The sequence below is a fragment of the Diospyros lotus genome, chromosome 1, assembly GCF_014633365.1.
Source record: "Diospyros lotus cultivar Yz01 chromosome 1, ASM1463336v1, whole genome shotgun sequence".
Lineage (NCBI taxonomy): Eukaryota > Viridiplantae > Streptophyta > Magnoliopsida > Ericales > Ebenaceae > Diospyros > Diospyros lotus.
This window is the reverse complement of record NC_068338.1, coordinates 34,326,711-34,610,085: the sequence shown is the minus strand read 5'-3', so window position 1 is coordinate 34,610,085 and position 283,375 is coordinate 34,326,711. Positions and strand designations below refer to the sequence as shown.

The window sequence follows — 283,375 nt, the reverse complement described above, 5'->3', positions numbered from 1 at the left end:
TTCTATATGTAAAAGTGATCTAAGTTTGGAAAACAACTTTTTTTTTTGTTTTTTTTAGGCATTGGAAAACAACTTTTTATTGTTTTCCATTTCACAATGTAAAGTTGGAAATCTAGAAAATTGAATTTTCTATTTGGTAATGAGAAATTTTTGTGATTTGAATGCATTTTCTAAATTTTCTGTTTTCTATAGAAACATTTTTCAGAAAACAGGGGCCGTTTTCCACAAGTGAACTGCCTCTAACAGTGGTTCTCTGTGTAGCACTAGAGTTGCTGTAATTTAATTGCCTTTCTTGGGCATTGAGTTCCCTCATGCGTCATCTTTACATTTATAAAGATGTACTGCTAAAAATTCCCTTATCTTTTGTTGTTTGGCTTTTCATCTCCACTCCACCCCCCCCCCCCCCCCCCCCCCTCAAATCAAAGATTTCCCGGCAACTTGTATATATATTAATATTTCTATTAGTAATTGTGATTTGCCATTTGGTGTATGTGTAGGGATGCCCATCAACTCTTGGAGCGAATCGTAAGTCTCAGGATTTCTTTGAAAGAGTTCCTGCCAGGGAGAAACATGTAAAAGCACTTTTCACGGAGAAAGTGATTCAAAAGATTGAAAAGGATATTGGCTGCAAAATCAAAGTAGAGGAGAAATTCATCATTGTCAGTGGTAAGGATAGGTTGATTCTGAAAAAAGGTGTGGATGCGGTGCACAAAATTAAAGAAGAGGGTGAAAAAAAAGGTTCCTCTAGTTCTCGCATGAGCAGGTCTAGGTCTCCTGAGCGGAGGAGCCCTGTTAGCTCAAGGTTTGGACGATCTGATTCCCAGAGGTCTATTCCCAGCCCACGCAATCAATCCTACATACAACCAAGGTTTTCCAGACAGGATAAGTTTGTGGAAGATCGTGTTCGTGAGGATCTACAGAAGCCAGGAAGGGGTTCCCCACAAGGTAGGGACAGCATAGCATACATTTTCGGCGTCAATAGGAAGCTGGTAATCCCATGCTCGTAGCTTGTTAGGCCTACAAAATTCTACCACATGTTCTATTAATATCCAGTTTTTCCTTCAAATGTTTTAATAATGCTGCTTGTTGCTTGTGATTTTGTTTGCAGCAAGAGGTAAGTTATTATCTTCAAGAATTTTCTGTCCGATTATGAAGTTACTTTCAGGGGTGGGTCTGAATTGATGGGATTGTCTCCAAAAAGATATTATTTACTGAAAGCATATCCAGACTTGTTTGCTTCAGATGGGTTCACTAAGAGAATTTGAGATAGGTTGCGTAGTTAAAGCTGCCATCTATCTAATCAAATTGAAGTGCTTAACATGCTCTTCCTTTGCTGAAGCTTATGGTAATGATGGAGCCAGAGGTCGTTCAAGCCATTCAAAATCTCCAGCACGCCTTCCTTATGTGAGCAACTCATATAGTTCATATGATTGTCATAGTCAAAGCATGGGGGCTTACAGAACTGATGGATGGGATTCTGAAAGGCGAGGATCTGACATGCAATCTGGCCGTAATTTTGATCATTCTTCTGTCCCGCTAACGTTAGAGGAATTAGAGTTGGAATATAAGAGGGAGGTTATGGAACTTGGAAGAATACGTGACAAAGAAGAAGATGAAGAGAACTACAAGCATCGCGAGGTGTGTATGTTTCTTTCTATTATGTTGTTGTTATTATTATTATTCCCAAATGATTACTAGTTTATGGGCATGTTGAGTATTGAGTAGCACAATATTTAAGATGTCTGAAGAAAACAGCTTAGCCTGTCACTCTCTCTCTCTCTCTCTCTGGTTTTGAATGATTCTTCTGCTTCCCATTACTTTCAAAATTCTTATGAAGCAATGTTTGTTAGGTTATGTTGATCTTTCATTGTTGTTTGTAACAAACTGATTTTGTCCTCTTTACTTATGGTTTGGTAATAGATATTTTTCTTCTCTAACTCTTGCTGACTTGTATGTTTATTTTAAAAAAAAAAAAAAATTATTTAAGGCTTTGAGAGAGATGAGGGAGAGTTACATGAAGCAATTGGCTGTCCTTAGGGGAACACATGCGAAGCAGTGGGAGGAGTTTCTTCAACTTGATGCCCAGAGGAGGCAGCAACGGGCTCACCAACAAATCTCCACACCAGGATTTGGTGGTTATAAGCAAACCAGTTATCCTGAGTATGATAACTCTGTGGGCAATCCTCACTATGTTGGTGGAGCTGGTATACCAGTGGATTCAAGGGGAAGGTACCCAAACCCTATGGATAACTATACTTCTTCAAGGCCTCATGACACTTACAGTGACTTCCAGCGCCAGAGGCATGAGGATTATGCAAAGGCATATAATCGATACTGAATTGGTATATTGGAGTTAAGTATGGTGAGTTGCCTTACTCTTCAATCAAGCCGAGCTGTCTGAATCTTGTCACTGTCTTCTTTTGGTTCAATATAGGCATAAGGCATTAGTGCTCCCCTCTGATAATGAAGTTTTAACTTTATTAGATAAGGTTTTTGGTGAGAGGTGAGATAGGATTCAATACTTAGTACCAGCTGTTCTAGAATATTGCGCCCTTCTATCTTTAGCATCAAATGCTGTAAGTTCTGTGAATTTAGTAGGGGTTTTTGTTGGTACTGATGGCAGTTGTCTTTCTAGGAATTGCATTTTACTTTCCTTAGCAGATATGGCACCTGCAAATTTAATCCTTCCAGAAGGGCGCAGGTTGTGAATATGTTAGGGTTCTTACAAGGGGTGGCAGTTGGGGAAGTGTTTTTCTAGGTACTGTAATTTACTTTTGCTGAATGTGCATTTGCTTAAATTTTTGCTCCAAAACTTTCAGGCTCAAGTTGTTCGGGTAGAAGTAATGCACATGGGCGCCTCAAATTTAGGTAAGTACGCCAACGGTGTTTCTGGAATTAAGAAGGGAGATTATCATAAATCTTATTCTAGAGTGTAGCCTTTTATTTTTAAACTTGTGGCTCTGTACTTTTGAAGCACCTTCATTGTAAACGAAAAAAAAAAAAAATGAAGACTCAGTTTTGTCTTCTTTGCGAAGGCTAGTGTTGTTTGATACTGTCTACTTATGAGTGGATTTGCTTGCTGTGAACTGGCATTTATCGTAACTTAGAATAGAAGTTCATGTTTTTCAATTGGTTATTTCTCATGATAACCTATCTAAAGCCTGTTTAGCATGTGGATGGTACGGGGTCCATTTTTTATCTGTTGAAGAAAATAGAATTGAGGTGTGTGCAAAGTGAGGGTTGTCCACCAGCAGTACAACGTACAGATGTCATGGGCTACAATTTGTTAATTTTTTTTTCTGGTTTGTATCTTTTAGTTGTGGCAGCATATTAACTGACATCTATTGGATTGTTAACTAAGAATATTTGCAATTTTCAATATACATGGGGTTTGATTACCCAACAATGGGCATCACCAGCCACTGGACTGAGGTGAATGCTAGTTTTGCAACTGTTATAAGATGCTCCTCTGTGACCAGAAACTCATGGATTTGAGTTGTGAAAATAGAATTTTTGCCAAAAAAAAAAAAAAAAGCTAGAGAAAGGCGCAGTGTACAAATATGACATTTTTGCTACCCTTACAAAGCAGGGAGTCTTGTGCACTAGGGGCTTATAGTGATTAATTGATAGTTACACAATTAAGAGTGAAAAGGATAAATGGTTATTGCCACGTTCTTGAGTTGCTTCCTGCTAGCTAGTTGCTTGTGGCAAAGTCAGTGACCATTTGAACAGTGCAACTTTTTTGTTCGCTGGTATAATTCCACAACCACACCCAAAGTTGCAGTAAATGCCTAAAGCTCTGCTACATCACATGACTACCTGATGTATGCCTGTGGTTTTTCGGTTAAACCTAACAGGCTGCTTTAGACAAACTGGGTACTTGCTCTGGGTTTTAAAGTTGCTTCACCACAGGGTCTTTTGTGATGCCATATAAAATTTGATTTCCAGAGTGTTGGTTGCATAGCCGTGAGATGGTTGATATTTGGCCTTGGGCAACAACTAACAATGATTGTGCAAGTGGTGATTATAGTTTCACCAGTTGCTGTAATAGGTATTGGTGGGGTAAACAGCTAAAGGTTTTTGGTGGTGGATGGAGTTTTGGATGAAGAGCTAGACTACTGATGCTGGACTTTTCAACCATACGAGGTGTGATAAGAAAGAAAGCATAAGCTTGAGGGAAATTGGATAAAGATAAAAATGCTGGTAGGTCGGTCGCCAAAGATTGTTGGTCAGAGTGGCTGCTAATTATGGATTGGATAAACTTAGTTTGAGGAGTCAAATAAACCTTACAATTGTTGTTGGGAATGAAGGATTGAACATGCTTGTCTTGATGCTTATGCTGCTGCTGCTGCTGTTGCTGCTTATAGGATTGCCTAGATGTTGCTTTTTTTCAAACGCAATGGTATCCCTCCAGGAGATATTTAGGTGCTTGTGATTTTTATGTCCATCGCATTTCTGCCATCTTGGGTTTTCCATCTCAACAAATTTGTTTGCATTTACTCGAATCAAATTGTGGGTTTAGGGAGTTATTGCGTTTATATTTCTTCAAACGAAGCCGAAGTACGCTCCGGGTATCTACATTCAAGACAGACACATGTATGTCCAGTATTATATTCTTTGGGACCAAAAGGTGAAATCCTTCACCTTAAGGGTCCCGTAGCTCAGTTTCAAGATTTTATGAGGTAAATTACAGAACTCAGCAGTGAGATTCGAACACGGGATATGTGATTGCCTATATAACAGTTAGAATCTAAGACTCTTTGAGATCAATACATATATGGTCTCAACCTATGTTCGTGGGGCTCCAGTATTATATTCTTGTCAAATATAAGCATCGCTCTAGTGTTCCTTTTCCTCTACCTATAGGAATGAAAATTAACTTATTTGGACTGGGTGTTCAGGCAAAGCTCTGTTAAGCTTTTGGAAAAATGTTTTGACGAACTATCGTTTGTGATTGTACGGAAACCTCTAAAGATTCTGTAAATATTTATATAAAAACTTTACCTAGCAATGTGTTATTTTTCTTTAAATTTTAATTAATATCTATTTGAGTATTAATTAAACATTGCGATTGCGTCCATAGCATGGGGTAGGAATGCAATAGATATTGTGTTAAACTCTTGAGGCTTTGTGAAAAATACAAATATTTTCAAAAAATTAACTGAAGTTTAAGAGTAACACTTTGTAAGGGTTTTTGATGCATGGGATTTTTCAAACTTGTTACGCTCTTGTGAGTGTTAATATCATGCGGAATAGATCGCACCATCGTTTATTGGGCTTATTGATGACTTTTTATGAGAAACGCAGCCAACAATCACTCTTTTAATTTCATGTAGAATGTTAATAAAAGTTATCAAATATAAGCATTTTTAGTAATCTTAATTAGAGAAATGTTAATCTAACATAGGCATATAGGGGGAGGGGTTTACACCTCTCTCCCTTTCCATTTTATTCACGTCGAATAAATGTTATGTTATTTGATATAAGTAACGTAATAATTTTGATCTTAATTATGCATTGAACGTTTTACTAGATTATGAATCTAAAGTTAAAATTTCATCACAAGTGTAGTACTGTTTTTGGAAGGCTTGTTCTCTTTTAGGTTATTTCATTTATATATTGGTGAAGTTGATTATGATGGTTATCATACTGTTATTATTATTATTATTATTATTCCAATTCGGCAATTCCCTCTCTTCAGCATTGGCCTTCACCTCTTCAAGTAAGTGTTCTAGATCGAAAACCAGCCGGTATAAATATCTTCATTGCTAGCGTAGCCCGAGCTGCGAGCTTGTGGACTGCTGCTACCTATGTGAAAGAGCTTCCAATTCCATTGTCTGTCATTGGATAGATAGGATTTAATGCCTTCAATGAGTATGTCGACTGACGCTCCAGCTTAATTAATTGTCTAAAGGGTTGAGCTAATCCTCGACAATTCCAGACAATAGAGGCCCCTTGGGGGCAGTGTAAGGTCTACCCCCTACAGAACTAGCATCAATTCAGACACAGACCTTCCTGTCCTCCGTCCTCGGTTATTCTTCAACTTTCGTTCTTCTTCCAGTAATCATTCTCCTTCTGGGTTGCCATCGTTTTGATCCCTTTTGTTTGGTTAGTTGCTTCCTCAAACTGAAAGTCTTTGTGCAAATGATAAAAAGCACGAGGTCTAAAAGTAAACTGTTCACAAGGTAAAGGTAAAGCTTCATAAAAAAGTAACCGGACCCTCATTCAAACAGAGCAATTGGGTTGGGTTATAATAGGCCCCAATCTATTAAAAGCTTCCTTCTACTAGTTATGGCAAATAACAAAATTACTTTAGCTTCAAGCTTGGAAGTTATAGTAGATACATGCACGAGGGAAACCGTAACGATGCAGAAATTATAAGCATAATATATGTTGAAGAAATTGTTCGATTTTGCTAATTTAGTGAAACATACCAGAGGAATTATGGGAACCCCATGGAGAACCTTCAACACCATGCTCTTCATTTTGTTTGTATACATACATAAACATAGTATCTACACAATCCATGCATCCGTCTTCTCATTTGCTTTCTACTAGCTAGGTTCCATGTACATTCTCTTCAGAGTATCATCCTAGTTCTTCTTTTCTTCAAATGTATCACTAGGTGCCTGTCTACATACAGTTGGAATCACATGTTGCTAGGGGTGACATCTACATGATCGAAAATTCATCATCTAGGCCAGCTAGTTCGCCTTTTAGACTATGCTGTTGGATGATCAATATAGACGCAGTGGTTGAGAAGTCAGAAGCTGAAAGGATGTCGCCGATGGGGCCTAGCTCTGGACACTCCTCCCAGTCATTCATCCCGGCAGTCAAAACCGAATTCACCCTTCCTCCTCCTCGACCCACTATGAAGAGACCGTACTGCCCTTCCATTGACCTTAAGGCAGAAAAGGTTTGCCCCGAGTTCACAAGATACTTCTCCATGTAAGCCACCCGCCCTCTGGCCACATGCTTGTCATAGAATTCAGCAAAACACTCGTCATCAAGCTTCATCTCTTCTTCTTGCTCAGAAGTGTTCGCCCTGGGTCTTCCAGGCCTTGATGAGCCATTATTGTCTGAATTAGCATCCAATAGGAACCTTGTGACTGTGAGTTTCACTCCATGATGTAGCGCCACACGACCTGCATATGCTAGTGCTTCACGGTCATCTTTGCCCCCTATGAAAATAACTGCTGCATAGAGGGAGACTCCGGATCTTGATATTCTGTTTATCGACCCAAGTCCCCGATCCACTAGTATCCCTACAGAGCATGGGGCATGACGAAGAACCTGCAGAAAAACAGAAAAAAAAACTCATCAAGTAAAGAAGTTAAGAGTTCAAAACATTCATATAGGATTGATCGACAATTCAGTATAATCATGGGCTTCGCAGTAACTTACCGCGCAAAAAATAGGTGGTACGTAGACAACAGACATTGGAAACTCATGAAGCCACAGAAGTATTTTCTGGCTTCATTAGGCCATTCTACTGTCCAAATCTTATCAAGTAATAGCTTTTACAATCTCACAAAAACCTCCTTTGCTCACTTTTTTACAGCACATGTTTTTAATGGGCACTGGGAAACGTGTTCAGAGGAGTGCGAAAAGCTAACCTTTTATCCCAGTTACCAAGTATAATAGCATCAAATCAAATACTTAGGCTACTATACTATCAAGACTTACTTCCAAATTTCTTTGATCCTATATCGCCTATACTACTGTCGTTTCTTTTCTCTAAATATTGCTTTGAAGTTTAGTTCTAACATGTACAATGCCCAGATTACTATCAGGTTTGTTATTTCTAGATTTGCTTTCCTGCATGCAAGTATATATGTTGTCATAAAGTGGTTATTTCTGATTGGGATACCTGCCACTGGAAGATGGATACGGACATATTAGAAGTTATAAAGTGGTGTCCGCTATGCTGGCTGATATGCAATAATAAATGCTTCTCTTTGTAGGTCTTCCAGAACTCAAAATTTTAAAATGGAAAGCACTCTATTTGCAAGCTGAGAATTATTGGGAAACGTTGAAAAGCTAGAGTGGAAGCTCGCCTTAAGTGTCTATACCGTAACTTTAATATTTCACAGAATGAGAATATATAAGAAATACATTTCTGATGGGCATCATATTGACATAATATGATGATGGACCTAAGAAAAACAAAACAGTACCATGATGAAATATGGGAAAGTAAGCATGAGGAAGTTAAGATTACTAGAATTATTTCTAGGGTTTCTGGAATGACAATAAGATTGATGCAAGGATTTCTTTTAAGCCATTTTTACCTTACGATTCACATGCCGAAAGCCGGAATGACCGATATTTAGTTTCCCATCTGCCTGCTGATGCTTGTGGAATGGGACTACGAGGAGGGAAACGAGCAAGTCCTCTGCTAAAATGCTGATATCCTGATGCAGGTTATTAATTGTTGCAAGGGCAAGCGTTCGTCTAAGGTTGATACCTTCACCATCTTCATCTAGATAAGTTTGGATCTCCTTGGTAATTTGCTCCCTCATGTCCATCACTCCCTGGTCAGTCACAGTCACAGCATCCATTCCTTCACCGTGGGCCACCGTGCTTGCTATTCTGTCGGTTAATTCGATCATGTCGGTAACATATACCATGATCCCAGGGTCAGGCGTGCCTCGAGAAATCTCCATGAAGTTGATGGCAGACGTGACATTTTGAGGCCCCTGAAGGCATAGAAGAATGCGGAGCTCATTTGTGGGGTCCAACCATTGAAGTGCCATTCTTTGGGTTGGGGAACGTTTCCTTGCACGTTCAATAATTTGTGCCACAACCAGTGGTTCAAAGATGATGGTCAAGAAGATCCCAACTAACATTGCCATGCTAGATGAAGTGGACACGATTTTATTCTGCAGTTGATGACAAGGACAAAGAAAATAATGGTAAGATTGAAAGGACAAATTATAGTTGGAGGTCTAATAGATCGCATAATCCAGCTGTCACAATGTCAACACTTCTAATACTAACACTTGGAATTGTCCCAAATTATTTCACGGTGGTTAATCTTTTGTCTATTTCTAGGTAGGAGGAAATAGCCATAACAAACAATTCAACAAATAGCAGTAAAGAGAGGAATAGAGTCTTACTTTCGCAGCAATGATAGCCAAGTACACTTGAAGATGACCCTTAATATTGAGGAGTAGCCCAATGGAGCCTGATTCTAGCCAATGAAAACCTAACATCACCCCAGTGACCATGGTTCCAACAACCTTCCCAACCGTTGCGATCAACAAAAGGAAACATAACCTTGTCCATGGGCGGAAATGGTTACCTTCAAATCCGGTTAAATGAACTTCGGCCCCCACCCAAAAGAAAAGAAGTGGGTAGAAGATGGTGGTTAAGAAGTAGTTAATTTTAGCAATCATCATCTTTGATATCCTTCCTTCTCTGGGCATAAAAAGGCCAGCCAAGAATGCACTTAGCATTGAGTTGAACCCGGCTATTGTGGGTGAGCAACCGCATACAAAGACAACAAATGCGACCGAAAGGATTAGGTGAGAGCCTTTCATCGGTTTCCCTTCTGGGTTTTCATTATTAACCCAGTTCATAAGCAGAGGTGTTAATTTGGCGGCCATAAGCATTTCAACGGCCAAGGTTGAAAGCATAGCAATTATGACTTGTGATTTGCGGAGTTCAAAATGTTTCATGGGATCAAAAATAAGGAATCCTATTGCAAGGAGGAGAGTGGAAATCATATCAGATTGTACTCCAGTTGAAACCACAAACCTCCCTATGTCTGATTTGCCAATCTTGAGATCAGTGATTAGCCTGGTTAAGAGGGGAGAGGCAGTGCCAGAGAGAATGACAGAGAGGGAGAGGTTGAATTCGGTATTTTGAACATCAGGAACCTGCAGAAATGAAGTTACTGCAAAAGATAAGATGAATGTGGAGATCATGCCAGTGCAGGCCACTTTAGTCTCCCCAGTTGGTGGTTGAAAGAATATGCAATGATCTATTTCCAAGCCTAACACAAACATATGGCACACCATACCAAAGTCAGCTAGATAATTCAGTGTTTTGTTTAGTTCCTCGCTGTTGATTTCTTTACGTATAAATGGCACGTGGGTTAGAAATAACCCTACCTGCATATGTACACAGTGAGGGTGTTAGAACTAAATATAGCATATTGGCATTGTGATGTATTTCTTAAAAAGATGAATGAACTTTCATGCATTTATTTTATTTTACTGCTTCAATACAACACCACTTTCTTAACATCCAACAAACAATCCAAAACTTGTCATTCCAAAACAAATGTGCGTATGCATAACAAAGAATAAGAAAAGAGAGAGATATATAGAAAGGATAAAAAAAACCTTATATATATGTATGTATAGTTCCATCAACATAGATTGAAAAGTAACTTCTGTTTGATTATTGTTGTTACCATGTGTATTGTACCTTGCGATTTTTAGAAAGAAAGGAAGATGAATGTAGCTTGAAGCATTGATTAAATAGAGAAATTGTATGGACCATGCTAGCCACGTAGACTATTTAATTACTAGACTCGCAAAATAGATTTCAAGCCCATGTGCACCCTGATATCAACTAGAACAATCGACATCACCTAGAAAACGAAATAACTTTAATTCCACTAAATAGAGAGAACATGAAACAAGAACCCCTTCAAGGCCTTCTAAATCAATTTGCTTTGAAACTTTAGGCCCAGAAATGTATGGAGAAGAAGACGCTATAGAAACTAGAGGTAGTCTGAATACACAAGTGTGCGCGTTCTTTGGAAATCAAAATGAAAATGTTGATAGTTAAAACATTCTCTATAACCTTGCATCTTCATCTTCCATTGAGATTGTTAAAATCATCTCAATTGTCCGCATAGAACCCATTTGGTTGGCTTTCAAAAAAATAAAAAAGTTTCTGAGTTCCTGAACAATATATAAATTCAATAGAATGCTTTTGGTTAACAGATAACTGTTTTCTGCAAATTAATCTCAGGATACCCAATTTGTTAGACAACAAAAGAAAATAAGGATTCTTTCCACGTTCCCGCAGTTTTCCGGTTCAGATTGACAACAAACAAAACAAAAGCACGCAGACCAACACCAAACAAGTCGATATGTTCTAGTTCTCCCAGTGCTTCATCTCTCCATTCTAAATTTCTAATCCAACCTCAACTTCCGTTCTCAGAGAAATCAAAAGAAAACTGAAAAAGGGGAAAAATTGTATTTAGAAAATGAGAGAAAGGGGAGGGGGCATACGATGAATTCTGACAATATTCTCGGTTGGGACAAGGGCCTGAAGAGGGTGTAGACGCCATTGCACAAGAAGACGGTGAAGAAAAAGCCCAAAACATAGACGGCTATGGTCTTGACATTCATTGTCAATACAGTGGTGCATCGAGAATCGACTATTTGTTGCAATGCGGCGGTGTTCTCGTCCAGCAACCCCATTTTCTTAGTTATATATGTGTGTCTTTCCTCGTTTCTTCCTTTCTTTCAATCACCGATCAAAACCTGTATGTTGAATTCTGGCTGGTTGCCATTGACGGGCGCATATCATTGTTAAGGAATGTGTATGATTAGGGAGAATTTCAGATGGTTGTTCTTTGATCAACACGAAGCAGAAAGAATTTGGGAGAGAGAGAGAGAGAGAGGAGGAGGAGGAGAGCAGGTGTTTGTTCTTCCTCTCCTCCTCCAATTAAGGATCTTAAAATTCTAAAATAGCAAATCATGTAAGAACACCTCTTCAATGAGAATGTTTTTCTTTTAATGTTTAAACAATCTAATTCTTATGGTTATTATAATATATTTATTCTATTATATAAACAAATAATCCATTTTAATGTTATGAAATTTTACCCAAAAAAATAAAAAATATAATTTTAAATATTAAGTATATCATTATGTTGGTGACACCTCTAATTTCTAACAATTGTCGATAATATTTTTAATTTAAAAAATCAATCAAAGTTCTATAGTGTTGATTAATCTCATTTATTTTTTTATTATATTAAAATATAAGAGTTAAATTAACTCAAAAATATAATTATATAAGCATAATCAAAATAACAAAAAATTTGATTATCAGATAAAAAAATATTAAAAGAGTTAAATTAATTAAAAATATAGATATAAAAGTATGATTAAAATAATAAAAAATTTAAATAACTATATAAAAAAAGTATAAGATATGAATTTCATCTCTTCATCTCGACTCCAACCATCACTTAGCCCAAAACCACCGCTTTTAGCTTTTGTGATGGCCATTTCTTTCACCTTCTACTTGTAGATAAAAATTGGCCAAGACCGACAGACATGGCCGCTGCAACCTGCTACTTGTGCCGCATCGCACTGCCACCACTCTCCCAAAAAAATAGCTCTCGCCATTCTACGCCGCAACGAAGCCATGACTAGCAAGTCGGTGGGGTAGGAAAAGGGCAGTGAGGACGACCTGTGCCATTGGGCTCGAGGGCTTCATCGGAGGAGACCCAGTGAAGTTTGATTTGGGCCAGTGACTGTCGGTAAGAGTGTGCATTCGGTTATAACCGAACCGAACCGCCCGATTTTAACTAACCGAATCGAACCGACCTTAAGCATATAACCGAATCGAACCGAACCGAAAATCTACACTAACCGAATTAACCGATTTTGAATTTGAGCTAACCGAACCGAAAGCCTACCCAAAAAATCAAACCAAACCTACACAAAAACCGACCTAACTGAAACTGAATGGCAAATAATTAACATTCATTCATTCAACCTTGATTACTAGCAGCCAAATACGAAAACAACAATGTGTGACATCGAAGATTGAATGACAGAAAATGAACCAAAACTGGTGTTTTGAGAATGATATAAAAACACAAATTCTACACCAAGAGGACTTAGAGGAGGACTAACCGATTGACATCAATTCCACCCATCAAGGGAACAAGAAATGTAGGGATCATCACAGCAATCCCCAATGCCAAGATATAGTGCTGTAAACATATCGCAATTGCCTCCCTTGTTGAAGGACATAAACAAACTTGAATCAGAAACAAATTAACAAATGAACAAACTAAATCTGAAACTATAATACCCGGAAATAATTTGAGGATAAAAAAGATATTTGATAAAGGGCATAAATGAAATTTTGGAAAAAATAGGGCTATAGAGTACACTAACACAGCTTTGAAAGACCGAATTAGTCAGAGGGAGTACCCCGGACCCTAGATAGCCAAGGAAAATGGTATAGTATCAACGAGTGATTTAAATTATGATTTTTAGTGATAAAAGAAATAAGATCGGGAACAATTTTTGGTACAGCAAAAATACAGCTGCTAATTAGGTCGTATTACCGAATTGTTATAGACGATGTCCGAAAAATCAACGAAGTGTGTCTAGGACTAATATTTGATGTATAGAACAACCCTTAAATGGTTTCAGGTCGAATCGAGTGGATTTGAGGTCAAATCAATCAATCGAGCCTAAGTGTAATTTTTTAAAATTGCCCGAGAGAGGTCAAAACGGTAATTTTTCAGAAGTTTCAAAGGAGAAATGAGAAGTACTAATCTTGAGGGTCTTAGTGATGGTGTTGGAAAGATCAGGGGCTTGAGGATAAGGGCCAAAATGTAAAAGGAAGTTCAAGGGGAGCCAAACTGCAATTTTCAAAAAATTACTCAGAGATGGCAGATCTGGCCGCGGATTTGGCCGAAAAATCTAGCGATTTGGCAGCCTATTTTCGTCAGGGCATGGGCAAGGACGGTCTAGGAGGTGTGTGAGAAGAGTTTTGGCCAGAAATCGGCCACGTGGGGGTGGGTTTTGGCCTATAAATAACCAAGGGTTTCGGACGAATTTGAAGCACCAAATAGCTCGGGTTTGAGGGCGAATCGAGGGAAGCCAATAATGGGCTTTTGATCCTTGAGGCGAGGGGAGCATTTCTAGAGAATTTCGTGAGTTTTCAAGTTGGTTTGAGAGAGTTTCAAAGGTGGCCGGAAAAGGGAGGCAGACCGCCGCGCCGCACCTGTAAATGCTCGATCGGGGGTCTTCCCGGTGTCCTTTGGGCCTGAAACCAGTGGGGTTGGGATCGACTCTTCGTGGGCTTTCAGGGGGTACCGGTTTTGGGGGCATCGGAGCAATCGCCGGCGACCAGCTTGCCGGAGAAGACAATGCACGTGCAGTGCACGCACTATCCTCACTCGCAGAAACGCGCCTGGGCACGTGGGGGCGCGTGCCACATAGGTAATTTTTGATTTTTTCCCAAAATTCTTAGAAAATTATTCTATGAATTATTATGTAAAAATATTTGAGAAAATAGTTGTGTAGATATTTATTTTGGATTATTAGAGAAGAAAATGGGAGAAAAATATGAGAAAATTAAGGAAAATTATAATTGTTGGATAAATGTGATGATTAGGGTGTCTTGGGGGTTGATATGAAGTAACTCGTGCGAAGTTCGAAGTGGGCACGTAAATCGAGGCGTACCGCGCTTTTCAAGAAGAAATTCGAGTTGCGCCTAAAGGTGAGTGGTTCTACCCGAAAAGACTTATAGTAGCATGTGAATGGTTTACTTTGAGTGTTCATCCCTATGCCTTGGTTTATTGTGATGGTCTGTCCAAACGGTTATTTACACATGCATTGAATTTCGTACGATTGCATACATCGAATTGTTGATTTTAAGTTATGCATGTTATGATTTTTCGGCATTGGCATATTGTGTTGTCCATGTGGGACGTTTGTTGATTTTAAGTTATGCATGTTATGATTTTTCGGCATTGGCATGTTGTGTTGTCCATGTGGGACGTGGGTTGTTAACCTGTGATGTAGTTCTCGAGTGTCAACACTCGAAATGCGTGCCAAGGGTTAATGCTATGTGACGCACTTGGGACGGGGCTGAGACGGACTTCACCCTACGGTACTCAAGTGACGGGGCTGCGAGTAGACACCACCCCGGTTGTTGGCTCAAGTGGCGGGGCTGAGAGTGGACACCACCCCAAGTTCATTTGAGCAATAGCATTAAGGCCGAGGTGTCATGGATTTCGGGGATAGTGTTGATGTGACACTCTTGGGGCTAGGGTTACATTGGGTTTTGGAATGCTTTTGAATAAGAGCGTAAAGCCTAACAATGACAATGGGGTGATTCTCGGGTTCATATGTCGAGATTGTCCCTCTTAAGCAGGATAGGTTTGCCAATGGGTCGGTGTGATCGTGTCGCCTTTAGAGAGATTGCATTTTCCCTGGTTAGGGCTAAGTGCTATGTGAGATTCTCTTAGGCTAGGGCGTGTCAGGATTTATCGATTTTATATATGATTTTGCATATCTGCATGAAAATGTTTTTGAACTCTCACTTAGATGATTCAGCATCTAATTTGGACTATGTCCCTGGAATATTCAAATGTCCAGGTGAATGCAGTGGCGCCAAGGGAAAGAATGTCATCGAGATGTAGCTGCTATGTTTAGTTTTCATAGGTTTTGTCTATGAATACGATGTTCAGAGGTTATGTAATATTTTGATATTTTTATGTGAAATATCGATTCGGTTATTATCTGTAAAAGGAAATTGTCAGTTATATATCATTGAGGTTTCGATCTTACTTCCGCTGATGTGATTGATATTACTTGTCTTAGTCTATTAATTATTAAATTTTGATATGCTAAGAAGGTACGATCAGGATTGTTGGGAAATAATTATAACGAGGGTATGTATATCGAGGGGCTTATGTTGTGTATATAATATATATATAAAAAAAATATTCTCGAAATCTCAAGATAGTGCACGTTGTGGGAAAACGGGGCGTTACAGAAACAAATTAACAAATGAACAAACGACAAATGAACAAACTGAATTCGAAACAAGTTAGGGTTAGGGTTTCAAAATCACTCACTCTCGGTCTCTTGAGAGAGAAGGGATGAAGGGGCGACGGCGAACGGACGAAGGGAAGGTAGCCAACGACGAAGGTGAGGTGAAGGGTAGTCGGTTAGGGTTCGGTTTGCTCTTGCCTTCGACGGGTGGGGGGTGACTCGAGAGCTATCTGGCGGCTAACGCAGAGGGGCTGGGTGTTGGGGAGGGAGAAGCCGACGACAACAGCGAGGTAAGGGTTAGCCGGTTAGGGTTCGGTTTGCTCTCACCTTCGACGAGTAAGGGGTGACTCTCGAGCTATCTAGCGCAGAGCGTGCGATAGGTGTTGGGAGGGGGGGAGAAGACGACGACGACGATGACGTTAACGAGGGCGTTTGGGTTCGACAGCAACGACAAGGTGAGGGTTAGCCAGTTAGGGACCTAGGGTTCGATGTTGTCGCCTTCGAATGGTGGGGGAGGGGGGGCGACTCTCGGGCTATTGGGTGTGCAGGGCCTGAACAATGAACTTGGGTTGGAGGAGGGGGGCGTGGAGGTGTGTGTTGGGGGCTGAGAAGTGAGAACGGGTTGCCGGTTCGGTTATTTGGGTTCTGTTATTTTAACCCAAATAACCGAACCGAACCAACTATCCAATTTTTTGTAAATTGGTAACCGAAACCGAACCGATTGTTAAGACTAACCGAACCGAACCGAACCGATCGTTTCGGTTCGGTTAAATCGGTTTATCCGAATTTTTGCACACCCATAGCTGTCGGACGAAGAAAAACACAAAGCCTTGGCCATCTACTCTCCCCACGAAGGTGGCTACGAGGGTCGCTACCTTACCTGGCTCTGGTCAGGGCCGGCTATGTGTGCTTTAGACAATAATTAATTTAGTCGTAGTTTAAAAAATAATAAAAATTATTAAAAAATTATTTTTGAGATGTAAAATTATTAATTAAATTTTTATATTTTAATTTAAAAAGTAAATCTTTTTTAATTGACAATATAACTAAATTATTTAATCTTTCTTATGATATAATTAAACATAAATAAATTTTTATTATTTTTAATTTAAGAAAAAATATTGAAACTATAGTAACAGAAATAATTAATAATATTCTATAAATTATCTATACATTTACATTTTTTATTTTTTTTATAAAATTTAATATCACAAGTGGTATTTTAATTTCTATAGTTATAATTTCTTTTAAAATTTTTAATTCTGAAAATAAATCTGAACCATTAATATCATATAGCATATCATATTTTAGAAAATTTTTAAAAGTTAATTTTTTTTTTCAAATTATCATCATCAAACAATTTTAACTTTTCTATATTATAAAGTAATTTTATATCAATTTTTTTTCTACAATTCCACTCCACCATTCCCATTCCAATTTTAATTGTCTGTGGGTAGATTTCTTCTTGTTATTCAATTTTTAAATAAGGATTGCTCATAATTGTATTTTATAATTGGAAGGCTAGAATAGGAGTTGTCACATTAGAAGCTATCATCTTTCTTCTATTTCTAATTTTCTATCTTTCTATCATTTTCTATCTCTCATTTTCTATCTTTCTATCCTTTTCTATCTCTCATATCACTCAAAAGTCAAAATTCAACATGAAACACTGAAGATATATTCTAATGCCTTTTGAAGCAGTAAACTTTTAAGGAAGGGTCGACAACAATTGCAATTTCAGGGCCCCTCATTTTTGGGGCGTTATATAGTGGCCCACTACCGGATAGTCCCGCTAGCATAGGATATCCGAAAGGAGGTCATCACAAGTGTGATATAGAACAATAACATACAACACCATAATACTATCCTTAGATAAATTCAGCGGAAGCTAACATAAAGGTTTACAACATCTTAGACCATAGTCTAAACAAAATGAAATACAAGGGCACTAACAAATTTTACAACATAAAATTTCCTCACACTTGCCCTCATCACAAATGCTAACATAGACCATCTAATTTGGAAGGTCTCTGTACACTTTTAACCCTGGGCTTTAGCCCCACTAGGCTCGCCCTCAACCACTGCTCTACTTGTACCTGGAATGACATGAGAGTAAACAAGGTGAGCCACAAGGCTCAGCAAGTGTATTTATAAAGCATAGAGATATAGAATCAAAGGCAGGGATAATCAAGATAGAATAAACAACTCTATGAGGAGATATTAGTATAACGCGACTCATAAGTTCTCGGTTTACATTAATTTCCCATGCTGTGATTATTACATATATTATGCACTCGTTCCCATGCTCATGCATATGCACCAATAGTAGGGAATTTTTCTGCATAATTCTCAAGGCTCTCACGGCCTATATATATATATATCCATTCATGAATATATATGCATCATGAAAATACATCAACAAATGATAACAATTTGAGCCACGCCTTCTGGGTTGATGGCCACCTCACCCGCGTCAAGCGCTCATAGGATATCCTTTCTCATCCACGGACTTAGCCGTCGCGCAAAATAATACGTGCGCAAATCAGTATAATCATGCATCACATATGCATATCCCCATTTCATGTCAATCCTCAATGATTAAGAAAAATCTCAAATCATGCTTAACATGCACAATTACATAAATTAAAGTGTGCACTATCTTATGATCACAGGGTAAATTTTAATACATTTATTGACTCATACTTATAGAAATGCCCAAACCAATATTTACGGTATATTTTTACCCCAATAATAATCGCAAGGAATCAAAATTTATACATGCAAGAAACACTAAATCTTCCATGACACTAGACCCTAATGAATAAATGTCATTCCTTAAGAAATGTAGGGTGACACAAAACCCTATTTAGATTTTTGCAATGTTCAACAAGAAAACGAATTAATATTGCAAGATTTATCGAAATAAGGAAAATAAAACCCTTTTATCCAACAATAAGGGTTATCAAGAATAATTCAAAAAAACAATGGAAGAACTATACAAAAATCATAATTTTAAACGTAGGAAGGATAGACTACATAGGAAGAGTTGAATAACAACATATTTCAGAAATTTCCAGATTTCAAGCATATTTTCAAAAATCCAATCTGGGCTCAATATTTGGTCAATTACCACAAACGATATACCAAATCAAAGCCTAATGAGTCTAGTTTCTGGAACATCAACTGGATTTGAAATCGGAAATAATCACAAGGAGATATTCCACAAAAACCGAAACAAGGCAGAATTTGTAACAGTAATTTACAGAATTCTACATAGAATTCAACAAGGTTGTTATAGGTACAAATCATAACCAAAAATTTCAAATCTTATACTGAATCGAAGCCCATGAAGTCTATTTTATATAAAAAATAAATGGATCACAATTTGGATATAACCACAGAGCATTATACCCCCAAAACCGAAGCAAGAACAGATTATTCAAAAATAGAGCAGAAAATTTCCAGATTCTGGGCAAGAATTTACAAGGATACTGTAGGCTCAAAACACAGCCAAAAATTCTAAAAAATTTTCCAAATGAATATTATCAAGTCTAGTTTATACAGAAACAAACGGATCTTGAATCGGATATAACCACATAGAGTTATACCCTAAAGAGTACAACAAGGTCAGTTTACTTGAAAACAGTAAAATTTCCAGATCTTAGCAGGGATTTACAAGGCTATAACATGATCAAATCTTAGTCAAAAAATTCGATTCTTGTGTCTAAAATGAATCTTAAGATGTCTAGTTTACAACCCAACAAACGGATCTCAATTTGGATATAAACACAAGGAGTTATAGACCAAAGAACATAACATGGTCAGTGAATCCGAGAATAAGAATTTAAGAGCAACAACTTAAAAATGAAGGAAACAAGCCTTCTAAGATGGAAACAAGGTTGAAGAACTTGCATTAAAAGATAATCAAGAGAAGAAGAACTTACACCATCATAAGGAGAAGAAGAAGAAGGAGATCTTGAATTTGAAACAAGAAGGAAGGGAACTTGCCTTAGATGGTTGCAAATCCAAAGAGATGAAGACACCCCTTGAAATTGAAAATTCCATAGTCTCCACTTAAAGCTTCAATGAAGAAGAACAATGGAGGAAGAAGAGACAATCGGGAGAGGGAGAAGAAGAAGGGAACAAGAAAGTAAGAAGAAGAAAAGGAGGGAAAAAATGTGGGAGACTTGTCTCCCAACTCCTTTCAATCCATCTCCCTTTTAATTTTCTCTAATTTGCCCTTCATACTAACACACACAATTCACATATCTCTTACCCATTTTGGTCATTTTACCATTTTCTTAATCTTTTTTTTCTTTTTAATTAAGATACCATTCTCTATGCCCATGGCCCAAGCCCAAGTCAAAATATATGGCCCAATCCAATTAAGGCCCAATGGACTTTTCTTGAGATTTGGGTTCAACCCAATTCATTTACACTTAAGATTTAATTATTTATCAATGGTCTAATTCAAATAAGGCCCAAACCCATTTAGCCCACAACTTTGAGACTTTTTCACACCAAATATTATTTTCATTAATTTATCCCCATTACCAACTCATATAATATTTTTAACAATTAATTAATAAAGGCAACAACTCTAATGTGCAAACTAAAATACCCATAACACCTAGACCCACTAACGGGTCGTTACACGTTAGGTATAGACTTTAGTGACCTATGTCTTAAGCTAGTATTGGCTCCAATACCAAGGCTACCAATTCCTCGACCTCTTTGTGTGCGGCCTCGGCAATCCCTAGACTACTCTCACCACAATCCACCCCGTTTGCCTAGTGAGCATCTCTAAATCAAGAAAAGCATAATAATTCTGTATAATGTGACTTTGAATTAATTTTACACTCTACAAGCCCATGTGTGAAAACAACCAATAATGAGGTGGTATTTCCCATTCGAAGTGGATTATAGGCTCTCATTATTGCCTAGGGATTAATGGTTTGGACAATTGAAGCCAAGGATTTTAAGATGAAAAAATATTTGTGTGAAATTTGAGATGAAAAAATTTACGTCTCAGATTTGATACAGATTTTAAGATGAAAAAATATTCGTCTCAAATTTGAGACAAATTTTAAAATGAAAAAATTTCTATCTCAAATTAGAGATAGATCTTGAGATGGAAAATAATTCATCTCAAAATTGAGATAGATCTCGAGACGAAAACTATCTATCTCAAATTAAAGACGGATTTTGAGACAAAAAATTTTTAGTCTCAAATTGGAAACAAATTTGGAGACGAAATTTTATCTGTCTTAGATTAGCGACAAATTTTGAGATGAATTTTATATGTCACAAACTTTAGATGAATTGAAAAAATTAATTTATAAAATTAAAATTTTTAGTTATAAATATAGAAAATAAATATAGTGCAAAATAAAAATATTTATTAAAATTAAAGTCTAAATAGATTTATTTATATATTTATTTAAATTTGAAATATATTTCATCTCCATAAAATATAAAATTAAATATATATAAATGTAAACTAAATATGAAAAAAAATATAAATTAAAAAATATTAAATGTATAATAATTAACTATTGGTAATATTTATTAAATATATACAAAATGAAAAAAAAAGGGGGAGGAGAGAGAATATGGCTTTCCGCATTTAAAAAAAAAATAGTGTATGAATTATATTTTGTTTAATGTTAAAAGTATACTAAAACTGAATTAAATAGTATTTAGAGAATATATAAATATTATTCTTAAATTAAAGAGATTATATAAATATTCTTCAATTGATGATAGAGTCAAGAAAAATACATCAAATTTTAAAATCTTGATATATCACACCGTTAATACTATAAAATATTAGATGATTTGCTTAATAATCAATTTTAATTTGTGTTTGATTAATCAATTTTCTTTTAAAAGTTCTTTGAGGAGAATTTGCTTTTGGAAGTTATCCTAAATAATAAGTAACTTAAATTCATAAGGTCAAGTAAATGTGCAAATGAGTTGAGTCGAGCCAAACTTCGCTTAGCTTGGCTCAGCTCAACAAATTTTATTACAGGCTTAAGCTCGAACTCAAGTTTGAGTCGAGCCTAGAAGCTTGGCTCGAGCTTGAGCTCAATTAACATAGCCTAAGCTCGAGCTCAGGTTGAATTATATCAAAATTTTATTTAAAAAAACCTAATAAATTAATTTACAATAAAAAAAAATATCAATTTGATAATCAATAAATATATCTAAATAAACCTAACATGATAATCAACAAATATAACATCGATATAATAATTAAGTAATAATAATTTCATAAATTATAATAAATATAATATCATTTATCGTACAAAAAGATAATCAAATTACTTATTTAGTTATTTTCAAAATACAAACATAATCAAAATCACAACAACGACAAATATATTTTTAATTCAACTTCAAATTAGCTACTCCAAATAAGAATATCAATCTGCAATTTGAAATTGTAATATTAATCAGTAATCATAATTATATATCAAATCACATATATAAACCTGCAAAATACCAACATATCAAAAGCTTCCAAGAATCATATACCTTATTTTGTTTTATGTGGCATAAGAATTTTAGTAATGTTATCCTATATATAAAAATATAAAAAATAATAATTTTTATTAATATCAACTAATAAGGTGTTCACGAGCCTATAAGCGAGTTAGCTCGTGAACCTCTATTCGAGACAGGTCACAAGTCTATAATCAATACAGCTAATAAGCCTCTATTTGAGCTAACGAGCCGAACTTTAGTGAGCTCAAACTTAATTCGTTTATAAATCTAATTTCAAAGTTAAGTTCAAACTTGTCTCGTTTACCTTAATGAATAAAGTCAAACGAACTTTTATCGAGTCGAACATCGAGTCAAACTTGAGCGGCTCGGCTCATTTGCACCCTTAAGGTCAAGATACATGAAATTTAAAAATATAACATAAATTTATTTTAATATAAATAAATTTAAATTATTATTTAAAATTAAATAAAAATATGAATAAAATTATACTTATCTCTTAGGATCATTAAAACAAATAGAAGTTAATTATACATTAAAGTTAACATTTGATGTACTTATAAATCTACTATACTTATATATATGTTTATATGAATATTTTAAATGCTAAATTAAATTTTTTTATCATAAATACTTAATTCATGTTGAATATATTTAATTAATATCATTAAATATTATAGATACATTATGGGATTATTAATATTGTATAACAATTTAATTAGGCTTAGGATGGTTACTTTTTTCAATTGTTGCAATTTTGATCGTTTCAATTGTAATTATAAATTATTTAATAATTTTATTAATTAGTCGATGAAATAAAAAAACTATATGATTCATCGAAAAAAGGGCATGATAATTAATTTTTTTCTGTATAACAAGATTATAATTAGTTATTCATTGAATTTATTTGGATCATTTCTAATTAAATAATTTATATAAATCATTAATTTTCCTTTCATAGAATTTATCCATTATTCATATCATTCCGTATTTAAAAAAAAAAAAATACAAAAACAACACCTAATGCTAGTATTATCCTAATATAACACATATATTATTTAATCAGTCAACAACTAATTTTAAAGTGACACATATATTATCTTTGTATAACACTTTAATTAATCATAAGAGTCGTATGTAAATTAAAACTTTGAGAGCTATTAGATCACCATGCGTCTCTCAGACCGCTCATCATTTGGATAACTTAGCAATATGGTACCATCCCTAGACCATATTATAAGGGGTCACATCTCACGTACAAAACTAAATAGAAATTATACTTGAGTTATCAAAAATTAATCTATATAAATTCTAACACCTCACTTGTTACTTTTGTCAATTTACTCATTTTTTTAAGAGGAAACATTTAATTGATTGTTGAAATTCATCTTGAAAAACAAAACCCCTATACTTAAAATAAATCGACATTATGACTATGTAAAATAAATATTTTATGAAATTATTAATATTATGACTATGTAAATATTATAAATATTTTATGAGATTACTAATATTACATATTATTAAGTCATCGTTAATATATCACTTTTCCGTTATTATTAACTAATTTTTTTAATTCTAACAATGAAATAATAAAAAAATAAATATTATATCTATTAATATTATTTTCAAAATTGACTATGTAAAATATATACGTTATGTCTATTAATATTATTTTTATAAATTATTTTACTTTTTATTTAACAACTAAATATTAAAAAAATAAAAACAATACAAAACACCTCACGCAAGATGACTTGCCTCTTTCCTTCCACCAAATTCCTAAAACCCTAAGTCCCGTTTGATAGCCATTTTTTTCAAGGAAAAGGCATTATTTCACTCAATTTTTCACTTATGCATTGTTTGACGGTCATTCTTTTTCAAGCAACTCATTTTCCCATGGTCACGTGATTGAATTTTCTTTTAAATCATGGAAACCAAATTCTTTGGCAATTGAAGTAGCCAACTTACCGAGCGAGATAGTCAAGAGAGCCAGAAAGGCAACAAGTGAGAAATCGAGAGAGCCGGCAAGCTGCGAAGGTGAGCAACGATCGAGGGCCCTAGGCAATTGGTGAGAGTGAGGCCGAGGTCGAGTCAGTGCCGACGAGCGACAGAGTCAGACAGAGACAAAAGTGACTAAGCGAGGCAAGCAAGAAGTGTAAAGATCAAAAAAAAAAAAAAAAAAACTAAATTAATTAAATTAATTAAATTATATATATAATAATTAAAAAAAAACAAAAATATAAAAAGAAAAGGGGGAGGCGCTCGGCAGCCCCCCCCCCAAATCAGAAAATCTCTCTCTCTCTCTTTTATTTTCTCTTGATTTCCTCTCGGATTTTCTTCGATTCCAAGCGATCCGGCCGTTCGATCGTTGATCCGACTTCGCTTTCACCGTTAAAGTGCCCCCGATCTACAAGGAGGTAAGTGTTTTGGCTTCATCCTCTCTGTTTTGCTTGTTGTTTTCGTGAAATGAGGCTTGAGGCGCGATGGGGCTTGTTGGCCGAATGTTTGAGGTTAGATCTACGAAGATCCAACCGTTGGATTTTTGTGATTCTTGGATATGATGGTCGGTTTGCTTAAGAGGGTTGGGTGGCGGTCTTGGATCGCTGGAAATCGCCGGCCACAGTGGCCGGCGATGTTGGCAGTATTTTTTTCTCTTTTTGGCCGAAACTTTGACTCTAGATCTACGAAGATCTAGCCGTCCGATCTTTCTCATTTTTGGGTATGTTGCGATCTCCTTAGTGTTGCGCACCTCGGGGTAGTTTCTGATCATCGAAAAAATGGCCGGCGGCCGGCGAACGGCGATGGCCAGATTCGCCCCTATTTTCGGCCAAAAATTAAATCTCAGATCTAGTAAGATCTGACCGTCCGATGGGTTTCATTTTAATATATGTTGTTATTCGTGGCGAGGGCTTCGTATCGGTATATTGGTTGGCCATTTTTGGCAGGCTGGCGGCGGTCGCCGGCGGTGGCAGTGTGTTGGAAAGAAAAGAAAAAAAGAAAAGAAAAAGAAAGAAAAGAAAAGAAAAGAAAAGAAAGGAAAAAGAATAAAAGGAAATAAAAATAAAAAAATAAATAAAATATAAGGAAAAAGGAAATGAGGGCTTTTGGGATTGGGCATGTCGGGTTAGGTTTTAGCCTAGGATGGCGGGGCCCGATTGGGTTTTAGGATGGCCCAATGTGTTGGGCATGACTGACCCAGTTGTGGCAGCCCTTGGGCTGGCCCACTCGGCTTGTTCTCCCTTGTCGCTTGTCCGGGAACCTAGGATGACTTGGTTAGGTTGGTCCTACTCGGGATATCGATGTCAGTTTAATTTGGGTTCTCTTTAGGTCTCCTAGAATTGGCGATATGATTGGCGAGTCATTTTGTTGATCGGAGTCCTAAGGATGAAGCCCTATTAGACGACTCGAGGCCGAGTAAGATTGACCTCGAGTGCGTTCTAGGCTAGCCTATGATGATGACGTGGGTTTATTTCGAATCCTGATTTCTGATGGATTCCTTTTATCTGAGGCTAGAATATTGCAATTTATTCCTTTTAAACCATTTATTAAATTATTAATTAATTATTAAGTTTTCAAGAAAATTTATCAATTTAGTTATAAATATATATATGTATGTATTTTTGATAAAGGAGGAATTTAGATAAAAAAATATATTATCTATATTAAAAGAAAACTAGTTTATGGGTAAATATATATATATATATTATGATATTGCAGCCTATAAGTGGGTGTGTAGTTCCACTATACACTTACGCGTAGCAAGCAAAGCGAGACATGATGACGTAGTCGATGGCTTAGCTCGACTAATTCCATGACGCCAGATTTGAATATTGCGCGGGCCAAGGTACCAAATAATCGATTTAGGGTGTTAGGCAATGGTTAGGATTTTCGGTAATTTCTTTACGTCGTTATTCTTGTTACCTAAATGTGACACCCCATTCTATTTATTGTAGGCTCAGATTCTCAGGATTTTGTTCGATCTTCTCCCCAGACTCGGACTTGAGTCATCATTTCCCAGGCGAGTAGACAGGATATGTTATGATTATCTTATATTATGCACGTATATACTGTTTTATTCATAAATATTATAACCTTGTATAAATTTTTATATGCATAACTCGTACATGATTTTTATATGCGGATCATAGAAAAATACTCTTAAATGTTTCTAATTTGCATGAAATATTTTCATCCTACTGGGAGAGACATAAACTGAAAGATACCCTAATTGATTTCTTGTTTTGAGAATGTGAATTATTGAATGATATGGTGTATTTTAGGCACCACATGAAATGATAAATGATTATGACTTGTGCATAAATTAGGGTATTATTTGCATTATTATTAGAGGACTATCTAGTAGATTCCCTGGTGACTCACAGCAGGAAAAGATCATGGTACTGTGAGGCTTGGCATGCCAAGGCCATGAGAGACACGGATAGTATGTTTCAGCACTGCTATCACGTGGGCCTTTATGATGATATTGTGTGATGATGATGTATGTGCCGATATATATACTTGTGTGCATGTGTATATAGGCGTTAGGCCAGTTTCTACTAGTGTGTCCTCAGAATCAGTGCATGCATCTCATACAAAAGTATAGGGGACTTGGGTGGTTAGGAAACAACTTATGGGGGTTGTCTTTAAGCACCTATTTTTCCTACACTATGTTTTCCTTTGAAATCTCAAATTATTTAACTTATGGTTTATAATTCCACTGTTTATACTGTTATTACGTTATTATACTCATGATGATCATCCTAGCATTTTATTGTATACTCTCCTAGTGGGCATGACACACCTTATACTCGCGAGTCCACAAGACTCACCTCGTTTTATTAAAAATATTTTCAGGGAATTCTCCTTTTGATTATTGGTCCAGCAGATCTTCTGGTATGATATCATACCCTCTTTTGATTTCGGATGTATTATAGGATGCTCTGTGGAGACATACCCATGTTGTAGAGTCTGATGTTTTGTCTTTATTTTGTTGGCACATAATTGTGCCAAGGGCCCGAGATACGGGATCGGGTATGTATTATTGACAGCAGTGTGATAGATATTCTTATTTTGTACAGCTGCTGTATATGAAATATTGAGATATTATGTTAGAAGGTGAATTGGTATTTTATTCATGTTCTATATCTTGTCAGTAATATTGTTTTATTCAAATCGAGCTAGAGAAGAGGCTTACTAGTCCATTTTGGGGCCGCTGGGCCTAAGGATTAGTGCCGGTCATGACATACCAGATTTCGGGTCGTGACAAGAAGCGACTGAGGAGGGTGAGCGAGGTAGCGATGATCCAAGTCATCCGACGAAAGCAAGGAGGCCGAAGAAGGAGAAGGGCGGGGGGTGGGCGGCGACAGTGAGCGAAGCAAGAGAAGGAGAAAGGCAGGGGGTGGACGATGGTTGGGGAATGAGGGAGGGTTTGCAAAATAATATATTTTTTATTTTTAATAATTGATACATACAAATGTATAAAAATAAAAAATTACGTATAAATGAATAATTTTGGAAAACAAAAAGAAATTAATTTTGTGGTTTCATTTTGTTGGGGAAATGATTTAATTAACCTAAGATACATTATTATTTTAATTTTTTTTTATAGGATTCAATGTTTTTCAATATATTTTCATCATTGAATTCTATAAAAAATGTGTCATTTTTCATGGATAATAATGCCTATTAAACACGAAATGCTAGGAAAATGACCAAATTCTATAAAAAATATTATCAATCAAACACCAAAAGATGGAAAATAACATATTTTTTCTGGTAACAAATTATATGAATCAAACAATTTAAACTTTCAAATTTCAAAAATTTATTTTTCCTGCAATTCAATTGCTTGGAATTCATTTTTTTTTCACCTAAATTCCACCATTGCAATGAAACTCACCCTAAGGCATTTTTCATTTCCACCCCCTTTCTCTCTGATAATTGTTAGACTGGGAGGTGATATGGCACACACCAAGGGGGGAGTGAATTGGGTAATTTAAAAAATAGGTTGAAAATCTTGAAATCTTTTTGATTAAAAATAAAAATTTAATGCAAGATTGATATGTGAAACAAGTGAGGAATTGATAGGTACTTGACAATAAAGAGAATTTAAGAACACAAGAACACCAAGATATATAGTGGTTTGGCTTAAACCAAGCCTACTCCACTACTTTAACTCCTCACTAAGGATTTTTCAAATAATCCACTAAAATCCCCTACTTAAACCAAGTAGGTCCTCTAGTTTAAGACTAGGAATTACAATCTCCGTAGGCCCTCTAGCTACACAAGCTAGGAAATACAAGAAATATAATAAAAGGAGGATCTAAGAGATAAATCTCTTAGTTACAAGATCTCTCAAAATACAAAACAAACCTTGAATGAATTAATACAAATTTAGATCAAAGTCTTGAAGAGAGAAAAATAAAGCACAGTCACTGTAAATACAAACGAATATAAATGTAAACTCAAATCAATTTCTTTTCCATCGATCAGCCTTTTCAAGATATTCTTAATTTGTATTTATAAGCATCCCAAGAGTCTTGCCCAAAACTAGTCGTTTTGTGACAATTGGAGAATGAAAAACTAGCTATTATGGCTTTCTGCAAAAAGAGTTAGTCGACAGAAAATAATAGGTAATCGATAGATTTATAAACAAAATAAGGCATAGTTGACAAAAGAGATGGGATAGTCAACAGAACAAAAATATGAAGAAAATTTCTTCTAAAATACACACTGATAGTCGACAGAACCATGATGATAAATTAACAAATCAAAAAACATAGTCAACTATTTAAGGCATAGTCAACAGATGCAAGGCACATAGTCGACTATTCAAGGCATATTTGACAGATGCAAGGCACATAGTCGACTATTCAAGGCATAGTCGACACATACAAGGCACATAGTCGACTATACTCTTAAAAAAACTTAACACTTAGTCGACAGATGCTACAAAAACACTTTTAACTTTATTTTTCAATATCCTAAATCATAAACAACATATATATTGGAAAATACTATCACATACATTTGAGATTACTTAAGGCATCATTTAATTTAGAGCATTAAGATAATAAACATTATCAAAATATAATAGTTTTTTATCATTAAAACTATATCAAAGGCAAAACATCAACTCCCAATATCTCACAAAAAATACATACGTGGCTCCATACCTATATGCAAGAGAAAATTGGTAATATTTGATATTTTTATTATTTTCATTTCATTTAATTACTTTTCAAAAATAAATATGGTTGCTTGAACACTTTTTTTTTCTCCTTTCCAGACTGTGCAACTTGGTTGCCCACTCACAAAGGCTGAGTTATTCCTCTTCACACACAAGAAAAAAAAGGATAATTTCGGATTCGTTGATAAGAGGTCCAATGAAACTTATATAAGTATATATTAGTTGTGTATTTCAAATCTTATTATGTTTAACTGGCCTATTAATAATATAAATTATTTCATGTATTTATGATAATTGCAGGCTGACTTTCAGATGCGACAACAAGATGCATTATCATAAGCATCGATGAGTGGCCCATTGGAAGGTAGTGACATTAACCAGCCCTTGCAGCCAGCTATTGATGAGACATTCTTGGAGATTGCATATGAGAAAAAAAAGGGTCATGTGTCAAGTATGGGGTCAGAAACTCATATCATCCTTATTGATCCTTCTTACCAAGGACCATCACCATTGCCACCGTTGTCCTGATTCATGAACCAAATTTGACAAGCTATTAAGGAAGTTGTGGATCCCATAAACCAGTGATTGTTGGTCTTGGAAGATAGATTCTTGAATCTTTCTTTAATGTTGTCGCTCTAGAATCTTTCAAATCGTTAAGAGTAGCCGCCATTAACATGGATAGATTTTAGTTTGTAATGTTTTCTACATAGATCCATTCATGGACGATGTTAGTATTATTACTACTATATATTTATGCATGATTTTTTATTTAATTTGTATATTGTGTTTATCAGGTTTAATTTTGAAATAAAATAAATTTTATTTTTTTAATTTAGTTTAAACTCAAATTAAGGAAAAAATTTGTCTCAAATTACGGACATCAAAAATTTGTTTCAAAATCTATTTCAAATTAGATATAAAAAAAATTTGTTTTAGATTACAAACAAAAAAATTCGTCTCAAATTAGAGATGAAAAAAAATTGTCTTAAATTTTGCGACGAGCATTTTTTTTACCATCTGAAATTCGTCTCAAATTACAGAAGAAAAATTTTGTCTCAAAATCCATCTTAAATTAGAGACAAAAAAAATCCATCTCAGATTACAGTAAAAAAAATTCATCTTAAAATTTGTCTTAAATTTGAGATGAAAAAAATTCGTCTCAAATCAAAAACGAAAAAATTTATCTCAAATTAGAGACAAAAAAAATTTATCTCAAAATCTATCTTAAATTTCACACGAGTATTTTTTTGACTATCCAAAATTCGTCTTCAAATTTGTCTCAAATTGGTTGTTTTCTTGCAGTAATATATGTATGATTATGAATGCTAGCGTACAGAGTCAATTATTTAATTACCTATTGCTTGACGATGATTTGCCTTTGCCATGTCCGTTTGTAAATTGATTCAAGTTTTGTCCAAGGCAGAGTTGCAGTTTCTATCTTTGCTCCCGAGTCTCTGACCTAATCGTTGCAGAAGGTGGGAATTGGTAACCAATTATCTCCTTTTTTCGGGTGTTATCTCTCTCTCTCTCTCTCTCTCTCTATATATATATATATATAAGTTTTCAGAATTTGGAAAATAAAGAGTATTTGATAAGGTTTTATTTTTTTTATTTGGTAACTACAAATATGCTAAATTATTTTTGTATTGAAAAAAATGCCATTGGCTTATAAAGAACTTTTGAAATTTTGTTCATTTTTCTTGTAGAAACCCAAAGGAGTTGGACAATTATTTGAAAATCGAATTAGATCATTGGTTTAAACAAAGTCCGATTATATGTTGTAAATCGATAAATCAATTAAACCAATTCAATTTATTAGTTCTCATATATTTAAGGCATAGAGCATTTGAGAATGAGAAAAAAGATTGAGATTTTTTTGGTCGTCCCACCATTATTAATCTTTTTCGATTGTTGTCAAACTATAGTTAGTAGCCACCCGCCATTTAAATTAAAAAATATGGTATTTTTAGTGTCGAGGGTTAGCCAAGCAAAGTACAAGTGTGAGAAGGAATTAGAAGTGAGAATTAATCAATTAAGGATGGAGGATTGACAAAAAAAAAAAAAAAATTGAGAGAAAAAAAATGAATGAAAATTATGAAATATATTCTATTCTAACAGGAAAAAAACAATTCTTTTAGGGGTATTTTAGACGAAATTTAGTTTGTTATGATGATGTTGTGCATAATAAGTTGGATTGGATATTGGACTAGATTCTGTGCTTCTAAATCTAGCTATTTTGAATGTGTAAGATTATATAATGGACAAAAAATTATTAATATTTGTTATAAGTCAATTTTACAATTTTAATAAATTATCATTTCCATTACTAATATTGTAATATTATTCATATTACAATATTATTTAAGCTTATTTAATACTAAATTATAATGGTATGCTAGCTATTACAATGTTATATATAAATCATTTTTAATCCAAATTTTCTTTTTATAAATAATTTTATTATTGTTAAATTTTATATATTACAATATTGTAATCTGAATTAATTGTATTACTTATTATTAATAACATTTACAATATAAGTATAATATTACTTATTATTAAAATTAATTGTATTATTCATGATTAATAACATTTACAATATTAGTATAATATTACAATACCAGACGATTGTATTGTTTCAAATTTTTAAAATTGTGTTAAACATTGTTTAATATTACATAATATTAAAATTATAATATGACATCATTAAAACATTATTTATTATTAGTCAATATGTTCATTTATTTTTAGCATTTATAAAACTAATATTGTTGATATTTGTATATTACAGTATGACTTAATATTTTTAAACCTTAAAATTCAGTTTTTACTATTTATATTGGTTCTAGAACAAGTAAATCACTATTAATTTTTTTTTTTTTTAGATGTTGTAGCTCATGTTTTCTATTACAGAGGATCATAAAGTAATTGGACCCAATTGGTGTGTTTTCTATAGAAAACATGAGCTTTTGTTTGGATATTTCTTTTGCTTTATGTTTTCAAGGCACAGACAATAGCATGAACTTTTGTTTGGATATTTCTTTTGCTTGATGTTTTCAAGGCACAGACAATAGCATACTTTATTTCATGTGATGTCAATATGAACTGTGAGAGCTCAAGTTGCAAAGTGTTTATTGACTTTTATCTTCTACGGATATGGGATTTGTCTAACTTTTTCTTTGATATTGTTTGTGCATTTTGGGCTAAAGTTTTGGACAAAGTGATCACTTGTTCTTGTTGGGTAACATTTCTCTCGTTCTTGTTGGTAACATTTATGTTGCGCAATGTAGGTATGCATGGAGAAGGGGTGGGGCCCACATCAAGACCCATACCCCATTTAGAGTTTGTCTTAGTTGAGTAAATGTTACGTTGCTCGACACAAATAACTTAACATTTCATAACTTTTGAGATAATGTTTATTATTATGGTATGTTATATGCTTTTTTCCCCTTTGTTTTGCAGTAGAATTATTTCACCTATGATTGATTAAGTCGTGTCATTCAATTTTTCAATTGTTTTATATTGTTCGTTTATAGTAAATTAAATTTAAATGTTATTAAAATTAATTTTAATAATCATTAGTAATATTATACTAATATTGTAAATATTATTAATAATAAGTAATACAATTAATTCAGATTACAACATTATTTTTTTAATATCTGTTACAAGTCATTTAGACAATTTTGCTAACATTAATATATTATTATTATTTACATACTAATATTGTAATATAATTTAAATTACAATATCATTTCATCTTACTTTATTTTAAATTATAATATTTTGCTATTATTACAAGATCTATACTATTATATAAGTAAACATCGCGTTTTGATGTTACGAAACCTTTTCACTAAAATAGTTTTTCTAAAATATTCTTTTATGTATCTTACTTAAAAAAATTAACTACTTTAACAAGATTTGAATTCATGACATTTAAATAATAACCGATTTTTAAAACAATTTTATCACTACATTAAGACTTATTTTATTTAAACTTAGCCTAGAAAAATTAAAATTTAAACAGTTACTATAAAACACCACCTATTAAACTTTCACTTATATTTTTTTTTATAATTTTTTTTGCATGTATATAGCGTAGGCCATATGCACCCTTCTTGTTATTATTTATCAAAAGCCAACTTTTATATTTATCAATAATATTAATATTGTTAAAGTTTTGTCAGGAACCTATCATGACTTAGGGTTTGATGAAGAATAAAATGCAGAATGAGAGAGGGAAAAAAAAAGAGAGAGAGAAAATAGGGAAAGATATAAAGAATAGAGAGGGAAAATTGAAGAGAGAGTAAAATAATGGCAGAATATTGCAAAATAATTTGAAACATCAAGATAGGAAATGCTTAGAAAATCTAAAATAGATTAATTAATAAGATAGTAATAGTAAAGATAAATTTCATAAACAAAATTAAAATATGAATATATATGTATATAATTGTTTAAAATAAAACATATATATTTCTTAATTTAATTATAGCTTAAAATAATTTTGTTGATTAATAAAATATTACAAATTAGAGTGCATTTATCATTAACACATACAAATATTTTAAATTAAAATTAAAATATAATAAATATACTTATTTTTAAATAAAATATATTTATTATACGTTAACTATTAATATTACCCTTAAAAAAAATACTTTTCAAAGGAAGTAGCATATATGGGAAATGAGCAAACAGAAGCTTAATTATTAATCAAACCACGTTGACTCAACTACTCACTCACTTTAAGTCTGACCTACCAACAACCAATCATAAACGCTATTTGGTCATTTTTCTTACATTCTTATTTTAATATATTATTATTATAAATATAAACACATAATAATAATATAATATATCAATAATATAATATATCATCTATGAGAATTGAGAGTCTTAAAGTAGCATTCCTGAAACAATATCCATCCACCGTCATCTTCGTGCATTGCGCTGCTGTGCTGCCGTTTCATATTCCCTCGTAAATTGTCCTTTACACTGATGGGTCTATCTTGGCACGACTGGCAAAGTTAATTCCAACGCATCAATCCAATCTCGAGAGCACAACACCGTTAATTCGTCGAGTTTTATTAGAGAATTAATAATAGTTTATTTATTATGGCTTCATTGGAAACGCATACATATAGCCAACGGCGCCTTTAGGTCTGTCTTCCATGGCGTACAAACGGGACGCTTCGGAGTTTGCACATGGGTTCGTCCCAGGGCGGATGGAGAGGGAGGCTTGGGACTGGGCTATGCTTAAGAGTTTATATATTTATATATATATATATATATTACTATTTATTATATATATTTTTACTATTTAATTGGGGCTTGCACGGGCTGAAGCCCGTGCCAGCCCCCTACATCCGCCCCCCCTGGTTCGTCCTACGGATTGAAAGAGTGAAAGATTAATGTACTCAAGGCACTGAGTACTGTACACACCCAGAATGCATAATGGCGGACAAGCGTATGGTATATATGTTTGATGTTTCGATGGCCAACTCATCGAAGCAACAATTGTATCGGACAAGCCCTCTGTGGTTGAGGAATGGATCACTGATGTGCGTGCGTTGCTTTAGTGTGGCTGCAGTCTTAACTGTTTTGAATGTCGTTTAATGTAGCCTATATAAAACAGTAAAATTATTTTTAATACAAACATTACAAAATAAACTTAAAATACCTAAAACTTAATTCTATGTACTACAAAAGAAAAATAAAAAAATTATACTAATTAAAAGATGTATAAAAAATAGAGTAATTAAGGTGCGAAATTAACCCTCTTATTTTTCAAATGACCAATTAATTAGTCATACTATTTTTCAATTGAAAGTTAGCTTATTTCTTTTGTTCTTTTCTTTTACGAGATAACATTAGCGTTATTATGCAAGTGATATTTAAACGATGTTAATTAAAAGGCTCATCATGTTTATTTTCAATTATAAGAAAAGAAAATAAGATGACGAAATAGAGAATATATAGAAGTTGAAATTCAGTTGTGTTTGCTAAACACAATTAATTTTATTGCAAGAATTATATTGGATTGCATCAGCATCAACTATGGGCTCTCCTTTTGCCAATATTGTTAGAACCCAGAAGAAAGAAAGAAATACCCCATACACAGAAGAGGGAACATGCATGCATGTTTAGCCAACAGAGAAGCTAGACAATTTGCATTCCCATGACCACAGTGAAAAGACCAATCAGAGTGAAAGCTAGACAATTTTCACGACTGTTTTCATCATAACACTTAATTGAAATATGGGATTCAGACTTAAAACAACATCGATCCAACTAAGTGAATTCACCAGTTTACATGCTTCTCTCCGGCCAGCCCCAATAATATTAATTTATGCTTCAAGTGGAGATTAGCTAGGCTAGCTAGCTGAGCCATGAAAAATTCTACAATCAAGAACAGCATCAGACCAAGTCTCTGCACAAGTAATTTCGTAATTAAACTCGAGATCAGCATTTCAAATTTCCAAAGGCAATATTATAGACACTGATATCATATATATATTATGTTAACATAATATGATCGATGATATTCATCATATATATTATCAAATTATTTATTATTGTAATATAATATGATAATGTTTTATTAATAACTGAAAACTCGAACTCAAATCATAAATATTATCAAACAATTTTGTGTAATTCAACTGAACTCAAATCAACTCAATTTTTACAGCTCAATCCCAAATAGGCTCTTAGCCCAAGTAACTAGATTTGTGTGATTAATTACCAGGTAGCTATTGCTTGTGCTTTCATTCAATGCATGCGGGCGCGGTTCTTGCGCTGGCCTGGCTCCTTAATCCTAAAGCCAGAATCAATGAATCTCGAGTACTGTACCGTTTGTTGAGAATTATTGAGAGGAATTTAGAACTTCATGGGTAAACACAGACAACGGCCACCCTATGGTCTCCCCTTCAATTCCATTGGTTAAATCCTGCATATATATATATATATATTTAGAATTTATTTGTTAGTTTGCAAGACATTGCACTCGATCGAAAAGATATGGCAAACAGGCACCTGGTTCACTTCGCCGACCATACCATCCAAGTAACAGTGGCGGATAAAGCCGCTGCCTTCGATGAGTGGTTGAATGAAGTGCTTTCGCTGTATCCCGGAGAACGTTTGATCGTCGGCTTGGACTGTGAATGGAAGCCTAACCTCGACGCCTCAAAGATCAACAGAACGGCCACATTGCAGCTATGCGTGGACACCAAGTGCCTCATACTGCAACTCTTTTACATGGACCGCATTCCTCAGATATTGGAGGCCTTCCTCAACGATTCCAACGTTACCTTTGTGGGGGTCGAGGTTGATGACGACGTGATGAAGCTTCGGAGTGAATATGGTCTCGGATATTGCAACACATGTAACACTGTTGACATTCAGCAGTTGGCTATGTCGCGCTGGCCGTTGTTGTATTACCGTAAACCTGGGTTGAAAGCTCTTGCTAACAGAGTTGCAAATCTTCCTATGGAGAAGCCGTTGCATGTTTGTCGGAGTAACTGGGAGGCTAGGGTTCTTGATGAGAAGCAGATTGAGTATGCTTGTATTGATGCCTACGCTTGCTACAGAATTGGCCGCAAGCTACTGATCGGGTACTAGACGTTAGTCTGACGTTCACAGCGTCCTACTAATTTTGAAAGTTCTTATCGGCCTCATCGAAGTTTACATTTGGTTCTATTTTGGGTTACATTTTGTGGGAATTGATGGTGATGGTTGTTATGCATATTGTTACTCAATTTAATTTGTTATCGAGCTTGTTAAATTTTCATTATTGAAATGCAAATCTAACTTGCTATTAACACATAGCATTTGGGAGTACACTCTAACCATAACAACGAAATAGAGCTGGATCATCCCAAATCTCTCTAGCTAGGAGGGGTCTTGCGACCCAGACTATGCATCTCCAGAACAATATATATGCCCCCATGCAAGTCGTCGACATCCCCATTCTTATATTCTCCATTAGTTGTTTAAGTTATTTAGTCATACAATTAATGATAAATTCTAATTAGGTACTTGGTGAAGTTTGAAAAATAGAAGAAAAATTCAGTAATTAACACATTAAAAGAGTATTAATTATTTAAGTTTGAAGTTGACGGTGTAGAAATATTGGTATAAAATATATATGAAGTGTGAATATAAAATTAATTAAGTTATAAAATTCATATATATGCTAAGCTTAATTTAGTAACTTTTTAGTGATTAATATTCCTTAAACAAAATATTATTTATTTCTAAAAAACCTGTAGCAATAACGTTGCTCAAAATATTTTTTAAAGAGCCCTGTTTGGCAACTTGGGTTCAACTAATACATACCGCATTCATGCCAGGATTTTATTTCAGGCGAATTTAAATATAAAAAATATAATTTTAAAAATAAAATAATAATAATAATATTAAAATATAAAAATTTTTGTTCAAGAAAATTACATTGATTATTTGAATTCTTAAACTTTTTGTGACCACGAAAGACTAGTCATTGCTGTAGAAGAAATCGAATACAATCAATTGATATATTTAAATAAATTTGATAATCACACAGTATTTGTTCTAATTAGTTAAAGAAAATTGTCTTAATATTTTACTCTTGATTTGTTAAGATTTCACAATTGTTTCAAACTTAATTGTGTATGTTTATTGGCATCTACAACATGAACTTAAAGTTTTTATATATATATTTTTAAATTACTAAACATTTCTTTCACAAAAGAATTGCCCCCTCCTTGTTTTTCATCATTTCTCTTAAAAAATATAACAATATGAGCAAAATATATTATCTTTGTTTATATTATATTCCAACCAATTATCAAATTCATTGAACCAAATTATAATGAATCGTCTTGATTTCGAGATTGACACAGAACTCTTTGTAAGTAGACTCTTATAATTTGATTTCGAAGATTAACATTATAATCTATTATTGTAGTTCTTATCCCGGGATCAATTTTAAGTTGTGCAACATTAATTTGCTCAGTACTTATTTTGTTAACTTGTTCATTTTCTTCAATATATAAATTCCTTCCATATTTGCTTTTCGTGTTTCATAATTTTTTTCAATATTTGCTTTCTTTGCATCATCATTATAAAAAAAATAAAATTATGAGTAAATTGTAAAAAATGTTGTAGTGATTATTATTGGACTATTATATACTATCTTTTTTTTTAATACTTACTTTTTTTTTTTAATTTTTAGTAGTAAATTATTGTAAAAAAATAATTTTTTTTAAAAAATTCTGGCCTAGCAGTTGCCCCCATTGGGCCTCACGTTGCCCCTGCTAGGCCTCACGTGAACTTGTCCTTCACCTAATGGAGAATATAACTTAAGCTATACATAGAAGGATTTTTTTTTTTTCTCGAAAGTAAATATAAAAAGAGGGTACGTACGAAGCATGCATCTATCTTCTTCCGCATCTTATTACTATGAAGGAACCCCTACAAGCCCATCCTGTTGAAGTATGGACATGCCCTTGTTTTTGTGGAAGTTGTCATAATGAATACGTTCATATATAGTAATGTATCAGTACACTTTCGGATTCAATGAACCACCCTATAAATTAATTAATTTCCATATTTTATTTTTTATTTTTGAAGCACCTTAAATTGGAGTACCTCCCATTAACTTACAAATTAATGTCGATTGGCCCATGCATGCTTCATCCAAACTATATATCACACAAATTGGAATTTACGAAACGGGTCACATCAATGAATAACTTGATTAAATTAATTAATGACAGAGCTTGCAACAATTGACCATAAGAGAACAAACTCTAGTCTAGATCGATCTTGCTCAATAATACTCCAAAAATACCCATAATTAATTAGCCGTTAATTTGAAATCCTTGGCACCATGCTAAATTTCCACCTTTGAGGCCTAGCTAATTATTAAGGTCTAAGACCGAGTACTTCAGTGCCCCATTTATTTACTACTATTGAGCTGTGCTTGTGACTTAATTAAAACGCGTACATATACATATATATATATTTATAAAATATAATATATATAATGAAGTGGACCAGGCTTTGATATTAATTAAGTATTTTGAAAGGGCTGCATGCATGCATGGTCGGCGCAGCCTTTGCCACCTTTCCGGTTCTGGGTCAGCTGATGATCGATCCCCATCCATGCATGCATGTGGGGCAATATTCATTTTGACTTTAAGAACACGCGAGATCGATCCAGTAGATCGAGCAAGTGATCAATGCCCTTGATCAGTTTGTTTCTTTCTCTCCCAATCCAATACGGGGAAGGTTGCAATTTCTCTGATACATATACCACACACAAACACACACACACACACACACACACATATATATATATGCATGCATCTGGTCGTATACATATATATATGCACCATGCACGCACAAGATTATTATGAAGTAGAAACAATAGAACCTAATTAATTAGGTATTTCACGTGTGGGCGCTGGGGTTTGGCCATGCTATCTTAATAAACAAGGGGCGTTTTGCCCATGTTTGCATTTGCGCTTGCATTTAAAGTGCACCGAATATCCTCTAATCTTGTCAACTTCTACGTATCCAAATCCAATGATTTTTTTTTTTTTTTTTTTAAAACTATGCTTGCTGAAGAAATGGCCTATTGGCCATGTATAGGGAATCTAGAAAAGTGTTTTTTTTTTATAATAATAAAATCACTTTTTTGAGTTTTTTGTGATGTTTGGATAAAATTAAAAAAAAAAATGCTTTTGCATATAGTACAAGTTATTTTATTTTTTTGTGAAGGAGAAACAGAAAATTGAAGTTGGCTATGAAGCAAAAGTAGAAGGGAAAAATAAAATTATTTTTATTTAAACTTTCATACAATACACTATCTATCAAATTTAATTTAATTGTTGTTTCCATCTCTTCACCAACCTGTTAAACGATTTCTTCTAATTGTTGCGATTTAATTTCATCCATACTATTTTTTTTTTTTTAAATTTTTCCAAATTTTAAATTTGTTCCAAAGAAGAAAGAGAAGCTCCAATATATAGTTTTGCATATATTCCTAAATTTCTCAATGGGTAGTGTGATTAGCATATGACTTTTATGCATAAAAAATATAAATGGCCCATTGAAGATAATGGGCATAGGACTAAAAATTATTTTAGTGTTCTTATATATATATATTGGTTGCTTAATTTTTTTTTATTGTTTCCAATGGGAGGGATCATAGAATTTGTAAAAAAGTCATGGTTTTGTACCTTCTTTCTTTTTGTATAAAGATAATTTTCAGAACTACAATTACAGGCAGAATGTGGACACAGAGTTTGAAAATCTTTAATACCAAATAAGATTAACTGGGTTTTTCTTAAACAGTAATTTTAAATTAATATGAAATATAAATAATTGATAAGATAAGATCCTATTAAATATGTTGCACATAAGGTTCTAACGCTCTTCCCAAACACGCCCGAGACCATTAAAATATTATCAAGGATGCTTCTATCTTATATATTTGAGGGAAAAAAATAATGGCAGTCAAGAGAAGAGGGGTTTAATTTATCATTGTCAACCAAAAAAGATGGGGTGAAACAATAATAATTGATAAAAACACTTTACATGCAATGAACTAATGGAGGATGCATGAAATAAAGAAATAGGAAACTTACTTTTGTATTTTGATAATACTAACAATAATCACACTCTCCCATACAAATATAACATTTTCCTTTTCTTTTTGTTATCTTTCATCGTGATCTCTTGCTCCCCTCAAATGAAGAAAAGATATTTGCATCTTATTTCACTGTTCCATTCCACTACTAGATTCCTCCTGAAGAAAACCTTGATTATATACCAAACTTGAATAAAAATGACTAGAATTTTAAATCCATCAAGTGACATAATGTAATCGATCGACTACTTTTTCTTTAAAAATGTCACCACTCACTCCTTTGTGAATTGACCATCTCTGCGACGGAAAGGGCAGGAATCTTGGAAGTAATCTTTTTACCAAGTCAGAAGAAAGATCACGAAAAGTTTACTGGAATTAAATAGTACTATAATTCAGTTACACAATTTCAGAAACAAAAAATATATATATCCTATATCGATCGCCTGCATATTTACTTTGTGACTTGGCTTCCATCTGATCAAAGTTGTATGAAGCTTGCTGCTTAGTGATGGTGTCTCCTAACAACCCACTAGATTATTGGGCGTCGGCAAGCACCAACAATTAGTTCAAGAAAAAAAAAAATTAATTCAAGCAGAATGAGTGGCTGCTTTTCTTCTGGTTCTGGCTTCTGGGTCCCTGCCGAACCAGTTTACGCGTCTACTGCCCATAAAGCGCACAGGGACAGGACCCCACCCACAGCTTAATTGAAGTGCATTGGCTCCATATATAATTTAATGGTCAATATTTTGTCACATCATGCAATGTTTAAGAATGATGATTAGATTGGATGGAGTATTAATCCATACCCTTGGCCATGGAAGCAGAAGCGGTGGACTTTTCCGTGGCTCAACTCTATAAATAGGGCGCTTAGTTCTGTGATTCAGACATTCCAAATAGATCGCAAACTGGGCAAAATGGTTTCCGAGGTCCTCTTCTTCAAATCTCTCGTCCTCTTCTTCTTTCGTCTTTTCCTCAAACATTTCAGGACCAACCCAAAGGGTGGTATTCAAAGAAACTTGAGCCACGCCCATTCCTTATCCCAATCCAAGGTCCAAAGGTTCCCTTCTCTCGCCCGCAGATCGGACCTAGCCGACCACACTCTCATCTTCAGCGTCGAAGGAACGCTTCTGAAATCTTCTTCTTTGTTCCCCTACTTCATGCTGGTTGCGTTCGAAGCTGGGTGCCTCTTCAGGGCCCTTGTTTTGCTCGTGTTGTACCCATTTGTTCACTTTGTTGGCTACGAGATGGGCTTGAATATCATGGTCATGGTTTGCTTTTTTGGGATCAGGACAGAGAGTTTTAGAGCTGGAACCGCTGTTCTGCCAAAGTTCTTCCTGGAGGACGTTGGGTCAGAAAGCTTCGAGGTGTTGAGAAGAGGCGGCAAGGCTGTGGGTGTAACCGATTTGCCTCTGCCAATGGTGGAGAGTTTTCTGAAGGATTACTTGGACATTGAGCACGTAGTTGGCCGAGACCTCAAAGTCTATCGCGGCTACTTTCTGGGTCTAATGGAGGAGAAAAAGAAGATTGTTCTGGATGACACAATGGACGACCATCAAACGAATATTGGAATTACCAATTCCTTCAAGAAATCACTTGATCATCCCTTGTTTTCTCATTGCAAGGTACGTAACTATATTTCAACTGACAACAGCTACTAATGGTTTAGACTCAAAACAACGAATTTTGTATTGGTTTGAATGAATTATCATCTAAATAACAACATGTCATCCACCTACTCATTATTGCAACAGGAGATTTACTTGGCAACCGAAGCAGACAGGAGGAGCTGGCATGCCCTGCCAAGGGGCAGATACCCCAAGCCTCTCATCTTCCATGATGGCAGATTGGCTTTCAGGCCAACCCCAACGGCAACTCTGGCCATGTTCATTTGGGTCCCATTTGGGATTATTCTAGCCATCTTCAGGTCCCTTGTCGCCTTATTTTTGCCTTACAGCATCGTCACACCCATCGTAGCCTTCACCGGGCTAAGACTCAGGGTCACAAATTCTCCTCCAAAACCAGACCTTTCCAAGCCAAAAGGCCTTCTCTACGCATGCAACCACAGGACCCTAATGGACCCTCTTTGCTTCTCTTTTGGACTGAAGAAGCCCGTCACCGCCGTAACCTACAGCCTGAGCAGAGTATCTGAGCTGCTGTCGCCAATCAAGACAGTCCGATTGACGAGGGACAGAGATCAAGATGCCAAGATGATGGAGCAATTGCTGAATCAAGGGGACATAATTGTTTGCCCCGAAGGCACCACTTGCAGAGAACCTTATCTGCTCAGATTCAGCCCTTTGTTCTCCCAGTTGAACCATGACATAGTGCCGGTGGCGATGGACACGCGGGCGAGCATGTTCTATGGCACCACTGCGAGCGGGTTCAAGTGTCTGGACCCGCTTTTCTTCCTCATGAACCCGTACCCGAGTTACGCCATTAAGCTTCTTGACAAGGTCTCCACCTCCGCTACTTTTGGGCAGGAAAGTTCAAGGTTTGATGTCGCCAATTTGGTGCAGAGTGAACTCGGCAAAGCTCTGGGGTTTGAATGTACTAGGCTTACGAGGAAGGACAAGTACTTGATCTTGGCTGGCAATGAAGGAATAGTTAAAAAAAGACGCTAAAACCTAACTAGCACATATATATATATATATGTGTGTGTGTGTGTGTGTGTGTGTACGAGTGTAAGTTCTTCCGCATTAACTTCTGAATTTGCTGTCTCATTAATTTGGATGGCGATTATATTGAATTTCACATGCCCTCTGCATATATCTTATATATTACAGAGAACTGGATATCTTCCATCTTTCTTCTTTTCTTCTTCTTCTTCTTGTTCTTCTCTAAGCAGAATTAATAAGATAGTTTAGCGTTTGGCAAAACAAGGTGCAATATATTGCATTGCATGGCCTTGAATCTGTGAGCTTTGTTTATGTTATCTAGTTTTAAATGCCAAAACCCATCTTCCTGCCTCAGCCGTACGTAAAACTAAATTATCTCCTCCCCATCAACCCCTCGATCATACCTAATTAATTATACATCCATAATATTCTTTTCAAATTTTAATGATATATACATAATTATTTTACATGGGAAAGTATATATATATATATATATAGACAGTCACATAATTAATTACATTAATATTTTACATAAACTTAAAAAGATTTGTAAAATTGCATTAATATATATATGGTATAACCAGCATTTTAAATTTGCATCGTACGTATACATTGTTTGAAAATATTAAATGATATATTGCTTGAAATAGTATTTTGTTGGTAATTAAATTTTATTTTTATATTACAAATAGATATGACATCAATATTTTTGTTGGGTCCCACCTACCCTAAGAATTCCTTTCCAGAGAGCTGGAAGTGAACTTGAAACCCAATGGCTGAAACCTTGCATATAAGTTACCCCAGACACTTTGGACCTTTTCTTTCTTTCTTCCTTTTGAAATCTATACTATGCGTGAGCCACGCGGGATGTAAACAGGTTCGGCAGAGATAGGAATCCTTTGAGCAGTCAAAATCCCTACTAAAAAAAGAGCAATTCTCTAAACTAATAATGCAATTCTAGGCCCTGGATCGATATAATTAAGCTCCCACAAAAATAAACCTCAAGGATAGCAACAGTTGCTTAATTAGTAGTCACCGTCTTCCCACTTTACCCAATTCCAATTCCATGTGCTCCATCTCTCTTGCAAAATGATTTTGTATTGTGTTTGGCTTGCAAAAACATTTTGAAAATATGAAGGCTCCTTTTAGAGAAGGTTTCATTTAATTTTTTTTTATTATTATATATTAAGAGAATCAATCACTTGTTATAACAAACTAACCTTACTTAAAATATTTCTTTCTTAGTTGATCAATTTTTTTCCGTCATTAATTTTATAATATTCATATTAAATTAGATGGTAATGTTATAGTTATAAATCGTTCCTTCTTTTTATTTTTTATTCTGTAATAAAAAATTTTCAAATACAATATTTACAATTTCGTTTTTATCTAATCTCCTATATATATGGTAATTATTAAACGTGAACCGAAAATTGAAGCCCGTAACATGGCGAAGTGTGAAAGGAGCCCAATGAAGGCCCGGTCCACCAGGAACTTATTGGGCCTAAACCGAATACATAGCGGCCGGAAAAGCTTTACACACTCGAACGAAGTCGGTATATAAAGGGTGGTTGGAAGAAATTAAGATATAAAATGAGGGACTGATAAGTAATTCGAGAACGTTCTCTCTCCATCTGCTCGACCCTGGACACGGTAGATGCATATAAACCAAGGGACTGCCTCTAGGGTTTGGGAGTTTCAGGGGGAGAGCCACTCAGATATTCTTCGAAGATTTCCTGATTAGAGGTTGGGATTCGGAGGTATTTTGGAGGCGTTTTTGCGATTCTGCGGAGGATTAGGGTTTAGGATAGATGGGGACGGAGAGGAAGAGGAAGGTGAGCCTGTTCGATGTCGTGGATGAGAGCTCAGTGGCGGCCAAACTCACGAAATCTAACGGTGGCACAATTCTTGGGAACAGCAACCTTACGATCAATCGGTGGAATGGGAGACCGTTCTCCCAGAGGTATTACGACATCTTGGAGAAGAGGAAGACTCTTCCAGTTTGGCATCAGAAAGAGGAGTTTTTGCAAGCCCTCAAAGCCAACCAAAGCCTGATCTTGGTTGGTGAAACTGGTAGCGGTAAAACCACGCAGGTTAGCGTCTTCGGCGTTATTTAGAATGATAGAAGTTAATTTGTTTGGTTGCTCATGAAATGAGAAGCAGAAGGGAATTAAAGTTTGGATTATTTTTAAAAGCAGGTGAAAACCTGCCATTTTTGGAATTAATTTGTGCCTTATTTGGTTCAAGTGTGTTTTTCGGGTTGCTACCTGTGATAATTGTTCATTGTTGCCTTAGCGTGCTCTGCCTAATGCAATATTTTAGGTTCTTAGTGTTTTTTTTTTTTTTTTTTTTTTGCGTCGGGGGGCCTGGAAGCAGGGGTTGGTGTTTTTCTGTGCTTGTTTGGTTTTCTGTGTTGTGCTCAGGGATCATGGGACGAGTCTCAGTTATTTAGTTGTGAAACAAGAATCTGTAGTGTTAAGATTGATTAGGAGATCTGCGTTGCAGATATTTTTCGAGTACCGTTAGTACCTGTTCGAGGTTCATTTCAAGAATCCTAAGATTTTTATAGGCTCGTTTAATAGTTACTAGTTGTCTGTGAGAAGTTTTTAGAATTTCTAGATTCACTGTTTGTGGGGTCCTAATGCAGTTGTTTAATGCTTTTGAGGTTTTCACCATTTTGGTTTATCACTTAGAGCTGAGCCTATTATATAAGTTACAAGTGTGATATCAACTCATATGTGAGCTCTCTCTACTGCAAATATTTTTTGGTTTCATTATATGACAACTAGGGTTAGTTCCTTCATTTTGCGGTAGAACTCCTCGCTGGGTGAAACTAGTTTTTAATCATGGTTTATACTTTCGCTGTGCAGATTCCTCAGTTTGTTCTGGAAGCAGTTGATATAGAGACCCCAGATAAACGTAGGAAATTCATGGTTGGCTGTACCCAGCCTCGCAGGGTGGCTGCAATGTCCGTTTCTCGTCGGGTTGCTGAAGAGATGGATGTAACTATTGGAGAAGAAGTTGGTTATAGTATTCGTTTTGAAGACTGCAGCAGTGCAAGAACAGTTTTGAAGTAAGTTTAGCTCTATAGGTCAACTGAGTTATTATATTCTGTTTTGGACCTCAGATGTCGTCTTTTTTTGTGTTGTCATTTGTTTTGGCAGTGATAAGTTAGGGGCGGCTGCTTTGTTGTCCTTTTTGTTTTTCTCTCTTAAGTGTCGGGAATTGACAAGTATGTGTGCCCTTTCATTTTACAGGTATTTGACTGATGGTATGCTGCTAAGAGAAGCTATGACTGATCCGCTTTTGGAAAGATACAAAGTAATAATTCTTGATGAGGCTCATGAAAGAACTTTGGCAACAGATGTTCTGTTTGGGCTTTTGAAGGAAGTACTGAAAAATAGGCCAGATCTTAAATTAGTTGTAATGAGTGCTACTCTTGAGGCAGAAAAGTTTCAGGGTTATTTTAATGGTGCTCCTCTTATGAAAGTTCCGGGAAGGCTTCATCCAGTAGAGATTTTTTATACCCAAGAGCCTGAGAGGGACTATCTTGAAGCAGCAATTCGTACAGTTGTTCAGATACACATGTGCGAAGGTCCAGGTGACATACTTGTATTTCTTACAGGAGAGGAAGAAATAGAAGATGCATGTAAGCGAATATCAAAAGAAATTGCCAATATGGGAGATAATGTTGGGCCTGTTAAGGCTGTTCCACTGTATTCAACACTTCCTCCGGCTATGCAGCAGAAAATTTTTGAACCTGCTCCTCCGCCCTTAACAGAGGGTGGTCCTCTGGGAAGGAAGATTGTAGTGTCAACAAACATTGCAGAAACATCCCTAACCATAGATGGTATAGTTTATGTGATTGATCCAGGGTTTTCAAAACAGAAGGTTTATAATCCCCGAATTCGTGTTGAATCTTTACTGGTCTCTCCAATATCGAAGGCTAGTGCTCACCAAAGAGCAGGGCGTGCAGGAAGAACACAACCAGGCAAATGTTATAGACTTTACACTGAAAAAAGTTTTAATAATGATCTTCAGCCTCAGACTTATCCAGAAATACTGCGATCAAACCTTGCAAATACAGTTCTCACCTTGAAGAAACTAGGAATTGATGACCTGGTACACTTTGATTTTATGGATCCTCCTGCACCTGAGACATTGATGCGTGCACTAGAGATGCTAAATTATTTGGGAGCATTGGATGACGAAGGCTACTTGACAAAGCTGGGTGAAATTATGAGTGAATTTCCTCTGGATCCACAAATGGGCAAGATGCTTGTTGCCAGTTGTCAACTTAACTGTTCAAATGAGATCCTGTCCATATCAGCCATGCTTTCAGGTATGTGTTTGGTTGCTTTGTTTTTGGTTCTGTCTGGAGTCTAAATTTGTGCTTGTATTCAAGTACAGCAACGATGGGCTGAGAATGTTGCTCCCTTTTAATTGGTGAATGCATGCCCACGGCATTCACTCCTTTCTTCTTAGTGCACAAACATACATTTTGTGCCTATGAGTTTATATGTTTAATTGCATTCTTGTGTACAATAATGTCCTAGAATGCAGTTGAATGTATGTGTCTCCACTTAGGTTGTCATCAGCAACTGTCTTGTCTGGGTTCCATGCCCCCCGTTGGCATGCAACATAGAATATCTAAGTAAGTGCTGATGCAGATAGTTGCAGTTTCTCAGTATTCTCTCATGAAGCAAATGGTGTCGTCTCGCCTCTATCCGTCTGCTGACCTACAGTGGGCCTCCTCTGTGATAACCAATTTTTTCTTTAGTACCCAATTGCTTTGTCCGGCCTAGGGAGGCTCAGAAAGCTGCGGATGAAGCAAAAGCACGGTTTGGACACATTGATGGTGACCACCTGACGCTCTTGAATGTATACCATGCATACAAACAAAATAGTGAGTGTTTTGACATTCTTCCCTTTCTCCTGCTTGATAATCACAGTTATATTAGCATCATTGTGCTTCTAAACCTTTGGGTTTCAGATGAGGATCCTTCTTGGTGCTATGAGAACTTCGTTAACCAACGGGCGCTAAAAGCTGCTGATAACGTAAGGCAACAGCTGGCTCGCATCATGGTTAGATTCAACCTCAAGCTATGCAGTACAGATTTCAACAGCCGGGACTACTATGTGAATATCAGAAAGGCTATGCTGGCTGGATATTTCATGCAGGTGGCTCATCTAGAGCGCACTGGACACTATTTGACTGTGAAGGATAACCAGGTAAGAAGAATGACTTCTTCATTGTTTTTGTACTCAAGGAAACTGTATATTTATGGAAATGAAACACAATGTTTTGAAGTGTTTTAGTGTTTAATTACTGTAACTTGCCAAACCAGGTGGTTCACTTGCACCCTTCAAATTGTCTGGATCATAAGCCGGAGTGGGTCATCTATAATGAGTTTGTCTTGACGAGCAGAAACTTCATCCGTACAGTGACAGATATTCGTGGCGAATGGTTGGTATCCTCCTTCTAAGCTTTTACTGTTTGGTAATTTTTCATTAGGTTTTAGCGCATTAGGATTTTCTATGCATTGTGTGAGATATAGAGCATGCGATGTATAAAGATATGACATGCATACAAGTGTTTATTAAATGTTAGATATAAAATTGATATGGAAGGTATGTTGCTTCTAGAGGTTTTTGAATGTTTTCAAGCAAAGGGCATTTGTTTCACTTTTGGTAAATAAGAAGTAAAAATCTCTTTAAAGGTACTGTAAGGGGAAAATATCATTAAAATTGCAAATCCTCTTAGTGTTGCTCCAGGGCAATCTTATTCACAAAATAGGGAAAGTAGGCAAAAAAAGGGGGGTATTTCACTATTCTCCTCTGGTGACAAGAAAATGGAAACAGGAAGTGTACATTTCAAAAAATGTAAAATATCTCGTAATGCTATCAAACACGGTTCATTTCTTTCCAAAAGCTCCATGTCACACTAGGAGGCATTGAACAATGTAGAAAAAGGTGATTTACTCTGTGTCTGTGTGTGAAGCCAGCTGAGCAAAGAGGGCAGCTCTAAGTTTTCAGTCACCAAATGGCTTTCAAAGCCATTCCAACTCTCAACTGCTTCATAGAAGGATTCTGCAGCTACATGAATTCTAGCTCTCCAATTATTTTTGTCTATGGCCTTCATGTTCTACAATGCCCTCATAATAACTCATTGGATCTAAGGGTTTCTTGCCGAAGGTTTTTTGGTCTCCTTTATTCCCATTGCTAAAGACTTGTTCCATTCTTTCTACTCTTCTTACAGAAGACTATATCAGTCTTCTTCTTACATAACTAAACCATGTTAATCATGTCTAATGCTTCTTATCTTTAATAACTCAAACCTTATTATGAATAATCTCATTTTTAATTTATCTATTCTTATATTGCCCCACTAATGACCTTATTTTTGAAATTTAATTTCACCTATGATGGGCCTGTTGTACACAAGGCAATCGATTCTTTACCTATCCTATAGCTTGCTTCCCCATTCCCTTTCTTGTTTTCTGTCCGATTGGTGCTTTTGGTTGAAATTAGATGTGTGAAACAAGCAACGCCACAATGGCACACCACGCCACAGGCACAACGATGCAGTTTTCTGTTCCAAGGTCTAACATGGCCTATGTTAATTGTGTTAGGACCAGAATAGTTCGCTGGCATGGCATGGGGCAGCTAGTGGGTGGGCATGGAAAATGCACAAAAAGTTTCTTTTTTGCTTTCAAAAAAAAATTTACCAAAATTTCAAGGACTTATTTTAGTAGTGTGGCATATGCAAACTCATCATTCTTATTGAATTTTAATAGTTTTAACTTCACTTATAGGTTCTAATATAATTTTTTTCCATTCATGTATTTTTTTGCTGTGTAGAATATTTGAGTTCTTAGTAAGTTGCTAAAAGAAGTTGTTGAAATTGTTTTTGATATTGCTCTGTAGTGAAACAATAGATAGTTCATAAGATCTATGCTATGTAACATGCCTGTGTCTTGTTCTGTGGCGTTGCATTCCATCCATGGGCGGCCATGCCATGCTATGTGACATGCCCTTGCAATGCAATTCCGAGTCTATGTAATCTAACCTTATCTTCTTCAGGATTTCCTTTTCTTCATCAAAAGGTGGGCACACAAGAAAAGGCTTATATATGTGTGTGAGATAACTATGACATTTATTCCATTAGTTTTTAGCATTTTCATATAGCTACTTGTTGAACCTTCTCTACTTTCCTTAATGAACCAAATTTATAGATGGAGCTGAAAAACGGAACTCCCTTGGCAACATTCTACTTTTTATTTTTGTAAATCAAGAGGATTAGATTTGTTAGAGGACCAAAGTAGATCAGAGCAGTTTTTTTTGGCTATCAAATTATTAATGAGTGAGGGCGTGACCGTTGGGAACAATTGTAAGGCGGTTCCTTGTGATAGAATCATCATTGATTCGAGTTTGTGAAAATAGCCTCTTCCCAAAAATTTGGTTTGTATTTTTTTTTTTTTTTTTTGGGGGGGGGGGTGCTACATACAAATATGACCCTACCTCAACCCCAGCAAAGCAAGGATCCTTGTGTATTGGGGAGGTCCTTTATCAAAATTACTATGAGTGATTGTTGTGATACAATTGAATTACATTGATATCATTATTATGAGTGAATTTTAATTTCTTATTTTGCTGGATATTCTCTTTTCGGTTTCTAATTTTTTATCAAAATATCCTACTCCTTACTTGATAATGTAATTAAATGTTTGCCTTTTTATTTTTATTTTTTATGTTGTGCTTTGATGTGTTTTGTGTTGATTCAGGTTGGTTGATATAGCACCCCACTACTTCGACCTTGAAAACTTTCCCCAGTGCGAGGCGAGGCGGGTTCTTGAGAGACTTTACAAGAAAAGGGAAAAGGAGAGGGAACAGAGCAAGAGCAGAAAGTAAAGCTGTTTCATCATGTTTGCACTCGCCCTGAAAATGCAGGAGGTTAAGAGTTCAGAGGGCGCTTACCGGATTGGACATGCTAAGCGCTCTCTCTCTAATTTCTGGAATGCCAAAGTTTACTGTACCATTAATACACATGAAGTCTTGCAGTTTACTTTATTTAGATGTGTGTTTCTTCTTTGCCTTTTGCTATTAGATTATTTGAGCAATGAGATGAACCCTTGTGCCAAGGGTATTTACGTTGCCACCCAGAAACGATGCAAAGAGTAGTAGTAGGAGCATGTAACTCAATTGACTGCACCATTTAATTTTTGGCGTGGATTGACACTTAAAGCAAATGCTGTTGAGCGCCCCCCCCCCCCCCCCCCGGGGGGGTTCTGGACTTCGTATTTACAAGTGCAATTGCTTCAGTGTTAAGTGAGAGATTCACCAGATGTTAAAATATTGTATATTGCTCTTGGAAAAGGAAGCAAATATAAGCGAGCTTGTTGCTAAATGGAGTTGAGGAAAGGTACATGCTTTCATATTGGTTGCTTGGAACAAATTTTATTTCGTCCCCAGTCTGATTAGTTTATGGAGAAGTGTACATATTTCGAACTTTCCAAATCTGAATTGAATGGGCAAGGAATGTCTTTTTTAAGTCTCGGTCTTCACATTGCTGTACGACTTGTCATGAGAATTAAGACTTTTGAAATAAAAAGTTGAGCCCTCAATGAATGAAAGAAACGATTTTGCTAATTAACTTCCTAGAATCAGTACTGTGGACAAAAGTGTCTACATTTAATACTATTTTAATAAATGTATTGCCTAAAGTCCAAATCGTTCGCACTTCTTTTTAGTTTTTGTTGTTATTTGCGAAGATATTCTAAAAGCCTTATTGTCGTGCCACAGAAAATGAGTTCAAATGTAAGCCAGCAGAAGGCCGAGCAGTAGCAATGTTAATGCCAAAACCTTCACACAAAGTTCAAAGGAAGTGGATAATTTGGTTCTGGAGAAAGCCTGAGCTGCCTTACATAATTTAAATCCAATCTCGCATTCACTCTCAAAAAAGGAAAATTAAAAAAGAAAAACAAAAATGCAAGATTTCAAAGCAAGGGTAAGCAAAGACAAATACAAATCCTCCATTCAACTACCAGCGAAGATTATTACGTTCCACGTTATTTCATGCACGGAGCAGTTGATAACAAACAATAAAATAACAGCTAGCGTTTCCGTCCTGTCAATTCTTGATAAAGTCCGTCAATTTTGGCCTGCATGAAATGTTGGATGACTTAAGAGAGAGAGAGAGAGAGAGAGAGAGAGAGAGAGAAGGGGCCTCATTCAAGAGAGAGAGAGAGAGAGAGAGAAGGGGCCTCATTCAAGAGAAACAGCGAAATAGCTATAGCTTTTATAGCCTGGCCGGGAAGGCGAGAGTGACGTGATCCATTTACCTGGTAAAACTTGAGCAGTTTGTCTCTTTTCTTCTTTAGTGTAGGCGTCGTCAAGTCCCCTTCTGCCTCGAAAAGTTGAGATTCCAGAATGACACCCTTGATACGTTCGAAACCTCTCAGCTGCAAAGAGATGAAGAAAAAAAAAAAAGCGGATGAATCAAAAGAAACCATTCATCCCCCCAGGATGTAACCTCTGTTCAAAATTTTAATCTCAAACTTACATGGGGCAAAAATAGAGATAAAAACGCCGCAATTACCTAGTAGGTTGACACTGTTCAATAAAACATAATTATCCTAAGCCCACTCAAGTTATTAAGCCTGTAAGGAGAGTGTTCAATACTGCAAGTTTTTTTTATCTAAGCCGACTTAAGTTATTAACATTCTGGACTCGTAGGCACCTATCGATTAGTAAGACTTCAGCTGATGAATGGCTGGAATGGAAACAGCAACCCACCATATGAAAAACTGAAGGAACGAGTAAGACTTAGACATGATGCATGCAAATACTCGTTCGTTACTGCAAGTTTGTGGCAAATACCTTAGTTCTCTCTGCTGTAGATTTTAGCTCCAGAAGAACATAATCTTGTAGCTGAGCAAGGGAGCATAGTTCTGAGAGGGGACCTCTGTGGCCGTTTTGATGTGCCCACCTTGTGGCGTTCTCTTCGTGTAGTACAACAACTGCAACCAGCATTGACTTGAAACTGTCTCCATAAACCCAGATCTAAAAGAACACAACAATAAATTGTTCAAACCTCCAACTGAGAGGACCCAAGAAAAATAATAGCAGAATGAATAAATTTTTTTGAACATATTCCAGTAAAGAAGAGTCTAATTGATCCTTACATCTTCAACAATTGGGGTGATACCATAAACTTTCTCCAGATACTCAACAGCAACATACTCTCCTTGGGATAACTTAATAAGATTTTTCTTCCTGTCAATGATTTTAACAACTCCATTTGGTAGCATCTCCCCTATGTCACCTGAGAGTATCAAGGCAAATATAAAAAATCACAGTTTTTCTTCACAAATACCAGTTCAGCAAGGAACGGACTGTAAAACCTGTATGAAACCACCCATCCTGAATGGCTTCTGCCGTCAAATCGGGATTCTTGTAATACCCAGCAAAACAACCTTTTCCTCTTACACATATCTCACCACGGGGAGGGTTTGCAAGTGGATTGTAACCCATCTCTGGAACTTCCTCCAGACGGAACTCGGTATATACAAATGGGGGACCAACAGTTCCCAGCATGCACATTTCATCTGGAGAGCTGATATTGGCCAAACCACAAGTCTCTGTCAAACCTGAAAGTCACAAATCATTAGTTGAAATCTTAATTGCCATTGTCTCTATACAGTCTTGATTTTCTTCAGATAATGTGTCATCTCAAAACGCTAATCACAACTCAATGGAAGGCAACTATGTAAGCAAGTTGCTTACAGTAAGGAGTCCAAATCATGATGGCACACAACCATCATAAATTCTCAAAGTAAACCTATGGTAGAACTGACTGACACCTAAGACATAATACAGATTTCTCATTTCTGCATCATCAACCAACCCTATACATCATTGCCCAATCTCTGTACTTTTCAACAACAACAAAATGTTTACCATAGCCTTGCAATACGAAAGCACATGATGTAACCCGCATAAATTCTTCCACCTCTCTGCTTAAGGGTGCAGCTCCAGATATTATCAGACGAAGCCTACCACCTAGTCTGGCTTTTACCTGAACAAATGAGAAAGATGTCAGTTAGCTGTATCTTTAATAGAAATTAAACTAACTGGTTAAGAAAATATATTTTGATATTTTCAGGTCCCTGGGAAGAGCATTTCTTCATCTTTGACAAATCCGCACATGTGCACTGTTAAAACAGTGATAATGGTGGTTCTGAAAGTGATCAGTTGTGACACATCCAAATTGAGGGTTTATAAGTAGTGAAGTACAATTTCAGATCATTGTGTTTTTGGGCAAAACCACATAATATGGTTTCGACAAGAGAAACAAATACCCAAAAGAAAAACAAAAGAACGGGACTTGTGTTACAGTGCAGACAACCTTCCTGAAAGCTAGAAGATCTGCCAGCCATGAAGCATCTTTCTGCTTAAACCCTAAATTCATCCTGGAAAGTTTGCTGCATGACATTAGAAGGTACATGAGTATCACAAGCAAAAAAAAGATATAAATGAATATGTGACTTAATATCATCCAAATATCTCACTGTTGGTAAAGAATCTTAAAAACTCTGCGCCTAACTGGATTGAGTTCCTCTACTGCTTTTATGACACCTGAAAAACACAAATGAATTGACTCATGTTTAAATAAATGGAATTATTATAGTAAATGGCAAAAAATAAAAAAATTTCCCTGCCTTCATGTATTCTTTCTAAAACTCGAGGTACACCAGCAAGAAAAGTTGGCTTTAACTCCATGAGGTCATCCCTTAACTCATTTATATCCTTCAAGCATGCAAGAAGATGAACAAAAAGTTAATCACATTCTATGGAGAACTAGTTCAAAATTTGAGACCATGTTCTCTATTAGGTTCATGCAACGAGCATAGAGAAATATAAAAAAAAGTTAATACACCTTCTCAGTCTTCCTATTGAAGGAGCCCATAAGAAACAACTCTAAAGCAATAATGAAGTTTCATTTTCTATATTTGTAGTTTTCACATTTTTTTCCCTCACTACATTTGGGCAATGTCTGGAACTCGTATTTTCCAATGACAAGGAACATGAAAAGAAAATAAAATTAATTATGTACACAAGATATTTTCATGCACTTTAGAAAAGATATTTTTATTTAATCCTAGTTCCAATTGTAAAATTAAAGAAGCAGCTTTCAGTCATCTTATTTTTCAGTTTTTCTTTTATTCTTTTTCCCTGGGTAATTTTTCCATCAACTAAATGGAGCTTCACTCAAAATAATATTTACACATAATTGAGCAGCTTACCCCGTGGTAGTAGCCAACTGAAGCACCCTTGTGGAAGAAAAATTCTTCAATCATGCGGTCAAGGATATGAGCAAGGGGCAGGAAGGATATATAAACATCATCCACTGTCATCTAGCAAAAGTCCCAACCGTTTCAAAATATAAACAGAGAGAAAGAGGAAACTCAATACAATACAACAATAATGGTGGATTGAGGTTCCCTTGGGATCCTCCCTTGATACTTCCCCCGAGGAATCGGGGTGATTCATTCCTTCAATCAAAGCAAATGTTGGATTGAGGCTCCGTGTTTCAACACTTAAAAATCCTATGAGGAAGGACTCCAAAGTGTGTTCTTCTCCTTAAGGCTATCTAGGGTCTTGTGATTTGGTCTTTAGGTTCTTACTGTGCATCGCCCACAACTAGACGGGCTTTGGGTGAACACCATTCCAAGAAAGATAACTGAGAGTATTATGAATAATTAGCCCCACATGGGCAAACCAACCCCAAAATGGCACCTAGGCTCCATGTTGGAACCTTTTCTAATCACTTCTTGAAGTATGCGTTAAGGGAAACACCTAAAGGACTCAAGAAGAAAAGAAAAGAAAGAAACATTTCAAGGTGTGGAAACAAAAACCAGTTGCACTTACCTTGTCTTCAAATTGTTCCATAAAGATTTCTACTCCATTTAGGTTCACTGCAATGTTTTCATGTGTTAAAATAACACCTTTCGGATCTCCACTTGTACCACTGGTGTACATAATTGTACAGATGTTTGATGGTTGAGGTGGTGAAAGTTCTGACGGGTGTTCTTTTCCCTGAAATAAGCGATACGGAAACCAACAATAATAGGCAATTAAATGTCTAGAACTCAATATGATGCTATAATGAATTTTAAATAATCACATTCCCAGATTCTTTTAAAAGTGAAGAAAGTTTCCATGGGATTAAACACATTGCAATAATGGAAAAGTCAAAACAGATTATGTTCTTGCACAGTTAATATCCAGAAAGCAAAGGAGATTTTTCTCAAACAAGCCATCCAAACATTGTCACTAGTTGCAACTCTTGTAACAGAGAGATACACATTATATAAATAATATATTCATATGCACATGCATGTCCAGAGTTACATATATATATATATATATTTTTTTTTTTGGGGGGGGGGTGTTGGGATCTTTACCAGCTGGAGGCCTCTCATTAGTAAAATGAAGTTCGCAACATAACAAAATCTAAAAAATGAACAAGAATAAGTTCAGGCATCACAAACCATACTTTCATATATGAAATAAAAGTAAACAGACTAATGTTGGAAAAAGTGCGCAAATATATTAGATTTTGAAACTAACATACCATGTTAAGAAACTCATCCCATGAGTATGGTTGTATTCCAATAGAGGATGCCTTTTTTTTCTCTTCCTCGGTGAATGAAGTGAAGCAAACAACCGCTGCAAACACAGGAGAACTTAGCGTAGTGACTTTTAGTGGTTGCAAGGAATTCAAAAGTATTCTCACATTTTAGCCGTTTAGCATGTGTACCCTCTGCATCCAGTAGCTGCAAGAGCAAATATGTTCAGTTGTAACTATTAGAAGATGGTGAAATATGAGATCAGAAGTGAAACATTTTCTAATCTGGAAGCAATTCAGGTTTTGTTTGGTTCTTACGCGTTCTACTTTCTTATCTTGGACAAAAATGAAATCAATCTCTGCATGATCTATTATGAAGTTTACAGCACCTGGCCCTGCATCCAAGAAAACCCAAAAGAAGATTAACCTTTTTCAAGCAATTAGGCAGCGAAAAATTTCTGCAAAACCATACAAATAATACCATAACTTCTCTAAATTCAAGAACTTCACTTGGGGCAGTGCTCGTTTCTAAAAGAACTCAAAATCAGCCACTAATAGAAGCACACTATTCATATGCAGTTGGTTCCGAAAATTAAGCATGTTGGCTCTGTAGCCAAAGTTTGAATTGAACTATAACTGATCGCAAAACCCCCAAATCAATTCGTTAAAAATCGAAGGTAACTCGCAGCAGGTACCCCTAAAATACCCAGTAATTAAGAAAAGTTGAAGTCAGGATTCATGTTCAAACGACGTCAGGAATGCCCGCAAAATTACAATTAACTGCAACATTGAGGGCTACTAAAAACGTGACTTCAGCAGTTAATGGCTAGAACTTCCAGAAAACTTAGATCATACCCTCATAATAGCAGTTTAATGATGTGATTAAGATGAAGCCCTTCTATTCTTCTTTCCCAACAAACAGAGGAAACCGGGGGAACCATTTGGCGAATTGCCTCACAATCGTCGATCACGGCCGTCCCCTCTTCTTGATCGTGATTATTCCTACCTCTACTACCGACTACACCTTTTATAGATGGAGACGTCTGGTTGGTGCTTTGGAAGATGGGTTCGTGAGTGGTGAGAGCTTCCCGTCGTCGTGGGGCGCCTGAGAGACCCATTTCGTTGTGAAGAATGAAAATCAACCTACTGGCAGTGGCTCTATGATTGGAATCAACTGATTCCCCTCGCAAGATGGGTTTCAAAGTTTAAAGAGTTCTTTTTTTTTTTTCTCATGTCTAATTAGCTAGCCTCTTAGGAACTAATTAAAGTAATTATATTTCAATGATATCCCTATTAATAAATTAAAGAACGAAAATGAAATTTCTAGATCATAGTGTATGATGATGGAATTTACCAAGAGTATCGTAGAGAGGCACGCATATTAAACTGTGACCACTGCATGCCTGCAGAAAGGTTCCAGGATCCACGCCACTTGATTAGTTGCTGATAAACTAGATTAAGAAATAAGTAGCACATTAAGTGGGGATAGACTAATCGAAAAGTTAATGACCTCCATTGCGACGATCCACTGGGGACAGTTTGATCCATATATCCCAACTCGAGCGGCGCCCTGTTACAACAATTCATTTAATTAATTAATTGATCCATTAATTCAACAAGCTGCATGCCCATGAACGAGATGACAGTGAAATTGCAAACATGTCTGTATATGCTTACAGGCTCGGCGCCGGATGCCCGCAAAGCAGAACCGGCTAGCAGGACTTCGCCGTATACTTGTTCGTATGTTTTCCAGACGTAAGGTCCAAACTAGAGAGACCACAAAAGTCGATAAATTAAACAATGCAGCCGCAACCGCAATTAGAAGAACTTGATATATATATATATATGTATATACACACACAACACATATTATATTATATACCTTTCCATCAATTAATTCACGCCAACCAAGCATTCTATTCCTGGGATACTTTTCGACGGACGCACTGAAATCAAAAGGAGCAAGCAGATACAGATATGGCGCCGCTTTCAATCAGCAAATTTAAGTTTGATTTGATGGGTGGTGTTATTAAAGATAAATATATATATATATATATATAGTTACCTGAAGGCATCCCAAGCAGTACGTAAGTGAGGGTCAGGCGACGGAAATTGGTTCTGGGCGAGTAGATTCCGGTAGATAGGGCCGACGGCGGGCTTCCCATCGCGGCCTTGGCTTCCGTCTTCAACCTTAGCTGCGAAGAAGGGCTTCATTCTCCTGCTCTTGCACATCCACTCCCCAACCACCGACTCGATCGTTTTATGGTACTCACCTCATCAACAATTAAAGCGCGCGTATGTAGAAATACAACTTATGAGGCTCAAATTTGCCAGCTTTGGCCGGTCAAAATGAATACAACACGGAAACTCATTAATGACTCACTGCTAGGCAGCGGCAGAATATATCTATCCATCTATCTATCTATATATATATATATAAATAAAAATGGCGTCTTCCAGACAAGAGGAGAAGTTGAGGGAATGGCAACCGGAACAAATTCATTAAGGTCTAATATAAAATGAAAGGATACATAATAGATAAAGAAATTTTAGCAGCTTCTAGTCGATCGATAGACCAGAAAATAAATAAATAAATAGTATATTCGTATCGCAGGAAAGGCAAGAGGCAAGGAAAAAGTTCAAAAGGCATTACAAAAGGCATTAATAAAGTCTTAAGATAAAAATGAAAAACGTTTAAGAGAACGAAAACGATGAAGAACAAAATTTAACTCACAGAAAAACAGCCACAACAAGGAAGAAAGAAAACAACGAAAATATGCAAATTAAGAGACGAAAAGGAATCAGAAATGGGGCCCAAAGAAAGCCACGACGCCCATGAAAGCTGCCGCCTTGGCCTGGACTTCTGCCCGAAATATAAGACGTTGAAGGCCATCAACTCCCGGCCGGAAGATACGGGTAAAGTCTCTGCTGGTTTATCCCGTACTAATCCGCCATATATATATATATATGTGTGTGTGTGTGTGTGTTTGTATGAATTGTTAGGGATATAGAGTATACATATATGAAGATTACACTAGGAATGATCTATCCAATATAAGAAAATCAGTTCTAACCTGCTACGGTATATGAAACATAAACTAGAATACTTAATTTCTGACCATAACAACTTGAACACAGATATAAACAACAACAGAAACTTCTAAATAGCAACAAGTCGAACTTATAAATAGCAATAATAGACGAACAATAGCAGATGTTATCAAACCAAATAGCAAAAAGGAGATGAAGGGTGAACAACAACCACCAGAAACTGGAACGTCAAGAAGACGATGAACAGAAATAAGTCGAGTCGCGCAAAGTGTTGTCTTGAAGATAGTTAGCACCTTGCACTGGCAGCGAGCAGACTATGACGACTGTCTCAACAAGATGAAACGATCATACTGGTGAACGGTAGCCACAAACAATCGAAGCTAGCAAAACTCAGGACGGACTCGCTCTCAATGACGAAAAACTCTAGAAGACCAAGTCCCAAAAAACTCGAAGAAGCTTAGGGAAATATATAGGTTGAAAGAACTTGGGGAGCAAACGAAGCTAGAACTTGGAGACCAAGCAAAGAAGATGAATAAAAAGCCACTGCACACACACACACATACTCACTTCCAACAATCCCTCACATGAGTGCATGTGTGCGGAGAACATACAAAATGACACGGAGTCATTGAGAGCAAATAGACAAGTTATGCATCAACAAGGTGTCTTTTAGACTTGAACATTCCTTAGTGAGTGTTTATCGAACTTACCAAAAAAAATAATGAGACTGGCTCTTGAACTTTCCTTCTGAAGGTAAATCGAGACAATAGACATCACACACAACTTGTCTTGACTGACTGAGTTCTATACAATTGTGTTCATTTTGGTCCTGAACAGCATCCTGGGTTTCATGAGAGCTCTAGAGAACCCAAGCCATTGAACAGTTCTCATAGAAACGACCTCACTTTTACTCTCATATAAGGAAGCATTGACTAAGAGTACCCTGTCACTACTCCTCTAATTCTAAGATATCCACGTCCCATTTAAAGTCGATAGGATACACTTTCCAATTTTCGAGACATGGGGAGAAACTAGAAGTTTCTTAGTGTGTCAACTATGACTTATTCCAATCAGTTAGCTAATTTAACCTAGATCTTGGGATCTCTAGTCAACTAGGTTTCGTTACCATTGGACAAGTCATTTTATAACCTTTAGCCCCATTCCCTTAGATGTGAATCTGACTTGCTCATGAGTCACTCATTTCATCAAAGGATTAACTAGATTTTCTTTTGACTTCATGTAGTCAATGGAGATTATTCCATTGGTGAGCAACTCTCTGACAATGTTATGCATGCACCTAATGTGTCTTGATTTTCCATTGTAGACACTATTCTTAGCCCTCATTGAGGCGGCTAAGTTGTCATAGTATATGCAAATAGCATTAACAAGCTTTGGCCATAATGGAACGTTTTCAAGAAAATGGCAAAGCCACTTAGCTTCTTCGCCTACTTTGTCCAGAGCTATAAACTCTGACTCCATGGTTGATTGTGCTATACACGTCTGCTTCGAAAACTTCCACGACACAACAGCACCACCTAGGGTGAACACATATCCACTGGTTGATTTAGTCACTAAGCTATCGGAGATCCAATTAGCATAACTAAATCCTTCCAATACATGTGGATATTTTGTATAATGCAATCCATAGTCCAGGGTGTACTTCAAGTATCTAAGTATCCTGACTAATGCATTCCAATGGTCATGCCTAGGATTGCTCGTGTATCTCGCTAACCTGCCTACGGAGTAGGCGAAGTCAAGTCTAGTATAATTTATGACGTACATCATACTCCCAATGACTCTAGCATATTCTAGAAAAGATATACCTTCATTATGATTTTTCTTCAATTTCGAATTTGGGTCAAACGGAGTAACCGCCGTCTTACTCTCGAAGTGACCAAATCTTTTCAACATTTTCTCTATGTAATACGACTGAGAAAGTGCATACCCTTCAAAATTCCTTATTATTTGAATTCCAAGAATGACATCAGCAAGACCAAGTTCTTTTATATCAAAATGAGAGTTTAACATCTGCTTTGTGGACTGTATGACACTTCGATTTGTGCCTATTATCAGTATATCATCCACATACAGGCACACAATGACACATTCTTAGTTTATGATTTTCACATAAACACATTTATCATACTCATTTATCTTAAATCCATTTGATAGCATTGTGTGATTAAACTTCTCATGCCATTGTTTGGGCGTCTATTTCAACCCATAAAGAAACTTTATTAGTTTACAAACCTTCATTTCATGTCCCTTTACAACAAACCCTTCAGGTTGTTCTATGTAGATTTCTTCTAAATCTCCATTTAGAAATATTGTTTTTAGATCCATTTGATGTATCTCCAAATTGTGTAACGCTGCAATAGCAATCAGCATCCTGATAGACATTATTCTTGTCATCGAAGAATAGGTGTCAAAGAAGTCTCCTCCTTTTTTCTAATGATAGCCTTTAGCTACCAGCCGAATTTTGTACTTATCAATAGTATCATTGGCCTTCAATTTCTTTTTGAAAATCCATCTGCACCCAACTGATTTACACCCAAGTGGCAAATTGATCAAAGAAGTCTCGTCCTTTTTTCTAACGATAGCCTTTAGCTACCAGCCGAATTTTGTACTTATCAATAGTATCATTGGCCTTCAATTTCTTTCTGAAAATCCATCTGCACCCGACTGGTTTACACTCAGGTGGCAAATTGATCAATACCTAGGTATTGTTTAGTAAGATGGAATCCATTTCACTATTAATAGTCTCTTTCCAATAAGGAGTATCAGGAGATGACATTGCATCACTATAGGTTTGCGGCTCGTCTTCTTACATAAAGGTTAGAAAATTTGGGCTAAATGAATAGACCTTCCTTGCCTTTTTGCTTCTTCAAGGTTCAATGTCAATTTCCTGCCCATCTTGGCCTTTTGAGGAACTTGCCTCATAAGTTCTCTTGGAACCACTCACATTAGATTTATTTTCCTTAAAATGGAATATGTTCTCAAAGAACTCCAATTCTATAGATTCCATAACAATATTAGCATTAATGTCAGGAATTTCTGAATTCATTACCAAGAACCTATAGGCAGCACTATGCGAGACATAGCCTCTAAAGACGCAGTTAATAATTTTTGGACCAAGTTTAGTCCTTTTAGGTAAAGGAACCTGCACTTTGGCCAAACACCCCCACACTTTTAGAATTTTATAGGAGGGTTGTTTACTATTCCACACTTCATAAGGTGACTTGTCAGATTTCTTATGTAGAATTCTATTTAATATGAAATTTGCAGTAAACAAAGCTTCCCTCCACAAATTATAGGGTAAACTCGAAATATTTAACTGCATTTTAACATGCAGTTAATCACATCCTTCAAGATTCGGTTCTTCCTTTCATGTACACCATTTTGTTGTAGTGTATAAGGCGTTGTTATCTGATGGATTATACCATGAGATTCACAAAACTTGGACAAAGCTAACGATTCATACTCACCACCCCTATCTAATCTAAGCACCTTAATTTTCTTTTCCAATTGATTTTTTAACTTCCTCCTTAAATATTTTAAACACATCAAAGGTCTCATCCTTATTGCGTAGTAAATATACATAACAATATTTACTACATTAATCAATGAATGTGACAAAATAATTATTTCCACCTCTAGTGTGAGTACTTTTCATGTCACAAACGTCACTGTGAATTAAATAAAGTAATTTACTATTCCTTTTCATAGATGGAAACTACTTTCTTATAAATTTTGATTTAACATAAACTTCACATTTGTGTCCCTTATCAATGTTAAAACTAAGTAATAACCCTATATTAACTAATCTTTGGAGGGAACGATAATTGACATGTCCTAATCTTGAATGTCACACATCACGCGACTCAACAGTATAAGTAGAAGAATCATTCTTATTATTCTTCTTTAGGCACTTGAGCCTGTACATTCAACTTGAACATGCCATCATCTAGATATCCTAGATCCACATACATTCTCCCCTTAGTAAGAATAAACTTATCAAACTCAAAAACGAGTTTAAATTCATTTTTGTTTAGCAGGGCTCCAGACACGAGATTCTTATGAATCTCAAGCACATGCCAAACATCAATGAGGGTTAAGATCTTACCAAATGTCCACTTTACTAGCACTTTACCCTTGCTTTCCATAGTCGAGGCTGCAGCATTTCCTATGTACACTTTTTTGGTGCCATCAATCTTCTCATAAGTTGAGAACATGGATCTATCCTTGCAAATGTGCCTTGAAGCACTCACATCAATCTACTTGCCTTTGGAAGAGGAGAGGAAGAAAGACGGGAGCCCTACCAAATTGACAGAGATTACATGCACCTCAGTTAAAGTGGGTGCACAAAATCGCACTTACCGACAAGTACTTGAATAGTATTGTCTTAGTTGAATGAATATGTGAGGTTTAACTTTTTAATATAGATATCTTGAATTATTTTTTATGTAAAAAAAAGATATTTTGGTTTGGAAATTAATAGGAATGTGCTAACTAAATTACTTTTACAATTACTTTTAAATAGTTGTTTAAGAATAGGTTTGATCTCCTGCCCGAGTCGAGCATTCTTTATGTTGCCCAACGCGGACGTGTCACTCCGCGTTGGGCAACATAATTATTGTTAAACCTCATTTAATTATTTTGTCACATTCATTACAATTAATTATTGCTGCAGCGGACATCGACTTAAAACAAATGAACCATCACGGAAAATAATTATTGAAATTCATATGAGAAACATCATAGTTGCTACCGACAATACTCGTGAACTCATCATTCTACATTCCATCAAAAGAATACTGGGGATGATATGGGTCATCCGACCCATCCGACTTAAAAAGATTGAAAAAAATGGTAATATGAGATGCATAATACAACTTGTAAAATGAGTTAAATTAGTTCGAAAAAGTAATTTGAAAAATACATTACCTATCATGCAACGTCGGGCAAGTCCTTTTGTCGTGGCCACTAATGTTACAAATGTAGCATGTTCTGCTAGATTGGGACGTCATTGTCTTCTCTTTCGATGACTTTAATCGTTTCCCACACCCTTTCGTTCTAACGGCATTCAGATCACATACTACTTGGGTCTTCTCATGACTTTTGCTCTTATTTTTGCTTATCTCAATATTTTCACCGTTGTCAATATCTTTTAGCCTAATGTGCAAACGTTCGAATTCATCCAATAGAAACGTGTTGTGAGCATTTGTTAAAGACGCGTCATCAACCAACAACGAAGCCTTGTGTGATAGTAATCCATGCCTAGCTATTAATGACTGACTAGAACCCTTATCGATTGATAAACTAGCCAAAGGTTCATGTACGGGTCCAACTTTTGCATTCTTTGTCCACCTCCTTAAAATATATTTCTCCGGTAACAACATTTGTCTTTTCTTCAAATAGCATAGCATGTGTCGGCATGGATAACCGTCGAACTGAAACATTTGACAACTGCATGATATGAAATCATACTCTGGGTAATAAGTCAGCTCTCGATGCCTATCAAAATTCTTTCCTTGCTCAAAACGCTCAACGTTGTACACCTTAGCATTTACGGAGCTTGATTTATTTGAACAAATGTATAAGTTGTTTTGCTCAACTTTCTTCTGAAACAACACAAATATATGCTTCATGTATATCTGTACCATTTGTTGCTCCATCATAACAACTAAGGTCAGCCTTGGTTGTTCACTAAGATCAATATGGTTGGCAAATTATTTCCTCATGGCATTGATGAGTTAATGCCCTATTGAAATGTGTGATAAAGTCCATCAATGAGTTATTTTTGTTGACATATCTCTTAAAAAATGAGTGACTGCTCTCAACCCTTTGGTTGCTAAACATTCCTGCACTGAATACATGTTTGACATATGCTAGTACCCATCGATTGCATATTTCGTACTATTGATCAACTATTCATTATTGTCCAAATTGGTGGTTTCCATTATCTCAATCCATCGTTGTTCAGACTCCTCGGGCGATTCAGACTGTTTAATGATATTCACCAGCCTGTGATATTATTCTTTATACTGCATGGCATTGATTTTTTTTTTGAAAACTTATTCAAAATATGCCACAGGAAAAATTGATGTAGAGTGAATGGAAACACCATCAAGATAGCCTTTGAAATTGCAGCGTCTTGATCAATGATTATAATAGTAGGGGCCGCTTTATTTGGCATGGCTTTTAGGAATTTCGAGAACAACCAAACAAATTATTCAGTCGTCTCATCACTCAATAATCCACAACCAAAGATAATGGTCTGGCCATGGTGGTTTACATCAATAAATGGGGCACAAATCATCGAGTACTTGTTGGTGTTGTAGGTTGTATCGAACACCACGACATCGCCAAAGAAGGCATATGATCTTCTTGACTCAGAATCAGCCTAAAAACAACGAATCATCCTATTGTCCGAGTCCGTATCGTAATCAAAGAAAAGTTTGAATTTTTTCTCTCTCAAATGTGAAATGCTCGATTAGTGTTTCAGCATCATGGCCAATTTGTTGTTGACGTAAATCCCTTTCATGGTTCCTGATATCTCTCTCAGTACAACCCATTGATGATAGACCACCCGACTCTATCTCCATGAGTCACAATTGTTGACATGTTGATATATTAGCTTTCAAATTTTGTTGAGAAAGTGTCTTTTTGGTGGCTGAGATATTTCGGTGTGATTTTAATAAATGTACTCTGCTGGAAGTAAGTTAGACCATGGTTATGTTCCTCCACAAATTGTCTGACCACCAAACTATTGCCAATTTGTTGATTCACCACCGACAATCTAGCATTGCACCCAACTCGTGTGTGTCCACGGTTTCTTTCGGCAACCCGTGGCACAGCATTTTTGTGACCCATTTGATAGTTCTCGTCTGTTTTTCCCTCTTTAGAGCAAACAAATAAATTCCATATGGTTTCACTCGTTTCCTTATTTTTTTTGCTATTTGCGATTCGAGTGCTAAAACCCGCTTATCGTGCATATGCATTATAAAAAGTGTACGCATCCTCATGTAATTCAAATACCTGGCCAATTTCTGAAATTCAATCAATGGAAATTTGAGAAAGATACACATTATCAGAATTTTGTGATTCCATCCTTACAAAAAAGTTACGCTCTAGTTAGAAATAACATATTAGGACAACACAAGACATATTAATAAATTAACCACAAAGTAAGATTTTAATACTATCAGTAAATAACAATGTTTAATAGGCAAAATTAGGGAGGTAAAATTTATAAAAACTTTTTATTATGTGTTAGTTAATTAACGATTTTCTAAGCTGGAGAAAATTAATACTCTAAAATTGATAAAAATTAAATATAAACAAGTGTTATTTAAGCAAAAAGGGGAGCAAAAACAAAATACAAAATATGAATAATATACCAAAAGTGGTGACAGAATGAAATATATTAAGATAAGAAGAAATGAAAAATAAACTACTAAAATCAATAAAAATAATAAGGTCAGAAATCTTCAAAAGAGAAAGTGAGAAATCTTCAAGGATGTAGTGTTTAAATTGAGTGAAATTCCGTGAGAAAACTAATATTTAAATACTGATGGGGGATGAGATTTCTAATTTGGGGCTGACATGATTTTATTGTGAGAGAGAGAGAGAGAGATTCTAATTTGGGGGTGAGGGGCCAACTGACATAATTTTACTAAAAAGGGGAGGGATTCTGATTTAAGAGTAAAGACCGGCTAGTACAAGAAAATTTTGATTTGAGAAGTAGGGGTTAGTTGATTTGTGGGTGGGGGGTTAACTGATACATTAAAGATTTTGATTTAAGAGTAGGGGCCAACTAATATAAGAGAGTTTTGATTTGAAAGAGTAGGGGTCGGTTGATTTAAGGGTGGGGTCAACTTACACATTAATTTTATTCTTAGGGTTGTTCACGCGAGAAAGAGTGTGTGTGTGTGTGTGAGAGAGAGAGAGAGAGAGAGAGGTTGAAAGAATAAAAAAATTGTTTGGACTTAAAATATCATTGAAAAAAATAAATAAATACATAAAATAAAAAATTGAAAAGAGTTTTAATAAAAAAAAAGGTCCAAGGAAAAAAATTACAATAAAACACATTAAAAATCCTTTTAATTATTTTAAAATCTAAAAAAATAAAATAAATACTAGATAGGTGACTATTTTATTAATTGAAATTATAATTTTTATTTAAATTTTTTTGTTAAATTGAAGCTTTTGAAATAAAAAAATTCAATTTTAATAATTATTTTTTGTGATGGTTCATTTGTTTCAAGTCGATGTCTATATTTGCGTCAAGCAACATAAATAATGCTTGATACGAGTAATATATTAAATTTATCTTTTATAAAATATTTTTAAATTATAATTTATTTACAATATTATATAATAAATAAAAATATAATATTAAAATATATTATAATAATATTTAAAAAATATTAAATGCGGCATGTTTCATCGTTGGGTTCGGGCGGGGCTAGGGGCACTATTTTGAATTCATTTAGGAGTGACACAACTGTGTCAGGCAACATAAAGAATGCCGACCCAGGCAGGAGACCAAACTTGTGTTTCAAAATATTATAATTTTTTGAGAAAATTTTGGTTAAATTTCAAATGATGATTAATGATGCAAGGATTTGAGTCCAACAAAGAGTTGGAACCTAGGACTAGCTAGGAGTGTTCCTTCTGAGTCCTACACTACAACCAGATAGAGAGAGAGAGAGAGAGAGAGAGTGGTGGGATTGTGCAAGGGTAGCTTTGAAAAACTCCTCTACTAGCTTAAATGGGTATTATAAATCTTTTAAGGAAAGAGATTGAATGTCACCCAAATAGTTGAGTGGCTTGGGATGATGGTACCGACCGTAACCAAATGCAATTCACTTTTCAATTAATGCTTGCTTGCTTGCTTGCTTGTGGTTGTGGTCGTGGGAGTCTACCTATTTGTCCGCCAACTCTTACCCAGTTGCCTGCCTTTTGAATTTCCAAACTAAATTGTCAAAACACTGATTTTACAGAGTTAGTTAGTCCCCATCCATCGATTATATATAGTTTTAGCCTTTTAGTTTTGATTTTGTATTTTGATCAAACGCCAAATCAACCGATCACATTCATAAAATAAAATTCTTTTATCTGTCTATTATTTATTTATAAAGTTTTGAATTTTAATTGATTCTAAAATAAATTAAGTAACAAAATCTCGATATATATTATGAGATTATAAATGTATATAATTCTTTTACAAATACTAACTATTATTAAATAATTTTTTATTTGTTTATTTTTCATCAACATTAATAATTAATTTGTCTTACATCTCATGCACATTATTATAATTATTATTATTATTATTGTGTTCTATTTTCCAAACCGTTTTAATTGCCTGAAACGTACGTTATATATCATCATCATCATATGTGATTATAATTTAAAAGATAATTAAAGTGCTATTAGTCTAAAAAAACACTTTTTAAATGGCCTACATTAATGATCACAACTGTATATCTTTATGATATTGACATGCGAGGAGTAGACAGACAGAGAGTGAGAGTGTGTGTGGGGGTGTTGCTGCTGTCAAACCCGGAAGGAAGGAAGGAAGGAAGGAAGGAAAGAGGCATTGAATTCTTAACTAACGTTAGTACATTGCATTTACTTCCTTCACTCTTTGTTGGCGTCATGTGGCCGTCTGCTTCAATTCAAGCGTCTTCAATCCTCTCGTCCTTTTTCTTCTCCTCTTGAGACACATTTTTAATTTAAGAAAAAAGAAAACTAATCTTTCCTGGTCCTGACGAAGGAAATAAATTTTAATTATGAAAGAAGCAGCTGGAAACTTGTTCCTTCACCTTCACCTTCCCCTCCCAGCTTTTTAATTACTATAACGACTGTGATCATATCAATCAAATTTTATGTAAAAATGTCATAACCCTTTAATTAATTATATACAAATTTTTCTTACTGAATACTCTTGTAGTAGTAGCAAATGACGTGAGATATTATCTATCATTCAAAATAGAAAAATTAATTTCAGGGTCAAATGAGGGTGGTGGCATCAAGTAACTGAGATCAATGAGTTGGAGAGATTCGACTCTTTTCATTCATGAAATTGCAGTAATTTTCCTCAATTTTGTGGGGCTCTCGTCTCTCTCTTCTCTCATTTCTTCCTTTTTCTCTTTTTCTCCAGCAACTCTCTCGTTGTCGTTGTCGCTGCCTCTTGCACGTCGACTGCCTCGCTGCCTCTCGCACGTCGACTGCCACTGCATCCTCACCGACCACCGCAAAGAGGGAGAAGGCGAGGCAGCACCGACAAGATGGCAAGGATGTAGTGCCAAGATGACGAGGATGCAACGGCAAGACGAGGTGACAACGAGAAAGTTAGCAGTGGGAGAAAGACGGTGAGAGCAAGGGAATGGGAAAGAGAAAAAGGGCATAGATTTCTTGGAGAGAGAACGCTACAAAATAACTTTTTTACTCCCCAAACTAGTGGTATAAAAATGCCACTGCCCCACCAAATAAGGGGTGGTTGAACTTACCAATGCAGAGTCTGGATCATCAACAATTACATAGCCTGAAAAATCAACCATCTACCGATTAAATACTCCTTTATGAGTTCAGAACAAGAGCATTTTCGTAAGGCACAAAGTTTATTCAGGATTTTCAATTTTAGCACAGCAGAAAACACCAACCAAACCAAATTCCGAAGCCCCAAACAATGCGTATAGTGGCCTTTCAGCTACTCTTTACCTGCACAATTTAATTCCATGGCCAGCCAGCCATCTATCAGCTACTTAATTTTCATTTCCTTCCACCTCTCACGTGATTGAAGTTTACAAATGTATCTTGTCGCCTTCTCGGATAAGAGCTGCTTTACTCGCATTTAATGGCAGCCAAGCCCACTTCACTGCATGCAAATTGGGGAAGTACGAATTGAATTTCATATGCAGAGATGTGGGACCTGGACAGCGACAAAAGGAAGGGCCGTCCACATATTAAATCCTAGCCACGAATCTTTCAACTAATTCCTATATATTGCATTAAAGTGCCCTCTCCGTACTCCTTTAGTTGGAGATGGTTGGGCTAATCGGCCATTAATTAATTATGAATTAATGAGCACTAGAGATTAAAAGGCCTTCTAAATCAAAATGAATGAGAAACACCTAGCAGGGCAAGGAAGTTTGCTAGCAATGTTATATGCGTGCAACAAATAGAGGTAATTGGCAGCAAAAACATATATATGATGAAAGCCGAAAGAATGCACACTCAAAACATTTGGACTTTTCTCATATATCAGCTTTAATCACATAGTTGGTACCAAGAAATCCTGCAAAGCTTTAAAACTTCTGCTCTTCATTTTTTTTCTACATGAACTCAAGTGAAGTGAAGGACAACCTGACTAGAGGACATTGTCATGCTCAGGATAAACCACACGGCAAACATGATGCCTGAAGGAGTCTCGGATCCGCCTCTGGTGAGACCTGAAGAAAACTCCCACAAACAACCTGCGCCAGTAGCTTCATTAGTCAAATTTAAGATAAGGAACAATAAAACTCAAGACATGACAATTGCAGTTGCCAATATTGAAAACCTTACAAACAACAATGGATTTACGTGAACAAAAGAAGGGTGTCTTTGGCTTTGATTAATATCAATACCTAAAACCTTCATATGCTCCTACCCATTTATAATAGTGTTTCTCTGGATATGATTGGTCATCATATGTGATGTGTCCAAGGACATAATACAGCAGATTGGGCATATAAACTTTGGAATGTCCCCATGTACAAGCCACAGCCATGAAATGAGACCATCAAGCAACCAACCAAAATAATCAGATCTACTCATTGGCAAACCACTCAGTTTAAACCTAGTTGAATTCATAAGGTCCGGCCTTGCTCCTAGATTGAAAATGTGAGAAATGGTAGAAAGAACAACAAAGGTGCTTACAACACCAAAAGGGTGGAGGGGAGGGGCAGTATTAGAAAATGATAATTGTGGTCGAATCATTGGGTTAGTCCTTACATTTTCCTTTGTATTTTATTTCCTTATTATTTGTACACCATCTTTCGTATTACAATTACCATAATGCATACAAGCATAGCTCTCATGTAGGAATGCAATTTTTACTTGTCCAGCGGACACATCCAACAAATTCCATCCATTTGGGTGGGTATAAATCTAAAATTTTCTCCAACAGGGAAACTATGAACCAGAAAAACATTTTCAGTTGGGTACGGGTAAGGTGACCAATATGGCAACAGAGATTCAGACCAAATCCACACAGAGATTCAGCTAGGCCAGCCCTTGTGTCGTGTGACTTGTTGAGGCTCATGAGGCCATAGTTGTCAATACCATACAGTACCAGTCACAAAATGGTACTAAATATGCTTGGTACCGTTACTGTCCAAATACCGATCACACTGGGCAGTGTCTGCCGATATTGGCTAAAATCTTAAGATACCAGTATACCACTCGATACAGATCCCTAAGCAATTGTTTTTTCTCTATAGGTAATCTAATTCTTTAATTTATTTTTCATAATTGACCTTTTATTCTAGCTTAACATATACAAAAGTCAAAACTCTAAACACTTCAAAAGTCTCAAAGTTGTGCAAAAAATGAAAATATTATTTATCTTGTTTATGAAAACTTGTTATTTTGTTTAGATTATATATGTTTATGTTAGGTTATGGTATTTTCATTAAAAAATTTATTATGTTTATACATTTTATAATTTATATTATTAATTTATTATAAATCTGAAATGGTACCTTGGTATCGCCCAGAACTGGTATCATATTGTACCAATAACAGATCCGGTACCTTTTCCAGTACAGTATCGACAACTATGCATGAGACCTTGAATGGTTTTTGAATAGAGTGAAAACTAACTTATTGTGGTTGCATTGTTGTGTTTCATTTTGACATTTTCTTAATTTTGATCAATTTCTAGAGTTGGAAGATACTTATTCAACTTACAATTTTGTACATGATGTGTATATTTCTTAATCTTATTTTAACTTACAGTTCTTATTTATGATTACTTTTCTCTATTTTATAGTTACAAAAAAAAAAAAAAATTATGAAAGGAAATGGATAGAATATATGGACTGGATGCATGTTCCCCCATACTCGTACCTGTATCCCCTCCTTTATACTCTTTACTCATTTGTTGTACTAGTTAGGTAATATACTTAGTGTCCCATCCCAATTAGGGAACCAATATCTATCATACCCATACCAACCAATTCAACTAAAAAAAGAAAAATCCATTAATTCATTTCTTATTTCAAACTCTCAATCAAAATTGATATTACTACATTTTTAGGTTAAGGTTGTTGAATATTAATATATAATACATATATGTATATACATTTTTGACTAAGTTAGATCTTAGCAATGAGCTTCCTAGCAAGAATAGGTACAGGCCTAACCAATAGTCAACAACCAACTTTGACCTAGATAGTACTTTGAGGCTAGGTACACATAATACCCCAGCACCATGTAAAACAAAATATAACACATGGGTGGGGTTGTGTAATGGTCAGTTTTGAAGATATTGATGTTTTGGTTTTGATGATTCACAAAACTTTACAAACTTTACATATTATGAAAATAAAATCAATTTCAAACCATCTTATGAAAACAAGCTATCTTATGCAAATAAAATCAAAATCTATCAAAAATAAACTATCTCATTTCTATGGCATATTTTCTAAATAGAGAGATTGTAAAATCAACATAATGTGTCCTAAACACATTGGCCAAATCATCTCTCAAATTGGTTCTAAAAGATGTTGAAAAATCATAGCATAATTTTTGCAAAATAGGAGACAACCTATCCACCGGTTATGCCTCTTGCTGTCAACCACCTAATGAAAGTTGTCGACCAGTTGAACATCATGCTCTTTGTAGTTTGTTGTCGATCGTCTCTGTATCACGACTTGTCGAACGATCTGAATCAGCTATCGACCGCTTTGATTCATCTGTCGACCGATGTTCAAATATTTGAACTAACCTATTGACCGGTTGAATAAAGCTGTCGACCGATTCGTCGCAGACAGCTTGTAATGGCTAAATTTTCCACTCTTCTATGGTGGACTCTCCACTTGCAATGGGATGATTCGTGTATGGGCTCTCAAATCTCTATAAATACAAGTCAAGAGGAGAATTCAAAATACTCAAGTGATCCATCTACAAGATTCCAAGTGCTCATCAATTATTGTGCTTCATTGGTGCCCTAAATCTCTTTGTTCTCAAGGCTTGTATTTTATTTGTGTAAAAGCATATTTCTAGCCTTGTATTTGTTCTTGATTGCACTATAACTAAGTGGGCATACTCTTAGAAATTCATCTCTTGTATCGTTACTTGTGTTCCTAGCTTGTATAGTTAGAGGACCTACTTGTCATACTAGGAGGTCTGTATTACCTAACTTTGCTAGAGGGCTTGCTTGCCTAAGCAAGAGAATTGTATTTTTATAGGTTTGTGCTAGAGGGCCTATCCTGTGTGATAGGAGAGTTATAGTAATTTTGTTTGAAAATCCTTAGTGAGGAGTTAAGGTAGTGGACTAAGGTTGTTCAAGTCGAACCACTATACATCATTTGTGTCACCCAATTACTCTTACTTTGCATTTCATAATTTGTGCTCAATCTTTCAACCTTCCTTATCTTACATCAAAGTTTTGTTCTTTTTAAGTAAGAAAATTTTCAGTTTTATATCAAAATTTTAAATAACCCAATTCACCCCCCTCTTGGGTATTATTGCCATAGCTATTCAAATCTATCAAGTTTGGGTGGTTTGGAATGTGTTTTTCAAACCAGACCATCATTAGCGGTTTACCTATCTTCCAAACTAGAACCAAACCATCATATGCTTGAAATCACCAAAACCAAAACTTAGCATTTTTGGCGATTTAGGTGGTTTCAATTATAACAATTAACAACAATTAATAAAAAAAAAGTTACTAATGAGCATGGTTGAGAGTGAGGTAAAAAATTTGATGTCATTTTGATTGTTTCAAAGGCTTTACTTCAAATCATTGAACAAAAAATTGTCAATTTGTTATTTACTTCACAATCGATTAAAATTCATAGTTTTAGAACTAAATAAAAAATTCAAAACATAAAAAATATAGTTTTATTAGGGATTTGGGCAGTGTAGGTGGTAAAGCATTTTATTGAAGCTCAAAACCTAAACAAAACCACTTTAGGCAGTTTTTTAAATTGCCAAATCATAACCAACCACTTCTTTTGTGGTTTGGTGATTTGGCAATTTGGTCGGTTTGAGCAATTTGATTTTTTCTAACCCTATGAACAGGCAAGGGGCCTTGTACTCATATTGATGCAGGTTTTTTTTTTCTTCATTCATACCTACTATGAGGGGAAAAATTTTAAGTCCATACCTAGATTAATAGAGTTTTTTGAATATCCATTGGGTTGAGAAAAAATTGCCATCCCTAAAAATTATTGTAAATATTTTTGTATTTTTATATAAATTGAACTAGTACATGCATTGCATGGATATCCGTTATTTAACGGGGATGGGACGGACAATTAAGCATACTAACTGACAGATGACGACTACATACATAGAAAAAAGGAGATGCAAGAACAGGTTCAACTTGTAGGACAAATTCTTTATATTTTTATAAAAATTAAATGAGTATAGGCATACAATAAATATCCATTATCCTATGAAGATCCCCATCTTCATTAGAATTAAGTATACTCTATTGCATATCCAATCCATTGTCATTATTACTCTCGTGTGCTCTCCTACTCTTGTTTGTCGTAAGCAATTCAAGGAATGGTAAGGAAGGAAGGAAATAATGTGGGTACTCTGAAATGGCATGTCATAGCACCTACAAAATCAACTATTCAGATTTTCACAACAATATCTTTCTTTGAAAATGTTAGCTTCAAAAGGGATATTTAATATCCATAGTATCTCCCTCCAACAATTGAGCTCTTCATGATGTCTCTTCAAACATTCTGAAGTAACATGAAGACCTCCACTATCAGGGATTGAGACTCAACTAAATAAGGTTGCATGCATGATATTCTACCCATAACTTAACTGCATGTCCTTTACTTAACGACAAAATTCTTTGTCTTGAGAAATCCATAACACCTACACATTGCAAATAAGTTAGTGGCACACCCTCAACTCTGCAACTGAAACTCTTTGCCTGGTTGTTCCTTCGCTATTAAAGACCCCCATAGAGGTGCTGCCCTCTATAGCATCCCTATTTGGATGGTTCTGACAACCTAGATTGAGGCAAAATGCCTACATTTCCATTTAGACAAGCTTCCAACAACTTGTGGATTAGACTAGAAAATAGAGGTACGAGGTTCATCAAGAGCACTTGACCTATCACAAGAGAGAAAGTCCAGCTAGAAAATGATTGTTTTGCAGTTTGCACAGCATCCACATTTGCTGCCCAAAGAGAAGACATGCCACTAGGCTCACTATTACCATCGTCTCCATTGGCCATGTTACCCCATTATTGTATCAGTCCACAAACAACTGCCCATGTTCCTTAATTAGCATAAGCATTCTCCACTTCTCCATTATGAATAAAAGGTCATTTGTTCATATGGAACAGGAAAGCAGTAACCAGAACCTTCAAATTGCCTTTTAGTTATTAAGGCCAAAAAATGGTCAATGGACAAGCAGTATCGCTGAATATATATTAGCCTAATCCAATAATTTCTTCCAAGTTGCTCAAAAGAAGCACCATATTACATGGGTCAAAGAGATTTCAGTATTTTGCATCTTCACAAAGTGCCCAACAGAAAAACAAAGTTGGAGTTCAAATTTTTTTTTTTTTCTTCGCTAAGAGTTCAAACTTGGAGTTCAATTTCTTGAGGTTGGGCTCATAGGAACATATAAATGAGATTGAATCAATCATATTATGAAAACCATAAGGCATGGAATACTGCCTGTTCTACTCCGCGTTTGCACAAAGTGAAACACTACTAAAACTAATTATAGCCAGAAATGAGAAACAGTAATAGAGCACAAACTAAATCACCATATGTAACATTCACTACCCATTGCCAAGACTAAATGAATAACAGGACAGTTGCCCCGCAGTTGTTCACTTTATCCAATACGTTTCAAGTTCTTTAAGATGGCTTCAACTGCCATACGTAACAAAATCTCAAATCAATCGCTTGAATTGGATAAAGATCGCATTCCATTACCCGTTAATGTGCAAGAGAGAGCAAGAGAGAGACCTGGAAGGGTGAATTCTATTCTTCTTGTTCAAGGGGCGGAACCCACTTGCCATGGAACCACTCGCGGTGCAATCGGAGATCGGATTGGGGAAAATCAATCTGCTCCCTGGAACTTCTGAAGAAAACCGAGTAGCGGCGCGTGGACGAATCTTGGCGCTGCTCCTCCATAGGGTAGACGGCGGTGACGATGCCCTCCCACCAACCGTCGTTGTGGAAGGCGTCGACCTCATCGCTGAGCTTGAAGCTGCGGTTGAGCTCTCTAGGCGGCACCGGGCGTGCCAGTATCGCCTCGACAAACTGGCGCAGAGGCTTGGTGCCTTCCTCGTCGGCAGTGAGGTTCTTGAACTCCACTAACATCTTGTAGTTCTTCTTGGAAACCCGCCGGAGCACGGTGGCGGTGTACCAGGACCCTCTGAAACCCTCCTCCTCCAAGCTCACTTCCACTTCGCCTCCCTTCTTGAACCACTCCTCCTCTTCCTCCTCCATTTTTGTTTTTGTTTTTCCTTTCTCACAGAGACAAAGACAGAGAAAAAGTGAAGAAGCTGAGGTGGGAAGCTGTTACAGCCGCTACCCGCCAAACACGCTCCAATCCTTTGAACGTAAAATGACGACATTGCCATCCTTTTTAAACTGAAACCATTCATCAATATATTATTATATTTCTTTTAGCCGAAACTGTTTGGTAATCCAAAGGGTAAATTTCATTATTGGTTGGTGTCCTAACTCCAACTCCTAACTTTATAATAATTTTTAATATTTCTTAAAATTAAGAAGATGGAAATGAAGTGATTTGAATGGATGGGCAATATAGTCTATTTATAATTGCCCCAAAAATTGAGAAATACGTGTGAAATTTGGTCTCGACCCTCATGGCCCCTAGGTTTGAAGCCTTCCAGTTCATTCTCACGAGCAAGCAACCAGCAAAACACATTTCTAGTAGTTTCACCTCCACCTATGATGATGAGGATATACATGTCATTTTCTATTATAAAATTTAAAATAAATTTATCTGAAGAAAATAAATTTATTTAAATAACTCTAAACAAGAAAAGTCTCTTGTTTCCTTTTCTTACGACGACTTGCATATTATTAGTTCACCTTAAAAAAAATATTTACCCTATGAAAAATATATATATATAAAAAAAAAAAAAAAAAAGGCTTCAAACACGAAACCATTCGATAATAACTCCAACGAGACCTCTTGTTGGATGGCAACAAACACTTGATCATCCTCAAGGCTGGAAGGAGAGACTTTGGATATTGATTCTACTTATTTTAATTCATTCAAGAAACTAATTCCGCTTGTAAGGAACCTTAACAGATAACTGAATTTCACGTCGCTGCTTCAGATTCAGCACTCTGCTTTATTTTAGATCCATATCTTTGTTGGGGCGATTGCAGGCATTCATGGACCGGGTCATTTCGAGCAGACAAATACGAGATTCAAAAAAAAAAAAAAAAGACAACAGCGGGTTGTAAATTCTTTACATGCAGAACCCAACAACATAATGTCCTAGTGAATCATACCAAATGAACCCAAAATAACAGTGAGGGTACTAACGCAGCTATTCTGATTTACCACCAACTTTACTACAACTGCAGGTTCTTTCTATCGACTTCCATACATAATACCTAAAGTGTGCTTACCAGGGGGCAGCTGCTAGTTCTTCAAATTCATGCTTGATGCTCTCCATGCCTTCATCAATGAAGCCTACTCTTGATTTCAAGGACGCCATTTCAGAATCCTTTACCTCCGTTGCTGAAACAACCAATGCTCGTCTTTCCTGTAACTTCCTGATCTGATTATCAATCTCCTCAATCTCTTCATGCATTCTACCTATCTCATAATTATGCTCCATAATCCGAGTTTTCACTTCTTTTGATTGATCCTGGAGGACTTCCTGTCTATCCTTTATCAGTAGCAACCCAGTAAGACGATCTCTTACATTCTGCACATCAAAGCCGTGGCCTTCCAAGTCAAGGAGAGCTTCCAGACTGTCCTCAATGGAGCTTCTAGGGTTTTCAAATTGCAACTCGGTTGTCTTTTTCACAACACTGGAGAAGGTAACCATGCAACCTATAGCTAACCCTTCTCGAGAACTCTCTTTACAAGCATACAGAGGACTGAAGTGTGGTTTCTGCGGCATCATGCAGAATACTTCCATAGCTTCAATGGTTTGCCAAAGAGGAAAGGTCTTCACAAAAGGCAAGTTATGATTCAGATCAAGCAGAAGACCTTGGTTACTATCTAGCGAAGGAGTTGGCTTGGCAATTTCTGCCATTTTCTCACTTGTCCTTGTGCTTTGCTGGACGGTTCTAGTAGGAGAAATTCCTGGACAGACAAAGCAAAGTCAAAACAGTTCAATAAGTACAACAGAGAACATATTAGAATACAAACTGGCATACTTGATCCATCAACAGTTGTTGGCGTGTGCATGCCCTCAATCCATCTTGACAAAGGCTGATCATCTGATATATTGCTGGGTACATCATCAGTGACCATTTCGACTTCTTTTCTCATGCTATTTGGCTGAAAACCATCTCTTTTTGACCCAGATGCATCTTGAGAATCTATGAAATGCAAAAGAGAACGTTACTCCCGAGATAAATCAATATGCAGGATGCATATGAAGTAAGTAGGCAATGCATGCGATAAACCTCATTATATCCAATGTGTTGGATGCCACGTGTGACACAGGAAGACAGTGCTTACCTTGAATGGATGATTTAGAGTTTGCATTTCCACTCGGTTTTCTTCCCCTTTTGGGAAGCTTCTCAAGTTGCTTACTTGATGTTTGCACGCCCTTTCCATCTAACAATTTATCCTTCTCAGCAAGGGGCATTTTCATTGTGCTGCTCTCTATATTTTTGCACTGTTTTGAACCAATAGCAAGCTTCTTAGATCCTGTGGCTGTGATTGTAGGCTCTTCAACTTCATTCCTCACTTGATTTTTCACAACCATTTTATTATCTACTTTTTTCTGCTTCTCATCTACAATCAGGATGCACATTCATGTAATACAAATTCAGGTCATTAAAAAACACTAGATGTCAAAAAAATGACAGCACTGTATTATGAATATACCAGTCACTGAAGTATCTGGGCATTCTCTCAGGAATTTACGAGGCCTTCCCCTCTTTCTTCGAGTTGAAGTGTTCACTACACCAGTTAGATTACTCTCCTACACAAGAAAGAACATAGCCCATATAATTGAGATCAAGAAGCAAAGAGTCCTTGTAACTGAAAATACCAGGTACCAACTCCCGTGCCGCCCCCACCCCCCAAAAAAACCAATAAATAAATAAAAACCGAAAGAGCAAAAATTAACAAATCTAGGGCTGCATAAAAGTGGAGGGACAATTAAGAAAGCCAGAGTAGTTGGGAGAAGGAACAGAACATAAAGTCTGATAAACTTGTAATAAGCACAGTAACATGACTGAGTAGTTTTTTAGTTGGATATACCCCAAACAGAGCTTGAGCATTGGGATGCAATTTTCTTTTTTGTTATGCTAGATGTGCAGTAATACAAAAAAAGGCAAATTTGGATATGCGATTATCCATAGTAAGGTTAAAGTGGCACCCTATTAAAGATAAGATGTGTGAGACTCAATCAAAATGGCTTGGGACATGTGAAAAGAAGACCAATAATCACACATGGGAGGCAATTGGAAGGAATGGAAGAAGTTTATAGCAAAAATGGTAAATATATACCTAAGAGAACTGGTAGGATATCCCTTAAACATGACATGGACCTTAAAGAAGATGGTCATGAATGGGTATGATTAGAGAGCAAAAATCATGAAGCTGACCCAACCTACTAGGATTAAGGCTTAAAAAATGATTATTTTCTTCTATTTAACAAACAAGCTGTGTGACACTAGGGCCCTATGAACTTTAGTTATGGGAGTCTTACCTGCTTTCCCAAATAAGCCTTCCTCCAAAACCAATAATGATTTTGCTAATGAGTGAGGAGGCTATTAAACCAACAACATTAAGGTTCTCAAGTTACTCGTATATAATTCCGTTTTTTGCTATTAAACCAACAACATCAAGGTTGTCAAGTTACTCGTATATAATTCAGATTTTTGCTATTAAACCAACATCAAGGTTCTCAAGTTACTCATGTATATAACTCAGTGTTTTGTCTTAAGAACAAACAAAAAGGGGACAGTAAAAGTTTCTTGCATGCTGTGCAAATACAAAGTACTCTATTAAGAAAATCATGCTAGATCTACTGCATTTCTTAACCCAGTTGGACTGATTATTCACACACCAATTATGTTTTGCTGTGGAAATGTCAATAGCTTCACATTTCTCACCTTAGTACTGTGTCTTGCTGGACCATTTGATTGAGCCTCTGGATCACTGAAGGACAACAGACTTTTCACATTTTGGACCTGATGAGGTTTTTTAGCTTCTGGAGTTTCCATCCCATTACAAGGCAACCCTACAATGACAAGTCCATCTGTTCCTTTTGTTATACACCCCATTTCATCAAATTCGTTAGCAGTATCGACTTGTGCATTCCCCTTCTCACCTGCACAAAAACTGTCCATGATGTGCTCAAAAATAAACATGTCTAATCAATCAAGTATAGACTGAAGCAATTTGATACCTCCTTTGGGAAGTTGTATACTTCTAACTTCAAATTTTGGTCGCCGTCCCCTCCTTTTCAGAACACCCGTTGTTTGATGGCCTAGCTCACCAACTTTCTGTTGTTCATTGTGCTGCATCAATTCAAAGCAACACTCCTTATAACATGAAGATCCAGTCTGCTCATGGACAACTCACTTTCCATTGCTCATTCACACAAGTGTGGAATCCAACTACAAATTGGTTGCCACTATACTATGGCTAAGCCCAAGTACCAGAATATTGTCAAGAGTCCTTTAGGAATCCAGAATAACTCTCTTATCAATTAACAGCTAAAAGTCATTCAGTAATGGTTTATCATGACTTCCTAATATCCCCAGTAACTAGGCGTGAAAGCATTAAGCTGAAGAAAAGTGAAACACCTGAATGACAATGGAGTTAGTTGTGCAAATTATAATACAAGTAAGGCAAGGGCATCCTCAATCCGTCATGGCAGCAGAAAGTGGAAAGAAACTTCCAAAGGTTAAAAATATGAAGTCCACAAGAACAATAAAATAATTAATGAGCTTATACCCTTCTTCCGATACAGTTTCTATGTAATTTTACTTCTTCCGGTTTTGATTAAATTTCAGATATAGTAAAGAATCAGACATTTCAATAAGGGCTTACAGATATTTGATTACCCAACCTTTTTTTCTTGAGAACAGTTCTGAGTTCTCACAGAAGGCTGGTCACCAACCTCGTCTTGCTTCGAGCAATTGTTTCCTGCACTCCCATCAGCTGGACAGGCTAAACCAGAAAGATTTATGTTACTTGGTGCAGATATTGACATTATATCCGTTTGACATGCAGTGAGATTTGGAATATCTGGTCCATTTCCCTTTAACTTCTTGAAAGGATGCAAATGTGAAGGATCACTATCGGCATTCTTCTGCTTTGCTATCTTTCTCGTTGATGCCATACTGTAGGAAGACGGCTTTCTACTGCGAGGAGTTGAATGCTTAGTCTGATTTCCCCCCGTGCTTATGTGACTAGTTCTCTGTTCAGAGTTATCCTCAGTAGTATCTAAATTAGCAGGTAGAATGGCAATCGGTGTATTGCTAGCAGCATTGCAGAAAAGTCCAATGGGCTCCAAGCAATCTGATGGAATCTGTATGTCCTGCAACATAACAATTGAACTAAATTTAAATCAGCTCTAAAAGCCCCAACTAACAAACTATACCTTGCCCAGTTAATCAAATAACCAGGTTCCCTGTCTGTCAGGTTCCATCAAGCATAAATTTGATTGTAGTTTATTCCTAATAAGTGCCAATCAATTTTGACATAACCTTCAATGTTAGAATCACATTAATATGATTTTTAAGAAATAAACAAGAAAAAAGCGCTTATTTTATTTTTGTCCTCAACTAATAATTAATCATAAATTTCAAATAAACACAAGCATAAACTTAAATAATGCGAGCAGGAATCATGCAGGAAGTAAGATTATCGAATTTGAAATATTTAATCTGATATTTCTCCATAGAAAATACACTATCTACACATTGAACTATCTAGTCAAGATTTTTAGTAAGCTCAAGATGCACCTCCAGTTCACACTATTTTCAAACTGTCTCAAATCACTAACAAATAAATGTCAAAGCACTACATGTTGGAGCCTTCATACAGAATGTAAAGTCAAGGACACACAAACCCAACACTTAGTACAGGCCTGTAAGTGCAGCTGCAGGCATGGAAACTAACAAACCAAAATTCAAACTGATAATATTATCACATGGTACTTCAGAACTCGGGCTGGAAAACCAATTCAACTTATCCAAATATGTGGAAATAGGGGAATGACATGCCAGAAATCTTATGGGCTGTTCAGTTGTGGAAAATAGCCACTATTTGTTCATGTGGAAAAAAATCCAAAAAAATCATGTCCAGATGAGAAAATTGTCTAAATATAAAGCAAAACCTCAGCTTTTAAAATTTTCAATTTGTAATCATTTCCCTTGCACTTCTGCAATTTCATTAAGGTGTAACATGAATTTACAGCTAAAATTGGAGCTAAAAAAGGAAAATTTCAGAGCTTTAGTAACCTCTCCGAGGCATGCTCCTGAGCGTGACACATGGCCATGACAAGGCTTGATGCATGGCCTCCAAATGTCACCTGAAACAGTGCCGTTTTGCGCCTAAAATTGCTGGAAAATTCTAGCAATTTCTTCCTTCTCCTCCTGCACGTGCATGCTGCCTCCAAGCCTTGATCCAGTGACCCATAAACTTTTGGGTTGGGCAAAAATTACAACATATCTAGCCTTTATCCCACTATGTGGGGTCGGCTACATGAATTCTACACTTTCATGTATTTCTGTCTTTTGTCATATCTTCATTTAGGTCCATACACTTCATATCAAACTTTAATCTCTCTCCCAAAGTTTTTTTGGGCCTACCTCTACCTCTTTTTTTGACTAATTGTTCCATTTCATCAACTCTCCTCACATGAGCGTCTCTTGGTCTTCTTCTCACATGACCAAACCATCTTAATCTAGTCTCTCTCATCTTCTCCTCGATTGGCACTACTCCTACCTTATTACAAATAACCTCATTTCTAATTTTATCTTTTCTTGTATGACCGCACATCTATCTTACCATTCTCATCTCCACTACGCTCGTCTTTTGCTCATGCTTGTATTTGACTGCCCAATATTCTGAGCCATACAACAAAACTGGTCTTATAGCTGTCCTATAAAATTTTCTTTTTAGTTTTAATGGGATTTTACTATCACATAACACTCCCGATGCATTTCTCCATTTTAGCCAACTTGCCTTAATTCTATGCATAACATCCTCGTGATTTTCTCCATCTTTTTGAACCATAGATCCCAAATATCGAAACTGGTCTTTTCTTTGTATGATTTGGTTTTCCAATTTTATTATAACATCCTCCACTTTGAACCTAGTATTGGTTATGATGAGTCCATATACCATAGCAAAATCTAGAATAGACTTACCCTCATCATTAATTTTCTCGAATCCATACCCTCCATGTCAGTGTTCGAAAATTCAGCCTAGGCGGCCGCCTAAGCGCCGCCTAGGCGCTGAGCGGCAACCGGCCGCATCGATTTAGGGCTACTCGGTAGCCCTATGCGCCATGGCCGACTAATCGGTCCGCGGCGCCGCCTAGGCGGACCAGGCGGCGCCTAACCGCCTGGGCGGCCGCCTGGGAAGCGCACGACCTGGGCCACCTAGGTCGTGCGCGTCTTGGGCCAACCTTTTTTCCCCCTCCCTTTCTCTATTTCCCGATCCCCTTTCCCTTTCTCTCTCTGGTTGTGTTCATCGCGGCTCCTCTCTCTCTCTCTCTCGCCTTCGATCTCTTCTTGGTTGTTCGCCACCGCCATTGATCTCTTCTCTTGGTCTTGCTCTCTCGTTGCTGCCGACCTCACCTGTTGCCTGTTGGTCGTTCTCTCTCGTCGCCATTCGCGTCTTGCTGCGATATGTATCCAACCATCCATCTTCCTCTTCCAACGCAAGCTTGCCTTTCTGCAGCAACTCAGCAGCAAGCAGCAACGCAAAGCTACTCATGGCTCGCTTGCATATTGCTTGCTTGCTTGCTGCTTCAACGAGCAGCAAGTTGCTGCTGCTTGCTGCTCGTTGAAGCAGCAAGCAAGCAATATGCAAGCTTGCTGCTTCAAGCAGCAAGCTTGCTGCGTCAGCTTGCTGCTTCAAGCAGCAGCTGATTTCATTTCATTTGATGAGTTTTAGTTAAATTTTAATGTATATTATTGAAATTATTCAATACTCAGGGAAAAACAGAAGTCAGGAAGTGAAATGAATGATTCGGATAGGACTGGAAGTACGGGAGCATCGTCCGAGGCCTCCTCAATTCTTAAAAGGAAGTCAAATGATGTCGGATGGGAGTATGGAATGTTAATTGATCCGAAAAATATGGATAAAATTAAATGTAAGTTGTGTGGTAAAATTATGTCTGGAGGTGTTTACAGAGTAAAAGAACACATTGGCCACATTTCTGGAAATGTTTCTGCATGTCCAAAATCTTCTCCAACTGATCAAGCCAAATGTAAGAATGCTATTGCCGAGGCAAAGAATAAGAGGAAAAATAAGAAGGAGGAGGAAGATTTGATGAGATCAACTGTTAATATCTCCGAAAGAGTGGAAAGGGATGATGAAGATGAATTGCAAGAGTTAGGTAGCAGAAAAACGTCCCGTACTCTTGGCCCTATCGATAAGTTTGCAAGCTCCATCAGCCCTGAAACTTGTTTGAGTGCGAGAATGAGCCAAAGGCAACAAACTATTAGTGAAGCACTATTTAAAGAGATAACACAGTCTGTTCGTGAATATTGTGCTAGATGGGTGTATGAAGCTGGTATACCTTTCAATGCGATTGACAATGATAGCTTCAAATTGTTTGTTGAGGCGGTTGGTCAATTTGGGCCGGGCTTCAAACCTTCCAGTCAATACCAATTGAAGGAACCACTATTAAAGGGGGAAGTTGACAGAATAAAAGAGTTATTGAAGAAGCATGAAGAAGAGTGGGCACGAACTGGGTGCTCCATTATGACAAATGCTTGGACAGATAGAAAAAGGAGGAGCATCATGAACCTATGTGTTAATTCTAATGCAGGTACTGCTTTCCTTTCTTCTAGAGAGTCTTCAGATGAAGCACATACAAGTGAACTTATCTTTGAGTATGTGGATAAATGCATTGAGCAAGTTGGGCCACAAAACGTCATCCAAGTAGTAACCAACAATGCTGTCAATAATATGGGAGCGGCAAAATTATTGAAGGTGAAGAGGCCAAATATCTTTTAGACCTCATGTGCTACTCACACCATCAATTTGATGCTTGAAAGTATTGGAAAACTGCCGAAGTATAAGAAAGTCATTGATCAGGCCAAGAGTTTCACAATCTTCATTTATGCACACCATAAGACCTTGTCCTTAATGAGGTCATTTACGAAGAAGAGGGATATAGTGAGACCAGGAGTTACTAGATTCGCTTCTGCTTTCTTGACTTTACAGAGTTTGATGGAGAAAAAGGCCCAATTGAGGGCAATGTTTACCAGCTCCGAATGGGAGGAGTGCAAATGGTCAAAGATTGTTAAAGGGAAAGCAGCCTATGCTACTGTGATGAGCATTGCTTTTTGGAATGGTGTGACTATATGCCTTAAAGTTTTTGCACCTTTGGTGAAGGTGCTTCGAATTGTTGATGCGGATAGAAAGCCTTCTATGGGCTTTTTATGTGAAGAGATTAAGCAAGCAAAAGAAGATATTAAGGAGGCCTTAAATAATCTTGAAAAGAACTATAAGCCTATTATGGAGATTATTGAAGCAAGGGTAAAAGATAGGCTAGATAGTCCACTACATTTTGCAGCTTACCTTTTGAATCCCTACTACTTTTTCAAGGATATGAATATACAACTTGATAATGAAGTGATGGCTGGGCTTTTTAACTGTGTGGAGATGTTTTATCATTATGATGGTGAATTGCAAGGCCATGTTATAAATGTTGAGTTGCCAAAGTATACTCGTAAAGATGGAGCTTTTGGAAAATCGTGGGCAACTCAAGGGTGTGCGAAAAATGATGACAATTATAATCCAGGTATAAAATTCTTTTAATCCTTTCTATTGTGTATTAGTGTATAAATTAAATTTGTTTACTTTATACTTGTTTGACCTATGTAGTTACATGGTGGATGACTTATGGAAATCAAACTCCAAACTTGCAACGAATGGCGAGAAAGATTCTCTCGTTAACCACTAGTTCATCCGGTTGTGAAAGAAATTGGAGCACTTTTGAAGGGGTTAGTGTATATATGAATTATATTTATTTACTATCAATTAGTTATCCTTATTCAGTTATCATTTATATTGATATTGCTTTTATTTTATTTATGTAGATACATACGAAGAAAAGAAATAGACTAGACGTGAATCGATTGAACAATCTAGTCTATGTTCAATTTAATGCGAAATTGATGAACAAGCACAAAAGGGAGAAGGAAAGGAATGTTGATGTGCTACTTGCTAGTGATGCTAGTAATGCACAAGGATGGATCGTTGATGGAGAAGATGATGAAGAAGTTGAGCCTGGTACGGGGCTCACTTGGGAAGTGGTTGGTGAAGCATCGGGAGCAGACGAGATGCTTCAAGCTCGAAGAAGTTCTAGGATGAGAGAGCTTCATGAAGATGATTTTCAATCAGAAGAAGAAGATGAGCAAGAAATCAATGAATTTGATTTTGAGTCCGATGAAGATCGTGTATTGGAAGAATATGGAGAGGAAGAAGACCAATTAGATAGTTAGACTTAGATTCTTCGGATATGGTTTATGTTGTATTATTGCTACTTCTACCTTCTTGAACTTATAACTAATATAATAGTTTATTTTTTGAGTCTTAATTCCATTATTTCACTTGTCTTTTCAACTTTGATTTACCTGAAAATAATATCAAATTACATCAAAAGGTTTTTAGAAAAAAAAAAAAAAATCATTTTTCCTAGTCGCCGCCTAGGCCCCCCGCCTAGGCCCCCTAGGCGCTAGGCCCCAGCCTGGCGCCCGACTAGCGCCTAGCACGTTTTTGAACACTGCTCCATGTACCTCTCTATAACCGATTTCGTCTCTACCCACGTGACCATTTAAGTCACCTCCTATAATCACTCTCTCTCCTCTTGGTATCATTTGTATGAGTCCCTCTAGGTCCTCCCAAAATTTTGCTTTTATCTCCTCACCTGACCCCACTTGTGGTGTAAATGTACTAAAGATATTCATAGTTATTCTTCCTAGACCAACCTTCACCATAATAATCATATCCCCTATTCTCTTTACATCCACTACCTCATCTACTAAGTTTTTATCCATAATAATCCCCACTACATTTTCTGCTCAACCATTTCCTGTGTACCATATTTTATATCTAGTTTTTTGCTTTTTTCCATACTCATCTCGTCTCTTGAAGGCACATAATATTAATCTTTCTCCTAATCATCACATTTACCACTTCCATAGCTTTGCATGTTGATGTTCTTATGTTCTATGACCCAATCCTTAATCTATAATTTTGATTTTGGCTTTCACTTTGAATTTGATTTTGATTTTGTTTTTTATTTTAGTTTTGATTTTGGACTAGCTTCTTTACCTTACCCACATCCGTTCAAGTAAATGCGAGGACCCTTGCTCATTTGTCACTACATCCGAGTGCCAATGCAGCGGTCCTAGCTCACTTAACACTACACGCGGGCAATGTAGCACATCGCTATGAAGGGTTACACCCCAATAGTTTTTCATAATTTGTCTAGAGTTCATGTTTTGGATCCAACTAGGTTTTACGTTGGATATTGGCTACCTAACACAGCCCTCCTCCTTTATCCGGGCTTGGGACCGACAGTGGATAAGATTCCCAAGCAGAGTTTTTGGGCTGGGCAAAAATTAAATAAATAAAATGGGGCAAGCCTTGTTTTAAACTAAAAAGGGGGCTAGACTAATTCCCTAGCTTAAGGCTTGCCTATAGGTGGATTGTCCATAAAGGAACAGGCCACACAGGACCTGTTAAGGAAACCTGTGTGCTTGCATATGGAATGAAAAATAAAGAGGCTCAGCTCCTCATTTGCTCTAGCTCAATCTCTCCTCACATCCCGACATTTCTCCCGCATGCTCTCTCTCTCTCTCTCTCTATATATATATATATATACACACACATATGTTTTTGCAATTATTGTTGAGTGGTTCTCGCCTTGCAGAGTTCTACCACTTTTATCAGCAACATACAACATGAGCTACAAAGACAAGCTCCATTAGCAATGGTGTTAACCAACTGGTTACATATGGCAATTTCAGTTCAATTCCCTCTCCCCCTCTCTCTCTATCCATCATTGGGTTTCAGCAATGAACTTTTTTTATGTTTTATTATTTTATTTTTTATTTGTCTTTTTAATTGTGGATTAGGATTAATTTTAATCTTAATTGCATTTAAGTAACGTCGTTAGTCACTGAAAAGCTATCTCAGCGATTTAAGAAAAGTATAAGGACTACTTTGGCTAAAAATAAACCATATGGGGTGTCTGGACAAAAGGTCAAACCAGAAGGAGTGCACAATAATTTACGCTAATTTTCTTCGTCAGAATATGTTATAGGTTATTTTACAACTTCTGACAGCTTATAAACATTTCTTTTACCAAACATGTAACTATATAGCCGGCAACTTATACATTTTATCTAAACACTATAAGAGTTTAAAAGCATTTTAGAGCTTCTAAGAACTGGTGCTTAAAAGCTCTCTTAAAACATAGTAAGCCAAACAGGCCATTAGTTATCACAAAGTGGTAGGACATCTGACGTGAATTTGCAAGTCTTTTGGTTCTGTAGACATGCTACTAGGCTATATAGTAGGACATTGCTTAAACAGTTTGTTTTGCATAGTAGATCCCACACACAAAACATATAAATACTCAATACATTACACTTTTGTTCTGGATACATATACATACCAATGTGATATGACCCTAGGATTTGGCTAGGGTTTATGAAGGGAATTTGGAAGATATGGAGGGAGATTAGACTGAAAGAGAGGAAGAAATAGCAGGAGTTGGAGAAGATTTAGAGAGAGAGAGAGAGAATGGAGGGAGATTGAGAGAGGGAAAATGAAATTCAATTCTTTCATTAGCTGACTTCCTCTAACTACTCAAGCCTATTTATAGGCTTACCATTGAAGATGCTAACAACAACAACAACAATAGAAAATGCAACTAATAAGGAAAATACATGACATGTATTACTAATATATTCTTAGGGTTCCTTGGGGTCGTGACAATCCCCACCCCTTCAAACAATTCTTGTCCCCAAGAATTGGCAGTTGTTGACCCCATTCCTCAGTCGATTCCAGCCTTAACAATGTGGTTTACTTATCTCGTATTCTCATTTTCTTTTGCCTTTCCATGTCTTTTTCTCCAAAAACAGCAGTATTAGAATTTGTTGCAACACCTATTTCAGCCATCCACCCATTCCTTGTTGCTCTCAAAATTAATTCTAGTTGATCGGTCACACCTTCCACCCTATCCCCTCCAACAGTAGAGAGTAATTTGAACTGCTTTGCAGGCCAAAACCTGATTCGATGCTACCACTCTCCCACGGAAATATAAACAAGCAAAGCAGCAAGAGCCTCGTTTCTCTCCACAAAAAATTCCTCCACCATCTCCCCAGCATCTGCTCCTTCCTCATCTTTAGTAGAGGTCTCCTTCATTGGGGTATCTCTTACTTCCTGCACATATAAACTGTGATTCCCACCTACCGCCTTGCTGGATTTTTTTGTTACAATTGGCTGGTCCGACTCCAAGTTTTCCTCAGATTCGTGTTCGACCTGATTTGTAGCCATAGAGGCTCCTTCAATCTGTTAGCTGCTCTCAGTAGATCTGTTAGGCTGTAGTTCATTCTTTCTAAATATGGCTTCCAAGACGTGTTCTTGATCCCTTGCTTTCTCAACCGCTTGTTTCACAGTTGCAGGCATCATCATCTTAACCAATGATCTCAATTTACCCTTCAGACCTCTAATAAAATTGGAGACAAAGTATCTCTCCATTAAGGCAGGTTGCAAGGTCAACATCAAAGACTTTAATTCTTCAAACCTGTCCTGATACTCCATCACCAATCCAACCTGTTTAAGTTTGTGAAATTCGTCAATCGCTTCAGTCATTAACTTCTTTCCAAACTGGTCACCTCGATCCTCCACAAACTCAGTCCGATTAACCTCCATTTCAGTTGAAATACTGACCCGATACATCCTAGCAAGCCGAACCAGCATTTCATCCATTCAATCCAGTGTTTGCTTGAAGTTAGCGCAACTTTTCTCCCATGATTGCACATCATTTCCCCCAGTTTCCTCAGTTCCTCTTGAGTTGAATCCAACAAATCTCCCCATAGAGAAATGTTGAGACTGCATCATAGACTTGCTATTATCATGAAGTTGTTCTTTTTGGTACAAGTTCATGGCATAACCAACATTGTCACCTTTGAATCCCGGTAAAGCCAGAAAATCTTCATTCTGGATGCTAAACTCTTGGTTTTGTTGAACAATGGTACTAACTCCGAGGCCTTGTTTACAAAATGAACCCAATTGTCCTTGAGACCCTCCAGCAGAACTGGGATGGCTGGTTAGCTGGACATGGTTCTGAGATAATGGCCCACTAGCAGTTAGATAGGAGTTTCCTAGCATAGCAATCACCTGCGGAGAAGCTTGTTGAAGTCCACCACTAATTAGTCTGTTAGGGCTTTGAACACTTAAATTTCCGGAGCCACTGTTGGCAACTAAATTTAGGCGAGAAGCAAGACCAGGCATAGATAATCCTCCACCAGAACTCATGCTTCTCCCGATGCTTCCCCCACCTACCATATTTCCCATTGAATTGGTTATTTGAGGACCAGCATTTCCCAGAATTGGTGACACTCCAAGTCCTGGAACAGCACTACGATTACTCATTGCTACAACAGTTGCAAGAATGCTAGGAATAGAACCACCAACTCCATTATTGTTGCTACTAAATCCCGGGCTTCCGACAACACCAATTCCACCTCTATTTGTCATGCTTGAGTGACCATGTAAGCTTCCAAGTACACCAGAAATTAGCTACTTTTAAGGCTGATAGTTCCTCTTTTTAGAATGATCAACAGCCTCGGAAATCCATCTTCCATCAATCGTTCTGTATAATCTTCTTGAATCTTTGATTCTGGAACAATCTCCAATAATCACCACCGAGACCAATCTTCGAGTCTAATTCTTCTTTGTTGAATTGCTTGAATTTGCCGGAATTGCAAGAATAACTACCCTATCAATATCATCTCCTGTTACGATGCAGTAGCCAAGAATCGGCTACTACTAATACGCCTACTTCAGCAATCCGCTTGCACCTCCACAATACGAGCCTGACCATTATAAACTCGTCGGAATCACAGTCCGATCTGTCTAACCAAATCGTTTTCCAATTTAGAACCGACCGGTCTGCTCGTTTGCAACATTCCTCAATTCACACGACCAAGTCATCCTCCAACTCTCGAAGTCAGAATCGCTCGGCCACCATGCATGGAGATACAAAATGTCGAACAAGACTAGCAGGAACGAGTCCCAGAACGATGTCAATCTCTATAAATACTTACTATATATCGTCGAAATTCACTGCTCAACTCCCAAACCTACTGCAAAGGATTGTCGCGCCTTCACTACTCACCGGATCTAACTAATTTTCGATCGCCACCCAATCATCGTCCACTATCTCGCTTCTGAAGCAACTTCCGCTACGTAACTCATCTTCCTATCAAGTCTGAGTTTGTCACTAAAATCAATTGCATATGGCCGCGCATGCAGATCCGATCCTCCCGTTCTATATCAAATTCGTTGCGAATTCCAGCTCGCTTGGATTCTTATGGTAATCGCTTGTAATCTCCCCAAGCCTGCGTCCACTTACCCAATCACCGACCACTGGCTTTGAAATCACTGGCTCCACTGCAATCTTCTTGGAGTCTCTGTCAGAACTCCCCTGTCCCACTTCGCCTTCAAGAGCGGAACAAGAATTGCTTGAGCTTGGCCATTACAACCTGATGCTGCTCCGTTTGCTGCGCCTTCAAAATTCAAGTCGGATCGAAATACAGAATCGGCTTCGCCTACAATTCACCGGAATTTCGCCAGGCTTAGTTGCACTAAATCGCCTTGGTTACTGCTAAAAACTTTCAGATCACCGCTGAGAATCATCGGCTCTGATACTAAATGATATGACCCTAGGGTTTGGCTAGGGTTTATGAAGGGAATTTGGAAGATATGGAGGGAGATTAGACTGAAAGAGAGGAAGAAATAGCAAGAGTTGGAGAAGATTTAGAGAGAGAGAGAATGGAGGGAGATTGAGAGAGGGAAAATGAAATTCAATTCTTTCATTAGCTGACTTCCTCTAACTACTCAAGTCTATTTATAAGCTTACCATTGAAGATGCTAACAACAACAACAATAGAAAATGCAACTAATAAGGAAAATACATGACATGTGTTACTAATATATTCTTAGGGTTCCTTAGGGTCGTGACACAATGTTGTTGTCTGAACTAAGTTAATGTATTATTTTGACCTTTTTGGATTTTGCTATGCATATTCAAGGTATATTCAATTGTGGTTAATGTGGACTTATACATGTTGCAGAAATCATCGGCAATTCAATCCTATCAAGGTCACCTAATTAGGCTTGTTTTGGGAACCCTTTAACCATTCATCTTATCTTACACCTTGTAGTCAAGGTTGCCTACGGATTGTTACAGGCCTATTGAACCCTAGTAGGCCTCATTTCCCTCTTGGGGACCCGCACCAGTCATGACCCCTACTTTTAGCATGTATAGTAATTCTTCCTTTTAACATTTCTAGTGTTGAAGATATTTCTCCTTATTCTAGCAAATCCCAAACCCAAATAAAAGAAGACGGTTGCGATATTTATCTAAGAACTATCACAAAAATCCTCAAACCTTTCAACATGAATTCTACTGAGAGATTAGAGCTCTAGAATTTATGTAGCTGAGACCCCATGCAGTAAAATTAATGCTTGTGATGATTAACAATATTATTACTAATAGCATTACAATACGTAGAAACTGAACGCATTTCATGTATAATCATTTTGAACATATCTTTCAGCTTTCAAGATGAAGGAGTTTTCAACCATTGATGGTGTTTTTTTTCTTTTTTGTGCAAAAGAAAAACTAGAGATAAAAATGTTTTCTGTAAAATTAAACAAGCCCTACATTTTTTTGCCAAGAACCAATATATCTCCTTATAATGTCAACAGGAACTGAGCTAATTTTATGGATAATGAATCATGCAAATTCAAAGAAAAAGCCCATGTCTTGATGTCACAACCCTGCTGAACGATAGTTGTGTTTACCGCAATTCCGAGAGGATTGCGAGGAGATAGCAAGGAATTAGAGAGAGTGATACACGAGAGAGAGAGAGAGAGAGAGAATTGGATGAGAATATTCTTGATTGTCTTTTGCATGCCCTTACACTACACGGAAGCGTCCTATATAAGGATGTTTGGGGGAATCATTCCCTGACAGTGGGCCCTCTCCCTTAACCATGTAACAGATTATTCAAACCAACCTATTGCTCCTACTATCGCCTAAGGCTACAGCTGGAGGAAACTTACATTAAGAAGCAAAAATTAAAATTTATTCTTAGTAAACCCCCTGCATGACACTGCTCCCCTCTTGAATGCTTCCTTGTCCTCGAGGAAGATTGATTAGGCTAACCGCGCAAGGAAATTTCTAAAGCAGCTCAGGGAGATATTCCCAAGTGTTTCCTTTCTCAGTACTCCCTTGCCATTTGACCAAGACTTGGATTAAGGGCACCCCTCCTTGCTGGATCACCCGTCTTCTGAGTATGGCTTCTGGTTCCACAACTTGTTCACTTTCCTTCGGCAAAGGCGGTAGCGTGGCACTTGCTGGCTGCCCCCCAATTGACCTCTTTAATAGCGAAACATGAAATACAGGATGAATGTGGGTGTCGGCCAGTAGTTGCAATCAATATGCCACTTTTCCCACCTTGTTAGTTATAGAGAAAGGCCCGAAGTACCTAGAGCTGAGCTTAGTAGCTTTCCCTTGTGTCAGTGATCTCAGGTGTGGCTGTTTCAGCCGTAGATACACTTCATTCCCGACCTCAAACTCCCTTTTCGTCCTCTTCCTGTCTGCGCAATGCTTCATGCAGTGCTGGGCGGAGGCCAACTCTTGTTTCATTTGCCGAGTCACTTCTCTCTTTTTCTGTAAGTACTCTTCTATTGTGGTTGCGTCTGATCCTCCTCCTACTGCTGGTAGCACGGGTGGTGTGTATCCGAAGAGAACTTCGAAGGAGGTTATTCTAATAGCTGAATGTCGGGTGCTGTTATACCACCACTGTGCCAAGGACAACCACCTATGCCATTCCTTGGGTCGTAATAGGCATATGCACCTTAGATAAGTCTCGAGACATTGATTCACCCTCTCGGTTTGGCCGTCCGTTTGGGGGTGTGACGCAGCGTGTAGCGCGAGTGTGAAGAAAACACACCAAAATAAACACTTGAAAGAGCAAACTTCAATGGCCGAAGCTTGGCTTTCAAGAAGACGCAAAAACAATACTGTTTTGCTAAGAAAACCCAAATAGGTTGCTGAAATTTGATTGATTAAAACTTGATTACAAACTTTAGATTCTAGGCATATTTATAGTATTTGGCTAATCCAAATTCATCTAATATTTGGAAAACAAAATCCAATTAGAATTCTAATAGAAATAAATCCTAAATAAAATTTAACTAGAATCCTAATAAAAATAAAACTCTAATCAAACATGAAGTAGAATCCTAAATCAAGTAGAAACATGAAATAGAATCCTAAATCAAGTAGAAATATAAAGTAAAATCCTAAATCAAGTAGAATTCTAAAACTTAAGAAGTATTAAAATAACATTATGACACTACTATTTTGGTGATACTATTCCGGTTTAGTTGGGTCGGCCTTGGGCCGAGTCTTGATTGGTGACCGCATCATTCACCTTCACTTGAGAAAAATTCGACCTCGAATTTTGATCCTGTTTGGACAAATCCACATCCGATAAGTACGAAGAGATATTAGCCACTTTGAATGTTTAGAAATACCCATATGATTAGGCAAATCCAAAACATAAGCATTGTCATTGGTCTTCTTTGGAATCTTGTAAGGACCATACTTCTTTGGCTTGAACTTGTTATGCTTTCCTGTTGGAATTCGTTCCTTCTTCAAAAAGATCATAACTTCATCTCCAATCTCAAATACCTTGTGCTTCCTATGCTTGTCAGCTGTTGCCTTATATTTCTTATTTGTGCAACTTTTGCTTGACATCTTCCTAAACCGCTTGAACTTTTCTGCTAAGAGAACATGAGCAAAGACATTCCTCCCCTTCTTAGCCATATCAGCATTGGCATGGGTCCAATCATCACCATGTTTGTTGCCTTCTGCCTCCATTGCATTATTACTGTTAGATTGAGGATGTTGAACCTTCCATCTTGAGCGCTTCTCTAATCTGGTAGATCTTATTGCCTTCGATTCAACCATGCCAGAGCTTGAATGAACTGTAGAAGGATTTGCTACCATGACCTCTATCTCCTTTACAGTCGCAAGTCGATCAGAAGAAACACCACCATCCTTGGGTTGCGAAGCAATGCTTGAGCCATCGGGACTGGAAAATACCCCAGTATGAGTCAATAACCTTGGAGTCTTTGTCATGTTAGCAACATAAATAAGACCTGAGTTTGGGTTGCTGGCACAACATAATCTTCGAAATCAAGCTCCACTTTATAAGCTTTGGTTTGATTCTTTTCCACTATGGGTAACAAAGTATAACGCACACCTTCTTTCTCAAGCTGATATGTGTTCTTCCTACCCGAGTGCGTAGCATCCACATCAAATTGTCAAGGCCTCCCAAATAAAATATGGCAAGCATCCATATCAACAATATCACAATAGACTTCGTCGGAGTACTTACCAATAGAGAAAGGCACTCTGCAACGTTCATCCACATATATGCCACAAACTTCTTTGATCCATCCAATCATATAAGGGCTTGGATGTTTTTCAGGAGTTAACTGCATCTTTGCCACCACATCTCTTCCTATGATGTTCTCTTGACTTCCACTATCAATAATCAACTCAAAGATTTTTCTTTTCACCGTACACCTCGTGCGAAAAAGCTTATGCCGTTGAGTAGTATCTTCATTCTTTTGAGATAGCATTAACTTCCTCACTACACAGGTATATTGCTCATGTCCATAATCTTCTTTGTCATCCTCCCCATCAGGCCCACAATATACTTCTTCTTCAGCAACATCTTCCTCTTCCTTTTCTACAATGTTAACTCGAATGTTTCCCCCTGTTGTAGCCTTATTAGGGTTGACTGTATGGGGTGGATTGGAGGGTTGCGCCCCTTGAACCGACTTGCCTTTATCAAAAGCTGGTTGTTTATTTTCATTCCCACTATACCGACAATAGTTGTCATTACGAGATCTCTCACTCAACATTAACTCAGCCTTTAAAGCTAAGTTCCTTGCTTCTTGCACACTCAGAACCATCTGAAGCCCAATTTTATCACGAATAGCAAGCTTCAATCCATTCAAGTAACGAGCTGCTTGTTGATTGTCACTTTCTGACAATTGGTTTCTCTCCGCCAATCGCAGAAACTCAGAGGTATATTCATTCACACTCTTCATTCCCTGTGCACATCTTTGATAAGCTTCAAACATATATTGTTCATAGTCAGGGGGCAAAAACCTACCTCTTAACAGCTGCTTCATTCGTCTCCATGTCTGAACTGGTTGTCGGCCTTCCCTCAATCTTGTTTCTCTTAATCGCTCCCACCAAACAGATGCACCGCCCTTCAATCTGTAAGCCACTAACTTTACTTGTCGTTCATCTGGGATCTCCATGTATTCGAAAAAACGGTCAACCTCAGTGATCCAATCCAGGAACCCCTCAATATCAAGATCTCCACTAAAGGTGGGAATATCAACTTTTAGTTTATACTCATCATTGCCCCAGTGGTTGTGCTGATGCGCATTCCTCCTAACCCCTCTACCACCAGGGTTAGCTATTGCTCGACCAAAATCATCCTCTTCATCGCTATCTTCAATCACTGGTCTTCTAGGATTAACAAGGACATGATTAATGGGTGGTCTTCCCGCTCCGGCTTGATTCACCCCATTATTCAGGTTCCTGTCATCATCAACTCGTAGTAAGGTGCCCAATTGGTTGCTATGTTGCTCCAATCGTTGCTGGATAGTACGAGTTACTTCCCGTTGTTCTTCGATTGCTCTCCAAACTGCGAACAACCCCTGATCACCGTCACGAGGCTGGTTGCTACCGTTACCTTCAAGATTGGCCATCTGATTGGTTGATTAACCGCTCTGATACCACCTGACGCAGCGTGTAGCGCGAGTGTGAAGAAAACACACCAAAATAAACACTTGAAAGAGCAAACTTCAATGGCCGAAGCTTGGCTTTCAAGAAGAAGCAAAAACAATACTGTTTTGCTAAGAAAACCCAAATAGGTTGCTGAAATTTGATTGATTAAAACTTGATTACAAACTTTAGATTCTAGGCATATTTATAGTATTTGACTAATCCAAATTCATCTAATATTTGGAAAACAAAATCCAATTAGAATTCTAATAGAAATAAATCCTAAATAAAATTTAACTAGAATCCTAATAAAAATAAAACTCTAATCAAACATGAAGTAGAATCCTAAATCAAGTAGAAACATGAAATAGAATCCTAAATCAAGTAGAAATATAAAGTAGAATCCTAAATCAAGTAGAATTCTAAAACTTAAGAAGTATTAAAATAACATTATGACACTACTATTTTGGTGATACTATTCCGGTTTAGTTGGGTCGGCCTTGGGCCGAGTCTTGATTGGTGACCGCATCAGGGTGGTAGGCCGTGGACAACCTTAGGTTCGTTCCCAGGAATTTCATCAGTTCCTGCCAAAATAGGCTAGTGAAAATGCTATCCCTATTGGAGACTATATTCTGAGGGACCCCGTGCAGCTAGATCACACGATCCAGGAAAACTCTCGCCACCTCCTGAGCCATGTAAGGATGGGATAACCCGATGAAGTGGGCGAATTTCGTGAACCTATCCACCACCACCAGGACATTGTCCTTCCCTTCTGATCTGGGTAAGCCATCCACGAAATCCATTGACACACTTGACCAGGCTTGATCCGGAATGGGGAGGGGTTGCAGTAGTCCGGGGTAAGGTACCCGCTCCGTTTTGCATCTTTTGCAAACATCACAATCCTTCACAAACTCCTTTACCTCCGCCTTCATTCTTGGCCAATAGAATATCCCCTTAACCCGTACATATGTATTCTGTTCGCCAGAATGGCCTCCCAAAGGTGACTCATGCAAGGCCTGCATGATCTTTCTTTTTAGCTCAGCCTAGTCCCCGATCACTATTCGCCCCTGATACCTCAGCATTCCTTCTTTCAGAGTATACCCTTCCACCTCTTCTTGCCTCACAGTCAATTTCTCTAGCAAGGCTGTGATTCTTTGGTCGTTCCCATAGCTGTTGATCACTTACTCGTACCACTATGGGTCACTATTGTGATTGCTGCAAGGCTTCCTTCTTCGTGGCACTGAGATAGGGCATCTGCATCTATGTTTTCTTTACTTTTTTTGTACTGTATCGTGTAATCTAAGCCCATGAGCTTAGCCATTCCCTTGCGCTGCAGCTACGTTTGAAGTCTTTGCTACAGAAGGTATTTCAGGCTTCTGTGATCTGTTTTGATGATGAATCACCCCCTTTCCAAGTAATGCCTCCATCGATCCACGGCCATTAGAACTGCCAAAAATTCCTTCTCATAGATGCTTAACCCAGAATATCTAGGACCTAGCACTTGGCTTAGGAAGGCAATTGGCCTTCCTTCCTATGCCAGCACTGCCCCAATGCCAGTGCCACATGCATCGGTTTCCAAGGTGAAAGGCTTCTCAAAATCTGGCAGCTTCAACTCAGGCACCCTGCTCATTGCCTCCTTCACCTCGTTGAATGCCTTTTACGCCTTGGGGCCCCAATGAAACTCTCCATTTTTCAGCAGCTCAGTCAGTGGCCGGCTAATGACCCCATAGTTCTTAACAAACCGCCGATAATAGCCTATTAACCCAAGAAATCCCCTTAGGGCCCTCACAGTTGTGAGCCTCGGCCAGGACACCATAGCTTCGATCTTCCTAGGATCAATGCTCACTTTTCCCTCAGAGATTATGTGCCCCAAATACTCCACCTGCCCCTAACCAAACTCACATTTGGATTTCTTGATGAATAATTGGTGAGACCGGAGGATGTCTAGGGTGGTTTGCAAGTGCAATAAGTGTTGTTCAAATGTGGGGCTATAGATAAGGATGTCATCAAAGAAAACTAAGATGAATTTTCGCAAGTGGGTCTCAAAGATGCGGTTCATGAGTGATTGAAAGGTGGCTGGGGCATTGGTAGACCCAAATGGCATTACCAGGAATTCAAAGTGGCCATGGTCGGTTTTGAATGCAGTTTTAGGAGTATCCTCGGGTTTCATCCTAATTTGATGATAACCCGAGCATAAATCAAGCTTGGAAAAGAACTTGGCATTGTGGAGTTCGTCTAAAAGATCTTCCACTAAAGGTATGGGAAATTTATCCTTGATTGTGATGGAATTCAAGTGGCGGTAGTCTACACAAAACTGCCATGTTCCATCCTTCTCTTTCACTAACAAAACAGGGGAAGCAAAGGGGCTTTGGCTTGGTTTGATAATGGATTGTTGGAGCATATCTCTAACCATCCTCTCAATCTCATTCTTTTGGATAGGTGGGTATCAGTAGGCTCGAATATTAACTGGTTCGATGTTTGGCTTGAGGGCGATAGAATGGTTAAACAGTCGATTAAGGGGTAGGGATCTTGGTTCTGCAAAGAGGTCCTCATACTTCACCAATAATTCATCAAGTAAAGCCAACTGTGTTACCTGATCAGGGGGCTCCTCCCAGTTGCTGACTGTTAGGTAATATTGCCCCAACTCTCCTTGTTCCTCTGGTGCGTCTTCTGTGGTCACTATTGAAAAAAGTTGTGCCCATTGAACCCACTTCCCCTTCATGACTCTCTTCAGAACTTTCCCAAACATCAGCTTACACGCCCTAGCTTCTTTTCCGCTCCTGATGGTCATTCTTTTGCCCTCCTTCTCGAAAGATATTTCCATGCGGTTAAAATCAAAACTAATAGGGCTTACTCCTTTCATCCAATACACCCCCAAGACCATATCACAGCCTCTCAACTGTAGCAGCCTTAAATCGGTTACAAATTTCTCTCCTTGCATTTCCCATGAAAACCCATTGCAGGCTGAAGTACTTAACACCTTCTGGCCATTGGCCACTGTCACGCTTAAGGGTGGCATCCCTATCAGCTGACAATTTAGCCTCCTTGCCGTGTGCTCATCAATAAAACTGTGGGTACTCCCACTGTCGATCAGAATCATCAGAGTACTTCCCTTGGCCTGTCCTCCTACCTTGATAATTTTGTTATTGGCCACCCCCTTCAGGGCATGAATGGATATTTCTCCATTGTCTTCCATGCCCCGTCATCCCCATCTATCTCTTCCTCCACCTCTTGGTCACTTCCTTCATTCCCTTCTAACAACAGAATCTGCCTCTTGCAAGGCTGCCCCGGGTGGTACTTATCCCCACACCGGAAGCATAGTCCTGCCATTCTTCTTTGCTCCCTCAATGGATCTCCTGGGGGTGCTGTGCTTTGACCCACAACTCCTCTCACCCCGCTGGTACCTTTGCCTGCTTCCCAATTAAAATACCTCCCTACCCCATTTTGGGTTCCTGCCACCATTCCCTTTGTCTGCTACCTTTGCCTCTTTAACAAGGCCTCTACTGCCAACCCCTGTAGCCGAGCATCTTCCGATGCTTGAGCTACCGTTTGGGGTCTAAGCACCTTAACCATTGGCCTTAATTCATCATTGAGGCCACTTAAGTAACTTGATACAAAATAGGCTTCGGTGAGGTAGGGGTTGTATTGGATCATGTAAGACCTCAACTCGAAGCGTTTCTGGTACATCCCCACACTTCCTGACTGTTTAAGCTTGTTGAATTCTTCCATAATGTCGGCCATACTTTTTTCTCCAAACCTTCCACATAGAGCCTCTGTGAACTCCCCTCACGTCAGGTTTCTCCTTAGCCGTATGACTCCTTGATACCAAGCATCAACCTCCTCATTGAAGTAGGCTGCTGCCAGCGACACCTTCTGCGGCTCTAGAATGTTATGCCATTCGAACAGCCTTTCGCATTTCCTTATCCACCATCGTGGATTAATCCCTTCGAACACTAGAATGTCCATGTTAGGGAGAGGGAACCCTTGTGGATGATGGTTCATCGGGCCTGCTGGCCCTCTTCCCAATATTCCTTCTTCTTTGCCACCCTGGTTAAGCTCCTCCTCATGTATTTCCAGCTCCCGACCAGCTCTATCCCTTTGGGGAACAGGGTCTATCCCTTCTCTCGGAGGAAAGTCAGGTGCTAGCCTTATCGGTTGTGGTCAGCCTAACATGGTCATGTATTGCTGCATTTGTGCAGCTAGTTCCTCCCGTACCCGTGTAATGGACTCGTCCAACCTCCTCTCCATTCCATCCATGGCACTCTCCACCCGGCAGTCTAGTGCAAGGATCGCCTCCTGATTCCGAGTCGTACCCAACTCTAATTGCTCCATCTTACTTTGACATTCCGCCACGACCACCCCAGTTTGCTGCAACTGTGTTTCAAAGTTCTTCATACGCGTTCCCTCAACCGTCGATAGTCCTTCTCAGCCACTGACCAGAACAGTGCTCTGATACCAATGTGTCAACCCCGCTGAACGATAGTTGTGTTTACCGCAATTCCGAGAGGATTGCGAGGAGATAGCAAGGAATTAGAGAGAGTGATAGGCGAGAGGGAGAACGAGAGAGAGAATTGGATGAGAATATTCTTGATTGTCTTTTGCATGCCCTTACACTGCATGGAAGTGTCCTATATAAGGACGTTTGGGGGAATCATTCCCTGACAGTAGGCCCTCTCCCTTAACCGTGTAACAGATTATTCTAACCAACCTACTGCTCCTACTATCGCCTAAGGCTACAGCCGGAGGAAACTTACATTAAGAAGCAAAAATTAAAATTTATTCTTAGTAAACCGCTTGCGTGACACTTGATCACAAAACTAATAAGGACGTAATTCTTCTCTCAACTCCTTTGGAACAATATTTGGTCATGTAAGATAATCAATCACTGTGAAAACAAAATTTGTGGAAAAAGAAGATTTCGTAAGGGACAACAAATGTAGGTCCAAGGATAGAACAATAGTAGAAATAGACACCAGCAAAAACAAATATAAAATTAAGCCCATGAAAGCTAAGAAACATGCATTCTGAAAAAAGAAAAGAATCTTACCTTTGAAGCAGCAACCCATTTGCCATCACTCCATTCCATGTGAAGTCTCAATTCTGACTGACTGAGTTCCTTATCCTCGTTTGTATGCTTAAAATACACTATATACCTTTTCTCGGCAAGTTCTTTGGTAATCACTCCAGCCCACCAACCAAACCTATAAAAGGCATCCACCTTTTCCAGCAAACCAAAATTTTTCTCCTTGAGATGTGGTGGAGAAGGCCTAATATGCAGCAAATCAACAATTACTTTTTGAAGCACATTCTCATCATGATCCCCTATACTGTGGTACTCCACCAGGAATGAGCCGTTGCACAAGTCTTCAAGGACAGTTGCTGGAAACCAGGCCTCACCACAATCTTCCCTAACAAAAGACACCTCTACCCGTTTTCCTGCACTATACACCGATGATCCTGCTCCTATCTGTTTCAAAAATTGGGGGAGGGGAGAGGGGCAAGAAAGTGAAACTGGTAGGATTAACAAAGGTATTATCAGATACATTCATTATTTAGAGAGAGGAAAAAAGGCTATGTAAATTCAAAACTTCTTAAGTATAAGCATATAGAGATACACACCAAAAAGATAAAAAAGGTATTAATCTTAACAAAAGAGTTGTGGAACGTTAGCTGACAATGACAAGGTTCCATGTCAATGATTTTCAGTTCTCATCATTTCCAATCTTTTCTTAGTGTAGCAGACAAATCCCAGGGTTCCTCTTGTGTTGGTTTGTTTCCCCAGATCATTACAGGAATATTTTAGCACTAAGCCCGTGAAAACACAAGACATTAATATTTCAGGAAACCAGAAACAAAACCCTTTTTTCTATTTCTGTTCCTGTTCCAGGAGACCATCAATGAAATACAGCAATATAGGCCCTAGAATGAGCATCAGCAAATTGTTTGAACTATGAAATTAGGTGCTACTCAACATTAATGGAACTAGGTTCCAACCTTGCACTCGACAGACACACACAGGCCCTAGTAACTTAACTGAACCAACTCAAACTAGCTTGGGTCAGTTTGATTCTACTGTTCTACACTATAAGAAACAGGCCGTGCATGCCCCTAGCTAGAATATTATTATAGGAAGTAACAATATACGCAAAGGAGTCAAATGTGGGTCTAAGCCTAGCCGTTGATTCAACTCCTAACAGTGATGTTGGACAATCAATTGATAAAGCGATATTGTTTTCCCATCTGCAATGCATCCACTTGAGACAATTTGCCCCTGCCCACAACCCAAAACGTAGAAGAGAAAAAAATTGTGCGTAGCATTCAAGAAATTGATGGATAGCCACTTTTAGACAATTAAAATATTATGGCACTAATCACAAGTCACAAATTTTGTGACCTTGTGTCAATGAGAGGAAGGTCAACAAGAGCAAATAAATATTGTAGCTAGAGAAAGGTTAAAATATTGTAATATTTAACAAGAGCAACATAGCACATGGTCAATAAATTAAACCATAAAATCAAAAAGAAATAAAAGACTCCCAAGAATGATATCCACAATCATTTGCATAACAACTCTCATTCCATAAAAGCCGTCTATGAAAAATTGAGCAATGCGTTTTAACATTTTTTAAGTACGAATTTAGCAGTGCCTACAAAAAAGGGGGGCATTCTAGTGTGCCATGGTCCCTGCCTTGCAAGGGTGGAGGGAGGGTATTTTTGCAGCCAATGAAGATGGCAAGTGCCTCCTGTTATTCTTGTTCTGTCCTAAATCAAGCCCATTGAAACAATTACCATACTGATTCATGAACTGAAGGAACCCTAGAAGAGCGAAGAAATTAGCAATGAAAGGTAACTGGAATGCAAAAGTACAAAGTAAGATTACAAAAAAACAACGAAGAAAACATTTCTGTATTTATCAAATGAGAAAAGCTAGAACCAAAATGGCCCCAAAACCCGGGACAGCAAAATCACAACCCCAGCATGGAGCAATGTAACGAATCGAATATTCATATTAAAAAACCCAAAAGAAACCCAACAGAAAGATCGTTGGGCACCGAAATCCCAATCCCAGCACGGAACAAAGCAGATAATAATAACATCACAAACCCCAAACAAAGAGAACCGCAGAAAAGAGAAAGAGCATTTACCTGCTTTTTGGGTCCAACCCAATTGCCAGCAATCCACTCGAGGTGGCTTCGCAGCTCCAGCAAGCCGAACTCGATCTCGTCGGGGGGGTTCTGGAAGGTAACTACGAACCTGGAATTGCCAAGGACTCCGGTAATGACGCCGGTCCACCAACCGTCGCGGTATAAAGCGTCGACAAAGTCGTGCAACTCGAAGGACACAGGGGGAGGAGTGATGGGAGGCAAAGGCCTAAGGAATTTGACATTGACGTGCTCCCTCAAGAGCGTGGCGCCATCGTCGTCCAACAAGCTGTGGTACTCCACACAGTACTTATTACCATGACTACTGGCGTTAGGGGTCTTCTTCTTCTTGGAAACCGGCGGGGGAGTGGAAGGCGTGTCGATGACGGTGGCGACGTACCAGGATCCCGTGAATCCCTCCTCGTCGGTGCCGACTTCGACCTGGGAGCCCTTGGCGAATAGTAACGACGGCTCTGAGACAGAAGAGACGGAGATCTCTTCTTGCTGATGCTGATGCTCTGCACCAACAGAAGAAGCACCAACCATTTCTAGGGCATCCAAAACCAAAAATAAAGAAATTGACAGCTCCGTTCATAAATCAAAACCCTAATAGTCGATAGATAGAGGCTTTTGCTTTTCTTTTCGCCTTTTTTTTTCCCCCTCTTTTTCTAATTTCGCATTTCACGGTGGATTTGATTATTCACTATTGGCTCAGCGGTTACATTGAGCCGACCCGGAAGACACTGCCTCCTCTCCTCCTGCCTCCCTCCACGTCCACCATGCGTGCATCTGCCGCTGAGCCACCACTTTTTAATTTCCAATATTAACCCCGACCTTCCAAATATATATATATGCAAAAATTCACATTTCCTTAAACTAAATTCATTTCTCAATTTCCTAAAATATCATTAAATATGATTTTTATTCATAATAATCAATATTAGTTTATATATGTTAATAATTATGAAAAAATAGTAAAATTATGATTTTTCAAATTAATTATCAAAAAAAATTATTATGATATTAAAATATAAACAATGTCAAAAACAAATTTCGCTGATGCTGTAATATTATGAAATTAAGATTAATCAATTATTAGTAACCGCAAAATTAATAAATACTATATTCATTAATAGAATATTGGCATTGCAAAATTATAAAAAAATATTTTAAAAATTAAGATATTAATTACTAATCTCACTAGATTAACAAACATAATAACAAGGTGGAGCCACGTAGCACTGCTTAGTTGGTTTAATATATATTAATTAATTAATAATAATAATAATTAAATATTGAAACGCATTTGTTAAAATAAACAAAATAAAATTATATTAATATTAGATTAAAATGCTTTCCAAACTAAAATATGAAATAATTAAAATAAAAATAAAAATATTTTAAAAATTTTATTAAATTATTTGTTAAAATTTTTGAAATGCATTATTGACTTTGTTAAATTAAGAACTCTTAACTTGGAGACTCTGATGCATAAAAACTTATCGGAAAAATTGTTTCGGCGTTTTCGAATCGTTTTCCTTTTCGAAAATAGCAAATTACATAAAATTGTCAAAAATGCATTTTCGATGACCGATTATGTTAGAGGTGAAATTGCTTCCAACTCTAACGAGCCACTATAAAACCAAGATCTGGCCTTAAACTTCTAGCAATACCGATCCAATTGTCAGGTATTAACAAATCTAGTCTTGAATTTCTGGCATAGTTAATTAGAAATAGACCAAAAAAAAGATAAAATCGCTTACCTTGGGATAAGACGGCTCTAGTATATTCTCGTTGACGATTGGGACTCACAAAACCTCTACTCTAAGACCACCAGTATGAAGATCAGGCCCTTATCCTGTAGATCTAGTGTTGGATCGATGATCCCATGACTAGATTGTCGAGAAGTTTATGGCAATTAGGTAGAAAGGGGATAAATGAAGGAAAAGAAAGAGAGAATGAGAATGAGGGAGGCGGCGCTAAGGTTTGGGGAAAGACGATGAGTGTTCCTTGCATTTTATACTTCGACCCATTTGGCTGGTTTAGATCTGATGGATCGGGTTGACCTAGTCTATCTCTTATTTTATTTTTCTTCTTCTTTTTCTCTCTCTTCCCTTTTTGTTACCTATTTTATTATTTTCTTAATATTCTTCATTTTATTATTTTTTTCTATTATTACACCGTATCTAAAAATTTTAAAGATAAAAGAGTAAACCTTATTAAATTACATAAATATAGTCATTAATGAGTAAACCACCACCCCCCACCCATTCTTTCCTTTATTGTTGGGTTTAGTAAAACCCACAATCGCTAGGGTTTCCACAATCTCTTTCTCTCACTCCAATAATAATGAGCCCTTATTGTGACCAATAAATCCATTATAAATTGAAAGTTTTACCAAAGGTGTATTTGATTGTACAAAATAAAAAAAATATTTTAACTTTTTTAGAAAATAAAATTCAGTCTCTCTTAAAAATTGATTTTCTTTATTTTTGTAAAAAATATGACACTTTTATACTTGTGGAAAACAAATTTGATAAAAAAATTATCAATCAAATACTTAAAATTAAAATTTAACTAAAAACTTTTTTGTTTTCTATATTTTTCATGCCAAACAAACACACCCTAAATGCAAGTCATCTTCTCCGTCTTACAGCTACTACCTCTAATTTTTTTGAGAATATCGACCTTACGTGACCCCCTGCCACTTATGCCATCAATTTTGGCATAAGAGATGAATTACAGGCAGGCCGGTCTTTAGTCTTTGTCTAGATTAAGTATTAAACTCATGACCTATTAATATTAATTCTAACATATCACTTATCCGTCACTTAACATATGCCTTGAGGCATCAAAATCTCAATTTCTTCACCTTCACCAGATCACTTCATTGGAGACAATCAAATGGCTATCAAAATCTCAAATTTTCCACACATTCAATATACAATTTATATTTTTTTGTCTATGTTTATTTGTATTATGTTTGAACTATTTTTTATATTAAAAAAATTATATTTATAAAAAACTCTTATGTTTTTTTAATTTATACTTTATTTTGCATTTTCATTTCTTAACTTTTTTAAAAAATATCATTTCTTTATTTTCATTTCATATTGAAAACATTTTCTATTTTTGTTTCCGTGCAACATTGCTTGGAGATTTCTATAAATCTTTTCCATTGTGAGAAGCAAAATACAATCTATCAATAAGATATGATGAAAACATAAATATACCTTTGTATTTTAGCAAAAAAGTCTTGATCCCAAATTTTTAAAACGTCTCATTGGATACCTCTATTTCAAAAAAATAGAATTATTAAATTCTTTTTTAATTTATATTAAATTAAATTCACTTTTATACTTTACAAAAAATGTCATGTGACATAAACTTGCTTAAAAAGTGTTTAATAGTTTCACTTGTTAATTTTTTTTTAAAAAAAGTTTAGGGTGTCATAGGTTTTTTTTTTGGTAATGTACATGGATACATTTAATTTAATATACCAATCAAAAAAAATTTAATAGTATTATTTTTTTTTAAATAGAGGTATTTAATTAGAGGTTTTGAAAATGTAGAGTGTTTTTACTAAAATACAATAATGTATTTATGCCTTCACCCAATAAGATATAGATACTAAATATCACATGATTGACAATCCGCTATATATGAAAATTATGTTGATATAATCTCTCTCTTATTCTTTTTTAATATGCACTTTTAATATATTTATCCATTAATTTTGTTAGGTAATTGATATAATTGAGTACTTTCAACTTAAATTACAAACATAATATTAATCAATACTCATTAAATGCACATTATTTTTAGAAAAAGTATTTGACCACGTAATATTTTTAGTTATCAAACATTCTTATTAATTGATAATAAATATTTATATTTATTATTAAAATGTATTTAATATATTTTATTTTTAGTATTCAAATACTTCTATTTGTTGGTAAAATTTTCATGTTAGGATGTATTTAAAAAGTAATATTTGAATTTTAAAATATATTATATTTTATTTTTTGTGAAATTTGTTTTAATTATTATTGTTATTAAAATATAACAATAAATTTATACTATGAGAGAGTTTCAATTAGATAGTGAGTGACCTATTTGCGATTGACTTGAATATAAATGATTTATCTTCGGGTGACTTGAAAGGAATAAATCAATTAAGGGCATGTGTGAGTGTCTTGTGTGAATCCTCCAATACTTAAATCAATATTGGAACGAGTACATAGAAAGTAGGGAGTAACTAGAATTGCAATAGTACTAAAATTTTGAATATATTTGAACAAGAAAAAAGGCTTTCTTATTTATAGAGAATAGAGTAATTGAATGATATCATCTTTCAACAAACATCTCGAGTACTTATTCGAATTTATTGACGGACATCTTAGAGGTAAATTTGATAAATTTATCATGTGTTTCATGTTTGGATATCACATTTCTTAGGGTCCGTAATTTCCCAAAAAGATCTTTCACATGGCTTTGAAAGAGGCTTTTAAGTTTGAATGGCCCATGAGAGTCTCATGTACTTTCATGTAAGTGATTTGTAAAATATTATGAAAATGTCTCTCAATAACGTCTTGAGAAGGCTTTCAAGGGATCACTCAACCATACCTTGGTGTTCACTTGAACATCATCATTGAACTATCAACTTATATAGTCTCTCGCATAATCACTTATCTTACTTGATTGTACGATCCCGCACGTCTTTCGTGCCACTGACTGCATGATCTCACGCATGTCTTTCGATCAAATCAACAATATGGTGTCTCACATGACCCTGTTCGTTTGGCAACATGATCTCCCAACCACTTGACTGCCAAGAGATCCTCACTTGGCCAGCTCTTTGCCTTAGTCATTCAACCTATTTCACTTGGTCTCTCGATTGGCTCACCGAATGTGATGTAGTGTTTTGTACTCGGGCTCATTGTTGAACATAATAGTTATATTAAATTATATAAAATTTGATTTTTAAAATTTAGATCATCAAAAATAAATTTCAAACACAAAAGTTTAAAATTAAAAAGAAATTTCACAAAATTGTTCATAAGTGTTGAAGAAAGAGAAGTCCCGCACACTGATCGATTTTGACCGAATCAGGTGAGGAGTCAACAGCAAATCGATTTTGACCGAGTCAACACCCAAATCCTTCTTCAATTTCCAAAAAAACCCCGCACTACGGACAACACCAAATTCGTGGCTTCGGCACACTGGCGATTCGCCACCTACAGCTGCAAATATACGAAGCCCAAACCCAAATCTTATGATCTTCTCCTTAACCCTCCAAATTTATTATCAAATCAGCAGATGGTATTAAATCAAAATTGCAGAATTACATCATGATTTTCGCGAACATTTAATAGGTTTGCAAGTCTTAAATAAAAGGGGGGATGAACTATATAAATCAAGAGTTGAAATACGAAATTGACAAATTACGACCCCTAAGGCTCTTATATTTGGAGATAATAAATAGAGTAAAAAACGAAACAATACATATATCAAAATTAAACAGAAGAAGAATGAAAAAAATAACAAAAAGTTTATTACTCTCCACTCCACTCTCGCTTTTTAAAAGGGGAAACATAGGATGTGATTGGAGTGGAAACCCAAAGAAGAATAGTAATCTACGAGGCAGAGCCATCATCTTGATACTTGGAAATGGACGTCTTCAACCAGCGGGATAGATTAATCAAAAATGGCGTGTAGGCGAAATAACAAGTGACTGTCCAAGTTACTAACCCCTGAAATGCATGCATACATACATACATACATACATGGGAATTAAATTAGGATAAAAAAACTTGGAACTTTACTAGTCTTGATAAAAAATAAATACCCTTTACCTGGCCGAAGAGCTCAATGTTTGCCTGGGGATAGTACCATAGGTGGAACAACCTGAATGAAGATGAGCATCGCATCATCCATCCATAAGATTGCACTATTGTATAAAAGCAAGAGTTCATGCACATGAAGAAGATGGGACTGACTTCATTATAGGAATCTCAGCCAGCGGGCAGAGGAGGCCGACTATGGAAGCTGTGGCGAATCCCAGCCGGGTCTTATCCAGGAGAAGCCAGATAAACTCAGCTCCTGCAAATAATATGTAGGCCTCCACGTTGGCTTCCACTCCTGCTCTGTACAATTCGGCACTCACTTCGATGAATAATACCAGTGCTCTGAATTAGAACAAGTACGTGCAGATCTGATCAGTCTCTACAGGTGGTGCTCGTGATTTTCTTTCTGCTAATCCACTCGTTGGAGTGTGGAAATTGGGAATTGGTTATGGGGCATCGCTAAATTCAGTTTGTTCTCGATCTATATATATACATAGAAGATGAGATCGTTTCAGCGCGTTGATACTTACATCAGTGAAGCCACAGTTTTCTCCAAGCTCCCCTCCGTCGTGCTGGAGGGAAGCTTTTCATCCAATAAGAGCTGTAACAACCCCACGGTGCAATAGAAGAGCCCAAGCAAAGGAGGAACCTGGAAAAATGTAAAAGCCATCAGGCAGATAAGAGGTAATATCACTAGAACCGAACTACAGAAACCAGCTGTACACATTCAAGAGGGGTTATAGAATAACAGGTTGTGAAGATTTGCGTTACCCATATGTTGGTGTGGAGTGGACCAATATCGATCGCAGCACGTTCGTATACCACAAGATTCACCCTAGAATGAATTCCATCAATCAGAGGACCCAAAAAGAAACCTGATCCGAAAAGGGAGAGGGAGATCAATGGCCAAGCTGTTCTGTTTTGCTTTTGCAGACAGCAGCATGTTGTAAGTTCAGATGCGGCGCGTTTTGGATTTTGGTAGCGAAAGGGTTTCTGATTCTGACCAAATAGAGAGAACCCTGAAGCGGCAAGTGTTTGCATTTCTCCTCCTGGTTCTACTGATCAGTACTGAGCAACCTTCAACTCCTGCCTGCCTGGTTCAGATGATTACTCAAGGATCAGGACCACATGTTAATTATATCACATATGACAACGAGAGGCTGCAGTTATTCCACGTCTACCAACAAGAGCTGAGAAAGAATAATTAGATACAGATATAATCCGAACTGTCCCCAAATCAGCTTGAATAACATTTTTTCATCCTATGATGGAACTCCCATTCAAACTGAATCTTGACCATAGATATATTTAAAAAAAAGAAAGAAATTACGTGCTTTGTTTGGGAGCTTTCTTTAGTCAATGTTTCTTTTCTGCTATCCATTATTCTTTCACAAACATTTAAAAGTAGCAAACTAAGATATAAGGCCAAATATTGAGAATATTGATAACAAGTTAAGATAATAAGGTAAAAAAATGAGAAATAATAGAAAACAAAATTTTATGTGAATATAAAAGTAACCAAAAAAATTCAGAATATATCAGATATAATGACCAGGCCAACAAATTCAAATCACGTGGAGAGAATAAAAAAAATCCACATTCATCAATTAATTAATTGCAGCTATCAATTAAGGGAAAAAAAGGGTCAAAATTTGCGTATATTATCACTATTAGTTAGTGTGATGCCTTTTAGTCAGTATAGCTCCTTGAACGTGAACCTTAACATCTCTTTTGATGCTTGTCAGAGTTTCTCTAAATTCTATATAGGAGTTTTAGGGTGCGGACGGGCTAGTAATCTTTTTCACATAGGGAGATTATTGAAAAGCACAGAAATACATGGGATGGGAAGACTAATGACAACCAGGAAAGCTGTGTAGCATAGGCAGAATTACGTTTATGTGTTTCCCAATGTAATTGGCATCTCCAGCCTAGCTAGAAGGAGATGTGGAGATCTATAATCTGGAATTCTGGATTATTCAAGAGGTATATGCGCCATTTTCTATGTGATTTACCTGAAGGTAAGGATATTTTGGCCACATCGTTTGAATCAAACCTTGTCTAGTACATGAAAGTGCTAAAATAAATAAATAAATCATTAACATAAATAAAAATAAGCCACCAACACTGCACAAAAAGGTCACCTGTATGACCAATACCATAATCTTTTTTCTCTGTATTCTACTTTATCAAGGGTTCTGCTTATATTTAGAACATTATATGCCATTTTATTGTCTCTACAACATTATTTCGCTCTCCTTTTTTCCTTGGCATTGGAATCACTGCAAATAGTGCCCTTTCTCCCGATAGAGACATTTATTGGTCTTTGTAACTAGCTAATGCCCAAATCACCTCAATCAGTTTTCTATTGGTTTAATTTTTATCTTCAATAGATGGTATCCTTGTCATTCAAGAATATTGTGTTTAAATCTAATCATGTATTTCCTAGTTTTTCCGCACATCTAAGTTAACATGCTCATTTCATATATATATATATTTACCTTGTTAATGTATTGTTTGTTAGTTGCACCAGCTTCCAGACCATAAAGCATTGCTGGTTGTCAACAAAAAATCTTCCACGAGGGTTGTTGTAGGATATACAGATTACAGAAAGCCAACAAAAGAAAAAAAAGGTAGAGGGGGAGACCAAAGGATAGAGTAGAGTAGAGTAGAGAAAGACATAGAAGATGCAATACACGAGAGATCACAATCACAGGAGAGACTATCCTTTTGGCGGGAATACCTTTCCTATATAGGCTGCCAAATCCTCTCTAGCGAATTGGCCAAATCATAGGGTATAGGTAGATGAGTTATCATGTCACCTCTTTACAGTTTTTTGACATTCCATTATTGAAGTGATGAACTTGTGTCATAGGTCCATTATTACAGTTGATAATAATTCTGAAGTAGCCGTCGCTGATCGATCTAGTTCGAAGAGATAGATATCTCGCTCTACCTCTCCCAAGTACAAACTGTTTGAAGCAAATGCTGCTAGGAGAAACCCCTGGCCCATCCTTTTTGTTGTAGTGTAAGAGGGGAACACCATGTGGTGAGTTGAGATGGAGTGTACTTACACTAGTCTACAACAGATTGTGGCTAGATTTTATATTATAATCATCTCATAAAATCTCTGTTATTGCATTGGAAAATGCTAGACATATGAATGAGGCCGCTTGGTGACTTAATTACCTATACTTGCACCCCTGAGATAAAGGCCGGCAATGAAGTTGAATCTAGCCAATTTAAGCTGAATGGACAGAGCATTGTTGAGGTAATTTTGATATAAGAAACTTCTCTCCAACATAACAAAAGCACAATCAAGAAGCACCAACGCATGAGTACTCACAGAGAGAAAAAGTCAGTATATACGTACCATCATACAAATATATGTACTCAAACTTGGGAATAAATGAAGCTTATGGTTGATGGATGGATGATAATAGCGTCTTCAAGATCAACATGCTCTCTTCCATACGTAAATGGAGCTTATGGTTGTTGCAACTTTGTAATGGCAGCCAACAACATGCTCTCTTCTAAATTTTACAAAGTATCCGTTAAGAACACTTAGGTCAAGATGTGGGATATGTGTCATGCAAAGTTGAACACAGGGAAAATATATTTTAAGTAGTAGCATTATTTATAAAACCACGTAGATAAAACTCACTGGTCCATTAATTAAAAACTTTCAAAAGTAACACCATTTTAGATTAGGTATATGAACGACTCACAAGAAATATGAATTGGTAATGTCTAGGTGTCCTCGAAGAGATGAATCATATATCAGTAGACATATATTCACAGCTGATACTTGAAAATTATAATCACGTTTACATAAACAATTTACAGAAGTATATATGGCTCGAAATATGCCTTCTTGCTTGTAAGAAATAGGATCTGAAACATATGCACCCTACTTCTTAGTGTCATTGTATGAGATGAACCTTCTGCTCTGATATTGTGGCTGAATAACAAGCAGCAAAGGGGCAAAAACATCATTAGCCTTAGTAGTTTTTCAGAAGTTAAAAATTTGCTCTCAACTCATTGCTCTTCAAACTTCAAAGACGAGAAATACCAGGACCACCAGACAACAACAATACAGTTATTAATCAAAATCCAATCTTAATTTGAACAGCAGAAAATATTCAACCGCTAGTTGTCAGGATCCACGCCACTTGACCTCCTCAACCAACCAATTCAAGAAAATTCGAACAAATTGAAGCGCGGCCACTAGGAAAGGGCAAGTACTCATCGATCATAAAATTGTGATTGTGGGGGAGCTGGGCTTTGTACTGTAAAGCAAATTAAGACAGAAGCAGCAGTACCCATCGATCTTTAGTTTTCAGAAAGAAAAAAAAAAATGTTGGGTTTCCATCTTTTGGGTGACAGGCTAGCATAAGCTCCATGCACGCCTCCTTTCCTCGTGGTTTCAGCTTAGTAGGTGCTCCACTTTCCAATGAATTAATAAGTAATATTTGGCTGCAATTGCAGTACCATTCTATGCAGCATGTATATAAATAAAAAAGTAGCCTCATTTTTCATGCATGCGTGCTCTAATATGATCTTTCTGACTAAGATACGGTCGCATGTTCCTCGAATTGTCTTTGTCGCCCAGAGAGCTAGCTAGCCGCTCCACCCAGTACAGATGCGGCTGGATGCCCGGCTACCATGTCTCTAGTACAATTAGCCCACTTTTTAGCTTGTTATTCTCCTACTAACCATAAACATACTGATACTCACCCAAAAATAAGGGATGCGATTTTGTGCAACCCTCTCATCATCGCCTTGCCGATTGCCTTGGAGGCGGTGAGGATGCAGTAACAACACACGAGGTAACGAGGCGGCGAGAATGCAGTGGCAGCAATGAGACGACAATGAAAGGGTCGACAGCGAGAGCAAGGAAAGGGGAGAGAGAGGAGCAGGAAGAGAAGAGTGAGAGAGTCGGGGTGGGTTGAGAGGGGGACCCTCAAAGTGATTTTTTGATCCCCTAAACTAATAGGGGGTAAAATTACCCTACGTTAAATGGGGCACAAAAGCGCACTCAAAAATAGGGTCTGTCATAAAGTTCAAGATCATAGAAGCAACATTTCGGCTTGTATTTTTGGGGTCAAATATCAGTCACCATCTTTTATATAATTATTTACATACTCTGAGATTAAGAATAGTAGTTGCATGCCATTATATTGGTTAATTAGGGGGCTGCTATTGTATTATCACAGTTTGCATTATTGAACAGTTAAGGGAAGCAAACAAATTATATAATTTATTCAAAAATATTCTTCTATTGAGTTTGTCTGATACGAGCATACAATGAGAGGGGAGTGGAGCTCACGCCCGCTCTTTAATTTTATTCGTGTCGGATAAATATTATATTATTTAACGTAAGTAACATAATAATTTTAATAATTTATTTATTTTAACTTAACGTTTTGAAAAGATATTAAATTTTACTTTAAAACACACGATATTTAGCTCCCAAGTAGATGCTAATAATGAGAGTGTGTGACTTTGGAGGTAGTTGTCTATTTATTACAAATAGATGGTTTGCTAAGCTTAGTTCACATCCTCATGATTTCAATGTAATCTAATCTAATCTGCCCTTCCATTTATACTCCTAGGATCGCTATAATTAACGAAGCCTTCAGTATTATATATTGATGGTTGGTTTTGCAACTTTAATTGATCTTAAAAGGTAATTATCATTAATTTTCGGATAGAGAAAGGAATGAAAAGGGTACTTGTGAAAATAAAATAACTAAACGCGTCGGGTTTAAAAATTTCAATCCTTTTATAATAATTCTGACCAATTTGAAACTTATAATTCCGAAGTTTGAAAATTACAATTCTTTTATAATAATTCTAACTTCTTCAACAGATATACTCAAATTAAATCTGATTACGTCTAAGCTCTTGCGCAGGTCCTCGTTGTCTCTGCGTTCTTGTTGGATAGTGTTTGATCTTATTAATTCGGATCATTCATTTTAGTGCGGACTGCACTGTCTACAGTTGCTAGTATTAAGGTACAAAAGCCCTTATTTAATCGAGGACATGATGGCTAGTATCAATAGATTATAGAAGAACAGTACTTTCAGGTACTTCAAAGAGGGGGGTCCTGGGGGCTGGGGTTCGAGGGAAAATGCAACAGTACCCAAAGCTGCCACTGTCTTTTTATGAGATTTAGCGCGTTTTGTATAATATAAAGAGTATATATTAATTTTAGTGTTGTGTAATATATATATATATATTTTGTATTGTATAATTAATACACCTTTTGTATTGTATAGAATACTAATACACTTAGGTATCAGATTATTTATCGGATGTGAGACTAAAATAATAAATAACCTTCTTCTCCATTGGTAGGAATTAAATTTTGACAAATAAATTTATATATAATTTTTTATGTATTTATTCTATGTTTGTATCTAATATATAGGTTATTGTGCAAACTTGGTGAATTGATCTAATACATAATTCAAGAATAATGACAGATTTTTCTAAAGGTAAAGGATAAATTGTAATAAATTCATCTTAATAAGATACAATCATTATATCTAGCTAGTTAAAGTTTATTAAATGAAAATGAACATAAATCCAACTTTTTTGTTATTTGGGTTTGATATTAAACACAAAAACTACATTACCCTTAAATAAAAATAATAAAAAAAGAATTTAATTAATTTTAAAAATTGTAATATTCATTTGAATATGAGTATTGAAAATTTATTAAAACTCTGATTAAAATACTTTCCCCAGACTGTTTCCATTAAGAATCTTTGACCAATATAGTAGTCCAACCATGTCCATGCATGCTTAAACTCTCAAGATCATGACATAGACATACATTCCCAAGGAAGGAAGTATTAATCTGTGTCTGTGTGTTTATAGAATGTCGATAATCACAACATCTCTGGGCACTTTTGGCAGGAATTACATAATGGAGTCGGTGGCACGACACAAACTTAAATTAGCTAGTGCAGTCTTTGGATATTATTAAAGGGCCTCATTGTGATATAAAAAGATATTTCGTAAGTATATATATATATATATGTGTGTGTGTGTGTGTGTGTGTAGATCGCATATTTTCCTTTATATTATATATACGTTATGCATGGTAACGACTTCAGCTTCGATACTGAAGCCTAATTGGCTGGTGGTAAGTTGCAGAATGCAGAAACAGCAAATGAGCAAGCTGTGACAAAGAAGACTAGATGACGCTTCCCGATGATCCACGTGGCAGGAGAGGAAAGCTATTGATTTTTATAGGAAGAAAGATTAGTCCCTTTGCCGACATGGAAATGCAGATATAGAATACAGTGGTTGTTAATTGATTAGTTTGGCCGGCCGGCCGGCCACCACCTCATTCAAATATTAATTGAGGTTTGTGTGTGAACGACCTGATCAGTCTTGAATCCTGGATTATGTAATTCCTTAAGCCTCTCGGATTTTGACCAATTTCAAAAGAAAGTCTTCCCCACTTCCACTTGGGACTTTTACATACAGAGACTACCGCACGTGCGTGGTGGCAGTAACTTATACGCATGTATACTAGTTATTATTATTATTATTATTATTATCCCCTTTAAAATAGTAGAATAATAATAATAATAATACAAGAAATTAACCCCAAAAAACCCTATGGCTAAGGCTATGGCTATGTTTGTTTTAATTAATAAAAATCTCACCCACTCTGTCTATTGCGTGCAAGGAAGCGAATAAGGGTTTTGATTTTTGGGATGCCCTTTTGACTCTCTCTATCTCCCACTCATCTCTTATCTCTCAGAAAAGACAGTCAGCCATCACAGCTGGGGTGAAAACACTGGCCGATGACAGGAAGAGTCAAAGAGAATGCCGGAAGCAAGGAGTACACATCGAAGTGCACCGCCGACAGTAGTAGACCCACGTGTGAGGCAGTAAAGACTACAGAGGAAGAAACATAAAAAAAAAAATATATTACTTAAATATAATATTAACATATAAATATTAAATAAAAAAATAAAAAAAGGTGAGGAAGAGGAGGAGGTGGAAAAGATCCGCCTAGTCTTTTATACGACACCTCCGACTTAGCTGCCCCCATTTTTTTTATGCAGCAGTTAACCGTCTTTTTGACAATTGTAAGTTGAAGGCTGCTTTGAGAATCGAGCGTGCGTTCCAAATTCCAATGTGCGGGGGACAAACAGCCGCTAATTCCCACCACCCTCTCTCCCTCGCATTGCCCCAACTTATGTTTGGTCAAAGCCATGTCGGACACGTCAGATTTATTAAAAACTTCTATGAATCTTACCGGCATTTGTGAATGCAGAGGCAGAGCCAGAGCCAGAGCCATCTTGTCTTGTGTAATATAAAAGGTTAAAAAAAAAACAGTGATCTTAAGTAAATTGAAGGATTGAGTTGGTGTTGCTAGAGCTAGGGGAGGGGAAGGAAGGAGGAAGGGAGGGAGGGACTCGGGAGGGTCGAGAATGTGAAAAGTTTGGTCCACACGTATCTCCACTTGTTGTTATTAATTTCTTTTTTATAATTATTATTATTATTCCACCGGGAGTAATAAATTTGGGTCGCTTTCGGGGCTCTTCTATTTAATGCAACTCATCATTCCCCCCCGTCCTAACATAAATTCCTTCTTATTCTTCTTCCTAATAATCCTACCTCCCTTTCGGTCGCCGTTTTGCATTCCCATCATCACTGTTCACTCATCTTTGATTAAATTAAGAATGGTCGTCGCGCCTTCTCCGGCTACCCGGCGGAGCTCTTTCAGAAAGACGGCGAGGCCCGCTGGAATTCCCATCGTTGATCTCTCCCTCGACCGCTCCGTCCTAGCCGATAAAATCGTCCGGGCATGCCAAGAATACGGCGTCTTCAAGGTGACCAACCACGGCGTTCCAGACGACTTAATCTCCGGCCTGGAGAAGGAAGCCGCCGGTTTCTTCTCCAAGCCCGCCTTCCAGAAGCAGCAAGCTGGCCCGCCGAATCCCTTCGGTTATGGCTACAAGAACATTGGCTTCAATGGCGATAAGGGCGAGTTCGAGTACCTTCTCCTTCACACAGACCCCCTCTCCATTTCTCACAGATCCAATGCCATTTCCGATGACCCATCAAAGTTCAGGTAATCTAACAATTCGACGGTGTTGTTTCATCATTTATTCTGAATAATTTTGAACTGAAATGCATTCTGGATTCAGAAAGGCGCGCGAGTGTTCGTAGAATGCCGAATCAAGGAGATGGCTCATATTTTTTACAACACTTTAAATTCAAGCATTAAAAAACGGGTTTAGTTCGCAGATAAAATTAATGGAGAAAGGTAATTGTCGTGGAAAGTGACGTTAATTATTATTCTATTACCAAAAGAGGAATAAGATTAATAAATTACATGAATAACGGAGTATTATTGAATATTGATTTGGTGGGCATGATTAATCTAAATATCCGTCATTTAGTTGACCAATTGGTTAACATGGTACCTTTCAGCACTCTTACCTTCTCAATTATGCGGTTCACAAGTACGCGTCAGACAGTGACATTTTGTTTCCCGAATAATATGGCTACACGTGCACACGGTTTATAAATCCCAAGAGTCAAAATGGCAACAAGGGAGCCGAAATGGAAACTTATTAGTGTGATGGTTGTGATTACTTTGACTGTTGACTCAATTCCCTGGGGTGGCATGGTCAACAACGAGGTCAAAATCTTATTATCAGTCAACATGTGGAAGCACCGTTTATGAATTGTGCTTTCAAGGAAACAACCCCGCATTCTCGTATCCTTGTTTTCTTATTGGCATTTCTATTCTCGTCCTTGCTGCTAAGCACTCCAAATTAATGAATCACTGTCTGCGATTTGGGCAGTTGTGTTGTGAACGATTACATAAAGACGGTGAGGGAGCTGGGATGTGAAATTCTGGAGCTAATGGCGGAAGGCTTGTGGCTAAGAGACCGGAGCGTCTTCAGCCGGCTCATCACAGACGTTCTCAGTGACTCGTGCTTCCGGCTCAACCACTATCCGCCGCTCGACCACTCCAAGCAGCGGGAACTGGATCCTTGTACTAGCAACTCTCGAATGGGTTTTGGTGAGCATTCGGACCCTCAAATTTTAACAATCCTCAGGTCAAACGACGTCAGCGGGCTCCAAATTTGCTTAGACGGCGGTTTCTGGGCACCCGTACCACCGGACCCCTCCGAATTTTGCATATTTGTCGGCGACGCTTTGCAGGTTAGCATCATTTCTACTTTATTTAATGGTACGAACTGTAACAACCAAGCATCACTCATTGAAAATGACCCTTTATTTAAAATTTCGATCTAGTTATTACTTGTGGCTGACAAATGGATGCTTCGTGTGATTAATGAAGGCTATGACAAATGGGAGGTTTGTAAGCGCGAGACACAGGGTGGTTGTGACGGCGTCAGAGAAGCCCAGAATGTCGATGATGTACTTTGGGGCTCCGGCGCTCGACGCCTGCATATCGCCGTTGCCGGAGATGGTCTCAGCCCAGAAGCCATGTCTGTACAAGCCCTTCACATGGAGTGAATTCAAGAAAGCTGCCTACTCCCTCCGCCTGGGAGATTGCCGTCTCAACCTCTTCAAAACAGATGCAACCGCGCCGTCGTTTTAACGGACTTTTTGGCTCTCCGTCGCTTCATTTTCCCGGCCGGAGGACATAGTCATCAGTCGTAGGGCACCGTATTTTGTGAATATGTTAGCCATACGTAGAAGCTGCAAATCACTCTTCTTTCCAAAGGGGATTTTTTTTCCCTCCAAGCTTTGTCTAGATATTTTCTTCAGTTAATTTAATTTCCTTGTACTGTCATTATCTCAAAAGTTGAGAAGGTCCTTCTATTCTCAAAAGTTGTAAAGCCAACCCATGTTTGGATTGGATTGAATGTCAATTAGAGTCTATGTTCATAGTGATAATTAATTCATAATTATTTCAAAGTATTGTCACGTCATTCTATTGGAACTTTTTTTTTTTTTTATGTAAACAAAAATTGTCTGAAGAAATTAATATAATATTGTTGAACTTGTCCCTTAATTAGGAAATAATTGCTAGTGCCTTTCTGTTTTCTGAGGGGACATTAGGACCAGAAGATACCACGCTAATTGACTTAGATTGTAGTCTAGCTACGTGCAATGAGAATCAATGAAAAAAGTTCATTTATAGCATGTACTAGGTGACTTATTTTGATGGGTTCTTCTTGTCAATTGAAAAACAATTGTTACTAGACGATAAAGTTTTATGACAATTAATATATGTACATGTAATATATATGGATCCTTCCAAGTCTAGCTTCGGCATGCAAACTATATGTGAATTAATTGGTGTATAAGTTTAATTTTAATGCAGTTGTTATATATAGTGAGATAATTTTTCTAGTCAATATTACTTTAGAATTATAATATATATATATATATGAAGAATATATATAATTAACGTGTCATAATCTATCCATTATTACAAAAAGAAAAATTCCTGGTACTGTTAGCAGATTAAAATCCGAAATCTTTTTGAGTAATTGAATTAGGTTTGACGACTAGGAAATTAAGAACCCCCAATTAGCTCAATGCAACTCCATTCTTCTGTCAATTGGTTTTTGGTCGCAATTATATATAACCTAGCTACCCGAGGAGCGTGAAGTTTTGAAGTGCACTTGATGCTACTTATGATTTAATTTGTAGCTAGGCAAATGGATATATAGAGGTTTGACAGGGGTTTTAAATAGCTTCAGACACGACTTGATGCATCTGTTGTTAGTAAAAGCAAAAAAAGAAAAAAGAAAATAAAATTAGCACAGCTGGAGTGATTAGTTGGTTATGTTTTTTTTTTTTTTTATGTCCACAGTACTTAGAGATTAAACTTATTTATTTCGTGTGCGTAATTGTAATTTGCAAACTATTATTATATGTATGTCTGAGATTTAGTTAATATTACACTTAAAAAATTAAGGAGAGTGATTTGGAATTTCTCGTTACAAAGAAAAAGAATTAATATTCCTAATAATTAATCAATTAATCAATCTCTCACCCACTGGGGAAAATGAATGGGGCCGACGGGGTCAGGTCATTGTTGCTTGGTAAACCAGACTGTGCACTTGGACAAAGCCATTTGAAATAACGTTAGGTGTGGAATATGGACATGGCTGGCTAATGGGTTGCCTCAAATCTATATTATTACGTGTGTGTTAGTGTGTGCGTCTTGTGATGCTTAATTACTTTGGCAGGTTTGAATTCAAACTCTCTGTGAATAATGTTAATCTATCATTAATTAATTCTGCAGGTGCCACGAGAGAATCAGATCAGTCAAATTAAACAGGTTAATTTCCCATAATCATTCACGGTACTAATTAATTATTCCAACCATATATGTATGTTAATATTCATGATCAAGGTGAGGAGTGGCCATCAATCAGAGGTATAACTTAGATGAATTAATTGTGTGGTCAATTAAGTAGGGTGAAGAAAACAATAACCCAACCAGGGATCATTCAAATGCAGCACGTACGGTTGTGCAACGCTCATTCATGACTCATGTGATTAGAGGTGGCTGGCTACTTAGATGGCTTAATCCCTGGCAAACTTAAACGCCACGGTTTCGGCGGGTTCCATCAATTAAACAAAATGCCACCAATGCACCAAAAAGCATATATAATTAATTAGCTGCATGAAGAAGCCACTCTATGCCCTTAATTAACTTCTAAGTTCTAGCTAGTGAGCACAAGTGTGTATTACTTGGAGGGCAGTACTATATCTAGTACTGACTTAATATTGGGAAGAAAGAAGGAAAACCAAATACGGCACGATGCTCAGGAAGGTAGTTCTGTTCAGCTTCCGGTGGATATATATATATATATATAAAGACAGAGAGAGAGAGAGAGAGAGAGAGAGAGAGCTGAAAGGGAAGGGAATCAATCCACTTGATTTATCTAGATGATTTCTACACGGCTATTTTAGAATCAAGTTGAGATAAACTTTAGGTTTTCTTTTATGGGTTTATATATTATCAAAGCGGGGATATTCATGGGATTGGATTTAGGGTTTATTAATTAAGTCAGATATTGAACTTTTTAATTTCTCTTCCTAATTATCAGGTTATATATATATAGGTTTTGCTGCATTGATTATAAATATATATTTTTTCACCCTAAGTCAATTAGTCCAGTCCTGCTAGCTGCTCTCGTTTGTGGTATCCAGGTTGTTTTTAACTAATGAAAAGATTACAATAAATGAGTGGCATGTTTGCAATTAAACTAGACAATACTAATATATTATTAGGTGGTATTTTTTAAAATGAGCAAGATAAATGAATATCAACGTAATAAAGTTAGAATACTTTCCGGATCAAGATATAAAATGATTAAAATAAGACTGAAAAACATTTCAAGATTTATACCAGACTATTTGTTAAAATTTTAAAATCTATTAAGAATTCTACTATTTTTTTTATTATATTTATTAAATGCATATGATAAACACCGAGATAAGAGTTTTTTTTTTTTATCAAAATATCCTTATTACCAAATTTATTCAAAATTGTATGTTAACATTAACAACAAATTTGTTATTAAAATAGTATTTTATGATTAATGTGAATTGTCAAAAAATAAAAATAAAAATTAAAAATAATGTTTTATTTTTTAAATCTATATTCAAAAATAGATTCTAAGAAGACTAGAAAATAGAAATAATTATTGGTGAAATTATAATAATTCAACTTAGATAATTAAAAATTGTCAAATCATATTTTCATAATAAATAATAAACTATAAAATTAAATAAAATAGTTTAAAAAATTGGTGAAAAGAATTTATATTAGATAATATATATATATAGAAAAATTTAAATTTTAAAAATTAGTGAAAGGAATAATGTCATTTAAATTTTAAAAATTATCAAAACATATGATAATTTAAAAATAAATTAAATAACATTAATTATAAGATTTAAATAAATAAATTCTTTTAAAATAAACTTTATTGTAAAAATAAGACTTAATAAATTTAAATTTTAAAAAATATTGAATTACTAAAGAAGAGTCAGATAAATTTATTTGTAAAAAGTCAGATAAGAAGTCACTGAAATTTTTTTCAAGAAAAGATCAGATAAGTTTAATAAATACGTTGAAAATAACAAATATTCGGAATACTTCTCATATTTGATATTTTTCATCATATATATTGATTAACAAACACTACTTTAAACGAATAGAATAGAGAACCAATAATTATCTCAAAAGATTTTGATAATAAATATATAACATTCATCTTATTATGGGGAAACAAGTCAGGCATCTCCGTCGGCGTATATAGTAAGTCCCAATAAAAGGCTTAGCTCATTCGTCTGTGAATAGACGTATCCATAAATATCTTAATACGGAGAAATAAGCCAAGTATCTCCATCAATATAGTAAGTCCCAATGAAAGGCTCAGCCTCTTCCTCCGTCAATAGATGTGCCCATGGCACCCTTGCTGTCGCATTGGCTCCTGGCCCGCTGCACTTGTATTCTCCATAGTACACGCTACTGCAAGTCATCAACAAACCATAATTTGCCTTTTCTACACGTAACAAAAATCTATGAGAAGCTTATACACTGAAGAAGAGCATAAAAATTTGTGTTGGACTTACAATTGGCGCTTATGATAGCCCCAGTCGCTCCATCCCTGGGGAAGAACAATACTCTCCATGTAGGTGTAAGAGAAGACAACCCTAGAATAATCGCCCCATGCTCTTCCAAGGTACACCCACCGGCTCCCTGTCACTTTACTGTCTTTGAAAGAAAACCCACTTGACAACGAAGAGTTACTCCGCTTCTGGGCTGTCAAAGACGCCACCTTTTTGGCTACTGAATTCAAGTGGCAATTCTTCAAAAGAAACAAAAAGAACCAAGAAAAGTTATTAACTGGACATATATATATACATATATATATAGCAAGAGAATTAATCAAGTTTGGGAATATGACAGACTTCATAAAGGGAACGGCCATAGCCGAAGATGAAATCGACAGAGCCTTGGATGAAGCAATTACTGAAATAGTGGAGTCCCTTGTGATCATAAAGCGTGTCTTGACTTCCGTAGAAACTGCAATTGTAGAATGCAGCCTTCGTCCCTGAGATCCGAAGCGCCACTGCTTGTTCTCCTTTAGATCCGATCTCATGCGGTGCCGTGTTCTGCTTTGGTTGTTAATACAAAAGAGCCCGATAGTCAGCCACACGCTCGCCTTAATTGGCTGTTTCGAGTAACTGACAGAATCTTAATTACCTCAAACTTAATGTTTACAGCGACAAAGTAATCTGCATCGATGGCGACGGTGGCGCTCTGGAAGGTCTTCAATGGCGTCCCGTCTTTTCCGGGCACGGACGCCGTGTCGTTTCCCGTGATCGTCGGCGGGTCACCAGAATCCCCAGACAATGTAACGAAAGGCATTGTTCTTGGGATAACTATCTTTTCCCTACAAAGAACTCGTCAATGGAAAAGAGGAGAAGCAGAGTACGTAGATTAATACAATATAAAAATTGTTGCATTTTATTTTCATCCTAAATGAAATTCATGTAGCTCTTTTGAAGCAGTGAGATAAAGGTTTGGTACGATGTTGCTGTACTTACTTATAAACACCGGGTTTGATAAATAGTACCACTCTTTTGGTGTTGTATCTGGGAATGCTAGCAAGGGCTTCTCCGATGGTCTTGAAATCGCCGGTTCCATCTTGGGCAACGTTGATTCCGACTTTGTTGGCCTCAGCATTGCTCAGCTTCATATCAAAAGCTCTGTCGCCACCCCGTGTTCGAGCTATGGATTCTGCTTTGACAGACGCCTTCTTTCGGAAATTATTGACATGCCATGATATCCATTTATTGTAGTCGTCCGAATTTCTCTCGGGGTGCAGGGAGCAAGATTGTAAAGACAGCTGAGAAAGGACTAGGAGGAAGAAAACAACTTGGAGATGGGTTTCGGAAGCCATTGCAGTGTATGCAGTAGTACCATGTTGCGAGAATCAAACAAGTAGCAATTAGTATTGCTATTGGCATGTAGGACACAAGAACCAGTCATTGTCTCTAAGTGGAAACCACTTGTTGTTGCAGTATTAGCCATACGCTCTGATTGCAACTACAGTCAGTTAGTGCACTTGCATTAATTTGTTGCACGCAGCTACTCCTATATTAAACGGTTTAACTTAACCTCGATTAATCACTCTTGTTATTGCCAGTAACCACAACTAAAAAATGTAATTAAGAAAGATTATGGGAGTGGTGGAACTGATCAAGTCGAATGCTCGGAACATGTGTCAATTAATTTGTCCCATTCGTCTGAGTGAAAAAAGAATTTATCCCCTGCATAAGCAATGAAGGGAAAAGCAGGTATAATGGAAATCAACCATACTTAATCATGTACTCATTGAGGGCCATATATACTTTTTGTCGATTGGTCACTACAACTGCCACCACCTTCATCAATTTTGTAATGTCATGGGGCAGAGGCTCTGAAGCACTGTCCCTCCGAAGGTATGGAGTTAAAAGCGAGATAGAGAGGATTTAGCATTGAGGTACATAGCTCGTATATAGCTGTACTCCAATCTGATATTGCTGCTATTTGCTTCTGAAGGTTAGCCACTGAATCTGCCAGGGAAGCCCCACACGTTGCATAGGATTCGCATTAGCAATATTAGTGCTCGATCGTACAGTGCCCTGCGGTGGACCACTTCGCGAGAATTCAAACAAATATATAAGCTAGACTCTTCTCCATCACTATACCTTTCATTAGTTGAACCCAAATATATTTAATTAGTTAGAAGTGTTCAATATGAGGACTGCTATGGCTAGGACTAGGAGGGAAACTTGAATGTGCAATGTATGTATACAATTAATATATATGTTAAGTAGGAAGAAGCCATTTGTGACCATCAATGTAGTGAGTCCCAATAAAAGGCATGGCCTCTTGGTCTGTCAAGGCCCGTGCCCACCGCACCCTTTCACTTAAATTGGCTCCTGGCCCGCTGCACTTGTATTCTCCATAGTACACCCTCCTGCCATTGAAGTCAACATATTAATTAGGCCCAATATTCTTTCTTTTAATCTCTGCATCTAATGTACGTACTGATCCTAACACAATTATTAATGAGCTTACGAATCGCGGTCTGGGTCGCCCCAGTCGTCCCAGCCGCCTGGAAGCACGATATTCTGCATGTAGGTGTAAGAGAAAACCACCCTCGAATAGTCCCCCCACGCTCTTCCAAGATACACCCTTCCACTCCCTGTCAGCTGACTATCTTTGAACGAAAACCCGCTCGACAGCGAAGACATGGTCCGCTTTTGAGCCGTCACGAAGCTCACATTCTTCGCCGTTGAGTTCAACTGGCAATTCTGCGAATGCATCCATACACAGAGATCAATAAATAAGCTGCAGCTTGCAGCTTAATTGGATGATGAACAAATTAATGAGTAGAATCGACGAATATATGTATGCATATATATAATGCTTTGGTGTGCAATTTGAGTGACCTCATAAAGGGAACGGCCATAACCAAAGATGAAATCAACGGAGCCTTGGATGAAGCAATTGTTGAAATAGTGAAATCCCTTGTGGTCATAAAGTGTGTCCTGGTTCCCATAGAAACTACAGTTGTAAAATGCAGACTTATTCCCCGACGTCCGAAGCGCCACTGCTTGTCCTCCTACCGATCCAATCTCATACGGGGCGTCGTTCTGCATTATTATTATGATTCCAATCAACATAATTAATACTAGTCCCTCAGATTCAAATGCTTGACCCCACAATTTCTGATTTAACGAGCAAACTGAAAATTAAGTGAAATGATGAATTTGTCACAATCCAGTGTTACACGCTAATAGTCTACTAATTACAGAGATCTTGGGTATATTATTTGATTATTATACTATGCGTTCAAAACTCATGTTCCCTCAAAGCTTTTGGATATAACCTCAATGTTGCACCTTTTCTTTTGAAGCCCTGGAACACATGCATCTGCTATGTAATCCTAGTATATATGCTTTAATGGACAACTTTCTTGATTTGTTTGTTCCTTCTGAAAGTTTGAAGCTGCTGGCTAACCACTATATCTGCCAGTTACACATTAATTTACACGCCAAAGAGTGCATTGGTAATTATCTTAACCACTCAAATTCTTCCACGTTTCTTACACCATAATTATAATCAATTAATTACTTGGCTTTTGGAGGAATTGAAGAAATGAGTGATATATGATTTAACCTAATGATAGGTGGTAGTAGTATTGATGAGCCAAATATGTCGTGTTCAAATTTTATTTTCATAAACCTTAGAAGAGGACCGTCTTACATATATATGTATGGTACGATATTGATGTAGACAAGGAGAGACTCAAAGACTGCAGTATTGTACCTACCACAAACTTCATATTGATAGCCACAAAATAGCTTGCATTGATGGCGACGGTGGCGCTGCTGAACGTCTTTCCCGCCGAGGTTGCCGTGTCATTCCATAATATAGTAGGCGGATTGCTAGAATCCCCTAGAAACGTAACAAATGGCAAACTACTAGGGACAGCAATCTTCTCCCTAGCTCATCGTTATTAAGATCTTCACCATGTTAGAAGTGATATATATGCAAATACATATATAATTGTTGCTTTCTCTCATGCACGCATACATTCGTAATCATAATAATCATATATATATATATATAATGGTACCTGTAAACACCAGGTTTGATTTGCAGTATTGTTCTTCTGGTCTTATGGAGCGGAATGCTATGAAGGGCTCCCCCGATGGTCTTGAAATCTCCAGTTCCGTCTTGGCTAACGTTGATTCTCACTTTGTTCATCTCCGCCTTCTTCAACTTCTTTTCGAGGCCTTCTCTGATCTCCGTTTCTAAGTTACTCTGCCGCATCTGGAAACTGTTGACATTCCAAGATATCCATTTATCGAACTCCAGCTCATCTACTGATGAACAAGATTGTGAGAACAGATTAAACAGCAAGAAGAGGAAGAGAACAACTTGGAAAGAGGTTTTCAAAGCCATGCATTGGTGTCTAATTTGCAGGTATATATTATTGTTATTGTGTATGTTGTAGGAATATTCAAATAAATATGAATATACAGCAACGGCTGGCTGGCAGACGCACCAGATTGATCAGAAAGTGAAAGTGACATGAATAAATCATCGCTTTGTGATCTGTCTGTGGTAACAACTTTGTTACATATGTTACTAGCCAGGGAAATTAATATCCAAAGACGTAACATTCTGGCTGGAATGAAAATTTCCCATTTTCTGCAATTTTAGCTATAAATTGGATGTAAACGCTGCAAATATTAGCTCCTCCGTTTCTGCTTGCCAGCTAGCCATGAAACCTATTATTGTTCTTGACTTCCCATGCATATCAAGACAAACAAGATCTACTTTATTTGCTCCACCTTTGCTTCAAAGTAACTTTATAAGTCACCTATTTCAGTTACACACACACACACACATATTGTCGCAAGTATTTTGATTTACTCTAATTCCAGTGTTAGCTTTTCAGATTCTTTTTCTTGTTTTTTAATGGGTTTTAGGCCATTAGAATTAATTCAGGATCGTGGATGATCCTAGCAAAATAAGTAAGTTACGCTTCCTCGACTCTTCTGGGCTCATATCATTTATTACTCTTCAGTCTCCAATCCAAAATTTTTCTAGATTGCTCCCTGTAATGGGCCCATCCCATATATCGTTTTACTACTCCGATCAGATCAATCCAAAATTTCTCACTGCTTCTTCTGCCTATAATTCTCCAATTATGGTTCATGAAGGGAACCCTTGCTTGTGTGAGAGAGAGAGTTGTGCTGTAATATATATATATATATATATTCCATTTAATTTGGTATTGCTTTACTGTAATTAATTAGTCTTTGAATAATATATAGGATATAATAAATTGGATCTAAATCCAGTCCGCAAATATAGTTTCCCTATGACTTAACTATTGCAATACTTCCGTAGTCGTGTGTGGTGATTTTCGGTACGTATATGGTTTTTGTTAGGTTCAGGTTGTTGTGTTAGTTCATTGCATTGCTGTGTCTCGTTAATCTTCTGCTGAATAATATATAATAATATAATAAACCAGAAAAAAAAAAAAAAAGGTGACGGGTAAGTAAAGCAAAGAGATATATATTTGGACCAGCAACAGCAAATGTTGCACCAAATCAATGTCCTACCGGCTACCGCTGGGCTTTATTTGGTCATTTTATCAGCTGTCGGTTTGCTCATCTTTCCTATTTATTTAACTATATTAACAGTGTTGACCCATCTGTCTGATAAACATCAAGATCACAATTCTAATTCCACTATTCTAATTAATCTAATCTTGCGAATCAAGCAAAAGTTCTGATCGGTAAAAAGATCCGAAATGGGAATAATTACTCACGGACAACAAAGTTGAAGCGATTATGCACAGCTCTCACTGTTAATTATGGTCACAAATCACTCTAGCTAGTCCGGGAAGGCAAAAACTCTTCTTCTTAGTAACATATATTTTCTAATGTTCTTTGTAACGACCTGTGGTAATGCCCTTACTTTGGACCCTAATCAATGAAAAATTGGGATCACGTACGTGAGGGTCTAATCAATTAAGAGAGAAATAGGTGGTAATTAGGCAAAAGGGAAAAATTCGTAAGTGTGAATGATAAATTAGGAAGGAGTACATAGGGGTGTTTTAGACAATTGATTATTTTTTATTAGTGTGATACACCAATAAAGAAATTGGACGAATAAAAAATAATAACGAATAAGACTAGTAGATTGAGTCATATTATGCATGTTTATGTGAAAAAAATATATTTTTTAAATAAAGTCATATTTAGAGTGTGCTTAATTATTGGCAAATGCAATATCATTTTTTTTTAAAATAAAAAACTAAACAGTATGCATTTGATTGGGCCATCGTGTGTGTGTGTGTATATTGGTATATTGTAATGGGCAATTGTGGATCTAATTTCCATGTATCTTTCTTGAAGAAAATGACAATTAACCTCAATGCACTTAAACTTTAGTGAAAGGCAAGATTAGAAGTATTATTGTAAGCTATTTAGATTAATCCACGTGTGATTTTTGTCATGGCTAAGTTTATATTTAGACTAACCCTAAATTTAGTTATTGTTCTTACTCTTTTTGCAATACTAAGTTAGATATTTTATTGGAATTATAATTAAGTTTTTGGGGATGGAGAAATAGAAGAGAAATTAAGTAAAAGTTCAATATTTGTTTTTTTATATTTAAAGGTCTAAAATTACTTGGAGAATGATGGTACTTAATATATATCTAGCCATTAACTACTTCAGAGAAGTCTCAAGACAGAAGGTCACTCCAAACAATTTCTTTAAAGCTTACAAATAGCAGGCTAAGGTTGAACTAATTAATTAAGATCAAATAAACACACAATGTGGTAGCTTGAAATTAAGGAAATAATAAAATGAAATAGCCAAAAATACCCCCCCCCCCCCCACAAAAAAAAAAAAAAAAAAACCAAAATAGCAAATGATGAGATATAATAAATAAAAAATGGCGAATGGTATGGGTTTGGAGGCCTAGGAATAGGTATTGGAGGGTAAAATAATAAAAATATCACAAATAATTATATTTAAACGTATAACGTCTTGATAAAAAAAAAGTAAAAGGCATAATGTTAAAAAAGTAAAAAAAATAAAATAAAATAAAAGACAGTAGAACAAAGTGATTAGGAATCAAACTGAGTGGGCAAATGAACGAGTTTTTGCACAAATTGGGTGAAATTTTAGTGGGATTAGGAATCAAATTGGGTGAAAAAGTCAACAAGAAGATGAAGGAAGTGTTGGATGAAATGCCTTAATGAAGGTTGATGACAAGCTGGTGGTGAAATGTGTTAGGATGTTAAACGGTTCTTATTTAATTTAAATTAAAAAAAAATTGATAATCGAAATCTTAGAGATAAAATAAAATAAATAATTTCATATCTTTCTTGTTATCTTTTTGAGCTCTAGGTTGGTAGGTAGGTAGCTGGGTATCCTTCATTTTTATTTTTATTTTTTATTTCTTCCTCTAATCGATAGTGCTCTCTTGTTCAGCGAGCTAGGGCAAAATTAAGATAAAGCTTACAGATTGCAGTTGATAAATAGCGATTAAATTTTTTAAAATTTCAAATTAACTTTTCTCTCTTTCAAGCCTCTAGAGAATTTCTCTAGGTCCACTCTATAAATAGAGTTGGAAATAAGTCAACTCAATTTGTGACGCATTTGCAATTTAACTTGTTAATTAGTTTGATAAACTAGGTTTATGAACCAAATGAATTGATGATTAATATAAAATATGACTCGTATAATGAATAAGCTAAGCTTGTTTGATGATATGTACGACCTGTTTTGTTCATAAACTAGCCAGATTGATTTATATATACAAATTATAAATAATACACATTGTATTTGTTGTTGTAAAAAATACAATAATTAAAATTTATGATGTAGGGTCCATTTGAGCTCGGTGTTGGATGAAGTTAGGTTACACTAAAAGAAATAAACTCAAGAGAATTCGCCACAAGAATGCTTGTCACAAGCTCCTTTGTTACAAGGATCTGTCTCGCTGCAAGAATTTTGCCACAAACTCCTTTGCCACAAGAATCTGTCTTGCTGCAAGGATTTCGCCATAAGCTCATTTGCTTTTAGACTCTTACCGCAAATATTTCTTCACGAGTTCCTTTGCCTTAAACCTCTTGTCGTAAGGATTTCACCTTGTTGATACTTAGAAATGGATTAGAAGACTCGTGGGAATTCTCGCTCGCGACGACCTTTCGATGCCCATAAGTCAATACCGGATCCAAATAACTATTCAGGAAAACAATGAAGATGCAGTCAAGGTGTTGAATTTTTTACAGAAATCAGAAGTATTGTTCATTGTCCTGCACCTAGGTATTTTTAGGGCGCGATTCTCAAGGATGTTTGGTGTTGACACGTGACACCTGTTGAATAGAGTCTTGACCTCACTGAGAGGTCTTTGGGCTTGTTGTGAGAGTATTTGCCGTAAGGCACATACGGCGAGTTGCAGCACACTGCTGCAAGACTTGATCATGCAAGGCTTGCGAACCTCATAGCACACGACTATAAGAGTTGGTGATTCATTGTCGTAAGGCGTGGCCTCAAGGTTGCATGGCGGGACCTTAAGGGCTTGCAACACACTAACGCAAGGCGTGGCCACAAGTCCGCAAAGCGCCACAAGGCCTTGTGGGCACAAGCCGGCCATAAGGCTTGGCGCTAGCTTTGATTTTATTTTTATTTTTCCTTAAAAATCCTTAATTTCCTTACTCTCGATCCTTGTGTCACAACAGTATTGTATCGAATCTTTATAGTAAAATACATGAAAATAATTTTCATTTTGAAAATTATAAGTATTATAAAATACTCTTTTTAATTTGTTACTTGTTGACGTACGGAAACGGTCAACCGGAGTTCGAGAGCCCACAACGTGATAACGGGTACCAAAAAGGCAAGGAATAGAAGACTGAAACAGATAAGAAACACACACAGGACTTTTACATGGTTCGGCCAGAATGATGCCTAGTCCACGACCGTTCTCTGGTTATTCTAGCAGAGTAACAGTATGTATTTTCTGATGATTCCTCCCTTTACAATGGCGTCCCCTCTTCTATATATAGAGTAGGGTAGCTTACAATGCGAATTAGTCCTAAGTATGGAAGAAGTCTATTCTGTTGACAGCGCTTTCCTTATTGGTTTCGGATTATCAGGGATAGGTCCCTTGTCTTCAAGGATTTGGATTGCTTTCGATATGTAAGTGTCTATCGCTTCCGATTATCTCGCGATCTTCCAGCCGTCTGATCTAGGCGTATATCTCGGCGAGCTGAGTCGTGATGTTTGGAGTTCGTCTGAGCGAGCTCGCTTAAAGTGAGCTCGCTGGCATCAGCGATCTGGCTTCTGGTCCCGAAGGAATGGGACTCCGCACTGATGGCTTTCGGTCTTCGGGTCTGGCGGGCTTCTGGGGAGTTTGGGCCGCTCTGCTGGGCCTTAGGTGATTCGGGTCGTTCTGCTGGGCCGGGCCCAGCCCGTCAATTGATTTCCGGAGATCGCATATAACGTTACTAGAAATTTAATTTTTCACTAATGAATATCTTATAATAAATTTAATTTGGACATAATATATGATTGATTATAGTAAATTTATTAGTTCAAAATTATTTTATATTTGGTTGTTTGGATATTAGTGGAAGCTATCGAATTGAGTTAAACATTTCCCAAGTTTAGTAGTCTATCTATTTAAAGTATATCCACCATATATATACACTTATTTAATATTAAATAAAAATATTATTTATTAATATATATATATATGGGTCGGGTATAGACAGTGGACATTGTCCCTTGTACCTAACCCGTACCCGCACAAGTTTTTCTCTTTTTAGTGAGGAGTCGTTCTACAGAGCCCAACGGGCCTACTGAGCGGCTCATAGAAAGGGGCAAAAAAGATGATTTTTCCCCTGTCTGCTTTGTAAATTTACAAAGCGAGCCACTGCCCCTTTCTCTGGTGCGTCTCCTCTACCTCGGCTCGTCGCTGTCGCCTCTCTGCCATGGCCGCCTCGTCTTGCCTCGACTCGCCTTCGCCGACAATTGATGCAGCACCTGTCGGCGAGGGTGAGACGAGACGACCATGGCAAAGAGGCGATGTAGATGAGGCGTGGTGACGAGACAAGTTTGCGACCATAACAGAGGAGACGCACCAGAGCAAGGGGAATCCATGGGAGGGATAGGAAAAAAGTAGAGCATGGGACAAAATTAACTTTTTACCTCTTTTTGATAAAGTCATCGGTAACTGAGTCGGCTTTCTAGCATTTTCCTTGCGTGAGAACTGTAAACGCAAACTACAACATTTTGTCATTTTGTGTTTGGGTACGTACATGTCGACAGAAAGGCATAGACATAAATAGAGGCCTGGCGAACCCCTTCGCCGTACGCACGTACGTACGTCTTAAAATGCGCGCGCGCGCACACACACATATATATATATATATACATGGATAATGGATCATCAGGCAAAGCAAATTGAAGGAGCCCGTTAACTGGATCTCGTCAAGTAATTATATTAAATATGGTGATAAATCTGCATCATGCACGGGCCAGATACCCTCATTGCTGATCAAGGTGAAGTCTGAGTCGTCCTCGTCTCCACCATCTAACCTCCATTCCTTGCTTTGCTCCGGCGCCGCCATTTCGTTAGCATAACTCATGTATTCATAGCATCCTCCGGCAGAGTAATATTCCGTACTCATCAGATCTATAAACGACCCATCTTGTGACAAACAATCTTGCCACCAATTACTGCCCGGAACTTGATGATCGTGCGAAGTAGTCAGGTTTGATGATGCCGGCAGAGCGATGCTGCGGGCCTCCGGTGAAGCATCCGATGAATTGATAATTCCGACGGGGTTGGAGTTTGAGTCAACCGGAGGGAGGCCAGCTTTGATGATGCCACCATTGCCGGCGGAGGGGGTGGTGGTAGCAGGCGGGGGCTGAGTGACGAAATTGGAATATTGGGGAGAGGCGGGCGCGGCGGCTCCTCGGAGTTGCTCCACCAATCTGGGTTGACAAAAATGGTGAATTGTGCCTCTGAATTCAGTGCTGTTTACATCGCAATTTAGTCGCTTGGCTATCTTCTGAACTCTCGTTCTCCAGTAGTTCTTGATCTCGTTGTCCGTCCTTCCTGGAAGCTGCTGAGCTATCATCGACCACCTGCAGCTTGTCCATTATTAATTGTTCAACAAATTAATAATTACTATGACCAAGTATATATAATCCTCGGACTTGTAATTTAGCGATAAATAAAATATATACATACATATATATTTAAGTACCTATTTCCCCAACGAGAGTGGAGATCGAGAACGAGTAGCTGCTCTTGGAGAGTGAGGTTGCCGTGTTTGACGTCCGGATGCAGGTAGTTCAGCCATCTTAATCTGCAGCTTTTCCCAGTTCGCTTCAGACCTATTAATATATTATTATTATATATGCAAATTTAAACATGAACATCGAGGCTCAAGCTATATACGTATAGCTAGTAGGTTAGGTAGGCGAGGAACCTGCACAGATAGCAAGGTAGCTCCAGCGTCGGGGACCATGGATGGCAATGCCATCGATGAGCTTCTGGTCCTCTTCTCGTGTCCATGGACCTTTCCTCACTTGCATTATCTCCTCTATTTCGCTTTGATCAACTCCGTAGCTACCACACCTGTCTTTGCCATGATCCATTGACAACGATTTTAGACTCATATATATATATATAAGGAAAGAAATTAATTTTTGAAGTTATTAAGATATCTAGAACTAATTAAGATGGAGCAACACTGCAGTGAAGCAAATTTGTGGGATATGAAGGGATTATATACGCACCCAGAAACAGAGAGACCACTCTTCCAGTACTGCCATATTAAACAAACAATAAAACAGGATATATATATATATATACATATGTGTGTGTGTATAAAGGTTGGCTTTTGATGTGGTCCCAAGTGAAATATTCTCCATTAATTAATTCCCTGTTTCTATTTTCTTCTCTTGGGGAAAGCTAGCTAGTTGGGTACTTGTCGATCTGTGAGTGGACGCTTCACCCTATGAGCTTTCCACCGTTCCCCATCGACCTCGCCCAAGCTCATACGTTTTCCTTGTAGTGTATTATAATTAATTCAACAGTATATATAATGAATTAGGTGTTTGTTATATTTTAACATGTTCTGGAAGCTAGATTAATTAAAATGCATGTATAGTAGTAGGCATCTCATTCGAGTCTAGTCTTCAGCTAATTTAAAATGAAAAGCTTATTAACTTTTTTAATTTTTTGTGAAGGAATTGTAATCCAACATGCTTAATACCATATATATAGTTAATTAGTGCGGTACCCAGCGTTCACCTTTATGCTTTCAAAGTGTGAGTTCGGCAGCAAAGAAAGCTGGTCTTCGGGATTTTAAGCACCGTCTGATCTCCAATATTTGACTGGAGAAAGGAAAGATAAACAAGCACACAATTAATTAAGTTGATACGTACTAATGCAGTTCTGATGCTGCTGCTAATGCAAGCATTAATGGAAAACCTTCGTATCCATGGTAATGCAAGCATGGTAAACTAACTAGCTAGGTTTGCTCATCTTTTTACTTTCGATAAAGAAAATGGTATTCTTAATTACATGGTACGTATTTCTTAAATTTTAAGGATTAGAATGATTACCTTTTGTATTAATTTCTAAATCTCTGTATTAATTTATTACCTCCTACAATTGCGCTTTTTTTTTTTTTTTTTTTGTTTCCTTTGAATCTCTCTTGAATAAAAGGAAGGGATTAAGATAATGCGGATTTGGTCAAATTATTGCCTTCACAGAATAATTAGTTGCTTTTAGGTATTCTTTTTCCTTTCTTTTTTTATTTTTTTCTTTAAAGTATTCATTTGGCCCCCAAAGGGGAAGAGTGAGGAATAAGGCAGTGAGTTGACGCGCATTTTACTTTTAGTGCTTACAGACCAAATAACGGGGTGACAAAATGCTGGTATTCATAGTTATGTATGGTATATTCAAATAGTTTTTTTTTTTTTTTTTTGGACTTATTGCTTTTGTATAGTTACATATTGCTCGTGTTTTCAATTTCGTCAGAGAAAATAAATCACATGTGAGTCTTTGGCATTTGCCTAAGTCAAATATCGAATTTGTAACCTATTTCCTAGTCAAATAATTTTCTTTCTTTCATATAATCTAGGCAAATGGTTCGATTTATTTCTAGCAATTAGCATGGAGATGGAGGTGCCTCCTACTCCTCCTCTTCTTCTCCGTCAACATATATGGATGTATATGAAACAAAATTTGAAAGACCCAATATTTCATTTGTGATGGATTCAATCAAGCACGTATGAAGCTTGGATTACATGCCTAAAAAGAAAGAATCTTAATTAGTCTACTGGGTGAAAATATTTAAAAAAAAAATTCATTTGCTATCACTTCTTATGGAAAGAGAAACATGAAAGAGTTTAGTCTTAGATTATGATAACGACGATATACAAGAATCAAGTGAGCAGAGAATATATTCATGAATCATGTACTAACAATGACTTCTTTCAAAAGTATTGTTTTAATCAACAGATATATAAAAAAAAAAAAAAGAAAATTCGTTTGCAATCACTTCTTATGGAGATAGAAACACGAGGGACTTAGTCTTAGATCACGATAATGACGATATACAAGAATCAAGCGGGGAGAGAATATATTCATGAATCATGAATTAACAATGACTTGGAATTGTTCCAGTCAAAAGATATCTAGTTAGTTAATAATAATATGTTATTCAATCATATATTAATTCATTATTATCTTATTCACTAAGTAATTAATGACTCAATTAAGTTAACCTAAAATATCAAATGAATTTAGCTAGTAATAGTAATAGGGAGAGGGCGATATGAAAGTGACAATAAACATAGAATTTAATTTGGGTGCATGCATATGTATACAGTTAAAAATTCAATTAAAATCAATTTTGGGTACATACTACATAGATTGGATACTCCAGACCCAGTAAATAGTGCAGCGCAGTGAATCTCTTAAAAAGTGAGCCCAAAACATTGATAGCGGAACTTGAGATGGAAACCCAACTCATGCAAATTGCGAGCTTATTAATCCCTCTGGGATGGATGGCTGCTTCGTGTGTATACGTATATGTATATATATATATATATATTGGGCCCTAAGAAACGGATAAGGCCCTGTCCTGTGTACAGCAAACTCGATTCATCTTTATTTTCTGACTTGTGCAACATTCTTACTCTTGTTAATGCAAATAAGATATCAAATTTGTTTGTTATTAATACGATATTGTCAAGCAATATTAAGATGTACAAAAGACATTGTTATATGTATTTCCCGCATCACCCTGCATGGGCCAGACTCGATCCGATAGACCGGCCCAATCACCCAAGGCCAAGAAGGCCCGGACGACCTCGTCAAGGAAGGTCCAGTCTCCACCAAAGATCCGAAACTCGTAAAGCGAGCATATGGCGAGCTCCCGGTAATCCCCCAACGAGCTCGGAGCAATCGACTAACGAGCTCGTGAAATATCCTCCAGATCGCTGGACCATTCAGGTCGCTCGCCTAAAACCTCCAGCTCGCATGAGCGGCAAAGCTGCTGAGAAGTCAGAGGTAGGGTCCGATCACTTTATCTGTAACAGCCCATGCCCCTAGTAATGAGGATCCCACTCCCGGCCTTGCGAATGCGGTAAGAACTGTTTGTCCCCCATTATACAAACACTATATTTTTATATATTATCTAGATTGTAAAAGCCCCTCAAGATAAATGGAAATAAAAGAGACCATGAGGGGCAAGGAGGACAAGAAAAATATAATCAGATACCGCCACTCTGGGAGAATGATCAGATGGCGGCCGTGGACTAGGCATCGTTCTGGCCGAACCACGTAAAAGATTCTGGTGTACACGCTTGGAACTTTGGGGGGAGGGGTTTTCTTCCTTCCTTCTCGGTATTTTTGGATGGACTCACCGCGGCCCAAAACGAATCACGGTCGGCCGAAATCAAACGTCGACAGACATAATCTTATTAAAATTATAATTTATAAAGTAGTGTTTTTCAATCAAAATATAAGTAAAAAAAAAAATAGGATATAAAAAGTATTTTTTCGATAAAAGTACTTTTCGTTATATTTGTTAAATTTATCTCGTAACCCACTTAAAAAAAAGTCACTTGACTTTTTATTTAGAATTATTTAAATAAATTTATTTGTTAAATTTATCTCATCTCCCAATATGGGTTTGATTCATGGAGGAAACAAAATGCTTCCTTCTGGAGGAAGACCTTGAGAGTGATATTAGTAGTGTCAAGACCTACCACCCTGATCACTCGAGCACATCTATCAATTTACCTCTTCAGTGTAGCTCTAGGGGCGGGATAGCTGAGCATAGGACGTAATCCAAAAAAAAAAAATAATAATAACAAATTGTCTGATCTTGAGCATTTTATATCTTTATTTAAAAATATTTTAATTTTATTTTAATATAATCTCATATTATTTATTTTAACAAAAACTATCTAAATAAATAAACAAGGTTTATTTAGTTAATAACGAACATAGCGCAGTTGTGGATCATTGCTTTTGAAATGGCGTGTGATCAATAATGACGTGTTAGGAGTGCAGCAGCGTAATGTAATGAATAAGACTGGCACTCCAAACTAGCTAGCCTCCTCAAGATTGTAACAGGCTAACATTCTTATAATTATATAATAATTAATTCCAAACAAAGAAATTAAAAAAATGGTGCACCTTCCAGTCACCTCGTGTTACCAAACGTAGTTCCCATCCCCAGAAGTGAGCCCTCACCGTTGGATCACATTTAAGAAGTACCAAGAGTCTTGCTTGAGATGCAATGGAATGGTGCTCCAGTCCACTGCACAATTTCGCTGCATTTCCATTTCCATTTCCATTTCATTTCACCTCAATATTAATTAATGCCCCTCCCTCCCTCCCTCCCTCCCATCTCTCCCCATCAACACCTACAAATCCCCTCTCTCCACAGTCCATATCCCCCAACACACACCCGGCCTCAACAAAGAAGCCCTCTCCCTCTCTAAATTAATGTGTCCGCAAATTGTTGAGAAACCCATGGCCTCGGCCAAGCCCTCGTCGCTGCCCCGTAGCAGGGCATACGTGACCTTCTTGGCCGGCAATGGCGACTACGTCAAAGGTGTCGTCGGTTTGGCCAAGGGCTTGAGGAAGGTTGATGCCGCTTACCCTCTTGTGGTGGCTGTCCTCCCGGACGTCCCGGTGGAGCACCGCCGCGTGCTGGCTGATCAGGGCTGTATCGTCAGGGAGATCACGCCGGTCTACCCGCCCGAGAACCAAACCCAGTTCGCCATGCCCTATTACGTTGTCAACTACTCCAAGCTCCGCATCTGGCAGGTACCTAATATTTTCTCGTACACGTACGTAATTTGCAAGTGCGAGAGGGCGATTAATCTGTCACGTGTTCGTGTTCGTGTTTTTTGTTTTGCTTACGTATGACATGGTTGCAGTTCTTGGAGTACAGTAGGATGATATACTTGGACGGCGACATACAAGTGTACCACAACATTGACGACCTGTTCGAGTTGCCGGCCGGCTACTTCTACGCCGTCATGGACTGCTTCTGCGAGAAGACGTGGGGTCACACGCCGCAGTACAAGATCGGGTACTGCCAGCAGTGCCCGGAAAAGGTGAAGTGGCCGGCGGAGATGGGCCAGCCGCCGTCTCTCTACTTCAACGCCGGGATGTTCGTCTTTGAGCCGAGCCTCTCCACGCGTGATGACCTCTTGAGGACCCTCAAAATCAACCCTCCGACGCCTTTCGCCGAGCAGGTAATTAATGACGAACCAAGTCCAACCATCTATATATATATAAACAATTAGAATATTGTGCTTGGTTGTTTCTGGTAATGGTCATTTTTTGTAAATGCTGGAAGCTCCGGGTGGCTGTGCAGGACTTGTTGAACATGTACTTCAAGGATTTTTACAGGCCGATTCCTTTGATTCATAACCTAGTTCTTGCGATGTTGTGGCGGCACCCGGAGAACGTTCAGCTTGACAAAGTGAAAGTTGTGCATTACTGTGCCGCGGTATGAAAAATTGTTAATTAATTAAACACTTATTGATTTTATTATATATTAATGAGTATATATAAGATCACTCCCCCCCCCCCCCCAACCCCAAAAGATATGAAATGTTAATTATCTTTATCATAGGTTAACTACTTTTGCTAATTGGTGTTGAAGTTAATTAAGTGCTAACGGGTTATTGATACGTGTGTGTATTTATTTATGTACATAGGGATCAAAGCCATGGAGGTACACGGGAAGGGAAGAGAACATGGAGAGGGAAGACATAAAGATGCTGGTAAAGAAGTGGTGGGAAATTTACGACGACGAGTCGTTGGATTATTACCAACAGCGGCATGCGCAGCAGGTTGCGGCATCCGACCATGGCAATATTATTGGTGGAGCTGAGACGACGGTGCCGTTGAAGATAGCAGCGGCTTCTCTTTCGGAAGCTGCTGGCACTGTTCACTACGTGGCTGCCCCCTCAGCTGCCTAAATCAATATTTGCTAATAATATAACATTAATCAATAATAATTCCTATCCCATGTATGGTCAAGGTCTAGATTTGGATTGGATGGTGTTTTGGGTTTTGAGTTTTGATTGTTTGGGCACCTGCAGATCGAACTAGCTGGTGGCTGCCTGGTTTGCATTTGAAATTGTTTTAAGTACTAGCTATTTTTTTTTATTATTTATAATTACAATGGAATTAAAAAAATGAGAATTTGTACAAAAGACCTGCAGTTTGTAAGCTCTGATCTTTATTTTCAAATTTGTTAAAACCTATCACATTTAAAATTTATGCGCATAATAAGGTATTGTTATATCATATTGTAGGTTGCATTAAATATCTTTTCCTAATTAATAGCTCCCCCTGACCAAAATTACAGAATATTTCAGTGTTGGCAACAACGAAAACGACGCCGTTCCCAGCCAATGAAATTACGGGAACGCTTTGCTCCAAAACCTAATCGCATCGATCGTTTTCCTTCCCCCATCAAATTCAGAGCACAGCCGTTGCGCTTTGCTCGTTGCCGCACAGCGAGCTCGCTTCCTTGTTATTTGATTTGCTTTTACGTTTGTTTTGCTCGTGCGTTGCTTTCCGATCTCAACTCCGAATCCAACTGAGAATTTGTTATGGCCACCGTCTCTCCATTCTCTATCGCTTCTGGATCTGGCTGCCAATATTGCTTTCTCTGACCTCCCTTCCAATCTCAATTCATCGCCAAATCGAACAGGAAGGAAGCAATAACATCGTCAATGCCTGTTCAGATTAGGCCCCAATCTCTTCACTGTCCGTCCAGGTACTTTCCCTCCGCCTCCCTCGGATTCTTTTCTCGCCATGCTATTTCGTCTCTCTCTCGAAAATTTTGCTCCCCGGACGACGACGTCGAAACTGTGTTCCGCATTGTAACTAACTCGTCGACCTCCAAGGAGATGCAACTGTCGTTGAATTCAAGCAGAGTGTCGCTCACCAACGATTTGATCGATAAGGTTCTGAAAAGGTTCAGATTCAGTCACGCAAACCCATCGCAGGCATTCGAGTTCTTCGCCATCACCTCTAGGCGAAGAGGGTTTTACCACACCCCTTTCTCGCTGGACACGATGCTTTATATCTTAGGCCGGAATCGAAAATTCGACCAGATTTGGGAGGTTTTGATTGAGACGAAGGGAAAAGATCAATCTTTGATATCCACTCGAACCATCCAGGTCGTCTTGGCTCGAATCGCCAAGGTCTGTTCCGTTAGGCAGACTGTGGAATCGTTCAGAAGATTCCGGAAGCTTGTTCCAGAATTCGACACGAATTGCTTCAATGCCTTGCTGAGGACTTTGTGCCAGGAGAAGAGCATGACGGATGCAAGAAATGTATATCACAGTCTAAAACATGATTTCAGACCAAATCTACAGACTTTTAACATACTTCTGTCTGGTTGGAAGTCATCGGAGGAAGCTGAGGGGTTCTTTGAAGAGATGAGGGAAATGGGCGTGAAGCCTGATGTGGTGTCTTACAATTGTTTGATGGATGCGTATTGTAAGAACAGACAAATTGAGAAGGCCTGGAAGGTAGTCGACAAGTTGAGAGAAGAGGATATGGAACCCGATGTGATTTCCTATACTAGTATAATTGGGGGTTTAGGGTTGGTTGGTCAGCCTGATAAAGCTCGAGAAGTGTTGAAGGAGATGAGAGAGTATGGCTGTGATCCTGATACAGCCGCGTATAATGCTGTGATTAGGAACTTCTGCATTGCCAAGAGGCTTGGCGATGCGTACACTGTGCTGGATGAGATGGTGCAGAAAGGTTTGAGTCCAAACCCCACCACTTACAATGTGTTCCTTCGGTCTTTTTATTGGTCGAATGATTTGCGGAGCTCATGGAGTTTATATCAGAGAATGAAGGAAAGCGGGTGCATGCCGAACACGCAATGTTGTATGTTTCTGGTCAGGTTGTGCAGGAGGCAGGAGAAGGTGGATATGGCGCTAGAGCTCTGGAATGACATGGTAGAGAAGGGGTTTGGGTCCTTTATTTTGGTGTCGGATGTGTTGTTTGATTTGCTGTGTGATATGGGGAAGTTGGTGGAAGCAGAGCAGTGCTTCTTGCAGATGGCGGCAAAGGGACAGAAGCCAAGTAATGTTTCCTTTAGGAGGATCAAGGTGCTCATGGAGTTGGCTAACAAGCAGGAAGCACTTCGGAACTTGTCAGAGAAGATGGCTGCTTTTGGTTCATCGGTCCAGCTTCCAGAAAGGGAATATGATCCAATAGAGATTTCAAGTTCAGAGTTTATATCTTGCTCTAAGGGAGGAACATCTTGTAATAGAATGCGTTTAGGTGGAATGTAAAATATTGTCCAAGTATAAAAGCTGCAACCATGGGTTATATTCCACGGTCTTATTGATTGAAGTTGAACGACTAACCAAGAATGCTGAATATTAAGATGACACGCCAGTGTACAATCAACTATCTGCTGATTGCAAAACTGTCCTCAACTTGCATTCTAAAGCTACTTTACATAATTTCTAATGAAACAAACATTGAAGACCTGTAGCTTCGCCAACTTCTTACATGGAAAAGGAAAGGTAATATAGGGGCAATATAACTATGGCGTCATTCTGAAGCTACAGGAAATAAATGGCCATGTATGCAACAGAAACCTTAAGCGATGAACTTGTTAACAAATTAACAAGGTTGAAATCCCAGACACCAAAGATGTGGTTCTAACTTTCTCCTGGCACTAGTCTGAAAGCAAACTCTGCATCCAGATGGTCTATGCCTGAAAATGTAATGCTTAACTGTGTAAGTGGGAGATGAGATGGAGTAGAATGTATCTGCAACAAAGCATGATATCAACAATGATATGATTGTGTTGGCTAGTTCACCTTGTTCGCAATGTTGTTTGAGAGCCAGTCCAACCCTTCATACAACCCTTCCCCAGAAGTAGCACATGTGCTCTGGATGTACCTGCACCATCCAATGGGCAGTGAGATTCGGACTGACTTTAACTACCTCCGTGTGTGTGTGTGTGTGTGTGAGAGAGAGAGAGAGAGAGAGAGAGAGAGAAAGAGAGAGAATCTTACCAGTGGCGTTGGCGGAGCGAGTGGAGTCCAAGTTTATCAGTTATCTCAGCAGCATTCATTGCATTTGGAAGATCTTGCTTGTTAGCGAATACCAGCAACACAGCATCCCTCAACTCATCCTGCGAAGGATATATGAATTTTAGTTGGCGAATGACAAAGAAAAAAGATTTATGAAAGTGCAACACATGACCAATGGCATCATTCTGAAGGGTTTGCTGGTCTTGTATGCAATACTGATGAAATCAGAATCTATGTCTTACCTCATTCAACATTCTATGCAGCTCATCCCTTGCTTCAACCACACGATCTCTATCATTGCTATCAACCACAAAGATAAGTCCCTGTGTGTTTTGGAAGTAATGTCTCCACAATGGCCGGATCTGAAGAAACAGAAGACACACGGTGGTCATCCAAATTGATTAACAAACATGCACTGCTGTTTAACTGCGGATTGAGTTCTAAGTATCATTGTTGTTAAAATCCTGATTTTACGCGTACGATTTTATGATTTTACAATTCGAAGACCCCCCCAAACGATTCAAATCCCATGTAAAATTCAATTTGGGATAAAATCCTATAAAATCTCGATTTTACATGTACGATTTTACGATTTTACGCTTCAAAGATCCCCAAACGATTTTACGATTCAAAAACCTCTATTGATTTAAGTTGTAATTTAGAAGATGCTTCCAACGTCTCAATGTCACATTGCATCTGACATTGGAACTTGTGCAATGAATTGTTATATTTTACCTCTAAATTGGAACTTGATTTAACATTGATTACATAAATTTCAATGTCACATAGCATCTAACATTAATTGCATAAGTTCCAATTTACTTGATTTAAATTATAACTTTTACTTGATTTAACATTGATTGCATAAGTAAATCAAGACAAATAAGTAATTAATTAATGGACCACCCAACCCCAAATTGATATTATTTGATTTAATCAATGTTAAATCAAGAAAAAATTGTAATCTAAATCTAATGGAAGACATTGGAAGCATCATCTAAAGAATTTTAAGCTATATTTTACCTCTAAATTACCTATATTTTGCCTCTAAATTGCCTATACCAACTTGCTAGTTTTTTAGCTATATTTGGGAAGTATCATTTTTTGAATTATAATAAGGAATAATCAAGTTATTAAATAATATTAATTCATTTTCTACAAAATTATATTATTATAAACATATATTTACAAAAATTAAAGGGTATTTTTAATTATCTCTAAAATCTTACGATTTTACGATCCGATTTTATGGACCCTTTGTCGATCCCACTTAAAATCCTGATTTTAACAACCTTGCTAAGTATCCACAGGATGCTCGACCATGAAACAATAGAGCAATACAAGTCTTCTCTCTGATTCAAGGTCTAAGCATCTGTATTAAGCATATCAAACAAGACAAGCAGAAATATGGGAAATTTTGAGTGGAATGTCTGTTGAAGACAATCAAAGAATCCCCTTTTCACATACACCACCTACAAAACCCAAAATTTTGCTCCTCAAACAAAGTTTCAAGGCACCGGCTTCCTACACCAAAAGAAGCCTCCAGATTATGAAGAGCATAATAAAATAGCTCGGCAAAGAGTGAGGTAACCGTCCACCTCCACGCCAAATAGAGGTCGAGTACGTATCCCCTGATACAAAAGCTCCCTCTTTATTATCAAAGAAGCATTTTAAACTATCAAACTTCCCCCCTCATTATCCATGGTCAGTTCCTTTTCATTTCAACCAAATCCAAATAACTAAGAATCCTTCCATAAGGTGGTCTCCAAAGCATTCCCTTTCCATAGAAGCCTATTGACATCTTCACATTACGGTTTAGATTCCTTAAGGCACTCCTTCCCACATTACATTTCTACTTCAATCTTGAAGGATTTTTAAAGAATTTATATCCGTGTAACCTGGTTATTTGTGATGGCGCCAGATAGATGGCATGCACGTATAAACTTTTAGCCAGGATCTTGTATGCAACTCAGTGAAACCAAATTGCATACTGATGAGATTTTTAGTGTACTTTTAATTGCAAAAGACAAAGGAAAAAAGATGACTAGTTAAGACAGTCATATCATCAACATAATCACGTCTTAATCCCACTTGGGGCAGGCTCAGTTGAGACACAACAAGAAGCCTTAATCCAACTAAATGTGGTTGGCTATATGAACCCTAAACTTCCAACCACCTCTATCTATGGTCATGTCCAGAGTTTTTGACCAAGTTTTCTTTCATTCATTTTATTCATTTATCTTATAGGCATCTATTGGTCTTCTTCTCCCATGTTCAAACCATATTTATATCTCCTACATCTTATCTTCAATAGCGCCACGTTAGTAAAAAATAAGTTGCACACCCTAAATGCTTGAATGGTGTATATGCTCTATCCACATGTTCTCTGTGTTTAATGTTAAGCCAACAATTTGGGGCTGTAATCCAAATACAAGGCACTTCAGTATACAGTTGATGGAGGTGGAGTTATTAAAACTCCAACCATCTATTATCATTTACAATTTCATTGCAAATACTCGGTGAAACCTGACTTCATATGAACCAATGTCCCAAATCCAGATGAACTTGGCAGAAACATTTAACGTGTGAAGTCAACATCTTAAAGTATAAAGCCTACTAACCTTGTCCTGGCCACCAACATCCCAAACAGTGAAGCTAATGTTCTTATACTCCACGGTCTCCACATTAAATCCTGAGCAAATAGCAAGCAAGTTTTAGTCCATATAAAAACTAATCCATTTCAAGAATTCGCAAAACAAAAAGGATGAAAAGACCAGTGTCGTCACAAGAATGAGATAAACTACGAGAAAATAATCAGTCAACATTAAAATTGGCTATTACACCCTTTGAGTATCCCATTATCAACTCTCTGCAACATTTTCACAAAGATAAAACTTTCAATTTTAGGCCACACAATTGCAGAAAGTTCATATCCACTGTACAGATTCATTTTCATTGCATTTATTTGGAAAAAGAAACATTGATATTTCCTAAAAATATCGTTGAAGCTTGTCTTACTACAACTTAAGAGAAAGACGTACGAAAATAAGGAAACTGCTAACTATGTCATCAGTGACGGAACTTGTACAATAAGAACCTCGATCAAAGAAATCCATGTTAAGTTTGCTAGCTTACCAATGGTAGGAATTGTAGTGACTATCTCTCCCAGCTTCAGTTTGTAAAGAATGGTAGTCTTACCAGCTGCATCAAGTCCCACCATCAGTATGCGCATTTCTTTCTTTGCAAAAAGCCGACTGAAAAGCTTGGTAAAAGACAGCCCCATCCTTTTGTCTATGGAACCTCCGATAGAAGAAAACCAATCTGTAAGTCTTTAGGGACCAAATTTTTAGCATCAATTGCCACATCCAAAAGTTTCAATTCTCTGAGCAGAATTCTAACAATGCAAATGTAAATAGTTCATTTCTAAGAGTAAGCAATATGCCAATGGATTGGCTTCTTCCAGAATCCCTTCAAAAAAAAAAAAAAAAATCCAAGGGTCGAATTCGTAAACAGAAAGTGTAAAAGCAAGTAAAATGCAAAAACGTATTTTGCACGACACTCTTGAGATGGATATTATCACACTTTATGAGAAGATCAAAGAAGAGATGCAAACAACTTCTTAACTCGTACGGTTTACAAAGCCGAATATATTGAAATGTAGTTCGAAAAAGCCAAACCGACCCGAACAATAGATATGAAGAATTATGAAGAATTAACAAACAAAAAAATGTAAGAACAGACAAACAACGAAAGAAAAGATAAGAAAACCAATGTGCGATGTGATCCCAATAAATCGATTAATAGGAAACAATTTGTCCTTCCACGGAAGGTTCTACCAGTGGCGATCCAAATCCTAAGAGGCCAAATTGTTGGACCAAATTGAATGAGACCCCAAACATACACATTGATTAAGATAATACCACAAAATAACGGTAACGATCAGGATTCGTGATCTAAATCTGCAAATGGACGAGGAAACGAAGCAACGACTTCATTGTAAACAAAAATGCCCACCGATCAATCATTCAAACATTCAGATCTAGCAGCACACAGATCTAACACGTTCGAATCGGAATTCAACTTAGAAGCAGCAGAGGAAGAAAACAACTTATATTGCAGGAATTAACTGATAACGTCAAATTACAGAATCCTCGAGGTCAGTAGCGCTTTGCAATGCTAAGAACAGAGGCGCAAAGCGAAACGCATTTCGCATGAACATATATATATATATACACGCGCGCGCGCGCATATACAAAGATAGATGTGTGGATTCACCTGAGGAAAGAAGCGTATTAAGAGCCAAACACGCAGATCCGCCTCAAGAACTTCACGTTGCCCTCTCCGTCTGCATCCCAAACTAGCGAACACAAGAAGCAATTGGAGAGAACGAGAAAACGACTGCTTCCTATATTTATCTCTCGCTACGGAAGCAGATATTGAATTAGACGCGTTCTGACAGCTATTCATTTTCATTTGATTTTCCTTGATTCGGTTAAATTTACAACTTTATTCAGGCCGTTATTAACTTTCAGTAACGCCGTTAGTTAAACGCTTCCAGGACCTCATTTGATTTTGGCTCGCCCTGCCTGCCTGCCTGCCTGTGCCTGGGATGGTCGCCACGTCATTTTCAGTTAGGATTTGGGGGCCGCTTGTTTGGCTATGGAGACACCAATCTTCAGGCGAATTCCTAATCGGGTTTGCCCCGTTCGGATCGGGAATCTTTGTATCCTAATCTGAAAAATAAACAAATTAGATGGGTTCTGAAACTATCATGTTTTCACCACATTCTTTGTATCGTTTTTTTATTTATTTATTTTGTCTTAAAGGACAGTTGTTTTTCGTTTAAAAAATAATATTTTTAAAATAAAAGCTTTACTTTTAAAATATAACTAGAGTTTCTAAAGATCGTGTTAAAATGAACAGTACCTTACTTTAAATAATAATGGAATTTAGTATTTAAATGAGAGATACTTTTACTCTCTTATTTTTAAACATACTTACATGTAATCCAAAAATCCAATAACATCTTTCTTTATCTCCTAACCCCTATGCAATTTGAGTCATTTCCATGGAGTGAGAAAATATAAAAGCATCCCCTAACAGGAGGCAGCAAGACTCGATCCAAACGAGAACAGAAATCCGACTATCTTCAACAAGAAATCGGAGGAGCAATGTCAACTCAGCCGACATCACAAATTTATTGGTAGCTGCTGCCTCACTCATTTCAGAACGTTGTTGCCCTTCATAATTCAAACACTTTCTCCCTCTTCTTGCAGCCTAGGCTGCAAGAAGAGGCCAAACATTACATGTTCATTTATCTATATAGAGGCACTACTGCTGCATATAACATGTAGAAACAGGGTTTTGTTTGTGACTTGTCCATCATCAAACAAAAGGAGTCCCAGCGCTTGAATTGAGTTGGTCGGACGCTAGTTTTGCACCACAGATGACATATCTGCTCGTCCTCCCATCATCCTCTCAGCTTTTTCTCCCCGCTCACCTGAAAATTGCACGTTTAAGATTGCTCCCGTGGGACACCATTAAAAATGTTGCTCTTGCAAATTAAAGCAATGAAAATTAGCCCAAGGTTGGGTCAACACTTACCAGTCCGGACTCTTATTACATCTGTGACTGGTATTACTGCACAAAAAGAGCAGATCTCATTACATAAAGCCAACTTTTAATCCGCTTGAGGCATTGCATGGTTTCCTAGGATACAAATTCCATAAGAAAATCTCCCAACAAAAAACACGGAGGGTATAAAAAGCCGCAGTGATCTTGCTACCGGTAATCTGATTACAAGTAGGTGCCCTCAATTCTCAATAGATGACCATTACCATCCAACTTCCGTTACATACTGCTTTTACTGTCCATTTACCCATTTCAGTTGTGATGTGTATCAAATCAAACATTAGTACAGCTTTATGGATGTATGCTTTTCCTAGGCAGGGAATAATGTTAAAAAAGAATCCTAAAAGACGGAAACATTAGTAATATATCTCTATAATTATTGGACAGAGAATAGAATTGACCTCACATGAGATCACTTCTCCTAGTTAAACCTTAGAATATTTGAGATCTGTTCTTTCTGATGGTATAGAAATAATCACGTAGTTAACCTCATCTAATGGAATTAAGACTTTTGATCCTTGTTCTATAACCTGCAATACTAAACGTAAAAATAAAATTAAAAAAAAAAAGCTCTGTAGGACTTTGACGTAATCTGACCATGTAGTAAAAATGCTCCTTTTTTGGAAAAAATATATATATATATACATATAATCATTTTTTTTTCATTTCCTCTAATATTAAAGTTGTCAAGTCTACTTGTGGATTGAGTAATCCCCTCAATATCAAGTCTTTTAACATGGAATCTGAATAAAAGCATATTGTTGTCGTGGTCTTATAGTAAAGTTGCTATTCATGGCTACGACTTGATAATACTGAACAAAATAATAAATTAAGAACTTCTCAGAAAGCCAGAAAAACACAGGACACAAGAAAGAAATTTTCTTAAAACTGACATTTTGTTCATTATAGGCAATCTGTTCCTTCCAGCTTTTTGTTCTTTTAGTTTAAAGCTTTTATAAATTTCCATAGAACCGTATTTCATGGCTATGCATCCTGTGAGAAAATAAAGAAACAACAGAAAGAAAATTCTTGGTTAACACTAAATCATAATTCCAGCATAAGCTATGGTCAAATATGATATCAACTATTCCAAAGTTTAACAGTTAAAAAACTTCAAGAAAGATAAATGTCTGAAATCTCACGAAAAATTTTGCCATCCCCAATCTCTCCTGTTCGTGCCTCTTCAATGATCTTATCTATTACAGCTTCAACCTAAGACAAGTTTAGATGAGTTGTTATGTGTACTTTTTCTGAAACAGTAACTTGCAAGAAAATGTATAGAGCAGAATAGAATTAAAAAAAAACGTTTGTTATAGATCATAAAAGAACTCAAAAAAACGTTTATACCTGGTCCTTGCTCACCACAATCTCCACCTTAACTTTAGCTAAAAACTTGTCTTCAGAAAATTCAGAGCCTGTAGCAGATACAAAGGCAAGAAATGACATTCACCGAAACTGCATAACTTTTATTTCTTCTCTATACAACTTCTAGCCATCATAGAAAAATCAAAGAAATAAATTATTCATTTAATATTGGATCAAAAAAAGAAAACATATATCTTTCAGGAAGAACAGAAGATGAGAGCAGATAGAGGAAGAGGGAGAAGGATAGCAGAAATGGGATAGGAAACAAGATTTCAAAGAAATAAAGAAATTACCTGCATATCGCTCTGTCAGACCACCTTGGGCACCAAATCCTCGAACATCTGACACAGTAACACCACGGATACCCATTTGCAGCAGGGCCTGCATATCTCACAATCAATAAGGCAAGTTAAAATTAATGCGTCCCTGATATTAAAAACAACGTTTCTGTCTTATAGATTTTGTTCTGTCTTGGGTTTCCTTGTGCACCAAATAGGATGGCAGGACAGTAGGAGAACCAATAAGACCACAATAACTAATGAAGGAAAAAATGCAACAGATATTGAATAATGAATTGTATGCTTTAGTTAAGTTCATGAACTTAATGGCTAGTTTCTTTCAGGTGATGCTGCAAGGTCAAGTGAAATCAAAACTAAGAACTCCTGTAGGTTTTGCTGTATACATTTCATCAACACAATTGGCAATTCTAAACTGCTATAAATTAAATTGATTAAACACCGTAATTAGTATATCTGTTTCAAGTAGACCTTAAAGCAATGTTCACAAGTTTGAGAAGAAGACAAGATGAAACTCAGTTTTAGACCAAAGATTATGGACTGACTTAAATCCTACTGATAACAGAAACATAGCTGTGAGTCCTCACACCCAGAAGAAGGGACAGGACACCGGAGTGACCTCATAACAGAGACATAACTTGCACCTTTGATTTCATCATCAAGAATTGCAACAATATAGAGGCATGAAATCCTAAGAACAATTACAAGACCTAGTTAAAGAACAGCAGCACTTTTTCACTCAGTATTATTCTGGCCCATTGTGGTTCCAAATATCAGCAAACACCACAAATTTAGGCACAAAGAAAACAAAATGAAGTCCCAAGTTCCAGTTTAATCTTATTCAGTTTGAAGATTTATTCACGAAATGAGATCTCATGTTTTCCATACCTTTTCTATTCAATAATCTCGACAACTTTAAGTAGATACAAATTCTTTAGAAATGACAATCTAGGATTCCTAGTCAAATATAGGCTTACAGTCCTGAGGACACCAATAATTTTGTGACAATGCGGTTGCCTGATAATTCATACACAAAGGTATATAACTAAGAGAAAGCTTTAAGGTATAACTAAAAGCATGTCCATGGATGTTAACGACCATGCAGTGACCACAAAGTTATTGTCTTAGAATGCCATGCAAAAGAATATCTCAGTTTCAGAAATCCTATATCAAAGATTGGTCTCATAACATGTCCTAATAAGTAAGTTTGCAAGTCATTGATACTATTTTGACCTTTACAAATATATTGGTCCGACATCATAGTTCAAGTAGTAATATAAACCTTAAAAGACCATTTCCGTTCTTCCAAGTCCAATCAAGTAGAAATTGCATCATTCTTGTACATGGCATTTTCAGCAAGTATTCCAATTTTGAAATGAAAAATGCATTTAGACTCACCATGTACCTTCTTTCAGTTTAGGATTTTTCTTTTTCTTAATGTATGTAGGATTAGATTCCCCAGTAAATTGTTATCACACTGTGCGAATGAGATAACACAATAGTGGCGCAAAGCATGTTTGTTTTAGCTTGTCACAGTAAAATAAACGAATACAGATTATGGAGGAAAACATATGGCATTACATAGCATTTCTTTGTTCTAAATAACTAAGGGTGTGTTTGATTGCACAAGGTGGAAAAGAAAATAAATTCCAACTTCCAAGGAAATTCAACCCCCCCCCCCCCCCCCAAAGAATTGATTTTCCTTGATTTGAGGAAAATATGGCATTTTTGTACTTGGGTGGAAAACAAATTCCATGGAAAAAGTTGTCGATCAAACACAATTTGGCTGGAAAATATTTTCTTTTTCATGTTTTCCATGTCAATCAAACAATTGAATGGATTATCCAATAGAAATTGCAGTCGAATGACCATAAGTATGTGTGTAAACATTGTAGAGAGCAGTGGCTATAATCCTTTTCTTTTATTTTATAAATGGAAAAACAATGGCTATAATCAGTCCTCATTAGCTCTTACCGATGAAACCTGCGGGATTCTCCACGGTCTACTTTGTCGGATATTAGCAGCAAAACAGAAACCAAAGAAAACAAATCAGAACTGCCAAAACTCTATACATCAACAGAGAGGTAAGTAAAGAGGATCGATAAAGAAACACAGCGCAAAAGATCGAGAAAATCCCAGAAGCAAGAAGGGAACACAGATCTCCGCACCTCAAAATCGCCTCCACTTTGTAAAATTCGGCATCCGGGATATAATCTACCAGCAATGAAGCACAGATAAAGAAATCGTACGAAGGAATGATGAAATTAGGGATTGGATGGTGGATAGATACCTGTAGAGCTGTGGCAAGCTCTAACTGGATTTAGGAGGGACGCGTTTTTTGAGGTTTTGAGTGAGATGAGGCTGGGAAGGGAGAGATGAGCGTGTCTCAACTTGGGAGTAGCCATGGAAGTGGAGCCGAAGAGGCGCAATTCTTTGAACTCATCAGAGGAGAGGCGACCGAGGAACCCTCCCGCTTTCACCATGGAAGAATAAGCCATTAGAACTTCACAACAAAGCTCTGATGCCGGACGCTTTGAGCAGAGCAATGGTAATCAATCGGTAAGGGAGTCGGAGGAGCAATGGTTCTCCCCTCCTCCACTTGGATGGATGCTGCGTAATTTGATTTGACAGGGGTTACCTAATTTAATTAATGAATATTATAAAGGAAAATAATTCTGACATAATTTTGTTGGTTTGGATCAATGGACTAAAATAATCATTTGCCTCCCATAGCAAAAGCTTGTGCGTTGAGTCATCATCAACTTTTGTATAACCGAATTTCCATTTTTTTAGTAACCTACCCTCGGAAGCCGCCTTTCATTTTTTACTAAATTACACTTAGCCCTCAAATTTTGGTACACCTTCTGAGAATTCCTCACCTTTCAAAATAATATTACCTTCCCTTACTATTTAAGAGTTCTGCAAAATTACCCTTTGATATTAGCCTTTTAAGTTAAATAAAGTTTTACAAAATCTTATGAATTTTTAAACATTTATTCAATCAAATCGAACGGGATATCAATTTGGTAATGCATATAATTTTGAAAGATCATTCACTTTCATCTTGCTCAAAATGCTTCAACTCAAATAAATTAGAGTTACACGTGCATTTCAAAATAATAATTTCTCAAAACTAACTTAATTTGTATTGTTATTAAAAGATATAAATAATTATAATTAACTTAATTAATTAAGAATTCTTTACGTTCTTGCTTACATTGCCATTACCACAAATTTAAGACATCTCAAACTATTTTCTTTCATTTAACTTTTTTTCTATTTCCTCAATGTTCGGAGTTGATAATTTATTTATAAGTAATATTTATCAACTAAATGTGATACTATTTTTACTAATGTTAAAAAGTAAGTAAGAAGTGTAACACCCGAGAATAATTTTGAGGATAAAAATGATGTTTGATAAAGGGCATAATTGGAATTTTGGGAAAAATAAGACTATAGGCACACTAACACAACTTTGGAAGATCGAATTAATCAGAGGGAGTACCTTGGACCCTAGATAGCCAAGGAAAATGGTATAGTATCGACGAGCAATTAAAATTATGATTTTTAGTTGTTATATGTATTTCCCGCATCACCCCGCATGGGCCAGACTCGGTCCGATAGACCGGCCCAATCACCCAAGGCCAAGAAGGCCCGGACGACCTCGTCAAGGAAGGTCCAGCCTCCACCAAAGATCCGGAACTCGTAAAGCGAGTATATGGTGAGCTCCCGGTAATCCCCCAACGAGCTCGGAGCAATCGACTAACGAGCTCCTGAAATATCCTCCAGATCGCTGGACCATCCAGGTCGCTGTCCTAAAACCTCCAGCTCGCATGAGCGGCAAAGCTGCTGAGAAGTCAGAGGTAGGGTCCGATCACTTTATCTGTAACAGCCCATGCCCCTCGTAATGAGGATCCCACTCCCGATCTTGCGAAGGCGGTAAGAACTGTTTGTCCCCCATTATACAAACACTGTATTTTTATATATTATCTAGATTGTAAAAGCCCCTCAAAAAAAATGGAAGTGAAAGAGACCATGAGGGGCAAGGAGGACAGAAAAAATATAATCAGATACCGCCACTCTGGGAGAATAATCAGATGGCGGCTGTGGACTAGGCATCGTTCTGGCCGAACCACGTAAAAGATTCTGGTGTACACGCTTGGAACTTGAGGGGGGAGGGGTTTTCTTCCTTCCTTCTCGGTATTTTTGGATTGACTCACCGCGGCCCAAAACGAATCACGGTCGGCCGAAATCAAACGTCGACATTAGTGATGAAAGAAATAAGATCGGGAACAATTTTCGGTACAGTAAAAATACAGCTGCCAATTAGGTCGTATTACCGAATTGTTATAAACGATGTCCAAAAAGTCAAAGGAGGGTATCAAGGACTAGTATTCGATGTATAGAACAACCCTTAAGAGGTTTCAGGTTGAATCGAGTGAATTTAAGGTCAAATAAATCAGTCGGGCCTAAGTGTAATTTTTTAAAAATACCCGAGGAGGTCAAAACAGTAAATTTTTGAAAATTTCAAGGGAGAAATGAGAAGTCCTAATCTTGAGGGTCTTAGTGAGGGTGGTAAAGAGATCAGGGGCTTGAGGGTAAGGGCCAAAATGCAAAAGAGAAATTTCAAAGGACCAAAGTTCAATTTTTAGAAAATTGTACAAGCATGGCCAATTTGGCCATAGATTTGGCCGGAAAATCCGGCCATTTGGCAGCCTAGGATCATCAGGGCATGGCCAAGGACTGTCCTGGTGGCGTGTAGGAGGAGTTTTGGCCAGAAATCGGCCACGTGGGGGTCGAATTTGGCTATAAATAGCCAAGGGTTTCGGTCGAAAATGAAGCATCAAATTGCTCGGTTTTGAGAGCAAATCGAGGGAAACCAATAAGGGGCTTTTGTTCCTTGAGGGAAGAGGATCATTTCTGAAGATTTTGGGAATTTTTGGGGTAGTATAGAGGGTGTTTTCGCATATATATACATTCGGCCGTATATATATATATATATACATTTTGCAATCGGGTTGTAGAGTGATTGATCGAGCGATATAATAAGGGGCTTTCGTTCGCAAGGTGATGGGTAACTGATCTTGAAATTTTTGTGCCAATCGGAGTTCGAATCGAGGGTCAATTTGATTCGCCGGAGTTCGGTGGCGGGATAGCTTCGGCCGACTGTTTTTGGCCAAATCGGAAGGCTTTCGGTGGTCTTTTTCGAGCAAGATTGGTACCATTGGGATCGACTAAGGGGGAGGAACATCCTGGTGTCGTCGCTTCAATTTTACGGTGTGCCGTCGCCGGAGAAGATGACCGGAGGTATTTTTTAAATACTGAAAATATAGAAAATTCGATGAAAAATAGAATTAAAGGAATTAAAATTCTGAAAAAATATCCAGAAATTCTAGAAAGATGAATAGTTTATTTTGATGAATTTTTATCTTGGAAATTTCTTGAGAAAATAATTATTTTTGATTTTTGAAAGGAAATGTAAATAGAAAATAAATAGGAGGAATTTTTAGAAAATTCTGAAAAAATTCCAGAAGTATAAGGAATTTATTTTATGAGTTTTTGTGATTTTTATTGAAGTATATTCGAAGTAAATCGATGAGAAATAAATTTTCTCAAGGAAAAGTAATTATGGAAATTTGAGAAAATAGGAGAAAAATCTGAAAAATTTCCAGAAAATCCCAGAGGCTTATAAATATTGTTTTATGAATTATTATGTAAAAATATTTGAGAAAATAGTTGTGTAGATATTTATTTTGGATTCTTAGAGAAGAAAATGGGAGAAAAATAGGAAAATTGTGAGAAAATTAAGGAAAATTATAATTGTTGGATAAATGTGATGATTAGGGTGCCTTGAGGGTTGAGACGAAGTGACTCGTGCGAAGATCGAAGAAGGCACGCAAATTGAGGCGTACCGAAATATCGCCAAATGTAAGTGTTCGCCCCCAACTTTGCGTGACTTGTGAGTGGTTCTTCCCGAAAAGATTTTAAGTGACATGTGAATGGTTTACTGTGAATGTTCATCCTTATGGCTTGGTTTATTATGGTTGTCCAAACAATTATTTACACATGCATTGAATTTCGTACGGTAAAGTGCATACATTGAGATGTTGATTTTATGCATGTTATGATTTTTCGGCATTGGCTTGTTTTGTGTCGTCCATGTGGGACGTGGGTTGGTAACTTGTGACATAGCCCAGAGTGACAACACTCGGGATGCGTACCTAGGATTAATGCTAGGTGACCCACTTGGGACGGGGCTGAGACGGACTTCACCCTACGGGACCCAAGTGGCGGGGCTGAGAGTGGACACCACCCCGGTTGTTGGCTCAAGTGGCGGGGCTGCGAGTGGACACCACCACAGGTTCCTTTGAGCAATAGCATTAATGCCGAGGTGACGTCGATTCCGAGGATAGTGCTGATGTGACACTTTTGGGGCTAGGGTTGCGTTGGGTTTTGGATTGCTTTTGAGTTGGAGCGTAAAGCCTAACAATGACAATGGGGTGATTCCCGGGTTCATATGTCGAGGTTGTCCCTCTTAAGCAGGATTGTTTTGCCAATGGGCCGAAGTGGTTGTGTCGCCTTTAGAGAAATTGCATTTTTCCCGGTTAGGGTTAAGTGCTATGTGGGATTCTCTTAGGCTGGTGCATGTCGGGATTTATCGATTTTGTATATGATTTTCATATCTGCATGAAAACGATTTTGAACTCTCACTTAGATGATTCAGCATCTAATTTGGACTATGTCCCTAGAATATTCAAACGTTCCAGGTGAAAGCAGTGGCGCCAAGGGAAAGAATATCATCGGGATGTAGCGGTTATGTTTAGTTTTCGTAGGTTTTGTCCATGATTACGATGTTCAGAGGTTATGTAATATTTTGATATTTTTATGTGAAATATCGATTTGGTTATTGTAAAGGAATTATCGATTATATATCATTGAGGTTTCGATCTTGCTTCCGCTGATGTGATTGTTGATACTTGTCTTAGTTTATTATTAAATTTTGATATGCTAAGAAGGTACGATCGAGATTGATGGGAAACGATTATGATGAAGGTATATGTATTGAGAGACTTATGTTATGTGTTCGATGTTGAAAAAAAAAAAAAGAAAAAAAAAATATTCCCGAAATCTCGAGTTAACGCTTGTTGTGGAAAAATGGGGTGTTACAAGAAGTGTTTATCTAATATTTTATTTTGTATTATAGATTTATATAGTCATTAAAAATAAACATTAATATATTATAATAAGACTATTTTTTTATGCAGAATATTCTACTTATTTTTCTGTGTATAGATAGCAAAAAAAGGACAAAAATATATTTAAGCAAAAAACATTTTATATCAGCATATAAAAAAAAAAACTTATTTGAAATATAGTCAAAATATAAAGACTAGAGTAAATTATTTTTCTTTTTTGTTTAGTACACACCATTAGATGTGTTGGACTTTAACATAATGTAACACTTTGATATTTTAAAAATAATAATAATTTTTGAATTTGAGATGAATTATCTATTATTTATTGGAGATTTGTAAGTTTAAGGAATTTAATGGAAGAAATTAAAATTATTATGTTTCTAGGAGGTGATTGAAAATTTTTAAGATTTAAATGTAATTTCAAAAACTGATACTTAAATTCATATAAAATTAATTTTTGCCTACATATAAGGGATGATTGCCCGCCGGCAGGTCGCGGGAGAGGCGAACACGGATTTTCTAGAGGCAGCCTGGACTGAAACGATGCCGTTTGAGGTGACATGGCCCTTGTCGCGCCATGCGTCAGCCGCTGCTCTGCCACTTGGTCAAATATAGTTGTACAGCACACGTGTTGCCATTCCAGCCTAGTAAAATTTCAGAAAGTCTGAGGAAACGTGCTTGCAAATGGGGTTAGGCTTAGGATTGAGGATTTATCACTTACTTGGTGCAAATTACTAAGTGATCTGTGGCCAAATATTAAGCAATAGGCTTAGGCTTGGGGTTAGGGTTAGGCTATAGTGAAATTTGCACTGTAGCTCGAACAAGTGTGCATTGTAGTGATTGAATAAATAATATGTTAGTGTCAATTTGATAGGTTATAAGTTCGATCTTTGTTATGTGCAAAATTCAAAGGCTTAATCTGCGATTTATGATATAATCGAGAACACAAACACCGATAACTATGTAAGAGCGATTATTTTAAATGGACAGTGTATGTCTAAAGAGCGTACGTCTAAAAATTAAGTGCGAAAAGGTTAAGATTAAATGAAAATTGATTTTAGTAATATTTATTTAAATAATTTTTATAATTTATTATATTTAAATTTTGTTAGAGAAATTTTGAGATCAGACATAGAGATTTTGATTCTTTGGAAAAAATTTCAAAAGGTATAATCAAGGTACTAGAAATTAATTTAGGAAGAATTAATATATATATTTTTTATAAATTACATAATCATAACTTGTATATAATGACATGAAAATACCTAGACATAAGACTATGAATTTGTGACTAAACAGATGTCGTGTTAGGATTTAAGGAAAATCATATAGGGCTACCAAGATTCTATGATGGATGAGATGAACAAACTTGCATGCATGATTTGTTTAATGTTTTTCTATATTTGTGATGAACTATAATTTGATATTTTACATATTGATTTTATTGAGTTTTAGGATTCACTCCCATATACCTAAACCATATAGATAACTTCGGGCATAGTAAGAGGAAGGCAATCGTAGTGGAAGAATCGCCAACGAACACGCCATGAGAGGATTTTGTTTATTTGTGATATTTGAATAGCATATTTCTTTGGTTTGTAATGAACATATGTGAGATAAACAGATTATGAGTTTGGAAATGGAATTTATGGATATTTTGTTGGAGATTAATTTTGCTTTGAAAAGTTATGCTCATGTCCCAAGGCCTTGTAAAATGTGTGCCTCAATTGGAACTCAAGTACCCTTTGTTGCTTATTTTCTTTTGAATTTGAGTTCTAGGCAAATGAAGGGCAGTAAAACTTGGATCTCACTTAGGACCCCTTGAGCCAAGCCAAACTCGACTTGGCAAATTTAACCTTAGGCTCAAGCTCTAGTCGAGCCTGGAAACACGACAGAAGGTTGGTTAACATAGTTCGAGCTCGAGTTCAGGCTCACCACCATGCTTGAGCTTGATCGACAGCGAGAAAGACGAGGTGACGGGCTTCAACGACGGGTTTGAACTTAATTTGTTTTTTAAACCAGCATTACTAAGTGATCCTATGGCCAAATATTAAGCAATAGGCTTAGGCTAAGGGTTAAGCCATAGTGAAATTTACACTGTAGTTGGAACAAGTGGGTAGCGTACGATTAAAGTTCAAGATAGATGCGAAAAGACTAAGATTAAATGAAAATTGATTTTAGTCATATCTATTTAAATAGTATTTTTAACTAAATTTTGTTAAAGGAATTTTGAGATCAACAACAGTGATTTTGACACTTAAAAAAAAAATTCAAAAGGGACTATCATGTTAGTTTTATATAATGGAGTAGGCGGGTGCTGAACCACTACCTTCAAGCTTATCTACTTGAAGGATTTTCAAATACAATCACTTTCACTAGTGATCAATTACACCAAGGGTTTTACCACGGTTCACCCTAAAACCTTATACAATGAGTTTTTACGGGCTCAACTCAAATCTTACAATAAAATTAATAAAAACTTATCTTTTATTACTCAACAGTTTGAATGTAATGATATACCTTACCAAATAGTTGTTACAAATCTATTGGTATGGAGTGAGGAAAGCTTGAAAGGATGAAAACGTCGGTTTCAGTTTGCTTCTCCTTTTCACACCACAATGCACACTAATGATTAATTGAAAGGATCTTCTTTGAGAGCTTGTTGAAAGAGTTTTGTTCACTTGTGTTTGTGTATGTAGCAATATCTTTTGTAGGTGTGTATACTTGTGTATGCTTGTAAAATGTACTTCTTGTCTTCAAAGAACTGATAAATATACTAAGAAATAGAATTTTGATTAATTATAACCATTAGAAACAAGATGTTAAAGTAGGTTTCGAAACACACATTTTAGGTTTCGAAATACCACATTTTTACATAGAGGTTTCGAAACATACATCTCATATTTTGAAACATCCAACATTTACAGTTGGTTATGCACTAAGAGACAGAATAAGTGGAAGACAATGCTTTTAAAAACAAAATGATTTTGTTTTATTCTCCACTTACAAAATATTTGAAATTAAAACATCAGGATATGGAGATTAAGTCAAAATGTGACTTTTAAAATAACTTTTGAATTAAAGTACAAAAACATATCAGTTTTTCAAATATTCTATTGACAGAGTCAAATGTTTCGAAACATGCTATGAAGGTTTCGAAATATATTTCAAAACATGTGCAACACATTTTTAAATGCTCTGCTGACAGAATTTACAAAGGTTTTGAAACATACTATATAGGTTTTGAAATATATACTTAGATTTCAAATAAGTTTCAAAATATAGCATACAAACTTAGCAAACAATGAAATCTTATAAAAATACATTTCGAAACATGTATAGAAACATGAAAGAATGATATTTCGAAACATGGAAAGTTAGTTTCAAAAGATGATGTATGAATTTTTGATTTTTCAAACATTTGAACATTTACGCCAAAACACAAATCATGCTTATTTCGAAATATGAAAAACTTATTCCGAAATATGAGATTCTCATAATGATTTTTCATTCTAAGATTAGTTTTTCATTAAATACATTTTCACATATATTAAAAAATATGATTCAACATATCAAGGTATTAAAAAATAATTCAGTAAGGGTTAATATATATATATATGTTATAAATTACATGATCATGACTCGTATATGATAACAAGGGAATGTTTAGGCATAAGGCTATAGATTTGTGATTAAATAGAAATCGTGTTAGGATCCAAAGGAAATCATATGGGGCCACCAAAACTCCATGATATTGGATGAGGTTGGCAGGTTTGTATGCATGATTTGTTTTATGTTTTTTATATTTGTCATAAACTATAATTTGTTATTTTACATATTGCCTTTTATTGAGTCTTAAGACTCACATCTTTATAGCTAACCTCACAAATAGTTCGAGACTTAACAAAGGAAAAGCAATCGTGGTGGAAGGATTGTCGATAGACATGCCATGAAAGGATTGTTTATTTGTGATATTTGAATTACAGGTTTCTCTAGTTTGTAATAAGCATGTGTGAGATAAACAGATTTTGAGTTTGGAAATGGAATTTATGGGTATTTTGTTGGAGATTAATTTTGCGAAAAAGTTATGCTTATATCCCAAGGTCTTGTAAAACATGTGTCTCAATTGGAACTCAAGTACCCTCCGTTGCTTATTTTCTTTTGGAGCTTGAGTTCTTAAAGGGTCGTAAAACCTGAATCCCATTTAAGACCTCCTAAGCCGACAAGCTTGAGTTCCCGATGCTTATTTTCTTCTGTCCCAAGCTTCATTAAGCTTGGCTCGACTCGGTAAGGCAAATTTGACCTCAGACTTGAGCTCTAGTCGAGTCTGGAAACACGGCTCGAGCTCGGTTAACATAGTCTGAGCTCAAGGTTAGGCTTGCCACCATGCTTTAGCTCAGTCGATAGCGAAAGATATGAGATAGACGAGGCGATGGACTTTAGTGACAGGTCTCTTCGTCTTAGAAACTAGAAGCAAGAGGTTTCAATGGCAAGAGGCGATAAATGATGACAGGCAGTGATGGTGGCAGAAATGATGTGGGAGAAAGAATAAAAAGAAGATGAACAAGTAGACAATGAAAGGAAGGGGAGAAGAGAGGAAATGGGCTTCTTGGAAAATGGGTTTTGATGAGAATCATGGAGGGCCGACTAACAATTAGGATTTTTATTAATTCCATGTAGAATTAGGATTTAATTATTCGCCTATTTAAAGGCTTTTCCATTATAAACATTAAATAGAAATTATTATGAATTTTTGAATTTGAGAGATTTATCTCTTTTATCTTGTTCTTCAATGAACAAAACTTCGAACTTATCAATGAAGTGATTCCTTTGTGGCGTTCAAAACCCGAACTTATCAAAGATCTGGGCAGTCTTTGTGGCGTTCAACAATTCTTAGTTCCTGCTTCCGTATAATCAACGGGTCTAGATTTTAATATAGTCTAGGTTCTTGGTTCGTGAATCAACGGGTCGAAAATTCTTTGCCTTCTACCCGATTTTGGCTTTTCTAGGGTTCGTTTCAATCTTTTGTGGGTTCCTTTGACCTTATCCCATCGCCAGTTCACATCAGGTTCTATTGGAAATCCCCTCCACTATACATATGATATATATATATACATATATTATTATTATATTTAATCGCGAATTTTTAATCGAACATACTCACGAGTTTCTAATCGAGCTAACGAGCTGAGTTTTACTGAGCTTAAGGTTGATACACTTACAAATCGAGATTCAAAATTAGGTTCAAGTTTAATTTGTTTAGCTTAACGAACGAACTCAAACAAATTTTTATCGAGAAGAACATTGAATTGAGCTTGAATGGCTTGACTCATTTGTAACTTTAGTTGACCTTCAATTCAGTCAAAGAATGTGAATGTAACTGAGGGTTATGGTGGCACCCTAGATGTGGGATGGGAGATGCCACACATAATTATTTTAAAATAAGATATTTATATTGTGAAATAAATAACAAAGTTGGAACAAATAAAATGAGAATAATATTATTACTCACCGCACGTTCAACACTCAGCGGGGATAGCTCAGTTGGGAGAGCGTCAGACTGAAGATCTGAAGGTCGCGTGTTCGATCCACGCTCACCGCATGCGCTCTTTTTATTTTTGCATTCCTCACAGTCAGCTGGTTTTGTGTTTCGCTTAGCTTGCAGATGCAGTTGCTGAGTAAATCCAAATTCTGCTTGCGATTAAATTTTATTTTATTTTTGTTCAGAGGCAAAATAGATAAATAGTAGTAGTTAAAAAAGAAAGAGTTTGGGGCGGGGAGCATGTCAAATGGGAACATCATCCTTCGCCCGCCCCACACCACGCACACTGCTAATCTGCAGCAGCTATAGCGCATTCTCTCTCATGTTCTCATAAATGGGGCTGGGGCATCAGCTGCAGAGACTTTCGGTTTCTTTTAAGAAAAAAACAACGATCATGATAGTGATAAGGATAATGATAATAATAATAATAATAATAATGGAAGCTAAAAGCGTCAATCAGCGCTGCATCCGCCATAATGTATTGCAGCGCAGGTGATGAGTTCAACTGGCTTCATGAGAATGCTTTTATGGACAAGACAACCTAAAGCTGCTGTTGGTTGGTTGGTTGGTTACCTTTGCTTGCTTTGAATCTAAAAGGAGATTCCTCCCTCTCGCCTGTGTGCTTCTGAAACTCTCTGGTTTCTCTGTCATTGCGATTCATCATCGCATTTAGAATTTCATTGGACCTTTTTTTCTCTTCTGCCGCAGCTGCCTTATATTATCTTTCTTTCTTTCTTTTGATTTGATCTTCAATTCTTTTTCTTGCGAATGAAATTTGGTGGTGAGACAGAAGCTTTAAGAATCTTAGGTCCTGGATTTTAATCGTGCCACACGTAATGCTTCTAACTTAAATTATTTGTAATTTGTTTGATTATGTTATGGTAATTAAATTATATATGTTCTGTAATTTGGAATTTCATTAATTATATATATATATATATTCTATAGAGTCATTTATATATGTACATTTTGCTCACGCTAAACCTTTAATTTAAACTCAAGCAAGAGCAAGTTGTTTGGACTTTGGCTATGAAATCGGGATTGTTATCATTTATTCAAACATTAATTAAGCGTGCACTCACTAACTATTACCATATATAATCTAAAGGCAGGGTGAACTAGTCGATATATATATAGATAGTATGTTGTGGTGGTAGCTTAGGGGGATTGATGGTGCTAGCTAGTGTGTTGGATTTTTTGTGTACAAATATCAGTATCACTAGCTAGTTTCATTAAGAGGCCAATCGATCGTTAGATTGATAATTTGCTTGCCCCAAAAGCATACAACGGGAGAACAGCAAATACAAAGCACTAGCCACCAGCCAGAAGAATTGAATGAATATTATGTAAAGGACAACTGACAAGGACGTATACCAGTATAAGTGAATTTAGACAGTTTGGTCAGCTCTTGGCCACTCTAGATAAACGACATCAGTGCTTCCCCTGAAGCGGGAAATGAAGTTTGGAAGAGAGCCATGCAAGAAAATATGAGATGACAATGAATATTTGCCCGCGTCATTCTCCACTCCAGCCCACCCGAATCGGATTTTGAAGAAACGACGTACGTTTCTCGATTCTCATGAATTTAATTATCGAATGTTGGCGAATCAGTCGAACACGAACTGAATTTACCAGATCGATGGAAACAGTCATGCGACGGCAAAGTAGCCTCTGTCAATTAGCATGATTCGTTTCAGACCATTAGATATTTAATTCAATTAATGTTAAAAGTGGATATGGCGGCCAACTCAATCTCTGCGTCATCAAAGGTTCTTCGCAAGGCCATGGGCCGGGGAGGAAATCCAGCTGAGTATCTTTATGTTGTTTAATTCTTCTTCTTCCTTTTCGGCAATTATAAAGTGCAATGACGGTAAACTTCGCTTTCATCTTTCTGCAGATCTTTTGCCACCCCTCCTGCAGCTGCTTTATATATTTGGATCCTTCCTCTTACCCGCTCGCATTATTCACAGAGAGCATCCAGATGCAAGTCAAGTCCTCGACCACTCCTCCTTGGCCACACCACGAAAGCATCGAGGCTGGATCGCATTAAATTTTATGTGTCTTATTTTCTCTAGAATTTTGTGCCACTGCGTGCAATCGGATCCTTGTTACAATGGAAGAGACATTTGTGCCTTTCCGTGGTATCAAGAATGACATTAAGGGGAGGTGGTTGTGTTACAAGCAAGACTGGACTGGTGGCTTCAGAGCAGGCTTCAGGTATGTAATCAAAATGTAGAATTTTCCTCTTATCTGATCATCTTGTATATGCCGTTTAATTTAAAGATTTAACAAAAAAAAAAAAATTGGTAATCACTCGCAAGATTTCTCTGTTCCAAGTTGTTCTTTCTGGTTGGCTGATTTTCAAAACAATTTCATGTTCAGGATTTTAGCTCCTACCACTTATATATTCTTTGCCTCTGCAATCCCAGTCATTTCATTTGGGGAACAACTGGAGAGAAGTACGGGTACGTACGTTAAATAAACAGCAACTGGTTACCACTTCAGATCTGGCACTGAAATTTCTTCTACGTTTTGTAATGGCGTTTAGTGTCTCCCAAGATATGGCACAGCTGGAGAGAAATATTGGTGTGTTAAAACGTGGAAAAAGACCAAAAGAAAGTTTAATGCATGATAATTATCAAGGCTTAGTTTGCTATCAGAATGGTTTTACATAATATGCTCCGTCTACAACTTGCAGAAGGAGTTTTGACTGCAGTTCAAACCTTAGCCTCCACTACATTTTGTGGGATTATTCACTCAATCATTGGAGGGCAACCCTTGCTGATTTTGGGAGTTGCAGAGCCTACCGTACTGATGTACACCTTCATGTTTAATTTTGCCAAAGGCAGACCCGATATAGGTCGCAATCTTTTTCTTGGATGGACTGGATGGTGAGCTATATCTTCAAGTCTTTCCAAATAAACATATGCTGTTTGTCATAGTGTTGGCTGTCTTACTAGTTTTATTGCTTGAAATTGTTCTACTACTTTGATTGTTTGATCTCTCAGGGTGTGTGTATGGACTGCAGCCCTGCTGTTCTTGCTGGCTATATTAGGAGCTAGTTCCATTATCAACAGATTTACTCGTCTGGCAGGAGAACTATTTGGTTTACTTATTGCTATGCTCTTCATGCAGCAAGCAATCAAGGTCACGGCAATTTTTATATTGTTTTCTAATCCTTGCTATCTTATGCATGTCAATATAACAGTTCCACGGCATAACCAGACTTGTTTGGCTCAATAACGGTTGTTTGGACATCTTGATATGTTAGCTATGTATACTCAACAGTAATTAACATTATATTGAAATGGTTGGTTTCCAGGGAGTCATGGATGAATTCCGTGTACCACAAAGAGAAAATCCGAAATTAATTCAATTCACCCCTTCGTGGAGGTTAGCAAATGGAATGTTTGCTTTGGTTCTGTCATTTGGTCTTCTGCTAACAGCACTTAGAAGCCGGAAAGCAAGGTCATGGCGTTTTGGAACCGGTATTGTTGCAAATTGCTTCACAAGTTACCTTTATTTTTAAGTTTTGCTGAATGATATTGATTCCGATAGTGTACATGATTTTTCATAGGCTGGCTTAGGAGCCTTATAGCAGATTATGGTGTCCCAATAATGGTTCTGCTCTGGACAGCTATCTCTTACATTCCAGACGCAAGTGTTCCTAATGGAATCCCGCGACGTCTCTTCAGCCCAAATCCATGGTCGCCTGGGGCATTTGGGAATTGGACAGTTATTAAGGCATGTTTAATCAACTTTTGTTTTAACCTAAGTCTCTGTTTTTTTTTTTTTTAATCAGGCGGGTTTTAAGGTGGATGGCTCAACTTAATACTGGGTAATTCATTATTTTAAATCAAATTGACAGGACATGATCAGCGTTCCTGTTCTCTACATACTTGGAGCTTTTATTCCAGCAACTATGATTGCAGTACTTTACTATTTTGACCACAGTGTGGCATCTCAACTAGCTCAGCAGAAAGAATTCAATCTCAGAAAGCCATCTGCTTTCCATTATGACTTGCTACTTCTGGGGTTCTTGGTAGGCATACTCCTGCTGCCTGCTCATTTTCATTCTCTTTCGGGGCGCCTGGTCAGTTATACAATTCTGCATTTTTTGGGGACTGCTATGTTGAAATTCTTTCTTGTTGATGGCAGACCCTAATCTGTGGCCTGGTAGGAATCCCTCCTTCAAATGGTGTGATCCCACAGTCCCCAATGCACACAAAATGTCTGGCAACTCTTAAACACCAGGTAATTACCCGAAATCTCAAGGTGTAATTCTTGTATTATAAACACGAGCCTTGCTATTTCTATTTGTTTATTTGAGCAGTGTTTGTTAAAATGAGCAAGCTATTTCTATTTGTTTATTTGAGTAGTGTTTGTTAAAATGAGCAAGGTAAGAGGATATCAAAATAACATCGAAATATTTTTCGAATCAAAATATGAAATGATTAATAAGTCTAGAAAGTATTTCAAAATTTTTATCAAATTATTTATTAAATTTTTTAGAATGTACTAAAAAATACAAACGTCATTTTTTTCTTACCTGTAAGAATCAAGATATGCTTACGTTAAGAGAAAGAGAAATAAGGATATCTTGAAAAATTAAGATAAGAAGTTATCTGACTTTTTTTTTTTAAGAGTCATCAGATAAATTTAACAAATACATTGAAAATGACAAACATCCGAAATACTGTCCATATTTAACTTTTTTTTATTGCATATCTTGATTAACAAACAATAACTTGTGGATCTTAAACCTGCGTTTTTAGCTTGGAGCTTTGATTGAGAGATTCATTAATCTTCCAAATATATTTCACCTAGAGAAATACCTCTGGTTGTGCAGTTACTTCGGAATCGCCTGGTTGCATCAGCACGTCAAAGCATGAGAAAGAACTCAAGCCTCACACAACTCTACGGGAACATGCAGGAAGCGTATCAACAAATGCAGACCCCTCTTATCTACCAGGAGCCCTTAGCTCGGGTATGCCTCCAAACATATCTGCATTTACTCTCATGCCATCACAATTATCTGCTTCGCTTTCTTTGAGATCTTACTGAAGATAAAGCAACTTGAGATAACCTTGGCACAATGATGCTCAAAGTAACATTTTTTTTTTTTTAAAGAGCTATATATACGTCCCAAGTGTAAATGCATGTTCGAATAATTGTTCTTTTCCGCACTGGGTGTCCTCTCTGTTGATTGGTATTATGAACTTTGTTCGATTAATTGTTTCTGAAGCTAATAAGTACACCAGTAAAATTTAAACTCCTAAGAGTTACGAACAGGGGCTGAAGGAGATAAAGGAATCAACAATCGAATTAGCTTCCAGCATGGGCAGAGTGAACGCCCCAGTTGATGAGACAGTTTTCGACGTTGAGAAGGAGATAGACGATCTATTGCCTGTTGAGGTCAAAGAACAGCGTCTCAGTAACTTGCTTCAAGCCACAATGGTGGGTGGATGCATTGCTGCCATGCCCGTCCTCAAGATGATTCCCACCTCAGTCCTGTGGGGATACTTTGCGTTCATGGCGATTGAAAGCTTACCGGGTAACCAGTTCTGGGAGAGAATATTACTGTTATTCACAGCTCCAAGCAGAAGACACAAGTAAAGCCTCAAAACGTTTTAATTCCGAATTCAATCTTTTCTTAACAACTTCTAATTAATGAAACAAGTCTGAATGTCACTGTGTAGATTTCTGGAGTATCAGCATGCCACCTTCGTGGAAACTGTGCCATTCAACACAATCGCAATGTTTACAATATTCCAAGCCGGATACTTGCTCATTTGCTTCGGCATCACATGGGTTCCAATTGCTGGAGTCCTATTCCCTCTGATGATAATGCTCTTGGTTCCTGTTAGACAATACCTGCTGTCCAAGTTTTTCAAAGGCGCACACCTCCAGGAATTAGATGCAGCAGAGTACGAGGAGGCACCTGCTTTGGCATTTAATCTTGCAACAGTAAGATCCATCTCCCTCCAGTAGACTGTGTGGGATTGAATCGTGATAAATTTCCTTTTCTAACTCTTGATATCCTCGCCGCCAAGATAGCAATTCATATAAATAATGTATCGAATATCATTTTTGTGGTAAATTATTCACGATGGGAAATTAGGTGACGACATTATAATTCTAAGAGTAAACCCTAAACTACTAATGACGTGAAATTAGGGGGTGACGTTTCCCGTATCGCATCTGTTTAACTCAACACTACTCGTTAATTCGCAGGAGGCAGAATTAGGGGGCAGAGCATCTCTTGCAGAGGATGCAGAAATCTTAGACGAGATGATCACCAGAAGCCGCGGTGAGATACGGCGCGTATGCAGCCCCAAGGTCACAAGCTCCACCGCGACACCGGCGGCGAGAGATGCCGTAATCCGCGACCAGAGCCCGCGTTTCTCAGAGAAAGCGTACAGCCCCCGCGCAAGCGAACTCAGAGCGGAGCGCACTCAATCCTTTCTTTGGGGGAAGAGCAGGAGACCCACCACCACGACCGTCTAACTTGGGAACAAGCCCTTACTGGATCCGCCATTTAAGTTTTGATGGCTCTGCAATATTTTGGTTTTCTCCATCAATTTCCCTGTACGAATGAAGAAAAGTAGTAATAATAAAATTAGGCGATCGAGATAAATTGTTTGATCAAGTCAAAGATCAAAAGACGGTCTTCCTCTGCCTCTTGATCCAGTGACTAAGATGACGAAGTTGATGACGAAACGATGATGATGGCCACCTCGGCCTCCATTATTGTCGGTTGGAAACTTGAGTTTTTCCTGTCATTTTCCGTGTCCGGTTGGTGGTTACTCTAAAGGAGTTGATTTTTGTAGACGACGGATGGGGGGGTGACGTTTGCTGGCGTCATTCGGGGTGACGCCAGCAGCACGGACAATAGGTGCAGTTGGAGAGTGGGTAAAGCTAAAGAAAGGGCAATACGATATTTGTTTTTTTTTAATATATATATATATATATCATCTTATTATTTTGCAATTGTTTAATTAATCATAGTTAGTACTAAAATTAGTAAAAGAAAAAAAAATATTATTTATACAAATAATTGAATTATTATTGGGAAGATGATTAAAAAAATGTCTTTGAGGTGATTGGGAGGTGACGTCAGCAGCACGGAGCTTTCTGCCTTCAGTGTTTGTGAATAGGTAGGCGCAGTTGGAGGGTGGGCAAAGGCAATGAAAGGAGTACACGATATAAAACCGTACGTAGAGAGTAACAAACAGTATAGGGTGGTTGGGTAAGTAGAAAGTAAAAAACAGTGGATGGATGGATGGAGAGAGGACGGAAGGGAGGGACAATGGCAATGGGGGGGGCATCATCGATTTTGATTTTGCAGTGAGTGACAGCACATCATCTCGCAGCTTGAATTCCAACCGCACATGAAGTGGATTATCGAGGAGAGGGAGAGGGAGGAGTGGGAGTGCGAATGCGAATGCGAATGCGAATGCGAATGGGGAGTCGTTTCGACTCATCATATCCATATCCAACCCCACTAATCAAATCAGTACCAACAGGGGAGGGGGCCAGGCCGAGGCCAAACACATCTTCATTCTAATTGGAATCATCCAGCACTCCTCCTCCTCCTTAATTTGCAATCAAATAATAATATCATTTTATTTTAAGTTATTCTATTTATATTAAGATAGATATATTTCGGAATCAAGATGCATCCCATAACAGTAATAGTAGTAGTAATAATAATAATAATATAAATTGTTGAGCTTTCTAGAATCCACGTAACTAACTAATTTTATCTAGTGGGATTAATTAAGGGGCTAGGGGTTACAGAATTTGTTGTAGCTGCAAACCAACTTGAGTAATGTGTATAGCATTTTAATATGTCCCACTTAATCAACGGTGGTGGTAAATTCAAATGAAAGGGGGTAAACATTCAACACACCCGCACTGAATGTCGGAAAATGCTAGAAAGCCCGAGAGGTTTACTGAGGGTCTTACAGAAAGGAGACAAAAAGATAAAATTGCTCCCTTAAACTTTGCAAATTTGCAAAGCATCACCCCTGCTCTATGCTCTTTGCCTGCTCCTCTCCCATGGCCGCGCCTCTGCTGCCTTCGTTTCTTCGCGTCACCTCATTGTCGTCGTCGCCTCTTTTCGCCTTGCATTGCTTCGCCTCATGTCGTTGGAAGATGCAACGACTCGAGGCAAGGCAAGGAAAGGCGGCGACGAAGACGAGGCAACAACGACATGACAGCAAGGCGACACGGAGAGACGAAGGTAGCAGAGGTGTGGCCATGGTAGGAGAGCGAGTAGAGAGCAGAGAGCAGGGGCGATGCTTTGCAAATCTGTAAAGTTTGAGGGGATAATTTTATTTTTTTATCCTCTTTTTATAAGGCTCTTGATAAACTTTTCGGACCCTATAATAAGACTCTTGAATGATATGTCCTTGTATATAGATCCCAATCTAGGACTAGGAGTCGTCGTTGGTGGGTGGTCACAAAAGGAGAGACTATCAGAGAGAAGTTGACGTCAATGACGTTAAGGATAGAAAAATAAAACAAACACAAATTTGTCAAACATGTCAAGTTTTCATTTTTTAAAATTGAAAATGAAACTGAGTTGAAAAACTCTCTTTTTTTTCCCAGCACGCAACATAATTGCGATCTTAATCATCTATCTGGCCTATGTGAATAAAAGAATATTATATAGTAATATAGTACCTATATTGACATTGAAGTCGTTTTGTATCAAGAATTTTATACCAATCTATTATAAAATTATTACAAAAATTAGTCCCAAACAAGTACAGAAACAGAATAGATTCAGAAAAAAATCATACCAAAAGTCAAAAAGATTGAAAAATCCAAAATCCTAAATCTTAACCTAACTGAAAATCGAAACTATTGACGTATGAAAACTGCCAATCGAAGTTTGAGAGCCCGCAATGTAATAACAAGTGCCGAAGAGTAAGGAACAGAAACAAAGGAACCAACAATAAGCACACAAGATTTTTACATGGTTCGGCTCGAATGATGCCTAGTCCACGACTGTTCTCTGGTTATTCCGACAGAGCCACAACATGTAATTTCGTGATCGATCCCTTTACAGTGGCGTATTCTTCTCTATAAATAGAGTCGTGTTGTTTACAATTCGAATCAGTTCTAAATATGGAATGAGTCTATTCCGTTAATGGCGCTTTTCTTATCGGCTCCGGAATATCAGGGATAGGTTCCTTGTCTTCTGGGATTTGAGTTACTTTCGATAGGCAGGTGTATATCGCTTCCGATAATCTCGCGGTCTCCTGGTTGTTCTAATCTTTGGCGCATCATTCGGCGAAGCGGAAGTCGTGATGTTGTGATGCTGGGATATTGTTTTGGGTGAGCTCGCTTAGAGCGAGCTCGCTGTCTTCAAGTGACCTGACTTTTTACCGTGAGACTCTTCATTGGTGGTTCTCAGTCTCTGGTCCTGGTGAGCCTCTAAGGAATTCTGGCCGGCCTATCGTGCCTTGGGTATTTTGGGTTCGCCCTGCGCAACCGAGTCCAGCCCATCAGCTGAATTCTGGAGATCGCCCATAACAAAAACTAACCTCAATCAGTCATCGGTGTGGCTCACTTGTCAAAGCACAAGAAAAGAAAGAAATAAGGAACGGTCGTCAATCGATTGACGACGACAAAGAAGACAACGGTCGATGAGACAAAGACTGACGGCAAATGGGATGAAGGGTAAGACAATGACGATGGTCAATCATTAAAGGAAATGAATAAAGAAGAAATAAGGAAGAGGGGAGTGCGGTCGAAAGGCAAAGGCCTACATGCAACGAGCAAAAGGAGACCAGAGGACAATCGTCGGTTAACGGCTAACAGCAAAAGAAAAAGTGGTGGAGGTGATGAAATAGATTTTCAGCGGTAGGGTTTCGATTCCCATTTAGGGTTTGTGGGCCTCTCTCCCTCTTGATCTCACTCCTTCTCAAAGTATCTGTCGACATTCAAAATTAGTCGACCATGATTTTTCAACCTGCATTGATAAAATAAACACGAATGCAAAGAGAACAAATAAATAACACAAGTAACAAACGATACGCAAGAGAGTTTTTGCATGGTTCGGCCGGAATAATACCTACTCCACAATTGTTCTCTAATAATTTCTGCAAAGTAACAGTATGTAATTTATAATGCCAATATAATGATTTTCAACCCTTATTTATAGAGTGAGATGTTTGCAATTTGAATGACTTCTAAATATAGAAGGATAATATTACAGAGATAATCTATCCTTATCAATTCCACAAAATCAAGAATAGATTCCGGATTATCAAGGATTGGATTTGTTTTTGACAAGTCAAGTGGGCAATGCCTCCAATTATTGCGCGACCTTTTTGCCCTGCGAGCTGATTGAATTGACCAGCGAGCTAAAGACATCTTTGGGAGTTCGCTTAGTTTCGCAGTCTGAGCTCGACTATTGGTGATGTGCGACCTTACCTTGGGCCTGCTAGGCCTCAAGAGGTTGGGCCACACTACTAGACTGTTTCCAATCCATAAAATACCTGTAACAGTATCGTAGCTCTCTTTTTCTCTCGATTTGAGTCTCTTCTTCTTCATTTGTAAGCAGCAAATTAAAAAATAAAGTCGTTTTATAAACATAAAAATAATATCGTTTTATAATTTGATCGGTTCGATTATTTTAACCAAAAAAATCCAATCGAAAATTAAAAATCAAATTTTCTAAAAATGTAATTGAATTGAGCCATTACAAGGAAAATAATCAAATCGAATTGATCCAATAAATTCGACTAATCCGATTTGATTAAACCCAATTTCTTGTGATTGACGAATGGAAGGAAGACCAACTTTGGAGGCTTTAAAAGCACGAAAGCATAGGCATATATGCCTTTCTTTCTACTCACAAATACTATGGCTTTGTTGACCTCTGAACAAAAAAGCGCCCTGCTGTCTCTTTTATAAGATCCTCTTTAATTCATCTAAATCAACCAGCATAGATTGGTGTTTCTGCTTCCTTTGTTCATCTTATGTAACCAAACCAAACAACTCATTCTACGATAACTACCCCCCCCCCCCCCCCAAATTGATTGATTATTATTTACATTTGGAATTGATCCACCATGATTCATTGACTCGCACTGGTATAATGAATTTGAGAGGGTGATAATGAATTATCTGGTTCGATTTGTTAATTTGTCAGCCGATCCCTGCAAGGTACTCCGATACTCAAGTAAATGAATGAGTAGGTAAAAATGCAGAGTATTAGCAAATTGACAAGAAAAACATACCATGACTCTCGGAAGAGCTGGTTGATATATGAGAGGAGGAGATGTCCTCATGCATGTGCTGTACGTCTGCAGGTGATGGGACAGAATACCTAGCACCGACAGAAACGCCCATGCAGCAATAAAGTGCCGACGAAACCCTCATTAATGTGAATGATATCCGTTATTAAAGAGGATGGAATCTAAGGTGAACGCGCGAAAATCTAAACTAGGTTGTAATGATGTTGTTGTAAAAGGCCAGGATGGAACTGACATGGGCCGATCAAATGGGTCGAGAGACTGGGGACAGATTGGGTTTGCCCCTAGCCTACTAACATTCTATGGCATATGATCTTCTCGTTATACGAGTTGATCGGCTAAGTGACGAACTATAAGAGTCATTGGGAGCTCGCTCGGATAGGCTGACTAGCTAGAGATATTTCTGGGAGCTCGCTTGGCCCTGCGATTTGAGCTCGAGCTCCAGCAATGTGTGAGGTCGCTTCGACGAATTCAGCTCGAGGTTTACCGGGTCTTATGTAATTGGGTCGGCCTACCGAGTTGAACCCAACTCATAAGAAAACCCATAAAAAATAGAGAAGGGAATATTAGTAACAATTATATAATCAAAACCCATTATTATTTATAATAATAATTAAATTATTATAACTATAAGGATAGACTATCCTTACATAAATATGTCTATCCATCTTTGATTGGTTTGTTTATAAGCTAATGCATGATTTATTATGAGCCATAATACATTTATTTGAAATTTATTCATTTCTGTATTGAACTAATTACTGCAAGCAAAGTTAGAAAAAGAAAATTGAAAGAGTTGTTTGTTCCACTGTAAACGATTTTTTTTTTTCAGAAAAAAAAAGAAGAAAAATCCACGATCTGCTCTGTTCTGTTCAGCTCCTGTCAAATAATGAACCCTAATGGGGAGAGCAGGATCCGAAACGAGAGCTAGCGTAGCGACCAGTGGCTCTGGCGGTGTTGTTTGGCAAATTCTCAACAAGCGTTTAATTCCTTCATCCAGATATATGCTTGCTTACAAGATACAAATACATACGCAGCAATCCCTGCCTGGGTTGGTCGATTAAGGAAGAGCACAATATATAAACCGAGTTTCAGCGAGAAATCTGATGAAATCGCGCAGCGGGGAGGAGGAAAATTGTACAATGCCAACATATATTAAACATATATGCATACAGCATATCATCAACTAGAAAGCACTCTCGCACTCCCTTAAACGGACCGACTGTAAACATTAATAAGAAGACTAAAGCGAAAGCTTAAGATCTAAGCCACCGTCTTTGATCTCATCTTTGTCGATCACCTGTTCGATCCGAGACGGCCCTCCCAACGAGGAGGTTACACAAGGGCCGGTGAATTGAAAATCTTTCACCAGATCTTCGCGGCGGAAGGAAGGGGGATTCTCTTCTTCTTTTTCGGCCGCCGCCGCCTTCAACTTCTTCTGCCCCGGCGGCACCGGTTTTTCAGAGGCGGTGCCGGAGGCCTTGAGGCTCCGCATGTGCTCACGAGCTTCACGAATACTCCTGAGAAGAGCAAAGAACTTGTCCATCTTCTCTTCGTCGTCCTCGCTAAGATCGCCATCGGCATCCTGACGAATCTTTCTCTTCCTGATTGCGTCGTCTTCCATGTGAGAAGCGTAATGAGATGGATGCAGGCGGGAGCGGCTACGCGGCTTCTTCAGTTGCTGCTGGCTTTCTCTAGAGACATTCCGAGGTGGGATGGGATGGGGATATTATTATATAATAATAATAATAATAATATATGCCAAAATAATTAGGTAGATTACAGCACTTAATTAACATATATATATATATATACTTAATACACTTTATTCTTTTTTTTTTTTATACACTAAACACTTTTTTTATTGATTAATAATAATATATGTATTTTATTTTAAGTTAAAATACTTTATTAATTAATAAAAATATTTAAATATTAAAAAAACAAAATATATTCCATTAGTAATAAAAATGTAATTTATTTAAACTGAATTTAAATGAATTTCAAAATTGAAATGATTGTACGTTACGTAATTTGTTTTGGCCAAACCCACACCCACACGCCTTTTAAGTTAAATTATTGAACGCGAGATTTAACGGTTGATATCGCCGAGATTCCCACGTAATTATGTGACGTCATATCAAATAGAGAAGGGGCAGTCAATTTTTTTATTTTATTTTCTTTGGCAGTTACGATTGCATTGATGCTGTAGAAATGTCAGGTTTCACGTGGGGGCTGGCAGTTGAAATCTCATTAATTAATTAATTAATTTAATAAATCCAATAAACCTTGACCATCTCCTCCTCCTCCTCCTCCGCACAGTTGAGTCCACGACGGATGGGCCTTTGAATTGGGCCCTTGGGGCCGACGTTTTTGGTCCAAACTTTCTGTCTGTGGACTGACAACTCATCTGTACACCTCACATCACCTTTCGGCGCACATCTACTCAGGGCCAGCGTTTTGTGACCTACATATACATATATATATATATATATATCTTGAAAATTTTCCAGGCAAATTGAGAGGGGGTTCTGGTAATGTGGAGATGGGTGGTTCTGGTAATCTGTAGATTACAAGTCAACAGTTAGGTTTAAATTTAATTGTTTGAGTTTAAATTTATAAAACTTCAACTCACCACACTACTTGTAAGAATTTAATATTAAAAATAAACCATGATCAAATTATCGAATAAATAGACGAATATAAAATTTTTACGTAAAAAATTTAAATTAAAAAAAATCAAGAACAAAAAAAATAAAATATTATTATGATAATATTGTTACTATAGTAGTAATATATATAAGTATAATAATTTTAGAGTATTTGGTACCTATTTATAGATCTACTATATATTTATAGATATATATATATAAAAAAATTAACTTGTATAAATTTATATCCTAATCATGAGAATATGAGTTATAAAGATAAGTTTTAATGAGTCACAGATAAAATTCTAATAATAATCAAATTTGAAGTCTCAATTATAGTCAAATTTAAATTCTATGTCACAATTATAATAAACTTCATATTCACACGAAATTCAAATATAGAATTACTCATAATTATTTCTTTTAACAAAATCACAGAGAATTAATCTCCTTGATTAATACCTATCAAATCCACACAACGTTCACTGCAATTGATATCTTTAACCACACTCAAAATATAGATAATAAGATCTGTCTTAACATATATTTACTAACCTTAATGACTCCACCTTCCAATATACTTATACCCATTTAAATCATGAGTACTTGCATTATTTGAACCCATATGTACTAAAATTGTTTGCATCTTTACTTGAAAATCTAATATTTCGATCTAACAATGGAGTATCATATTTCAAAGTTGTAGTTGACAAGATCAAATAACCCCAAATAGTATCAAAATATTGATAAAGAAAGACCCAATAGAAAATAGATCAGGATAGCAGATTTGGACCTTAAATTTGGGCGAGACAGATCTGTATCTATCGGATTTGGGCTAAACAAACTAACAAGTTTGATCTGGTCTAAATGGATCAGATTTGGTCAAATTTGATCTAATTGGTCGAGTCTAATGGATATGGATTAGATCTGGGTCAAAATCTACCTGATTCGGGCAAATCTCTAGGGCCTAATTGGCCAAATCTAATGGAATGGGTTAGATCTGGGTCGGGATCTACCAAATTTGGGCAGATCTCTAAGGCAAAGCTTGAAGTTGTTAGCGATGGTGATGGCAATGACAGAAGGCTCAAAAGCCGTCGTCGGCGACAACATAGAACCTGTGTTGTTAGCGATGGCAATAGCAAAAGTCAACAGGGATCAAAGGTGATGGCAATTCCAGTCGTCAACAATGATGAAAAACACCAATGTTAACAGTTATGATGTATCGTTGGCAATGGAACGTAATTGTTAGAGAAAGCGAAGGCAAAAAAGACAAAATCGTCGGCAATCGAAGGAGAAAAATGGCGACCAAAGAAGACGAACAATTAGTCATGATGGTCCGTCAATGGCGAAGGCGAAGGGATGAATCGACGACTATAGCAAGGCAAACCACAATCGAAGAAGACCAACAGGAGACGTGATAAGACAAACGATGGTAATGACTAGGAACAAAAGACCACAATTGGAAACAACCGATCTTTGGTGAATCCAAAGACAAAGATAATGATCGGAGAAGATGCGTCGACCAGATGAGGCAACAGGCGATCGAGCAGTTGCCTATGGTCGACAACGACCGACAAAGGGATTGACAACAATTGGTGATGACGGATCATGGATGATTGAAGGCGACAATGGCAATGGCGATAAGCAAAAAACCCTAGGTGACAAAAGAAGATGAAGGGTTTCGGATCTAATGGCTAAGATCCACCAAAATACTGGTAGTTTGATCCAATAGCTTTGATATCAGTTTGCAAGAAATTAAAATAGAAAATAAATCATGATCAAACCATCAAATACACAAACGAATACAAAAGTTTTAGGTAAAAAATTCAAACTAAAAAAAATCACGAGTAAAAAAAAATAAAATATCACTATAAAAATATTATTACTATAATAATAATGATATGACTCGAATAATTTTAAGAAATTGGATACCTATTTATAAATTTATTACTCATTTATAGAAATATATAAAAAAGATTAATTTGATAAGTCATAAAAAAGATAAATCTTAATTTATAGATGAAGTTTCAATCACAATTAAATTTAATGTCTCAATTCAAATTTAAAGTTTTAATGACAGTGAAATTTAAACTGTGGGTGATAATTATAACACTGCTAAACTATAAATTTGGTTCCGCGAGCTGAACATACGTGGCTCCGAGCCCATGCAGCCATGCTTGGTGAGTAAAACATATTTAATCTCTAAGTCAACTCTGCTCCTTCTACGCATTATAACTTTTAAAAAAATTTAGATAACTTTTAAGTAATAAGATAACTTTAAACTCCATTGAAGAAGAGTAAACCAAACAGGCCATTAACAGAGGTTGGCATTTAGCAGATAACTGTTGGTAAGTCATTGCATCTATATATATATAAGAGCAAGTATGCATTCATTAAAAAATCAAAAGGCGGTGGGTGACGGAGAGTTGGCATGTAGCAGATAACTGTTGGTAAGCCATTGCATCTATATATATATATATGAGCAAGTATGCATTCATTCAAAAATCAAAAGGCGGTGGCGGTGGGTGACGGAGAAACAGAGAGATGGATATATATATATATATATATATATAGTTTCATGCAATTGCCCGTCCTCCCCCACTTTGGCCAGTTTCTTGATTTCTCTTCCATTAATTCACCCACCACTGTTTCAACTTTTCTGGGCGTCATCATGGCTACACCCCATTTCTTTTCATCTCATTCAACCCTTTCCTTTGCTTCCTGCCGACACTTGGCAGCAGCCAGTTTCTTCAGGATATTGCAAATTAAGGCTGGCGCTGGCTGGGCCTACGCCAACCCTTCAAATGATCCATGCTATATATATCTGTTTCTCTCTTCCCTATATATGTATCTTTCATATCTATCCTACTTTGTCTGGCCTTCAGATCCAATGAAGAGCAATATTTCTTTCCTTTTCTTCTTTTTTATGCTCATGCGCTACTGCTTGTGTGTGTCCGAGTATGGAAAAAAGATTTTACTTTATATTATATATAGCTAGTCTTGTATATATATATATATATATGTTCCGTCTACCCACTACGATAGCTACATCATGTTACGTCTACCCACTACGATATCTACATATATATATTTTTGGCTGCCTTGGCTTGGCTTTTGCGAGGCGTGCCATGGTCGTCTTCATGAGGCACGCACTCCTTGGAGCCTTTTTTGGCTGTTGGATTTAATTTCACTGGTCTACATATCATATAATGCATATCAGATGAACACAGAAATTCAGAGCAATTTCAACTTTAGTTCATGGAATTGCGCCTCTCTAATATCATCAGACCACACCAATCTTTAGACATCTTTATTTAGTTGAAAAGTTGGCTGCCACAAATAGCCTTGATCCAAACTATAGATATTTGGACTGGACCGTGCTACATGTACATACAAATTTACACAATTTTATATACATGTGTAAAATGATGAAAAAATCCCACCCATTTGCCACCTTCTCTCTACTTTCCCTCTTATTCGGGTGGATAAGGCCTGATCAGGGTTCATCGGCGATAATGTCAGGTCGAACTTTATCATTAGGCTTCATCCACGTACGAAATGAAGTGATCAAGTTTCATCCAAGATGAGGATGCATCGCGAGGCGACAATGGTAATGAGGCTGCATGTTGCTAGAGGTGACCGTGAGAGGGGGAGCAAGAGGGAAAGAGGAGGCGGCCAAGGGCAGGAGTGGTAAATTTGTAATTGAGTGAGGGATATTTTTATCATTTAAACCGCATTTATCAATCATTTTGTACAAATAGCATTTCCCTTGGACAGTCTTGTATTAATTGTTGGACCAGATGATCAGTTGTCAACACTATATATTATTATATTTTAATTGATGCACAAACATATTTATATATAAGCAAAATTCGAAGAGCATGGGCGAGAGAAGGCTGCAGGTTCAAGTATATATACAGTAAATTATGGGTACAAGGACAGGTAGGCGATACTGCCTTTAATTAAACTTTATCTGAAATTGGTAGAACTCAGTTCAGAAAAAAACCCACATTTTAATCCTTTTCAGATACTTTGGTTTCTGGTTCTTTCTGGGTGAAGAATCAATTAAGCAAGCAGCTCCAACCAAGTGATGAGAGAGAAGTTCAACAGAAGCCACCTAATTTTGACACCGCAGAGCAGAGTGTGATAGTGGGGATGAAGAAGATGGATGGATGGAAGGAAGGAAGTGTGAAAAGGTAGGTTTGGTGGGTGGCATTTGGATTATAGGTAGGTGAGGTGTGGTATGCACCGACCTCTTCCTTTTTCTCTCAGCCTCCCCCCACACTTTCGACCTTGCACAGATACCATGGATTCATATTGGGGCCTGTACGTTGCCCCCACCCACCCACCCAACCATTGCGCGTGCATATCTATATATGTTCATAATTTTTTTGTTATGAACTTTTAACAGTATCACATGTTCACTCCCTCTTAGTTAAAATTTTTTGAATTGGGCCAATGGAGACCACACAAAAAATGAACCTTTTTCCGGTCGCATTAACAGTAGCCTTTTTTTATCCCTTGGCTAAAACTTGTCACTTTTTTGTAGCATTATTAAGTGCTTGAGCATCGAATATTAGTCAATCAATTAGCAGATCAGTCGTCAGCTTTAGCCGAATATATATATTTTATACATATATATACCAGCACTTTACGTGGGCCTCGTTCTTCGCATATATAGAGGAGCATCGACAGAATCTAGTTCCATGCTTTGATCAGTCATTATTGTTAAATATAACTTTTTGGTAAATCCTAGGAATTTGACGGAAAAAGAAGCCAATTAGAATTAATTATGTTAGACTTAAACAGCATCCATTAACAACTTTCATGTTAAATATTAGGTAGTGTGTTATGATCTGATGTCAGCGTGTATATATATATATATATATGAAGTTGTCTTCTTCTTCTTCTTCTTCTTCTTCTTCTTCTTCTTCTTCCTTGTGGTAACCAATATTTTTCTCCCGGCCGCTGATGTCGCGAGGGAGCAATCAAAGGACTAAAGGGATTCCGGTTTGTTGGACCTAGCTAGCTAGCTAGCTAATAAATAAACATAAAAAATGTCCAAGTAAAAAAAAAAATAATATAAATAAATAACTTTTGTAATTTTACACAAAATGTAACTTATAAAAAGTATTTATTTCTACATACTTCAAATAGTTTCTAAGAGAGTTTGACGCCATTTTTAATTTCAATTATTCCTTACAAAGAACAAAAAATACAATCAAGACAAAATATATCAGAACATTTAAAACTTAATTTCACCACTCTTACAAAGCAACACAGCATGACCATTTATTTGGGTTGATTTAATTTTGGAGAGAAGTGTTTACTATTTCTAGGGTTATAAATAGGGGTGTGCACGGTGCGGTTTGGGCGGTTTGGGAATGATTTAATAAGCCAAACCGTTTGTGCGGTTTGGCATTAAACCAGATCACGCGGTCTGGTTTGGTGTGCACAAACCGCACCAGACCGCACCGCATTTGCGGTGCAGTTTGGTGCGATTTTCGCGATTTGATGCTTCTTTATTGTTTCATTTGGTGTTTCCTCCACTAACTTATAAATTTTTAATTAAAATATAAAAATCAATGCATAAAATCATAATTTTTAAATTTTTATAGTATCTTGGAGTTTAAAACTAAAATAAGTTACTATCTAATAAAAAATATAAATTTAAAAGTTTTAAATCTATAACATAACCACATGCTCATAATATAAAAATAACACAAAAATTCACAATATAATTCATGGTCAAGAAAGTATATATTTTTAATTTATTTTTTTAATTTTTAAATTATTAGATATTTTTAATTTTTTTATTAATATACTACTTGGCCAGTTTGATTTTAACCAAACCAAAAAAACCACAAACTGCAAACTGCACGGTTTGAGAATTTCTCAAACCGTGCCAAACCGCACCCCCAAAAAACCGCACGGTTTGGTGCGGTGCGATTTGGTGCAGGCAGTTTCCGCGGTTTAACGATTTTTTTGCACACCCCTAGTTATAAATGAATCGAGTTGTTTGGGAGTGGATCGGTGTTTGGTTTGACAAAAACTTATTCAAATTTGTTAGTTAAAGATAAATTAATTAAGATTAATTCTAATTTTGAAATTCGATTTATAAATAAATCAATCTTACACCCAATAAAACGCAGCTCCTTCAAATTTGCAAACATATTCGATTAATAAAAATTTATAAACATACTCAATTAAAAGCTCACAAGTAGCTCGTGAATAGATTCATTTGTAAATATATTATTTAACATAAAATTATCAAATTTTTAATTATCGTAAACGATATTATGTTGTAATTTAAAGTTATTATTAGTTGATTATAATATTAAAATTATATTTATTAATTATTTATATATTATATTTTTAAAAATATTTTTTCACAAATTTGAGCTTGACATCAAAGCCCTAGCTCAAGCTCAACTCAATGAAACTCGACTTGATTCGATTCGATTTGATCGCAGCCTTAATTATTAAGATATTAAATTTAATTTCTTAATTCTGAATTACAAATATAAAATAATAAAAAATATGATTGAGTAGGGAAGCTGTACCCATCCCTATGATGGCGATTTTAAATTTGACAACAAACCCGCCTCTCATAAAGGGAAAAAAAAAAAGAGAGAGAGAGAGAGATATTGTTAAAGTGATTAACCATAAAAATCCAAGGCCAGCCATGAACAGCCCCGCTAAAGAAACCCACCTCAGGCAGCTCAAGCACATGCAGAGGGAACAATATTAATATTTTTTTTTTTTATAATGTTTCATCACGAACATTCCTATTATTCGATTCCACAATTTTAATAAAGAACGTAAATTAAAGAACCGCAATAATCAAAATTTAAACATTGACACATCACAAATATGAGAGTGAAAAGTATTTTTCCATTTTCTAAGAAAACTTTTCAAGAAAAAAATGTTATTGTATCTGTGTTTATAAAATACCACTATGAGTAAGGTTGACAATGATTAGGTTTGATTTTAGTTTTTACCAAAATCATAATCAAACCAAACCAAACTTAAACTGCTAAAACCAAAACAAAACCATTACCTATCAGTTTTAAAAATTAAAAACCATAACCAAACTATTTGGTTTCAATTTTAATCATAATTTTTTTAATTTGATCCATACTAACAAATAAAGACAAACTCTTACAAATAGTATTCATAAAAAATTTTGATAACTCCATAACAAACAAAAATAAAATCTAATAAAGTTACCTTCTTCTTGCATCAAGTTATAAATTAACTTCAAATTTCTTAGATATAATTATTTGATTGATAAAAATAAAATAATTTAAGATTAGATTTTATTTTTAATTGTTAATTACTTTGTAAATGTTAAATATTTTATATATTTGTAATGCATTAGTTAAAATACTTATAAAAAAATGTATTAGTCAATATATATTATGTGTATATATAATATATTAAATATATATTATATATATCTCTGTATTCGATCAGTTTTTAATTCGTTTTCCCACGCATTCGGTTCAAGTTTTGGTTTGAATTTAGTAAAAACAATAATCAAATCATACCCATTGAAACAGTATTTAATTTTTTCTCAAACTAAATCATTACCGAGTCAAATAATTTTTAACGGCGTTGATCGATTTGATTGCAGTTCAGTTTTCCACGATTTCAATTACAATTATTATCCCTATATGTGAGCACGGAGTGGGGAGAGGGACGGGCTGGTGGCCGGAGGGTGGGGCCGATAGTGTCGCGAAGCAAAGACGTGGATGGGGCGAGAGGGAGAGCGAAAGGGCGACAGAGGGGGAGAGAGATGGTCTTGGGAATCATTTGGGTCTATCATAGGGGCAAAATGATCATTTTATTATTTCCGTAAATCATCGTGTAAGAGTGCTTGAAATAGCACAACTCTAATTCATGGACAGATAGAGAGAGATTATGCCACAGAAATGGGAGGGAAGAAATAAATAAAACAAGGCAAACCCCCCTCCATTTATCTAAACTCGATATCATACATCCATTATTAATCTCTCTCATCAATCAAATCCAAATATAAATATATATATATATATATACACACACCCCATGTAAAGTTAAATCAGTTCATTTCTTACAATCCAAACACCCAGAAAAAAAAAAAAAAAAAGAAAGAAAAATCAGCAAGATTCCATATCATTCTCCAGAATGGACGGCGGAAACCCTTCCAAGAAGCAGCTCACCGGCGGAATAGTAAGCGTCTGCAAATCCCCATATGCGTTCCAGCAGAAGGGGTCCGTCACTATGTCTCCTTGCGCCGGCAGAAGCTCCACGTCCGACAGCGTGATGTTGGTGCACGGCACCGAGTCGCTGCATGCGAAGTGCATCGCCGGGCTGCGCTCGTCGTACGTGCCCTTTATGCTCGTGTAAGCCACGTCCGACACCGACACCGCCGAGGTTTGGTTGGCGCAGCCTTTGGTGAGGCAGTAGAATTGGTCGATTATGATTGGGTTCCTGACGTTGTCCATGTGGAGGTTGCTGAAGGTGATGCATGATACGGCTCCACGGCCGCCTTGCCATGTCTTGATCCTTACGCCGTTGTTGGACTGCCTTATTACAGAATCTCTTACTGTGATGTTTGTCACGCAGGCTCGAGAGTTGTGGTTGCCTAAGCTCCCGATGCTGGTCAAATGTGTGACCAGAAACAAATGGCAAAGATAAAAGAGAAGATTGATTTAAAGAGAAAAAGAATTAACTCAGATTACACACACACACACACACACAAAAGTATATGATGAAGCATGCACCTGATTCCATGGCTGGGTCCGCAAGTGATGTTCCTGATGTCCACGTCATAGCAACCCGATCCAATCGAAACACAATCATCCCCTGCAAGGAGGCCGTATTAGGTAGAAATCTAATACTATACTTGGGCCTCCATCACCTAAAAGTGTTCATTTGACTAAATGATATACCTAAGAATACTTTCCTAGGTTATTGACATAATTAGATTGGATTGTGATAAGATTCCCATCTTTTAATTTATCACATGAATCTTCTTAAAACATTTTCCTAAACTACGCGATACTAGATAACAGTTTTGGGCCTTTATTTATGATTTATTAGACTAATTAATACACTCAAAATATCATCAATTAATAGACTACTAATATGAGATTTGGGTGGTGAACTCGTATGATCCCTAATTTTCAGCGTAATTGTAGAATTACCGTTAGAGATGATTGAATCGTAGATTTCAACATTAACAGTGTTCTCAATATGGATGCCATCGGTGTTAGGGCTCAAAGCAGGAGCTGTAATGTGAATGGAGTCAATGTGGACGTTCTTGCAGTTGTCAAATCTAAAGTGGAACTGGGGGCTGTTCTTCATTCTCAACTCTTTCACAGTCAGGTTGTTGCTCATGAAGAACCTTATCGCCTACATTATATATATATATATATATAATTAAGTTGGAACTAATTAATGAGATGAATCATCTTAATTACTTGGAAGAAGTGTTGATCATCACTTACAATTGGGCTATCGCATGGTCCAGGCATTGTGGTGCCATTGACTCCCTTATGGGGTTTACAGGGAAGATCCCACCATTTCTCTCCTCGCCCATCTATTAAGCCACCCCCTTGCAGCGCCATTTCGTTGATTCTGTAGAAGACCAGCCACTGGCGTTTACTATTATTCTTCGGCCAAGCCTCCGGCCCATCCGGGGGCATGATTGTACCGTCAACCTTTCCATTTACCCAGAAAGGAAAGTGGGGTAAGAAACTAATTTTACAAGAATCAAGAGACCAGTAGATGTTTGAACAGGTATAACCAAAAGAATATTGGAACCTGAAAGACAAAGCCGGTTTGACAAGGACCAGTGAAGATTGTGGACTGAATCATGAATGAGTAGCCGTACGGAACAAGGAGGATCCCGGACTCAACCTGGCTGCAGACTCTGTCCCAAGATGTCTTGAATGCTTCTGTGTCGTCCGTCACGCCGTCACCCACTGCTCCAAACATTCGAACGTCGAAAACGGCGGCGCTGCCTGAATCAGAAGGCTCGGGTGAAGGAGAAGGAGAAGCAAAAGGGGGCTGTGAGATATGGGACGGCGGTGGATGGCCATGATTGTGGCTGTGTCTGGTGTGGTGGTGGTGGTGATTGTGAAATCTAGCTTCGCTGCAAATAATGTCGAAGCAACCAAAACAAACGCAAAAAACCAGCAGCCCCATCCTCAAGTATTGCACCATGATCAACTCAACAACGGAGTCGAAATGAAGACAAAGGAAGCTGCAAATTTTGAACTAGTACAAGTGAGGAATGTGCATGGAGCCTACTGGTTATAATGGCTGAAAGGCCTGTTATATATATATATATATATCGATGTTGGAAAGTGCTATAGGTAGTGAACCTAAAGTAGCTTCAAATTCATCTGAACCTCAAGAAATTTTTTAATGGCTTGTAATTCTGGGAACCGACCAATTCCACATTAATTAGAGGTACGTACGTAGGCTTTTTTTTAATTTTGTTTTTCTGGGGAATGTATGTATGTATATGTGAGTGATGAGGGAAAAGGCAAACGGAATAACAAGATATATATATATATATACATATATATCAATGATCGATGAGTTCGTCCATGTTCTTCCATTACTTTCTCTTTCTCTGGTCCCCAATCTGGCAATGGATGGCCTTGGTGGTGATCTCGGTTCTTGCATGCATGCCTCCTGATGAAGCTGCTTTATTGTCAGTAACGCTCTTAATAATTACCTGGCGCTTAATACCATGGTTTTGAAGGATCCGAGCAAATACAGAAACGGCACCAAACATTGAGACCAGGAGATCCCCACTCCCAGTAGTAGTAGGAATAATAATTATAATAATCCGCAAGTGGGGCGGCATACCTTAGCCTCAGCAATTGTCTGAAAATAGTTGTTAGCTAGGTTCTGCTTTCTGGTCTGTGTCACAGATGATTAGATGAATCGTTCCATATAAATACGATTTTAATCTAAAAATTAAATTCCCATACAAAAATTTTATGCGTATATGTATATATATTATGAAGAAAATATAATATATATTTTTCTATGTATATTTATAATTACACCTTATTTTTTAAGGCCTGAAAACTCCTATTGATTGATAAAATATCTAAAAATATAATATATTTATTACTAACTAATAAAAGTGTTTAAATCCTAAAAATATTGTTCCCTCCTTGTAAATATAGTTGATTTTTTTTTTTTTTACAAAGATTCCATACGCAATATCAACCTTGCTGTTTGGCCCATTAACTGTATATTTTGGAGATGAGATAACCCTTAGCAGCAATAGTGTGTTCAATTCATGAATTTAAATTGTGAAAAATAACACCTTTTGTAACAAAGTAAGAAGGAAACTCTGGAGAAAGTGAAGACCGCCCTTTATTTTATAGCCAAGAGCGAGTTGGAGCAATGAATTTATGTGCATTACAATATATTAATGATACAAAACAGCAATCTTCAAACGCTCAATTACGTGCAATACAATATACTTCTGCTTTTAGTACAATATTGTAATATCTGTTTTCATGTAAACACAAGTGTCAGCATGCCCATTTACCACTTGTAAGAGAGAATATTACAGAAGCTCTTTTCTTCTCCTCCTACAAAGAAGGAAGAGAACGCCAGAAAAGGTAGAACAACAAGTTATGAAGAAACAAATAAATAGCTTCCACAAAATCACTGGAACAGACCACCAACTAGCAGGCTCATTTTCTACATTTAGTAGTTCATGTTCTGCAAGCTGCAGAACATAACTACACAAGAGACAAAAGGGCCAAAAAGAAGAAAAAAGAAACATGGTCATGACCCATGGAAGCCGCATTGCTTTCTCGCGTGCTCGGGGATCAATTTCACCAGCATCTCCATTGGCACTCCCTTAAGTTCTGAGAAATAATAGCAGTAAAGAACAATAAGAAGATGGAGGTAAATGGGGTGGAGGCAGTGTAGAAAATAGCAATTATTGTTATGGCTGTTGTCCTAACGTCATTTTTATTTTGATGAGTTGAAAATAGAAAATAGAAAATATAATCATGAAGAATTATATTTATTACCATGGGGCTTAAAGTTGAACAGTGGAGGGAGGGAACGCCCATTTGGAAGGCGGTTGTTTGGGTCACGTAGCTCGTTAAAAAAAGGATGTACCAAAACCTCGAGCTGCAATGGAAACAACAGGCAGGTTATAGATGTTAGATACTCACAGTGGCACCAAGAGGCTGAGTGACAGCTTAGCTAAGCCAAGAAAGGAAAGACAATGATACAAACAACCACATGCTGTCTGGCTAGTTGTTGTTTCCATACTTACAGGTGAGCTTCGAAGATTAGGAGAATATTGCAATAGTCTTGATACAAGGTCTACAGCCTCCATAGGCATGCGCTTGTGGAATATCTGACAATGGATACCCAGTCAATGCACAATTTCATTGCATATGCTAAGGCAGTCCAAAAATATATACCCATACCTTGTGCCATGGGTGAGCTTTAATTTGTGGAAATTTGAACTCTGTGTAGTTAGGGTTCATGCACTTGATTTCCTCCCTTGTTGGGGTCCCCAATACCTGCACAGAGTAAAGCAAAATGTTGGTAGAAAATTAGATTTGCCTTTGCAGGACCACAAAAAGATTAATTGTCACTTTGCAGGACCACAAAAAGATTAATTGTCTGGGTCATTAGCAAGTGGATGAATGCCCTAAACAGCATTTAGGTAGGATTTCCAAAATCATCAGGCACTATCCTTATGTTTGAAACTACAAAAAGAAAAAAAAAAAATGCATGTACATAAATTATGTCATCTTTATTTTTCTCATATTTTCTGTGAAATCCTTGCTCCAAATATAAAGCCTAAAGATTTAAACCACATCCCTAACAAATATTCGCTGCAAGAGGGTTATGCATCCAAATAATCACCTTTATGATTTCCACAAGCTGGTCAACTCCACTGTCACCGGGAAAGAGAGGCTGAAATCATCAGAATTAACAACCTTCAGCATACATAAAGATAGGATATCCGCATGCATTACAGAAAATATAAGAAAGAGCCAACAACCTGTCCTAGAAGTAATTCAGCTAGAACACAACCAGCAGACCAGACATCTATGGCTGTGGTGTACTCGGTAGCCCCAAATATAAGCTCAGGTGCTCGATAGTATCTGGAGCAGATGTAAGATATATTTGGCTCTCCTCTAACCTGTAAAATGCAGACCATAATAAGTACCTACACCACAAGCAAAACAAAGTCAACTGAGATGCAAATTACAAACCAAAACTTTGGCACTCCCAAAGTCGCATAACTTCACTTGGTGTGTATGAGGATTAACCTATGAAACAAGAAAGCACCAGGATTCAGTAATTATCAAATTTCTACCATTCAAAATGTTTTACTTTCAACATATAACAGGAGATAACCTCCTACCATAGGCTAGTAAAGAATCCATTGGATAAGATTTGGAATCAGGGGAAGAAAAAAAAAATTCCATCAAATTTAGAAAATCATAATAATGAGATAATCTACCCCAGTTCACAATACACCCTGTATTAACACTTGCCCAACCAAAAGAACATTCCTCAGCTAATGTTTTGGTATAGCAAACCCAGCTATTAGAAGCAGTAAAAGCCCAAGCTACAAGAGTCCTCAAATCATTCTTACTTCGATTAACCCATCATAAATCAATTATAAAGCCTTTCCAAACTAAATCCAGATCTATATGGATGAGTATGGTGGCATTTCAAGACTAAATTTCAACTGTCACAAAATTCGAGCAAGTGGCCATTCCAGGTGGAGCTTGGGCTGGCTGTTGATCATCACCACCTGCAACAACTCTTATCATTGATACAAACAGATTCACACTTGAACTCATTGCAGCAAAATCACATCATTCCCAAAAAAACAAAAAAAATGCTTCTTTGTCCATGCTATGACAACCAAAGGTGGAGAACAGCCAATTATCACCCAAGCTCCATGTCCTTGTTCAATTAGAACAAATATGCAAACCATGATACATATAAATTTCAATTAAATTGAGCACTATATTTTATTTCCTGACAATAGCTAAGGTATTATGCCATATAGATTTAGCTCCATGAACCCATTTTCAATTACATAAGCATATTATAATGGAGCAAACAAGATGTGACTTATTTAAGGAAATGTCAAGGTTCACACAGCTATTTGTGTTAGACCATATTTCTTAATATGTAATAAAGTTAACTCAAATTTGAATTCTGCTTACCACTGCTTCTATGTTGCATCACTTTACCACCAGCACTAGCAATTTAACATAGACCAGGAGATCAAAATACCTATTACGTAAGCAGCAACACTGCTGATATAGGTACAGAAACAGACGTGGTATAACGATTTAGAAAAGAAAATAAAGATACAGAAAGAGGGAAGAAATGACCAAAAAAATCATATTTTATAATTTTTAGTAATTTTAATGAACATAATAGCCAAGAAGCATTTAAAGTATTGAAAGAAGTGCAACTAGTCCAATATGAAGATACCAATCAATCGCTAATAAAAATAACTATTTTCATTAGAGTTGTAATCAGACTCAACTCAATTCCTATTTTTTACCCTATACAAGGTTCTAAAAGCTCTACTAGAAACTGCAAATGTGTTCATTGCATGTCCAACCGACGGAAGCATGTTTGACACAAGTCCAAAAACAAATAATCCAAAAATTAGCACACCCATTTGACATATTCCAAATGTGTATCAAAGCATCTGACAAGTATCCGTGTCTAATGCATGTCAGACTCAGCTACCACGTCAAAAATGAAGTGTCCATACTTCCTGGACTATAACATACAGACATAAATGTGATACAAAATGGAAATCTTACCAGTAGATTTTGAGGTTTAATGTCCCTGTGGCACACTCCAATGCCACCATGAATGTATGCAAGTGCTCTGAAAATCTGAATGCAAACAAAAAGTAAATAAAGTAAAGTTAAGGGACAACACTAACCAACAGTGCATAAAAATCTGGAATGTAATAAATAATAAAAAGCAGAGCTAGCACTAACTAAAGACAATGAATGAATTGACCATTAAATCATGATCAAGTAGGCAGTGAACTACAATAACGTGTGTCTGAAAGAGACATGTATGGATGAACACTGGCAAGTGCAGGAAATGGAGGAGGCAAATGAAGCTATGTAAAAAAATGAGAGCATTTATAGTATGCAAATGGTGACTAAAATTAATGCCTGAAGAGGACAGGGAAATTAAAGCTAAAACAAAGCATTAAGCATGCATAAGAAATACCTGGTAAGTGTATAGCTTCACATAAATCATGGGCACCCTCTGGTTCATCTTATTATAGTGCTTAATCACTCGATGAATGGTCTCAGGGACATACTCCAGTACCAAGTTAAGATACAGTTCATCTTTTTCAGTCGTTGAAAAGAAACAGTGTTTTAGAGAGACAATGTTTGGGTGGTCCAGAAGACGCATGGTTTGCAGCTCCCGATTCTTGTACCTTTTATCTTGAAGGACCTTTTTGATTGCAACAGTTTCACCTGTCTCTAAGCACTTAGCCTGCATAAGCACATTTAGGTAACACCAAAACAATTTCTGTTCAAATAATTCGTCAACCAATTGTAACATACTTGAATAAAAATGGGCAATCACTTCATTCTCGTATGGTAACTGTGCCTGGTAAACAACTAACCTGGAAAACTACTCCAAATGATCCATTTCCAACAACACGCTCAGCCATATAGCTAATAGTCTACAAACACGAAAGGATATATACACATCTAAAATGACAGTTCAGAGTCAAAAAATCCAAGAGCCAAAGAAAAAAAAATAATATCCTGAAATTACCTGCTTTGGCTGGCCATTACTGCCACCAATAGTTGTAACAATAATGTGACCTGTCTCTGTTCCATTACCATTCACCACAGTAGCTTCAACCTCCTACAAAAATTTAAAATTGTCATTGCAAGGGTCAACCCCTCTAGGGAAGTTCTTTGGTTTCATCTCTTAATTATAAAAAATAAATAAATCATTATAAAAAATTATAGAAAACAATTATAAAGCAGATCAAGAGAAAGAGGAGGCTGGGAAGTAAAATAAATGTGAAATATACCTTGTCATCCCTGATTCTCATGCCATTCATCGCATCAGGAAGTGTATCAGCATTAACAGTAGCTGCACTAGGTTCTCTTAATCCAGCAGCTGAAGGTACTATGTTCACTGAAGCCATCTACTGAAGACCAGAGAATAAACAGGCCTCCCACGGATGCAAGTCTCAACTCAATAGGAAAATCTATAACTTAGCTGCTGAAGATATATAAGTCACATGATCAATTCACTCTGCTATTAAGACTAAAAAATAAATAACTAAATTGCAGGCTTTTAAGGAATTAGCACATGAGAGAAAATAAGATTAGCATATATCATGCATTCAGATATCAAGTATCGTGCAATTGCAGAGGCCAATCCTGAATCTAATGACACATTTATTATAACAGTAAAATAGCTATTCACATTGCCCATGATACTATTTTTGTTGAGCGAATGAGCATACTGCAAGATCACTTCAATCAGTAAACTTGTTGATATTTTCACAAAGTTGCATCCATCTGCTTACGTTAGTGACTTTACTTGCAAACTCAACGTGGCTTTTTCGTCACATCTTTTAAGATGGAGGGGATGTTGAGATATATTTTCCATACTTGTATACATATATATAAATAAAATTAGGTAAATGTAGATTAATTTGATTTTATTCTATAAAAAAAATGTAATTTTTCTTCCTTCCTTCGGTAATGGCCTCCATACCTATAGGCCACTCCTCAACATGATCATATACATAAAAATATAAAGAAAAGTTCTTCCATCTTCGCTATCGGCCCTCCAGATCCTTTCTGCGTTGCACAGCTATGAACGTATTTGTCTACTTGCCGAGGAAAAAACTTGCATCAAAACACAACACATGGCAATAATTTTCACACCTCTGTTGCTCCCCACTCCACATGTGAAATAAAAACGACGACTTTCTTTTTAAAAAAATCAATGATCAAAAAACAACAAAACCTAACAGGATTTCCAAAGCGAGGGTCATCCTAATAAATCTAGAAGGGAAAAGACCTTTATTAATTGTAGAAGAAACAGAATCCAGACAAAGCAAAGGAGGACAGGGAAAATCGAAGCAATCAGAAAAACGGACGTGATTCCGTTTGATCCAATAACCAAAGAGGAAACAAGAATTCAAACCACGGCCACAACGAAAACAGACACAAAAAAAAAAAAAAACAGAGAAAGAAAAACAAAGTACCGATCAAGTCAGGAGTGCCGGGAGATAGGCGTAGCGGATGCGCGTAATCTATCGCCAACATACGGTGTCTTCAACTGATCAAACCGATTTCAGCCCCAAATTTCTTGAATTTCTTGAGCAACCTTGCCTTCTGGTAAGGGGAGAAAGAGAGAGAAAGAGAGGGGGGGGGGGGGTTGGGGTTGGGAAAATCTGCTTCTGCTTTTTGTTGGCTCTGCTTTATTTGGCGGTCTTTGATGACAGACAGTCAACGAACTAAAAAAGAAAAGAGCCCTAACATTTATGTGTTTCCTCTCTCTCTCTCTTCTTTTGACCGTTCAAACCCCCTCTCTCTGGCATCTGCTCGTAGATTTTGATTTTCTTCTTCATTTCATACTTTCTTTTTCCTTCTCTCTCTCTCTCTCTCTCTCTCTCTCCATCTCTCCGGCCGAGTGCTCCTTTTCATATATTATTATAATTATTATATATATATATGTGTATGCCAGTGCCAGAAACCCTATTTTGCCATCCGTATTTGCTTAATTTTACCGACTGCGAGTCAAACTCCGTCGTCACGCAATGAATAAAGAATTTGACGGAGTCTGTCCAACGTTTAGCGGTCACGCCTGCGCTGAAACGGTGTCGTATCTTTCCCGCGCGGCGCCGACCCTTGACCACATAATAATGGAGTCGTAGTTGATTGATGCCCCTACTACAATACAACCGCCATACATACAATAATCGACGACGACGTCGACGTCACGGCACTGTTTTCCGGCTCCTATTTTTCAGATTTTTTTTCCTTAGAACACAAAAGCCAACGTGTAATGTTTAAATAAATAAGAAATATTTAAAATTAAAAACAAAACTTTGTTTTTTTAACTTATCCTTATTTTCTGTAGAAATATGTGTTTGAAATTGAAAGCCTCATAATTAGATTTTTTTTATTTTAAAATTTTTATTATTTTTATTGTTGTCAATTGAACACAACAATAAATTTATGGGAGTGAAAACGTTGTCGTCAATTCATTTGAGATTATCATCAACTCAAAACCTTCTTCATCTCAAGACATAATTTCGTCTTGAGACTTTCGTCTAGATACTTGATGCCGTCCTGAAACTTTCGTCTCAAGATTTAATATCGTCTTGGGTGATATTTTTCTCTTGTGTTGGTTTTGATGATGAAAAAATAAATAATTTATATTTTAAGTCAAATATATAGTTTTAGATTTTTAAACAAAAATCAATTTCAAATACCTTCGTGAAAACAAAAACCAAATGAATTACATGTATGGAGATTTGCAAAAATAAGTATTACTTTTGATATAATTTTGATGATGAAATTATTCTATCAATGTTTATTATGTTAGTGCTATGAATTACTTTATATGATTTATTAAGCACCAATATTAAAATCAACTTCATCATGCATTCCAATGTCAAAAATCTTGTTATAGATTTCTTGATGATATTTGAAATGTTATGTTTCTATTTAAACAAATTTATTGAATGAAAATTAAATCCAATACCAAAATATCTTGTGATATATTTCTTATGGCATTTTGAAATATTGTGTTTTTAATTAATTAAAAATGTTGAATGAAAATTAGTTTCAACAATCTAATGTCGAAAAGCTTGTGATGGATTTCTTGATGATATATTCTTATATGTTCTTCAAAAATCTTTCTTCGTTTTAAAGCTTATTTGTTTTTGTTGATTCTTCAAGTATCAAGATGATTGGAGAGTATTCAAGATATCAAGTCTTAAGTATCAAAGTGTTTTCAAAAATTAGTATTATTCACTCTTTAGGAGATTGGAAAAATAAACATCAAAATTCAATATATTCTCCAAACATAAGAAAATAAGCTTTAAGCAATGTCAAATGAATGTGATCTTCCAAAAGAATTTAAGTCTAAATGTCTTAATCTTAGAAGCAAACATTCCTTTCATTCTATCGACTATGTATAGCCTATTTGTTGACTAAATTATTTGATTTGTCGACTAATTTTCATTGCTTTGTTAACTAACAGAATGTATAAAATATTTTTATTCACTAAGTTCTTTATTCTGTAGACTAAGTATTGCTTTATTACTTGATTCTGTCGATTATCTCTTTTCTTTTGTCGATTATGTCTTCGTTTTATTATTGATTCTGTCAATTATCTATTTTCTTTTGTCGACTATGTTTTGTTTTATTATTAATTCTGTCGACTATTTATTTTCTTCTATCGATTAACTCTTTTCGCAAAAATTCATAATGGTTAATTTTTCAAATCTCAACAGTCACAAACGATTATATTTCTTTTGAATCTTTTGGGATGCTTATAAATACGAGTTGTGACACCCCGGCCCCTACTACCGGGTGCCACCATAATCCATGATACAACCTCGGCCTGTCACGAAGGACGACACTATGCCCTGCCAACATAAAATATTAAAATAATATGGACGTCCTAGGTAGGGTCTAGGCTTCGCCTTCTTCGACCAGTCGAGAACTCAAGAGTAAAATGTGTAGGCAACGGAAATTTACCCGACTTTCATACCCAATTTGTCCCCCTTAAAATATAAATCCAATTTCAAATAAATAAACGCCATCATGCCCAATAAAATACTCCAACCGTCAAGCACACCTTATAATTCCGACCGTGACCGGTCGATTCACACACACACTCCGAATTACTCATAGTGGGAACCTTAACTTGATCTTAGCCAAATTTCATTTAAACATAAGTCGTCACCCGTAGTTAAACACAAAGCATTTATATATTACATAAGTGATACAGGAATTCAACCTGCGTCCTCACCGTTTGCAATCACAGTTAACCGATGTCTCTTCCACCAACACTAATTTCTTTTCTTAGACCCCAAACCATCTGTTGGGTTAATGGGGGTAAATGGATGAGTCCGAGGACTCAGTAAAGACAATATACAGTGTAGTAAATTAATAAACATGACATCATAGATAAAAATGAAGTGCAGCGTGCATGCAAGCCCATCCATCGCACCCTGGTCCGACTTTTGGTGGCCCCATCGATTTCATCTAAGACCCTATCTCGAGACTCATATGGTCCATTATCTATAGCCTCATGCCTAGGCATTTTCTCAATGTCTTATGCAAGTTATGATAAAAACAATTTACACACAAAGCATATTAAAGCTTTACCTTAATCAATCTAGTAAAGAAATCGGAAAAACATCCACCTGGCGTTGTCTTCTAAACTGTCATCTCGTGTCCGAATTCCTATTTTCGAGCATTCGGCACGTTCCTCGATCCCTAAATCAACTTTTAGATTTTTTTCGAATTTTTCAAGAATTTTCAATTATTTTTCCCTTTTTTTTCCCTTTTTATTTTATTTCTTATTTTCCTTTTTCTTTTCTTTTCTTTCTTCTCTCTTTCTTCTTCCTCCTTCCTTCTTTTTCCTCCTGCACGCGCACCAGTTTGACCTCACCCTGCCACCACGCAAGCCACCGCCATTGCCCTCCCGCGCACCTCCAGCCACCAGCCCCTGCCATCGCTGCCAACCATCAATCGTAGCTCCGGGTCGCCGTCGACCACCATTAACAATAGCTTCCTACGCAAAGCAACGCACTGCTGCCCGACCACCTCTCGTCATGGCCATGGTCCTTGCTACCCTTAGCCCCTGCCACACTGCCTCAACCGTCACTTCCTTCCGCCAGCCACAACCGTACGCCTCCACGCGAGCCACCGCAACTACTGTTGCCTCCCCCGCGAGCTACTGCCCCGTCAGCCATAGTAGTTTCCAGCACTGCCTCCGATCACCCAATCCCTACTTCTCTCTTCTCTCGTGATCTCTCACTCTCCCAACTCTTTACTTCACTCAACCAAGCTCTCTAATGAGAGAAATATCTAATTTTGGCCACTTAGGATGCTTGGCGTCCAAGCACACACCGCCTACACATTAATAAATATATATATTATACATTTATAGTTTATATAATTTATTATATAATAAAAATTACATATAAACCCATAAATTAGTTATTTTATAGTCAGGGGTGTTACGTGAGTTGATCTAAAGATTGCAAATCATTTTACTTGAAGCTTACAAGAGTTTGTGCTTTATTTTTCTCCCAAAAGCTTTGTACTAAATTTGTTTCATTTGATTCAAGTCTTTTATCTTTATTAAAAGACATTGTAACTAAAATTATATACTCTTAGAAACTCTCTTTTGTATCTTTCTTATTTTTCCTAACTTGTATTACTAGAGGACTTGTTTTCCAAGTAAAAGGTTGTATTTCATAACTTAGTATTAGAAAGCTTATTCAAAGCGATAGGAAACTTTAGTTAATTGTTTGAAAATCCTTAGTGAAGAATTAAGGTAGCGGACTAAACTTGATTAAGTCGAACCACTATAAATTCTTTGTGTACTTCTCTTACTTGTGCTATTTAATTTGTTTATCATTGCTAGCATTTAAATATCCCTACTTACATTGAATTTTTATTTTTCATAAAAAAAAAATCAAGTTCTATCAAATTTTTAAATTACCCAATTCACCCTCCTTCTTGGGTGTGTGCCATAACATTTCAAACCTATCATTGAGATGTGATGTCGTTCTAAGACTTTTGTCTCAAAACCCAACGTCGTCCAAGATTACAAGGAATAAAATAGTTAAAGGGCGTGGGGAAGTGTCTGTGCAACCATTCTAATGTTTAAGTCAAATAATAAGGATGTTAAAAACTATAGAGCAGAATTTCTACCAGTATTAAAAATGTATCTTTTCTGAAATAAAAGATTGTTTATTTATAAAGGAGAATGATGCAATTCTAAATCTTCCTCGTTTAAGATTTTTTTATACATGATATTTATTTAAATATTTTAACATTTTATTCAAATTAAATTTTTTAATAAATAATATTTATTCTTATATCAAAAATTTATTAAGATTCTTAAAGAATAATATCTATTCTTTTTACGAGACTATCGTAGAGATTTGCAGAAAACAGAGTTATTCAGTTTGAGTGTTGGGTGAGATTCCTCAATTAAAAAAAAATTACACCTTTTTAACTTAAAATATTATTTTCAGACTTTTCGACTTTTATCCGTGGCACAACATTTATGTCTTTATATATATATATATTGCTTCATGAAAGAGAAATAAGGAAGAATCCTCTGCAGGCTGCTTAAAAAATTTAAAACTAATTGTCATTTGACAATATTTTATTCCAAACTCTTAAAATAAAAGCTAAGCATTTTATTTATGACTAAATGTATGTAATGATTCCATTTGTATATTAACCAAAATGCCCTTCACCCATAAAATTTTGACTTTCCTTTTCTCTGTCTTTTGTCTCCTTTTTTTTTTTTAATGCGCCCCCACACGCAGACTAGTTCATCAATTTGCCAATTATAATCTAAATTTGGGAATGTTTTTCTTTAATTTTCCCCTTTCTATTATTTTTTTCCTCCATTATAAATGTAGCTAAATCCATGTCAGTTAATGCAAATAAAACTTTACAAAAGGCTGAATTTATTGTTCTCTGAATGTAATAATTGGGAATCATCTTTCAGTCGTCAATTTTGTAAAAAAAAATAATAATCAAAGAATATAAGATATTATCTACGCATACTCTTAATACTTAAATTAAATTCTTAATAATATTAATGAATTTGCAAAATTTTTGAATCAATATTAAAGACATTTTTTGAATGCGGGCACATATATTTTTAAGAAAGTTTGAGAATTTGTGACAAGTATTATTAATATTCTAAGATCGATTAAGATTTAGGCTCTTAAAAGATAAATTTTATTATTTTTAAGATTTTTATAAGAATTTTTAAAATTATTTTATTCTCATTTACAGTTTTAGGAATACTCCACATGAGACTCCTATGAGAAACCTTAGGTCTCCCATAAACCCTTTTCAAATGAGTACATTAGGACTCTTTAACACACCCTTCTTTCATTGAGAGTCTGCCAATAGGGTCTTCCCAGCCCTTTGCAACCCTCTTTTGTATTTTTATACCCTTATATTCTATCTTTAGTTTATGAACTTGTCTTTCATGAATTTCATAATTTAGTCAATACGTATCTATTAAGTGAATATTTTTATCCAAAGTTTTTTTTTTCTTTCTTTAAACTTTCCTAAAACTTCTCTTTGGATCTTTCATTAAGCTTATTGTACTAAAATTTATTCTATATATATACCCATGAGGTAGGTATGTAAAATTGTAATAAAAAACAGAATTTTTGTTTTAATGTGAGAAAGGTCACCTCTACCTAACTTAGAAAGCATTAATTAATATAATTTATAACAAAAGTTTTCAATGGACCACTTGCCCATCTGTGCACTCACTAAACCCTGTCAACCCAGGGAAAAGTCAAAAACAGGAACCTCTAAATTAATGGTTTCACATGGAAACCCACCATAGATTAATTAATCAATATATATATATATATAATTAAAACCAGAAACAAAAATTTTGAATACTAATTTAAGTTATCAGGCTGTTACAAAATAATAATAATAATAATAATAATAATAATAATAATGTCACAAAATGGAAATTTTAATAAAAGAATAAAGTGAACAGATATGAAACGTGGGATACCAATTGGATGTGGAGCCCTTACCGTCCACGCGACGCAACCGCCTGTCTTCAATTAGAAATGTCAACTCCCTCATTAACCAATCAATTGTTACTTTCCATCATTTTAATCGTGTTTTATTCTTGTTACCATTTTCGGCTCGGCTCATAATTGAGATTTTAGACTGCCGGGAAGTCAACTTTTATTTTTCGTTAAATTAATTTTAATTTTCTAAAAAAAAGTTTAAAGACTAATTTAATTAAAAAAATAAAAATTTAGAGAATTTTAAGCCAAAGACTCAAAGTTTAAGAAATATGCAATTAATTTACTTGTCACCGTTAATAATGGAGAAGTGTTGTGATTAATTTTTTTAAAAAAATTAGAAATTAATTAAGTTAATTTTAAAATTTAAGGAATATCATAATCAAATATGTATAGTTTGAAAGATATATTATGAATTATCCTAAAAAAATTATGAGCTTGAGTCATATTAAACTTTTACTTTTTAAGATGTATTGGGTTATTTGTTTTATGGAAGAATTGATAGATAATTAAGAGTGGTTCTTAATAGGAGAAAGTAATAGAAATGTAAAATATATATTTTAATCATTATAGTTGTACGTTTTTTTTATTTAGATATTTAATTTTTTTATTATTTCAAAGACAACTTGAATATAAAATTTCGAATTAATTACACATATCGATAAATTTATTGAAAATAATAAATTTAAGGATGTAAATAAAATAATTAAAAAGTTTAGAGATTGAATGCTGACACTTGAAAAAGCTCTCTTATTTTTCAAAAAAGTCCATTCTAAATTTTTGAACAAAGACTTTGAAAATGAGTTGACATATTTTTAATAGGTCATAATCCAAAGAATTCCCCCAAAGGTACTCAAGAAAGACTCGTTTGAGGGCTTTATAAGGATTATTCTGTTAAGAAGATCTTTCAAGCTTTATTCTTTAGATTTATTCGTTTTGATCCTATCATGGAAATGAATCCATTCTTTTGGACACATAAGAGACGTTACAAAATATTAGAAAAAAAAGAGAGTAATTTCGAGGTTTTATTTATTTTAATGGAAAATATACATTTGAAATTTTAGATAAAAATAATGTCAAATAATATTCAACACTAAAATGTAGTAAATGACCCATCTAAAATGTATTAAATGACAACCTTACCTTTTAAGCAATGAATCACACACAAAAAACATTCTCAAATTTTTATAGTGTTTAGCTTTTTATCTGTAAGAAAATTATTTCCCCAAACGTTACATAATAAAATTTAATCAAAGCTATACTTTGCACGTGATCGTGACCCTAGAACTACCATTTACGTAGATTTAAGTCTAATTATTTTGAAATATTCTACAAAATAGAACCCCGACACCAAAATCACATGTAGTTATTTGTCAAATTTTTATATGAAAATTAATTTGTATTTATAAAAGCTTTTTAAAGTTTTGTTTTTTAATAACCAAACTTTAAAATTGTTTTACGTTTACCTAACAAAATATTTCCAAGTTGGAGGAGTTATATTGTTAAATAATTAAAAAAAAAAACATAAAAATATACTACTAATAGCCTAATTGTAATTGGTACGTAAGCGTGGGCCATAGCCAGTCTGTGATTCTGTCGGCAGAAATGTTTTATATTCCTATCTTGCCCCTGAAGGAACCTTAAATTACTGAACTAAGGTGGGGCCGTATTGGCATTTACCATTCCTTGTAAACTCGATTTCTATTATTTCTCTTCAAGCACAGGCATCGTTCTTTAAGAACCAAACGGAGGTATATACTTCTAATGATTATCTGATAAATCATGTTATGAGGAATTAATCAAAATAAATTCAAATTTCATAATTAATCAAATTTAAAATTTTTTAAAAAGTAACAAAAATTAAAATTGAATAGTCTTAATAACGAATTTAAAATAAAATACTTAATTTATTAAAAGTTAGAAAATACAAAATAATTAATTAATTTATTAAATGCTATAAAATTTAAAAAGCAACGGTTAAATTTACCGGATTATCAACATATAGAACGGCATTTAACACGATTTTCTGCGCGTGAGTTCACACACCGTGTTTCCTTACCTTGGCTTGGGTTGAAAGGCCACGCGGAGGGCTTCACACACGCACATTCACGTGTCGACGAACGGAAGCGAAGCTTCGTCACTACTGCGCGCTTGATGAGCTGTCATGCCTCCACCCGCTAATTCTATGGCGCTGCCAACGTACACGTGTCCGTCCACCCTCTCCACTTCACAGCTGGCCGCCGGTTTCCGGTTCCCGTTGCCATCCTCTAACTATAAATCCCAGAGCAACCCCACCCGCCCCAAACTTTGATCACTTTGCGAGAACATATCCTGAAATCTCAACAGAACCTGCGAGAAGCGCCCTACGGCCCCGAGAAACCAGAAGCGAAGCCCGTGGATATTTGTATCCGAACAACGCCGATCGCCGAGACATCTTGCTTGGATTTTGAGCGTGTGGATTTGGTAAATGATATGAAGATGGTAGCTGAAGCAGAGGTGGTGGTGGTTCAGCAGAGCGTGGCACCGGTCTTGGATGTTCAATTCCGTTGTAGTAGCAGCACCGGCGGTATTCAGGAGGTGGTCGTCGCGTCGCCGCTTTCGCCTTCCGGTAGTGAAGCGATTTGTGCCTCCGACTCCGTTTCCGACGACTCATCGTGCTCTCAAGTCGTGAGTTCCCTTTCTTGGATTAGGGCTTTCTTAATTGTTTCTTATCTTGCAATTCAGTTTCTGGTGCCTATTTTTCGAGAATCCGACTATGTTCCCAGATCTTGACTTTCTTAGGTAATAAGAACTTAAAAAGATTGAAGCCTCAATAACTAGGAGTTAGATGTGTTTATGGAGAACAAAAACTTCAGCTAGTGAAGTCGATTATTTGAGTTTTGACCGTGTAGTAAGGGAAAAAAGATACCGCTAATTTCGTTCTTCACCCCCACAAAAAATTATATGATTTTGTACGGATCAAAAAGAAGAAAAATGGTAGAAAATAATGGCAAGTATCAAGAATAGAAACCATTTTTAAAGATGGAATTTCTGTTTGTTGATAATGACCATTTAATACACTATCTACATCTAGTTTCATAATACTTCATACTATCTTACCATGCAGATCCATATTCCATGGTCTTGTTATGAATAGTAGTATCTCATGCCCAATCAATAGCCACTGTGAAGAACGTTCGCTAAGAGGTCGAATCTTTTTGCCCAATCTACGTTTCATTTTTAACAAAATGAAAAACGAGAACCCTTTCCAAAACTCAATTCTTGATATGTTTTTTGATATTTTAAAATTTTACCTAAACTAAAAAATGTACCAGTGCTTGACTTATTCTTAGCGCTGGTATTAGGTCTCCACACCCTTCTGTGGGCACCTGGATGCTGTTCACGGGGCTTACTTGTTAGAGCTGAATGGAAATTATAAGCGGACTTATATGACATGCTCTAGAGTTCAGATTCTTACCAACTGAAACCTAATTGAGGAACTGCTAGCATTACCTCTGACAGGTGCAAGATTAAACAATGGTCATTAGTCAACTGCAGTCCAGAACATCCGATCTACTCTATTATGAAATATAAGTGGTATTTTTGACAATTCATTATGTTCTGTTCCTGGAGTTCTAATGATCTGCAACTCAATTTCCTTAACTGAGCTATCACTTTCACTACTCTTGTCATGCTTCAACTGTTTTCCTGAGAGTAATTGGAATGTGGACAATTATTGTTGTCGTATTGAATTTTTTGCCCGCACCAAAGTATGAAACAACTGTATTGAAATCATAAGAAATTAGTTGACAATTCGTATTGAAATCATAAGAAATTAGTTGACAATTCGTATTGAAATCATAAGAAATTAGTTGACAATTCGTATTGAAATCATAAGAAATTAGTGGAATGTTTTAAACCTAACATTCAATCTGTGTATATAGACAAACAAGTATCTAACACTCAATTGTGAAGTGTACATTGGACTACAGTTCTTATTACCTTTAATTTGGTTTCTTTTCTCAGGGCATAAGGTCTCCTGAAACTTCCGTCGAGTCTGCTATACTTCCATTTGTTCCCAGCATTCGTTCCGGTAGCTTTGCTGACATTGGAAACCGCAAGTACATGGAGGATGAGCACATAAGGATAGATGATTTATCTGCACACTTGGGATCATTTTTCAGGTGTCCCAGGCCAAGTGCCTTCTATGGGGTGAGTAATTGCCAGGCTTAAACTTCCGCAGTGCATTCGCAATCAGTAGTTTTCATTGATTGTGTCAAGTATTGTGTTTACTTATTGGAAGTGAACTCTGCAGGTATTTGATGGGCATGGAGGACCTGAAGCTGCAGCTTATGTTCGGAAAAATGTAACGAAATTCTTCTTTGAAGATTCCAAATTTCCTCAGACATCAGAAGTTGACGATGCCTTCCTAGTTGAGGTTGAGAACTCACTCCGAAAAGCCTTTCTTCTGGCAGACCTAGCTTTGGCTGATGATATTGGTGTGAGCAGTTCTTCTGGGACAACAGCACTGACAGCTCTAGTGTTAGGAAGGTAAGCTTATGCTCCAGAACCTGGTATTTCACCTCATTGTTCCTATTTAACAGACTACTCCTTTGCGGTACATGTTAAAATTAATCAATAAATTGCTTCATCATTATCATTTGGGATTGGTTTTATTGATTGATAAAGTTCCTTAGTATTTAGTCATGTGCCTTTTGTTCCTCATAGAATCCGAGCCCCTCACCAACTCTGTTTTTTTTCTACGTTTGTTCAGCCACAAGTAGCTTAACACTCTCTTCCTATGATTTGCCCCTTAGTGTACGTTTTTATACTGCTCATCTGATATGGTGTGTGGCTGATTGATCCCTAAATCAAGGAATATGCTTAAGTGGCTTGATGCCTTTTCCATGCATGTTGTGTAATTGTTCGTGCAAGGATGTGACACCTTGCAATGCCAGAAATATGACAAAATCATGTTAGTGAACTGATGCAGGAAATGATAATGTCCTTGGATTTGCAACAAAACCTTTTAAGCATTATTGTGTGTCCTTGTTGATGGTAACTGATTTGACCTCTTCTGTTATAGGAATTTGATGGTAGCAAATGCTGGCGACTGTAGAGCAGTTCTCTGCAGGAGAGGCGAGGCAATAGACATGTCTCGAGACCACAGACCGAATTACGCATCAGAAAAAAGGCGTGTTGAAGAACTGGGGGGATACATAGACGATGGTGGTTATCTCAACGGTGTTTTGTCAGTTACTCGAGCTCTGGGGGATTGGGACGTGAAATCCCCTCACGGCTCAGCCTCGCCACTCATCTCGGAGCCGGAATTCAACCAGACGATTCTGACAGAGGAAGACGAGTTCCTCATTATGGGCTGCGATGGGATCTGGGACGTGATGTCAAGCCAGGATGCAGTCAGCCTCGTACGGCGGGGGTTGCTACGACACGATGACCCGGAGCAGTGTGCAAGGGACCTAGTAATGGAGGCCTTGCGCCTCAAGACATTTGACAACCTCACAGTTGTGGTGGTGTGTTTCTCTTCCCTTGATCTCAGGGGACAGTCCCCACCGCGGCAGCGGAGACTAAGGTGTTGCAGCCTCTCAGCAGAGGCGCTGAACAACTTGAGGCGCTTACTGGAAGGCAGCGGTTGAATTCTTTACATATTGTATTGTTTCTTATTGGTTGGGGTAATAATAAAGTAGTCGTAAAACACGGACGTCTGACGGGGTTGGGGGGGGGGGGGGGGGGGGGGGTTGGTTTATATAAGCTGTTTGTGGCTGCTTCCAGCTGGACTGACTGTACAATAAAATAAAGCAGCTAGCAGTTTTGTAGTGGGAAAATTGGTGGGTTGCGTGGTGTACGTTTTTGGTGTACATACAATTATTGAGAGGAGGGTGAGGTGGAGGGTTAATATAGAATTGACTGGAATAGAGTGTTCTTAAAAGTCGTTTATTGATCTTTTTAGGTGGCTCCAGTCCTCTCCACGCCTCTTGAGTTGCGTGGGCTATTGGTTTGCTTGCTCTGTATATATAACCATTTCGTAGATATAACCATTTCTCTCTCTCTCTCTCTCCGTACCATCGGTGCATTTTTCTATCCTCTTGTTGGGCTGTCCAGGTGACGAATGCACAAGGACCACAGAACTTTTTACAATGATAAGACGCGTCAAAATATGAAATATGAACCTACTTCTATCTCATTTGTTAGAATCATGCTAAGTATATACTCATTTTATACATTTTGAACTATATAAAGGAGTATTATGACCAAAATACTTTACACATCACATATGTGTCACGCGCCTTATAAGAAGTTTTTTTGTCATAATACCCTTTTATGTAATCTAAAATGTACAAAATGAGTGTATCAATAACATTTTCCTATTAGTTATTAACATTATAGCAGACTGCCAGTCATCAACCCAATATACCGTGGTTCATTTGTCAAAACTTTTTGTTTAATGTCATTGTTTATTTTATATCATATATCATTAGTAATTATTAATACTTATAAAAACATAAGATCATAAATTACTAATTAAATTCAAATTTTATAACTAAAAATTTAAAAATATGAAATTTAAATTAATAGGCCCAAATCCCATCATCACAATTCCAATTCATATAAATAGAATTTAATGATGGGAGGCAAAAGGAAATAACTTAGATATTGGGAATTATAAGAAAATGAAGGAGTCGGACAGCTTAAATCTTCAATTTTATTTTTTCTCCATAGTTTTACAATGATTATTTGCCCGTCTATTAAAGAGCAGAGATCTTTAAAAATTGTAATAAAAATTAATATCAGGCGATTATTTTATGAATTGGTAAAGCCTGCCTATACACTTCCGATCTTTTTTTTGGGTACTATACCAACTTGACGAATGATTTTAATAACTATGCCTACATATGTCACACAGAGAAAATGAGACATAGACATAGCGAAGGAAATTGCCTGACTTCTAATCCTCAATTTGATGATTTTTTATTAGCTTTGATCTCTGGGCTGTCTCTCAGTCCAAATAGAAAATGCCAAGCTCTTCACAAATGGAAACGCCCAGAGAGCACAGTAAACAGAAGCAATATATATGATTTTACAACATACAAATGAGGGATGGTGTTATGGGTTCAGGATACGCACTCGCCCTTTGCTTCAAATGAATGATCTTTGCATTTTACCTTGTTCAGTCCGTGGAGTAGCCTTTTGCGAACTTTGCAAACCTTTCGAGGCCACGTACGAGTAAGTTCTCAAGAAAAGGTTGCAATGCCTGGAGAATTTAACAATAAGCAGAAACGATCAAAGCCAATAAATAAATAAACATCTATTATGATCTATATTGTGCTTTGGCGGCTGTAAACTGAGGAAAAGAAACACCATGTCGTCTCTGCCATCTTTTCCATTACAAAACTGTTTTTAAGGTAAGAAATTCAGATGCCAATACTAATAAAATTAAAGCACAAAACCACTGATTCGGAGATGGAATTCTTACTGATGCCACTGGAACCAAAAGTTGAGGAACTTCATATGAAACAGTCAGCTGAAACAGGGATATTAAACTGTATGATTAGTTAAATCTGAGCCACCCAAGTGGAAGTTATGGGACTAAATCAAGGACGAGATCAAATTGTTGATCCTTCGTCCATCATATCCAACATTGTTCCTTCCTGTAGGCCAACCACTCTACAGAGAGATGAGAATGGCCATGTTACAGAAATCTTCTGCTTGACTCATGAGAATTCCTAGGAATAATCACAATCACAACTCGTGCCATCCAAAGATGGGTTAAACAGCGGTCAATGGGAATTAATGAAAAGTATAAACAGATGAAACTGAATTGGTGGGGGGTGGAAAGAGAAAAGAACGCCCCAATGTAATGTTACTTAAATCAGCCTCACCTCTACTACACATGATGAAGGGCCTTTTGGGAAAAATCGTACAGCTCCTCTGCCACATCAGAAAGAAGTTCAACATTCTGATGTTAAGCATAAGACACTTCAAGATGTGTTCACACAAACAAAAATACCTTATTGGTTAAATTAGAAAAGAGGTAGGCATCTGGATATATGTGATAAGGAATTAGTCACAAAAAATTAACTCGGCCATAAAATTTAACAAATAATGTCCAAGGTCTAATTAACAACACATCAATATGGTACAACTATTATGCACACGGAAGGTTAAGTTCAAGACATTAATGCAAGCATGCAAATAATGCAAGTTGCCATAGTAGGTGGGCTTTCTAAGGTTCTTAGATGTAAAATTCTTAATGTTCACTCTTTTTTCCTGCTGGAAACATTTGATTCATTTTATGTTTAGCATCCCATTAATTAAGGGCACAATGAAATAGCAGCTTCACACTGCTGGATTAAAGGGAAATTATTGACAAGAAGGAGATGAGAAAAAAATGAATGAGAAATAAGCCAGAGCAGGAAACCAAGGTCTTGCACATTATGCTAAATAAATAAATAAAGCTAATGGCTTCTAACGTTCTAGTCTTCTTAGGGAAGTAAACACTTCAGTAAATCACAGATATAAAAGATAAGAAATGGGAATGTTTTTCTCCACAAAAATTGTCCACGTACCAGAAATGGCCATGTAGAGCAGCTACTTGGAAGACAGGTAAGAAAGTCTCTTTTCACTAGTTGATATAATAAGGATTTTACATGCTCTGATGTGAGAAAACACACTATGGTGCCAGTTAAAGAATTTTCAATACCTGTTAGGAAGACCTTCAAGAGATCTCCAGTGGATTTTCTGATTTGGGATGGGCTACAAAGATGTAAACAAAGAAAAACTTCAATGGGAAACTCACAGAAACCAATCAATGAACTTCTGAGAGATGTGAAGAAAGAAGGTATAGATTCTAGCTACTCTAACCTGCATATTTCGAGCAAGCCAAGAGTATTCAATATCACGGCCAAATGCTTTATACTTTAGTGACCATCGTGACAAGTCAGGTTTGTCTTCCAAAATCTGTGAAGTGGAACCAATTACCAAATTTACTATAAATTGAGAAATCTGTAATTGCAACCAGATTTATCAATTTTCAACAGCCTCTAGAAAGTAGAACTCCAAGAACAACATAATTGAGCTTTGTGAGGCTTTGACCAAACCATGGTCCTAGATTTTTTGAATGTACAATAACACAAAAGTTGTTCTTTCAGGCATCAACCTAAGTTTTGCTTTAAGAGAAATTCTCAAATAAGAGGTAATTATAAAAACTTACCAACGATTGCCACAGTATTCACTTTCCATTAAACTTATTGTCACATTATAGAAACTTACTTGAACTGTGTTTGACTCAACAAAGACCTACCTAAGGTGTATATCCTCATTCTTTGTCACTACGAGATCTTGCTTGTAGCTCAAAAATGACATTTAAGACTTGTACCTATTTTTATAGATTTTTTTCACAGATTTTTCTGAAGTCTGAAAGGTCACTTTTTGGTTTATAATGAACTTTTTTTTATTTGAAACAATTCTAAAACTATCCCTCATAGTTGAGTTTCAGTACCTAAGACCTCCAATGATTTTTTTTTTACTTGAAACTTTACCAACAGGTTTCTATATCCTTGGGAAGTATGTTGACTATTTTTGCATAATTTTCTTCCTTGAAGATCTAGACTTTAGGTAGGTTTCTATTAGGTTAAAAATGGTCCACATAGGTTTTTTTAAGGTTGCAATAAATTTAATGGAAGGTGAATATTTTGATAAAGTTTAGGTGGTTTCTATAATTATCCTTTCAATACCAAACTGGCAACTATAGTGGGAACAAGATCAAGTATGGATGATTTAGGAACTACTATACTAAGGATGTCATAGAATGCTGGATAACTAATAGCAACCGATAATTTTATCCCCACTAAAAGTAGGCAATTCAGTGCAGAAGACACGAGAGTTCAGGACATGGCTCTTCCATCCGTACTCTCACTTTTACTTACAGGAAATGAATACATTTTCTGATTGAAATTCAACGTTATGCTCATGCATACCCAAAGAAGCTAGTTAGGCAACTGCTATAGAATAAGGTAGCTATAGCACTATCAGGGAAACAGGGTAAATGTACTGACTGAGGAGTTAATTGGTGCTCACCTTTACGGATGAAATGAAAGGCATCCAGCGGGGAATGGCTTCACGATTAGAATAACAATTATAGGCAACAGAAGTAGGCAAGTCCATTTCCATCTTAACCCTGCATTAATCCATATGATTCAACTTAGTGCCAAACATCACCAAAAAGCTTGGGACAGCAAGCAGTCATGAATATAACCAGGACTGTTTTCAATTGAAGTAAGCATCATGAATACGAGCTAACGGTAAGAACAGTGTACATTTTTGGTGTGACATTATCCATGTAAAATGAATTAATCAAACAATATATTCTTGATGAGGACTTAAATTGTGTCCCACTAACATGCAGACATGTAGACAAAGTGGAACCTCAACACACCCAAAGTCTCTTACATAGACGAGACTTGTGTACCGGCCATAAGGATAAACTCAAAGCCGATCAACAGATAAAGCATCCACTTCTGTGTGGATACTATCTCAATATTTTGAGATGACGATAATGGCTTGCTCATATCAATAAATGAGAGAAAAGGAATACGGTATCACGGTTCTATCACAATCCTTAACGTCACTGCCCTCAAATTCTATAGATGCCAGGACACTATAAGTCTAAAAAAAGGTGAGAAGCACGTACTCCCCAAGCAGTTCTTCTCTGGATTGCAGGTCAATGACTAACCAACTGTGAACCTCAACTTCCAACCGCTCAACGGTTGGTCCAGCTCAGATTGAATTTATTGCTGGTGATTTTACGCATAATCAATTCCTTTTCTTTATCTCGAGAATGACATTCAAGTGGCATTAGGTATGCAATACAACAATGATTTTAAAGATTAATAGTAAACTCAACTCATAATCATGTTGAATTGTTGAGTACGGGGCCATTCGGCCAAACCAATATATTAGAGAAGTGATCATATCCAGGAATGCAAGACAGACAAACGAATATCCCAAATGGGCGTCGTTTTCCTTCATCAAGATTTCCAAATGAGTACCTAAAAACTAAGTTTTGCAACAAACCCAAGTCGAGATGTAAAGGGAAAAAGACGAAGAGACAAAAGGGGGAAAGAAAGAGTGTTTACGTACGTGCAATCCTGCCATTCCATGACAGGGCAAAAGGGTTTGAATCGCGGAGCAGAGATCGAAATTGAAGGCCTCTGCTTGTGGGTCCGGCGTGGGAATCTGAGGAAGACATGGCTAAGAGCCGACGAGCATCTGGAACCGAGAAGGAAGCGGTCGTCGAAGAAGAAGAGTGGGTTTCTGCGCTTTTTAAAGAGGTTATTTGGACCTGAAGGAGTAAAGATTGCGATTGCAGACATATCCAGCGGCGTAACCGAAGGGGTCTTTTGTCCTTCAAGCGCAACCAAGAAGAGGAGAAGGATGATTATGAACGGATGAAAGTGGATTTAGTCGCCAGGACAGGAACACCCTTCCCTGAGTCAAGCAAAGTCAACTCGGTAAACTCTGTTTGATTTTCCGGTTCTACCACTACCATTATGCCAAAAGAGCCAAAATAATGAGTCGAATCGGACTTGGGGTCCGAATGGGGGCTCACTCCGAACACGTCACTTTGTAATGTTAACGGATACTCTGGTGGGTTATGAGGGTTCAACAAAAATATTTTTTTTTTTCCCCTCTTTTGTCGATTAAAAGGCCAAGAATTAAAATCTAACACTAAAACAAAAAGTTTTACCAAAGGCAGGTAATTTACGTTGTAGCCACAGTTTCGTTTTACATTTCAGCCACAAAGTAACAATTACCGTATCACTTTTTGACTTTATCTTTTACAACATCATCATGATTCATCAATTAGGGACAAAAGGAAAAAAGCCCAAATTAAGGAAATGGAACCCCTTGCTTCATTCAGCCTGTTCCAATCAAGCCAATCATTATGCACAAAATGTTAAAGAACTTAATGAGCTGCTGTATTATTAATCAATGGAATTAATTAAACCTCCTTAACTATTTTCGAAGCAAATATAAGAAAATTTTGCTTTTGATCATCCATTGCTGGGATTCTTTCTACTCTGTCCACGGAGCTTTATTTAAATAAATGTCCAACTTCCATTTAGATATATGTATGTATGTATATATATGTCAGTTGGTCAATTAGCAAACTTATATAAATTCACAATCTTGATAACATTATTAATTTTGTCTCTCCTCTGCATAATGCAAACCCATTTGCAAAATTTCACCTAAATCAAGAAGAATTATTCGGTAAAGATCGATACACTGAATTCAGAGAGATGGAAGAACGTGTTGGAAGAACAGAAGAAGTAACACTTCTTCTCAATATATTATACTGTCTCTAAGAACAGTTGACTTGCGGCAAGCGGAGCAGACAGTGCTGCACTGAACAGTTTCTAAATTCTCAGTTCTTCTTCTAATCATTTTAAAACTGTTTCTAACTGGAAACAGAGATGGAGAAAGTTGAAATCAGAACAATTTATACATTGTTAATCGGAGGATATACAGGGCTCACACATGCCAATGTCTCGAGCTCTGCAACCTACTGAACCTAATGATCCGCAAAACCATGGCCTACTATATACAGCAGATCCAAGACCTTCATTTCCCAGTTCAAAGCAAACCCATCAAGCTTCAGACAAAGCCCTCATCGATGTCTAAGCCAAGGTGAAGTAAAGCCTTCGGTCTGTGTCTTCTTATCTTCTGATCAGATCTGCACTTACATATACACACACCCACAAACATATCGATCAACGAATTCTCTTACTTTTAATGTTCAGGTTGGAAGGCAAGGTGGCGCTTATCACCGGCGCGGCCAGCGGCATCGGCGAGGAGGCGGTCCGGTTGTTCGCGGCCAACGGAGCTTGCGTCGTTCTGGCCGACGTTCAAGATGAACTGGGTCGTGGAGTGGTTGAATCCATGGCGTCGGAGAAAGTTGCTTACCGTCACTGCGATGTGAGGGACGAGAAGCAAGTGGAGGAAACGGTGAAATACGCCATGGAGAAGTTCGGGAAGCTGGACATCTTGTTCAGTAATGCCGGAATAATAGGGCCGTTGACGGGGATTCTTGAGCTGGACATCGAAGGGCTCGACAACACCATGGCCACAAACGTGCGCGGCGTGGCGTCGACGATGAAGCACGCTGCTCGAGCCATGGTGGCCAGGCAGATACGGGGATCCATCATCTGCACTACCAGCGTGGCGGCGAGCCTCGGCGGCGCCGGCCCCCACGCCTACACGGCGTCGAAGCACGCCCTCGTGGGGCTCGTCCGGGCCGCTTGCAGCGAGCTCGGCGCGTACGGGATACGAGTGAATTGCGTCTCCCCGTTTGGCGTCGCGACGCCGCTTTCGTGCAAGGCGTACAATCTGGAGCCGGAGGAAGTCGAAGCAAGTAGCAGCGCGGTGGCCAACTTGAAGGGGGTGGTGTTGAAGACCAGCCATGTGGCGGACGCGGCTCTGTTTCTGGCTTCCGATGAGGCGGCGTATATCAGCGGCCAAAACTTGGGGGTGGACGGCGGCTTCACGGTGGTTAACCACAGCTACACCGCCTTCTAGTTGAGTTGCGCTGCACTATTATTGTTTACACTGCGAAGCGCCACCAATATTATTTTAAGGATGTTTGCAATTTTATTAAGGGTTTTGTTAATGGGTGACATTTGTGAAGGTGCATATTTAATTTAATTTTAGTAGTAACTGAATATTAAAACCCATCTATGATTATGAATCTCTCTTGTGTTTTTGTGTTTACGTTTCTCTTCTCTTGCAATATATATATATATATATATATTAATGGTGGTTGCATTGACATTTCCAGTCAAAGAAAGCTTTTTTGTTTTAATTTGGAAGCAGCCATGTGCGTTGTTCCTTGTAATCTGCAAATGTTATCATCTTCCCTTGTTTCATTTTTTATTTTATAAAACTTTTTTTATTTTTAAATACTATTTAAGATATATATGTGCATCATTTAAATGACATTTTGGATCAATTTCCAATTGAGAAGAAAGAGAAGTAAAGGAGGTCCAAAAATGACGACCGTTGAGCTAACAACAAACTTTGATTTGAAGTTTGAACGGGAGATTAGTGCCAAAACCCAGACAGTCAAAACTACCAGTCTACTCCCCTGTCAAACCATTAGTTAGATTTAGACATCCTACTACTACTACTGCTGCTGCTGACTGCTGCGAGAGAGAGAGAGAGAGCTTCATTTACGATGATTTTGCCTGTCCATCCATCTCCAATGTTTTCTATTCTAGTCCATTTTGAGGTCTAATAATTATACGCGTACGCGTACAGGTTCCCGATTGATCACCCTTAATTCACCATGGGATTGGTCGTGCTCTGATATGATTTGGTCTGTTTCGGAATCGTCGGCGTGGCGTTTGTTTGTGCCGCCTACGTGATATGGAGGAGGGAAGGCATCTGCGAATGCGAAGAACAAAAGAGCTTGTACGAGAGTTTGGTGGTGACTAGCGGCGAGGACGGCGGCGGAATCGGGGGGGGGCGGCTCCGAGCGGGAGGGGCTACGTCAACTCCATCGATCTCTGGACCAGTTGCTGGCGAGGACTGCACCCGCTGGGGCTTTTGGGGCTACGTTTTGCGTCCTTCCTCATTTTGAGTGTATTCTTGATCTGGGATATCCTCAACTATGGCCCCTTCATCTTCATTTACTACACTGAGTAAGTTTTAGCATCCGTTCATCTTGTTCGACAGCTCCTCAAATTTAAATTACATAAAGATTTATGTGAACTGAACTACTAAACAGATTCTGACACAGATGAAGTCTCAATAAACTGGGTGTTGCAACCATATAAATAGTCATTAGAATATGAGTGACTCCAATTTATGAGAAGTAGAGATCATCGGGAAGGTCTTTTAGTTTGTATTTTGATTTAGTAGATTATCCCATTATTGTGGGATATATATACTCATATGGATATGAGACATTGAGGCTAAACCATATTAAATTTTTACTTTTTATGCATGGTGTGTGGCTGTGTGCCAGTTGATCTTAAACACAGTCAACCCTAACACATCTGTTGCTTGCCATGAAAATTTCAAATTATTATAATTGAGAAAACTTTAATGATCCCTCTTAATCCCATTTCAAGGGACACAAGATGCAGAAGGCATGCAACAAAACAATTTGAAAAAGAACCCCCTAAATATGGCCAACCAAGATTCATCGCTTATCCGCATCACTAAACGCCCTGAAGACTGAAGCATAAAGTAATTCTTGATCACACACATTGGTCTGCCTGTAATCAAAGCCTTTATTGGCCAGTAGAGTCCTATTCCAGCGACCCCTACTTGCAAATTTCTTTCCAATTACGACTTCTGGACAATCGATTATCTTGAACTAATCCAAGACAATTCATGCTGTCAGTTAGTTTTATATATATCAATCTTCTTCCTCCCTCTCTCCTTCACCCACACCATTAACATGCTGAAATTCCTGCCTGCCCTCTCTGCTTTTTCCTGTTCGTCATCCTTTTGTTGCGTGCTCTCACCAAAACTCCTTACCTCCTTTTTTCTTCCTTGGAAATGGGGATAAATAAAGACGTGTCCAGAACACAAGGTTCCTTGCATTTTGAGAGTAGAGAAAGATTGGTTTTTACACAGAGTCTTACCCTTGTTGCAAAGAGGCTGTTTTCATAACTCAAATTTGTGCCGTAACAATCACAACAAGAATAACCTTAACATTATTGCAAATTAGAGTAGTACCTAGTACTGTCAGTTATCAAATTTTGACGTTTCATTTCTTAGATTTTTGTAGGGTTTCTAGTTGATATTTTTTGTCTGCTACTTTGCAACTCAATCTTATTTTCTTTGTGCCATTATTGATGTGCAGGTGGACTTTTAGTTTGGTTATTGTCTATTTCGGGGTATGGCAAACCAAAACTTTACCTTTGTCATAAACTTTAGATTGAGGAATTCATTCTTTAATTGTTACCCAGAACGCTAAATAGGACATAGATTGTGATTGTTAATTCAATCCACACTCGCATGAGTTCTGTACCATTTCTTCATGTAGATAGAGACAATGGTGTCTGCAAATGGATGTGTGGTTTACTACTCGAAGAAACTTCCTTCTGATAATGGGAAAAGGGAAGAGTTTCTGATAACTGATGTGGAACAGAATGTATCTACTGATGCCCTGGCTTTTGGCACCAACCAAATCAGGGGCACCATAAAATTGCAAAGCCACTGTGACCAAGGGGCAGTCCAACAAAAGGCCGGGTTCTGGGGATACCTTATGAAGTGGAACCAATTACCAAATTTAATATAAATTGAGAAATCTGTAATTGCAACCAGATTTGTCAATTTTCAACAGCCTCTAGAAACTAGAACTCCAAGAACAACATAATTAAGCTTTGTGAGGCTTTGACCAAACCATGGTCCTAGATTTTTTGAATGTACAAAACACAAAAGTTGTTCTTTCAGGCATCAACCTAAGTTTTGCTTTAAGAGAAATTCTCAAATAAGAGGTAATTATAAAAACTTACCAACGATTGCCATAGTATTCACTTTCCATTAAACTTATTGTCACATTATAGAAACTTACTTGAACTGTGTTTGACTCAACAAAGACCTACCTAAGGTGTATATCCTCATTTTTTGTCACTACGAGATCTTGCTTGTAGCTCAAAAATGATATTTAAGACTTGTACCCTATTTTTATAGATTTTTTTCACAGATTTTTCTGAAGTCTGAAAGGTCACTTTTTTGTTTATAATGAACTTTTTTTTTATTTGAAACAATTCTAAAACTGTCCCTCATTGTTGAGTTTCAGTACCTAAGACCTCCGATGATTTTTTTTTTTTTTTTTTTTCACTTGAAACTTTACCAACAGGTTTCTATATCCTTGGGAAGTATGTTGACTATTTTTGCATAATTTTCTTCCTTGAAGACTAGACTTTAGGTAGGTTTCTATTAGGTTAAGGCTTAGATTGGCTAGATTTTTTTTTAACAGCGTTTAAGCTAGGTAGTGTTTAAGTTATATAATAGTGTTTAAGCTAATAACGTGTTTAAATAAATGTATTTTTAAACTATTAGTGTAAAGTTATGTGTTTGATTTGTAAAAATTGATAAGCTGTTAGAATTTGACAAAAAGACTAAAATAAACATAGTATTGAATAATGCAAATAAAATTAAAAAAATATAATTTTTTTTATAAAAAAATTATAATTGATGTCCATTTGCTAAAATACTTACAATTACATGTTAATAAATTATAAAATAATTTTAAAAATATATAATTTTTTTACTTTATGTATAAATTTAAATTTAATTCATAAAAATATTCAATATATATGTTGAAATATTATATAAAATTATTTATTTTTAAATCTTATCAATACATATCAAGTATTTTTCATTTAAATAAATATTAATACTTAAATTTATATTTGTTTTGAACTACTAGAAATTTGATATAAAACACCAAAATTACAAAATTATACATGACACTATAATTGATAATGAAATAAATTTGATAATTACAAAATTCAAAATTAGATAAGACACAATATTTGAATTAAAGTTCAATTATCCCATACATACACACAAAAGCATTAGTAGAACAAAAATACAAATTTACATACAAATATTGATTGTCCAATATCTAGAGCTATAGCATCCCGTATTGCCATCCAATAAATATCACTCCGATCCACTTCATCGTTCATTTGACTATTAGAAAATGTCACAGATTGTGCATTAGGAATATAATTTTCGTTTTCAGCTATAGTGAATGCAACATCATGTACCATTTTCTTCCTAATATAGTTATGGATGACCATTGTACCTAAAACAATGTCTCATTGGGTATTAAAATTTTATGCAGACATATCTCCCAAAACCCTAAATCTCTTCTTCCATACTCCAAATCCGCTCAACAATCATTTTGCATGAAAAATGTAAGTAATTGAACGACTCTTTATGTCCTCTTAGTGCACACAATCATGTTGTTCTTACACGTCGAAAATCTTCAGGATGATATCTTATATTCTCACCTTTGTATGGCCCCATGTATCAAGTCGTATAAAAGTATCCTGCATCTACTAGATAATATTTCTCTCCTGTTAGGTTGGAAAAATTCAAGTCAAATCTACGAATTGCTTCACCAAATATTATGGCATCATGAGTTGATCCCTTCTACCCTACTCATGCAAATGTAAAACACATGTTGAAATCTATAATTGCAAGGATATTTTGGGATGGATATCCTTTGTGTCCTATAAATGGTACTTCATCACCTTGTGGCAACCAAGTCTTTACATGAGTACCATCAATAGCTCCAATACAATCCTGCAATGAAACGGTAAGATGTTCGAATTATGTTTCAGTGATTAACTTAAGAATAATCACAAGTTAATATATTAATAAGTACTTTAAAGAATGGCAAACACTTGAGATTATTCGGGTTGTGGTATCCTTTCCCATCATTGTAATTAGGATGCGGTTTAATAATATTACTAGTTGTAACACCCCTAACTTTAAAATAACTAATTTATGGGTTATATGTAATTTTTATTATATAATGAATTATATAAATTATATAAGTGTAATATATATATATATGTGTGTATGGCGGTGCATGTGCTTGGAGGCCAAGCATCAAAAACTAGATATTTCCTCTCACATTGAGAGCTTTGGCTGAGAAGCAGAGAGAGGTTGGGAAAGTGAGAGATCGCGAGAGAGAGATGAAAGCTTGGGAGAGAAGAAAGAATGATCGAGGGAGATGGCCGGTTGTAGCACAAGGAGGCAGAGGCGGTAGCGAGTACGTGCTGGTGTAGTTGCAGGCGGCCATGAAAGCTGAAGCAGCAGCAGCAGCAAGGAGGGTGATCGGTGGTGGCTTCTAGCAGCCGGAGGTGCGCGAAGATGGCGACGGTGGTCGGAGACTGCAACCGTGCTTGGGGTAGCTGTGATTGGCGGCCATGACAGCAGCGGCTGCGCACGGGGGAGGCCGGTTGGGTTGCTGCTCACAGCAGTTGACGGCTGAAGATGGCGATGCAAACCGCAGTGGCAGAGGCGGTTATGCGGTGGCGAGCAGCGGTCAGCCGAAGACAAGTAGCGTGGTGGCAGGGTGCGGCTGGACTGGTGCACGCGCAGGAGGAAGAAGAAGAGGGAAGAAAGAAAAGAAAAAGAAAAATAAAAGAAAAATAACTAAAAAATATGGAAAAATAACTAGAAATACCTGAAAAATTAGGAAAATTTCTAGAAATTAATTTGGGGCTCGAGGAACATGCCAAAGTCTTGAAAATAGGAATTCGGACACGAGATGGCAATTTAGAAGGCAACGCCAGGTGAATGTTTTCTCGATTTTTTCACCAGATTGATCGTGGTAAGGGTTTAATATGCTTTGTGTGTAAATTGCTTTTGTCATGACTTGCATAAGATATTGAGGAAATGCCTAGGTATGAGGTTATAGATAATGGACTGTGTGAGTCTCGAGACGGGGTCCTAGATGAAATCAGTAGGGCCACCAAAAGCCAGACCAGGGTGTGACGGACGGGCTTGCATGCATGTTACACTTCATTTTTATTTATGATGCCATGCTCATTAATTTACTGCATTGCATATTGCCTTTAATAAGTCCTCGGATTCACTCCCTTTACCCCCACTAACCCAACAGGTGGCTCGGGATCCAAGAAAGAAAGGCAATGTTGGTGGAAGAGATATCGGTTAACCGTGATTGCAAACGGTGAGGGCACGAGTTGAATTCCTGTGTCACTTATGTAATATATAAATGCTTTGTGTTTAACTACGGCTGACAGCTTCGATTTAAATGAAATTTGGCTAAGATCAAGTTAAGGCTCTCACTATGAGTAATTCAGAGTGTGTGTGTGTGTGTGAACCGATCGATTGTAGTCGGAATTAGGTATGCTTGACGGTTGGAGTATTTATTGGGGCATGATGGCATTTATTTATTTAAAATTAGATTTATATTTTAAGGGCTTAATTGGGTTCGAGAATCGGGTGGGTTTTCACTGCCTAAATATTTTTAAACCCGAGTTTTTTACCGCTTAAAGGCGATGAAGGCTGGACCCCATCCAGGGCGCCCATGTCGGCAGGGTATAGTTATTCTTTGAGATAGCCGAGGTTGTATCATGGACTATCGTGGCACCCGGTAGTGGGGGCCGAGGCATCACACTAGCTAACTTATTAATAGCAACCAAAACTCTGTGAAATTGCCGGTTAATTGTCTCACTAAAATGATTGAACATTTCTTATATCAATCAATTCCCAACCCCATACCCACGAATCATCAAAAATATTCCGACTGATTCAGGCATAGACATTCCTCGTGTGGGGGTGAGACCATATATTTCAGTTAAATCATGATATAAATCCAAAAAAAATTGATTTTGTTGTACAAAAATCTTGGTAACATCGAGTTTCATTACCGTTTAGTATTTCGTGCATGAGTGTATAACATGTTCGTTGAGATGTATGATATGGTTCCTTAAGCATGTATTTGGCGTAATAAATTAAAATTGCCCTTGTAGTTTGTCTGAATAAAAACATTGATTCTGCATTAACTTGTTCATTATTTGTTTCATCATAGTCATTCTCTCGAGCCTCCATTACTCTATAAAGCATGGAGCTTTTTTAATATCAATACTAGCTGATCCTAACAAGTCAAGTCTTTAAAATTTTAAAAATATATCAAATTGCATTCAAACATAAAACACCATAAACCAAGTTGAAGCAAATCATCCAACACGCACAACAACAAACAATGTTCAACATAGAACATGCTCAACAATAGTCTCAATAATACTCAAACATAAATAACATTAGTTCAAACATATTAAAGGAAAAAGTTCATGATGGAGGTCGATGTTCCTCAAACAATTGATGGAGGTAGTCCAACTAAGCAAATCTTGCCTCGTCGGATGATTGATTTATGAAGACAATTCGATTTGGGGGTTTGGTAAAAATGGTGCAAGCATAATTCCACAACCTACACCCAACTTGAATGGGGAGATGCTGCGATATCTCCATGCATTTTGGAATGCTTTCCTCATCTAGTCCTGCAACAGAGTTTGAAGTATTTGTGCTCTTGGAGTATAGCTGCATTAAGTCTTCAATATTTGTCCTCAACATGGCGACACTCGACATCCTTTCCTTCCTACCCCTTTTAGGGGCCGATGATCTCCCTTGTTGCCAGCTTGGTTCTGGAAACAAATCGTCACCTGTTACGCCATCAATAGGGCTTTGATCCCTACCGAATAGCTCTCCAAGATCATTTATATCCTCAGTGTGTTGAATTGCATCATCTTTTTTATCGACACTCAATAGTTGAGTTAGAGGTTCATATTAACTTAGAGCTCATGCTTTTTTCCTAGTTGCTGCAATATCAAAGAACAAACAATCATAGCGAAACCATATGATGGACAAGTCTTCATCTTTGTCATATGGAGAACACATCGAAATACCTTAATTTTTTGCTCCCACCAAGCATTATTTGCCGCAACAGTCTTTTTTGATTTTTCCCACCCAAACCTGACTCTCTTCGTATCATTTGCTTAAAAAGTGTCCATTCATTCTTCATAGAATCCCAGTGGTTTTTCAATTGCTTGTTGTCATAACACTTTCCTGTTATTTCATTAAAAGTCTTAACCAAATTTTTCCACCCATGTAATACCCCAAGAGCCCAGAGAAGTTAGTATATATCGAGGATAGTGTAAGGAAGGAAACAACACCAGCTAGATACCTTTTGGGCTAAATGTTGGCAAAGAACTCCCAAGTTAAGCGTGCTTGACCTGGGGTAATCCAGGGATGGGTGACCCCCCTGGGAAGTTCGTGTAGGCCCATCAGGGTAAGTTGTTCCGGTCCTTCCTATCGCTCGAACGGAATGTTACAAATGGTATCAGAGCCGATCCCCCAGCCTCTGAGCGCGATGGTGGGGCAAACCTCAGCGAGGACGCTGAGTCCCTGAGGGGGGGTGCGTGTAGGCACCTTAGGCGAATCCCACATCGGCCATGCATCAAGGGGAGATCTGGGATCAGTTGTAAGGTCGCATGACGAGGACGTCATGTGCTCAAGGGGGGAAGAATGTAATACCCCAAGAGCCCAGAGAAGTTAGTATATATCGAGAATAGTGTAAGGAAGGAAACAACACCAGTTGGATATCTTTTCGGCTAAATGTTAGCAAAGAACTCCCAAGTTAAGCGTGCTTGACCTGGGGTAATCCAGGGATGGGTGACCCTCCTGGGAAGTTCGTGTAAGCCCATCAAGGTAAGTTGTTCCGGTCCTTTCTATCGCTCGAACGGGATGTTACAGTGTAGGCACCTTAGGCGAATCTCACATCGGCCATGCATCGGGGGGAGATCTGGGACCGGTTGTAAGGTCGCATGACGAGGACGTCATGTGCTCAAAGGGGGAGAATGTAATACCTCAAGAGCCCAGAGAAGTTAGTATATATCGAGGATAGTGTAAGGAAGGAAACAACACCAACTTGATACCTTTTGGGCTGAATGTTGGCAAAGAACTCCCAAGTTAAGCGTGCTTGACCCGGGGTAATCCAGGGATGGGTGACCCCCCTGGGAAGTTCGTGTAGGCCCATCAAGGTAAGTTGTTTCGGTCCTTCCTATCGCTCGATACGGGATGTTACAACCCATCCTTATTTATAAATAATCCTGGCCTATTTCCCCTTTGAATCTCATGTTCTACCAGCTCTATAAATTGTAGAGGTAACACCCCACCTTACACGGGCGTGTCACTATAAGGAAATTCCTGTGAAGCTTTTTTTTTTTTTTTAAAAGTCTATCACACGTCGCGCCATGGGAACAATCTTCACATGCAGATGAAACACTCGTCGCATACAATGACTGGCGCCCATGGTGATTTCAAGAACAATCTTCACATGCAAGTAACAGTCCCGAGAACCCCAGTCTTGTTTAGTTAACAAGATCAATAGATTTAAGACTAAACGAGACATAATACAACACAGCAGAATAATTATCACCAAAATGTCGTGGCCCACCACGAGTTTCATACAAGGTATCCCCATACCGAAATAGACATAACATCTTATTATATTTTATATATTCCTTCTTCCTTCAGTTATCTCTTCAACCTTGATCAATAGCCATTTGGCCTCCAAATTCACGACTCCTTATGGTCCCCATCACTGTCAGATGCCACCGGGGGTCCTTCGTCATCATCCTGTGCCTCCTAAGATTCTTCATCGGAACTGATGCCAATGATCTCATCCTCGGGATTTGCAGCGCCCTCTTCCTGATCTTCATCGTCCATGGCCTCCCTTTGCAGATCCACATGCTCATCTCGCATCCTTGTGCAGAATTCGTGTAGGGAGTCATATTTCCAATCCTGCCACAACCACTGAGCAAAAGTCTTCCATTCCCCTTCCATTTGGTCAATAAGAAAACCGATCTGGTATTCCAACAGATCTATCAGTGGTCGGTAACTTGGAGGTACATCGTCAATGATTTCCTCCATCGCATTCAAAAACATATTCATATCCTCATCTTGCGGGTGTCCACGAGCTTCAATCCTAGTTGCCTAGTGTGATAGTAGCACTTGATCTACCATGGCTTGCTAATAACACACAAATGTTTTTTCTCAGAAACCTCAAATATGTGTTTCCTAGAATTTCCATATGTCACTTAGAATCCATAACCCTATTCTAAGTTAACAATTCTAACCATGCTAAGTTTAATAACCTAGCTTAACCAGCCTAGGGTTTTAACCTAGGGCTCTGATACCAATTGTAACACCCTGCCTTACACGGTCGCATCACTATAAGGAAATTCCCAGGAAGCTTTTTTTTTTTTTAAAGTCTATCACACGTCGCGCCATGGGAACAATCTTCACATGCAGATGAAACACTCGTCGCATACAATGACTGGCGCCCATGGTGATTTCAAGAACAATCTTCACATGCAGGTAACAGTCCCGAGAACCCCAGTCTTACTCGTTTAGTTAACAAGATCAATAGACTTAAGACTAAACGAGACATAATACAATACAGCGGAATAATTATCACCAAAATGTCGTGGCCCACCACGAGTTTCATACAAGGTATCCCCATACCGAAATATGTATTACAAACTATCAAACGATACAGCATTGTCATACAACTGTTTAAACATATACCAAAATACGCACTAACACTTCCAAAATGGTACAACGACTATCAACTAAACATTGTTGGCCCCATCGGCCATGTCCTTGACCTTGTAGCTGTCCCTGGCTGGAACGTTGAATGTTCCAGAGGCATAACCCAGGTTAAATGATAAAACATCTAAGTGATGGCATGAAACAGTTTACACAATACATGAAAGACATATAAGCATGGCATATACAGACAAACGACAACATGCAACATGTCTAACTTGAGAAATCTCCCTGACATACTCAATCTCCCGTGGAGAAACCATTCCACACACTGTTGGGGTTGACTTTACCATGACATACTTAATCCCTCGAGTACCCTATCGTGTCACTCGTTCACCAGGATTGACCTTATCCCATTCTCAAGAAAACCCCATCCCATCCCATAAGGACCCGACACGAAAAACGACACCCCGATGATATGAAATTACACGTCATGCACCGACTCGTTTTTAAAGTAACAACAGTTGATTCAATATATCACATGCTCAATATGCAAATGATGCCACAAGGTACATAAGTGAAACGCCTTTGTAAACAACCCAGGTTCAGGAGGGTATAACCGCTCACTAGAACTGGTCCGATAATGTGTATCCTAAGCTCGGGAGGGTGAAACCGCTCAGCAGAACCCCACTACACACACTCCAAAACACATTCAAGACAAGGTAAAGTTAGAATCAAACCACTTACCTCAAATTGGAAAAGTCCAATTTTTGTCTCGAAAAACATGTCGTGTCTCGAAAAATGTGCAATCCTTCTTTCCAACTCACCAATCGTCTTTTATTCACCATTAGGACCTTAGAAATCAATATTTCTATTTTTTCTCTATTTTCTCTATTTTTCTTTATTTTTACACATTTCTTACCTTCAGAAATTCATAAAAAATACCTAACATCAAGTTTCACAAAATATTTTTTTATGATAATTCCTAAAATAATTTTACCAAAATTCTAAAATTAAAATCAAGCAAAAATACTACCTCATGCACCACTTAAGGGCTCGGCGAGTGAAGCCCACGCGCAACCGACCTGGTTGTCTTCTCCGGCCTTCTTCTCTGATTCCGGCGACCTCCAATGCTCCAAATTCTTACAGGGGCTTGTAGAGTTTGATGAGGTGACCTCAATAGTGCCTTTAAACGTCGGAAAAAGCCACCAAAAATGGATTTAAAAGCCAGTTGCAGGTCGCGGCGCCGGCGAGCCTGATTTTCCGACCAAAGCTCCAAAACCTTATCAAACGTACACCACTCTCTTTGAAATTCTCCAGAAATGATCCTTACAACTCGTAGAAAAAAATCCCCTTATCCCAGAAGCTCGATTCAGCCTAAAACATGAAAATTTTTGATCGATTTTTACTTCAAACCTCTCAGCCGAGAACCCCTTTTATACTCGTTTTTTACCCGATTCCCCATCATATCTTGCTCGTTCTTATCCCCTAAACCCAAGTCCATCCTCCAAACCAATCAAAAAGCCCCAAATCACGAGCCTAAGCCCTCGAAAGATTCGGCCAAATTAAAATTTTCTTCTGCCATTAAAATCGATCACCTCGATGCTTTTTTCTAGCCAATAGCATGCTCCAATGGTTCCATCATCGCCTGGAGACTATCCTAAAGTCTCTGGGTGACCTTCCTGATGCCTCAGAGGCGGCCGCGGGTGGCCGGTCAGTTTCCCACTATGCAATTTTTGGTTTTTTGCATTTAAGCCCCCGGCTAACTTCTAATTGCATTTTCTCCCAAAACTTGATACCTCTAGACTATCTATCACTTCCACTACTGCCCATGAGTTCTATATTTTCCATTTTCCTTAGAAATTTCTGAAGAATTCATCATTTCGACCTCCCTCGAGTAGTTTACAAAATCTACACTTTTGCTCGAATGCCCCTAATTGCGTGTTTTCGTTCTCAAACCTTCGAAAATCTCTTGATTTTGTCGAATATTGCTTATTTGGAAAATTTCACCTTCATTGGCTTGCTTGACATAGTCCCTCACCTTTCGTTTATGTTTTGAGTATTGCACTTTGGCCCGAAACTATTGTAAATTCCATTTTGACCTCGTAATTTTCAAAAATGCTCTTAATATTTAATACTGGGTATTAAAGTAGATGTGTGTGATCATCCCACTTAGCAGAGGGTTGCCCCGTATTGGAAACATAATTCATTCATTTCTTTCCTTTATCCATCTATATCATAACCAATATACAATGTGAGAGACATAGAAATCCAAACATATTGAGAAACATTTGCAGAAACAGAAACATGCAGAAACATTCCAATATAGTATTTGTATCCCTAACCAATCAACAACATGGGAGACATCCAAAAACTAGAATATACCATTATTCACAAAATACATAATATTACACAAACAACAACATTTTTACATAAACAGCAACAAGCCCAATCCATTTTTTTAACTTGCAAGTAGCAATGAATATTTTTATATGAGTATTCAGTTTATATTCCTATTCAAGGTTCGTTTGGCAAACAAACAACAACAATAAAGGCAATAGCAACAAAGGCAACAACATGTAGAGAGATCAACAATGAAGAGATGAGCAGTGTAGAAAGATATACCTAATCAATAATGAAGGCAACAACGACGACAACAGCGAAGGTAGATCTAGAAGCAAGATGAGGGCAATAGACGCGACCAAAGAGAAGACCCCGGGAGACGACAACGATGATGGTGGATCTAGAAGCATGAGGTGGCAGTAGACACGACCAAAGAGGAGACCTCGGGTGACGGCAATGATGATAGCGAATCTGAAAGCAGGAGGCAGTGATGGTGGCGATAGCGGCTTACAGCACTGGAAGCAATGGCAGCGATGAGCGGCGGTGGCAGTAATGGAGAAGGCATAGATCCTATGGGAGAAGAGAGCTTCATTGATAGAGAAGATGAGGGTCGGGGGATAAGAAGTGTAAATATTGAAATTGGAAGAGGGCAAAATCGTCATTTCCTTGGTCAACTCAGTAGCTCTCACAAGTTTTTCTGCAAAAACTATTGCCCCAAAGCTTTCTTTAAATGCTAATACATAAACGTTTAAGCTATGGAGCTTTGAAGCTCTTGGTAAATCCAAACAGGTAATTAAATATGCCTTATAGCTTAAACGTTGTACTAATAGCTTATAAGCGGTCAAGCCACATTGCCAAACGAAGCCTAAAAATGGTCCACTTAGGTTTTTTTAAGGTTGCAATAAATTTAATGGAAGGTGATTATATTGATAAAGTTTAGGCGGTTTCTATAATTATCCTTTCAATACCAAACTGGCAACTATAGTGGGAACAAGTTCAAGTATGGATGATTTAGGAACTACTATACTAAGGATATCATAGAATGCGGGATAACTAATAGCAACTGATAATTTTATCCCTACTAAAAGTAAGCAATTTAGTGCAGACTTATATAAATGCACAATCTTGATAACATTATTAATTTTGTCTCCTCTGCATAATGCAAACCCATTTGCAACATTTCACCTAAATCAAGAAGAATTATTCGGTAAGGATTGATACACTGAATTCAGAGAGATGGAAGAACGTGTTGGAAGAATAGAAGAAGTATCACTTCTTCTCAATATATTATATTGTCTCTAAGAATAGTTGACTTGCGGCAAGTGAAGCAGACAGTGCTACACTGAACAATTTCTAAATTCTCAGTTCTTTTTCTTATCATTTTAAAATTGTTTCTAATTCGAAACAGAGATGGAGAAAGTTGAAATCAGAACAATTTATACATTGTTAATCGGAGGATATATAGGGCTCACACATGCTAATGTCTCGAGCTTTGCAACCTACTGAACCTAATGATTCGTGAAACCATGGTCTACTATATGAAGAAGTCTAGCCACATGTTCTCTGTCTTGTTAGGCAAATTAGGAAGCCTTGTCTTGTTAGGCAGAAGTTAGGCTATTTTGGTATGTTAGGCAAGGTGGGCTACTTTGGCATGTTAAGCAAGGTGCCTAACTTTGTTGACTTGCTTTGTCTTGCATCTCCTATAAATAGCCTTCTCCCTTCTTGTATGAGATATATCCCAATTTAAGAGGATTCCTAACTTGAGAGGATCTAGACAAAGAGAGAGTGTGTGAGAGTTTTTTTTGTAGAATTCTGGTTGTAATTCTTTTGTGAATTTATTCAGTGAAATAAAATCGGTTTTCTCTCATTATATCTCTTCATTTTTTGTTTATTGATCTCTAGATTTCCCAACAGGTGGTATCAAAGCTGACCCTTGGAGAAGGTGGTCCGATGAGAGTGGGGAGTGGTGCCGGGGTGCGAGGGCTTATACAAGGTATAATATCCCAGATTTTTAAAAGGGTTCAAGTGTAATTTTAACTTGGGCCATAGGTGAAATTATCAAAAGATTTGAAACTTAAGTATAATTTCTTACAGTTATAAGTACCTAATCAACTACAGGGAGTGCCCTGAAATGTAGATATCTAAGAAAAATGATATAGTCTTGATGACCGTTCCGAGTTAGGATTTATAGTATTAAAAGAAATTAGAATTGAGACAGTTTTCGGTACAACTACGATTTAGGCTGAAAAATCGAATTGTCATAGGAGACTCCTGAGAAATCAACTGAGTCCTAAGGGGGCCCCAGCTTTGCTAAAGATCAACCCTAAAGTGATTTTGGGATGAAACAAATGTTCGGTGAGGGCACAGGGACGAAATCATCCTTATCGAGTAAACCATGAGTTATTAATTTTGGATTTTCAGTATCTTAATGTAAATTAATTTGTTATTTGAAGTTGTAATTGTTAGATATGAACCCTAAACACCAATTCTAGTAACACAAAGGGACTCGATCTTGTAATTCTTTAAATATTATTTAAATGGCAAGTTTATGTTTTTATTTAAATTACAATATGGTTTAAATTATGAAACATATAACCATAGTATAACAAGGAGTGGATACCATTCTTAAGAGTTAAGAATACGAGTTACGGATAGTCCACAGTTCATTATACTATAAACATGTTCCTGGCTATAGAATTCCTAATCTGGATAATAACAACTCATAAAGGCCAACACATTGTCTTCTTCCTTATTCAGTATGAGATATTGAAAGATAAGGTTGGTGAGTCTCCTACCATTCTGTATGAGATATAGAAAGAAGATGAGTGAGTGCTCATTACAAGAACGAGTTCACTGAACGGAACTGTTAACATTAAATCACATGGATTATTTCTCATAGGTCAATGATTTAATTTTAGCTGTGATTATGCAACTAGTCCTTAGACCTAAGATGACATGAATATCTATGTATTGGTGGATTAGGATATCAACGATATTATGTGGTTGTTCTAATCAAAGATAATCATACGTATCTATGTGCCTAATTCAGTGATACATGAGGTATGTGTGCATCAGATATGGAATCTATCACCTCGAGATTTATGAGGAAGATATCCTATGCGATCCAGTAATCACTTGACGATAAATCCTTGGTCGAGGTAATATGACGATGGAATTTGTTCCATAAGGGTTGTGTCATAATTAGTCAAGATTGATTTTGGATTTGGTCATATGATGAGATTAAGAGATTCGACCTACTGACCATGATCTCATATCTTGTTAAGATATAGGATGATAGAATGACCGTATTGCATGGTAACTTAGTAAAAGGTTCACAATGCCCGCTTCACAATAAATTGGGTAATCATGACATATTGCTAGATGTCACTCATGATTTACGAGAATTAATTATTGATTATTCTTATTGCCAATTTATTTGTGAACCCAGAAAGTCCCACCCAAAAGAAATCACTTTCAAAGAGAAAATAGATAAATTATTAATTTTATAATTACTAATAATAGTGCATTTATTTATTGGATAAATAAGAATAATTAAATAATTATATTATGAATATAAACATTTAATCATTAATTGGATTGAGCCTTTTGCTAGCACATTAGTCTTGCCCAATAACACTATTAGATTCAAATACCACATTTAATTGGGCTTAGCCCAATTACATTAAATGGAATGGGCTTGAGAAGCCCAACCCATTTAAAGAGAAAGGTTATGTTGGAGCTACATAAATAGCTCCATTAGCCATTCATTTCTCTCTTAATGAACTCTTGAATCACTTGAGAAGTTGAGAGAGTTTTAAAGAACTTGTGTGAATCCAAAGAGGTAAATTAGAAATTTTTGTGAAAAATTTCTTTACTTATCATTCTCTTTGATCTTCTTAGTCATAAGTGGTTTCGGGTGAACCAACTCGACATCCTACACTTGGAGGATTATACGGCGGGAAACCTAATGGTGAAATTGGATTTCATCTAAGTGGTAACCTTTTGTTTTTGCCTTCAATTTTGTTAAACCATAATTTCTGAAAAACAAGATACCTGCAAACTAAATTTTAATTTCGTTACGCATATAATAAGATCTATGAAATCCCAACAGTAATTGCACTTAGGAAATTTTTCAAGTGAAAGAGAGATAAAAAGTGGGATTTAAATGTGTAATTTATTTATTATTATAGTATAATATATTGTTATATATATGTGTATGTGTCTATACGTGTGTGTGAGTGATGGTCGCCCATGACTTGCAACTTCAAGCTATGCCCTGCAAACATGATGGCCATTTTTTATAAATTAGGGTGTTCTCAACATAACGAAGGATGGGCATGGCAGGCTTAAGGCAATGGAAATGCTTATAAATAGAAAGGGAGAATTTGAGAGAGATGAAGAAAAACAGTAAGGGAAATAGAAAGTTTGAGAGAAAGCTTGGCCGAGAAGAATGGCAACGATGAAGGTAGAGGCTAGGCAGAAGCGACGGAGATTGAAAAAGTGAGATGGAGGGTTAATTGTGGGTGACAGCTGAAAGGGCGGCAATGGTCGCAAGCAACCAGCACACAACAGTCATGATCGGCAGCCATGGCAATGGCTGGAAGCGGCCGCAATAGGGGCTAGTGGCAGAGTAGCTGAGGTGGGAGGTGACCAATGGTGAGGTTGTGGCTAGCAAACGCGTAATAGCGCGGTGGTGCTAGGTGGCGGTTGGCCATGATGGCTGGTTGCAGCGGTGTGCAAGCAGGGACCATAATAGTGATGGCAGAAGCCACATGGGCGTGGGCGACTGCCGGTGAGGCCGGCGACGGCCAATGGAAGTCGAAGTGGCAGTCGGCTACGGCGAGCATGCGACAGTTGGTGGCCACGGGAGTTGTTGGTTGTACATTGTAGGAAGCAAGAGAAAAGAATAAGAAGAAAATAAAAATAAAAAAAGAAAAAAGAAAAGAAATAGGAAAAATATGAGGAAGTCTCCGAAAATTCTAGGAATTTATTTGGGGATTGAGGAGTATGCCTAGAGCCAGGAATTTGATCTAGCATGCGTTTCAAGATTAGGGCACGTATACTGATGAAACCTAAGAGGTTAAGTTAAAGTGAGTAAAATTTTAAAAAATCAGAAAAGTTATTTTAATGAATTGTTATAGAGAAATATTTAGTTTGGATTTATTGAAAAAAAATAAGAATAAATAAAGGAAAGTTATGAGAAAATTAAGAAAAATAGAATGTGGATATCCTTGAATAAATATGATGGCCAGGGTACGTTTGTAATACCCAGAACTTATGGATTATTTTTAAATAAGAACGAAGAAAAAAATACGAAATTTTAAAGGAATCGATATTAGAATAGCCCATGAAAATGATCGAATAAGTCAAAGGGAATGCCCAGGAACGCAGAAACCTAAGGAAATGGGTATGACCCTAACGAACACCTTGAAATATGATTTATGGCATTAAAATAAATAGAATCAGAGACGATTTTCGATACAACTTCATATTAGGCTAAAAAATTGAATTGTCGTAAAAGACTTTTGAAAAGACAATGAAACTTTCAAATAAGTCAAATATTACATAAGGAACAACCCTTAAGTGGTCCCGAGATAAAACAAGGGGGTTTCGCAATCAAAACGTAATTCTGGGCTAAAGTGTAATTTTTGAAAAAGTCTTGAGGGAGGTCGAAACAACATTATTTCTAAAAATTAGGGGGGTCAAATGAAAAGGTTAGAACATGAGGGTCTCAATGAAAGTTTTGAAAAACTCAGGGGCCTTGTGGAAAGGGCCAAAATTCATTTCAAAATTTGAGAGGGGTCAAAGTGCAATTTCAAAAAAAATTAGGCAGCCATGGCTGACCAAGCTTTCGGCCACCCATTCCATCACCGCTTTTGGCCACAGGAAACTCAAGAAAAATGGCTAAGGGACCTCTGGGCTTGGCCTAGAGCCATCCATAGCCAACAAAAGGGATCGAAACGAACTAGAATTTAGCTAAAAAGTGGCCGAAAGTTGGCCACTGTAAATCAGTTTTAGGGCCATTTTTCAGTTAGTTTGGACAGATCTAGGGCATGAGAAGGCATTAGTGACCTTGGGTGAAGCAAGATTCGTCATTCAAGGGCTAGATTCTAAGTATAAAATGATACTCAAAGTGGTCGATTTCTTTTAAAGTTGAAGCTCGAAATCGGGCACGTTATAGGGCAAATCGAGCATCAAGAATAAGGGGCTTTGGCTCTTGAGTTTGTGAGGATCTTTTCCTGAAATTTTGATGGTCTTTCGTGTAGTTTTGATAGGGTTTCAAGGGATCGTCGGAGTTGAAGGCAAGATAGTTTGGTTGAACCTGTAACTGGCCAGTTGGGGCACATCCGGACCTCCTTTCAAGCATCCAAAACAACCATTAGGATCGACTAACAAGGAGCTTCAAGGCTGTGTAGCTGGCTTCATCATCGATGATCACGGGGGTTGGAGAAAACGACTGGCGCGTGAAGTTCACGCGCCAATCATCACACACAGCTACTCATCTTCACGAGTGCGGGCGTGTGGCCTATTAGGTAATTTTAATTTTTTTTAATATTTTTCAAATTTTATTTTAGGAATTATTGTGAAAAAATATTTGAGAAAATATGCAAATAGGTATTTATTTTGGAATATTAGTGAATAAAAATTAGAGAAAATAGAGAAAAAAAAATAGGGTTTAACATTTATTTGGATAAATATGATGAATATGGTGTTTTGTGGGTCAAATTGAGTGATTTTTCGACTTTTGAGGCTTAACATATAAATCAAGATAGTACACGCTTTTTGAGGTGGTTTGAATCTTAAGTTAAAAGGTGAGTGGTTCTCCTCAAAGCTTATATATTACCTGATTGCTTATATTATGCATAATACTAATGAAAATTATGATCATTTTGTCATATTTTCTCATATACTATTGCATAGAAAGTCATAATTTTCGCATGGCACGATATTATTGGCATATTGATACTCGTGCATGTGATTGGAATGTCACCTTGATAGTGTAGCCGTAATTCCCCAAAGACAATTAAGGGAACAATGTTAAGATTATCCTGAAAGTAGGTTGGGATTCTGCCTAGGGTTCCGTGACAAGCTGATGGGCCAGGAAAGTTACACTAGGGCATATGTTCATTCTCGTTACTGCATGCATTCACGTAACTGTCATTTTAACCCTCACTTAGAAGATCCATCTTCTAATGTTAGACGTATGTCCCTGAAATATTCCACATTCTAAGCGAGATGACTAGTTGGAAAGGCAAATGTGTGGTTGAAACGTGATCATGATAGAAGTTTTTGTGGGCCTTATGTAGGGTTAAGTATCAATCATTTTAGTCATTTATGTTATGTTGTTTTATTAGTTATTGTAATGATGTGAGGGGCAAACGATATGTATGAACCCGTGTATGTTATGGTTTTTCAAGTTTTGATTCTGTTTCCGCTGGTGATTATGAATTTCATTTCCTTAGTACTAATTTTGGGAATGTTATTATTATCCGAATGTGTTGAGAATTTTAATTTGATTCATATATATATATATATATATAAATCCTAACATATAATATAACACCCTTAAGAGGCTAAGGTGTTACAACATTGAGGTTCCGAATTGATTACGTTAGAACTCTAGCACGAGAATCAAGATATTCTGATATTCATTGGAGGTAAGTGGTTCAACCCTAAACCCAATTTTATATAAATGGTTTTATCATGTTTTATGTCTTGAAGTGAATATGTCATGTAGATTACATTTCCATGCTATGATGAAATGTGCATACATTCATGATGATATTATTGGGCATGCATTGCACATGGTTTGGAATTATTGATTGGCACCGCTACTCTACCAAGGGTGCACCCATACATCTCGCCTTGGTAAGGAGGTTGTAAAAATGGGGAACAACAGTTGGGTGCGGTCAACTCAAACTAGAAATGAATGATGACATTTTGCATTTTGCATTCATGCACGAAATATGTTTATTGTTCCCTTACTTAAATGATTCATCATCTAACTTGGGCTTTGCACCTGAAATATTCAAACATTTCAGATAGAAATTGTAACAGAAACGAGGATGAATAAAGGCATGAAATGACACTTAGCAAAATGTATGATGAATTGAGTGTATGTTTTGTAGCCCATGTATTTAAGTTCTGTTATTTTGAATTTTGAATGTTTTGAGAAATAATGATGTATAACCTTATTTATGGTTAATGTTAAAGTTAAGGTTCGATTGTAGCTTCCGCATTTGATGTATATGATGATTCTCTTTCGAGATAGATGTATGAAAATTTTGGAATGGATATGAGGAATGATATAGTTTAGCATTAGTATTGAAGAAAAAAAATTATTATCCCAGAATTATTCTAAGTTATAACATGCCTGAGAAAGTGGGGTGTTACAATTAGTATCAGAGCGAAATTTTATTTGGCGACTTAGGGATTGTTGATGGTTTAGAGATTGTTGATTTAGAACAAATTTGAAGGAATGAAAGGATAGGAATTGAAGGATTCATTTGTCGATTAAAGATTATTAGTACTTACGATGAATGATAGGGTAAATGATAGTTATCAAGAATGGTCAAATCATGGATGGTTCGTAAAATGAAGTCCCTACTTAGAGGATCGGGGATTGTCAGTTGAAGTCTTAGAAGTTATTAATGTGAGGATATTGACTTTGTTAAGGGTACAGTTGGTCAAAATGACCTAGCTATTAAAGTTAGGGTCCGATAATATGGTTCAAATGCAAGGTTGATTTAGTAAATATGATTATGGACCCAGGAGATTAGGAGATTGTTGATTTGAGGTCACTAGTTGAAATGATTGAGTCATAGACAGTTAGTTTGATGTAACATAACCTAGCTGTCAAGAATAGGTTCAAGAATGAATGATATGAATCATCAGGATTTGAATGTAAGAATAAATTAGCGATTCTAAAAATGAAATGTGTAGATTGAGAACCCTAGGGTTTGGATCAAGGTAAAAAGATATGATGACATACTTAGATATTTCCATTTTAAGGATAGAAAAATAGCATTAGCTAAGATGATGGGTCCAAGTCCCAATGGACTAGGGTGCGAGGTGTGCTACTAGCTTGTTGAGCGAGGCAGGAGGCCTAGGGAATCAACCCAAAATAAGATGAATCGTATTGTGGAGACACGATCTAGGGAGAAAGAAGCAAGTAATGTCTTGAATGTGGACTGTGTGTCCTATTTAAAGAATTGCATTTGGGTTCATGGTTATCTTGTGAGTTGGTTATGAGATGAGCATTGTGAGGCTCAAGGGGTAGATTAATCTCGGTATCTAGTGTGGCATGCTAGTGGGATTATGAGATGGGTCATTTTTAGCATATGCCTCGAGGATAGAGTTGGGTTACATGAAAGGGCTATCCAATGTGTAAAGTGGATATGGTAGATTTGATGTATGCTCATGAGTCGTATAGGCACTACCTGTTCAGTGATGTGATCACTAGCAACGAGGACCTAAGGTGTCAATTTTTGCAAAAGGAGTTAGACATGTGGCAGCGACAGTGAATGATAATTCCTGAAGGACTATGACGAGACCAATCAATTTCACCCGGGGCATACCCATGTAGGGGTCAACGCTTGATGTAAGAGTAAGCCCACTATGTGACAAGGATTAGGGTGATAGCTTGCTGGCTAATAGTGAGTGTAATGCCTGGGAGAAACTAATTTAATGGTCGTAGGCCGATAGTCAGATGGATCTAAAGAATGAAATACGAGAGGCAGTGGAATCTGAGTGAGTGAGATTTCAAGTAGTAGAGCATGGCTAGTCAAAAGCCTTGACAATAAATTGTAAGATGGTAATCTCAGTTCAAAGTAAAGTTTGTGTACTTAAACACAAGAGTTGCTTGTTAGGCCGTATTGATCATGAAGGTAATGATGAGAGACCTAGTCAACAGAGCTTATGACTACGGTTCAATGTGCCAAGTAGGCTTGAGAATTCAGAGGTCTGGGAGAAAAGACAAGTGAATAAGTTGTGGGACCTAGGTCGTTATTGAGATTTAAGGTATACTTAGGTAAAGAATCCCTGGAGGTTCTTGAGGTTTGGCTAATCACAAGTTTATAGAAAATTGTCAAAACCAATTAACGTGATTTGATTCGGGATCTTCAGAGATAAATCGGTTTGGGATTTTCGAGGAATTTCCTTAAAGGAATTATTTTTAAGAGCCATTGAGAAATTAAGGATTCGTGGTAAAAACTTCAGAGTTTTTCAGGAAGGAATCCATCAAGGATTGAAGTATTATAGGTGAAGTAGTACCTACCTACTCTAGCTGGTGGTACGGATATGGATTGATGCCTTTAAGATTATGTGAATCTTTGACGTACCAGGATAACAAGTTGCCATAGAAAAAGCTGCGTTTTCAAAATCTATCAGAGATCCAAGATTTTTAATTTTGGAAAATGACTCTTGTAGGGCTAGACGGTTAGCCAAGTTAACCCTAGTGGACAAATCGTGAGATGTATAACTGAACAATCGTTAAAGTGAAGTTAACGAGTGATGATTATAAGGAGTCTGTGTGTAATATTCCAAATTTTTTAAAATGCTCAAGAGTAATTTTAACGTGAGCCATAGGTGAAATTATCAAAAGATTAAGAACTTAAGCATATTTTTTTACAATTATAAGTGTCGGATCGAATGCAGAGAATGTCTCAGAGTGTAAATGTTTAAGAAAAATGATATGATCTCAATGAGTGTTTCGAGATAGGATTTATGGTATTAAACAAAATCAGAATTGAGACGTTTTTCGGTATAGCTAAAACACAATTTTGATTTAGGCTAAAAAATCGAATTATCATAAGGGACTTCTGGGAAGTCAACAGAACCCTGGGGGGCTCTAGTTTTTCGTAAGGATTAACCCTAAGGTGGTTTCGGGATGAAACTATAAACCAGTGAGGACACTAGGGGGAAATTGTTCATATCGAGTAAGTCTTAAGTTATTAATTTTGTATTCTCAATGTCATAATGCAAATTAATTGGACGTTAGATGGTGTATTTGTAATTTAAGAAATTCTCAAGTGTAAATAAGATAAATTATGGGGATTAAATGTGTGAAATATATATATGTATATGCATGCGCATAGGCGTGGGGAGCAACATGATGGAATTAACTCTTCGTTTGAGAGCAATTAGCGTCGAAAGACTTCACAGAGACAGAGATATTGGTCAGGGGTGGTTGGCCAAGGCAAGTGATGGATGGTTTCTCTATAAATAAGGGAAGAGAGGAAGCTAAATGGATGAAGAAATGGGAAGAAACACAGAGAGCATAGTTGAGAGAATGAGAGCAAAGAGAGAAGAAAGTTGGGCAATGGACGGTGGCTGGAAGCAGCTTGCGGTAACCATGGCCGCAAGCACCCAACAAGCTCGAGTGAGCTAGTCGGCGAGTAGGGGAAGCGGCGAAGCTATAACAATGCATAGGGGTGGCCGGTTGGCTGGGGGCTGCCCAAAACCACAACAGCAACCAGTCGTGGCTGCAAGCAACAGCCAAGGATGGTGCAACAATTGGCAACGACGGTTGGTGCGTGGGCGGCAGGTGGGTATAGTGAGTCGTTTTCTCTCTAACCCTGGAAATAAATATTGGGAAGCAGTCAAATGGATTCTCAAGTACTTAAAAGGTACACCAAAAACATGTCTTTGTTACGAGGGAGTTAATCAAATCTTGGAAGGATATACGAATGCTGATATGGCAAGAGATCTTGATGATAGAAAATCTACTTTAGGATTTCTCTACACTTTTGCAGATGAGCCATTTCATGACAATCAAGATTGCAGAAATGTGTTGCTCTATCCACAACACACTACAAAAAAAATAGTTTTTAGCGATGGAATTTAGTGACAGAATAATTCCATCACTAATTAACGACGAAAATTTCGTTCCTAATTTTTTAATTTAACGACGGAATTAGTGATGAAAAAATATGTCACTAATTTTTTTAATATTTTTAATAAATTTAAAAATTTAGCGACAGAAAAATCTGTAGCAAAAAAGAAAAAAATAAATTAAAAAAGAAAAAAAATAGCGACGAGGGTATACCCATAGCTAAAAAAGAAAAAAATAAATTAAAAATTTAGCGAGGGGATACACCCATCGTTAAGAAAGAAAAAAAATTAAAAATTTAGCGACGGGGTACACCTGTCGCTAAAAAAATAAATAAATAAATTAAAATTTTAATGTTTAACAACGAAGGTACACTTGTCATAAAAAAAGAAAATAATAATAAATTAAAAATTAAAAATTTAGCGACGGGAGTACACTCGTTGCTAAAAAAGAAAAAAATAAATTAAAATTTAATATTTAGCAATGGGTGACGGGGGTACACCCGTAACTAAAAAAGAAAAAATAAATAAATTTAAAATTTAGCGACTAGAGTACACCCGTAACTAAAAAAAAAAAATTAAAAATTTAGTGATGGGAGTACACCCATCGCTAAAAAAATAAATTAAAATTTTAGTATTTAGCGATAGAGGTACACCTGTCATTAAGAAAGAAAAAATAAATAAATTTAAAATTCAAAATTTAGTGACAAGGATACGCCCGTCACTAAAAAAGAAAAAACAAATAAATTCAAAATTTAGGGAAAGGGGTACAATCATGGCTAAAAAAGAAAAAACTAAATTCAAAATTTAAAATTTAGCGACTCAGATATACCTGTCACTAAAAAAAAAAGTTAAATTCAAAATTTAGTGACGGGGGTATATTCGTCACTAAAAATAGAAAAAAAATTAAATTTAAAATTCAAAATTTAGCGATAGGTTATACTCGTTGCTAAAAAAAAAATTAAATTCAAAATTTAGCGATGGGGTTATGTTTGTTCCCGTCGCTAAAAATAAAAAAAAATAAATTAAAAATTTAATGTAAAATTAAAATAAATATTCATTAATTTACAAAATTAATAAAATATAATATTATAAGAGAATTTTTCGTTACTAATATAATAATTTATAAACTTCTATTTGAATTAATAATGAAATAAAATAAATAGATATTAAAATTAAAATTAATATTCATTTCCCTCTACTAACATTAATATTAAAATTAATATTCATTAAATAAGTTTGGTAAACTTTGGAGTGTAAATATAATTCTATAAAGTTTGAAAGAAAATGCTATAAATATAATTTATACACTTTAATAACCAATGAGGCTTCTAGATTGGCTGGTTCGCACGCGCATATAAAGGTTCTTGATCCTGGGAGGTTGGCTATTTGACGCGGCCACTCAACGTGCGCATGAAGGGAGGGCAGGGGCTAACGCGCATTAAATTTTGCGACATGCACTGAATTTAGTAATGGAAATTCCGTAGCTAAATTCAGCGACGGAAAGGTACTCATCACTAAATCCATTGCTAAAAAAATTAACGATGAAATTTTTCATCTCTAAAACATTGATTTTTTATAGTAATAGAATCTGAATATATTGCAGTAGCAGAAGTTGGGAAAGAAATGTTGTGGTTAAAACGTTTTCTCCAAAAACTTGGGATTAGGCAGGAGAATTACAAGATACATTGTGATAATCAAAGTATTTTGGATTTGAGTAAGAATTCAATGTATCATTCTCATACAAAGCACATTGATATTCGCTATCATTGGATATACGAAGTGTTGGATTAATAACTATTGAGACTAGTGAAGATCTATACGAAGGAGAATCCAATTGATATGTTAACAAATGTAGTTACTTGAGAAAAATTAGAGTTATGCAGAGACATAATCAGGATGCTTGTTAGATGACAATTGATCTGGATATGACTGAAAATGGAGAATTGAAGAAGTCAGTCGCATATTCTCTGTCTTGTTAGGCAAATTAGGAAGCCTTGTCTTGTCAGACAGAAGCTAGGCTATTTTGGCATATTAGTTTGACATGTTAGCCAACTTGACTAATTTTGTTGACTTGCTTTGTCTTGCATTTCTTATAACTAGCCTTCCCCTTTCTTGTACGAGATATATTGGAGAGGATTTCGAACTTGAGTGGATTCAGAGAGAGTGAGTGAGTTTTTTTTTGTAGAATTCTTGGTTGTAATTCTTCTCTCATTTATATCTCTTCATTTGATCTCTGGATTTCCCAACACTATATACCGCAGATCCAAGACCTTCATTTCCCAGTTCAAAGCAAACCCATCAAGCTTCAGACAAAGGCCTCATCGATGTCTAAGCCAAGGTGAAGTAAAGCCTTCAGTCTGTCTCTTTTTATCTTCTGAGCAGATCTGCACTTACATACACACACCCACAAACATATCGATCAACGAATTCTCTTACTTTTAATGTTCAGGTTGGAAGGCAAGGTGGCGCTTATCACCGGCGCCGCCAGCGGCATCGGCGAGGAGGCGGTCCGGTTGTTCGCGGCCAACGGAGCTTGCGTCGTTCTGGCCGACGTTCAAGATGAACTGGGTCGTGGAGTGGTTGAATCCATGGCGTCGGAGAAAGTTGCTTATCGTCACTGCGATGTGAGGGACGAGAAGCAAGTGGAGGAAACGGTGAAATACGCCATGGAGAAGTTCGGGAAGCTGGACATCTTGTTCAGTAATGCCGGAATAATAGGGCCGTTGACGGGGATTCTTGAGCTGGACATCGAAGGGCTCGACAACACCATGGCCACGAACGTGCGCGGCGTGGCGTCGACGATGAAGCACGCTGCTCGAGCCATGGTGGCCAGGCAGATACGGGGATCCATCATCTGCACTACCAGCGTGGCGGCGAGCCTCGGCGGCGCCGGCCCCCACGCCTACACGGCGTCGAAGCACGCCCTCGTGGGGCTCGTCCGGGCCGCTTGCAGCGAGCTCGGCGCGTACGGGATACGAGTGAATTGCGTCTCCCCGTTTGGCGTCGCGACGCCGCTTTCGTGCAAGGCGTACAATCTGGAGCCGGAGGAAGTCGAAGCAAGTAGCAGCGCGGTGGCCAACTTGAAGGGGGTGGTGTTGAAGGCCAGCCATGTGGCGGAGGCGGCTCTGTTTCTGGCTTCCGATGAGGCGGCGTATATCAGCGGCCAAAACTTGGGCGTGGACGGCGGCTTCACGGTGGTGAACCACAGCTACTCCGCCTTCTAGTTGAGTTGCGTTGCACTATTATTGTTTAGACTGCGAAGCGCCACCACCAATATTATTTTAAGGATGTTTGCAATTTTAGGGTATATCACATCAAAAAGTCACAAAATTTTAGTGTATCATTAAACTTCAATTTTTTTGTAAAGTAATCACATATTTTTAAAATATTTTGTAATATAGTCACTAAAGTGATTTTTTGACAATTTCTCGACAAAATTGTTGATGTGACAATAGTCACATTATCGCCACGTCAGCAATTTCTGCTAAAAATCATCAAAAAATCACTTTAGTGACCACATTATAAAACATTTTAAAGTATTATTATCACTTTGCAATGAATTGAAATTTAGTAACCAAATTGAAAAAAATACCAAAATTTTGTAACCTTTAGTGTAATTTACCTGCAATTTTATTAAGGGTTTTGTTAATCGGTGACATTTGTGAACGTGCATTTTTTATTTTAGTAGTAACTAAATATTAAAACCCATCTATGATTATGAATCTCTGTGTTTTTGTGTTTACGTTTCTCTTCTCTTGCAAAAAAAAAAAATATATATATATATATATATTAATGGTGGTTGCATTGACATTTCGAGTCAAAGCAATCTTGTTTAAATTTGGAAGCAGCCATGTGCTTGTTCCTTGTAATGTGCAAATGTTATCATCTTCTTATTATTGAGCGAGCGTATAGGAGATAGGAGAAATTATATTAGGATGAATATGTATTTTTATATTTGGTATAATTTTTTTATAAAAAAAATTCTAAAAAATAGAATTTTCGGAAATAATTTTTAAGTAACTTTCTCACCAAAAAAATTTTATGAGGGGTTGGAAATCCAAATTTCTCATGGAATGTTTTTAACAAAGAAAAAGACTAAAACATCTCTTACTCTTTTATAATCCTATACAAACATATTATATATATAATATATTTATTTTAATATATATTATATATTAATTATAAAAATATATATTATAATATATTTATATTATTTATTATAAAATATTATATATATTAAAATAAATATTCATATAAACATATATATTATGTATATATATTATATATATACACATACATATATATACATAATGTGTAAAAAAATGACAATTTTTTTACTTTCTAAAGATGTTGTGGGTCCCAATATTTTAATAGTAAAAGAAATTTATTATTTTTAAATAAAAAATTAAATAAGAATAATTTTAAAAAAAGAACATGAATTCTCAAAAATGTTATATTTAAATTAAATATAAGAATGTAAGATTTTTAAAAAAAAAAATGCTCAACCTTCTTGAGAATATTTAAATTTAACCAAACATAAAATTACATAAATCTTCAAAGATTTTCAAGAACATTCCTAAGAATCATGAATTTCAAGAATTTAAAATTTTCTCTTATTCTAAACGCCCCTAAGCTCAACTTCTAATTAAGTTCTTAATTAATCTTCCTTTGCTTCATTTTTTATTTTATAAAACTTTTTTTATTTTTAAATACTATTTAAAATATATATGTGCATCATTTAAATGACACTTTGGATCAATTTCCAATTAAGAAGAAAGAGAAATAAAAGAGGTCCAAAAAGGAAAATACTACATTAGACAAGGCAAATTATATTTGTAACTATACTTTTTGCTCTCCACAACCTAATTTTAATATTTCTAAAATATTTTAAAATTAAAACTCATATTTACCATTCATTTAAATCTTTGATGCTCAATCATTTATCATTATTTTTCAAGCGCGTTCACTCACTTTCTCAATCACGATTAGCACAGCTATTTTACTCACTCACAACTAAAATTGAATATCGCACAATCACTATTATTCAACATCGACCATTACACAATCACTATTATTCAACACCAAATATTATTCATGCCAGTTCTCCTCGCCATAACCAATTACTAGTTACTATCAGCGATCGAAGATTATTATCCACTATTATTTACGTAGAGTTTGACAAAAACGATAACGAGTATTCTAGCGAGAAACAACACAATTTACAGCATTTATCACTAGTTAAATCACATAATTTACATATACATACACGATGGATGAATTAAAAAAATAAGATTAATTAAAAAATAAAAAAATAAGCCTGAAACCCCGAATCTCAGGGTTCGGGGGCTAGGAGATGTCCCAAACCTCGAGGTTCCGGGGGCTAAGGGATACCCCTGAACCCCGGGATTCAGGGGTTAGGGGATGCCTCAAATCCCGAGATTCTGGGTGTTCAAGAAATCTTGAATCTCAAGATTCAATAAGTACCTGAATCTATGGATTCAGGAAAAATCAATTCTCCTGAAGTCATGTGTTCAGAAAAAACCATTTTTTCCAAAACTATGAATTCGGGAGAATGCAATTCTGTCGAATTCAATTATATAACATATTATATAATTAATATAATGTTAACATATTATATTAAATAATATGTTTAATTCGGGAGAATGCATTCTCCCGAAGTGTATATAATATATTATATACTATTATATATTATATGTATATTATATTATTATATATAATATATTATATACATATATATTATAACTATATACATATATATAATGATTTTATATATAAATTATTTCAAATGTATATAAATTATTCCGAATCAACCTGCCCTTAATCTTTGGATTAATATTATATTTATTTTTTCTTGAATTAATGTTGTTTTAATTTTAATTTTTTTTGAGTTAAATGAAAATAGTAATAAAATTATGTTTATTTTTATTTTTTTAAAATTTATATTAAATTTATTATATTTTATCATAAATTAAATAAAATTAAATTAAATAAAATCTAACAGTAAATACTAAAATAAAATATTATTACAAATAACTTAATGTACGTTGAAAAGTTACAATTATAATAATATAGCAAATAACAACAAATAATTCTAACAAGAAGAAGAAGAAGAGGGTTTGATGCGCGTGAGGTATTTTTATGAAGAATGGTGTTTGAAATGTATGTTTGGAATAAAAGTGATTGGAGAAATTAATAAATGTGATTGTAAATAGTAAAATTTAATATTTTATTTACATTGGTTGCGAAGAGCAAAAATTACAAATAGAATTTCCCATTAGAGAACCTGGTGGACAACTCTCTAGTAAAATTACAATTTTGTCTTTACTTCCCCCCTGCTACTCTACTTCCTCTTTTTCTTCCTCATACTCTCACACTCTCTTTCTCTCTCCACCATTGTTCGCCTCTGTGGCTGTTCTCATCGCCATTGTAGTCACCGTCACAGCCGCCATCTTTCGCCACGGACACAGCCGCCTTAGCCGTTGTTCGCCTCTAACAAGTAGATGAACAAGTAAACAAGGCAGTCGTGGCTTCAAACAGAGCTGCCACTGCAGCCAGAGTTGCTGTTGTCAAAGCAGTTCAGGACTGGATAGATGAAAGATTTTTTGATTGGCGGTTGAGAGAAGAGTTTGTTTCAAGTTTGATTGGCCACACTGTAACTTGTATATAAATCCACATCCAAATCAATGGAAGATGAAATTTTCTTGAGTTTTCTACTTCTTCTGTCCCTTTGGTTATGCTTTCTGGTGGGGTTGAGCCATGAAATAACTCCCTTTCGGTGTTAACAGCAATAATAGGACACCTGGTTTGTTCCCCCCGACACCGTAGCAATTCCTTATCTCCCAAGTTTGGGCCCTTTTGCTCTACATATCTGAACTTGTCGTGCCTATAATATATATTTAAGTATATATTTATATGTATGTATATATATTTATGACATGAACAGAACATCTGCACCTTGCTCTCCGTCTCTGTTTCAGCCATTTTCTAAGATGAAAAAGATCAGAAAAATGGACTTTTCCTATATTCATCTATGTTCCAAGAGGGTGAGAAAAACCAGTGATGTTTTGATTATTTTGAAATGCCAAACCTATGCAGATTCTTCTTATTGGTTGCTCCAACTCTTTTCATGAGAGCAAGCAAACCCATATGTATTTCACAAAAGTATAACCCGTAAAGGAAGTACAGTTTCTGCAAGATTTTCTAGAGTTTAGTGATGGGATGGTTTCTGCTATCTTTTTGACTAATCCTTGTACGGTGACGACGGAGGGTGTGTCGGAGGCGAACAGCGGCAGAGACGGCTGCGTCCATGGTGAAACACGGCAGAAACGGCTACGACAATGAGAACAACCACGGCGGCAAACAATGGTGGAGAGAAAGAGAGAAAGAAGAATATGAGGAAGAAGAAAAGGAAGTAGAGAAGCAAATTTGGGAGGAAGAAAAAGAGGAAGTAGAGAGAAAAATTTGGGGGGGGGGGAAAGTAAGGTGATAAGGGTCAATATTTCCTATATCCTAATGAATTATATCCCTATTTTAGCTTTATAATTATGCTTAAAATAAATAATTATTTGCATTATATATTATTACAGGATGAAGCAAGAAAGCTGTCTTCTACAATTAATTAGGGGCATAAATCGAAGACGTTGGATTACCCATTATTGTTGCTCAAAATCATGGGCCAACTATGGAGTCTAGAGGATGTTTCATGTGCACTTGGCCCAACAATCAAATAGAATCCAACATAAGACAAGCCCAAGCCCAAGCTCAAGCCCAACACAAGGAAGGCCCAAGCCCAAGCCCAAGCTCAAGCCCAACACAAAGAAGGCCCAAAGCCCAAAAACATGAAAAGCCCAAGTTCCACAAATAGGATGACATCATCGCTTACATCATGGGATATGATGACATCATCGCTTACATCATGGGATAGGATGACATCATCGCTTACATCATGGGATAAGATGACATCATTGCTTACATCATGGTTAAAATGACATCATTGCTTACATCATCAATTAGATATTTTGTATTATTAAATTATATAATTAAGTGGTTTCCATTACATCTTTTAGCCTATAAATAGAGCACTTAGGTGCACTTGTAAGGGATGATTATTCTTGAATGAAATTTTAGTTGTTTTAATTGCTCTTGTTCTTTTTTATTTTCTCTTGCAAATCTTACTTCTTCTTTTTCTTATTTAAATTCTTATGTCATTTATTGTTACTTTATTATCCACCGCCTAAATGGTCGGTTAATTTCTGCCTTTAAATTCTTGCAATTTCAATTATTATCTTTCAATTATATACCGCCTATATGGTCGGTCAAAATAGTATTTCAATTATTGTCTTTAAATTATATACCGCCTATATGGTCGGTTAAAAAATAGTCTTTTAAATACTGTCTTTTAATTCCCGTCATTTAAATTCCTGCCAATTTATTTTAAAAATGGAAATGAGTAGCTAAATCTAATCTTGGGTTAAGGCGAGGACAGTGTCCAATGTTCTTGAATCTCAAGATAAGCCAAACCTCGATGAATGCAAGATTTATCTGAGTTAAACTCGAGTTGAGTGTATAAATGATTTTGTGAGTTTGGATTGGGTCATCATCCTAACTTAGAACTCTCATGCCATGTATGAAAGTTGCTAGAATTGGAGATAAGATATACCCAAGCTCAGACGATCAAATCATAGTCTCTAGTATAATAAAATTTACAGTAATATCTTAACCCAGAACCATCATATCATGTATGAGGGTTGCTTAGCTAAGAACCATTCGTATCTTGAATTATAACTACGAAACGATCCTCTGTTTATTTCAGATTAATATTGCTGTTTAAATTACTATAAGAGATTTATAAGGCATTGGTTCTGAACTCGCCTCAACCCAAGACCTTTTTAATATTCAAAAAAAAAAAAAAAAACCTTTTCACAATTAGGAAAACTAGTTCTCTTTGGATAAATCAACCCGAATGAACCATTCTTTTGTTAAATAAACCTCCCAGTGAATCGACCCGGACTTGTCCGGAATTTATATTTGTGCTACAACTACACTCACACACTGGTGAGTTTAAACCTCTTCACCATTTCAACACTGAACATCCAAAACTGATTAACGTTATTTAAATTGTAGGGTGAGGAGTGCAGCCATAAGGACAAAATTGTAATTTTACCATAGAGTTGTCCACTAAGTTGTCTAGAGAAATTCTATTTGTAACTATAAGTTTTGCTTTTCGCAACCAGTATAATGTAAAATATTAGATTTTACTATTTACAACCACATTTATTATTTTTTACAACTATTTCTATTCCAAACATACCCTCCAAACACTATCCCCAAAAAAGACATCCCATGCGCATTAAATCATCTTCTTCTTCTTCTTGTTAGAATTATTTGTTATTATTTGTTGTATTATTATAATTATAACTTTTTAACGAACATTAAGTTATTTGTAATAATATTTTATTTTAGTATTTGTTGTTAAATTTTATTTTATTTTATTTTATTTTATTTATGACAAAATATCATAAATTTAATATAAATTTTAAAGAAATAAAAATAAACATAATTTTATTACGATTTGTACTTAACTCAAAAAAATTAAAATTAAAGCAACATTAATTCAAGAAAAAATAAATATAATATTAATCCAAATATTCGGGGCACGATGATTCAGAATAATTTATATACATTTGAAATAATTTATATATAAAATCATTATATATATGTATATAGTTATAATATATATGTATATAATATATTATATACATATAATATATAATAGTATATAATATATTATATATATTTGGGGAGAATGCAATTCTCCCGAACCTCATTCTCCCGAACTCAATTATGTTAACATTATATTAATTATATAATAATTATATTATATATGTTAACCTTATATTAATTAACATATATTAATTATATAATATGTTATATAATTGAATTCTGCATTCTCCCGAATTCATAGTTTCGAGAAAAATGATTTTTCCCGAACTTATGACTTCGGGAGAATTGATTTTTCCCGAATCCATGGATTCGGGATGCTTATCGAACCTTAAGATTCAGGGTTCCTCGAACACCCAGAACCTCAAGGTTCGGAGACATCCCTCAGCCTCAAACCCCGAGGTTTGGGACATCTCCCACGCCCTGAACCTCAAGGTTCGGGGGCATCTCCTAGCCTCAAACCCCAAGGTTCGGGGCATTCTCTAGCCCTCGAACTCGGGAATTCGGGGTTTCAAGGCATATTTTTTATTTTTTAATTAATTTTATTTTTTTAATTCATCTCTCATGTATTTATATGTAAATTATGTGATTAAACCAGTGATAAATGTTGTAAATTGTGTTGTTTCTCGTTGGAATACATAAATAATAATAGATAATAATCTTCCATCGCTGATAATAACTGTTGATAGTAACTAATAATTGGTTATGACGAGGAGAACTAGCATAAGCAATGTTTGGTGTTGAATAATAGTAGTTGTGTAATGGTCAGTGTTAAATAATAGTAATTGTGCAATGTTTAGTTATAATTGTGGGTGAATAAAATGGCTATGATAATCGTGGTCGAGAAAGTGAATGAACGCGCTTGAAGAGTAATGATGGGTGGTTGAGCGTCAAAGATTTAAATGAAGGATAAATATGAGTTTTCATCTCAAGGTATTTTAGAAATATTAAAATTAAGTTGTGAAGAGCAAAAAGTATAGTTGTCTAGCTCTCGGTTCATGTAGCATTTTCCGTCCAAAAATGGCGACCGTTGAGCTAACAACAAACTTTGATTTGAAGTTTGAATGGGAGATTAGTGCCAAAACCAGACAGTCAAAACTACCAGTCCACTTCCCTGTCAAACCATTAGTTAGATTTAGACATCCTACTCTACTTCTACTACTGCTGCTGCTGACTGCTGCAAGAGAGAGAGAGAGAGAGAGAGAGAGAGCTTCATTTACGATGATTTTGCCTGTCCATCCATCTCCAGTGTTTTCTATTCTAGTCCATTTTGAGGTCTAATAATTATACGCGTACGCGTACAGGTTCCCGATTGATCACCCTTAATTCACCATGGGATTGGTCGTGCTCTGGTATGATTTGGTCTGTTTCGGAATCGTCGGCGTGGCGTTTGTCGGTGCCGCCTACGTGATATGGAGGAGGGAAGGCATCTGCGAATGCGAAGAACAAAAGAGCTTGTACGAGAGTTTGGTGGTGACTAGCGGCGAGGACGGCGGCGGAATCGGGGGGGCGGCTCCGAGCGGGAGGGGCTACGTCAACTCCATCGATCTCTGGACCAGTTGCTGGCGAGGACTGCACCCGCTGGGGCTTTTGGTGCTACGTTTTGCGTCCTTCCTCATTTTGAGTGTATTCTTGATCTGGGATATCCTCGACTATGGCCCCTCCATCTTCATTTACTACACTGAGTAAGTTTTAGCATCCGTTCATCTTGTTCGACAGCTCCTCAAATTTAAATTACATAAAGATTGATGTGAACTGAACTACTAAACAGATTCTGACACAGAAGAAGTCTCAATAAACTGGGTGTTGCAACCTCATAAATAGTCATTAGAATATGAGTGACTCCAATTTATAAGTAGAGATCATCGGGAAGGTCTTGTAGTTTGTATTTTGATTTAGTAGATTATCCCATCATTGTGGCATATACTCGTATGGATATGAGACATTGAGGCTAAACCATATTAATTTTTTACTTTTTGTGTTTGGTGTGTGGCTGTGTGGCAGTTGATCTTAAACACACTCAACCCTAACACATCTGTTACTCACTTACTTGCCATGAAAATTTCAAATTATTATAATTGAGAAAACTTCAATAATCCCTCTTAATCCCATTTCAAGGGACACAAGATGCAGAAGGCATGCAACAAAACAATTTGAAAAAGAACCCCCCCTAAATATGGCCAACCAGGATTCATCGCTTATCCGCATCACTAAACGCCCTGAAGACTGAAGCATAAAGTAATTCTTGATCAGACACATTGGCCTGCCCGTAATCAAAGCCTTTATTGGCCAGTAGAGTCCTATTCCAGGGACCCCTACTTGCAAATTTCTTTCCAATTACGACTTCTGGACAATCACTTATCTTGAACTAATCCAAGACAATTCATGCTGTCAGTTAGTTTTATATATATCAATCTTCTTCCTCCCTCTCTCCTTCACCCACACCATTAACATGCTGAAATTCCTGCCTGCCCTCTCTGCTTTTTCCTGTTCGTCATCCTTTTGTTGCGTGCTCTCACCAAAACTCCTTACCTCCTTTTTTCTTCCTTGGAAATGGGGATAAATAAAGACGTGTCCAGAACACAAGGTTCCTTGCATTTTGAGAGTAGAGAAAGATTGGTTTTTACACAAAGTCTTACCCTTCTTGCAAAGAGGCTGTTTTCATAACTCAAATTTGTGACGTAACAATCACAACAAGAATAACCTTAGCATTATTGCAACTTAGAGTAGTACCTAGTACTGTCAGTTATCAAATTTTGATATTTCATTTCTTAGATTTTTATAGGGTTTCTAGTTGGCATTTTTTTTTTCTGCTACTTTGCAACTCAAACTTATTTTCTTTGTGTCATTATTGATGTGCAGGTGGACTTTTAGTTTGGTTATTGTCTATTTTGGGGTATGGCAAACCAAAACTTTTCCTTTGTCATAAACTTTAGATAGAAGAATTCATGCTTTAATTGTTACCCAGAACGCTAAATAGGACATAGATTGTTAATTCAATCCACACTCGCATGAGTTCTGTACCATTTCTTCATGTAGATAGCGACAATGGTGTCTGCAAATGGATGTGTGGTTTACTACTCGAAGAAACTTCCTTCTGATAATGGGAAAAGGGAAGAGCTTCTGATAACTGATGTGGAACAGAATGTATCTACTGATGCCCTGGCTTTTGGCACCAACCAAATCAGGGGCACCATAAAATTGCAAAGCCACTGTGACCAAGAGGCAGTCCAACAAAAAGCCGGGTTCTGGGGATACCTTATGCTAGCCACGTATCAGGTTAGTTCACTCCATCAACATTTCATCTGTTATCCTTGTTATATGATATTCTCTTGACTCCATTGGTCTGTTCCTGTGACAACCTAGTTTTGTTTCTGATGCTTTGTTTACCTTCCCTTCTGCTTGACATTCTTGTGACTTGGCCCTGTGTTTAAGGGACATAAGGTCAATTGGCAGGTGATGCCTTTGTTCTTAACTAAGTGCAGGCATCAGATGTGAACAAGGAAGCAGCAACAATATTAGTAGTTGATTAATTAAATAAAAGAAGAACGAAGAAAAAAATTATGTCCTTTACAATTTTCATTTTCTGTGAGATAGGATACAAAGTACTTAGAGGGGGCAAAAAGGAGAAGCTGGGTAAAAAGTGTTTGATAAAACCTAATTTTTAATTTTTTTTTTTCTTCTGCATCATATCAAGTCGGATGGAATATCTCTCTTCTGAAACATCTAGTGGGACATTGCGTCACCTAAAATTAGTTGACCATACAAGCACCTAGAGGTCTCTCTAGCTTTGATGTTATGATTTACAATGATTTACCTCAAATTCTTTTAGGTTGCATTTGAATAGAAGGATTTCAAATGTCAATCATTTGAAATTTGAAATATTTGCATTTCAAATAACACCCCTTTGGGTGTCAATTCATATTCTTTTATTTTTTGGATCCAAATTCAAGGTGGATTTGGACCCAAACCCAAATACTTTCAATAGCAATACATCCAAATACATGATTTGGAATTTCAAATTCCAAATGACAAACAAATGGTCGAATGACCCTATCCAAACAGACCTTTGTTGAATTCACCTTCAAATTTATGGTTGTTTCCTAAGAACAGTTTAGGACCAAGATTGTGAAAATTCTGCAGAGCTCCTGTAACACCTAGTTTTTTTCGAGCGTGTCAGTATGCTGGAGCTCAAGATATAAATGCATATCATATTTTCACTATACATCCCTTAACACTTTAAGTATCGTATTTCAAAGAAAATTCCTAACATATCATCACATATGCGGAAGTAAGATCGAAATTTGATATAGTACATAACCGAATTCACTTTAATCATAACATAAGAATCCGTACCATAATATAACATCTCATTTTCAAAACAGAATACATGGAGAACCATCTCTCAAATGAACAACGATGCCTTAGATATAATCAAAAAATACCTCAAAATAATATTGAACCATAACAGTATTACATGATCGATTCTCAAACCTCATTCGTAATACATAACATTCTTACATTTAATAAGACTATTCACCATACGGAACATAAATTTCTCAACATGACTACAACATATCTGAATCTTCATGAAGGAACAAAATATTGGAACAACTTGCCAAACCAAGGTTGTTAAAATAGGGATTTTAAGTGAGATCGACAAAGGGTCCATAAAATCGGATCGTAAAATCGAATCGTAAAATCGTAAGATTTTAGAGATATTTAAAAATACCCTTAAATTTTTGTAAATATATGTTTATAATAATATAATTTTGTAGAAAATGAATTAATATTATTTAATAACTTGATTATTCCTTATTATAATTCAAAAAATGATACTTCCCAAATATAGCTAAAAAACTAGCAGGTTGGTATAGGCAATTTAGAGGCAAAATATAGGTAATTTAGAGGTAAAATATAGCTTAAAATTCTTTAGATGATGCTTCCAATGTCTTCCATTAGATTTAGATTGCAATTTTTTCTTGATTTAACATTGATTAAATCAAGTAATATCCCAATTTGGGGTTGGGTGGTCCATTAATTAATTACTTGTTTGTCTTGATTTACTTATGCAATCAATGTTAAATCAAGTAAAAATTATAATTTAAATCAAGTAAATTGGAACTTATGCAATTAATGTTAGATGCTATGTGACATTGGAATTTATGTAATCAATGTTAAATCAAGTTCCAATTTAGAGGTAAAATATAACAATTCATTGCATAAGTTCCAATGTCAGATGCTATGTGACATTGAGACGTTGGAAGCATCCTCTAAATTACAACTTAAATCAATAGAGGTCTTTGAATCGTAAAATCGTTTGGGGATCTCTGAAGCATAAAATCGTAAAATCGTACATGTAAAATCGAGATTTTATAGGATTTTATCTCAAATTGGATTTTACATGGGATTTGAATCGTTTGGGGGTCTTCGAATCGTAAAATCGTAAAATCCTATGCGTAAAATCGGGATTTTAACAATAATGTGCCAAACCCATCGGACACGTCATCTTATGTTATTACATCTCAACCACTTCCTTGCATTAGCTGCAAGTCCCAACTGGAACGTTTGAATGTTCTAGGAGTATAACCCAAGTTAGATATCGAATCATCTAAGTAAAGGTTCAAAACAATTACATGAATGCATGATGCAAAAACATGAACAAACATATGCTCTAGTGTAACTTCTCTGGCAATCAAGCCCAGCACGGAACCCTAGGCAGTCATCCGGGCATGCACACAAGGCAACGGGATACTTCTATATGTTGTTCCGAAAACACTTTTGGGAAATTACGACAACACTATTGGGGCAAAATCTCATCCCATTCACAAGTATCGATATGCCAACAATATCATACCAAGTGAAAAATCACGACTATCAATGCCATAATATATGTACAAATATATCAAGATACACATAAATTACATATAACTTAACAACCTTCGTGAATAACATGCTCAACATAGGCAAAACACAACATATATAAGTTTTTAGGAAAAATCATTCACCTTAACTTAGCTTTTAAAGTCTTCTCGATATGCATGCCCTAACTTCGAAACACGTGCTTGGATAATTTCTTAGCCAAAATCTCCTAAATATTAATTAAGCATATTTTCCTATTTTTTAGAAAAAAAATTCCTATTTTCTAGAAAAAAAATTCTTATTTTTTTCTTTATTCCTTAGCTGCCAGGCACTTGGCGCGTGTCTTCACGTGCCTTCTTCGATCATCTTTCTTGGTGAGTCTTTCGCCACCGACGACTAGTCCGACCTCGATTCCTCTTGCTTTCTCCTTCTCCTTGGCCTATTCGATCTTCCAAACACCATGGGACTACTCCCAGCCTGGAAATCCAGCCAAAAACACCCTGATTTGGCTGTTAAACCCTTAGCCCCAGCAAAGCTTCAATTTTCCGGCAACTCTTCGAAATAGCTTCAAACCATCTCGAAACCTTATGAAAATCTTCAGAATTGCTCCCCATGCACCAAAGAGCAAAAGCCCCTATTTATACCCATTTTCGAGTTTAATTGTTTGAAGTATTCGGCCATCTCCAACCCTTATTTATACCTATTTTCAAGCTACAATACGTCCATTCCTGACAAGTCCTTGGTCATTAATGCCTTATTTTGCTTCAGATCACCTTGGATCATCCATGATGTGCCTCAAACGGCGGGTTACAGAGGCCGAAATTCCGGCCATCTCACGGCAGAATTTTTTGTCAAATCGGCCATCACCATGGCCGATTCTTGACCAAGGGTTAGTCGTGATGGCCCTAGGCCTACTCCTAGATGCTTAGAGCCCCTCATGGAAGCCCCCCACAGCAGAAATTAGAGATATGAGAGGCTGCCGACGGCTGGCAACACTGCCAGTCTTTTGAAATTTGCACTTTGGCTTTCTTCCATTTTCAAAAATCCATTTGGGCCTTTTCTTAATGCCGCTGAACTTTTCAACAATTCCATTAAGACCTATAAGTTCTAAACTTTTCATTTCATCCCCAAAAATTTAGGAGTAACATCTTTGCAAGCTCCCTCGGGCAAAATTAAAAAATTACACTTAGGTATGGATGCATGTTTTGATCGCCAATCCTTTTACTTCATCCCGAAACCATTTCAGGATTATTCCTTATGCAAAATGTGAACATTCTCAGGTTTCTGTTGACTTTCCAGAAATCCCTTAACATCATTCAGTCTTTTAGGCTAACTCATAATTGTACCGAAAATCACCTCCAATCTGACCGCTTCCTATGTCATAAATCACATCTCGAAATTCTCGTTAATGGCATACCTTTTACCTTAGATATTTACGTTCCAGAACATCCCATGCAGTCAATTCAATCACTCATAACTGTGAGAAATTACACTATAACCTCAAAGTCTGAAAATTTCACCTACGACCCAAGATAAATTACTCTTGAGTCCTTTAGAAAATCTCGAGTATTACAGCTCTCTTTTTCTTTCTTCTATGGAGCAGTTACAATAAAGTTGAAAAGGGAGGTGATACTGCAAGCAGAAAAATAGGACCCTGTTCTTTGTATAATATGGTAGCTACACTAAAACTAATCCTCATTTGTACCTCAGGCATTTGCATGCAAAGACTTCCTATTTGTTGAGTTCTGTTAGAGCTGCAGTTGTTATTATGCCTCTGATAGCTGATTAATCTGATCTTCTTTTCATGAACAGGCTTGTGCAGGTGCTGTTATCCTAACTGACCTTGTGTTTTGGTGTATCATAGTCCCATTTTTGAACAATGTCCATCTTAAACTGAACATGGTAAGATATCTTCCTGTTGGCTTTCTTCTTGTCTTCAGTTTCCTCAGGAAATAAACAGTGTGAGGTTTATACAATTTGTCTTTCCGTTGATCTTCCCCTCAGTTCATTTCCTATGCATTTGACATTAAAATTTGAGTTACTAAATTGACGTACTTTTTTGTTTTACTGGCTGCTAGATCTGTGTTTGGGGTCGGGTTTGTTAGGTAGGAATCAAGGGAAACTTACTCCTGCTTTATATCCCTACTCTCTTTCACTGCTGCCATCGGCCATGGATGGCATTATACATGAAGTCATTCTGAAGACTTTGAACGTGCTCCTCTGTCAATTGCCATAAGTCTCTAGTTTCAATAGATGTGCACTCTGAGTACAGGAAACAAGTTCAATGCAAAAAGGAAGTGGTTTGAAGAGTTCTGCACATTGCATTTTTAGCTTGAGCAATGAAGGGTTGTTGCAATAGATGTGCACTCGTAGTACAAGAAATCTGATGCCATGATTGTAATAGGACAACTATCTTTTGCAAAGAATTTCTCCTCGTGTTTGTTTCTGAAGGACATAATTTATTAGATTCTACATTTTTCCGTTATTTGTTCAATTGGAAGTTGATATTTGATCAAGTAGGAACTAAAAAAGTCTGTACTTTAGGTAAAACACTTTCAAATGCCCAAGCACTGTGGAATTAATGATTTGACTTTTTTTTTTTTTTTGAGTATTTACGTCAGTGCTACTCTGATACTGTGTTTAACTTGCTTGCAGTTGATGGGGTGCATGCATATACTAAATGCCGCTTTCCTTCTTCTTGATACTGCTGTTAGTAACCTTGTAAGTATCATGCCATGAAGAGTGGGATACGACAGAGCTCAGTTAACTAGACTAACCGAAGGGTCGGAGCCATCCTGCAAAATGGATAACATTAATCAATGGTTCCTTCTAGAGCAATCGTGTTTACATCTTCATTTCCCTTCGTATCATGCTGCCGCTAATTGATTGTGTTCCCCTCAGTGGCAAAAGGAGAAAATTAAATAAATAAAGGACTGGTTTATGCATTTTTATAAAGAAAGGGCCATCATGATAGAGTCTCTTATGAGCTTCAATCTGTTACCGTACTTTTTCCCCTCCTTATTTCAATAGTTTACATTTGCCTGATGGAAAATCTTTGTTGTTTGGCAGCCATTTCCTTGGTTCCGACTAGCATATTTCGTGCTCTGGAGCTGCTGCTATGTCATTTTCCTGTGGATCATTCATTCCTGTGGTTACTCAATGTAAAATTTAATCTTTGTTGTATATGATCAATGCTGAAAGAACTTTATTTCTCACTTGGGAGTTGCTTCAAGAACTGCCCACTAAATCTGGAGAGTTTCTGCAGGTGGCCATATCCTTTCCTTGATCTTTCATCACAGTGGGTAGCTTTATGGTAAACTGTTTTCACCATTGATAAAAACTTGGTTTTCTTATTTTGGCCCTGCATATAGGGAACCTAGTAATGTTATTCATCCTACAGGTATTTTCTCTTGGCTGTGGTTCACATCCCCTGCTACGGACTATATTTCTTGCTTGTAAGGGCCAAAAAAACATTTTTCCCAAGATGGTTCCCTGAAGCATTTGTGAAGTTATGCTAGTTTCTTCGTTATTCGCCAAATTAACTACAATACAGTGTATTATATCCAGCTGAAGTAGGTTTCTATGATGTTAGCCTGGGGAGGGGCAAGACAGTTTCATGGCTACTACTGCATGCACCTTGTTGTTCGTCAACTATACTAAAGGAATGAGATTACTTCTGCTATAGACTATAGTTGCATGCATATAAGCTTACTCTTTTAGTTCTGAGATTGTTAATGCAGTGCAGATACATACTTGGGTGACTTTTTATTTTCTTTCCTACCTTATAAAGTGAATGTAAATATTTGTCTTTAAAGGCAGTACAAAGTGGTGACTCACCTTGAACTCACATTATTTATTATAATATTAAAATTATGAATAACATTTAAATAAGTGTACATTACTTAAAATTATGATTATCTTTATAAAAGAAAAAGGTTCAGAGTAAAAGCAAAAAAAATAACATTTGCTAAAAGTTTAAAACCACTAATATATGAGATCAAGGTAATAATAATTTTCTGTCTTCTTTGGTGGACTAACAGATGGATAATTGGCAAAATATCTAACTTACCTACCTTTGTTTTGATTTAAATAATTATTAATTGTTAAAACTAAATTAATTTACCCAATCAACCCATTAAAAAGAATTAAATACTATGTCCCATTTAAAATAATTGTGGCATCATATTATTATTATGCTAATCTAATATCCTACTTAATTATATTTTGTCATGTATATAAATAAAAAAAAAATACAAGATAAGATTCATTAGGTGGTTGTAGTTTATTTTTTTCTACTTATTTAAAAAAATTAAATAAATAAATATTAATATAATGGTGAAATTATTCACAAATTAATGAATTTTTAGAATTCTTAAGCTCAAATTTAAATAATATAATTATTTCTTTAAAATTTATTATATTATAATAGTATATATGATAGGTGCATGATAAAAATATCTACCATATGAATATGATAAGCAATCAGCATTACGTGTCAGGAATATTTCTCAATCAACCACCAACCACCAACGGAGCAACCTTTTTTCTCTTTAATTTCATTTTCATGGCTGTAACGATGTTCTTGAAGTCCGACTCGTCGGCGGATCAGTTCACATTCCCCTCGTTTCTTTTGCAGATAGCCGCAACCGAAGCAGCAGAGGATGGAGGAGCCGATAAAGCACCGTGAAGAAGCGGCGGGCTTAGAGTATTGGCTGCGATGGCAAGTCCCAGTATGCGCTCTCATCATTCTCCTTCCATTCGCGGTCGCGATCAGAATCCTCCGCCGAGAAGAGCCGCCGCCGCCTCTCCTCGCCTTCTCTGCTACTCATCTGTGGCTTCCTTGCTGGAAAAACCTCAACCCTCTCTGGCTTCTCTTCTTCAGAGCTTTCGCCTTCGCCTCCATGGCTTTCCTCCTCTATCACATCGTCGCTCTCCTCCGGGGCCTCTTCGCCTTCTACTTTTACACTCAGTATGTTTCGTTTCAGCCTTTCTTTAAACCCCCTTCTCCGCTTGATTATTAAGAAAATTAGGGTTTTCTGTTATGCTTTGGGAATTTTATTCCCGCTTCGATTATTCGTGGTGCTTCTACACAAATACCATCATCTGCGCTCTATCGCTCCCATTTTCTGCAGTTAGATGCTTCTATATATTGCTTTCCGCGGTTAGTAGATAAACTTCTTTTGTTTGTGGGATGCGTATTTGCCTCCCTATTTCGTTGGAGGGGTAGATATATTTGGAGAAAATATTTAATGTATCTGAAATACCACGTTAAATTCAATAATATTTTACCATGTATTTAGAGCGTGAATACATTGAATACAGGCAATGGGTGAAGATAAACTCTATTTTAAGTTGAGTTCATCAAAAACTACCAACTAATGGTGATTCTGCCTTTCCCTTCTCTCGAAGTTGCTTAGTTGACGTTGATAGAGATTTGAGCATTATGCTAACTATTCTTGAAATCTAATTACCTATTCTTGTGCTCTATTTGATCTGAAGGTGGACTTTTGCATTGGTCACCATCTACTTTGCAGTATGTCCTCAATCCATACCTTTGTTTTTCCCTTTCATAGACACCAGGCATAAGGTTATGTGAATAAACCATGATTTGATATACTTCCCTTCTGAGAGAGAAATACAATCCTTGTTTATTTTAAACCAGATTCTGCTTATGATTTTTTTCGTGATTTATGCCTTACATGCAGCTTGCAACCTTTATATCTGCCCGTGGATGCTGGATCCACTCCAGGAAACGGTTTACTGATGAAACAATGAGTAGTGAATTTCTGAAAAAGAGTTCTAAAGAGAATGAATCTGATGGCACATCATTTTTGAATCCAGAGGAAACCAATCATGCTATCAAGTCTCAAAGCCATCATAGTAAAAAGGCAAATGTGCATACAGTAGGTTTCTTGGAGCATCTCATGCAAGCTATTTATCAGGTACTCTTTCTATTACCCATTCAAACTGAATAGAATAAGAGAAGAGCGAGCATATGAACTCTGTTATATTCTTCTCAAGTCTGCTTCCTGATGTAGGACAGATCAGGAATTCACTTCCAGTGCTTGAAATTGGTCACTCCTTGATTATTAATCTCAAGGTTGCAGACATAATAATTCATTTGCACTTCGGAAGCACCAGAACATGCGCCCAAAGGCCTTCAGTTGTGGTCTTGAGATTTTTATTCTTCTAACACCGGAAGAAATAATTTTGGGTTTCTAACAGACTTGTGCAGGTGCTGTTATGCTTACAGATATTGTATTTTGGTGTCTTCTAGTCCCGTTTCTTCTCGGTGACAAATTTCAACTCACCCTGGTGAGTATTCTTCCAGAAACAGTTACCCCTTTTAGCGCTAAATTTGTCTTATTCTGCCCTTAGGTCCAACTCTCTTAGCGCCATGCCACTGATACCACCCATGAGCCATTAGTTCTTGATTCTCCTTATTGGAATTATGTTAAATGTTTTTGAGATATAGAAACCTTGAGCAATTTTACAGTGAATATAGTTGGATGATTTGTTAGGTTTGAGATGCTGAGGAAAATTCTGCAAACAAAACCTAGTTCTGTATAAAGAAAGATGGTCTCACAGATGCTTTTCAACATTGAAAGTTTCTTATTCTTGTTCTTTTATGCATCTGCGTGGGATCCATCCCACTTTGTTCTTGAAAAATACACAGAATAGGAGCAGATTTCTTACATTGAACTCATCTGGCCTGCTCCAAAACAGTTGAAAAGAGTATCACCTGTGCACACACAAAAAAGTTTGGCACTCGTGATTTCTCGTGATGTTGAAGATTATATTGAACTTTGTTGTTCAGATTGAATTGCTAAATTTAGTGGGCTCTTTCACGTCTTAATTTGTTTGTATCTTGTTGATAATGTGTGGCAGTTGATTGGATCCATACATAGTGTGAATGCTGTTTTCCTCATTCTTGATTCAGTGCTCAATAGCCAGGCAAGTCAAAAGTATCACCCATTAACATATCACCATGCCTTTAGTTGAGCATCACGGCAATGGATGCAATGGGATTTTGGCGTTTTGTCTAAGCAAGTTTAACTGAACTATTTTCCAATCAATATTTCAGCCGCTTACTTGGTATGGGCTTCCTTATTTTGTGATTTGGAGTGTATCTTATGTTGTCTTCCAATGGATCCTTCATGCCTGCGGTTTTACATGGTAATAATCAATCTCACTCTCTCTCTCTCTCTCTCTCTCTCTCTCTCTCTCTCTCTCTCTCTCTGGGTTGGCAAGGGCTTACTAATAAATTTCACAATTATTATATATCTTAAAGGTGGCCATATCCTTTCCTTGAGCTCTCAACTCCATGGGCGCCTCTCTGGTAACATGCTTGTTTCGTATGCATCATAAATTCAAATATGTTATGTGTCTGGGTTTGTTCCTATTATGCATGCTAAGATATCATTCCAGTGATTTGCTGAACCATGCTATTAAATTGGTGGAATTTTGTTGTTACAGGTATTTTGCCTTGGCTTTGGTTCACCTTCCCTGTTATGGAATATATGTGCTGCTTGTTAAAGCAAAAGTGTGGACTTTCTCAAGGATTTTCCCCAATGCATTTCTAAGGTTGTACTAGTTCCCTTTCTCATAAGAAAGAATGCCGCTTCCATTTTCTTGTTGGACATAAAATTTTGTCAAATTATAATCACTCATGTTCATATTAATTGATTCAAATGAACCTTTATGCCAATGGATTACTTCAAACTTTGTGTCCTGCTAACAATTGTCTCTTCTGGCAGGCCGGTGAATGCCAGTAGCAGGAATTCTATGGAGAAGAAACAGACCTGATCAACTGTAATTCGTCGTCGACTATATCAGTGCCTTATCGGTTATTATAAATCAACATAAAGTAAATGCTTGATCCAAGTAGTTAGTGTTGTAAAAGGCTTTCTGCTTCATGCTTCCCATATTGAAAAGGCTCCCCAGTTCTTGAGGTGCAACACGATACAATTAGGCATGCGTTGCCATTACGTTCCGTTATAGTCCGATGTCTTATTGTCTTATTATGTCCCTTAGAGATGCAAATACCCAAGTTATTGTAGAGTTCAGTGGTGGTACAGGTTAAATTACAGATACAAACAAATGGAGGGATCACTCTCATCCACAATTACATGGGGGACTAAAAACAACTTGAAAAGGCTTCATATTCATATACCCATGTGTCTTCGGCCTCTTTTAACTTATAAGATGTTGAAAATACTCTTACCAAGCGACAATGCTTAACCAGAGTAGGCTTATGCCTGCAAATGCGAATGAATGGAAGGATGATCTTAAGTGTATAAAACTCTTTCATTTTACGTGAGTTGAGATGTAATAATTTTTCTACATAGGCTTTATCGTTATTTATAAAACAGAAAAACCATTTTCATCTTTCACAGACAAATTGTTTCTACAACTCAAACAACACTCATTAGTCACAAATGAGCAATCCTATTAGCACCATCAATATGTGAAAGAAGATACATAAAAAAGAAAATTGCCAAAGTTGCAATGATGGTAAACAAAAAATATGTACTGGTTACAAAGAGTTTAAAGCTATCTATAACTTAATACGCTCTTGAAACAACTTATTTGGTAAGCTAATACCTATAGCCTAGTTTCTGGAAACTTACAAATTATCTCAAGATAAATTGATGTTACCAAGTAAATGTCTAAATTACCTTTACTAATAAGCTCTTGTTGGCAAATACTTTAAAAACTTATTAGTATAAATAAGATGTTCCAACTTACAAACTCCTGGTATCATTAATGATTGAGATTATTGTAGTGACCCATGATTAAGAATTAAATTAATTATTGATGCAGTGTGATAATATAATTTAAAGAAAATATTAAAATAATTTGTTGTGATTTAATAAAATTTAATTATGTGATTTTAAGGAAATAAGAAATTAAAATAATTAATTAATTTGTATTAGGAATTTCTGGAATTACAGGAAAATTAAAAGAAATTCAATAGTGGGATTTTCAAAAATTTCGGGAGTTAATGTAATTAATTAAGTGGGCGTTAGTGCAATTAAAGGAAGTTGGAAGGGGGCTGGCGCATTTTCCGCAAAAGGGGCCGAAGACCCCTTTAAATTTAATGGGGGGCACCATAGGGGTAAAGGCGGGCGCGGGCGCAAGCGGTCGCGCGCGAGGGCAGCCGTGGGCGAGGCGCGGGATCGAATCCGCGGGCGAGCATGCGCGCGAGGCAGTGAAATTCGGCTGATTTTAATTCAGCCCAGGCGTCCAAAAACGACGCCGTTTCGTCTATGGCGGTGGCCTCCAGCGGCCACCCGCGCGCTGCCACGTGGCCGCGCCTCAGCCGTTGCTTTTTGCCTCTTTTTAAAGCCCAAATCGGGCGTTTTTCATGCTGGTTCGAACAGTGAGCAATTACAGAAATTCCAGTGCTCGCGTGAACGTGAAAATGGATGATTTTGGTGCTTAAATCCAGATTAATTCAAGTTTAATTCAAGTTTTAATTACCCAGGTATGTAGAGCAGCTAGTAATTAATATTCTATACGGTCAGAATTTCATTTTTGCGTCCAATTTTGTTAATTTTAGCAATTAATTGGGATATTGCAGTTTGTATAAATTTTACCGTGTTGAGTCGAAACGAGCCTAAGGATATCTCTGTTAAGGCAAGTTCTTTTCACCCACCTCGTCATTACTTTCGTTATCAAATTATTTGACCTCCCTTCGTCTGTTTCGGCTCGTTTATTAATTATAGAATTTTGAGTCGTTTGATTTAAATTTAATTTATGAAGGTGGCTTCGAGGATTTTATTAGTGTGAATTAATTTAAAATAAATGCGAGACTCGTTGGGATTTTAATTGTGGTGCGCCTACGTGGAATTTTAGGCTGTTAAATTATTTATATTACGCGGTTAGATTTAATTAATGCGAGCCATGAATTTATTAATCGCTATTAAACGTTTTACTTCGCAGCGGGAGTGCAAGAAAGAGAAGAAACGGCCGTGTAAAGGCAAGCTCCTAACCCTCTCCTCGTGCTTTTCAATTCCCGTGAAAGACCCCGTGATTTCTCGTATTTAGTCTTCTCCCTTACTTTGTTTTGGCACTTAGCCTTATCTATTGAATTATTATTCATTTGTTTTAATTAAATTAAATCAAATTAAATCCGAGACTTCTAGCATTTTATTTGTTGTGAGCCTATGGGGGTTTGTACCGCCCTCATTCCTTTCGGAATGATGCTGAACCAGTTTGGGGACTAGGTTCCTAGACGTGAGGGTTTATTTACGATTTTATTGGGTTTACTTACAGTTTTTCTCAGATTTATTTATGGTTCGGTTAGAGCTATCGAGCAGTGGGGCAGGGGTCGATTGTTGGTGACGTTGGGGTAGACTATGGTACGGCCCTGATGTGGACCGTCGGGTGGACACCCTTAGTCACTGGCCGTTGACCGGTGCCGGGCATTGCTGACTAGCTCTGCCGGTATGTGATTTACTGCATGAGTAGATGCATTGCATTATTGTTCATGATTTGATATGCACATGGGAACGGGTTGCATGTTGGGATATTCATTTATTGAGTATGCTTGGACACAGACATTCTAGTTTGGTTAGGTTGCATCCAGCGCGGGCATATGCATGGCGTGTGGTTTACTATGTGGGCGGAGCATGGCCTGATGCCTGGATGTATGGGCGCCTTGTATCACGTTGATGCTCACTACGCCATTGCATTTTTATGTGCATTGCATGGATACTGGTAGTATTTAGTTCTCGGACGGGAGTACCGTTCCGAGGGAGCCTATGGCTCGGTTGTCGGGAGTACCGACGGATACAGGTGACGGGAGTACCGGCCTGGGATAGCGCGCGCAGGTTTGTGGAGACATTTGTTGCCTTTCAGGGCAGCGGCAGGTTGGTATGGGACTTGGGTGCCAAGTGTCTTATGTGGGCCCCAAGGACCGGTATGTGCTTTTATTTTGTTATGCTATTGAGCTGTTGTGTTGTAGCGTCTCATGGCTTGTGTGTACCTGGGGGTTTATTTTGGGAAGAGTTTTTTGGTTATACTCAGCCTACAGCCTTTCTTTTCCTTATGCTTGCTGAGTCTCTCGACTCACCTTGCTTTCCATCATTCCAGGTAGTGGCGGCGTGGGCCATAGCAAGGGAGTCAGCTTTAACGGCAGAGTCGGTGTGGTGTACAGGCAGTCTCGTCAATCCCTGCCAACTCTGATGATTGTGTAGGGTCTACTCTATTATTTTCTACTGTGCCAGGTGTTTTCTCGAGTCTTGTGTATTTCGGCACAGGAGTTTGTGTTTGTTTATTTATCTTGTGATCGCTGTGTTAGCGGGGTACCCGTAGTGCATGCATGTGTTTTTCTTCGCTTCCGTTGCTCTCATCTTTGAGTATGCATGCCGGGGTGGTTTTTGTCTGGTGTCTCATTCTTTTCTCCTCCCGTAGGCGCTCCCGTTCGGGTAGTCCGGGTGCTTGGGATATCCGGGCGGGGGTGCTTACAATTATTGTAAATTATCTACGTGCACGCTTAGCTGTCAATTTCAGTTTCCAAAGGGTCAAATGGATTAGTGATACACACTTTCTAACTCATATTTACTGTGTTGCTGAACGGAGTGTTGATTGTCTTGCCAACTCTTCCAAAGTGATTTGATTGGCGTATGAAATGAGGTCTAAAATTTACTCCCAAGTAAGGGAAATCGCAAGAAGGCTTTTAAACCCATCGAGTTCCTTCGATCCAAGCCTGATGAGCGACAGAGTCAATACATACACTATTGCGTTAGCAGTGGCAGACCAAATCATACGCGCAAAAAGGTGCAGCTGTATTCTTCATAAAACAATAACAATAACAATGACCATATGTAGAAGATTCCAAAAAATTGCTTTCTAATCAGTATGGCAAACTTGAAGTATGTAAAGCGTTACATCAAGCTAGTTAATGATTCTGATTCTGATGCTTGGGAAATTGTTTATACAAGGCATGTGGACGAAGAATCTCCACTGCAAAGCGGCCGGGCATTGACTGCATCCTGCATGCCACAAAAGTTCATGCCATAAGGAGACAAATTAAACTAAGCAAGCAAGATCACGACTTCGACATCCAGACTCAGTCCTTGTAAAATATTAACGAATGTTCTATCTGATTGATCCATTCAACCACCAAAATAATGCACATAAATTAAGTCCAAACCTCGCCCCCCTACGGTTATATATATGTAGATGTTCTGCTGCCATCATGGAGGGAGAAGATATATAGATCATATCTACTCTCAGATTCTTTAACAAGATGAGAAATATTTCCACGCCCTCCTCACTGCTGATCACTTGCCTGGTTTGCTTGCTGGCCATGAATATGATGGCTTCAGTTTCATCCGCCGGACCGGCACATGCACTGAAGGTGGGATATTATCGGCATTCTTGCCCATCTGCAGAAAGAATCATCAGAAAGGCCGTGAGAAAAGCAGTTCCAAGCAATTAATCCAGGAATAGCCGCCGGCCTCATCCGGCTCCACTTCCATGACTGCTTTGTCCGAGTAATTTAGCTGCCTTCTAATTTTCTTTCTTCTTCTTCTTGGTTATTAATTTGCTAAGGCGCCCACTGGGTGGAAGACACATTGCATAGAAAACACATGAATATGAGAACACCAATAAAGCTGAATTCATCGCGCTGCCATTGATAAATGATAATCAGTGGTTGAATTGATGCCTAAGCCAAGCGTGTCAGTGTTTTTAATTTGGGATACTGCAGGGTTGCGATGCTTCAATACTTCTTAACACAACAAGAGCAGGGCAACGTTCAGAGAAAGAACATCCGGCAAATGGCGCCAGCCTGAGAGGCCTGGAGGTGGTTGACAAGGCCAAAGCCAAGCTCGAGGCCGCCAAATGCGCCCGAAGACCGTGTCATGCGCCGACATACTCGCGTTCGCAGCACGCGACAACGCCTCCATCGTCGGAGGAATTTCATACTCCGTGCCGGCGGGGAGTCGCGACGGACGGATTTCCCTGCTGTCCGATGTCAACGATAGCCTTCCTCGTCCTATCCCCAACCCCGAATTGCTCACTCGCAACTTCGCCCAGAAGGGCCTGTCCGCGACGGAGATGGTGGCGCTGTCCAGAGCCCACTCCATCGGAATCTCCCACTGTACGAGCTTCCAGAAACGCCTCTGCTCCGGCACCGGATCGCCTCGACGTTCAGTACTACAGGAATCTGAACGTCGAGATTCACCGTACTACGCTTCCTTTCTCAAGAGAAAGTGTCCCGATTCGAATCGTGATGATGTCTTCGGATCAAATATTGGCAAGTAGCCCGTTAACTGCAAAGGCGGTGGCTAAATATGCCAGTAATCCTGCTCTTTGGGTGGCGGACTATGCGTCGGCGATGATGCGTGCGGTTGGGCACCATTGATGTGCTAACTGGAAATCGAAGCGATGTCAGAAAGAATTGCCGGTTTGTCAAGTAGCTGCTAATTAGGCGCGCGGCTGCATGAAGTGTACTGCAACTGAGAAAAGAGTTTGTTATAATAATAATAATAATAATAATAATAATAATAATAATAATAGCAAAAATGATAATTTCTTTGGTGAATTTATTATGTAAAATTACATATTACATTTAAAATATTATCTATGGTGCAATCAAAGTAATTATTATTTTATTTTATTTTATTTTTACCTTTAGAATAATTTTATCAGTTATAAAGTAAGATATATTTATCATCAATTAATCAAAATATTTTTAAATTAAATATATATATAATAAATACACATTTTTCTTAATCATTATCTTCATATATATTTTTTTGTTTAAAAAACTCAAAAGCACAACAATAAAAAATATTTCTTTGCTTAATTTAAACCCATGAGCTTCAATTTATTATAATAAATTTAAGAATAATCTTATAATTGTACAAAGACGTGTTTAATTATACATTGCCTCAAATGGGGACAGATTATGTAGGGGCTCTCGCCTTGTAGAGTATTTCAATTAATCAATTGAAAAGTAAGATATATTGTAGTGACTCCTAGCTAGTTTAGGGTTTAGAATTCATTTATTTATTCTTGTGTCAAGTTATTTTTGCTGAGACTGAGAGTGAGAGAATTGAGAAGTGGCCGCAATAACAGTTTCGTTTGTTGCAGCTTAATTAAAGAAATTATAACTTATAATTTCTTAGATTATAGCTTCTAAAACTTAGAATAAGTTGTGAAGCTGTTTGTTGCAACTTCTTAGAAGTTGTAGTTAAGTAATTGTGGTGTTTGATACCATAAATTGTAAAATAACTTATTTTTGTATAATTGTCCATAATACCCTTAGTAGTTATAGAATGATAATTTAAAAATTAATTAATGTATATGTATAAGTTTCAAGTGTTATAAAAAAATTCATTAAAGTATAGAGAGAGAAGAAGATGATAAGAGAGAGGAAGAGATTTGAAAATGGAGATGGCGGTGGAAAAGAAAAATCCATGATTGCGTAGACAAAAGGGTAATTCTTTGCTAAAAATAAGGATAAAATTGTCATAAAAATATAATTATTTAAGTAAAAATTGTAAAAACTGGGATACCTCAGCTTTGAAAAAACCAGCTTCTACCCCTTCTAAAAATTAATAGAAGCTATAAATTAAAATTCTATAAACTAAAACAAATACATACATCTCAACTTTTTTGAAAGTAGGATAAGATAATTCTCATTGCATTATTATTATTATTTCATTATTATTATTACATTGCCTTAGCTTAGCTTAGCTTAAGCTTAAGCTTACTAGTTAGTTACGAGGCATGGGCATGGGGATGGGGAAATACTTAATTAATACTTCTTACAGATATATAGAATAGAATAGAAATGCAAGTTCATGCCCAATCCAGTGGATGCATGCATCATGCAGTCCTCTACTTTCCGCATCAAAATCCGCCGCCACCCCCTCCTACTCCTCCACCACCCCCACCAAATCCTCCTCCTCCTCCGGCACCACCGCCAAACCCACCACCCTTTCCACCTCCAGCACCGCCACCGATGCCCCCGCCTCCACCAGCACCACCTCCAACCCCACCGCCTTCTCCACCTCCAGCACCACCGCCAAACCCACCGCCTTTTCCACCTCCAGCCCCCCCACCTATGCCTCCGCCTCCACCAGCACCACCTCCAACCCCACCGCCTTCTCCACCTCCACCTCCAGCACCACCGCCAAACCCACCGCCTTTTCCACCTCCAGCCCCCCCACCTATGCCTCCGCCTCCACCAGCACCACCTCCAACCCCACCGCCTTCTCCACCTCCGGCACCACTGCCAAACCCACCTCCAGCCCCCCCACCTATGCCTCCGCCTCCACCAGCACCACCTCCAACCCCACCGCCTTCTCCACCTCCGGCACCACCGCCAAACCCACCGCCTTTTCCACCCCCAGCACCGCCACCGACGCCTCCGCCTCCACCAGCACCACCTCCAAACCCACCGCCTTTTCCACCTCCAGCTCCGCCACCGATGCCTCCGCCTCCACCAGCACCACCGCCAAATCCACCTCCGGCGCCACCACCTCCACCTGCACCCCCTCCTTTGCCTCCCCCTCCACCAATGCCGCCACCTATCCCACCGCCTTTCCCTCCTCCAGCACCGCCCCCTCCACCAAAACCGCCACCATGGCCACCTCCACCACCAAAGCCTCCGCCGCCGCCATGTCCCTTGCCAAATCCTCCATCAATATTGGTGTCTTCCTCAAGCCTTCTTCCTTCTGCTATTCTCACAACCAACAAAGCCACCGCCAACAAAGTTAGAACTAACACTACTGGAACATGTTTCGGAAACTTCCCCATCTCTCCTATATATGAAAGAGAAGAAAGGAAATGATCACGAGAAGCCTGTTTGCATTGCTTCATGCAACAACCATGACAACTCTATTTATAGTAGAGCTAGCGCCCTGGCCCCTGAGAGATCAAGAACCCCCCAGCTAATAATTAATTAATAAATTAATATTGCATGAAGCAGTATCAGTCTCAGAACCAGAATATATAGAACAACCAACTCACTTATCTCTCAGTCTCTCTCTCTCCCTCCCTCCCTCAAAGTGGCATCATGCATGATAGTTCGATGCAAAATTTTCAACCGGACTTGACTTTTGGATCCTCCAAGTCAGTCGTCGGTGCATGGTGTGGACCTTTTTTTTATTGGATTACAACCCCCAACCACCTAAATGCCACCTGCCGCCACCGGTCGTTTTCCTAATTAATTCATCCATCATCGTATCCATATACGATATGATGGGATAATACGTAGTTCGCTTTGTTCACATGATCATGACGAGTTCGTTTCTTCCTTCGTCTCCGAATTAATTCTGGGTTTGGAATTAAATTAATATAATTATTATTATTATTCCGAATTAATTATGAGTTTGGAATTAGATTAATATAATAATTATTATTATTAATATTAGTTACAGGCCTCCAACAACGAACTCCAAAGGTAGAGTAATTGGCGGCTCTAAAGCTTAATTATATAGTTGCAATTCCAACTGGGAACTTAATTCAGATATATACTGCATATATATATATATATAAAGGCTAAAGCATGAGATCGATCATGAATCATTGGCCACATCGCAAAATGGGCATGCATCTGTGCTTAATTGTTGGACTACTGATCTAGTAATTTATTATAATTTTTTATTATATACATGATGATGATGATGATGATGATGATATAATTGCTTGTGCTGTGTTGTTAATTAAATCAGAATAACTACTCGTTTATTTATCTTAAACTTTTTAAATACCAATTAATGGGCATGTATTATACATATATTAGGGATAACCCGTTCCTGAAGGCACGGTATAATTAAAAAAAATTGAACGTGAAATAATTAAACACTGAACATGGTTATCAAATAATGCATAACACCTTACTTACTTTACAATAAAAAAAATTAAAATTAAAATGTACATCAATTAGTGCTACTGACATCAAATTATAACTACATAAGAAAAAAAAAATATCATATTATCATACACCAAAAAGAGTGAGTTAAAACTTTATAAAAAATGAGTTAAAGTTTTCTAATTTGATAATGTAAAATTACCATTAGATGGAATATTTTTTCAATTTGATTCAACATTGATGTTAGGTTAAGTGGACTTCTGATTTACCATTGATGTGGTTATTCCAATTTTCAATTTGATTCCATCTAATATTATCTTTAAGAGCATCAGCATCTAAATTTAATTTGTTTTTAAAATTAATAGTCATTTTTTAAGAAATTCAACACACTATCCTATAAAAATTATTATTTTTATTAAAAAATTAATGAAAGTATTTTTTTATATTAAAAGTAAATATAAAAAAAATTACCACCACTGTAAAATATTAACTCTGTTTGGACAGAAGATGAGATGGAGGAGATTGTGCAACACTTGGTGATCTTATCAATTTCCCCATCTTTACTTTGTCTTTTACTCAGGAAGGGTTTGACAACCTGTTCAAACACTTCTTAATGGTTTGATAATTGTGTATTTTTTGGTTGTGTACATGTTTTTGATAAATTTGTTTATATTTTTTTCAAAATTAAGATAATTCCCGGCCTTCAGTGGTATTAGAAGTAAAAATATATGTAATTTTTATTTCATTATATCACTATTTTTCTTATAAAAAAAATACTTTCCAATCTATTTTCATTCTATCTCTCTCCCAAATGCACCATTTAGATAATGTATCATTGGTCTAACTCAAGCATAGAATGTATCTTACTAATGCGAATGCACTGTCATACTCATTTTCTTTACAGTCAAAGTTTGGTTAATATTACGTAAAATATTAACTCTAATTGGAGATTGTGTAGCAAAATTACACACAAAATTTCCCCCATAATTTATGAACTTACATAAAATTTAATTAATCTAATATACAGAATCTACACATACAAAACAAATATACAAAATACACAATCCATCTTGGGACTACAAAATACATGAAATACATAAATATACACACATAATATACACACACAAAACACACACATATACATAATATAAACACACACCCACTGCCATTGCCAAGGTTATATAGATATATACACACACGAAACGCACATATACACATAATATAAACACACACACACATCATATAAACACACACCCACTGCCACACACTCTCTCTCTCACACACCCATTTTGACCGTGACACAGAACACACACATATACATAATATATACACACAGAACACACATATATGCATAATATAAATACACACACATAATATAAACACGCACCCACTGCCATTGTCAAGGTCGGCCGCCGACCCACCGCCACACACACACACTCTCTCTCTATGTGCGCCTTTAGACACACCCATATTCACACACACACACCCATTTTGACCGTCACATAATACAACACACATATACATAATATATACACACAACACACACACCGCACTTGATATTTATAGAACAGACACATATACAAAAATTATGTTAAAGGAAGAATTTGTTTTTTTTTTCTTTGGCTAAATTACAAATTAAGTGGAATATTTCATTTTTTATTTTATTTTTTCTTGATTTATGAATGAATTAATGTATGATTTGATCCTAACTTGAATTTACTTCAATTAATTAATATTGAAGATAGCGTAAGAACTAAGAACTTCATTTTTTTCATCTCCAAGTTAACCCCGTCATGTTTGGAAGAAATTTACCAGGTAAACGGCGTCGCGAGCAGCGAAGGCAGTGATGTCGGCGCAGGAGACGACTTGGCCGCACTTCTTGTGGACGCGCTCTCGAAGATCGTTGATGATCTTGAACGCCTCTGCTCTTAGGCTCAGGTTCGGAGGAGTGTCCTGCTCAGTCTTGGCCCACTGGCTGATCCATCAAGCAATACTGAACCATCGCATCCCTACATCACACAGAGGAAAAGGCAAAGCAAAATTAAGCTTCACAATTATTGTCCTGATGATCCATGCCGAAATCAATGATCCGAAATCAGATCTGCAAAGCGAAGTGAAATCTGAAAGCAGTAGGCAAAGACGCATGAAGCTAGCTAAGAAAATGTGGATGTACAGACCAGAACAAAGCAATCATGGAAGTGGAGGCGGAGGATGCCGGCAGCTTGGCCGATGTCATCATTGAAGACCTTATTGAGGCGTTTCTGGATGATGTCTTCGAGCTTAGGACAGCTGGACTCATAGAAGGTCCAGGAAAGGCCGCTCACGATTTGAGCCGAGGACTGAGCTTCTGAAAAGTGCAAGCGAGAGCACACAAGCAGGAGAAAAAGCATGGAGGTGAAGAAGACCGCGAGAGAGCTGAATGAAGCAGCATTCATTTTCCAGGCCATGGCTGGTGGTGAGTTTTAGTAGTTGTAGCAGAAGCCCACACTGCACACTACTATGAAGTTGTAAAACTATGGAGTTTTAGTAGGTAGGCAGCCAACCTACAGCCTATAGGTGAGCTCAGCCATAAATTTATACAGATAATTGATTACAAATGACATGAAAGAGCTACACTACTGTGAAGTTGTAAAACCAAATAATGTTAATGTTAAGAGCTACACTACCATCGGACGCGCCTCAACCGCCGCACCCAGCCGCTGCATCGTCCGCCACCGCGAGCCCACCCCGCTCGCTGTTTCAGGCTCCATTGCTTATATATATACATAGAGAGAAAGGGGGGGACTGGAGACGGGGATGGATTGGTGGGTGGGAGGGAGAGAGAGAAAGACAGAGGGAGAGGGACACTCAGATGGCTGCTGTGGGCGGGAAAATTTATAATCTGAGCCATCAAATATATTAGAAATGATCTGAGCCACTGAAATGTCTCACTTTTGAGACATTTTCAAAAACAGTTCTGTTTTATTATATAGATATATATATATTGTTTTATCAATGGAGTTTGCTATATATATATAGAACAGCATTTTAATTTCATCTGGTATTCTGGTAAGTCATCAAATTTAACAGTTTGGTAATTATTAATTATTCAAATCAAACAGTAACTAATTAAGGACATTGAACAATTGGCAGCATTAGCATTGCTGGAATGAAATTATATTTTTTAATTAATTACAACAATAATAATTTTCAAAGCTAGAATATTATTATTATAATAATAATAATAATAATTAATGCGGGGCAAAAGAGTGGTGGTTGTGGAGATATTGACATTTTGATTTGGAGTCATAATTAGAGCAGAGCAGAGCGGAGCAGGGAAATAAATAAGAGTAATGGCAGACAGACAGAGATAGATAGATAGATGGAACAACATTTCAAATTTCTCATTTATTTCTCTGAGTGATCATCATTTCAGTTTAGAGTTTTATACATCTATATATGTTATTATTATTATCAACGAAATGACCCAAAGGAGGAAGGAGATAGATAGAGTTTTATTTTGAATAATAATAATGTAAAGAGTAATAACTGATACGCTCATGTGATGCGATGTTTTTTTAGTGAAAGAGGTTAAAAAAATTATATATTATTATTTTTGTTAGGATTTATGATTCAAAATGTATTTTTTCATATAATTGATATATGTTGTTTGTATGCATTTTGTTATATATTTGGGTTTCATCTTATGTTCATTTAACTAACATTTAAATGTGTAAATAATCTGTTGTTTATATTGTGGACCATTAGCTATTGGGCCGAGATCTATTTTCTGAGCCAAGCCCATTTGTCATGCGGCCCATACATTTTTTGCCCCAGCCCGGTTGCTTGCTGCAGCTATTTAAGGGCAGCTTCTTGCCATAATCTGATATCATCTGCTATTGCTTTCTCTCTTGAAACCCTAAAATTGGCGCTCTTGAAGTGAGACTCTCTCTCGCTTGTGAATCCTTCTCTTGTTCGATTAGCTTCGGTTTGTTGATAAGATCACTCGGTAAGATTGTATTGTTTTAATCTCTGTTGTTGAATCACCTGAGGCGTGAGAGATTTGGTGTAACTAATAGATCAGATTCTTAACTCGATCTTGAGATCGGTAGAACAGATTCTATACTTGTTCTTGTATTTAGTTTCTGATTTCAGTTGATGTATTTGCAATACGTTTTTATTCTTGCTGTGATATTGTAATCAGGTTGTAATCAAAAGCTATTAGTGGATTGACTAGAGGCGGAGCCTCTACCGTGAGTAGGATCTATTGATCCGAACACGTAAAAGCTTTGTGTTCTTTCACTTTTCTCAGTTTTATGCTTGTTCTTGGTTGGTTTGGCTGATTAAAACAGGGTTAATACATTAACAATTTTTTTAATTAATATTTTTTAATAAAAATCAATAATATTATTATTAATTATAGTTTTAATATTTTTTATTTTAAAAATATAATGACATGTGATAATATTTTACTAGTGCATCACCCGTGCATCGCACAGATATCGCAAGAAAAAAATAATAATCGTTAAAGCAGAAGTTACCTAATTCAATAGTTATAACAAATGAACATTATAATATAGAAGTAAAAAATAAACAAAATAATCACGTTGCAATCATGAGAAATGAACAAACATACAACAAAATTAGTTATTCAATTATTTCGGAATATGTATGTCCCTTTTTGTCTGACCTTTTTTTATTTTCTGACATTTTTTATGCTTTTATTATAGTTTTTCTACTAACACATATGTGTGTCTTTAACAAAAAATTATATCCAACATCTATAATATTCGTGACTTGTTAGAGTGAGGTTAACGTCTACCATTTTTAACACACTACTTTTACTTTGATGTACTAAACACTAAAAATGTGACATGTCTTATTCTGAACTCTCAGTAGTAAAGTAGTTGATTACTCAGTACAAATAGTGATTTCTCGATCCATTTTATTAATTATTTGATTGAAGATGTTTCTCGCCCTTTTCGTTATGATTTCAATATTGTGTATGTTATTAAACTATAGCTCAATTATGATAAATTCTTGTGTAATACGATAAAAAGAATAATTTGTGCAGTGAAAACAAAAAAAAATAAAGAATGTAGGTAAGAATGTAGTTAGGAACATTAAACACCCACTATAAATTAGTAGGCTAAAAAAAATATACAAATAAATAGAAGTGAAAGAACATAAAAAATGAGCAAATGCATATGTGTGAATTAGTAAAAAAAAAATAATAATAATAATAAAAGAAAGCAAAAAACATGTAGATCAAACACATTGCCTAGATATAAATCCAGTAACAACTAAAATATTTAGAAATAAAAAATCAGCAAACCAAGTTTACCTTACATAAAAAATTATAACAAAAACCAACAAATAAAATTCAGTAGCAATTAACAAAACAACCTCAAAAGTTTTATAGGAATAGGTCATAACAAAAAAAAAAAAAAACATTGTAATCCGAAACCAATCAGATAAACTTTTTTCAGTTATCCTCTTTTTTTATCATCGATTGAATCTTCTTAGTTGTATTAGTCAACAAATCACCAAGGAGAGTCATTTTGGCAAAACACCCTTTATAGTTTTTCAGTGTATCTATAACTCACGACCAGTGCCGGACCTGAGATTTTGGGGCCTTGAGGCAAAATGTAAAAATGGGCCCCAAATCGCAGCAACTAACCACTGAAATTTGAAGGCTTGAACTTGGAGGCTGAAGCAAATCTGAAATTTGAAGGCTTGAAGCAGATGCAGATCTAGCCAACGAGGGCGAGCGATGGAGGGCGAGAGAGAGGCAGTGCGACGAAGCTACGGAGCGAGAGAGAGGCAGTGAGCAACGGAGTGAGAGACACCACCACCGGCCACGAGGGTGAGGCGAGCCGGCGAGGGCGACCGAGCAGCGAGAAGAGAGAGAGCGAAGGGCAACCAGTGACGGAGTAGCGAGAGGAGAGAGAGGCAGCGAGCGACGGTTCAACGGAGCAGCGAAATGGGAGAGTGAGGGCGAGCCACCGACGGGGAGGGCGAACGTGAAGCCAGGAGTGACGGACGAAGCAAGAAAGGCAGCGAAAGCGAGAGAGGGAGAAGGGCAGGGTGAAGCTTTGTAGAGGGGAGGGGGAGGGGTGGGCGGCTGGGTCTAGGCAGTGGGCCCTTACAAGAGGGAGGTTTGGGCCCCTAAATAGTTAATAAATAGTTAATTTTTCATGGGCCCTGAGGCGGTTGCCTCATGGAAGGTCTGGCCCTGCTCACGACCCAACTTCAGCAACGTAATAATCTCATTATTAAATGAAAAAATCTAAAATATAATGTCATTAATTAGTATTTATGTCATACATATTAGGAACCCCTAAACTTATTTTACAAATATAAATGAAGCACATTTTACTCCTCAATTTCGATCTTTTTAATCTTTCAATAAAGAGCAAACTCTTGCTGTTGAGAAAGGTAGGCATCACACGTTAGAATATGTTTTAGCACATAGTCATTTTTAACACATTGCAAATCTTAAAATCTTAAACACTATACTAACCTGATTTGCTTCTAGCATACACATGCATTTAGAGATCAAATTAGGGTTAATTATCAATTTCATCACACTAAAAACTTTACTACGTTTGCAAATCTTTATATATATAAAAGTAGGATAGTCACTGCTAAGAGTTGACTTACCCAATTTTCCGCCTAAATTGTGCTGATTTATTTATTTTTTTCTCAAGCTATTAATCTGTTTATATTAATTATTCAACAAGTTTCAATGTAGCAAGTTTATTGAATATAGCAGGTTTCAATGTACTAAAAAATAAATTATTCAATAATATTTTATTTAATTTATTAAATACAACAAGTTTCAATGCACTAAACCAAAAAATTAATTATTTAATTTATTAAATATAACAGGTTTCAATGCACCAAAAAATAAATTATTCAATAATATTTTATTCAACTTATTAAATACAACAAGTTTCAATGCACTAAAAATTGAATTATTCAATTTATTGAATATAGCAATTCTGATGCATCAAAGAATAATTTATTTAAACTTATTAAATACAACAAGTTTCAATGCACTAAAAAATAAATTATTCAATTTATTGAATATAACAGTTCCAATGCATAAAAAAAATAAGTTATTCAATTTATTAAATACAATAGATAAATATTTAAGAATTAAGAAATAAAAATATATATCTTACACATTAAACAACAGATAAAATTACCCCTCCAAACAAATGGAATGCTATTTGTCAAACAAAAAAAATTTCAAGCTTCTTATGGCATTTGAATACAGCATATAGTGATTAAATAAAATATATAATTATTTAATTATGATTTATTCAATTTATTAAATACAGTAATTTCAATACATCAAAAAATAAATTATTCAATTTATTGAATACAACATATAAATATTTAGAAATCCAACAGATAAATATTTTTTGGTGCAGGTTTCAATGCACCAAAAAATAAATTATTCAATAATAATTTATTCAACTTATTAAATACAACAAGTTTCAATGCATCAAAAAATGAATTACTCAATTTATTGAATATAGCAGTTCTAA

At 36.9% G+C, this 283,375-nt stretch overlaps 29 protein-coding genes, 1 long non-coding RNA gene, 1 other non-coding gene and 1 pseudogene across 51 annotated transcripts in view; 16 read left to right on the top strand and 16 right to left on the bottom strand.

The window, feature by feature from the left end:
- LOC127805049 (uncharacterized) overlaps positions 1–3,034 on the top strand; it is a 19,836-nt gene extending 16,802 nt beyond the window's left edge. The window contains exons 3-6 of the mRNA XM_052342222.1: positions 498–945; positions 1,340–1,638; positions 1,988–2,362; positions 2,820–3,034. Coding sequence (XP_052198182.1) covers positions 498–945; positions 1,340–1,638; positions 1,988–2,338 — 1,098 coding nt within the window. The 3' untranslated portion in view covers positions 2,339–2,362; positions 2,820–3,034. The remainder of the gene's footprint in view (positions 1–497; positions 946–1,339; positions 1,639–1,987; positions 2,363–2,819) is intronic.
- Positions 3,035–6,517: 3,483 nt separating this feature from the next.
- LOC127812332 (cation/H(+) antiporter 28) lies at positions 6,518–11,647 on the bottom strand. The gene is made up of 4 exons (XM_052352764.1): positions 11,250–11,647; positions 9,120–10,115; positions 8,292–8,882; positions 6,518–7,293 (listed from the first exon to the last, which is right to left on the bottom strand). The coding sequence occupies exons 1-4, from the start codon at positions 11,439–11,441 to the stop codon at positions 6,673–6,675; spliced, it is 2,400 nt and encodes a 799-aa protein (XP_052208724.1). The 5' UTR covers positions 11,442–11,647; the 3' UTR covers positions 6,518–6,672.
- Positions 11,648–24,443: 12,796 nt separating this feature from the next.
- LOC127807851 (uncharacterized) lies at positions 24,444–26,884 on the top strand. The gene is made up of 2 exons (XR_008024820.1): positions 24,444–24,697; positions 26,234–26,884. It is a non-coding gene; the product is annotated as an uncharacterized LOC127807851 (long non-coding RNA).
- Positions 26,885–36,495: 9,611 nt separating this feature from the next.
- LOC127790735 (3'-5' exonuclease-like) lies at positions 36,496–37,095 on the top strand. The gene has a single exon (XM_052320414.1). It carries the CDS (start codon positions 36,496–36,498, stop codon positions 37,093–37,095), a length of 600 nt encoding a protein of 199 aa, XP_052176374.1.
- Positions 37,096–42,015: 4,920 nt separating this feature from the next.
- On the top strand, positions 42,016–43,878 carry LOC127813465 (probable glycerol-3-phosphate acyltransferase 3). The gene is made up of 2 exons (XM_052354430.1): positions 42,016–42,732; positions 42,862–43,878. Exons 1-2 carry the CDS (start codon positions 42,025–42,027, stop codon positions 43,729–43,731), a joined length of 1,578 nt encoding a protein of 525 aa, XP_052210390.1. The 5' UTR covers positions 42,016–42,024; the 3' UTR covers positions 43,732–43,878.
- Positions 43,879–45,340: 1,462 nt separating this feature from the next.
- Positions 45,341–51,889, top strand: LOC127799957 (probable pre-mRNA-splicing factor ATP-dependent RNA helicase DEAH2). Of its 3 annotated transcripts, XM_052334269.1 has the most exons (7): positions 45,344–45,818; positions 46,596–46,798; positions 46,983–48,067; positions 48,506–48,631; positions 48,719–48,957; positions 49,074–49,192; positions 51,510–51,889. In XM_052334269.1, the coding sequence occupies exons 1-7, from the start codon at positions 45,537–45,539 to the stop codon at positions 51,634–51,636; spliced, it is 2,181 nt and encodes a 726-aa protein (XP_052190229.1). In that variant the 5' UTR covers positions 45,344–45,536; the 3' UTR covers positions 51,637–51,889. The 3 variants fall into 3 exon arrangements, 2 of the variants coding, with proteins under 2 accessions (XP_052190240.1, XP_052190229.1); XR_008022693.1 differs by lacking the exons at positions 49,074–49,192; positions 51,510–51,889 and having other exon boundaries at positions 45,341–45,818; positions 48,406–48,631; positions 48,719–48,881; XM_052334280.1 differs by lacking the exons at positions 48,719–48,957; positions 49,074–49,192; positions 51,510–51,889 and having other exon boundaries at positions 45,341–45,818; positions 48,396–48,607.
- Positions 51,890–52,533: 644 nt separating this feature from the next.
- LOC127799970 (long chain acyl-CoA synthetase 1-like) lies at positions 52,534–60,190 on the bottom strand. Its single transcript, XM_052334294.1, has 19 exons — positions 59,421–60,190; positions 59,238–59,301; positions 59,033–59,122; positions 58,866–58,925; positions 58,710–58,758; positions 57,674–57,750; positions 57,524–57,563; positions 57,362–57,456; positions 56,656–56,823; positions 56,031–56,141; positions 55,446–55,533; positions 55,296–55,362; positions 55,133–55,208; positions 54,685–54,802; positions 54,129–54,374; positions 53,910–54,049; positions 53,605–53,787; positions 53,067–53,186; positions 52,534–52,886 (listed from the first exon to the last, which is right to left on the bottom strand). The coding sequence occupies exons 1-19, from the start codon at positions 59,585–59,587 to the stop codon at positions 52,839–52,841; spliced, it is 2,007 nt and encodes a 668-aa protein (XP_052190254.1). The 5' UTR covers positions 59,588–60,190; the 3' UTR covers positions 52,534–52,838.
- An 11,453-nt stretch (positions 60,191–71,643) lies between these two features.
- LOC127793568 (protein AGENET DOMAIN (AGD)-CONTAINING P1) lies at positions 71,644–78,189 on the bottom strand. Its single transcript, XM_052324332.1, has 2 exons — positions 77,626–78,189; positions 71,644–71,889 (listed from the first exon to the last, which is right to left on the bottom strand). Exon 1 carries the CDS (start codon positions 78,109–78,111, stop codon positions 77,641–77,643), a length of 471 nt encoding a protein of 156 aa, XP_052180292.1. The 5' UTR covers positions 78,112–78,189; the 3' UTR covers positions 71,644–71,889; positions 77,626–77,640.
- Positions 78,190–79,127: 938 nt separating this feature from the next.
- On the bottom strand, positions 79,128–106,985 carry LOC127800575 (DUF724 domain-containing protein 6). Its single transcript, XM_052335278.1, has 9 exons — positions 106,289–106,985; positions 104,191–104,610; positions 82,908–83,378; positions 82,242–82,353; positions 81,946–82,163; positions 80,711–80,807; positions 80,339–80,617; positions 80,032–80,196; positions 79,128–79,957 (listed from the first exon to the last, which is right to left on the bottom strand). Exons 1-9 carry the CDS (start codon positions 106,829–106,831, stop codon positions 79,269–79,271), a joined length of 2,994 nt encoding a protein of 997 aa, XP_052191238.1. The 5' UTR covers positions 106,832–106,985; the 3' UTR covers positions 79,128–79,268.
- LOC127800585 (uncharacterized) lies at positions 87,615–88,741 on the top strand. Its single transcript, XM_052335290.1, has 3 exons — positions 87,615–87,824; positions 87,908–88,026; positions 88,123–88,741. Exons 1-3 carry the CDS (start codon positions 87,632–87,634, stop codon positions 88,525–88,527), a joined length of 717 nt encoding a protein of 238 aa, XP_052191250.1. The 5' UTR covers positions 87,615–87,631; the 3' UTR covers positions 88,528–88,741.
- Positions 106,986–111,721: 4,736 nt separating the features above from the next.
- LOC127810545 (uncharacterized) lies at positions 111,722–113,250 on the bottom strand. The gene is made up of 5 exons (XM_052350085.1): positions 112,903–113,250; positions 112,662–112,780; positions 112,285–112,473; positions 112,141–112,192; positions 111,722–112,038 (listed from the first exon to the last, which is right to left on the bottom strand). Exons 1-5 carry the CDS (start codon positions 113,170–113,172, stop codon positions 111,922–111,924), a joined length of 747 nt encoding a protein of 248 aa, XP_052206045.1. The 5' UTR covers positions 113,173–113,250; the 3' UTR covers positions 111,722–111,921.
- A 7,480-nt stretch (positions 113,251–120,730) lies between these two features.
- LOC127797816 (gibberellin 2-beta-dioxygenase 2) lies at positions 120,731–123,068 on the top strand. Its single transcript, XM_052330977.1, has 3 exons — positions 120,731–121,228; positions 121,968–122,331; positions 122,471–123,068. The coding sequence occupies exons 1-3, from the start codon at positions 120,837–120,839 to the stop codon at positions 122,732–122,734; spliced, it is 1,020 nt and encodes a 339-aa protein (XP_052186937.1). The 5' UTR covers positions 120,731–120,836; the 3' UTR covers positions 122,735–123,068.
- A 3,259-nt stretch (positions 123,069–126,327) lies between these two features.
- On the bottom strand, positions 126,328–128,120 carry LOC127798483 (probable pectinesterase 53). Of its 2 annotated transcripts, none has more exons than XM_052332077.1 (5): positions 127,717–128,120; positions 127,373–127,562; positions 127,078–127,284; positions 126,739–126,974; positions 126,328–126,634 (listed from the first exon to the last, which is right to left on the bottom strand). In XM_052332077.1, exons 1-5 carry the CDS (start codon positions 128,070–128,072, stop codon positions 126,481–126,483), a joined length of 1,143 nt encoding a protein of 380 aa, XP_052188037.1. In that variant the 5' UTR covers positions 128,073–128,120; the 3' UTR covers positions 126,328–126,480. The 2 variants fall into 2 exon arrangements, with proteins under 2 accessions (XP_052188037.1, XP_052188045.1); XM_052332085.1 differs by having other exon boundaries at positions 126,331–126,634; positions 127,078–127,281; positions 127,717–128,117.
- A 336-nt stretch (positions 128,121–128,456) lies between these two features.
- LOC127798477 (probable pectinesterase 53) lies at positions 128,457–131,167 on the bottom strand. The gene is made up of 5 exons (XM_052332064.1): positions 130,800–131,167; positions 130,494–130,665; positions 129,610–129,813; positions 129,236–129,471; positions 128,457–129,134 (listed from the first exon to the last, which is right to left on the bottom strand). Exons 1-5 carry the CDS (start codon positions 131,126–131,128, stop codon positions 128,984–128,986), a joined length of 1,092 nt encoding a protein of 363 aa, XP_052188024.1. The 5' UTR covers positions 131,129–131,167; the 3' UTR covers positions 128,457–128,983.
- A 5,855-nt stretch (positions 131,168–137,022) lies between these two features.
- On the bottom strand, positions 137,023–138,321 carry LOC127808464 (myb-related protein 305-like). Its single transcript, XM_052347027.1, has 3 exons — positions 138,195–138,321; positions 137,970–138,099; positions 137,023–137,847 (listed from the first exon to the last, which is right to left on the bottom strand). Exons 1-3 carry the CDS (start codon positions 138,298–138,300, stop codon positions 137,196–137,198), a joined length of 888 nt encoding a protein of 295 aa, XP_052202987.1. The 5' UTR covers positions 138,301–138,321; the 3' UTR covers positions 137,023–137,195.
- A 4,333-nt stretch (positions 138,322–142,654) lies between these two features.
- On the top strand, positions 142,655–144,509 carry LOC127808433 (galactinol synthase 2-like). Its single transcript, XM_052346971.1, has 4 exons — positions 142,655–143,059; positions 143,173–143,493; positions 143,616–143,750; positions 143,962–144,509. Exons 1-4 carry the CDS (start codon positions 142,736–142,738, stop codon positions 144,223–144,225), a joined length of 1,044 nt encoding a protein of 347 aa, XP_052202931.1. The 5' UTR covers positions 142,655–142,735; the 3' UTR covers positions 144,226–144,509.
- Positions 144,510–144,701: 192 nt separating this feature from the next.
- On the top strand, positions 144,702–146,626 carry LOC127808423 (putative pentatricopeptide repeat-containing protein At1g02420). The gene has a single exon (XM_052346960.1). It carries the CDS (start codon positions 144,988–144,990, stop codon positions 146,563–146,565), a length of 1,578 nt encoding a protein of 525 aa, XP_052202920.1. The 5' UTR covers positions 144,702–144,987; the 3' UTR covers positions 146,566–146,626.
- Positions 146,579–151,767, bottom strand: LOC127808442 (ADP-ribosylation factor). 5 transcript variants are annotated; one of them, XM_052347015.1, is made up of 7 exons: positions 151,594–151,760; positions 150,454–150,647; positions 149,940–150,010; positions 147,561–147,680; positions 147,301–147,419; positions 147,103–147,184; positions 146,579–146,996 (listed from the first exon to the last, which is right to left on the bottom strand). In XM_052347015.1, the coding sequence occupies exons 2-7, from the start codon at positions 150,599–150,601 to the stop codon at positions 146,991–146,993; spliced, it is 546 nt and encodes a 181-aa protein (XP_052202975.1). In that variant the 5' UTR covers positions 150,602–150,647; positions 151,594–151,760; the 3' UTR covers positions 146,579–146,990. The 5 variants fall into 5 exon arrangements, with proteins under 5 accessions (XP_052202975.1, XP_052202966.1, XP_052202960.1 ...); XM_052347006.1 differs by lacking the exon at positions 146,579–146,996 and having other exon boundaries at positions 147,094–147,184; positions 150,454–150,639; positions 151,594–151,767; XM_052347000.1 differs by lacking the exon at positions 146,579–146,996 and having other exon boundaries at positions 147,094–147,184; positions 150,454–150,618; positions 151,594–151,767.
- A 679-nt stretch (positions 151,768–152,446) lies between these two features.
- On the bottom strand, positions 152,447–157,270 carry LOC127792255 (nitrogen regulatory protein P-II homolog). 2 transcript variants are annotated; one of them, XM_052322707.1, is made up of 9 exons: positions 156,901–157,270; positions 156,779–156,824; positions 156,585–156,612; positions 154,608–154,695; positions 154,297–154,364; positions 154,092–154,161; positions 153,843–153,942; positions 152,923–152,958; positions 152,447–152,818 (listed from the first exon to the last, which is right to left on the bottom strand). In XM_052322707.1, the coding sequence occupies exons 1-9, from the start codon at positions 157,106–157,108 to the stop codon at positions 152,815–152,817; spliced, it is 648 nt and encodes a 215-aa protein (XP_052178667.1). In that variant the 5' UTR covers positions 157,109–157,270; the 3' UTR covers positions 152,447–152,814. The 2 variants fall into 2 exon arrangements, with proteins under 2 accessions (XP_052178667.1, XP_052178670.1); XM_052322710.1 differs by lacking the exon at positions 153,843–153,942 and having other exon boundaries at positions 156,901–157,260.
- Positions 157,271–167,335: 10,065 nt separating this feature from the next.
- TRNAF-GAA (transfer RNA phenylalanine (anticodon GAA)) lies at positions 167,336–167,408 on the top strand. Its single transcript has one exon. It is a non-coding gene; the product is annotated as a tRNA-Phe (tRNA).
- A 1,940-nt stretch (positions 167,409–169,348) lies between these two features.
- Positions 169,349–174,247, top strand: LOC127810527 (boron transporter 1-like; annotated as a pseudogene).
- Positions 174,248–179,745: 5,498 nt separating this feature from the next.
- Positions 179,746–180,345, bottom strand: LOC127811067 (uncharacterized). The gene has a single exon (XM_052350781.1). The coding sequence runs from the start codon at positions 180,240–180,242 to the stop codon at positions 179,862–179,864; it is 381 nt and encodes a 126-aa protein (XP_052206741.1). The 5' UTR covers positions 180,243–180,345; the 3' UTR covers positions 179,746–179,861.
- An 8,888-nt stretch (positions 180,346–189,233) lies between these two features.
- Positions 189,234–192,073, bottom strand: LOC127812721 (polygalacturonase At1g48100-like). Its single transcript, XM_052353247.1, has 5 exons — positions 191,080–192,073; positions 190,764–190,976; positions 190,461–190,668; positions 190,038–190,119; positions 189,234–189,912 (listed from the first exon to the last, which is right to left on the bottom strand). The coding sequence occupies exons 1-5, from the start codon at positions 191,479–191,481 to the stop codon at positions 189,411–189,413; spliced, it is 1,407 nt and encodes a 468-aa protein (XP_052209207.1). The 5' UTR covers positions 191,482–192,073; the 3' UTR covers positions 189,234–189,410.
- Positions 192,074–192,713: 640 nt separating this feature from the next.
- LOC127810534 (shaggy-related protein kinase alpha-like) lies at positions 192,714–198,951 on the bottom strand. 2 transcript variants are annotated; one of them, XM_052350071.1, is made up of 13 exons: positions 198,557–198,951; positions 197,366–197,559; positions 197,101–197,193; positions 196,946–197,005; positions 196,540–196,812; positions 196,116–196,190; positions 194,532–194,588; positions 194,318–194,458; positions 194,179–194,229; positions 193,734–193,829; positions 193,577–193,660; positions 193,326–193,428; positions 192,714–193,157 (listed from the first exon to the last, which is right to left on the bottom strand). In XM_052350071.1, exons 2-13 carry the CDS (start codon positions 197,480–197,482, stop codon positions 193,075–193,077), a joined length of 1,233 nt encoding a protein of 410 aa, XP_052206031.1. In that variant the 5' UTR covers positions 197,483–197,559; positions 198,557–198,951; the 3' UTR covers positions 192,714–193,074. The 2 variants fall into 2 exon arrangements, with proteins under 2 accessions (XP_052206031.1, XP_052206039.1); XM_052350079.1 differs by having other exon boundaries at positions 197,366–197,556.
- An 8,465-nt stretch (positions 198,952–207,416) lies between these two features.
- LOC127809885 (probable protein phosphatase 2C 2) lies at positions 207,417–211,166 on the top strand. The gene is made up of 4 exons (XM_052349044.1): positions 207,417–207,790; positions 209,129–209,314; positions 209,418–209,653; positions 210,189–211,166. Exons 1-4 carry the CDS (start codon positions 207,596–207,598, stop codon positions 210,754–210,756), a joined length of 1,185 nt encoding a protein of 394 aa, XP_052205004.1. The 5' UTR covers positions 207,417–207,595; the 3' UTR covers positions 210,757–211,166.
- An 898-nt stretch (positions 211,167–212,064) lies between these two features.
- LOC127809893 (uncharacterized) lies at positions 212,065–216,658 on the bottom strand. 3 transcript variants are annotated; one of them, XM_052349074.1, is made up of 7 exons: positions 216,260–216,656; positions 215,198–215,297; positions 213,983–214,078; positions 213,822–213,874; positions 213,001–213,077; positions 212,595–212,642; positions 212,065–212,372 (listed from the first exon to the last, which is right to left on the bottom strand). In XM_052349074.1, the coding sequence occupies exons 1-6, from the start codon at positions 216,490–216,492 to the stop codon at positions 212,626–212,628; spliced, it is 576 nt and encodes a 191-aa protein (XP_052205034.1). In that variant the 5' UTR covers positions 216,493–216,656; the 3' UTR covers positions 212,065–212,372; positions 212,595–212,625. The 3 variants fall into 3 exon arrangements, with proteins under 3 accessions (XP_052205034.1, XP_052205017.1, XP_052205026.1); XM_052349057.1 differs by having other exon boundaries at positions 213,001–213,049; positions 216,260–216,650; XM_052349066.1 differs by lacking the exons at positions 212,595–212,642; positions 213,001–213,077 and having other exon boundaries at positions 216,260–216,658.
- Positions 216,659–217,423: 765 nt separating this feature from the next.
- Positions 217,424–246,789, top strand: LOC127789159 (short-chain dehydrogenase reductase 3b-like). Of its 8 annotated transcripts, none has more exons than XM_052318337.1 (4): positions 219,294–219,819; positions 233,486–233,564; positions 245,665–245,741; positions 245,853–246,789. In XM_052318337.1, the coding sequence occupies exons 3-4, from the start codon at positions 245,728–245,730 to the stop codon at positions 246,625–246,627; spliced, it is 789 nt and encodes a 262-aa protein (XP_052174297.1). In that variant the 5' UTR covers positions 219,294–219,819; positions 233,486–233,564; positions 245,665–245,727; the 3' UTR covers positions 246,628–246,789. The 8 variants fall into 8 exon arrangements, 7 of the variants coding, with proteins under 7 accessions (XP_052174036.1, XP_052173959.1, XP_052174297.1 ...); XM_052318159.1 differs by lacking the exon at positions 233,486–233,564 and adding an exon at positions 220,992–221,025; XM_052318247.1 differs by lacking the exon at positions 233,486–233,564 and having other exon boundaries at positions 219,295–219,819.
- A 7,522-nt stretch (positions 246,790–254,311) lies between these two features.
- LOC127788950 (uncharacterized) lies at positions 254,312–262,769 on the top strand. The gene is made up of 8 exons (XM_052317703.1): positions 254,312–254,829; positions 256,007–256,040; positions 256,184–256,423; positions 260,819–260,908; positions 261,662–261,727; positions 262,076–262,167; positions 262,272–262,319; positions 262,407–262,769. The coding sequence occupies exons 1-8, from the start codon at positions 254,477–254,479 to the stop codon at positions 262,522–262,524; spliced, it is 1,041 nt and encodes a 346-aa protein (XP_052173663.1). The 5' UTR covers positions 254,312–254,476; the 3' UTR covers positions 262,525–262,769.
- Positions 262,770–263,494: 725 nt separating this feature from the next.
- Positions 263,495–267,178, top strand: LOC127789034 (uncharacterized). Of its 2 annotated transcripts, XM_052317818.1 has the most exons (9): positions 263,495–263,975; positions 264,506–264,539; positions 264,712–264,948; positions 265,232–265,321; positions 265,895–265,960; positions 266,091–266,182; positions 266,298–266,345; positions 266,483–266,590; positions 266,764–267,178. In XM_052317818.1, exons 1-9 carry the CDS (start codon positions 263,668–263,670, stop codon positions 266,810–266,812), a joined length of 1,032 nt encoding a protein of 343 aa, XP_052173778.1. In that variant the 5' UTR covers positions 263,495–263,667; the 3' UTR covers positions 266,813–267,178. The 2 variants fall into 2 exon arrangements, with proteins under 2 accessions (XP_052173778.1, XP_052173850.1); XM_052317890.1 differs by lacking the exon at positions 264,506–264,539 and having other exon boundaries at positions 263,497–263,975.
- Positions 267,179–271,763: 4,585 nt separating this feature from the next.
- LOC127788554 (peroxidase 5-like) lies at positions 271,764–272,464 on the top strand. Its single transcript, XM_052316976.1, has one exon. The coding sequence runs from the start codon at positions 271,859–271,861 to the stop codon at positions 272,279–272,281; it is 423 nt and encodes a 140-aa protein (XP_052172936.1). The 5' UTR covers positions 271,764–271,858; the 3' UTR covers positions 272,282–272,464.
- A 1,180-nt stretch (positions 272,465–273,644) lies between these two features.
- LOC127812050 (glycine-rich cell wall structural protein-like) lies at positions 273,645–275,090 on the bottom strand. Of its 2 annotated transcripts, none has more exons than XM_052352333.1 (2): positions 274,336–275,090; positions 273,645–274,245 (listed from the first exon to the last, which is right to left on the bottom strand). In XM_052352333.1, the coding sequence occupies exons 1-2, from the start codon at positions 274,844–274,846 to the stop codon at positions 273,875–273,877; spliced, it is 882 nt and encodes a 293-aa protein (XP_052208293.1). In that variant the 5' UTR covers positions 274,847–275,090; the 3' UTR covers positions 273,645–273,874. The 2 variants fall into 2 exon arrangements, with proteins under 2 accessions (XP_052208293.1, XP_052208301.1); XM_052352341.1 differs by having other exon boundaries at positions 273,645–274,137.
- A 2,287-nt stretch (positions 275,091–277,377) lies between these two features.
- Positions 277,378–278,641, bottom strand: LOC127789828 (peroxidase 12-like). The gene is made up of 2 exons (XM_052318843.1): positions 278,018–278,641; positions 277,378–277,849 (listed from the first exon to the last, which is right to left on the bottom strand). The coding sequence occupies exons 1-2, from the start codon at positions 278,285–278,287 to the stop codon at positions 277,775–277,777; spliced, it is 345 nt and encodes a 114-aa protein (XP_052174803.1). The 5' UTR covers positions 278,288–278,641; the 3' UTR covers positions 277,378–277,774.
- Positions 278,642–283,375: the final 4,734 nt, after the last annotated feature.

What these genes read in the sequence shown, in the direction of transcription:
- LOC127808423 (XM_052346960.1), top strand. Translation starts at nt 144,988, where the DNA reads ATGCCTGTTCAGATTAGGCCCCAATCTCTTCACTGTCCGTCCAGGTAC.
- LOC127797816 (XM_052330977.1), top strand. Translation starts at nt 120,837, where the DNA reads ATGGTCGTCGCGCCTTCTCCGGCTACCCGGCGGAGCTCTTTCAGAAAG. An exon ending in GATGACCCATCAAAGTTCAG is followed by an intron (nt 121,229 to 121,967) that starts GTAATCTAACAA and finishes CGATTTGGGCAG; the next exon opens with TTGTGTTGTGAACGATTACA. An exon ending in TTGTCGGCGACGCTTTGCAG is followed by an intron (nt 122,332 to 122,470) that starts GTTAGCATCATT and finishes TGATTAATGAAG; the next exon opens with GCTATGACAAATGGGAGGTT.
- LOC127798477 (XM_052332064.1), bottom strand. Translation starts at nt 131,128, where the DNA reads ATGGCTTTGAAAACCTCTTTCCAAGTTGTTCTCTTCCTCTTCTTGCTG. An exon ending in CTATCAATATGAAGTTTGTG is followed by an intron (nt 129,814 to 130,493) that starts GTAGGTACAATA and finishes ATAATAATGCAG; the next exon opens with AACGACGCCCCGTATGAGAT. An exon ending in GGCGACCCAGACCGCGATTC is followed by an intron (nt 129,135 to 129,235) that starts GTAAGCTCATTA and finishes CTTCAATGGCAG; the next exon opens with GAGGGTGTACTATGGAGAAT.
- LOC127812050 (XM_052352333.1), bottom strand. Translation starts at nt 274,846, where the DNA reads ATGAAGCAATGCAAACAGGCTTCTCGTGATCATTTCCTTTCTTCTCTT. An exon ending in GTTTGGCGGTGGTGCCGGAG is followed by an intron (nt 274,246 to 274,335) that starts GTGGAGAAGGCG and finishes GTGGTGCCGGAG; the next exon opens with GTGGAGAAGGCGGTGGGGTT.
- LOC127789828 (XM_052318843.1), bottom strand. Translation starts at nt 278,287, where the DNA reads ATGGCCTGGAAAATGAATGCTGCTTCATTCAGCTCTCTCGCGGTCTTC. An exon ending in TCCATGATTGCTTTGTTCTG is followed by an intron (nt 277,850 to 278,017) that starts GTCTGTACATCC and finishes TGTGTGATGTAG; the next exon opens with GGATGCGATGGTTCAGTATT.
- LOC127809893 (XM_052349057.1), bottom strand. Translation starts at nt 216,492, where the DNA reads ATGTCTGCAATCGCAATCTTTACTCCTTCAGGTCCAAATAACCTCTTT. An exon ending in ATGGAATGGCAGGATTGCAC is followed by an intron (nt 215,298 to 216,259) that starts GTACGTAAACAC and finishes GGATTAATGCAG; the next exon opens with GGTTAAGATGGAAATGGACT. An exon ending in GGCTTGCTCGAAATATGCAG is followed by an intron (nt 213,875 to 213,982) that starts GTTAGAGTAGCT and finishes ACATCTTTGTAG; the next exon opens with CCCATCCCAAATCAGAAAAT.
- LOC127809885 (XM_052349044.1), top strand. Translation starts at nt 207,596, where the DNA reads ATGAAGATGGTAGCTGAAGCAGAGGTGGTGGTGGTTCAGCAGAGCGTG. An exon ending in GGCCAAGTGCCTTCTATGGG is followed by an intron (nt 209,315 to 209,417) that starts GTGAGTAATTGC and finishes TGAACTCTGCAG; the next exon opens with GTATTTGATGGGCATGGAGG. An exon ending in ACAGCTCTAGTGTTAGGAAG is followed by an intron (nt 209,654 to 210,188) that starts GTAAGCTTATGC and finishes CTTCTGTTATAG; the next exon opens with GAATTTGATGGTAGCAAATG.
- LOC127812721 (XM_052353247.1), bottom strand. Translation starts at nt 191,481, where the DNA reads ATGGTGCAATACTTGAGGATGGGGCTGCTGGTTTTTTGCGTTTGTTTT. An exon ending in GACCATGCGATAGCCCAATT is followed by an intron (nt 190,669 to 190,763) that starts GTAAGTGATGAT and finishes TATATAATGTAG; the next exon opens with GCGATAAGGTTCTTCATGAG. An exon ending in GGACCCAGCCATGGAATCAG is followed by an intron (nt 189,913 to 190,037) that starts GTGCATGCTTCA and finishes ACATTTGACCAG; the next exon opens with CATCGGGAGCTTAGGCAACC.
- LOC127812332 (XM_052352764.1), bottom strand. Translation starts at nt 11,441, where the DNA reads ATGGGGTTGCTGGACGAGAACACCGCCGCATTGCAACAAATAGTCGAT. An exon ending in TGGCTATCATTGCTGCGAAA is followed by an intron (nt 8,883 to 9,119) that starts GTAAGACTCTAT and finishes CATCAACTGCAG; the next exon opens with AATAAAATCGTGTCCACTTC. An exon ending in TTCGGCATGTGAATCGTAAG is followed by an intron (nt 7,294 to 8,291) that starts GTAAAAATGGCT and finishes GTTTTTCTGCAG; the next exon opens with GTTCTTCGTCATGCCCCATG.
- LOC127808442 (XM_052347006.1), bottom strand. Translation starts at nt 150,601, where the DNA reads ATGGGGCTGTCTTTTACCAAGCTTTTCAGTCGGCTTTTTGCAAAGAAA. An exon ending in CACTACAATTCCTACCATTG is followed by an intron (nt 150,011 to 150,453) that starts GTAAGCTAGCAA and finishes CTATTTGCTCAG; the next exon opens with GATTTAATGTGGAGACCGTG. An exon ending in ATGTTGGTGGCCAGGACAAG is followed by an intron (nt 147,681 to 149,939) that starts GTTAGTAGGCTT and finishes CTGTTTCTTCAG; the next exon opens with ATCCGGCCATTGTGGAGACA.
- LOC127800575 (XM_052335278.1), bottom strand. Translation starts at nt 106,831, where the DNA reads ATGGTTGGTGCTTCTTCTGTTGGTGCAGAGCATCAGCATCAGCAAGAA. An exon ending in GGGTTGGACCCAAAAAGCAG is followed by an intron (nt 104,611 to 106,288) that starts GTAAATGCTCTT and finishes TTTTTGAAACAG; the next exon opens with ATAGGAGCAGGATCATCGGT. An exon ending in TATACAACTTCCCAAAGGAG is followed by an intron (nt 82,164 to 82,241) that starts GTATCAAATTGC and finishes GTTTTTGTGCAG; the next exon opens with GTGAGAAGGGGAATGCACAA.
- LOC127788950 (XM_052317703.1), top strand. Translation starts at nt 254,477, where the DNA reads ATGGGATTGGTCGTGCTCTGGTATGATTTGGTCTGTTTCGGAATCGTC. An exon ending in ATCTTCATTTACTACACTGA is followed by an intron (nt 254,830 to 256,006) that starts GTAAGTTTTAGC and finishes ATTGATGTGCAG; the next exon opens with GTGGACTTTTAGTTTGGTTA. An exon ending in TGGTTATTGTCTATTTTGGG is followed by an intron (nt 256,041 to 256,183) that starts GTATGGCAAACC and finishes TTCTTCATGTAG; the next exon opens with ATAGCGACAATGGTGTCTGC.
- LOC127799970 (XM_052334294.1), bottom strand. Translation starts at nt 59,587, where the DNA reads ATGTGCAAGAGCAGGAGAATGAAGCCCTTCTTCGCAGCTAAGGTTGAA. An exon ending in CAGTTGGCTACTACCACGGG is followed by an intron (nt 55,534 to 56,030) that starts GTAAGCTGCTCA and finishes GCATGCTTGAAG; the next exon opens with GATATAAATGAGTTAAGGGA. An exon ending in ATCTTCTAGCTTTCAGGAAG is followed by an intron (nt 54,803 to 55,132) that starts GTTGTCTGCACT and finishes TCATTTGTTCAG; the next exon opens with GTAAAAGCCAGACTAGGTGG.
- LOC127790735 (XM_052320414.1), top strand. Translation starts at nt 36,496, where the DNA reads ATGGCAAACAGGCACCTGGTTCACTTCGCCGACCATACCATCCAAGTA.
- LOC127792255 (XM_052322707.1), bottom strand. Translation starts at nt 157,108, where the DNA reads ATGGCTTATTCTTCCATGGTGAAAGCGGGAGGGTTCCTCGGTCGCCTC. An exon ending in AAAGTGGAGGCGATTTTGAG is followed by an intron (nt 156,613 to 156,778) that starts GTGCGGAGATCT and finishes CCGACAAAGTAG; the next exon opens with ACCGTGGAGAATCCCGCAGG. An exon ending in GAATCCCGCAGGTTTCATCG is followed by an intron (nt 154,696 to 156,584) that starts GTAAGAGCTAAT and finishes TGAGATATGCAG; the next exon opens with GCCCTGCTGCAAATGGGTAT.
- LOC127793568 (XM_052324332.1), bottom strand. Translation starts at nt 78,111, where the DNA reads ATGGAGGAGGAAGAGGAGGAGTGGTTCAAGAAGGGAGGCGAAGTGGAA.
- LOC127800585 (XM_052335290.1), top strand. Translation starts at nt 87,632, where the DNA reads ATGAATATACAACTTGATAATGAAGTGATGGCTGGGCTTTTTAACTGT. An exon ending in TGATGACAATTATAATCCAG is followed by an intron (nt 87,825 to 87,907) that starts GTATAAAATTCT and finishes TGACCTATGTAG; the next exon opens with TTACATGGTGGATGACTTAT. An exon ending in ATTGGAGCACTTTTGAAGGG is followed by an intron (nt 88,027 to 88,122) that starts GTTAGTGTATAT and finishes TTATTTATGTAG; the next exon opens with ATACATACGAAGAAAAGAAA.
- LOC127808433 (XM_052346971.1), top strand. Translation starts at nt 142,736, where the DNA reads ATGTGTCCGCAAATTGTTGAGAAACCCATGGCCTCGGCCAAGCCCTCG. An exon ending in CCAAGCTCCGCATCTGGCAG is followed by an intron (nt 143,060 to 143,172) that starts GTACCTAATATT and finishes ACATGGTTGCAG; the next exon opens with TTCTTGGAGTACAGTAGGAT. An exon ending in CGACGCCTTTCGCCGAGCAG is followed by an intron (nt 143,494 to 143,615) that starts GTAATTAATGAC and finishes GTGGCTGTGCAG; the next exon opens with GACTTGTTGAACATGTACTT.
- LOC127798483 (XM_052332077.1), bottom strand. Translation starts at nt 128,072, where the DNA reads ATGGCTTCCGAAACCCATCTCCAAGTTGTTTTCTTCCTCCTAGTCCTT. An exon ending in ATGGCCGTTCCCTTTATGAA is followed by an intron (nt 126,975 to 127,077) that starts GTCTGTCATATT and finishes TTTCTTTTGAAG; the next exon opens with AATTGCCACTTGAATTCAGT. An exon ending in GGCTATCATAAGCGCCAATT is followed by an intron (nt 126,635 to 126,738) that starts GTAAGTCCAACA and finishes GATGACTTGCAG; the next exon opens with TAGCGTGTACTATGGAGAAT.
- LOC127789034 (XM_052317818.1), top strand. Translation starts at nt 263,668, where the DNA reads ATGGAGGAGCCGATAAAGCACCGTGAAGAAGCGGCGGGCTTAGAGTAT. An exon ending in TCATGCAAGCTATTTATCAG is followed by an intron (nt 264,949 to 265,231) that starts GTACTCTTTCTA and finishes GGTTTCTAACAG; the next exon opens with ACTTGTGCAGGTGCTGTTAT. An exon ending in ATTCAGTGCTCAATAGCCAG is followed by an intron (nt 265,961 to 266,090) that starts GCAAGTCAAAAG and finishes TCAATATTTCAG; the next exon opens with CCGCTTACTTGGTATGGGCT.
- LOC127788554 (XM_052316976.1), top strand. Translation starts at nt 271,859, where the DNA reads ATGCGCCCGAAGACCGTGTCATGCGCCGACATACTCGCGTTCGCAGCA.
- LOC127810534 (XM_052350071.1), bottom strand. Translation starts at nt 197,482, where the DNA reads ATGGCTTCAGTGAACATAGTACCTTCAGCTGCTGGATTAAGAGAACCT. An exon ending in TGAGAATCAGGGATGACAAG is followed by an intron (nt 197,194 to 197,365) that starts GTATATTTCACA and finishes AAATTTTTGTAG; the next exon opens with GAGGTTGAAGCTACTGTGGT. An exon ending in CTAATCTTCGAAGCTCACCT is followed by an intron (nt 193,429 to 193,576) that starts GTAAGTATGGAA and finishes TTTCCATTGCAG; the next exon opens with CTCGAGGTTTTGGTACATCC.
- LOC127789159 (XM_052317999.1), top strand. Translation starts at nt 217,698, where the DNA reads ATGATCCGCAAAACCATGGCCTACTATATACAGCAGATCCAAGACCTT. An exon ending in TCATCGATGTCTAAGCCAAG is followed by an intron (nt 217,811 to 245,852) that starts GTGAAGTAAAGC and finishes TTTAATGTTCAG; the next exon opens with GTTGGAAGGCAAGGTGGCGC.
- LOC127799957 (XM_052334269.1), top strand. Translation starts at nt 45,537, where the DNA reads ATGGGGACGGAGAGGAAGAGGAAGGTGAGCCTGTTCGATGTCGTGGAT. An exon ending in CATATCAGCCATGCTTTCAG is followed by an intron (nt 48,068 to 48,505) that starts GTATGTGTTTGG and finishes TTTTTTCTTTAG; the next exon opens with TACCCAATTGCTTTGTCCGG. An exon ending in CCATGCATACAAACAAAATA is followed by an intron (nt 48,632 to 48,718) that starts GTGAGTGTTTTG and finishes TTTGGGTTTCAG; the next exon opens with ATGAGGATCCTTCTTGGTGC.
- LOC127813465 (XM_052354430.1), top strand. Translation starts at nt 42,025, where the DNA reads ATGGTTTCCGAGGTCCTCTTCTTCAAATCTCTCGTCCTCTTCTTCTTT. An exon ending in CCTTGTTTTCTCATTGCAAG is followed by an intron (nt 42,733 to 42,861) that starts GTACGTAACTAT and finishes TTATTGCAACAG; the next exon opens with GAGATTTACTTGGCAACCGA.
- LOC127808464 (XM_052347027.1), bottom strand. Translation starts at nt 138,300, where the DNA reads ATGCAAGTGAGGAAAGGTCCATGGACACGAGAAGAGGACCAGAAGCTC. An exon ending in CTACCTTGCTATCTGTGCAG is followed by an intron (nt 138,100 to 138,194) that starts GTTCCTCGCCTA and finishes ATATATTAATAG; the next exon opens with GTCTGAAGCGAACTGGGAAA. An exon ending in CACTCTCGTTGGGGAAATAG is followed by an intron (nt 137,848 to 137,969) that starts GTACTTAAATAT and finishes GACAAGCTGCAG; the next exon opens with GTGGTCGATGATAGCTCAGC.
- LOC127811067 (XM_052350781.1), bottom strand. Translation starts at nt 180,242, where the DNA reads ATGGAAGACGACGCAATCAGGAAGAGAAAGATTCGTCAGGATGCCGAT.
- LOC127810545 (XM_052350085.1), bottom strand. Translation starts at nt 113,172, where the DNA reads ATGCAAACACTTGCCGCTTCAGGGTTCTCTCTATTTGGTCAGAATCAG. An exon ending in AAAACTGTGGCTTCACTGAT is followed by an intron (nt 112,474 to 112,661) that starts GTAAGTATCAAC and finishes GTTCTAATTCAG; the next exon opens with AGCACTGGTATTATTCATCG. An exon ending in GCTGAGATTCCTATAATGAA is followed by an intron (nt 112,193 to 112,284) that starts GTCAGTCCCATC and finishes ATCTTCATTCAG; the next exon opens with GTTGTTCCACCTATGGTACT.